We start from the raw sequence: 253,083 nt of genomic DNA on the forward strand, positions 1-253,083 counted from the left end.
CAGGTCTATTAGCATGTAGAATACATGCTCTAGTGAGTGCAATGAGCTCAGCTGCCTGCTGTGTTCAGTGTGGATGTCTTTGAGTAGGCCTACAACATCATGAGTGGTGTGCAAAATGGTGTAATGTCACATTGTGAAAGAATTTGTCAACTCTTACCATCATAGCACAGGCTGCAAGAGAACACAGACATGCCGGTATCCCCTGGACAGAGGTGGGCATAACCTTTGAGAAAAACACACAAGGACGCAACTTCCCTCCGTTTTGTTGTGTCAGTACACCCGCCATGGTTTTACAATTTTGGCGTGCAAACATGTGGAAGGGCATATTATAGTCAGGGAGGCCCAGCCCTGGACTCGACATGAGCGAACATTTCAGATAATCAAATGCATTGTACATTTCAGAAGACCATTTAATCAAATCTGGATTTTCTTCCAGAGTGGCTTGCCTCAAAACATTGTCATAATAGGAGCAATCAGGAATCCATTGTCTACCGTACTTTATCATACCAAGGAAAGATAACATTTCTTTCTTGGTGTGCGGGGCGACCAAACCCGCAATAGACTGGACTCTTTCTGCGCTGATTCTCCGTTCACCTTTTGTGAGGACAAAGCCCAAGTATTCAACCTGCATTTTACACCATTGCATTTTCTTAAGTGTCACTTTGTGACCACATCCTGACAACCATTGTAAACCATCCTGAATGCTGGCCTCCGCTGACATGCTACACAGTAACAAATCATCGACATATTGCAGCAGCACAGAATCTTGGGGGGGGGGGGGTACCATGATTTTAACATCGGTTGGAGGACTATGCTGTACACTACAGGTGAATCAGCATATCCCTGGGGCATTTCTGCACCAGGTCAGTTGACGTCTGTCAAAGGAAAAAGCAGAAAGTAGTCTGGTTATCTTATCAACTGGGATAGAAAAGAATGCATTTTTTCAGATCTATCACACTGAACCAAACAGCATCTGCTGGAATGGCAGATAATAATTGAGTGACATCAGGTACAACAGGGGCTATAGGCACAATGATGTTGTTGATGGCCCTTAAATCCTGTACAAAGCGGGTAGCACCATCTGCCTTTGTCACTGGATTCACGGGCGTGCTGTAGGGTGAAATCACCTCTGCCAGGATTCCCTTTTGTAGGAATCCTTCTATCATTGGCCTAAGTCCGTCAAGTTTCTCTTTTTACAGCGGGTATTGTTTCTGGAACACTGAGATGACACCTGGTTTCACAGTATCTGTGTAATGTGTGCAATCTATGAATCCTGTGTCATATTCATTTGAGGACCATAATGCAGGGTTAATGTTATTAAGTTTTGGGTGGTCCTGTATGTTTGCAAGAATCAGTGGCACTGGTGTAGAGACTGGAATGAGATCTGAGTGTACTCCAAAGTCCTGATTCTTTGCTGATCCCTGCAAGTCAAGCTTAATGAACAAATCTCTCCCTAATAGGCTGACTGGGCAATCTAGTATAATGCTAATTACATGATCTGTGATGTATTCCCTGTCCATGGTCTCGAGTAGTAGTGAGTCAGTTTTGAAAGTTTTTTTTTTTTTTCAAAACCCCATTAATTCACATAGAATGCTCACATTTCCTTCCTCCCACTCTGAGTCATCTAAGTCCACCCCTTTTAGTCGGACGCTGTGGCCCTTCTTCTGTTCTGCCATTAGTATCCTAGCTGTCCAGAAGAACAGAGCTCTGATGTTAAGCACAACACTTAACATCTAACATGTAACTGCAAACATTGAAACAAACAGATCTGACAATACAGACATGAACACACAAAGGGCCCATAAAAACTTTTCATTGACTTCAATAAATAAAAATGTACAGCTTGATCAATGCTGTTGGTACCAATAAAAACCAAAAACTTCCAAGAAAAATAAAATAAAATTCTCAATGCGCATATTTAAAAACAAATATCGTACTCCATACGCATTCATATACATTTTTCATGTAATCATTTTCATTAACAACTCATAACCACGCCCTTACACATAAAATATGAATTGCATTCACAGCTCTGCTACAAACATACAACTCAGAGCCACACCCATTCACATTCCACTGAATCATGTATCTTTCACCCAATCACACAATTTCTTTGTTACATTCCAAAATTTGCAGCACAGACAAACACAGCTTTCCTGGAAACAGATAGCCACACCACACCCAGAATTGCTGATGGTCTGTCACTGTAAAACAATATACATGTTATAATCATACAGTCATTTTGTTAAAATTCAAATCATCTTATATGCCATGTAGTTTTAGTTTAGTGTTACACACATCGCCACTTATTCTATATAATTACCCCTTCCCTGCATTTCCTTTGCCTTGCGTCTCTTATTTCAGGAATGTTCAAGCAGGGGAAGTAAAGCAATCAATCACAGGACGTTCAACTGTCCCAAATGTTCCTCAAACTTTTACTCATATCTGAATAAGGACTTAGAATGGGTGCAACCTTAGATTGATAGGATTGGACACTTCCAATTAGCATCATGGGAATAATCACTGCAGGCACATTTTAACCACCTCAGCCCCCATAGCTTAAACACCCTGAAAGACCAGGCCACTTTTTACACTTCTGACCTACACTACTTTCACCGTTTATTGCTCGGTCATGCAACTTACCACCCAAATGAATTTTACCTCCTTTTCTTCTCACTAATAGAGCTTTCATTTGGTGGTATTTCATTGCTGCTGACATTTTTACTTTTTTTGTTATTAATCGAAATTTAACGATTTTTTTGCAAAAAAATGACATTTTTCACTTTCAGTTGTAAAATTTTGCAAAAAAAAACGAGATCCATATATAAATTTTGCTCTAAATTTATTGTTCTACATGTCTTTGATAAAAAAAAAATGTTTGGGTAAAAAAAAAAAAATGGTTTGAGTAAAAGTTATAGCGTTTACAAACTATGGTACAAAAATGTGAATTTCCGCTTTTTGAAGCAGCTCTGACTTTCTGAGCACCTGTCATGTTTCCTGAGGTTCTACAATGCCCAGACAGTACAAACACCCCACAAATGACCCCATTTTGGAAAGTAGACACCCTAAGGTATTCGCTGATGGGCATAGTGAGTTCATAGAACTTTTTATTTTTTGTCACAAGTTAGCGGAAAAAGATGATTTTTTATTTTTTTTCTTACAAAGTCTCATATTCCACTAACTTGTGACAAAAAATAAAAACTTCCATGAACTCACTATGCCCATCAGCGAATACCTTGGGGTGTCTTCTTTCCAAAATGGGGTCACTTGTGGGGTAGTTATACTGCCCTGGCATTCTAGGGGCCCAAATGTGTGGTAAGGAGTTTGAAATCAAATTCTGTAATAAATGGCCGGTGAAATCCGAAAGGTGCTCTTTGGAATGTGGGCCCCTTTGCCCACCTAGGCTGCAAAAAAGTGTCACACATGTGGTATCTCCGTATTCAGGAGAAGTTGGGGAATGTGTTTTGGGGTGTCATTTTACATATACCCATGCTGGGTGAGATAAATATCTTGGTCAAATGCCAACTTTGTATAAAAAAATGGGAAAAGTTGTCTTTTTGGGTATATGTAAAATGACACCCCAAAAAACATTCCCCAACTTCTCCTGAATACGGAGATACTACATGTGTGACACTTTTTTGCAGCCTAGGTGGGCAAAGGGACCCATATTCCAAAGAGCACCTTTCGGATTTCACTGGTCATTTTTTACAGAATTTGATTTCAAACTCCTTACCACACATTTGGGCCCCTAGAATGCCAGGGCAGTATAACTACCCCACAAGTGACTCCATTTTGGAAAGAAGACACCCCAAGGTATTCGCTGATGGGCATAGTGAGTTCATGGAAGTTTTTATTTTTTGTCACAAGTTAGTGGAATATGAGACTTTGTAAGAAAAAAAATAAATAAATCATCATTTTCCACTAACTTGTGACAAAAAATAAAAAATTCTAGGAACTCGCCATGCCCCTCACGGAATACCTTGGGGTGTCTTCTTTCCAAAATGGGGTCACTTGTGGGGTAGTTATACTGCCCTGGCATTCTAGGGGCCCAAATGTGTGGTAAGGAGTTTGAAATCAAATTCTGTAAAAAATGGCCAGTGAAATCCGAAAGGTGCTCGTTGGAATGTGGGCCCCTTTGCCCACCTAGGCTGCAAAAAAGTGTCACACATCTGGTATCTCCTTATTCAGGAGAAGTTGGGGAATGTGTTTTGGGGTGTCATTTTACATATACCCATGCTAGGTGAGATAAATATCTTGGTCAAATACCAACTTTGTATAAAAAAATGGGAAAAGTTGTCTTTTGCCAAGATATTTCTCTCACCCAGCATGGGTATATGTAAAATGACACCCCAAAGCACATTCCCCAACTTCTCCTGAATACGGAGATACCACATGTGTGACACTTTTTTGCAGCCTAGGTGGGCAAAGGGGCCCATATTCCAAAGAGCACCTTTCGGATTTCACTGGTCATTTTTTACAAAATTTGATTTCAAACTCCTTACCACACATTTGGGCCCCTAGAATGCCAGGGCAGTATAACTACCCCAGAAGTGACCCCATTTTGGAAAGAAGACACCCCAAGGTATTCGCTGATGGGCATAGTGAGTTCATGGAAGTTTTTATTTTTTGTCACAAGTTAGTGGAATATGAGACTTTGTAAGAAAAAAAAAAAAAATCATCATTTTCCACTAACTTGTGACAAAAAATAAAAAATTCTAGGAACTTGCCATGCCCCTCAAGGAATACCTTGGGGTGTCTTCTTTTCAAAATGGGGTCACTTGTGGGGTAGTTACACTGCCCTGGCATTCTAGGGGCCCAAATGTGTGGTAAGTAGGTAAATGACCAGTGAAATCCGAAAGGTGCTCTTTGGAATGTGGGCCCCTTTGCCCACCTAGGCTGCAAAAAAGTGTCACACATGTGGTATCTCCGTATTCAGGAGAAGTTGGGGAATGTGTTTTGGGGTGTCATTTTACATATACCCATGCTGGGTGAGAGAAATATCTTGGCAAAAGACAACTTTTCCCATTTTTTTATACAAAGTTGGCATTTGACCAAGATATTTATCTCACCCAGCATGGGTATATGTAAAATGACACCCCAAAACACATTCCCCAACTTCTCCTGAATACGGAGATACCACATGTGTGACACTTTTTTGCAGCCTAGGTGGGCAAAGGGGCCCAAATTCCTTTTAGGAGGGCATTTTTAGACATTTGGATACCAGACTTCTTCTCACGCTTTGGGGCCCCTAAAATGCCAGGGCAGTATAAATACCCCACATGTGACCCCATTTTGGAAAGAAGACACCCCAAGGTATTCAATGAGAGGCATGGCGAGTTCATAGAAAAAAAATGTTTTGGCACAAGTTAGCGGAAATTGATTTTTTTGATTTTTTCCTCACAAAGTCTCCCTTTCCGCTAACTTGGGACAAAAATTTCAATCTTTCATGGACTCAATAAGCCCCTCAGCAAATACCTTGGGGTGTCTTCTTTCCAAATTGGGGTCATTTGTGGGGTGTTTGTACTGCCCTGGCATTTGAGGGTCTCCGCAATCATTACATGTATGGCCAGCATTAGGAGTTTCTGCTATTCTCCTTATACTGAGCATACGGGTAATGAGATTTTTTTTTCCGTTCAGCCTCTGGGCTGAAAGAAAAAAATGAACGGCACAGATTTCTTCATTCGCATCGATCAATGTGGATGAAAAAATCTCTGCCAAAAAAAGAAAAAGGAGGGGAAAGGCGTCTGCCAGGACATACCCACTTAGCTCGTATGCCCTGGCAAACCAGATTTCTCCATTCACATCAATCGATGTGGATGAATAAATCCTTGCCGGGATTTTTTTTTTTATATATACAAAGTGTTTGCCAAAGCATATGAACACCGCCACCTCCTCAGCTCATATACCTCGGCAAACGTATCTTTTACTGCAGAGGAGAAATCTCGTCTTGCAGCGCCGCATACACCGACTTGCATGTAATCTGACAGCAGCGCAATGCTTCTGTCCGAATGCACATCAGTGCTGCAGCTAGTTGATCGGTTGGTCCACCTGGAAGGTAAAAAAAAACAAAACAAAAAAGAAAAAACCAGGCCGCAACGCAATAAATTTATTAACTTTTGAACCAAACATATAAACTTTTTTTAACTTTTTTAACTGAACGTTAACTTTTTTACTTACCGGTATTTTTTTTTTTGTTTAGCTTTTTTTACCTTTTATAGAACAAACCTCTCCTTCCCCATGGGACAATGTGCAAAGCGCAAATCGCCCAAAGATGTGGCGAAGTACGTTATGCACTTTATCCCAGGTGAAAGGAGAGGTTTGCAGCAGCTGTGAGTAAAAGGGCCCTAATAGCCCTGTGTGCCTGTCCTGTGAGATGCAATCCCTATGCTAGGTGTACCTGTGTGTGGTACTTCCAGAAACACTCACCAAAGCATAGGGCAGGGTGGTCAGGACAGTCAGGACAGAAATAGCGGGTGTCACGCCTTATTCCACTCCTGCTACAGTATGTAGACTGAGTATATATAAAATTTTACTTTTACTATGATTTCACTTAAAATACGTTGGTGGTAGCAGTGAGACAAAGACGATAGACTTACATACATATAAACACTTATTGTGCCACCTAATAAGACCACAGTAAGATAGTACTGGGTGGGTCTTACCCCGTACTGTAGATACACGGTCAGGGTTGGTGGGTGGCGGCAATGCTCCAGTGTGGTCGCAGGCACTGGTGTCCAGTTGTTAGAATAATATGGCAATCTGGATACTCCTGTTATGCCCTGGTCTAGAGCCCTCCCTATATAGATGGTCAGGGGCTATCCTCATAGACCTGCCTCAACGACACGGAGCACTCGCCCCGACAGGGGCGACCCCATACGGAACCTGTCCCTATCTGGGACCTATTCCCTAAAGGTCCCTTACTGAATGGCCCTACATGCCATGTTTCGTTCCATAAAAATGGAGCTCATCAGGGGCTCATTGAAATCAGAAGGTTTCTACAAAATACACAAAGAGAAATATGCATGGCGTAGTTACTACCAAGCGCCTATTATAATACATATTTAAACAGCATTAGGTATATGGTCTCCAACTTACTGTTTCGGTAGAGAATTGCTTGTAAATACAAGGTGGTAAGAACGGTCAGTGGTACGCGTCCCTGCCGGGGTATGGAGAAGTGTCCCCAGTAATACCCTCGCCTCACCTCACTGCTGAATGCCGGCAGTGTAGGAGCACAGCCCATTCAGCCGCCTCACCTTTTAAAATCAGCGCCTCCAGCTGTTACCGCCCTCCTGCTCCACCTTCCCCCGGTGGAACGCATGTGGAACGCACGCTGTTTCCATGCGCTCCACTCCACCGGAAGTCAGTGTCACATGACCGCTCGGGCTACCGGAAGTACATGCGGATGTGTCCGAGCGTCACCCATCGCATAGCAACCGGATGACGCGCAGGCACTCCACGCTGATCAGCCGTCTCAGATGCCGGACAGCAGTTCTAGAGAATACAATCATTCAGAGGTGGATTTCTTTAACAGGTTTCCCTCCATACTAGTTTTCTGCATGCACTTGGCCATACAGTACTTATAAGAGGGGAGAATACTGGACACACAGGTCCATTTATGTGCCACAAAGAAATTGCAGAGTAGTAATATTTTTGTCATTGGATATACATATGACAAAAAAGAATTTTTACGCTTATTCCACAATAGGGGGTATTTTTTGCGTTCCACCGGGGGAAGGTGGAGCAGGAGGGCGGTAACAGCTGGAGGCGCTGATTTTAAAAGGTGAGGCGGCTGAATGGGCTGTGCTCCTACACTGCCGGCATTCAGCAGTGAGGTGAGGCGAGGGTATTACTGGGGACACTTCTCCATACCCCGGCAGGGACGCGTACCACTGACCGTTCTTACCACCTTGTATTTACAAGCAATTCTCTACCGAAACAGTAAGTTGGAGACCATATACCTAATGCTGTTTAAATATGTATTATAATAGGCGCTTGGTAGTAACTACGCCATGCATATTTCTCTTTGTGTATTTTGTAGAAACCTTCTGATTTCAATGAGCCCCTGATGAGCTCCATTTTTATGGAACGAAACATGGCATGTAGGGCCATTCAGTAAGGGACCTTTAGGGAATAGGTCCCAGATAGGGACAGGTTCCGTATGGGGTCGCCCCTGTCGGGGCGAGTGCTCCGTGTCGTTGAGGCAGGTCTATGAGGATAGCCCCTGACCATCTATATAGGGAGGGCTCTAGACCAGGGCATAACAGGAGTATCCAGATTGCCATATTATTCTAACAACTGGACACCAGTGCCTGCGACCACACTGGAGCATTGCCGCCACCCACCAACCCTGACCGTGTATCTACAGGACGGGGTAAGACCCACCCAGTACTATCTTACTGTGGTCTTATTAGGTGGCACAATAAGTGTTTATATGTATGTAAGTCTATCGTCTTTGTCTCACTGCTACCACCAACGTATTTTAAGTGAAATCATAGTAAAAGTTAAATTTTATATATACTCAGTCTACATATGGTAAATATATCTATAGGAGGTATGACATATCTCTGCACATACGCACCTGGTGCATTGAGGTATAATTTTTTGTACACTCCTGCTACAGACACGACATCTTTTTCGGGGTGACGGTTGGGTTGAGGTACCAGGAACGACACTCGGGAAATGTCGCTCGTGTAGACGGCTAACTACACTGGTGGATGGGGCCACGGAACCTTTTGGATACAGGAGGTTCTCGATGATCTCTTCCTGGAATTTGAGGAAGGATCCTGTTCTCCCAGCCTTACTGTAGAGAACAAAACTATTGTACAGAGCCAATTGAATCAAATATACAGACACCTTCTTATACCAGCGTCTGGTGCGTCGGGAAACCAAATACGGAGACAACATCTGGTCATTGAAGTCCTCCCCTCCCATGAGCAAATTATAGTTGTGGACTGAGAGGGGCTTTTCAATGACACGGGTTGCTCGCTCAATTTGGATTTTCGTGTCTGCGTGAATGGAGGAGAGCATGTAAACGTCACGCTTGTCTCTCCATTTCACCGCGAGCAGTTCTTCGTTACACAAGGCAGCCCTCTCCCCCCTTGCAAGACGGGTGGTAACGAGCCGTTGGGGGAAGCCCACGCGACTAGTTCGCGCGGTGCCACAGGCGCAAATCCGTTCTAGAAACAAATGCCTAAAGAGGGCCACACTTGTGTAGAAATTGTCCACATAAAGATGGTACCCCTTGCCAAATAAGGGTGACACCAAGTCCCAGACTGTCTTCCCACTGCTCCCCAGGTAGTCAGGGCAACGACCGGCTCCAGGGTCTGATCTTTTCCCTCATAGATCCGAAATTTGTGGGTATAGCCTGTGGCCCTTTCACAGAGCTTATACAATTTGACCCCATACCGGGCACGCTTGCTTGGGATGTATTGTTTGAAGCCAAGGCGCCCGGTAAAATGTATTAGGGACTCGTCTACGCAGATGTTTTGCTCGGGGGTATACAAATCTGCAAATTTCTGGTTGAAGTGGTCTATGAGGGGCCGAACTTTGTGGAGCCGGTCAAAAGCTGGGTGGCCTCTGGGACGGGAGGTGGTGTTGTTGCTAAAATGCAGGAAACGGAGGATGGCCTCAAATCGTGCTCTGGACATAGCAGCAGAGAACATGGGCATGTGATGAATCGGGTGCGTGGACCAATATGACCGCAATTCATGCTTTTTAGTTAGACCCATGTTGAGGAGAAGGCCCAGAAAAATTTTTATTTCGGAAACTTGGACTGGTTTCCACCGGAAAGGCTGGGCATAATAGCTTCCCGAGTTGGCGGATATAAATTGTGTGGCATACCGGTTTGTCTCTGCCACGACTAAGTCCAAGAGCTCCGCAGTCAAGAACAGCTCAAAAAATCCCAGGGCCGAACCGATATGAGCCGTCTCAACCCGAACTCCAGACTGGGCGGTGAAAGGGGGAACTACAGGTGCGGGTGAAGTTGGTGACTGCCAATCAGGGTTTGCCAGCACCTCAGGGATTCTAGGGGCTCTACGGGCCTGTCTGTGCGGTGGCTGCGACGGGGTAATTATTGCACGTGCCACCGTACCAGCTTCAACTGCCCTTCTGGTGCTCGCCACGTCACCATGTTGTACGGCAGTGCTGGTACTAGGTCCAGAGAGGGCTGCGCTGCTGGTGTATGCCTCAACACGTGATCCGGCAGCGACAGCCCCACTCTGCTGCTCTTGAAGCGGATCCTGCATAACCTGTGTTCTAGCGACACGGGGCCGGGTACGCCTGGTTCTATCAGGGACCTCCACCTCCTCGTCCGAACTTTGGGTCAGAGAGCCACTGCTTTCCACAGGTTCATATTCTGACCCGCTAGATTCGTCAGATGAGGGTTCCCATTCCTCATCCGACTGGGTCAGAATCCAGTAGGCCTCTTCAGAAGAATACCCCCTGTTTGACATTTTGGACTACTAAATTTAGGGGTATTCCCTGAGACTACCCAAGAAAAAAAGCAAACCTGTCTTACAAAGGGGAGGCTAGCGAAGTACCAGAGGCCGCTGCGGTTGATAAAAAATATCAAAACTGATTTTTTTTTTATCGCCGCAGTGCGTGTAAAGTGAATGTGCAGTGATCAAAAAAAAAAAAATTTTTGTCACTGCGGTGGGGCGGGCGTGGGTGAACGCACGTGTGGGCGACCGATCAGGCCTGATCGGGCAAACACTGCGTTTTGGGTGGAGGGCGAACTAAGGTGACACTAATACTATTATAGATCTGACCGTGATCAGTTTTGATCACTTACAGATACTATAAAAGTACAAATGCTGATTAGCGATACGCTAATCAGCGAATAAGTGACTGCGGTGCGGTGGGGTGGGCGCTAACTGACGCTAAACTACCTAACTAAGGGGCCTAAACTATCCCTAAAACCTAACAACCAATACTAGTGGAAAAAAAAAGTGACAGTTTACACTGATCACTTTTTGTCTTTCACTAGTGATTGACAGGGGCGATCAAAGGGGTGATCAAAGGGTTAATTGGGGTGCAGGGGGGTGATCTGGGGCTAAGGTGTAGTGTTGGTGCTACTCACTGTGAAGTCTGCTCCTCTGCTGGATCCAACCGACGAAAAGGACCAGCAGAGGAGCAGAGAAGCCATATAACAGATCATATTTACTAATATGATCTGTTATATGGCTTGTGATTGGATTTTTTGAAAATCGCCAGCCTGCCAGCCAATGATCGTTGCTGGCAGGCTGGTGACGAACTTGTTCTTTAAATTTTGCCGGCCCGCGATGCGCATGCGCGGGTCGGCTTTGAGCGAAATCTCGCGTCTCGCGAGATGACGCGTATATGCGTGACTCTGCGCAGCGCTGCCGCCTCCGGAACGCGATCCTGCGTTAGGCGGTCCGGAGGCGGTTAAACCATCAGAACATACAATTTGGAAAGATCTAATCCAATACTGGAGCCCTGTCTGGAAGATCTTATAGATAACACAGGTTAGTATCTTCACATTCTGCTGATGCATTACCTTACCAGCCCCCCCTCCCCCCCAACCCCCATATGGAGGGTAGTTGAATTCCTGAGCAGAGGAGGGGGGGGGGGGGTGAGATGGGAGGGAGCTCTCTCTGAGAACACATCTCAGACAGAACAGGAAAAGTGCCTGTGGAACTATTTGAATTTACAGCAGATGTAGTGGGGGAAGGGATGCCACATGGCAAACTTCTCTTTTAAATTATCAATACACTTATGCATTAACTGACCATCTTTTAGTGCTGTAATCTCTAATTCTAGGACCATAGATCGTCACTATTTAAACACACACATATCATTAGGGCAACAAAACTTAACCAGTTCATTTCTGAACGTTTAACACAAGCCCTTTCTGATTGCAGACACTGGGGCACTGTTTTTTTTGCCATCAAATAACTTCCTGTCACTGCTCTGCTTTCTCATTCACCATCACAGGAGCTCTGATGTAACCAGTCTGTAAGCTTCTAACTTCACAGATTATTACAACTTTTCATCCCTGTTGCCAGCCGGGCATAACATTCTGTTTCACATTTTTTAACTGTCAATTCTCACATCCTGCCAAATTGTCTACCCATGTGTTAACTAGGAAGTAATTTGGAGACTAGACCGTGCAACATAAAGTTTACATGTTGGCAGTGATGGAAACAGAATGATTTCACAGTGGGATGTGACCGTACACTTACCATTCGGTCAACATCTCACACAGACAGATAATCTTAATACTTCTAAAATACTTATACTATATATACATAAGAGTTAATTCAAGCTTGTAACCTTCTGTTCCCGGAACAGATTTCTATTCATAGTGCACTTTTTATATCTCACGATACGGACTCCCGGAGCCTCTTACAAACAACAAGCTCCCAGAGCTTTTGCGTGTCCCGGACATCGCAATCCACCGAAATCCTAAATAGATGGTTCGACTTACTTGATTCGAGATTTTGGTTAGTGCCTCCAGGTCCGAAGAAGACAAAAATTGATGTCTCTTGCAACAGACCCAAAGATGACCCCCCCCCGATCACGGACCGAGCCCCCAAGCTGTTGGGCAATATACTCTCTTGCCTAACGTGTCCCTGACACATGATTTCGGTGATCAGCTTGAATTAAGTCTATCCGGTACCGGGAGAATGAATCAGATAAACACTGAACACATGTCTAGTTCCAATCCATTCTGGTTTATTTCACAGTTGGCAAACAGTTATAATAGAGGGGGTTGAGCTTCCTTGACATCCAATCATATGTTAGCATTAGTATTCGACCTATGGTATGATCACACATGAGCTCTGCATTAACATAATAGATGACTCATAGTAACAGCATTTGACCAATTAGGTATATACACATAGGCCAGCAGACACTTGAGCCAGATGACCTTATATGGTTAGAAGGCTGTTCAAACTTACAGGAAGTTTCTCACATTCCAAAAGGGGGAAGGGAGAAGGGAGATTTTTTAAGTGTACTGGCCAAATGTAATACACGTTGCTGAGAGGACAAAATGGAGTTACTTATAGCCCATCACAGGAGGGCTCTTTCACACTTGCGTTGTTCTGTTCCGGCATAGAGTTTCGTCGTCTCTATGCCGGAAGAATCCTGATCAGGATTATCCCAATGCATTCTGAATGGAGAGAAATCCGTTCAGGATGCATCAGGATGTCTTCAGTTCAGGACCGGAACGTTTTTTGGCCGGAGAAAATACCGCAGCATGCTGCGCTTTTTGCTCCGGTCAAAAATCCTGAACACTTTCCGCAAGGCCGGATCCGGCCTTAAGCTAAACGTCATTTCGGCGCATTACCGGATCCGACGTTTAGCTTTTTCTGAATGGTTACCATGGCTGCCAGGACGCTAAAGTCCTGTTTGCCATGGTAAAGTGTAGTGGGGAGCGGGGGAGCAGTATACTTACCGTCCGTGCGGCTCCCGGGGCGCTTCAGAGTGACGTCAGGGCGCCCCACGCGCATGGATGACGTGATCGCATGGATCACGTCATCCATGCGCATGGGGCGCTCTGACATCATTCTGGAGCGCCCCGGGAGCCGCACGGAAGGTAAGTATACTGCTCCCCTGCTCCCCACTACTACTATGGCAACCAGGACTTTAATAGCGTCCTGGGTGCCATAGTAACACTGAACGCATTTTGAAGACGGATCCGTCTTCAAATGCTTTCAGTTCACTTGCGGTGTTACGGATCCGGCGGGCACCTCCAGCAAATGGAGTGCACGACGGATCCGGACAACGCAAGTGTGAAAGAGGCCTAAGGGTACTTTCACACTTGCATTTTTCTTTTCCGGCATAGAGATTCCGTCCTAGGGGCTCTATACCGAAAAAGAACTGATCAGTTTTATCCCCATGCATTCTGAATAGAGAGCAGTACGTTCAGGATGCATCAGGATGTCTTCAGTTCAGTCTTTTTGACTGATCAGGACAAAGATAAAAATGCAGCATGCTACAACAGAACACTTGCCTGAATGCCGGCATTTTTTTTCATAGGAATGTATTAGTGCCGGATCCGGCATTCAAAATACCGGAATGCCGGATTTGTCCTTTCTGTCTGCGCATGCGCAGACCGAAAAAAAAGGTGAAAAAAATAAATGCCGGATCCGTTTTTTCCGGATGACACCGGAAAGACGGATCCGGGGATTCAATGCATTTGTAAGACGGATCAGGATCCTGATCCGTCTTACAAATGCCATCAGTTGGCATAAGTTTTGTCGGATCCGGCAGGCTGTATCGGCGACGGAACTGCTTGCTGGATCACTCTGCCGCAAGTGTGAAAGTAGCCTAAAGTAGTGTAGAGAATGTAGTTGTGAGAGGAGCCAGAGGCAAGCTCATGGAGGAGAGACACAGACTAAAGTCACCATGTAGCTGTGTTCCTTTCCTCTGGGCCCTGATCAAGCCTGGAGAAGATCATTGCAGAAGACCAGCACAAGACAGTGAGTCTATACACCGAGATGCGAGGAGACTATTGAGGGTAACAGCTAACTAAGGCTTATACCGTAGACCTCATTAACACCAGTGATCAGGAGAAGCTTACAGAGTGCCTGAATACAACCAGACAATTTAGGAAAAATTGTCATTTTCACTGACTTAACCTTCCGGGTGGTCGTAAGAAAACATAAAATCCATTTCTAGAAGAGTTTCTTGGCAAAGAATGAAGCAGATGTGTTTGCCTGCCGTGAGAGGGATGCCCTTAAAAGAAAACTCCTAGATGAATAATTTGTAGCATCTTCAGTGCCAGTGTGCTGTGAAGTAAATATAGGATTTCTACCAGGATCCTTGCCTGCCGAGAGTCTACTCCTAAAAGGACAACTCCTCGAATACATTTGTTACTACCAGATAATAGAATACCATTGAAATTTTTATGCATACAAAAGCTGTCCATTGATGAACTGTACCAACTGTCCAGAGGCTATTGATCTTCAGTAAATGTTCAACTGGTTTACAATTACTGAATCCTCATTCTTACAACTGCTACTCTCAACATTTGCACCTAACGGTGCTGGCGTCACGAACCAGGGGCCCAGCCACAAGCACCCTAAACATCACCACCATCAAGGGCACCTCAACCAACATCTGGCTGGTGTTCCCTGCAACAGAGAGTGCCCCGGAAGATCTCGTGCTGTCTTCCCATCCACTGCACTGCCGACCCAGGGAGGCATCTGCTAACCGTGAGTACAAATGAACCACTACCCCCATCGGCCCATCGTGAGCCTCGCGTGTTTTCCCCTGCGGTCCGGCACGCTGCACTCACCTCTCTCCCTTGCTAGTGCCGGCGGTACTTTACCAGGGAGCGCCTTGCTGTGTAATTCTTTTTCAGCTTGATCTGACGATGATCTGGCCACTTTCTGGAATAAATCTCAGGTTTTGGCCATACAAATACAGCCACCAATTATGCCGGAACAGGCTGCCGGATCTTCGATTCTAATGTGAACCTACAGTTATCAATCTCTGAAATAACGCTGAAATTGAACTCCTACCAAAAGGGGGTAAAAAGTGGACAACTCCTTTAAAGAACAGAATACACAAGACTGGCATAAATACTGAGGTACATGCAGATAAAATGGTCCAGATTTTCCCTAGGAAATTTAATATAAGTGTGAATTAGGAATTAATTGAGAACTGAAAAGCATTGATAAATGAGCAATGAGGAGCGCTATAGAGCACTGAATGGCAAAATGTAATGAGAGTAATTGTAGAGTAGAAGACACTTGCGCTGCCGTAGGGTACTCACTGTCACTGATGTGTTCACCAGAGATGCCGCTGCCTGGTATTGGGGGAGAGTGTCCCGCCTGATCTGACTATTGGTAAGTCACTAATAGCTAAACCTGCTGGTAGAATACTGGCGCTGGCATAGTGAGGATAAAAGGATAATACATAAAAATATACAGGGCTCTAATTAGGACATACAGTGATATTTCCTAATAGCTGGTGGCAGTATCACTACCTGTATTAGTTAGCGATCGTTCAGTAGTGTGGTCCCGTTGTTCCAAGCAGCGCTGTACAGATCTAGCAGAACGCTTCTTGCTCTAACTCACGCCTCGCGCGCTGCTCCAGCCGGTAGCAAGCACACGCGTGGAGGAGCCTGCAGGGATGAGTCCAGGAGCGTCTTTGTGTGACGTCACAACTTTGCTCTGGGTGCCTCCAAAGGACAAATTTCCTTCCAACGCGATTCTGAACCTACGGGTTCCTTCGTCAGGGAAAATGTAATGAGAGACTAAAGGGGTGTCCCAGCTAAACAATATATTTGGCAGCGGGTCAAAGGGGCTTAAAAACGTAAAAAACATCACTGACTGTGAGGGCGGGTTCTCTGGATAGGTCATCAGTATCTGATCAATGGGGGTCAGGCACTGATGCTTGCAGCAGCACCGTGGCAAGCACCGCACAGTGCCGTCCATTTGATAGCGGCAGTGCTTGGTATCGCAGCTCAGCTCCACTCACTTTAATAGGGCAGCGCTGTGCCTAGGCCATGTTACTGATGAACGTGACATCACATGGCCTAAGCAAAGCTGAGAGAAGACCATGGCACTACTGCGAGTGCTGGTGCCTTCTCAAACAGCTGATCGGCGGGGGACCCCCACTGATCAGATAATTAACCCTCTGACCTTGAGGCCAATTATTTTTGATTAGCTGGAACACCCCTTTAGGAGAAGTGAAACTCTGAATGGATGTCTGAATTAAGCCCTGAACAGCATTAATAAATGCTAAAAAAAAAAAAAGCACTGCACTGCAGTACTAAAAACACAATATTGAGTTATGGGTGGCAGTATTAACTGAGCTTTGAGCAGAAATATAAAAGAGGCATTCCCGGATTTCAATATTAATAGCCTATCCTCACAATAGGCCATCAATATCTGATCATTGAGGGGTCAGACACCCCACACCCTCATGATCAGCTGTCACCAGGTAGCTCTGGTGAAGGAAGTTGGCATCAGAACTACATGGCTCCATCCATCATGACGTGGATGAAGCTGCTTATGCAGTGCTGCTCCAATTGAAACAAATTTGTCCACTACACAATGGAAAGAACTGTGTTCTTCCAGCGCCAGAGCTACGAGGTAACGGCTGATCGTCGGGGGTGCTGGGAGTCGGACACCCACCGATCAGGTATTGATGGCCTATTTTGATAGGCCTTCAGTATTAAATCCTGGAATAACCCTGTAAATGAGCAATAAAAAGCAGTATTAAGCACAAAACTGCGGTATTAACTGAGCACTGAACTGCACTATAAATTGAGCACTAAACGAGTGCTCATGTAATGTGGGTCCTGTATGATGGTATACAGCAGGAATGCCCAACCTGCGGCCCTCAGCTGTTGCAACACTACAACTCCCAGCATGCTTGTTCAGCCTACAGCTATTAGGGCATGCTGGGAGTTGTAGTTTTGCAACGACTGCAGGGCCGCAGGTTGAGCATCACTGGTATAGAGTAATCATTTTGATTGCTCCTTCCTGCATTTGGACGAGATCTCAGTATTATGTACAGAGTGCATCCAGCGATGGGCAGAGTGGCGAGCCTGGGTGGTAAAGCTTCAGCCAATAGTTGCAAAGCACTACTGTCATGTCCCACAACTCCTGGTTTTTATTTGTTTTCTTCTTGTTGCTATTCTTGAAGTTTATTTGTAATGTACAGTTGTCACTGCTATGTCCCTGGCTCGGATGTGTGGACCCCCCTTCTTCCTGTTCCTGGTAGCCATTCTTGTGTTCAGACATCTCAAGTTGAGTTCTGGCAAAGAATCGTTTTTTCACCTAATGTTTTGTGCATATCTACAAAACTTCAGCTTGAGAATAACTCTCCTCTGGAATCTTCACACCTACCTCTCCAGTGTCTGACAAGGTTTCAAGATGTAGGGACTGGTCCAGCAGAGGCATACTGACAGTGACTGTCTCAGAAGCTTTTACACGTGCAGTCTGGCTATTGAGTCAGAACAACAAGTGATGTTAGAGAAGTGGAGTCATTTTGGAAACCGTTCCTGTACAAGCAAGTATCATACAACAGTAATTATTTCCTGGAGTGTTAAGAGTTTACAAATGAATGTCATGACATTTCAGGAATAGAATCAGAAACATCCGTTTCCATTCGAGGAGCAGAACAACAGAATAACAGAAGTGCTGGTCTCATCATAGAACTGAAATGATTGGAGATGACCAGGCCATATTGACTATAAAGGAGTCAGTTTCAGTGTCTGCTCTTTTTGGTGGAACGTGCGACCGAGGCCCTGATCAGAGCCTCCAATGCAGATGTGAATAATTTGAGCTCCGTCCTCTTTAATTTATAATTTTATTGGTGAATTGAAATTAATATCAGATATTGATGACCTATCCTGAGGATGGGTCATCAATGTAAATCGCTGTCCAATCCCTTAAACCACCGAGACTCAACCTATATGTGCATTCTCCTCAGCTAGGCCATAACTGAGAGAACCTTCATCTCTGAGACTTCTACAGCTAAGGAAGCAGTTTTACTATCAAAAGTCCTCCAGAGAGAAGGAAATCAGAAGGTCCAGAATCCACAAGGCTGTGCATAGGATTCAGTCAGCAAGGTATTGTGCACTTTTATTGCTGACAGAGACTTTGCTGATGCAAGAGAGAACATTACACATAAAAGTAGGGGTCCGTGCTAAATGTCTCTTAGGTAGAGGATTGTTCACAAGTAGTTACTCTTCCAGAGGCCGTTCCTTTTTAATCCCTGGCGTCCAACCTCTTCAGTCACTGAACCAACTGGCAGCAGAAACCTTTTTTTGTCCCTTCAAAAGGAAACAGATATAGTGCAGACCCGCAAGTATAAAACTTCTCTGTATTTTATTGTACTTACAAGATCATTTCTTGCAACATCGCATATACAGTACAATTAGTATCTCTGCCCAACCCGGGTTTCGCTACCAGCTTCGTCTGGGGCGTCATCATTTTACCTCCATTGGGGCGATATTTATTATCCCACCCCCTAAACACATGTTCCGCTTTAGTTATCCACCCCTTTCTAGCTCCGGAGTTGGACTTTTGTACATTCACATTTTTTTAATTACATTGTGTATTATTCATTAATACCAACAAAATCCACATATATTTAAATCATGAAGAAATATAAAACATCACAAAACATACATCCTGTTTCTCTAACTCATATAGTATATCAACATCATTCGTTTATTAACTATCTATCCATAAAACACCATTAAAATGTTCTACTTTATCTGGATTCAAACTTCTACACAGAAATAATTTACTCTTTTCCCTCTCCATATTTTTATTTGTTATTTCATTAAAGGGGTTATCCCATCTTAGACAATGGGGGCATATCGCTAGAATATGCCCCCATTGTCTGATAGGTGCGGGTCCCACCTATGGGACCCGCACCTACAAGGAGAAGTGTGGCTGGAGGACCCAGAGTTTCCCGGGGTCCGTCCAGAGGCGTATCTATCACGAGGCAAACAAGGCATTTGCCTAGGGCGGCACTTGCCAATGGGGCGGCAAAATGCCTTGTTTGCCTAGTGATAGTTAACTTACACAAATGTGCCAAACTTTTTTTCCCCTTTGTCCGATGCTTGCCGATCCGAATACGATCCTTCACTATGTGAGCGGCATCGCTGTCACCGCATAGTGAAGGAGTGAACCTCCTCGCGAGTCCTCCTGACTTCCTCCCAACCTCAGGTGTTCCGGAATTTTCACCTACTAGGAATTTTTTGCTACCCACGTCACTTCCGGTAGTGACGTGGGAGGTGTGTCTCTCACCTCGGCTCCTGATTGGCTCTGCTGGGGTTTGTCGGCGCAGGCGCAGAGGATTCCCCCATAGCTACCTTCGGCTTCTACTGCGCCTGCGCCGAGCCGTCTTTTTTCGCGCATCCGCAGTGGGCTGGAATATTCACAACACAAGCGGCAGCCACGGGAAAAGTCTCTCCAGACCTCCCTCCTCACACAGTCAGAACAGAGTTGGCCACTTCGACTGACTCCTGGCCTGCCCTGCGAGGAGTGTCCAGGTCCAGTCCAGGCCGAGGAACAGGAGTGAGTGAGACGAGAGTTAAAAAGCAAATAGTGCACTGTGAGAGTGAGACTCATAAATAAAGGTGGTATGTCAGACTGTCTATGGTGGCCCTGGCCTCTCCTTGAGGCTGCCCCATACAGACTGTATGGGGCAGCCTCAAGGAGAGGCCAGGGCCACCATAGACAGTCTGACACATATACCACCTTTATTTATGACACAGTGCAGAGTGCACTATTTGCTTGTGGCAGCTCCCATACAGTTTAGTGTCTCCTTGTGGCTGCCCCCGGCCCCCCATACAGTATAACGTCTCCTTATGTCTGCCCCCATACAGTATGTATAATGTCCCCTTGTGGCTGCCACCGCCCCCATACAGTATATCGTCTCGTTGAGGCTGCCCCCATGCAGTATAACGTCTCCTTGAGGCTGCCCCATACAGTATAACGTCTCGTTGAGGCTGCCCACATACAGTATAACGTCTCCTTGAGGCTGCCCCCATACAGTATAACGTCTCCTTGTGGCTGCCCCATACAGTATAACGTCTCCTTGAGGCTGCCCCCATACAGTGTAACGTCTCCTTGTGGCTGCCCCATACAGTATAACATCTCGTTGAGGCTGCCCCCATACAGTATAACGTCTCCTTGAGGCTGCCCCCATACAGTATAACTTCTCCTTGTGGCTGCCCCATACAGTATAACGTCTCCTTGAGGCTGCCCCATACAGTGTAACGTCTCCTTGAGGCTGCCCCCATACAGTATAACGTCTCCTTGTGGCTGCCCCATACAGTATAACGTCTCCTTGAGGCTGCCCCATACAGTATAACGTCTCCTTGAGGCTGCCCCATACAGTATAACGTCTCCTTGTGTTTTTTTCTTTTAAACAGGTATTTATCGCGACATAGATATCATTATCGCAATAAATTTCTTAATATCGTTATGCAAAACAGGAAAGGGTGGAGCCTAAAGAGAAAGGGGTGTGGTTTACAGAGGAAGGGGTTTGGCCGTGACAGAAAGGGGTGGGTCAAATTTATATTAGGGGGGTGCCCGAGTTTAGTCTCGCCTAGAGCAGCACAAAATCAAGATACACCACTGGGTCCGTCCACAACCACCAGGCGCAGCTCCCCACCTCTCCCATTGAAGTGAATGGGAGCGCACCGCGCATGCGCGGCCACCGCTCCCATTCCTTTCTGTGGGGCCGACGGAAATAGCCGAGCCAGCTGGCTCGGCTATTTTCGGCAGCTTCATAGAAATGAATGGAGGGCGGCTGAGCATGCGCGGTGCGCCCTCCTCAAGTTTCTCTGCACCTCTGGGACCAGCACCTATCAGACAATGGGGGCATATCCTAATGATATGCCCCCATTGTCTAAGATGGGATAACTCCTTTAAAGGGATAGCGCCTAATCATGGAGGTTCCCCGTGTTCCCCTAATGGGGAATCACTTCGTAAAGACATACCGTATTTCCTCTAATAGGAAATCTCTTATTGGTATATATTCAGCACAAAGGGACTACGGGATACACCGAGATAATACCAGCTAAAATCAGTTCTCCCATTTACTACAGCAACTTGTGTGAAGATCTGGATACCTGAAATCTTTTTCAAATCTGAAATCTTTTTCACATACAATAGGTTTTCAGTGACATATTTCTGCACTTTTGCATTTTTAGTAGCCTTTTTTATCCCTGCATTTTTCGTGGCAGAAAACACTATCTCCAGATGTTAACTGAAAATCTGCCATTTTTGTTCATTAGATGGAGTTTTTTGTCTTTCTGGCTTATTTTTGAAAACACAGCATGCTGGAGGTCTTGGGGGCACATTTACTAAGCTCATCTTTTTTTTTGCAGTAAAAAAAAAAGAAACAGGCGTATTGACAAAGTCTGCCTTCAATATGTGCCTAACTTATTATCCTTTCATAAATCTGGTTTGTAATTTTTGGTTTAAGTCTGACATCTAGTGATTGTTTTCATCTAAGACTAGTCTAAATAGTACACGCATGAAAATAAGGCGCAAGTGAGCTGAATTTTAGCTCACGTCTCCATGAAAGTACAAAAATTATGGCGCAACTCACCACTTAAAACATAGACAGAATTGTACACCAGCCCTGGGGCGGCGTAGAAATTAGACTGTTTTTTGACCAAATCTGGCGCAAAATAAGGCGCACTTACATAAATAGGGTGGAAATTAGGCTCAAAAGTTAGAAAACTTCAGAATTTGACTTAAAACTCGAAATAGGCGCAACAGGCGCAAATGCCTCCAAAACAGGCGCAAAAACAGTTGGTAAATGAGACTTAAAATAAGACAGCCGTAAACGCTTATTACTCATGAAAACAGGTGGCAACACTTTAGTAAATGTGCCCCTTGGTGTTTTTACACCACCTTCTCAATAGGGAAATGCCATGAAGAAAGTGGTAGTGGTAAAAAACCCTGGGGGGAATTTATCATTCCTTCCATACATCTTTTCTGGCATTAAAAAGTCGCAAACTCCATGTTTTTGACTTTTTAAACATCACTGTGACATAATTTTATCGAACATAACATTTCTACCCTGGGCCCAAAAGGGGGATTTGGTGAGGGAGGTGGCGTGCCCAGCCCATTTATCTTCATTTACTGCACACCAGATTCAGGAATAACGGACAAGGATAGGATTGTTCTGTTATGGCCCAGAGGTTCCATTCTGCAAAATGCGGAACGCACGCGGCCGGTATCCGTGTATAGTGGATCCGCAATTTGCAGGCTGCAAAAACGGCAATGGCTGTGTGCATGAGCCCTAAAAAAATGCCAGAGCCAAGTTCATGTGTGAGAGGATCTTCAAAATGCCACTACAAAAACGCAGTGGGGGTCATTTATTAAGAAACGCGCAACTATTCTAGGTGTAAAAGTAGTTGCAAGTCCCTTTTTTGACCAGCCGTGCGACTGGCTTTATGTTCGGCAGTTGGGCGGGATGGGGGCGGACTGGGACTCTGGCCCCTGCAAATTTACTAACGTTTACGCCTGGAAACCGGTGTAAATGTTGGTTTTCTCTCTCTGGTCACTATTCAAAGCCCCTATAGGGAGTAACGGGGACAGTGCACCCCAACAAAGGGCTGACCACTCCGTAGCGCATGGTTGTGGGACACTTCCTCAGGAACTGGCGAGATTGGTCCTATTTTTGTCAACCATCTGCGCACATGCATCCTTGGAACTTTTAATTGGTGACATGTTTTTTTGCAGCTATGACTTTTGTTTGAGGTGGTTTCTCATTTGGTACCTTTTAAAAAATAGAATTAAAAGTCGAGTTTTGACATTTGAGCACGTTTTTTAAGGAAGGAGAAGAGGACATTTTCTGAGGTGCCCAGACACTGCCACGGTGCCCCAACAGGCAGCCGGCGGTCAGCTTTTATAGGGCGCGAGCCAACTTAGCTACAGTGACCACTGCTGGAGAACTGGGGTATTACACGTTGCCATAAGGCTTTGTTCGCCAGGGGGCCTCAGTCTCTTACAAGCAGCTCTCTGCTCTGCGCAATGGAGGAGGAGGGCTGGAAGCGAGAAAAGGGCGCGATAATAGCTTCAAATTTAGATGCAGGCCCTGGGGAGGCGGAGTTATTGTGAGGAACAGGGGCGGTGCTGTGCGCCAGACACAATTCCAACCACAATATGGCCGACGCTTTACGTATGCAGGTCAAATAATCAGAGCGGAAATGACGACACGAGAGTGATGGAAGCCGCGAGCCTTCCAGGAAGTAGTCCATTGCGACTTCCGGCGGCCGAGTGTGCTCTGGCGGGAAGAAACGCAGTGCCGGTACCGCAGGACACGTGACACAATGGCCGACACGTTGGAGTTTAACGATATATACCAGGAGGTGAAGGGCTTTATGGTAAGAATACACGTGTCAGGCGCAGTGTGTGTACTGCGTCATATGCTGCCTGGTCTATCTGACATCGCTGAACGTCTCTGCAGGGAGTTTTTGGGTCACATCTGCAGACTTGTGGACATGCACTATATAGACTTCCATCCAGCTGTGCTGGTATAGATCTCATGATTTGTGACATCCATCATTAATAGCAGCGGCTGGCGATGTGCTATAGGGGGTCATCATGCGGCATGACAGCCCCGTTAGTCGCCTCAAAACCCATAATCCTATCATGTGACTAGAGTTGTTGTGATAACAAAATTTTGATTCGGTTTCGATACCATAAAAAAGTATTGCGATACTTGATACCACGCGGAAAAAATAAAACCCCAAAAAAGCCATGTGCATTCTGCATTTTAAAAAATGGTGAATCGCAGAGTTTTTATTTTTGCTGTTCCTGCGTTCACCGCATAGATTTTTTAAAAATATCTTAAAAGTTTATTTATTAACTATTTCCCCCCTTAGGGGCTAGAACCTGGGATCTTTCTTCCCGTGTCCTATTCACCCTGATAGAGCTCTATTAGGGTGAATAGGACTTCACACTCTCCCTGCTGCCCTGTGCATAGTACACACTTCAGTAGTGTCCTGGCTGCCATGGTAACCGATCAGAGCCCCAGGATTACACTGCTGGGGCTCCAATCAGAAGATGCCACTGCCACCTATGAGGGGGAGGGTACCCTGTGGTCACTGCCACCAATGAGGGGGAGGGTACCCTGTGGTCACTGCCACCAATGAGGGGGAAGGTACCCTGTGGTCACTGCCACCAATGAGAAGGGGAGGGGAGAGGGGTACCCTGTTGCCACTGCCACCAATGACTTTATTACTGGGGGGGTTGAGGGGCGCACTGCGCCACCAATGATAATTAACCTTTAATACAGGAGGCGGTTGCCGGCAGCAGATCAGCGGCAGTTAACCCCCCTGTCAGAGGCAGGGTGCCGGCTATGCGATTCTGCTGCCAGCACCTGCCTCCTGTATTAAAAGTTAAAGATGACCTTTTATGAGCAGGCTACATGGAGCGGCGCCCAGGGATCTCCCTGCACTTACTATTATTCCAGGGCGCCGCTCTGTTCGCCCGCTGTGCCCCCATTACTGTCTCCTGCTCTGCATGCTAATTACTACTATCGGAGCAATGGGGAGGAGACATCAGCTTCTCTCCTGGACGTTCCTTCTCCCCGGCTGTGACATTCTGATCTGCGATTGGACAGCGCTACAGCGGGGAGAAGTAACGCCCAGGAGAGAAGCTGATGTCTCCTGCCCATTGCTCCGATAGTAGTAATTAGCATGCGGAGCAGGAGACAGTAATGGGGGCACAGCGGGCGAACGGAGCGGTGCCTAGGAATAATAGTAAGTGCAGGGAGATCCCTGGGCGCCGCTCTGTGTGGCCTGGTAACTTAACAAAGTCCGGACCCATTTAAAATCCTCCTATCATTGGTGGCGCAGTGCGCCCGCCCCTCTTTACACATTGATGGCAGCGGCATCCCCTGTGCTGCTGAGGGAACATGAGCGCGCTCACAGCAGCGCGCTCATGTTCTGAGATACTAGACTGCGCAGCCCAGTATAAAAAAAATGGAAATCCCGGTATCGTATCGATACCGGGTCAAAAGAATCGAAATTTCGATACCCCGCAACAACCCTACATGTGACCCAGGCAGTCTGATCATCAGATCACTGCAGACCTCCCCCCCCCCTCCCCCATGACCATCCATAGTGTCCCCTCACCAGATCTACCACTAGAGTACAGTGGTCGTAGACATGAGCATAAAGACGTCCTTCTGGAGCAGCAAGGGGCCGGACCCCCTACCCGAGACTTCCACCCAACCCCCTCTTGTTTGACAGGGCCTGATATCTTGCCTGGTCCTGCCAATCTCGCTCTGGCACCGTTGCTCCAAGTTTTGCTGCAAGAGCAGATATAGTCTGTGGCTCTGTGCATGTGCCACTGACATCTGGGTACACCTGGAATCAGAGGCAGTGGATTTGGATAGAGGAGCGCCTCCCCCACTACCTGGTGTACTCAGATCCCTTCTGACACTTCTCGGGGATGGGGGAGTCTCCTGAGCACTCACTGCTCCAGAAGCTGATCTTGAATGAAATCAGTTCGCTGTTAGGTTACAGAACGAAGAGGTAAATGTATACTGATCCGCTTAAAAGGGTTCTCCACTTTGCACAATATTAGGTAATAGTTATCAGAACTGGTGTAAAGGATAACTGTTTGAGTTGTCCGTAGCAACCAATCAGATTCCACCTTTAATTTCCAAATAATCTGTAAAAAAAGAAAGGTGGAATCTGGTTGCTACGGGCAACTAAGTCAGTTCTACTTTAAACCACTTTTGGTAAATGCCCCCCAATGTTTTTTTTTGTTAGAAGAGTCTCCATGTGATAAGATGGTCACAAGGGAGACCCCCAGCATTTATCTGTATTCTTTGGGTGAATGTAAAAACAGGTTTTACCCACAGCGCCTCCGCTGGTGGTAATGAAGCACGACACAGTTCCTTTTGGGACTAGTGGGCAGTTTATATAACACATGTGCTGGTCCTCCAGAGTTTGGGCTCATGCACACAAACGTATTTTTTTGTGCATTCTTTTTTTGTTTTTGCAGCCCGTTTGCGCAACCATTCACTTTAATGGGCCCGCAAAAAAAATGGAAAAGACTCTGTGTGCGTTTCGTATCCCTTTGTCCGCAAGTCCGTTCCGCAAAAAAAAAAAATAACGTCCTATTTAGGGTTGTTGGGTATTGAAATTTCGATACCCAATCGATACTTTTGTCCCGGTATCGTATCGATACCGGGATTTCCATTTTTTCAATACTGGGCTGCGTGCGCAGTCTAGTATCTCTGAACACGAGCGCGCTGCTGTCAGCGCGCTCATGTTCTCTCAGCAGCACAGGGGAGAAGGAAGCTGTCCTCCCTCCCCCTGTGCTGCTGCCACCAATGAGAAGAGAGGGGCGCACTGCGCCACCAATGATACGATTTTTCCTACACAGAGCGGCGCCCAGCAATGTCCCAGCACTCACCATTATTCCTGGGCGCCGCTCCGTTCGCCCGCTGTGCCCCATTACTGTCTTCTCTCCTGCTCCACATGCTAATTACTATCGGAGCGACGGGGAGGAGACATCCGCTTCACTAGTGGGCGTTCCTTCTCCCTACGCTGCGATTGGACAGCGCTACAGCCAGGGAGAAGGAACGCCCACTAGAGAAGCTGATGTCTCCTCCCCATTGCTCCGATAATAATTAGCATATGGAGCAGGAGAGGAGACAGTAATGGGGCACAGCGGGCGAATGGGGCGGCACCCAGGACTAATAGTAAGTGCTGGGACATCTCTGGGCGCCGCTTTGTGTAGCCTAATATTTAAAGTCTGGACCCAGTAAAAGTAGACTTTTACACATAATACAGGAGGCGGGTGCCGGTAGCAGAATCGCATTGCCGGCACCCTGCCCCTGACAGGGAACTGTGATCAGCGGCAGTTAACCCCTCAGGTGCCGCACCTGAGGGGTTAACTGCCGCTGATCTGCCAGTACCCGCCTCCTGTATATAAGGGGTAATTATCATTGGTGGCGCAGTGCGCCTGCCCCTCTCAACCCCCCCAGTATTAAAATCATTGGTGGCAGTGGCCACAGGGTCCCCTCCCCCTCATTAGTGGTGCAGTGGCAGCTTCTGATCGGAGCCCCAGCAGTGTAATCCTGGGGCTCCAATTGGTTACCATGGCAGCCAGGACGCTACTGAAGCCCTGGCTGCCATGGTAACATCCCTGATGTTGTGTGCACAAAGCCCAGGGCAGCAGGGAGAGTGTGAAGTCCTATTCACCCTGATAGAGCTCTATTAAGGTGAATAGGACAAGGGATGAAAAAAATCCCAGGTTCTAGCCCCTAAGGGGGAAAATAGTTATTAAATAAAAAGTGTAAAAAAAACCCCCCACCAAAATATTAAGTATGAATCATCCCCTTTTCCCAATTTCACATATAAAATGTATAAATAATAAACATATTACATATCGCCACGTCAGAAAAGTCCAAACTATTAAAATATAAAAAAAATCTATGCGGTGAACGCCGGAACAGAAAAAATAAATAAAAACTGCGCAATTCGCCATTTTTAAAAATGCGGAATGCACGTGGCTTTTTTGGTTTATTTTTTTCACGTGGTATCGAGTATCGCAATACTTTTTCATGGTATCGAAACCGAATCAAAAATTTGGTATTGCAACAACTCTAGTCCTATTCTTGTCTGTTTTGTGGACAAGGACAGGCATTGTTACAATGGATCCGCCAAAAAACGGATGTAACACGGACATCACACGGATGTCATACATTGTTTTTGCGGATCCATGTTTTGCAGACCGCAAAATGCATACGGTCGTGTGCATGAGCCCTTAGAGAGACTCTATGAATCCCCTATGTCCTGACAGGGTGGTTATACGTGGCTTGTAGGAGGACCAGAACCATGAAAGATGTCACACTGCTCACTGTGCATCTCATGCTGACCCCTCTCCACCTTCAAAAGCATATACAATGGGCACAGGACCATCGAGACTGGACTATGGAGCTTTGGAAGAAGGTGGTCTGGTCTGATAATCATATTTTCTTGCCATTATGTGGATGGCCGGTTGCATGTGTGTCACTTACCTGAAGGAGAAATGGCACCAGGATATACTGTGGAAATAAGATAAGCCAGCAGAGACAATGTTCAGCTGGGAAACATGACCTAAACGTTGTACAATGTCACCACTATGTTTGTGGCCTCTTTTACTAGATTATTGCCCAAGCAACACCACAAAACTGTTCAGAAATGGGTTGAGGAACATGACATAGAGTTCAAGGTGTTGATTTGGCCTCCAGCTTCCTCAGGTCTACCTCTCATTGAGCATCTGAGGGATGTGCTGGCGAAACAAGTCTGATCCATGGCGACCCCCACCTCACAACTTACAGGATTTAATGGATGTGCCGCTAACATCTTGGTGCTAGATCCAATGGGACATCTTCAGAGGTCTTGTGGAGTCCATGTCTCAGTGGATCGAAGCTGTTTTTGTGGTAGGAGAGGGACCTGCACAATATTAGGCTGGTGGTTTTAAAAGGGTTTTCCATCTTCGGGGGCCATTCAGGCAGACTTTGCCACGTGGTAGGACATACAAACCTGCTTCCTGCTGCTGGGTTGCAACTCCTTCGCTCCTCTGGTATCAACATCCGGTTTGATGGCTGCTGCGGTCAGTCACTGGTCACAGCTATGACGTGTCCCGTTTTCGTCATGTCAGTGGATCATGTGATGTTTATGTCCTGTAAATGTCAAATGACCCACTCATGTGATGAAAGCGGGACTGCAGACAAGTGAGTATTGCTTAGGTTCGGACTCCAGGAGTTGCCAGCTCAGAGGCTGGACAACCTCTTTAAATTCCACTGAATCTTTGCATTCACGGCGTCTCCTAGTCACCGCAGGGCCGGGGTGCCGTGATCGCTGAGGCCAATCACAGACCTCGGCAGCCACGTTACTGGTTAGTACTCCAGATGTTGCCATCCTTTCATGATAGGCTAGGTGCTTTATCTCCAGCCTGTTATCACTGGTAATCGTAGGTGACCTTTGGTAAGAATGCTTGTGTCTTATATTCATTTTTTGTCTTTTCTTTTTTCCTGTTATAGAACGATGGCCGTCTACGTTTATCCAAGGTTGGGCTCATGTACAAGAACAGTAAGACGGGGAAGGTGGAGAATATTGCAGCTGCTGATCTTGCAGAGGGTGTGTGGCGCCGGGTAGCACTTGGGTACGGCATCAAACTTTTAACACGTGCAGGCCATGTGCATAAATACGACGGCTTCAGGGAAACGGTAAGTGCGCTTGTGTTCCACCATGTATGTCGCACAGTACAAGATTTAAATAAGGCTACCTGCACATGGTATACGTTTATAGTCGGTGTCTAAGTACAGTAGACCCACTATTCAATAATCTGTGGTCTCAAAATAATATAATGTTTACTGAGTATGTATTATTATTCTTGTTGTTTTTTTTCTAAAATGCCTCTATTGTGTTAAAGTAAAATAAATAAAAAAAAGTAGACATATTAGGTATTGCCGTGTCCGTAAGAACCTGCTCTATAAAAATATCAGATGACTTAACCCCTCAGGTGAACACCATAAAAAAAATATAAAAAAATGTGCAAAAAACATTTTTCTCGCCCAATTCCTTGGGGGACACAGGAAACCTTGGGTATAGCTCATCTCCATAGGAGGCGTGACACTAAGTGAAAGACTGTTAAGCCCCTCCTCCAGCAGCTATACCCTCAGCCTGGAGCGAGCGACTACCAGTTTTTTGCTTAGTGTCAAGGAGGCAAGACACTCTCTGCACTGCAGAGCTGTCTTTGCTAAAGATTTTATTTTTTCTCTTTTTATTATTTTCAACTTTTTTCCTTTTTTCAACAGGGACAACAGAGTCGCAAAGACCTCTCTGTTTTCCCGGGGTTGAGCTGCGCCAGTGCCGGCTATCCGCACTGCTGCCTCCCCCACAGAAGAAAAGGAGGACCAGGGCAGCCCAGCTCCCCTGCATCCCGCCAGCACAAGGGTCGCCCGCCTGCAAGCCCCTCTCCAGCTTCCTGCCACTTCGGTGCCAGTGGCTGAAGGGGCGTCCCTGCTGGATGGACTGAGGGTGAAAACGTCGACTGGTGAGGTGGCTATGCAGCCGTTCCAACCCCCCCCCCCCCCCCCCCCCCCCCCCCCGTTAGGGTTCTAACTTCTGTGTTCCCTCTGCCTAGCCTTGTCACATTACAAGGCTTACTGTCGGCTTTCCCCCTTTGTGTGTGGAGCAGGACGGAGCGGTGCTCGTGGGGGAGGGTTTACTGCACAAGTTTACCTCAGGTGCTGCGGCCTTGTGGGGCCGCCTTTTGTTATCTCGGCCAGTGCTGCCGCTGTGTTCAGCTGCCAGCTGACTTCTCTTGCCGGCTACCGGTGTGTCATTCGCCGCCGGTGTATAAGGAGGTGGTCGGGGGGCAATATTTTCTCGGCGGCATATTTGTTTGAATCGCGCGCGCGAAAGTTCCGGCGGGGGGCGGAGCTTCGTTCCGCTTCTCCTGTACATGTTAGACATTCAGTCGGGGGGGCGGACGTCTTTCTTCCCGCTCCTCGCTGGCCCCGCCTCCTCTTCGTGCCAGCCTGCTCTCAGGACGGATCGTTTTTACCTCAGGTTTTACCTCAGGTGTTGCCGCTGCTGTTGTCGCTGCTGTTGCCGTCCGCTCCCACTGTGACCTGGTAGGACTGTTGACCCCTTCTAGTTCTGCAGCCCTCTGGCCTGGACGCTTTTATATTACTTCAGCCAACATGTCTGACCCCTCAGTGCCGGCCGGTCCTTGGTATCACACCTGCACCGCATGTAAGGCGCCCCTCCCTCAAGGGCAGCCTGACCCGCATTGCTCGGCTTGCAAAGCCCCATTACAGGGTCCGCCATCTGTTGTGTCACCCCCTGGCCTATTGGATCCCCCTGACTGGGCTAGATCCCTTTCCCAGGCTGTGGTCAGCCTCTCTAACGTTGTGGGCCGCCTTGCAGAGGTATTGCCCTTATCGCAGCCGGATATTTCCCCTGCTGGGCCCTCCGGGTCCGCTATCTTAGCTGACCCGTCTGAGTCCCTCTCTCCAGGCGACACCTCCAGAGCCCGTCAACCCCAGAAGCGGTCTAGGGCGGAGCGCCTATCATCCTCGGATGCTTCAGTATCACCCCCAAGGGTGCGCTCTCAGTCGGGCCCTTCCTCGATACAGGATATGCCCTCTGAAGGGGAACTAGTTGATTCAGATTGTGATATGGACTCGGCCTTGCCTTCAAAACTGGCTTCTGCTGTGGGCCATCTTATTAACAATATTCGTGATACCTTTAAGATTCACGATGATCCTCCTAATTCTGAAAAAAACAGTGTTTCCTTTTTTCGCCAAAAACAGACGTCTGCAGTTTTTCCCCTCCACACTGACTTCTCGTCGGTGGTTTCCAAGGCCTGGGCCCGCCCTGATGCCCGTTTTACCCCGCCTAAGAAGTTGGATATCTGTTATCCATTCCCGGCGGATTGCATTACAAACTGGGCGTCGCCACCCAAAGTCGACCCCCCGGTGGCCCATTTGGCAAAAAGCACGGCTATTCCCGTTGCTGATGGCTCTTCCTTACAATCCACTGAGGATCGCCGTATAGAGGCCATTACCAAAGGTATCTTTGCAGCCTCCGGTTCCGCCCTCCGGCCGGTCTTTGCTTCCGCTTGGGCTGGAAAAGCGGTTTCAGAGTGGGCTTCTCAGCTGGATCAGGAGCTTGAATCCGACGTCCCTATTCAGGACCTCCGTGCTCTAGCCCAACTTATCGTTCAAGCCGGCAAATTCGTCTGTGAAGCATCCCTTGATGCGGGGGCTCTCATAGCCCGTTCGTCTGCCCTGGCCGTTTCGGCCAGGAGGGAGCTTTGGTTAAAGGTTTGGACGGCGGACTCCACGTCAAAGCGGTCTCTTACTGGCCTTCCCTTTACTGGTTCTCGATTGTTCGGGACCCGCTTGGATGAAATCATATCCGAAGCCACGGGGGGGAAGAGTACGCATCTTCCTCAATCTAGGACTAGGACCACCACTCGAGGCCGCCCCACTTTTTCTCGCTTCAGGTCTTCCCGCAGGGCTCCCGCACCTCGCACCTCTTCAGGTCCATCCCCTAGCTCTGTCCAAGACAGACGTAAGAAACCTTTTTTTCGGACCCAGCCCTCCTGGCGCAAGTCACAGCCTGCTCGCCCTCCCGCAACCAAGCAGAACACTACCTGAAGGTGCGCCCCCACCCGCCCGGGTGGGGGGACGTCTCTTCCTGTTCAGGGACTTCTGGCAGGCGCACGTCTCCGACGCCTGGGCTCTCGAAGTTGTGTCTTCCGGGTACAAACTCGAGTTTACGTCCCTCCCCCCAGTTCGGTTCTTTCGCTCCCGGGTTCCCCGGGATCCCCAAGGGGCGGCCGATTTCTTTACTGCCACTCGCACCCTTCTGGACAAAGGGGTCATCGCTCCGGTTCCCATGGAAGAAAGATTCAAGGGGTTCTATTCGAACCTTTTTGTGGTCCCCAAAAAAGAAGGCTCGGTTCGTCCCATTCTGGATCTAAAACGGTTAAACCGTTTCCTTCGTCTTCAGCGATTCCGGATGGAGTCTCTCAGGTCGGTGGTGGCCTCTCTGGAAAAAGGAGAGTTCCTGGCCTCTATCGACATCCAGGACGCCTACCTTCATATTCCAATCGCTCGGTGTCATCAGTGCTTTCTGCGCTTTGCAGTGCGGTCCGACCACTACCAGTTCGTTGCTCTCCCCTTCGGGCTGGCGACGGCCCCTCGCGTTTTCACAAAGGTCCTTGCCCCTGTCCTCGCTTTACTTCGTTCCAGGGGAGTTTTTCTTCTTCCATATTTGGACGATCTCCTTATCAAGGCACCCTCTCTGTCACTGACATCCGCCAGTGTGGACCTCTCGCTACAAACCTTACGCCGGTTCGGTTGGATTATCAATCTTCCCAAATCCGCTCTTGTTCCATCCAGGCAACTGATCTTTCTAGGGATGCTGCTGGATACAGATGCAGCGGAGGTTCGGCTTCCGTCAGAGAAGCGCCAGCTCCTTCATCGGTCGGTTCGGAGCCTTCTGACCCACCGCCATCCTTCCTTCCGGTTCAGCATGCGGGTCTTGGGACAGATGGTGTCCTGTTTCGAAGCAATCCCCTACGCGCAGTATCACTCCCGCACCTTTCAGACTGCCATTCTGTCCGCATGGGACAAGTCCCAGGAAAGTCTGGATCAGCACTTTCCCCTTCCCCCCCAGGTTCGTTCCTCTCTCCTCTGGTGGTTACGGACCCCTCTCCAAGGGAAGTCCTTCCTGCCGATAACTTGGTTGGTGATTACCACCGATGCCAGTCTGCGGGGTTGGGGGGGGGTGTTTCCTCCTCGGTCTGTACAAGGCACTTGGTCTCCATCGGAGTCCAAACTACCGATCAACGTTCTGGAGCTGAGGGCGGTTCTCCTTTCACTCCGGCATTGGACTTCGCTGCTTCAGGGTCTCCCTGTTCGTGTCCAATCGGACAATGCCACGGCTGTGGCATACATAAATCATCAGGGGGGCACTCGCAGCGCGGCGGCGATGAGGGAGGTGTCTCTAATCCTTCGCTGGGCGGAAATTCATGTTCCAGCCATTTCGGCCATTTACATCCCGGGGGTGGACAATTGGGCGGCGGATTTCCTCAGCCGGACGACGATCGACCCGGGCGAGTGGTCTCTGCACCCCGACGTCTTCGAGTCTCTTTGCCTTCGTTGGGGTCGTCCGGACGTGGATCTCATGGCCTCCAGATTCAACCACAAGCTTCCCACCTTCATGGCCAGAACCAAGGATCCGGACGCTTACGGCGCGGACGCGCTCGTCCTTCCCTGGACGGAGTTCTCTCTCCTCTACGTTTTTCCGCCCCTGCCTCTTCTTCCACGAGTCCTTCGGAAGATCGCGGCGGAGGGCACGCCTGCGATCCTAATAGCCCCGGATTGGCCTCGTCGTCCTTGGTACGCCGACCTTATGTTGCTCCTGGCAGACGCCCCCTTGCCTCTGCCTCTAAGAGAAGACCTCCTCTCTCAAGGGCCGATCTTCCACCAGCATTTAGGGTCGCTACGTTTAGCGGCGTGGCTATTGAAACCGCGGTCCTAACGCGGCGGGGGTTTTCTGCTGACGTGGTCCGTACCATGATTCGTGCGCGTAAACCGGCATCGTCCAGGATTTATTACCGAACCTGGCGGGCCTATTTGAATTTCTGCGAGACCTTAGATGTTCATCCCCTTCGGTTTTCTCTCCCCACAATTTTATCCTTCTTGCAGTCTGGTCTGGACTTTGGTTTAGGTCTCAGTACCCTAAAGGGTCAGATCTCAGCGCTTTCGATCCTTTTTCAGCGACCTCTGGCTCCGCTCGGTCCAGTTAAGACTTTTCTTCAGGGGGTTGCTCACTATGCTCCCCCGTATCGCGCTCCCGTTCCATCTTGGGATCTTAATGTTGTGCTGACGGCTCTCCAATCTTCTCCTTTCGAGCCTTTGCGCAGGGTTTCCTTTCGCTTGTTGTCTTGCAAAGTTTTTTTCCTCGTTGCCATCACGTCTCTTCGGCGTGTGTCTGAATTGGCGGCACTTTCTTGCGTAGAACCCCTCTTGGTTTTTCACCAGGACAAGGTGGTTCTCCGCCCGGTTTCGGATTTCCTTCCGAAGGTGGTGTCCGCTTTTCACCTGAATGAAGATATTGTCCTTCCTTCTCTGTGCCCGTCCCCGTCTCATCCTCGGGAACGGGATCTTCACCGTCTGGATGTTGTTAGGGCTCTGAGGATCTACTTGGATGTAACTAGACCCTTTCGGCGCTCGGATTCTCTATTTGTGGTTCCGGAGGGTCCGCGCAGGGGGCTGGCGGCATCTAAAGTGTTTATTGCCCGCTTCATCAAGATGGCTATTGCTGAGGCTTACCGTGCTAAGGGCAGGGAACCGCCCCTTGGTGTTACCGCTCATTCTACCAGAGCGGTCGGGGCTTCCTGGGCTCAGCGGAATCGAGCTTCGGCTGAACAATTGTGTAAGGCGGCCACCTGGTCTTCTTTGCACACTTTCACCAAGTTCTACAAGGTGAACACTTATGCATCGGCGGATGCTGCTTTGGGCCGCCTGGTCTTGCAGGCGGCGGTGCCTTAATGCCTATGGTGCTTTAATTCATCGTGGGTTGTGGTCCCTCCCTATTTGTGGACTGCTTTTGAACGTCCCAAGGTTTCCTGTGTCCCCCAAGGAATTGGGCGAGAAAACGAGATTTTTGTATAACTTACCAGTAAAATGTCTTTCTCGCTCTTCCTTGGGGGACACAGCACCCACCCATTGTTTTGGTTGCCCTGACGGGAGTTTTGTCTTGTTGGTGTTAATTTGGTTGATCCTTGCCTTTGTTTTAACTACTTGGGCACATAACTGGTAGTCGCTCGCTCCAGGCTGAGGGTATAGCTGCTGGAGGAGGGGCTTAACAGTCTTTCACTTAGTGTCACGCCTTCTATGGAGATGAGCTATACCCAAGGTTTCCTGTGTCCCCCAAGGAAGAGCGAGAAAGAGATTTTACTGGTAAGTTATACAAAAATCTCGTTTTTGTCACCTTACATCACAAAAAGTGTAATGCCCAGCAATCAAAAAGTCATATGCACCCCAAAATAGTGCCGATCAAACCGTCATCTCGTACCAAAAAAATGGATTAGGTTAGTACAATAAAAAGGTATCCCTACATACAGCAATACTCTCGTATTTTGTAGTCTTATTTATATATACTTATTTTGTTTTTTTTCAGTAGTATGATTAAGTGGTGAAAATTATTAGTGGCACCCCCCCTCCCTAGGGTGTTCCTAGAGTCGCCACTGCACAGGCGGCACTGGATGGCACAAGTGGGGCACAAGGGGGTACTGGATGGCAAACAGGAGGTACTGGATGGCCCAAGAGGGTAATGAATGGCACAGTGAGGGCATTGGATGGCACAAGGGGCACTGTTATGGGGGCACTATGGATGTCACTGTTATGGGGGCTAAGTATAAGTGATAGGGCTCGTGCACATAACTGTATTTGTTTTGTGGTCTGCAAGTCGCGGATCCACTAAATAAGGTTACTGTCCATGTGCGATTCACATTTTTTTGCAGTCCTATTGAGTTCTATGGGTTTTAGATCTGCATTATACTGACCAGGATAGGACATATTCTATCTTTGACAGAACTGACATACGGATGTGCAAAGCACAGGGACGTCCTCAGTCTGTTTTTTACATCCGTATGTCAGTTCCAGTAAAGACAGAACATGAACATGTCCTATTCTGGTCTTCAAAATGAGGACCTCAAATCCATAGAACTCAATGGAACTGCAAAAATTGTGGATTGCAAAATGGATACGGTCGTGTGCATAAGGGTTTAGATACACAGCTCAGCAGGCAGGATCATGCAAGATAGGCTTAGATACACCACTCAGCTGGCTGTGTCATACAAAATGGGATTAGATACAATGTTTAGCAGGCTGTATCATAGAAGATGGGATTAGATACACACTTCAGCAGGCAGTATCATAGATGGGATTAGATATACACTTCAGCAGGCAGTATCATAGAAGATGGGATTAGATACACACTTCAGCAGGCAGTATTGCACACAACAGGATGTGTATCAGGCACACATAAAGAATAGGATTAGATACAGATGTGATTGGATACGCTTGCTGATTACAGCTGTTTATCACACTCTGGAGCTAGTGAGGGAAGAGCCTGCAGGCGGTCAGTGATGGGATTAGATACACAGCTCAGCAGGCTGTATCGCACAGGATAGGATTAGATACACATGTGAGGGCAGAGCCTATGGACGGTCAGTGATGGGATTTAGACACTTGGTGAGAAGTAGATTCCTGTCTGAGTGTAGAAAGACACAGGAGTTATAGATGGAGTATCTGCTGCAGGCAGAGCAGAGTGGGGGCGTGTCCAGCCTGTGACTCATCTCTGTGCAGTGCAGCCAGGCTTGTGTATCAATAAAGTTATGTATTCAACAAAACAAGAAGGGGGCAAAGTAAACAGATCTGCCAGGATAATGTGATGTCTTCTAAGGGGGAAGGAAAGCTCAGACGTTAAAAACAGGTATTGGGGCATATGTATGCATGGAGAGCGGTGTTAGGAGCACATACAAAGAATTTTGATTTTTGGACCGGACAACCTCTTAAACACACTATATTATACAAATTGTTTTTATGTTTCTCCGCAGGAGTATGAAAAGATTTCTGACTTCTTCAAAACGCAATTCAAGGTAGACTTGGTAGAAAAGGATCTGTGTGTTAAAGGATGGAATTGGGGCAGTGCAAGGTTTGGAGGTGCGACCACTTCAAAAAAATAATAATACTGCGGGAAATTTATTAAACTGTCTAAAAGAAACACTATTCTGTTGCTGATAGCAGTCAATCATAGCACAGCTTTCATTTCATAATTCTGTACTGTTATTGATTGCTGTGGACAACAACAGTTTTTCCTAAAGACTATGGACAACTTTGGACGTTTTTTATGATTGCATTTCACACATTTTTTTTTTTTTTTTTTTGCAATTGGTCTTTATTAAAAAATGTCAGCCGTTTTTGAGATTAAAAATCTGTTTGTTTGCAGAGTATCATTTCTCAATCCTGTCAGCTGATGGCTCATGTGAAGCCTGATCTCAACACTTATTTAAGCCATATTCTTATCAGGTTGATGAATGTTTATGAGGTCAGGAGATCAGAGTTAAGAGCACCACATGAGCAGTCCGCTGACAAATGATACTCTTCAGACAGACTGATTTTTAACCCGTATATCTAAAAAACGTCGGAAAATTATTAAAGACCAATTGAAAAGAATAATTTTTTGCCCAAAATGAGTAAAATGCTATCATAAAAAAAAAATTGAACAGAAGATGTCCGTAGACTTTAGATTTGCCCCATTGACTTTATTTTGCCACCTCTTTTGGACTGCTTTGCTGGGTTATTATAATGTATCTGATTATTAGACGTTTAGATGCATGTACTGCCCCCCTGTTGCTGCAGTCAGTGAGTGGACGCCAGCACTGGCGATGACTTCCCAATGTTGAACACCGTATATGACCTGTGGGCAGACAAGGAAGAAAATTCTGTCTGTAAGATGTTCTCTGTGTTTTTCTTGTGTAGGACAAATACTCTCATTTGATATTGGGGAACAGCCAGCATTTGAACTCCCTCTAAGTAATGTGTCTCAGTGTACCACGGGGAAGAACGAGGTCACACTGGAGTTTCATCAGAATGATGATTCGGAGGTGTCTCTCATGGAGATTCGTTTCTATGTCCCTCCCACACAAGAAGATGGTGGGGATCCTGTAGAGGTAATGGTTTCCTTAATATGTTTTGACTTGTTTTGCAGAACATTAGTATGAATAGTCTGTGCAGACTACTTCTGACTGCCAGTGGCCCTTCAGGAGTCTCTTTAGAGGGGGCAATCCAGGTATCAGATGTGACTGTTCTCGCAGGAGAGATTTAGACTTTAGTATAGAGATTTCATCATGTCCCCTACAATCCCTTCTTACTGTGCTGCTTATTCCCATCTTTTGGCAACTCTGCTAAGTGATCGGAGCACACCTCTGTATTGCTGAGAAATATGTAGTGCAGCGTAGCTGCATATAGCTCTTAGTTGTGCCTAAATATCCAGCGTAGCCATCCAGTTATGTATAATCTTTTTTTTTATACATTTTGCACATTGTCATTATGTACATTTCTTCACTCTGCATTTAGGCTTTTGCAAAAAACGTCCTCTCCAAGGCAGATGTCATCCAGGCAACAGGCGATGCAGTTTGCATATTCCGGGAATTACAGTGCCTCACTCCCCGTGGTCGCTACGACATACGAATCTATCCCAGTTTCCTCCACCTGCATGGAAAAACCTTTGACTATAAGATACCATACACAACTGTGCTCCGACTTTTCCTTCTGCCGCATAAGGATCAGCGCCAGATGTTCTTTGTGGTAAGTCTCTTGAATTTCAGCTTTGCAGGCTAACAAGCTATAAAGAACCTGTCTGGCTAGTAGGAAGGTTTAGTGGGCTCATGTGCCATCATTCATCTACGGCTAAGAATATTGACAGTCCTTTTAAAGGCGTTGTCCGGATTCAGAGCTGAACCCGGTCATACCCATATTTTCATCCAGGCAGCCCCCCTGATGTTAGCATTCGGAGCATCTAATGCTCCCATGCGCTCCCTTGCCCTGCGCTCAAGTCGGGGGGCTGCCTGGGTGAAAATGGAGGTATGTCCGGGTTCAGCTCTGAACCCGGACAACCCCTTTAATGTTTGCACATCCAGCCTGTATCTGTCCTTTAGCAGGATGTCTTAAAAGAGAGAACATGCTGAGCTGTAGTACCAGCCACAGCCACACATGTATGGGCAGCACCGTCTTGAGTAATCATGGAGGGTCACATTGGGATCTTGCAATTTACACAGAAGGTCGTGCGTCTGGTCTAGATGAGGATCCAGAACAGGGAATATAAATCAATGTGAGAATATGGAATAGAATGTCATATTAACGTAGCATGTCGTTCTTTACTACAGATAAGTTTGGATCCTCCAATTAAGCAGGGACAGACACGGTATCACTTCTTAATCCTGCTTTTTTCAAAAGAAGAGGACATCACTTTGACCCTCAACATGAACGAGTGAGTGTTAATTATGAATGTTATAAAAGTCATATACACATTCTATTAAAGGCCAACCCTATGAGAGCCACCTAAGCGATCAGCTACCATTCAGATGGTTGAACATGTAATGTATGGGCAGACTGGGTCTGCAAGCGCTACTTTTTGTTAGCAGCACTCAGTTCTGGCACATAGAGGGCAGTCTTGGGTAGGGGACCCTGGCATATAATGTCTATATGTTCTAATATGGTAAGTGGTTATTGGCATGAGACAACCCCTTTAAAAGAATTGAACTTTGCAGCTCGACATGCACACACATATATGTACTGGAATATGCATATAACATTTTGGGGTACATTTGTATGGTGTGTGCAGTTGTAACTGATCAATGTACAGTATGCTGCACATTTAGTGATGCTGTCATTTTGTCCTTATTTTGCTTTCACTTGTAAATGTATTGCTTTCATTCTTTTGCTCCTCAGAGAAGAAGTGGAAAAGCGATTTGAAGGAAAGCTGAAGAAGAATATGTCTGGGTGTTTATATGAGATGGTTAGTCGTGTCATGAAGGCTCTTGTAAACCGCAAAATCACAGTACCTGGAAACTTCCAAGCGTAAGCTATTGAGAATTATAGACTGACCTCCTATTATCGCTGGTGGGTTGAGGGGTGGCAGAAAAAGTTGGATTTATCTATCTGGAATTCTGCATAAATCCACCATTCAGGAGCAAAGTTGTCTTGTTGGTCTCAAGGCATCCCAGAGTGCACATCATAATCTGCTAATCTTTGGTATAAAAGAGTCCTTAAACGGCAATATATACAAAAATAAATTTTGAGTACATAAATATAAAAGCATAGAGATAACAAGACACACACAAAATATGTGATGCCTCCTAGCGGACAGAGTATACATAAGCCAATGAGTACAGAGTGAGCCTGCAAGTGTCTATGTACTAAACAATTATAAAAGTGCCAAGTGCAACAAGTAAACAGACTGCAAAGGCAGGAACCAATCAAAGGTTTATGATAGCGCCCACATTAGATAAAATATATTCATATAGTATAACTACAGCTTACCCATAATGTTGCTGTCACCACAAGGAGGACCACACTCCCGACGCGCGCCCCCAGAAGAAGGTGTTTCCGCCGAAACGTGCGTCGGGGAGTGTGGTCCTCCTTGTGGTGACAGCAACATTATGGGTAAGCTGTAGTTATACTATATGAATATATTTTATCTAATGCGGGCGCTATCATAAACCTTTGATTGGTTACCCCTAGTGACCCAATGTTATCACTGGGGAAATCTAGATGCTTATTGCCGCACAAGGCAAATGTGTGGGTGCGAGCACTAATGAATCCAAAAGTAAAGATTACTATAGCTCAGTTTTTGGTCTAAAAAATATCACACATCCCACATTCCACATTATGTTGCTTTTCCAGAAGAGTTAAACTTGTCTGTGTTCTGGCCAGTAAACACGGATGAGTTTTTTTTTTAAATGATCACACATGTATGGTGTCCATGTAGAATCCATTTTAATGTGCACTCAATATCTTGAATGGGCGAGTCTTGCTCAAAACTCCGACCTGGATGGTGCATGCTGCGATTTTTCTCTGCACAGACCGACTACACTTGGACATGAACATCATCCGTCTGATTGAACTCTGGAAAAGCATCATATAACCCAGGCATCCTCAAACTGCGGCCCTCCAGATGTTGCAAAACTACAATTCCCAGCATGCCCGAACAGCCTACAGGTATCAGACTACAGCAGGGCATTGTGGGAGTTGTAGTTTTAAAACAGCTGGAGGGCCGCAGTTTGAGGATGCCTGATATAACCCAACAACCTCTTTACATTACTGGGTCCTAGGAGTGGGCCATATAAACAATATGCAATATAAACTATATTAATTTGGCCAACTATACAGATTTTGTCTATATCACCCTACCGTGATAGAACATGGCATGTGCCATGTTATCCTGAGTCGGCACAGTGGAGAAGCAGGGAGTCCCTCCTTCCCCACTGTGTGCGGCTGCCGCTGACCATCAATGAGAACAGAGAGGAGGAGGAGGGGAGGGACTGTGGTCACTGCGCCACCAATGAATATAGTTAGTGCCTGAATACAAATGTAGCCTGCGTGTGCCAGCCATATACCATACCCCTGGCCTCTATGATTGCGCGCTGCGATCCGCTGCAATTGACCCCTCAGGTGCTGCACCTGAGTGGTTAATTGCGGCGGATCACAGCGCGCAGTCATAGAGGCCGGGTATGGGATATGGCCGGCACACGCAGGCTACATTTGTATTCAGGCATTAACTATATTTACTGGTGGCGCAGTGTCCACAGTCCCTCCCTTCTACTCCCCCCTCTTCTCAGTATTCTATTAATTGCGGTCCCCCACAGTATTATAGTCATTGGTGGCAGTGGCCTCAGGGTCCCCCCCTCCTCACCCATTGGTGGCGCAGTGGCAGCTTCTGATCGGAGCCCCAGCAGTGTAATTCTGGGGCTCCGATTGGTTACCATGACAGCCAGGATGCTACTGAAGCCTTGGCTGCCATGCGCCATGGTATTCTCCCTGCTGCTGTGTGTACTATGCACAGGGCAGCAGGGAGAGTGTGAAGTCCTATTCACCCTAATAGAGCTCTATCAGGGTGAATAGACAAGGGTTCTAGCTCCTAAGAGGGGTTAATAAAAAGTAAATAAAATAAAAAGTTAAACCCCCCCCCCCCCAAAAAAAAAATTTAAATTTTAAATCACCCCTTTCCTAATTTTACATCTAAAGATATAAACACAATAAAAAAAAATTTACATATCGCCACGTCCGAAAAAGTCAGAATGATTAAAATATCAAAAATATTTCCTATGCGGTGAACGCCTTAGCAGAAAAAAAACACAAACGCAATTTACCATTTTTTGGTCACCTTGTCCCCCCAAAATAATGGTGTTTTGAAGGGGGCACCTGTGATTTGAAGGGGCTGATGGCGCTGACTTGGGAACATGGATGATGGCAATGGCATGGGGCTAGGAGTGGGCGAAATAAACGATATGGGATATATACGTTATGAATTTGGGTAACGATATAGATTTTGTCTATATCGTCCTACTGCGATAGATGATCATGGAATAATATATTGTGATATATATCGTTATCGCACATGCTTCAAATTATATCACAATATAGATTTTAGGCCATATCGCCCACCCATACTGGGTCCTCAGTCTTGTTCTGATACATGATTATATGGTCCGCCATGTTAACACTTCCTTGTTTCTTTGTCTTTTGACAGGCATTCTGGAGCTCAGTGCATCACATGCTCTTACAAAGCCAGCTCAGGGCTGTTGTATCCTCTGGAGCGGGGTTTTATATACGTGCATAAGCCACCTGTCCATATTCGTTTTGATGAGATCAATTGTGTGAACTTTGCACGTGGCACCACAACAACTCGCTCTTTTGACTTCGAAATAGAGACCAAGCAAGCATCACAATACACTTTCAGCAACATTGAAAGGTTGGTTATATGTATATGTAAGGAAGTTAGAACTGGTGTCCCTAAAGCCCAAGCCATAGTTTTGTTTTATGGCATGTTCTTTAGCCGGTTGCCTGAGTGATTAAGAATCCGAATATCAGGTTCCCTGCTTCCAGAGGTTGCGCTACATTTTTTTCCAGAAGAGTAAAAATACTCCTCTTACCAGTTATGAGGGTTATTTTTAGCTGAGGAGGAGTACAACATTTTCAGTAATTCACATACATGATATGTAGGCCTACACTTCTTAACATCTGTGTTAGAGGCTCCTTTCGGGGTCTCTGTCGCAGATTCTGTCAAAAAGACCGGACAAAAAAGCCTTGCAAGCAGCACTTTTTTGTCTCGTAAAAAGACAGGGTCCTGAATGGAAACTGAACGGATCCTATTATAGTCAGTGGATTCTGTTCAGCTTGGCTATAATAGCCTGCTGTGCATTCACTCCAGACTCTAGGCCGGGCCCACATTATAATACTCCAGTTATTGTACTACACTGTAAAATTGTCTGTTTCAGATCAAACATGTTTCAGAGGTGAACCTGTGCTCAGGACTCCTTTAGAAAACCATGAACGTTCGGCAAAAAATGTAGCCTTCAGTGGGAAAAAAAAAAAAAGGTTACAGAACAAGCGCAGGGCTTAAAAAAATTAAATGCAAAAAATCTCATTATGTGACTTGTCATATGTAGAGCTGGGGTTAGACATGAGATGGAAACTTGCCATCAGATGGACTCCCGGTTGGCTGCTCACCAGGTTTAGCTAGCAGCATCAGGCCTCATGCTCAAGGGCTTATTAGAAGTCTGTGGGTGCCCTAATACCACTCTGTGCAACTGGGGGGGGGTTGCATGGAGCTGTAATAAGCCACCTGTATATATTTTTTTTTTGCGCGCTCTTCTGTCTGTGCATATGCAGAGATATATTTTGGATTCTGTATGGTTTAGACATAAAAAAAATAATACCAAAGACAGAATGTCTCCCCAGGGGCTGAGAAACTCCAGGCAGACCTCCTGCCAAACCTTAAAAAGTAACTACACCTTTTTGACAATAGGGACATATCATAAGTGTTGATCAGCAGAGATCCCAGCTCTAAGACCCCCGGTGATCTCTAGAACGAGGAGTCTGAAGCGCTCAGCCGAGCACTGCTGAGTGCGGTAGTGAAGACCGTCACATAGAAATTCTATTGAGGCTATCTTCAGTATTGCACCCAGCAATGAGGAGAAGCAGCGCTTGGCTGAGTGCTTCAGACGGCTTGTTATACAGATTAGCGGGGATCCATTGCCCACCAAGGCCGTGGTGGTGCGCTGAATGGTCCACCAGCCCTCCCAAACCAACCAATAACAAAGCTCCTTGCTGTAAGGAGCTTTGTTATTTTTTTTTTTTTAGGCACCAGCTTGTGCTGTTCACCGCTGAAATCGTACATTTCTATTCGAAAAATAGCTCTAAAGTGGCCCATTTTGAGCCTCGGCAACGCTCCTCTGTCTTCTGTTTACATAACTGTGGAGACTTGCTACCACTGACTGTTATGTAACAGAAGACAGGAGCGTTGCTGAGGCTCAAAATGGGCCACTTTAGAGCTATTTTTCTAATAGAAATGTATGATTTCAATAATGAAAGTATATTACAAAAATAGTCAGTATCACTGCCCCTATACATTACACAAATAAAAATAGAACGGCAGTTACGCTTTAAAAAAAAAACTTAACACAAAATGATGTATAGGTGCGTCATTTTCTTGCAGGGAATGTATGAAGCGGCTTGCAAACTGAGCCCACTTCATATGCGGTGGTTGCTGGCTGTATAATACAGCTGATAACTGGCAGGAATGACTGGCAGAAGTTGAGAAAAAAGATTCACCTAATGGCGCCAAACTATTAGCGGATAAAATAGCTGTATGGTAAAATCATATGTCAATAAGTGCCCCTTACCAATAAATAGTAAGATAATCAGTATTCGGTGACCATATGGTAGAACTATCCACCATCCGGTTATGTTGTCCAATCTAATATAGCATACATAAAACCATATAAAGTGCTTTAAAAACATAAAAGACAGGGAGGGGTGCTGTGGGATAAAGCTCAAGACACCCACAACAACCTCCTCCCTGACTGATCTTATTAAAGGATTATACCAGAAGTACAGAGCATTGGACTGCCGTATATTCCATTAACCCTACGAGCGAGCCAGGCGAGGGAGGAGGTTGTTGTGGGTGTCTTGAGCTTTATCCCACAGCACCCCTCCCTGGTGAAGTGAGTGTGGTGTCTCCCACCTGTCTTTTATGTTTTTAAAGCACTTTATATGGTTTTATGTATGCTACATTAGATTGGACAACATAACCGGATGGTGGATAGTTCTACCATATGGTCACCGAATACTGATTATCTTACTATTTATTGGTAAGGGGCACTTATTGACATATGATTTTACCATACAGCTATTTTATCCGCTAATAGTTTGGCGCCATTAGGTGAATCTTTTTTCTCTATTTCCGCCAGTCATTCCTGCCAGTTATCAGCTGTATTATGGGGAAGAAAACGAAAATTGGCCCAGACCTTAAAGGGATGTTTGGGTTGTTTAAAGTGGATTGGTGATGACTATCTGCTCCCACCAATTGCGAGTAGGGGGCGCTGTACCCCATGGAGCTCCCCTGAAATGGACGGAGCAGAAAGGCTCGCCACCGCTCCAATAATTTTTATGAAGTTCCAGAGATACCTGAGCCCTGTACTTGGCTGACTCTGTAACTTCCCTAGAAATGAATGGAGCGCCAGCCCGCTTTTCCGACCAGCCGCTTCGTATATTTCAGGGGGGTCCACAGGGTAGGACCACCACCGATCTGGTGGTTATCCCCTATCCTGTAGAGAGTTGATCATTTTCTATAACCGGAATCCTCATTAAGGGGTTAATTGAGTGGGTTATTTCTGTATCTAAGACGTTTTGAGGATTTGTGTTCATCGCCTTTTTAGTTGGTATTAATGTGGTAATTCTTCTCCAGGGAGGAATATGGGAAACTTTTTGACTTTGTGAATGCAAAGAAACTAAACATCAAAAACAGAGGCTTGAAAGAGGTAAGAAGGGTTTAGCTCCGCTTCTCCTTGGTTTTTTGTCTTTCCATTTTCGTATTCATGGTTTTCTCCTCTTCTCCCTTTTCATGTTAGAAATCACAGGTCAGTACCCTCTGCCCCAGGCCCAGGTTATACATTTGCAGTGTGCATTTGAACTGTGTGTCCATACAAAGACGTGTAAGCATGGAATGTGAGGCTGAAGTAACAGGGCATCACGTAATCACATTATTATGGCAGGCGAGTGTATCCCCTGATCCGTTCCAGCTCCTGCACAGAACTCTACAAGGGAGCTGTGCAGTTAGAAGCTAGTTTTAGCTGCTTCTTCCACAGTGTCTGATAACCACGACCTGTAGATCATGTTAAAAATCCTCACACCTTAGTAAATGCAGTCCATGTTCCCTACAGTGGCTTTACCTAATTGGTCCGATCCCAAATTTCTATGCATGGTTGCATGGCTTTTGTGCAGTGTCTGTCACCTATTGAAATAACATTGTGCAAAAATATAGCTCTGTTTAGCTAATGGAGCCTGGCAAAGAAGACAGCGGACTCCTGGTTACGTATCCTCCTTCCACCCATCGCCCCAGTGACTGATGCGTTTTATCTGCCTACTGTATATACACATTAGCCTCTCAACTACTTTGCAAATTCAATAATCAGGAATGAAGATCCCTATGAACACTCGTTGCTACTTATCTGCTCTTGTAAAGGTGCAGTAGATCACGCATTGGACATGCAAAATGCTGGTTCATTGGGTGAAACTGACGTTCACGTGGACACCTAAGTCATCGTGCGATCTAAACAGCGACCTGCTGCCCATATACAATGCAGATGTATGAGGACGAGAGATAGCATCACTTGTCCTCATACTGTGGAGGTGATCGCTGCATGTAAACTCAGCTCTTCACTTCCACTGAACGAGAAGGAAATTATCAGCAAGGAATGATTCCTTCCCGGCAATCGTCTGCTCATTGGCGCAGTGCAAATGTGCCTTAAGGCCTAAACCACCCAAGTTAGAAGAGTGGAGGATTTATTTTGCGTGGTCTAATCTGTGCTTGGTTGTTCGTTCCTTACAAAATGTAACCAGTTTATATATAAGGAGCACCTTTATACCACTAGCATCCCATGGAATCGTAGAGTATCTCCTGACATCTCCATTTTAGTGACTACCTGTAGTGCCCATGGAATCACTACTCGGGATACTTTTTCGAATGAACTGGTCCACAGAATTTAAGGTCTCGTACAGCTTGACGACTAAAATGTTTTGACTGCTGGTACAAAGGGGGAGAAATGTTACTAGTCCTTAAAGGGGTTCTCTCATCTCCCCGTTACTAAGGAGAGATGAGACACCGCCCGACCACCACCTGGCTAGAAAACAGCAGAGCGCTCCAGCACTCTCTTGTTTCAGTAGCTCTCATTTCCATGCATGAGAGCTATGGACACAGTGTAGCACAGTAAACCATAATTGTGGGTTAGGGAAACGGCATAGCTTGTTTCCGTAGCTCTCATGCAAGGCTATGGGGGCTAATGAAACAGAGTGCTTCCGCCAGGAGGTAGTCGGGACTGTTTCTTATCTTGACTTAGTAACGGTGAGATGAGACAACCCCTTTTAAGGCCCAGTAAGACCTAAGGGGTTAAAATGCACTTCAGTCACCAGAGTTGTGCACCAACTATATTTACCTCACACATAAATTATAAATGTACAATACAAAAGTGACATTTTCGGGAGGGTTTTTCCAATTTTAATTTGACCGTTGGTGGGTTAATCTACTTTTATTTTGCAATCAAAATGATGATGATCTAAATAGGAGATTGGCGGTATGTGGCCTCCCCCTTAGAATTTGGTGTCCGACCGTAAGACAGTTGGCTTCAGCAGTAGCCCTCTCCCACTACTGTCTACAGTAGGACACCAGAAACCATGTCAAGCCCCTCCCCTTAACTGAACTCATCTGCCAGCCAAGAACGGAAGAGGTCAGGTGAAAACTTAAAGGGGTTCTCCGGGAATTAAGCAAATGAAAATACTTAAATATTACTTTAGTATAAAATTATTCCCAAATACATTTCATTAGCTATAATGCTTCGATTTGTCTGGGGAGCAATCATTAGGAGAAATAAAATGCCCGCAGTCCTATTAGCACACACAAAACCTGTCCTAATCAGACAGCAGGACAAGTTACTTCACAACACTGAGGTAAAGAGCTGCCTCATCCTCCTCTACTTGTCAGGGATTATGATCCTGAATACAGATGATAAGATCTTCAGCTGACTCTCTGTAGGAACGGAGACATAAAGTACAGAGAGGATGGACAGGACAGACTGTGGTAATGTGGGGCTTTGGTAATGGAGACTGCATACAAGTGATGCTGCTTATTATCTACACCCTCACTATCCTCTCTGTATTTCATGCCTCCTAATGAACTCCATTCCTACAGAGATTCATCTGAAGATCACATTAAACTGTATTCAGGATCATAATCCCTGACAAGTAAGAGAGGAAGATGGCGCAGCTCTTTAACTTGTCCTCCTGTGTAATTAGGACAGGTTTTGTGTGGACTAGTAGGTTGGCGGCCATTTTAGTAGGTTGCTCCCCTGACAAAACAAGCCGTTATAACTAATGAAAGGTATTTGGTAATATGTTTATAATGAAGTAATATTTAAGTATTTTAATTTTCTTAATTCCCGGAGAACCAACTTTCTTGGCTGATTCAGAAGCCTGCAGACAGTCCTGTAGACCGACAGACACTGCGTGGTAATTTATCTCAAGTTTACTTGTATCATTCATTCATTTAGGTTTATTACTCCGTTTAATAAGCCCATGTTCACACCTAGTGTTCGTACTGAAACCGCACCTCAGCAGTGACAAAATATGTACATTAATGCATGAGGTTTTGTAGCAGTACACTGCAGACATTAGGTTTGGTGACCTGTATGTCTTGGACTTACATGATCTTACCTCCTCTGGGGGTACATTCCCTGCAAGGGGGATGTTTTGCATATGTGTTCCTTGAACCCGTTGTGTTGCCTTCCCCATGTCTCCTCTAGGGCACGAAGCAGCCATATGATGATTATGCTGACTCTGATGATGATCAGCAGCATGATGCTTACTTGGAGAGAATGAAAGAAGAAGGGAAGATTCGGGAGAATGCAGACAGCGATGACTCTGGAGATGAGACAGGTGAGATGGAATAATAAAACCTAATGTCTTCCAAGGTGTTCTTGGGGTGTAATGTAATTTGCATGGCTCCTTTCACAATATGTTATTTTCCAACTTTTTTTTTTTCTTCAGTCATTCCTATCTATATATAAATTTCTTTGGTCGCCTTTCGGACAGCTGCCGATCAGCCACTTATTCTGTGGTTAGGGTCACAGCCTTTGTAATGGAAAGACCCCTTTTAATAAATTCATCCCGTCCTTAGGGCTTTACGCGTGCCGTAAACTGAAATCTTTGGCAGATATGGACTGGATTAGATTTCATCTATAATTTACAGCAATTATCTGACATAAATAATAATTAACGTGTCGGTCCAAGGAAGCCCATCCCCTTCCACAAAACCCCACTTTTTCAGAAAGTGCCATGACTGATGGTAAAACCCAGAATGTTGCAATTTAGCAGACAATGCTGCGCACAAAAAAATGTGCCTCATTTGCACACCAGAATACTGCCATACCGTACTGGTAAATACCCCCCATAGTACATCAGGAAGTTATATAACTGTTCACGTATACCTTGATTATGCTTTGAGGAAAAAAAATTATATTCTCTAGTATGGAACTCCGCTGTTAATACTCCATATCCAAAAAAGACTGCTTATGTTTAGAACTGTAGAACCACAACACAGTGCAATCTACAGGCAGCATGTTATGGAGCAGGACGAGCTGAGCAGATTGATATACAGGATCTTCTCAAAAAATTAGCATATTGTGATAAAGTTCATTATTTTCTGTAATGTACTGATAAACATTAGACTTTCATATATTTTAGATTCATTACACACAACTGAAGTAGTTCAAGTCTTTTCTTGTTTTAATATTGATGATTTTGGCATACAGCTCATGAAAACCCAAAATTCCTATCTCAAAAAATTTGCATATTTCATCCGACCAATAAAAGAAAAGTGTTTTTAATACAAAAAAAAGTCAACCTTCAAATAATTAAGTTCAGTTATGCACTCAATACTTGGTCGGGAATCCTTTTGCAGAAATGACTGCTTCAATGCGGCGTGGCATGGAGGCAATCAGCCTGTGGCACTGCTGAGGTGTTATGGAGGCCCAGGATGCTTCGATAGCGGCCTTAAGCTCATCCAGAGTGTTGGGTCTTGCGTCTCTCAACTTTCTCTTCCCAATATCCCACAGATTCTCTATGGGGTTCAGGTCAGGAGAGTTGGCAGGCCAATTGAGCACAGTAATACCATGGTCAGTAAACCATTTACCAGTGGTTTTGGCACTGTGAGCAGGTGCCGGGTCGTGCTGAAAAATGAAATCTTCATCTCCATAAAGCTTTTCAGCAGATGGAAGCATGAAGTGCTCCAAAATCTCCTGATAGCTAGCTGCATTGACCCTGCCCTTGATAAAACACAGTGGACCAACACCAGCAGCTGACATGGCACCCCAGACCATCACTGACTGTGGGTACTTGACACTGGACTTCAGGCATTTTGGCATTTCCCTCTCCCCAGTCTTCCTCCAGACTCTGGCACCTTGATTTCCGAATGACATGCAAAATTTGCTTTCATCCGAAAAAAGTACTTTGGACCACTGAGCAACAGTCCAGTCCTGCTTCTCTGTAGCCCAGGTCAGGCACTTCTGCCGCTGTTTCTGGTTCAAAAGTGGCTTGACCTGGGGAATGCGGCACCTGTAGCCCATTTCCTGTACACGGTGGCTCTGGATGTTTCTACTCCAGACTCAGTCCACTGCTTCCGCAGGTCCCCCAAGGTCTGGAATCGGTCCTTCTCCACAATCTTCCTCAGGGTCCGGTCACCTCTTCTCGTTGTGCAGCGTTTTCTGCCACACTTTTTCCTTCCCACAGACTTCCCACTGAGGTGCCTTGATACAGCACTCTGGGAACAGCCTATTCGTTCAGAAATTTCTTTCTGTGTCTTACCCTCTTGCTTGAGGGTGTCAATGATGGCCTTCTGGACAGCAGTCAGGTCGGCAGTCTTACCCATGATTGCGGTTTTGAGTAATGAACCAGGCTGGGAGTTTTTAAAAGCCTCAGGAATCTTTTGCAGATGTTTAGAGTTAATTAGTTGATTCAGATGATTAGGTTAATAGCTCGTTTAGAGAACCTTTTCATGATATGCTCATTTTTTGAGATAGGAATTTTGGGTTTTCATGAGCTGTATGCCAAAATCATCAATATTAACCACTTCCCATCTGGGCCATTTGCCCGCTTCCTGACCAGGCCAAATTTTGCAAAACTGACATATCTCACTTTATGTGGTAATAACTTTGGAACGCCTTTATTTATCCAAGTCATTCAGAGTTTGTTTTCTCGTGACACATTGTACTTCATGATAATCATAAATTTGAGTCAAAATATTTCACCTTTATTTATGAAAAAATCCCAAATTTACCCAAAAATTTGAAAAATTCGCAATTTTCTAAATTTCAATTTCTCTGCTTTTAAAACAGAAAGTGATACCTCATAAAATATTTATTATTTAACATTCCCCATATGTCTACTTTATGTTGGCATCATTTTGGAAATGCCATTTTATTTTTTTAGGACTTTAGAAGGCTTAGAAGTTTAGAAGCAATTCTTCAAATTTATAAGAAAATTGCCAAAACCCACTTTATAAGGACCAGTTCAGGTCTGAAGTCACCTTGTGGGGCTTACATAGTGGATACCCCCATAAATGACCCCATTGTAGAAACTACACCCCTCAAGGTATTCAAAACCGATTTTACAAACTTTGTTAACCGTTTAGGCGTTCCACAAGAATTAAAGGAAAATGGAGATCAAATTTTTAAATTTCACTTTTTTGGCAGATTTTCCATTTTAATCAATTTTTTTCTTTAACACATCGATGGTTAACAGCCAAACAAAACTCAATATTTATTACCCAGATTCTGCGGTTTACAGAAACACCCCACATGTGGTCATAAACTGCTGTATGGGCACACGGCAGGGCGCAGAAGAAAAAGGAACTCCACATGGTTTTTAGATGCCATGTCCCATTTGAAGCCCCCTGATGCACCCTTACAGTAGAAACTCCCAAGAAGTGACCCCATTTTGGAAACTAGGGGATAAGGTGCCAGTTTTATTAGTACTATTTTTGGGTACATATGATTTTTTGATCATTCATTATAACACTTTATGGGGCAAGGTGACCAAAAAATTGGTTGTTTTAGCACAGTTTCTATTTATTTATTTTTACAGCGTTCACCTGAGGGGTTCAGTCAAGTGACATTTTTATAGAGCAGATCGTTACGGACATGGCGATACCTAATATGTATACTTTTTCTCATTTATTAAAGTTTTACACAATAATAGCATTTTTGAAACAAAAAAATTATGTTTTAATGTGTCCATGTTCTGAGAGCTATAGTTTTTTTTATTTTTTGAGAGATTTTCTTATGTAGGGGCTCATTTTTTGCAGGATGAGGTGACGGTTTTATTGGTACCATTTTGTGGCACATACGCGTTTTTGATCACTTGGTGTTGCACCTTTTGTGATGCAAGGTGACAAAAATTGCTTGTTTTGACACTTCTTTTTTTTTTTTTTTTTTTTTTTTTTACGGTGTTCACCCGAGGGGTTAGGTCATGTGATATTTTTATAGAGCTGGTTTTTACGGACGCGGCAATACCTAATATGTATACTTTTTTTTATTTGTTTCACTTTAACACAATAATAGCATTTTTGAAACCAAAAAAATTATGTTTTAGTGTCTCCATGTTCTAAGAGCTATAGTTTTTTTATTTTTTGAGAGATTTTCTTATGTAGGGGCTCATTTTTTGCGGGATGAGGTGACGGTTTTATTGGTACTATTTTGTGGGACATACGCGTTTTTGATCACTTGGTGTTGCACTTTTTGTGATGCAAGGTGACAAAAATTGCTTGTTTTGACCCTTTTTTTTTTTTTTTTTTTTTTTTTTTTTTTTACGGTGTTCATCCGAGGGGTTAGGTCATGTGATATTTTTATAGAGCTGGTTTTTACGGACGCGGCAATACCTAATATGTATACTTTTTTTATTTTTTCTATTTTAAATTTTTTTTTTTCATTCCTTACTTGGGGACTTTTTTTTTTTTTTTACATGTGAAACCTTTATTTTTTTATTTTCAACCTTTTATTTTTATTTTTTTTATTTTACACTTTTCGTCCCCCATTAGGTCATACAAGACTTCTGGGGGACATTTACTTCACTTTTTTTTTTTTTTTTTTTTTCACAGTTGATTTCTCCTGTAACTGGGGCTGACATAGTAGCCCCAGTTACAGGACAAATGCACCCCTATAGAGGCTGTACATCAGCAATCCAGCGCTGTACAGCCTCAGAGCAGGGCGGATCGAGGTCTCTGAGAGACCTCACACAGCTCCTGCACACTCCGGTCACGGCGGTCACATGACCGCCGGAACAGGAAGCGCACAGCGCTTCCTTCTCTGCAGACACAGCGCTCGGTGAGCGCTGTGTCTGCAGCGATCTAGAAGGCAGGGACACCTGGGCACTGTCCCTGCCTTGTCTTAGGGTTGCCCTGCTGTCACTGACAGCGGGCAACCCGATCAGCAGCTGCACGATTAGCGTGCAGCTGCTATTTCTGAAAAGACGTTTTAAAACGTCCGTTCAGAAATAGACGTCCACCCATAGGACGTTTATATCCTATGGGCGGACGTGAAGCGGTTAAAACAAGAAAAGGCTTGAACTACTTCAGTTGTGTGTAATGAATCTAAAATATATGAAAGTCTAATGTTTATCAGTACATTACAGAAAATAATGAACTTTATCACAATATGCAAATTTTTTGAGAAGATCCTGTAGAGCTTTGTGGGGAAAGTTTCATTAAAAGGATAGGTTATCAGTATAAAAATCCTGGAAAACCCTTTTAAGACCACCCCTATATACAGCTATCATTGATGGACAGCTATCTCTGTATACACACATAAGGAATGCTATCAATCACTAAAAACACCTCCCCGTGTACAACTAAAGTCGGAGCAGAGATTTAAATGTATAAATCACAAGTTTTACTGAATCTTTTCCAACAAAACTATACATCAATCTGCTCAGCTCCTCCTGCTCTATAACATGCTGCCTGCACTGCATTTTGTGGTGACAGGTCCTCTTTAACCCCTTAGGGACGCATGACGTACCGGTACGGCATGTTTCCCGAGTCCTTAAGGACCCATGACGTACCGGTACGTCATGGGTTTAAACTGCGATTGCGGCGCGGCGGGGGTTAATCGGGACAGGATGCCTGCTGAAATCATTCAGCGGGCATCCTGTCACAAACCGCAGGTCAATTCAGACCTGCGGTTTGTGGCTTTACCTGCGGTTGTGGTGGCGATCGGGAGGTGCCATCGGGTCCCCATGCGGCTGTAGGGGGGACCCGATGGCATGGAAGGCAGCGCGATGTCTAAGGAAGGCATCGCACTGCCTTCCGGTGACGAGCCTGTGAGATTCAGCCCCCTGGATCTCACAGGCCGGAAGCTGTATGAGTAATACACACAGTATTGCTCATACAGCAAATGAATTCCAATACAGAAGTATTGGAATGCATTGTAAAGGAATATACCCCCCAAAGTTCAAGTCCCAAAGTAGGACAAAAAATAAAGTGAAAAAAAAAAAAAGTTCAAAAAATAAAGTTTCAAGTAAAAATAAACAAAAACGTTTTTTCTCCAAATAAAGTAAAAAAAAAATTGTAAATAAAATAGGGAAGAAAAAAAAGTATACATATTAATAGGTATCGCCGCGTCCGTATCGACCGGCTCTATAAACATATGACATGACCTAACCCCTCAGATGAACACCGTAAAAAATAAAAACTAATCTAAATAAACCATTTTTTTTGTCACCTTACATCACAAAAAGTACAACAGCAAGCGATCAAAAAAGCGTTTGCCCACCAAAATAATACCAATCTAACCGTCACCTCATCCCGCAAAAAATGAGCCCCTACCTGAGACAATCGCCCAAAAAATAAAAAAACTATGGCTCAGAATATGGAGACACTAAAACATCATTTTTTTTGTTTGAAAAAAGCTGTTATTGTGTAAAACTTTAAAAAAAAAAAAAAAAAGTAGACATATTTGGTATCGCCGCATTCGTATTGACCGGCTCTATAAAAATATCACATGACCTAACCTCTCAGATGAACACCATAAAAAATAAAAACTTGATAAATAAACCATTTTTTGTCACCTTACATCACAAAAAGTGTAATAGCAAGCGATCAAAAAGTCACACGCACCCCAAAATAGTGGCAATAAAACCGTCGTCTCATCCCGCAAAAATCATACCCTACCCAAGGTAATCGCCCAAAAACTGAAAAAATTATGGCTCTCAGACTATGGAAACTCTAAAACATGATTTTTTTTGCTTCAAAAATGAAAGCATTGTGTAAAACTTACATAAATAAAAAAAAATGTATACATATTAGGTATCGCCGCATCCGTGACAACCTGGTCTATAAAAATATCACATGATCTAACCTGTCAGATGAATGTTGTAAATAACAAAAAATAAAAACGGTGCCAAAACAGCTATTTCTTGTTATCTTGCCTCACAAAAAGTGTAATATAGAGCAACCAAAAATCATATGTACCCTAAACTAGTACCAACAATACTGCCACCCTATCCCGTAGTTTCTAAAATGGGGCCACTTTTTTGGAGTTTCTACTCTAGGGGTGGATCAGGAAGGCTTCAAATGGGACATGGTGTAAAAAAAAAACAGTCCAGCAAAATCTGCCTTCCAAAAACCGTATGGCATTCCTTTCCTTCTGCGCCCTGCCGTGTGCCCGTACAGCAGTTTACGACCACATATGGGGTGTTTCTGTAAACTACAGAATCAGGGCCATAAATATTGAGTTTGGTTTGGCTGTTTTCCCTTGCTTTGTAACTGGAAAAAAATTATTTAAATGGAAAATCTGCCAAAAAATTGAAATTTTGAAATTGTATCTCTATTTTCCATTAATTCTTGTAAAACACCTAAAGGGTTAACAAAGTTTGTAAAATCAGTTTTGAATACCTTGAGGGTGTAGTTTATAGAATGGGGTCATTTTTGGGTGGTTTCTATTATGTAAGCCTCGCAAAGTGACTTCAGACCTGAACTGGTCCCTAAAAATTGGGTGTTTGAAAATTTCAGAAAGATTTGCTTCTAAAGTTCTAAGCCTTGTAACATCCCCCAAAAATAAAATATCATTCCCAAAATGATCCAAACATAAAGTTGACATATGGGGAATGTAAAGTAATAACTATTTTAGGAGGTATTACTATGTATTATAGAAGTAGAGAAATTGAAACTTGGAAATTTGCAATTTTTTTTTACAAATTTTTGGTAAATTTGGTATTTTTTTATAAATAAAAATGAATTGTTTTGACTTCATTTTACCAGTGTCATGAAGTACAATATGTGACGAAAAAACAATCTCAGAATGGCCTGGATAAGTCAAAGCATTTTAAAGTTATCAGCACTTAAAGTGACACTGGTCAGATTTGCAAAAAATGGCCAAGTCCTTAAGGTGAAATAGGGCTGAGTCCTTAAGGGGTTAAAGGGGTCATCCCACAAAATGTATTTATCACCCATCCACAGAATAGGAGACAAATATTGGATCTCGGGTTCTGACTGCTGGGACCACCAAGACCGCGAGAATGAGTTTCCCGAATGGAGCAGCACAGTGCATGTTGTTCCACCGATCTATTCACTTCTTTGGGGCTTTTCTCTGAGGTAGACAGCGCTCTCAGTACCATAGACATGAATGGAGTGCTGGAACGGCATGCATACTATTCCATTCAGAGAATGGATTTGAGCCCCATTGCATGGGGTCCCAGTAGTCGCACCCTTCATGATCTGATATTTATCACTTATCCTGTGGGTAAGTGATGAATACTTTTTGTGGGATAACCCCCTATAGTCATAGCCAGCTGTGGTTAAAAACACAAATATGGCTTGAAATGTGTTTTACACATCATATTTTAATAGAGTAATAAATGTTAAAGGGGTTGTTCCTTAAAGATAACTCATCCCCTACCCACAGGATAAGGCATAGGTGTCTAATCAGTGGGGGTCTGACTGCTGGGGCCTTTTTAAATGAATTGGCAGACATATTTGCGCAAAACCGTTCCAATTAGCACAATAGGGCTGCTGGAGATAGTTGTGCACTTTTATTTGGCGATATCTGTTGGTCCCATGGAATGGATTGGAGGTCGCGCATGCGTTCTGCTGCACCATTCAGCTCTATAGGGCTGCCGGAGATGGCCATGCACTTGACTCTGCTTTCTCCGGCAGTCCCATTGAGAGGAATGCAGTGCCTGCCGACTTAATTGGCCCTATTCTTTTGATGGGTGGGTTCCCCAGCAGTCATACCTTGCCAATCCGACAGTTATTCCCTATCCTGTGGATAGAGGATACATTTTCTTAAAAGGGTTATTGGGGAATTTATTTTGATGACCTGTCTGACACCTGGGACCCTCACATGGCCTAGTTGCAGCTCAGTCCCATTCAGATCAGTCGGGCTGAGCGGCAATTCCAAGCACAGCCACTATACAATGTACGGTGCTGTGCTTGGAAAGCCACTGGGAGGCGACTGCAGTGAGCGCAGCTGCTCCCTCAAAGCGCTGATTGGCAGGACTCAGACCCCTTGCCAATGTTATAATAATAACCTATCATGAGGGATGAGCGAATTGACTTCGGATGCTTCATCCAAAGTCAATTCGCATAAAACTTTGTTTTAATACTGTACAGGGCTCCATACAGTATTAGAATGTATTGGCTCTGATGAGCCAAAGTTATTACTTCGGGAATGACTTTTTACTGTAAAAAACCTTGATACAGAACTCTGGTTCGGTTCATTGTTGCTTCTGCAGAACTGCGAGTACTCTTCCTACTTCTATGCTCAGGTTGATAGGACCCAGCATCTGCCTCTGTGTGCAGTAATCCTGGTGATTATGTGCTAGTACCACTGCTTCTATTCCCTACACAGTGTTCAAGGGGTTTTCCCACTTCTCCGTCATCCACAGGGTAGAAGATAAGTGTCTGATCAGTGGGTGTCGAATGCTGGAAACCTCGCCAGTCACAAGAAAGTGTGTTCCGTGTTCCCTTGTTTGAATGGAGCGGTGGTTGTGCATGCCTGCTCCCAGTTCTGTTGTACACCCAGGACCCCCGTTCTTGTGATCTGTGGGGTCCCAACAGTCCTGCTTATTAGGTCCTTTGTCATCAAAATAGAGAAAATGCTATATCGCCGTCTGTTATTGCCCATGATGGGTTGGTAGAAAGACAGTTATAGCTGTAACATTGGTTTTGTAGTCCACTACTTTACATTGGATGTGTTTGTGCTTGTAGATGAGTCGTTTAATCCTGGGGAGGAGGAAGATGAAGTCGCAGAAGAGTAAGTAACAAACTTAGCAGCGTTGCACCCTCATAAGCTGCATGATTTACTCTTCTTCACTATCATGCCTGTTTCTCCCACAGATTTGACAGTAATCCCTCTGCCAGTTCATCTAGTGCTGGTAGTGATGAAGAAGAGGTAGAAAAGAAGAAAAAAGTCAAGAAACCGAAAATCGTTAAAGAGAGAAAGCCAAGGAAAAAAGCTGAGGTAAAGTTATGTTTATAACTGCAATATACACTCCCCATTAAAGGGTTGTATCGCGATAGGTATCCATGTCATATTGGTAGGATATGCCACCAATGTCTGATCAGCACTGGTCCATCCAATGTTATTTCCAAAAATTGCTAAATCAAAATTGCAGCAGCACTGTGCCATTTCATCTTCTGGCTGCTCCTCCCTATTTTTGCTTCACCATTGACTGACATGGGGTCCCAGGAGAACAGATCTTTCCTAGCGCCATTTCATCCAGTGATCAGGCATTGATGCTTTTTCCACTTAAAAGGGTTGTCACAGTTTAAACTCTGGTGGCATATTGCTAGGATAAGTAATCGGATTGTTAATGTGGTCACTGTCATTTCACAGTTAGTGTACAATGACCTTTTTATACACATTTGCACTCTTTAGCACACAACCGTATTCGTACTTCAGTCCGCACGGATCAGCATAATACAGATATCTTCTGTGTACATTCATTATTTTTTTTTCTCATTCTCCTTAAAAGAAAGGACTATTCTCGTCCGCAAAAAAACACTGCTGTGTGCATGGCAGCATAGAAATGAATGGGTCATTGTGCTGTCTGCAAAAAAATGCGGATATCACACAGATGAAAAATATGGTCGTGTGCATGAGGCTAAGAAGGCCATATGTATAACAAACTCATTTAAGCATGTTTTCTTCTTTCTGTTATGGAGCCTTTGCCATATTTAGTTTAGAAAGAAAATGGACAGACTTTGTAACCCTCCACTGGTGGAGAAAAAGCAGACTGATTGCTTTGATACATGGGCTAGTTACCTACTATCTATTTCACCCTTTTAGGGTAAAAAAGCCAAAGACCCTGCTGCACCCAAACGACCAATGTCTGCATACATGCTGTGGTTGAATGCCAGTCGTGAGAAGATAAAGAGTGAGAATCCTGGCATCAGCATCACAGACCTGTCCAAAAAAGCAGGGGAGATTTGGAAAGGCATGGGCAAGGACAAAAAAGAGGTAAGAAAGCCTTGATGCAGCTAAAAATGGAGATTTAATTATATCCTAGCTGCCGTTGCCAGTTCTGCTTACAATGCTGTTTGTTCTACCAGGAATGGGATCGTAAAGCAGAGGAAGCCAAGCGGGATTATGAGAAGGCCATGAAAGAATATAAAGAGAGCGCGCCATCTGACGCACCCAAAAAGTGAGCAAGCATGCGTGTTGCAGCTCAGCAGTCACCTTTTTTGCGTTCACTTCTAGTTTCCAACTGACTGTTTGTTTCGTTGAAGGGATAAGAAGACAAAAACTGAAAAGAAGACAGCAGTAAAGCCCGAGAAGGGGAAACCTGGAAAATCTGCTTCTCCTGTAAAAACTCCAGTCAAGACCAACACCGTTAAGAGCAAAGAATTTGTGTCCAGCGATGAAAGCTCTTCTGATGAAAGCACACACAAAAAGGTACGCTCAAACGCAGCCTCCCACTCGCCTCTATCCCCTCCCCCCATGGACTGTCTCTTTTAATGTCTTGTTCAATTTTCTTTTTTGTTCAGGAATCAGAAGATGAAGAGATGGCAAGTACCCCGCCAAGTTCAAATGAGTCGGGTTCTGACTAACTGGCTGCTGGATTTACCCTAACTGTATAGAAGGATAGATTTTGTGCGCATATCAGTGTTTGGCTGGAAGAGTCTTCTGAGTTTTTTTTTTTTTTTAATTTTTATTCCATTTCCTCTGCCCAGGGCTTAAAGAGAAATGTGTACATTTTCAGGACATGATTGATGCTTTTGACATATGCTTGTTCCCTGAAGAGAAATCTCCTCATCTCTAAATATCAGATTTGTGGTGTTTTTTTTCCTTTCTGTTCTCCGTTTTGTAATAAAATATTTTCTTGAGTCTCTTTCCTGTTCTTGGATGTATCATTTTGTGAGTACTGTAGACCTAATCACTAATTTAATTGCATTGCCGTCGCATACCACCTTACCATTGAGCACTTATAAGACGCCTCTTGGAATCTTAAGTGTATATAATCTAATTAAAGGGCCATGAGTAGAGTCTCTAGTGTGCACGTAAAGTGCAAGGAAGGCGTAAGCATGAAAATAAAGATAATCCTACTTCGCTCATCTGGCCTGGGATGCAAAGTAGCTGTGCATAGGCATGTGTTTGAGCATTTGTGCGCTGAGCGTCTATTGTGTAGTGGTTGCTGCTCACTTCCAGGAATACGCGTGTGGCCTTTCCTCTTGAAATGGTAACCAATTTGGCCGTCATTTAAGAGCACTTGCAGTAAACAAATTTGTGAGAGTGGTCTGTCACTAGGAGATGAAATGAGAAAAAATGTTGATGTGTTAATAATTATGAGTGGCTTTGGCTCAAAGAAAGTATTGATGTGTTAATGATAGCGCTGGGGTTTCCCTCTGGGCAGGAAACTTTTTGTACTAATTGAGGATTGGGAAGTAATGTGTTGGAGCCGAGAAGAAGGGAGGGTGTGAAGGTGGATGCAGACATACTGTCTTATGCACAGCATACAGACACAGATAATTAACCCCGTCGCCTCTGCAATGTGCCATTATGTTAAAGCAGATATGTGGTTAATGCCAGCTGTCATAATAGTAGTCAATTGTGGATACCAGCTGTATTATATAGTTAACCCCCCTGCGCGCGCGCTCTAATGGCTGGGATTGGTGATAACGCAGATCCTGGTCATTTAGCCTCTTAGGTACGGTGATCACCATTTAAGTGATTAGACAGGGGGCTCTATCTGTCTCCCCATCAGCATGCCTGTGACACAATCGCAGGATTGTTTTTTTTTTTTTTTTTTTTTTTTTTTTTAAATGATCTTTATGGGGGTGGGGGATGTAAAAACCATATTTGACATCGAGGCATTTGTAACAACCTGAACTAAAAAGTTGTAACACAAGAAGAATAAAGAGGAAAAACCACCCCTTTTATTATTGTGCAAAACTACTGTAGTAAAACACAAACAGTATATAAATGTATGGCTGCAAGTATGTTCATAGGACAAACTGTTGAAAATTTTTAATAGAAGCCAATTACAAAAAATATTTCTTGCTAACACAAGCATTTCAATAAAAATAAATAATGCCTCCTAAGATGTCCATAGTGTTTAAGGGGTTAAACAGTCCTTGCTGCCCTGTGCATGTCTTGCTGCCTGACTACTGAAAGGTAAAGAAGTGTTTTCACCTCTGCCCCATTTTTCTACTCTGACTGGTGGTTACTTGGTTCTAGATTGCACATTTTTGCTCTTTTTAGTTTTTAGGTTTTTATGTAAAAATTAGAATATCGTGCAAAGTTCATTTATTTCAGTAATGCACCTTAAAATGTGAAACTAACATATGAGATAGACTCATTACATGCAAAGCGAGATATTTCAAGCCTTTATTTGTTATAATTTGGATGATTATGGCTTGCTTATAGCTTATAAAACCCCAAAGTCACAATTTTGAGGTACCCTTTGCTCAGGGGGATATGGATTAGCTAGCTGACTGGAGTGTGACACTTTGAGCCTAGAATATTGAACCTTTTCACAAAAACAAGATTTTTGTGAAACACCTGTAAAATCTCTTTCTCGTGGGGTTCATTGGGGGACACAGGACCGTGGGTATAGCTTGCTGCTGCCACTAGGAGGCGACACTAGGCTGAAAAGTGATCACTCCTCCCCTGCAGGCTATACCCCCTCCAGCCTGGAGAGAGCATATCAGTTTGTGCCCAAGCCATAGGAGTAGCAGAAAATAACCATACGGTAAACAACCAACAACTGACCAACGCCAGTCGGATCAAACCAGAACTGGGGCCATACTGGCTCCACAACCGCCAACAATCACAGCAAACAGAAATTACTGTGTCCCCCAATGAACCCCGCGAGAAAGATTTTACAGGTGAGTTTCACAAAAATCTTGTTTTCTCGCTGGTATCATTGGGGGACACAGGACCGTGGGATGTCCTAAAGCAGTCCACGGGGAGGGAACAAATCACATGCCCATGGAGAAAAAACGCCCTCGAAGATGCGTAACTCACTGCCGCCTGCAAGAATTTGCTGCCTGGAACAGTATCCGCCGTTGCCTAGGAAGGCACCCGGTAAGACTTGATGAACGTGCGCCCGGAAGACCAAGATATTGCCTTCCACACTGGAAGCTACTGCATGAAGGAGATGGACCCGAGAAGCGCCGACCACTGGTCGGGGGGGCCAAGACTCAGCTGGGCGTTGCCTACCTGAGGGCGGAATGCCCGAGCAACTGTTGAACGGATCTATCTGGAAAACATCCTTTGGAGGCCGTATCCTTGACAAGGACCCCAGGATAAGAATTGGTAGAAGTCCGTAGGGCTGTAAGCGCTAGACAAGGACAAGCAAGCTCAGAGGCCAAATCACATGGCTGATGGAGAGCTCGGTCCGTGTACTACGAGGGAGAAAGAAGAGAAACCCATGTCTGTGGGGTGTGGAAAGGCGACCACCTTCTGCGAAAAAAAAGAGGATCCTGGACGGAATACTGCCCTATGTTCATACTTAAAGAAAAAAATACGTACAAGAAACCCGTATCAACTCAGAGAAAAAAATTCAAAATAATAACGCCACCAAACAGCTGGCTCCTGGCTGCAGCTGTGTTAGTAGAACTAAAAGGCCAAGTCCGTAGGATTCACCTCTGGTCCAGAGAACGCCCCCTAGGGAGCGGAATATTGGTAGACCAACGCCCTTATAGCCATAGAGGCTGGTGGTGAGATTTCTAGTGAGAGAAGCTGCCTGAGAATCACTAAGAAACAAACGCCTGAGCCAGGCGTGCCCCACTGCAGGCCAAAGTATCAATACCACACGGGAAAGGTAAAGTAAAGCCAATGTGAGCACAGCTAGTGATGGGAAGCCCCGTCAGTGAGCATATTTCAACAAAGCGGCAACGCTGCCTGGAAGGGCAGATGAGTGGAACAAAGATGAGAGAAATACTCTTGCCGGTTGAAGTTCGACTACACTCCACCCGTTTTGGGAAGGCTCTCAGTCCACCCCTGGAATGAGCAGTGAAAGAACAACCACCATTGGCTTGAGCTGACGTAGATATCACTGACATCTGAAGAGAGGTAGCACCAATGGCGTTACAGTATGACTACTAGAATCCAGGTCCCGCTTAGAACGGCAATCTAGTGTTGACGAGTGCCGTAGGGACTGATCTACCCAGTAGAACGCACTCAAAAGGTAGGTGCTGATCAGCCATGGTAACTACACCATCGCCACACCCGAGCCGACAACAGAAGGACAACAGTTAATAATAATAATAATAATAATGATGTCTTTATTGGTCACATACAATACTCTGTGATGCGTTTCGGCTCACATCAAGAGCCTTTCTCAAACATATGGATATGGATTAGATGTGGCAGGAGGACACCAGTTGTCAGAGCCACGGACACTTATTGGTAGTAAACCAGAAAGAGGCCAGAACTAAAGCCCATTCCCATGTGAGACTGGAGCTCTACAGCGTCTAGTGGTGATGCAATACTCCGCCTGAAGGGAAGGCCCTACAAGGGAAGCCCCAAGAGTAATGCTCACGTCATACTCTAGCCGAGGAGTAGGCCACACCGTAGAGGTCACTGATTCTCGTGTTAGAGGAATCCGTTGCCTGACGAAAGAACTGTGCAGAAGGAACCTTAGCATGTAATGGTGACTCAAACACCCCTCGTGCGGTAGGGGTTACCGCATGCTCCGCCAGCGTGGACATGAGGGGAAGGCCTGAGGACATCCAGTAGAAGTTCTGGTATTAAGCTGGCCCAGTTAGTAGAGCTAACCTTAAACCCTCCACCTGACAAGGGCGCTGAACAGGAGCAACTGCCGAATTAGTACCAGGGTAGAACCCCTACCTGAGGGGGGCTGTCTCGCTACAGCGATTAGGAGCATCTAGCCCTAGCGTGAAGACTACCCTGCGAAGGAGAAGTTGTTGTAGTAGCCACTGCAGATTGCCAGCATAACGCCCTCACCTAGATAAGGATGAGTGGTGGACGAAGCATCCGGAGTCAGTGGAATATTCTGCTTGCTGGATCTTGACCACAGTACTCTGTGCAGTGTGACTGACCTGAACGGTGGAGGCTCATGGGGATGGGGAGTCTCTAGGACACATAAGGCTGGGTGACACCCCTGAGAGCACAAAGGCCGACATTTTTGTGTCTCCAAAAAGTGCATGAAGAAAAGAGGGATACAATATGGGAGTATCCATAGTATCCAGTGGCAGTATCCATATGCCACTAGATGAGAATATCAGGCACCAGCGGTACCGACTGTAGCCACGGACCACCTGTGAAGGAAACCAAGGCCTCTAGAGTCGTGGCGTAGCTGAAATACAGCATGCAAAGATGCATAAGTGATTCCCCCGTTACTGGATCGTTTGTAGAGGGTAATTCCATAGGAAGTATGTGATGGCAAATGGGAGATGGAATAGTAACCAACGGAAGCGCAATCCCCCGGTTAGGGAAGGGGGTAGCGTGATAGTCAGACCCGCAATCTGCGGAAGTGTAATTACACACTCAATGGAAGGGGAAAAATCTACGGCAAGCACTGCGCCCAGTGGGAGTGCAAACGCTTTACCTATGATCGGGAGTAACATATCCAGTAAGTACTGTAACCCGAGGTAGTGCAAATACATCACCCATCGAAGGGGGTAACGCCCCTAGCAGGAACTTGCATATGACGAGTTCTGTACTCTGTGGGAAGTGCCATCATCCCACCCCAGAAAGGGTGTAATGCGTACGTAAACACTGCGACAGCAGTGAGAATGCCATAATGCCACCTATGCAAAAGGTTAATGTATGCTGACGATACTGAGCCCAGTGGAACTTCAATTCCACCACTCACAGAACGAGGGCACCTATGGCTGGCATTGAAGCCAATGCTAGTGAGGTCAGTCCACCTCAGGAAGGAGGTAATACCCAAATTAAGCACTGTATCTAGTAGAAGTGTAAATAGTGCCTAAGGAAAGGGTTAATGCATACACCAGAACCGGTTAGCATGGACGTAATCTACGAAAAATAATCCGGATTCATGTCAGAGTCCGAATAACTGTCCTGCTTCGGCCCGCTTGTGCGCAGTTCCACCTCTCAGCCTCTAGCCCATGGCTGTTGCAGGCTGTGGCGGTGTTGATATAAGAACCAAACTACCCGGAGGTGGAATGGAACTAAAGGTCTGCTTACCGATTGCGCAGACGGTGCTCTATTAACCAAACGACCCAGGAGGGTGGATTGGGAACTTCCAGAGGTCCTCCGCTGAGTTGCGCAGTAGGAGAAACTCAAACAGACGCCCCCGGAGGGTGGATAGGAAGTTTCAGTTGTCCTCAACTGGATTTGCACAGTTGTAGTATTATTAACCAACCGGCCTCAGAGGGCGGATTGGGATCCTCCAGATGTACCCCACTGGACTTTGCAGTTGGAGCATTATCAACCAAACGGCCCGGAGGGCGGATTGGGGACTCTTCGGATGTACTCCACTGGATTTACGTAGTTGGAGCATTATCAACCCAACGGCCCAGAGGGCGGATTGGGGACTCTTCGGATGTACTCCACTGGATTTACGCAGTTGGAGCATTATCAACTCAACGGCCCAGAGGGCGGAATGGGAATCCCTCAGATGTACTCCACTGGATTTGCGCAGTTGGAGCATAATCAACCAACCGGCCTCAGAGGGCGGATTGGGATCCTCCAGATGTACCCCACTGGATTCACGCAGTTGGAGCAGTATCAACCAAACGGCCCAGAGGGCGGAATGGGAATCCCTCAGATGTACTCCACTGGATTTGCGCAGTTGGAGCATAATCAACCAAACGGCCTCAGAGGGCGGATTGGGATCCTCTAGATGCATTCCATTGGATTTTGTGGGCTGAGGAGGGCAGGATCTGTATGCGCATAATTATTATTATTTTTTTTGGTGAGGACCTAGCCTCATATGGAGAGGAGGTCAGGAAGGGCTGTATACTGCAATATTAAGGAACATTGTGCCTGCAGATAGAAACCTAGAGTAAACAGGGGCCTGAAAAAGGTGGCTGTGCAGGAAGGGTTAACCAGCCTCCCGGGGAGATTCGCGCTAGAAAAAAAGGATCAGCCCCCCAATACCGGAGGGAGGAAGTTCTGGCCTAGAAGGCCACAAAGCCGGAGACTAAATTATCACGCCGGCCGACCGGGACTCACCGCTAGTCAGCACAGAGCGTACCTGGATCGATGTCCGGAATGCGGTCGCCTGTGTCCACTGACCGCGTAAGCCCATCGGAGGAGTAAATTAGCGTGGCCGGAGGGAAAAGAAATAAATAAAACGGTAGGCCCGAATAAAGCCGGGGCCTAGATTTTGCGGCGTCCGGCCGAGTAGGGGATCCGTTCTGCCTGCTCTCCTGGGACGGTTTAGCGGGCTCCTGAAAAGGAGCCGCCTAGAAGATGCGTCGCTTGGCCGACCGGGAAGCCCACCCGGTCGGTCGGAGAGCGGGGGGACCGGAATAGGGCGCAGAAGTGAGATGGGAAGGGGTGAAAATAAGATGCCGCCGCCGTGGAATGGGATTAACCCTTTCTACTGAGGTGAGATGGGCGACGGGTGGAGGATTCGTTACCCCCTCAAGAAGGGGCCATGTGAGGGGGACAGGGAGGGACAGTAAAACTCACCTGTCTTCATCTGTGTTCTCCACCCTTATTCTTGTACCAGCAGGGCCACCCCACGACCGCTGGCACCAGGCATCAGGGGTCCAGGTAGAGAAGGGCTGGAGAGGAGGAGGAAGCAGGGGAGCGAGGCTGTCCTGGTCCGCTTTGCCTTCTTGGGGAAGGCAGGGCGGTGGAGCAGGCAACACCGGCCAGCCTCCCAGGGAGACAGAGACGCATGCGAATCTGTGCCCCTTAACCTAAAGAAATAAAATAAAAACAAAATTGTAAAAGAGCCACCCTGCTAAGCAGGGAGGTCTGCCTCCTACGACACTAAGCTAAAAACTGATATGCTCTCTCCAGGCTGGAGGGGTATAGCCTGCAGGGGAGGAGTTATCACTTTTCAGCCTATTGTCGCCTCCTAGTGGCAGCAGCAAGCTATACCCACGGTCCTGTGTCCCCCAATGATACCAGCGAGAAATTCAAATTTTAAGCTGCATTAAAGGGATTCTGTCGCCTCGTTTTAGCCTATAGAGCTGCGAACATGCACGGTTAGATGGCCGCTAGCATGTCCGCAATATACCTGTCCCATAGCGCGGTGTGCTTTTATTGTGTTTAAAAAATGATTTTATAGGTATGTAAATCAGCCTGGTAAGGAGCCCAAGGGGCTGCACTAACCTTGGAGCCCAGCCACGCCCCTATGAAGGAGCCCAGCACCGCCTGCGTCCTCCGAATCTCCTCCTTGCTCACAGTTAGATCGCCATAATCTTGCGATGCGTGAGCTCGCGCATGCGCAGTGCTGGCAAAGTGTTCCTTCCCTGTGCTGGCATCAGCCTCAGGGAAGGAACTGCACATGTGCGAGCTCGCGCATCGCGAGATTACGGCGATCTAACTTTGTGAGCAAGGAGTAGATTCAGAGGACGCAGGCCATGCTGGGCTCCTTCATAGGGGGCGTGGCTGGGCTCCAAGAAGGTTAGTACAGCCCCTTGGGCTCCTTACTAGGCTAATTTACATACCTATAAAATAATTTTTTATACACAATAAAAGCACACAGCGCTATAGGACTGGTATATTGCGGACATTCTAGCGGCCATCTAGCCGTGCATGTCCGCAGCTCTATAGGCTAAAACGAGGTGACAGAATACCTTTAATGCAATTCCTTTTCATTTGCATTACTGAAATAAATGGACTTTTGCACGATATTCACATTTTTCGTGTTTCACCTGTACATGTAGCCATATAGATATTGAGTGCATTCACAACAGTTTGTTGCAGGAGTTTCTGCAGCTGTCCATTTATCTAAATGGGGCCTACAGCAATCCATGCCCTTGATCCAGAAGCTACTTCTGCAACTAATTGTCAGCTGGATATATTTAAAAAAAAGTATATCGGCAATTTTGAGACCTCAACATGGCTGGCAGCATTCTATAGATGAACAGGAGGGAAGAGCAGTATATACACACCCAGAATGATGGTTATCAAGGGCGCAGAGAAATCATAAGTTTTCATCCATTAGCACCACAACTGCAAGACGTAATCCCATCATGTTCTGTGCACTGAACACGAGCAGACTGGCTGCTGGGCACTTCTTTGATTTCTTGTTTATGCAACCTGCATAACCATCACTCCGCTACTCTCCCCATCTCCCATAGAGTGCTGTCAGCAGCTTTGAGAAAAACGGTTAACAGAAAAAAAGGAGAGCGATAAAAAAAAACAGCACACCATGATGGTGAGTGTAGAAACAAGGATATGTCCACGCCTGTGTGAAAATACAGCCAAAAAGTTTTCTGCCGATTGTGCTGTGGATTCAAGGCAACAAACGCATGTTCAGTATTTCATGTGGTTTGTAGCTCAGAAATGGCTGTGGATTTCACCCTCTCTGCATGTCAATTTAAACCGCAAATTTTTTATTCCTGTTTATCTACAACACTGTGGATTTGCAGCACGAAAATCGGCAACAGTAACTCCACGGCATGTGCGGACCATCTGAGGCTGCATTATATATAGGTTTGTGTAAGATGAGTAAACTCAACATACAGAAGTTTAGAGGATGCCCTGTATTAACAGGCAAAAGAATAAAACATTTAGGGTCCATTCATACATCCGTGTGTTTTGCGGATCCACAATACACGGACACCGGCAATGTTCGTTCCGCACTTTGTGGACCGCACATCGCCGCCACTTAATAGAAATGCCTCTTCTTGTCCGCAATTGCAGACAAGAATAGGACATGTTCTCTTTTTTTCTGGATCGGAATTGCGGACCCGGAAGTGTGGCTCTGCCTTCCCGTATCCGGGCCACACATTGTGCGCCCCATAGAAATAAATGGGTCTGCAATTCTGTTCCGCAAAATGTGGAACGGAATTGCGGACGTGTGAATGGAGCCTTAGAGTATCACTTTAAGTTAATTTGGCAATAAACTGCAAAATGGGAGCAAAACTGAAAGTGTGTATATATTTTTGTTCAGTGTATATCAGTACATTGTGAATGTGATGAAAACATGAGGTATGAATGTTGAATTCCTTAAAACAGTGTTCCTCAACTCCAATCCTCAGGGCCCACCTACCTGTCATGTTTTCAGGATTTCCATAGCATTGAGCAGGTGATGTAATTAGTGTCAATATGTCAGGACTTACCACAGGTATTTATTATATGGCATATTCTCAAATATGACCGGCAGGTGGGCCCTGAGGACTGGCGTTGAGGAACACTGCCTTAAAAGATGTAAAAGGACATAAATCCATGCAACTCATTTATTCCTGATCTGAGTGTGTCACAGGTTGTCATGAGCTTGTACTCCCAGACTTACCCTGTCCTTAGATTTGAAATTCCGTTTTAATGTCTGTGATGATGTTGTCATAGCTGCAAAAATGTTTTTGTACAGGCAGATCTTTCCTTCTTTTATCGTGTGAAAATAAGAGTTCATTTTTGCTCTAAGCTTTGATCAATTTCACCTAGAGACCCCCAGTAGAACATTAGTACATATAATCAAGTTGACTACATTTGGCGTGGGGCAAGTGAAGGTACCTGGGAGTGGATAATGTAGTACCGTTGTGTATTGGAAATCTATACCTTATTAGTGGTCATTATATATGCAAATGTTCTTGTTAGAGAGGGAAGTAAGCTTCTGACAATGTTTCTGAGATTAAGGGACTGGGGGTTCTGGAAATATTGATTTCAAACTGTCATCTTTTTGTAGCATTGGATTTATTCTCCGAGCAGCCCTCTTCAGAATCTCCAGATTTCGGTTGTAGGTGACTGCTAGAGGTACCCAATGGTTTTCTTGTTTTGTTTTGTATTGTAGAGCTTACTTCTTGGTAATCTGGTGACAACTTGGTTTTCCACTGTAGTTAGATGGTATCGCTGCCCTTGATGCTGTAGAAGACATGTAAAAGGTCATTCCTCAGTCTCTCAGAAGTGCTGTAGCAAAGGTTCTGTGCATAGCGAGTATTGTAGGTATGAAACGTAGTTGTGAATCTACTTGCAGTAACACTCCTGAATGGAATCAAAATGTAGCAGCCGTGTGAGAGTGCTTAACCGCCCAAAAGCACTAAATAAATGTGTAAACCAACCACTAAATAATTGAGCACACTGTGTTTACAAAATGAAACTTCAACAATGAATCTAGTGAACTAAGCTTAAAGGGTTTCTATCACTTCATATGACATAATTAGCTGGCAGACACTAGCGATCTGCTAGTGTCTGCTCTGGCCAACCATCCTACTATAATCACTTGTGGGGCAGCGGTTTTGCTAAAAAACTAACTTTTATAAATATGCTAATGAGCCTCTAGGTGCTATGTGGGCGTCATTAGCACCTAGAGGCTCCGTCTACCTTCATACACAGCGGCCGCCCAGCACGTCCCTCCAGCCCGCCCATGTCCTCCTCCGTGTGACGCAGCGGACGAATTCTCGCGCATGCGCCGTGCGCGGCTGTATTCGGCGCATTAGAGATGTCTGAGCTCGGAGCGGTCAGACATTCAATGCGCATGCGCCGAATACAGCCGCGCATGCGCGAGAATTCGTCCGCTGCGTCACACGGAGGAGGACATGGGCGGGCTGGAGGGACGTGCTGGGCGGCCGCTGTGTATGAAGGTAGACGGAGCCTCTAGGTGCTAATGACGCCCACATAGCACCTAAAGGCTCATTAGCATTTTTATAAAAGTTAGTTTTTTAGCAAAACCGTTGCCCCACAAGTGATTATAGTAGGATGGTTGGCCAGAGCAGACACTAGCAGATCGCTAGTGTCTGCCAGCTAATTATGTCATATGAAGTGATAGAAACCCTTTAATAAGCAGTGCCCTTATAATAAAAGGATAAAGTAGGTCTAGGAACTCATATGATGATTAGATCTCCAGAACTGCAGGTATGGTGCTCTGAGCTGTATTTGGTTGTGCTCTTGTAACCCTGATGGAGAACGTTATTCATCCGAAACATATCAGAAGTAATGCATTCCTGCTATCTACGAGGGGTGTTCAATAAGTTATCTACCTGAATATGAAAACAACATTTAATTTACTACTTTTCAATGTAATCCCCCTTGCCTTCAACACACTTAACTTTATTCCACTTTGCCTCCAGTGATCGGAGGCCCTCAGAATAGAAAGAGACTTCTTGCTGCTGCAGGAACCCTGTTACCGCCTCTTTGACTGCATTCCCACACAGAAATTTCATCAGCTTCCGAAAGAAAAAGTAATCCCTGGGAGCCAGGTCTTGGACTGTAGGGTGGATGATTAAGCTCCATGAAGCCACATTCCCAGATAATAGCTCGAGATTTGTGAGCTGGTGCATTGTCATGAAGCAGCAACACGCCTGCCGACACCTTCCCACAGCATTTGTCTTTGACTGCCTTCATTGTTGAAGCAGTAATTGTGTGTGGCATGAATTCTATTAATAAAATGCCTTCTGTATGCCAAAGAACTGCTGAAAACAAAATTTCCCCTCACCCATGACGGCACCCCATGCGACCAGGGACCTCCCATCCGGGACAGGAAACCTGAGAAGATAAAAGGTTCACACTCCCACCAAGCACCAGTTCAGGTTTCCTGTCCTCCGGATAGGAGGTTCCTGGGAAGTTCTTAAGGATGGTTCTCACCTGCAGCTGGGGGGAGGCCCAGGTTCTGATCCGGTAGGTGGCCTCCCCAAGGCGGCTGAAGGCTCTCAGGGGCCGCTGCCTATAGTCTGCCTTTCCCCCGCATTCCGGCGCCGATCCCGAGGGAGCCGATGTGGCCGTGTTCAGGCGGCTTCCCTCATGCTGTTCGGCGTCTGTGCCTGGCTTCCTGTTGGCGTCAGGGAGGCGTCTGCGCATGCGCGCGCTTCTGGCGCATGGGGGCAGGGATTAACCAGGAAGTAGGGAAAAGCACCGGAATAGCCTAGGCGCGTCTTTTAAAATATAAATGTGGCTGCGGGGGGAATCCAGCCAGCTGATGTAGCACACAGTGCTGTGCTAAAGAGGCTCTTTTTCCAGCAAAAATGTCTGAGCCAGTAGATGGACACGCTGAACCCCTGGAACCCTCGAGGTCTGCCAGTCCGGTACCAGTCCTGAGGAGTGGGGACAAAAGATCAGGGGTGAGGTGGATCTTTTTTTTTTTATTAATGGGGTGTTTGTTTGGTTGTTGTAGGTTGCAAAGACCCCCAAAAAAGCGGCTTCAAAAACAAAACATAAGAAGTGTGCAGGATGTAGAGTGGCCTTGGCATCCTCTTATTCTAAACCATTATGCACGCCGTGTATTGATAAGTTGGTGGCGGAGGAATCTCAGAGCCTCTCCAAAAATGTGAGGTCCTTAATAAGATCCAAGGTCAGGGCCTCCTTAAAGTCTTTGAATAAAGGCCGCCATAGGTCACCAGAGAAGTCCCCGGAGAGGGATTCTGATATAGACCTCTCCGACGTGGAGGAAAGAGAAGCGGGTCAGTTATTTTCTAACGACGCTACATCGTCAGAAGATGAGGAAGCAGGGAGTTCCTTTTTTTCACCTGAAGACACCCAAAACCTAGCAACTGGAAGATGTGAAACAGGCTAAGTCAACAACAGATCTAGCTTTTCAGGGGTTAGGCCCCAGGAAGCATAGGGTTTTCACCATTCACGAAAACATCCAAGCATTAATTAGAAAGGAATGAAAAAATCCTGATAGGAATTTTTTTATCCCAAATTCAGTTAAAAGGAAATATCCCTTTGATGAGAAAGTAGCAGCTATTTGGGACAAGGCCCCTACAGTAGACGCCCCGGTAGCAAAGATCGCCAAGATGTCTGCTCTACCGTTTACTCTCCTCTACCGTTTATTTAAAGAAGGCGTGGGAATCGACCTCTGCTTGCCTGAGACCTGCTGTCGCAGCATCATGGGTTTCAAGCATATCTGGTTGGAACAGTTAGAACAGCATCTCAGTGAAAAAAAGCCAAGAGAGGAAGTTTTGGCCTCCCTTCCTACCTTTTTTAAGGCCGCCGACTTTCTAGCAGATGCCTCCACGGATATGATTAGGTTTTCGGCCAGATCATCCGCCATGTCCAATGCGGCTAGGAGAGCGATCTGGCTGAAATCCTGGAAAGCAGATCAGGGCTCGAAGGCCAGACTGTGCTCCATCCCTTGTGAGGGTGACAGGCTTTTTGGGTCATCTCTTGACGACATACTTGAAAAAGCCTCAGACAAAAAGAAGGGCTTTCCGGTTTCTCAACGCCCCCCCTTTTTTCGTAGATACCAGAATAAAAAACAAAGGGGTAGACAGTATGACAGAAGGGAAAAGGATAGATTTCCTAAAAAATCAGGCGGTTTCCTTTTTAAGCCCCAGGACCCAGGACCTAAGGATAAGCAATGACGCCGAATCCCAGGTAGGGGGAAGATTATCTCTTTTTCTCCCAGCCTGGAAAACGGTAACCAAAAACGGTTGGATCTTGGGAGGGATTGGAGAAGGGTTCCGGTTGGATTTTCTGACCCGTCCCCGGGATTCATTCGTTCAGACAGACTGCCCCAAGGATCAGATCAAAAGACAGGCCTTAGACTCGGAGGTGTTGCTTCTTCTACGAAAGGGGGTAGTAGTCCCGGTTCCACAGGCAGGGATTTTACTCTCCTCTTTTTTTTGTGAAAAAACCCAATGGCTCCTTCCGAGTAATCCTAAACTTAAAGAAACTAAACAGGTTCTTCAAATACAAGAAGTTGCGCATGGAGACCATAATATCAACCATAGATCTCCTAGCAAGAGATTGCTGGATGGCGACTCTGGACTTAGAGGACGCATATTACCATGTGCCAATTCATGTGTCCTCCCAAAAAATTTTAAGGACAGCCGTCTGGGTCCAAGGAGAGTGTCTACACCTGCAGTAAAAAGCCCTACCTTTTGGGGTTTCACAAGCCCCCAGAATCTTTACAAAAGTGATTGCGGCGGTGGCTTCCTTTCTAAGATTGTCAGGGGTTCCGTTGCTGCCATATCTAGACGACTTCCTATTTATTTCCCAGACCAAAGAAAAGTTAAACCAAAACATCAGTGTTTCCTGCTCCCTGTTAAAGGACCTGGGCTGGAAAATAAATTGGAAAAAGTCTTGCCTGTCACCATCTCAGACTTGTGTGTTTTTAGGCATCCTGTTAGATTCCCGGGTAGAAAAAACATTCCTCCCGTCCACCAAGATAATCAGGGAACATGTTTGGGATCTTTTCAGGTCTTACCTCTGCTCGTTCAGAAGGGCGATGGCAGTACTGGGCCACCTGACGGCAACAATTCCGGCAGTCCCATATGCGCAGGCTCATATGAGGAAGCTACAGTAATGCATCCTGCACCAATGGGACGGCTGCAAACAGTCGTTAGACCAATCTTTCCATTTATCAGCGGAAGCGAGGATGTCTCTTCTCTGGTGGACAGTGCCAGAGAATCTTTCAGTAGGGGTACCCTGGTCTTTTCAGGATCCGATACTAATAACTACGGATGCCAGCCCATGGGGGTGGGGGGCTCACTCGGAGAACAAAGGCTGGCATGGGAGGTGGGATTTGAACACCAGGAAAGCCACCTCAAACTTCAAAGAACTAAAGGCAGTGGAAATGGCGTTAAAAGCGATAGTTCCGGATATATCCCACAAGAAAATAATTCTATACTCGGACAACTCATCAACAGTCGCATACGTCAACCATCAAGGTGGAACAAGGGTACCTTCTCTGACAATACTCTGTCACCAGATTTTTCAGCTAGCAGAACAGAAACATCTATCCCTGTCGGCAGTCCACATAAAAGGGAAGGAGAACATAGTGGCCGATTTTCTGAGCCGCGTCCAGCTAAAACAGGGAGATTGGTGTCTAAACCCAGAGGTATTCTCCCAGTTAACTCAAAAATTCAGCCTCCCACGGTAGACCTGTTTGCCTCCAGGAAGAACAAGAAAGTAGAGAGATTCTTCTCCCTAAATCGTTTGGACGATCCAACAGCCCTAGACGGACTGGTCTCAGGAGAAGGGTTATACCTTCCCTCCTTTTTCCTAATTCCGCAGGTCCTAAAGAAAGTCCAGAGGGAGAAAGCGATAATTACCCTAGTTGCCCCAGTATGGCCGAAAAGGTCCTGGTACTCCTGCCTCCTAGCAATAGCCCCTCCATGGATTCTGCCTCCCCGGGAGGATCTATTGTATCAAGGCCCAATCCTGCATCCCAATCCAAAAATCTTGCACCTGGCAGTGTGGAGACTGAAAGGGGGATTTGGTTAGGTCGGGGTCTGTCCCAATCAGTAGTGACCACCATTCTGGGAAGTAGGAAAGCTACTACAGCTAGGAAATATAATAAGATCTGGGAGGTCTCTTCCTTCTTAGGGATCAATCCTGACCCCTTCTCCCCTCCAAATGTCTCAAGAGTCCTAGACTTTCTACAAGCTGGTCTGGATAAGGGACTTAGGGCTTCCACCCTGAGAGTGCATGTGGCAGCTTTAAGTTACTTTTTCGATATGCAGCTGGCCCTTCATCCTTGGGTAAAAAGGTTTCTTTCAGCGGCCTCCAGGATCCACCCTTCGATAAGACCTTTGTCCCCTCCTTGGGACTTAAACACGGTCTTGACGGCCCTGTCACAGAAACCTTTTGAACCCCTGTCAGAGATTCCCATAGATATGCTCTCTTCCAAAATGTCCTTTTTACTGGCCATTACTTCAGCTAGAAGGATTTCAGAGATTCAAGCCTTCTCGGCTTTTCTCCCCGTATACCCAGATCTTAGATGACAAAGTTATTATTAGGCCTCTCCCGTCCTTCCAGCCAAAAGTGGTGACGGACTTCCACAGAAGTCAAGATGTTATCCTTCCATCTTTCTGCACAAATCCTTCCAATGATTTAGAAAGGGAGTATCATTGCCTGGACGTCATAAGATGTCTGTTAACTTATTTGGAGTCTACCTCGGCCTGGAGGTTGGAAGAAAATCTCCTTATTCAGTTTCGGGGTAGAAATAAGGGATGGAAAGTGTCCACGGCAGTCATTGCTAGATGGGTCAAAAGGGCAATTTCCGAAGCATACCTAGCACAGGGTCTCTCGCCCCCTTCAGGGTTTGGAGCTCACTCCACCCGAGCGGTGGCTACATTCTGGGCCGAGAAGGCGGATGCCTCTCTGGCTCAAATTTGTAGAGCAGCAACGTGGAGTTCTCCACATACGTCCTTAAAGCATTACAGGCTCCAACTTCACGCGGATACCGCCTTTGGTTGGAAGGTTCTTCAGGCGGTGGTCCCTCCCTAATTTCCTCATTAATAGTCTATCTCGCATGGGGTGCCGTCATGGGTGAGGGGAAAACAACATTGCTTACCGGTAATTATTTTTCTCGATACCCATGACGGCACCCCCAAAATCTTTCCCTTCCCCAAAAAAAAAAAAAAATTACAATTTTTTTGGTATTATAGTTACCTTAATAGGTTTAATATGGAGTAGCCTGCTACTCCTCGGCAAGTTTCTTAGGGAAATTCCCTAATGAACAGTCATGTTCAGAAGTGATATAATGTACCGTATTGGATCTCTCTCTCTCTCTTTTCTTAAGTGTGTTCACCTCCGGAATACTGTTTATTACTATCACTGGTGCTTGGTGGGGGTGTGAACCTTTTATCTTCTCAGGTTTTCTGTCCCGGATGGGAGGTCGCTGGTCGCATGGGGTGCCGTCATGGGTATCGAGAAAAACAATTACCGGTAAGCAATGTTGTTTTCTTTGGAGTTGGTGACCCCTTGTGGTTCCATTGCATGGATTCTTGTTTGGTCTCAGGATCATGGTGGTGCACTCATATGTCATCACCTGTAATAATTTCAGACTAGAAGTCTCCTGGATTTTCTCTAAGCATGTCTAAATACTCTTGGCTAAATTTCTGGCAACAACTTTTTTGCTCAGGCATCAACGTTCGTGGCACCCACAGGGAACTGACCTTCATCAAAACATCATGAAGGAAACTGTGCCAACTGAAATGCCTAATTCATAATCTATTATACTGACCTTGACCCGACTGTCATGTACGGGAACCGCCCTGTCACGTGACCCAGTGCAGCTGCCAAGAGTCGATCTATTTCACACACTCAATCTCTCACGCCCCTACACACAGGCCTCAGATTGAACCTAGATCCCACCAGCCTTTCATGCACCCCAACAAGCTGCCACCATCTATGACATTAAAATTAATACACCAATTAATTATGAGCTCATAGAAAAAATCACAGCGCTCGCTCACAAGCAGGCTCACAGTAGCACAGGCCACACTTATAGCAAATACGCGGTAACACAAACTGCACTCATACACTTAAAATGGAGGTTACTGGGCTCATTCAGGGCATAAGGCAAAACCATTAAACGTGCTTTAATGTACTAAAAAGATACAGTACTTAGTTACAAAAATTAAAAGAAATAAGAGACATACAGTCGTGGCCAAAGTTTTGAGAATTACATAAATATTGGAAATTGGAAAAGTTGCTGCTTAAGTTTTTATAATAGCAATTTGCATATACTCCAGAATGTTATGAAGAGTGATCAGATGAATTGCATAGTCCTTCTTTGCCATGAAAATTAACTTAATCCCCAAAAAAACTTTCCACTGCATTTCATTGCTGTCATTAAAGGACCTGCTGAGATCATTTCAGTAATCGTCTTGTTAACTCAGGTGAGAATGTTGACGAGCACAAGGCTGGAGATCATTATGTCAGGCTGATTGGGTTAAAATGGCAGACTTGACATGTTAAAAGGAGGGTGATGCTTGAAATCATTGTTCTTCCATTGTTAACCATGGTGACCTGCAAAGAAACACGTGCAGCCATCATTGCGTTGCATAAAAATGGCTTCACAGGCAAGGATATTGTGGCTACTAATATTGCACCTCAATCAACAATTTATAGGATCATCAAGAACTACAAGGAAAGAGGTTCAATTCTTGTTAAGAAGGCTTTAGGGCATCCAAGAAAGGCCAGCAAGCGCCAGGATCGTCTCCTAAAGAGGATTCAGCTGCGGGATCAGAGTGCCACCAGTGCACAGCTTGCTCAGGAATGGCAGCAGGCAGGTGTGAGCACATCTGCACGCACAGTGAGGCAAAGACTTTTGGAAGATGGCCTGGTGTCAAGAAGAGCAGCAAAGAAGCCACTTCTCTCCAAAAAAAACACATCAGGGACAGATTGATCTTCTGCAGAAAGTTTGGTGAATGGACTGCTGAGGACTGGGGCAAAGTCATATTCTCCGATGAAGCCTCTTTCCGATTGTTTGGGGCATCTGGAAAAAGGCTTGTCCGGAGAAGAAAAGGTGAGCGCTACCATCAGTCCTGTGTCATGCCAACAGTAAAGCATCCTGAGACCATTCATGTGTGGGGTTGCTTCTCATCCAAGGAAGTGGGCTCACTCACAATTTTGCCCAAAAACACAGCCATGAATAAAGAATAGTACCAAAACACCCTCCAACAGCAACTTCTTCCAACAATCCAACAACAGTTTGGTGAAGAACAATGCGTTTTCCAGCACGATGGAGCACCGTGCCATAAGGCAAAAGTGATAACTAAGTGGCTCGGGGACCAAAACGTTGACATTTTGGGTCCATGGCCTGGAAACTCCCCAGATCTTAATCCCATTGAGAACTTGTGGTCAATCCTCAAGAGGCGGGTGGACAAACAAAAACCCACTAATTCTGACAAATTCCAAGAAGTGATTATGAAAGAATGGGTTGCTGGGTTGTAGTGGGTTACTGCAGGAGGAGGTCACATGGAGCAGGTAGGTACTCCATCAGATGTACATGGGTAGAAGGAAACAGACATCCGAGGTGTCCAGACGGCCAGGTACTAGAGTAGCCTCAATAAGAAACTAGCCCTAGTGCCTCCCTACTTGACCTATCCTGGCCCTAGTGACCTAACACGGGGTCCGTGCCCCGCAAGGGGTGGCCCCGTCCGGAACCTGGCCCTGATATGGAAACCCTAGGTAACCCTGTCAAAAGGGTGGCTAGGGGCAGGATGCTATGTATCAAGGCCGGAAGAAATACTGAGTTAAAACAGGTCTCAAGGACCATAATAAGGTAAGCACAAGAGATGCGTGTCTGATATGTCAGCGTGACCCGACGCGTTTCTTAGTATAACATATCTTCAGTGCATATATTTAAATTTAAACCAGAGGCCCCAAAAGTCATCAGGGGACACAGGGCTTAAGGCTCCTGTCAGTCTATATAATGCCACTGTAATAAGTAACCCAGTGAAGCAAACATATGGGGGTATTTATTCAATTGAAGTAACTCCACATAGAAAAAGACTCTTGACAGTGTGAGGCATGTAAATGGTATACCTGAAATAAGAACATAGACAAAAAGCAATGCAAATGAATATCTAAGTCTAGGTACCCATGCTGCCCACAAAGTGGTAGATGTGAGTAAGTACTCACATAACTGCTGGAGTGGTGTCGGCCAATGTCCAGAGTTGGCGGCATGGAGATTCGCCACGTCCGTCCTAGATTGCACGCCTAGCTTGTGTGCATTGGCGCCTCGTTTTTGGGACGGTTTGAGGGACCTAAGTTCACTCCCCCCCTCTTAGCTGCGCCCATCGGGCGGCCTGGTAGGCGTGCCGACGCAGTTGCGTCACAATGAGTGCCTCCCCCTAGGCCTTACCCGATATCGCCTTGTCTTTTGACGCATGCGCCCTGTGGGAACGCCGCACCCCCGTCTGGCCCGATCATGTGACTTGGTCCGGTCACGTGGGGCGACGTCATACTCGGCTCAGGCGCACTGACCGGCGTTTCTCCCCTCTTCTCCATTGAAATACAGCGCGCCAATGCACACAAGCTAGGCGTGCAATCTAGGACGGACGTGGCGAATCTCCATGCCGCCAACTCTGGACATTGGCCGACACCACTCCAGCAGTTATGTGAGTACTTACTCACATCTACCACTTTGTGGGCAGCATGGGTACCTAGACTTAGATATTCATTTGCATTGCTTTTTGTCTATGTTCTTATTTCAGGTATACCATTTACATGCCTCACACTGTCAAGAGTCTTTTTCTATGTGGAGTTACTTCAATTGAATAAATACCCCCATATGTTTGCTTCACTGGGTTACTTATTACAGTGGCATTATATAGACTGACAGGAGCCTTAAGCCCTGTGTCCCCTGATGACTTTTGGGGCCTCTGGTTTAAATTTAAATATATGCACTGAAGATATGTTATACTAAGAAACGCGTCGGGTCGCGCTGACATATCAGACACGCATCTCTTGTGCTTACCTTATTATGGTCCTTGAGACCTGTTTTAACTCAGTATTTCTTCCGGCCTTGATACATAGCATCCTGCCCCTAGCCACCCTTTTGACAGGGTTACCTAGGGTTTCCATATCAGGGCCAGGTTCCGGACGGGGCCACCCCTTGCGGGGCACGGACCCCGTGTTAGGTCACTAGGGCCAGGATAGGTCAAGTAGGGAGGCACTAGGGCTAGTTTCTTATTGAGGCTACTCTAGTACCTGGCCGTCTGGACACCTCGGATGTCTGTTTCCTTCTACCCATGTACATCTGATGGAGTACCTACCTGCTCCATGTGACCTCCTCCTGCAGTAACCCACTACATGCGGTTATCCAAGTGAGGCCTCCTTAAGATCTGGTAAGACCTTTCCATTTCTTAATTACCTGACTTCCTACCGTCTAACCTCTAGACACTAGGAATCACATGCGTCCTCCATCTTGGGCCCTCGTGTCGTTATCACAGGCCTAGGGAGGACGGCACCTGGATGTGTCCGTAACTATACACACGTGGCACTTCTCTCCAGGGGCCTTGTCTGTCTTTTGTGTTTTTTTGTTTGTAAGGGGTCTTTTACTCCCTCCTGGGAGAACAGACATATTAAAAGTTATATTTTAAATTGTTACTGCTCCCCTTCGTTACATATACCTGAAAAAGAAGGGCCAACACTGCAAATACTGACTCTTTGGATAAATGTCATGTAATTGTCGATAAAAGCCTTTGAAACGTATGAAGTGCATGTAATTATATTTCACTACATCACAGAAACAACTGAAACAAAGATCTAAAAGCAGTTTAGCAGCAAGCTTTGTGAAAACTAATATTTGTGTCATTCTCAAAACTTTTGGCCACGACTGTACATAAACGTGCACAAAACAGTTATAAAAAAAAAGGATAAAAACAGAAAGGTTTTTACTTCTTAACAAATAGAGTCCATTCTGGTTCCAGGGACAGGAGGACGTGGAACACAACCCAATGTTGATTGTATCCCCAAATTGTGTCAATGAAAGGTTCTAAATCCCACATTTTTATTCCCCTTCGGCAGAGTGGGAAGCTGAGAGGAGTCTAGCTCCCATCCTTGGTCCAGCCTTCTGGGAAGGCCTTCACTATGGGTGCGTGCTCCACCTCTATCCCTCGGCTGATATATTAATATAACATGTCTTCCCGTTCACAATAATGGATATTTGGGTCCCGACATATTTTAATAACGCATATTTCATTAGGCCAATCGTTCTGATACCAAATATATGGGTGTAGGGGTACCAGAATAAGAGTTTCTCATTACGCAGGAATGCTGGCTGTCAGGTGTGGGGGGGATATGTATGCCCACATTATACGGAATGCAATTATTACAATAATTAGTAGGTGAGTTGTACCAGAGATTAGTTATAGCTTATAAAATATATCTTCATCTTCTGGTAGTCTATCTGACAGGCACCTAGATGTCTGCTGTGCACTAGTGCCAATACATCTGACGTGTCAGGCATTACTATGAGGCTCTAGTATGCGATCCAGAAAACCTCGTTACCACTACTTTTGTTAGCAGGAGGATGCTAATTTGAGTGATACTAGCTCCTACCAGTCCAGACTGAATGGAATCATACAGACAATCTTACAGAGTGGCATGAAAATATATAGAATAACATGACACAGATATAAAAACATACACAGATAATAAAAGTTATGAGAAAGGTTATCCATTTCTCACACTGCTGATCTTCCAAAATCATGGCCTCCACTTTATGGCACATCTTCACTTGATTCCCTACCCCATTTAAACTGCTTGGCCTATACTTTACTTGGTAGTAGAAATTTGCATCATCACCATATAGAGCAATCATCCGTTCATGGAATTCTTTAGGCTTCTTTTCTTCCTTTGTAAGGAATTTGATCACAGAACAAAGCTCCAAATCCTTCACTTTCTTTGTTAAACACACACTGTACTGCACTTGCCATCCTGTCACTTCCAGTGGTTTCATCAGACTGAACTGGTACTATGTGTGTTGCATGTCCAGACATGTCTCAACCTGCAGAGACAATCTCAGCCCTCTAACACTGACAGAACATGCTGGGGTAGATAACTTATTGAACACCCCTCGTGTTTTGTGAGTGACGGCATGACAAATGGGCCATATTGCTGGATTAACTTGCGTTTGAGTTGAGCCACTGGCTGGGATTCCTCCGCTTATCCTTTCACACAATACACCACCCCTGCACTCCTGTGGTTTCTGATCACCATTATCTGATTTCGTAGAGGTACTTTAATCTTTTATAAGGGTGCTATTTATTAAGAGTCCTTTGGGAATTAAATTCTCTTTCTTTCATTTAGATAAAAAAAAATATTGCTGTCTGGTTGTGTGTTTTCTTCAGAAATGTCTAGTTCTATAGAAATGCAGTATTTTCTGGTATCTTCCATTTTGTTAAAGTAAAAAATATATTTGTACCGTGTTAGCCAGTAAATAGACATAAAAAAAAAACTGATTCCTTAGTGGTTGATACCTTTTAATGGCTAAGGCTACTTTCACACTAGCGTTTTTGCTGGATCCGGCAGATAACGGAACGGAATGCATTTTGGAGCATTCCGTTCTGTTCAGTTACGTTTTGACCCCATTCATTGTCAAGCTTTTTTTTCCCGGTATTGAGACTCTATGACGTATCTCAATACCGGAAAACATTAACGCTAGTGTGAAAGTAGTCTAACTGAAAAGATGATGACAAGATTGCAAGCTTTTGAATTTACTCAGCTCTCTGCCACAGGTATGTTTTAACATTGTATCTGAAGATTCACGTATCCATGATCTGCTGTAGATTTCTGGCTTCATTTGTGCCAGAAAACTGGAGTAAATGAAGATAAATTTCCCACCCTTGCCACACCCCCTTTCAGAAATGTGGCGAGGACAGCATAAAAACAGTACTTGTAACTTTTTTCTGAAGTTGCATTTAAAAATCTTCATTAATTCACATAAATTACTGCACGAAAATATGAAGCCTAACTCTGCTTCATGTCTCATTTTGATACAGTAATTTATGCAAATAAATAAAGTGACACATGATAGAAGTGAGACGAAGTAAGTCTCACAATATTTCCTCAGACTTCGGAAAGACCTCCGCGGAGGCTATACATTTTACAGTAGGACAGAGCCAATATTCTTAACGTAGTTTTTAAAACAATCGGGTTGGGATACATCAATCCGAAACTGATTTTCTCAACCCTAACTAAAAGGTATCAACCACTAAGGAATCTCATTTTTAGTTTCTGAATTGAAGATATTGTAGTGCAGCAAAATTGTCTGAACTTTCTCCAAAAGTGTTGAGATAATCGACTTGGCACCATTACAACATGAAGTGTGGATGGGAGAACCCCTGCATTAGAAGGCTTTGTTGCTTGTGTTATTTTTGCCTTGTGTTGATGTTTCCTTTCTGTTTGTTAAGTGTATTATCTTTCCAGAAGTATCTTAGACGAAGGGAGAGGTCTTTTTCTTGATGTTATTATATTTCTTCTGACTTCATCTACAGTAATTGAGTTTTGCAAATTGAAACATTTTAATGGTCCATTGAGGATTTCAAGAAGAAACCCTTTTACATTGGCTTGAGAAATGAGGCCATATCACTTAAAGATCAGATAAGAGCCATATGGAGAAACATTTACGGCAAGCAAGCATACCAGCATCGTCACTTATATGGGATGTCAGAGAAGGCATTCCTGGTCGAAAAAATACTTGAGATTACAAAGGAGGATAGTTTTATAATCCTACTATCTGAGGTTGGATATAATCATTAAAGCTAAAAGGATCTTTGGGGGTTAAAGTTTTAATAATTTATGAGGGATTGCTTGGAGAGTTATCTTCTGCATTTAGTAAAAGTGCTAAAGAACCAAACACTCATCTTGGCAGAAAACAGCAAAGGCTGGAGGAAGAAGACCTGTCAGAAATTAGTTTTGTGCCAAAAAGACCTCAACTTGAGGATTTTCTAAAAACATGGGCTATTTCACTGACTTCTTTACCTATGAAACAACCAAGTCCGTGGTGGTTAAAAGCTGGACAATAGGAGTCATCAATAGGGCAGTACAGCTTCTCATTATAACCTATTTTGTGTGGTGAGTAGATCTGGTCATTCTTTTTTTGTACGTTACTGGAGAAATGGAAAAAGTTGTCTTTGGTATTCTAAGATTTGGGACAATAGATTTTAATGTATTATCAATTTTATGTCTGTCTCTCTGACTTTTTCTTTAAGCCAGGACATAAGTTAATTTATATTTTGCACATGCAGATGTTTGAATTTCTAAGTTTTTGTTGTAACGAAAAAACAGGGAGCAATAATGCTAAGGATAGTGGAAAACTTGGTTTTGCAGACGTAATTTAACAAAGTATTGTAGTTCTTCAGGGGTTATATCCGTAGGACTTTGGCAATAAATACAACATTTTTACAGAACACTATGAATATATAAGGCCTCAGAGCTGTGTGATGGGACAGATAGTATTTACAATGGTACAGTGGCTCCACTTTCAACTTGATGGAAAAAAGGACTAATCTAAGTCTTACTGTGTTTCAGACATAAGAAGCTTTCTATAAGCATATCCCTATAAAGTCTGTATAGTCTAGAGCACTTAAAGGTCAACCCAATGTCCCTCAATGCCCCTGTTGTGTCCTTTTCTATCTATATGTTTCCTTTTCATCAGAGGAGATCTGAGAATTAGAAAAAGTAATCACGATGGTGCAGATAAAACAGACTAACAGTGGCTAAGGGAACTGTGTGAGGTGCTCCTCATGGTTTAGTAAGGGGAAAGCAGGGACATTCAAGGGACAGGTTCCTGTTGGGTTCACCATTTTTCAGGCAAGTGCTCTAAACCACCATATGGACTTTATAGGAATATGTTCAAGGGATGTGTAGGAAAAGCTTATGTCTGAAACATGGTAGTGCTTATATTATTACCAGTTTTTATACAGAAGGCATTGGAGCCACTGTACCTTTGTCAATACTATAAGTAAGTGATATATGAACTATTTTAATTGACAAAATAATAAGTGGAAATAAAATAGGCTTAGTGAGCTCTTATATACCTTCACCTGAATATTTATGGACTTTGCACACTGAGTGTCTTAGGCACTACGGACCTGTAAGCAGTCTGCGTGCAGCTATATGGTGCTCTGTACATTATTATGGTGACATACTCCCTTAGAAGCAGAGAATGCCTTTTCCACGTGGTGCTATACATAGCATGTCACTTTTTTTATTTAATATTTACATTAATCAGAAAGAAAAATCCTGTAATAAATAGCATTACAGAGGTGTAGGGATCCCAAAGTTGGTCTATGGGTACTGTATTATGGTGCTGTATATCTGTGAGGTTTTACTGAACCTCAATATGGTCATAGATATATGTAATAACTACTTAGTTGTATTTATAGCATGCTTGAATGGTTAATATGAAAAAGAGGAAATCCTTTGCAGTTAAAGCTGAGTAAATTGAATTGCTGTCATTCCATCAGTCCAATGGGATTGGCTCAACAAAAAGTCATTGTGAAAGCAAAGATGAGATTTCAGGTAGACATGCTCTATGTAACTCGATGGTTGTACAAAACAAAGGGTGATTGCGTATGACCTGACATCTAACTGGGGTTTTCTAATTAGGTTTCCACATTCTAGTGTCAGGCTGATAGTGTATATATTTGAAGGTGAATAGTCCAAGGAGATCCCGAGAATACAGCCTTGAGGGCTAATGCACATGAACGTATTTTCTTTCCATGTCCGTTCCGTTTTTTTCGTGGACCGTATGTGGAACCATTCATTTCAATGGGTCGGCAAAAAAAATGAAAGTTACTCCGTGTGCATAACGTTTCCATGTGTCCGGATTTCCATTCCACAAAGAAATAGAACATCTCCTATTATTGTCCGTATTACGGACAAGGATAGTACTGTTCTATTAGGGGCCAGCTGTTCCGTTCCACAAAATACGGAATGCACACAGACATCATCTGACAGCTATCTCCTATGCACACATACACACAATACTATCAATCACTAATAACCCCTCCCTCCTGTACCAATGATGTTCACAGAAGGCAGAAATGTATAAATTACAGGTTTTACTGAATCTTTTCTCACAAACCTATACATCAATCTGCTCAGCTTCTCCTACTGTATACCAAGATGCTTTCAGATTGCATTACATTTTGTGATGACAGGTCCTCTTTAAGCAAGTTGAAGATGAAATGATCTCCAAAAGGCATACATTTGAAGATAATACATTTGCTTTGTATTTTAGCAAAAACATTTTTTTTAAATTTTCATCTTTTACATTTTCAAAATAACAAAAAAGGAAAAGGGCTTGAAGCAAAAGTTTGGGCATCCTGCATGGTTAGTACCCAGTAGCACCACCTGGCAAGTATCACAGCTTGTAAACGCTTTTTGTAGCCAGCTAAGAGTCTTTAAATTCTTGTTTGAGGCGTTTTCATCCATTCTTCTTTACAAGAGTCTTCCAGTTCTGTGAGATTTTATCTTGCATGCACTGCTCTTTTGAGGTTAATCCACAGATTTTCAATGATGTTCAGATCAGGGGACTGTGAGGGCCATGGTAAAACCTTCAGCTTGCACCTTTTGAGGTAGTCTATTGCGGATTTTGAGGTGTGTTTAGGATCATTATTAGGGTTGAGCGAACCCGAACTGTAAAGCGTTTAACTAGTGTGCCCTTAGAAGCCATCACAGCCATGCCTACTAATGGCATGGTTGTGATTGGCTAAGTGCAGCATGTGACCCAGCCTCTATATAAGCTGGAGTCACGTAGCGCCGCACGTCACTCTGCTCTTACTAGTTGTAGGTATAGGATGCTGCTGCTGTGAGGGAGAGATTAGGAAAGACTCTGATATCTGCACTTGGTGTGAAGTCAGCGATCTACAGCGTTTTTTGTTTTGGGGGTGCAATGCAACATTTTTGTACCCTGCCCTGAGCCCAGTGAGACAGAAAAAAAAGTTTTAATCCGTCTGTTAGTTAGGTGGGTGTCGGCGGCTATTTTGTGCAACAGCAGTGCACCAGCACTGCATATGTGCCAGGGACAATCATTTAATCCTGTTCTTGAAGTTCAGTGGCCGACATATACCCATTTTTAAAGTGCACCTGCACTGCACATGTGCCAGGGGAAGGGAAAATAATACCGTCTGTGAGTTCAGGGACCCAGGGGGTGACATATCCTCATTTTTTTCTGCAAAGTACCCCTGTGCTGCATTTATGAGAGTGAAATATAATCAGTTAAATCCATCTGTTCCATTGTGGGGTGACATATTAAATTTTTTGGTTGTAAAGTACCTCTGAGGCCTGCACTGCATATGTGACAGGCAGGCACATAAATTCAGCAAATCCATCTATTCTGTTCTTTTTGTCCTGTGCTGCATTTCTGACAGTCCAATAAAACCGCCAAATACTGCAGTTACATTTTTTTGCTGAAAAATTCAAATTTTTTTTTGCTATAAAGTACATTTGCGGCGTACGCTGTGTTCCTGTCAGTCAAATAAAACCATTAAATACTGCTGTTGCATTTTTGGGTGTAAAGTATCTCTGAGGTCTGCACATGTGACAGGCAGGCACATAAATTCAGCAAATCCATCTGTTTGCGTGTGGGGTGACATTTCCACGGATATCAGGCCAGTCATTCACAAGTGGCTCGGATGGAGGGTTCCTGCACCAACATAGGCCAGGTACACAATTGTACAGCCAGGGCACATGTGCAATACACCATTTTTACACCCCTGACACAGAAAGATAATTTATCTGTATGTTCAATCTGTGGCTGACCTTCCTACAGCAATTTCTTTGTGGGCGAAATGCAACATGTAAAATAAATATTAATAATTTAATACTTAATCTGTCTGTTAGTTCGGTGGGCGGCAATTTTTTTTTTTCGTGAAGTACACCTGCACCTGCATCTGCATATGTGCCAGCGACAATAATATAGTTAATCTGTCTCTGAGTTCAGGGGTTGACATATTTGCATATTTGGCTGTGATATACCCCTGCTCTACATAGCGGAAATAAATTTCACAAATTAGACTGTTACATTGTTGGATGACATTCACCAATTTTTGGCTGTAATATACCCCTGCGCTATATAGCGGACAGGGAAATAAATTTCACTAATTCGTCTGTTACATTGTTGGGTGACATTCACCAATTACTGGCTGTGATATACCCCTGCTCTACATAGCGGAAAGGGAAATAAATTTCACTAATTCATCTGTTACATTGTTGGGCGACATTCACCAATTTTTGGCTGTGATATACCCTGCTCTACATAGCGGACAGGGAAATAAATTTCACAAATGCGTCTGTTACATTGTTGGGTGACAAATTCTCATCTTTTGCGCTAGAAAGTACATTTGCGGCCTACGCTGCATTTATGACAGTCCAATAAAACCATTAAATACTGATGTTACATTGTTGGTTGAAGAAATAACACTTTTTGTGCTAGATACTACATTTGCAGCCTGCGCTGCATTTCTGGCAGTCAAATAAAACCAGTAAATACTGCTGTTACATTGCTGTTTGACAAATTCACATTTTTTTTGACAGTGAAGTATTTGTATTAACTTCAACTGTCACACTGTTGTGTGACCTCAAGAAATTTTTTCTCTTTATGACACCGGCACTGCCTTACTTTCAGTGAACTTAATTGTTGACTATTGGCGGTTACATTGTCGCCTGACATAAACCATCTGTTAGTTTTGTGGGTAAACGCAAAGAATGAGGAGAGCGTCAAATAAGGGATGTGGCCCTGACCGTGGTGCTGCTGGTGTTGGTGGAGCTACTGTTGCAGGTAGAATACGTGGTCGATCTGTGCAAGCTACATGCCCAAGTGAAACACCTTCCTCAGGTGTGAGTAGGCGACAGAACCTTCAGCAATATTCATTTTCACGATATTTCGTGAATTTTTCGCATAATATTTGCAATAAATTCACAAATTCTCGAATTCGTGATCTCCAGTCATTATTTTCCTATAATTCCTATCACACTACCTAACACCATGCACTGGAACCTATCAGCTACACTATATCACTATCTAACCTACACTGACTATCTCCCACTATCTGTATTATATATATGAGCTAATTAACTATCTAATGTAATTGGATAAGGAATAGGATCCAGATGAAAGCACAGAGCGCAGTAATGACACTGCTCTCTCTCTCTCTCTCTCTCTCTCTCTCAGAGCTGCGAAAAACTGCATAAAATGGCTGCTGGGGGGGGGGGGTTCTTATATAGTAAAGGGATAGGCAACTTTCCTATTGGTTGCTAGGGATGTTGCTAAGCTCTGACAAAGACATTGCAGCCTTCTCATTTGCCCACAAGCAAGAAGGGAGGTTACTGATGAAAAAAAAATCTAAAATATTTGCGATTACAAATATATAGCACTATATTCTACATTTTTTGAGAATTCTTGAAGTGCCGATATTCGCGCTAAAAATTTGTGATTAGAATATTCGCGATCAACACTACATGTGATTAAAATTGTGAAATATTGAACTTAAATTCCCAAATATATTTTCCCATCCCTCTAATTGGATACTTGGACAATCAACTCCCCAAGCCCTTTGTCCTGGTGATTGTATTTTAGTAAATATATTCCAAAAACAACGGTTCACAGAACGCGTTTCGGCTTGTCCAGCCTTCCTCAACGGTATACCATTAAGAACAAGTACGTCTGCTGGGATTATCTTCTATGAATCGTATGGGGATTGCTCCTTTCCCGTGCCGACATTGATACAAAGGGCGTGACTCGTGAGCTGTCTGATTTGGAATTTTGCTATAACCATATTCTGACCCCTATATCTTTTTTGTAGTTATGTGTATGGGGCTGTGTGAGGGCTAATTTTTTGTGGGACGATCTGTTCTTTTCAGTGATACCAATTTGAAGTGTGCGCGACTTTTTCATCACTTTTTATAAAAAAATTATTGGGTAGTTGAAGTGACAAAAAATGGCAAATTGACAGTTTTTATTTTTTCCCCGTTACGCCATTTGCCGTATGCCATTAATATTGTTATATTTTAATAGTATGGGCATTTTTGCATGTGGCGATGCCTATGATGTTTATTTTTTTATGGGTAAAGTATTTTTATTTTAAGGAAAGGTGAGTGATTTGAACTTTTATGTTTTTTTACTTTTTTTATATTTGGAATAACTTTTTTTTTTTTTTTTTACTTTTTTTAAGTCACCTTGGGTGACAATAACTGGCAATCATTAGATTGCCCATTGTGTTTATTGATGGCTATATAGCCATCATTGAAGACTTCATTTGCACTATATCAATACAATGCTGCCACCTAGTGGCCTGTATTGTTATATTCATCTAATTGGCTCTGAAGCCTGCTTGAGGCTTCAGCCTATTAGCGCAATGTAACAGGTTCCCTGATCTTAGTCGGGGAATGCAGTTACTGGACCGGAAGTGCGCGACTTGCGCTTCCTGACTGATGAGATGTCATGGTCACATTTGCTGATCGCAACTGAAAATATCTAAACCACGACAAGTTATCCAAAGTCTCCCTTTGTGCTAACTCCGAAAACGACCGTATCTCTCTATTCTTCACCACCTGTGTAACATATAGGATGCTATTTTTTTGCCAAAATTGATCGACAGCTATTCCATCTAAAGCATGTAGATGGAGATTATACCAAATAGGAGTACATTGAAGCGATCCTTTTATCCCCAGCCATGATCTAATAGTGTCCCAAGACTTAGATAACAACTTTTTACCCTCTCTATACTCCTGTTTTACATTAATCAATTGCCCAGACTCTAGTAAAGTAAATATATTGTTATACAAGGATCTCCTCACCAGAGTCGTACACAATGCACTTTTCTCCCATTCACGATATAACCATAACTGCCCAACTATAAAATAGCCCTTAAAGTAGGGAAGATTCAATCCCCCCTGCTCCAGCGGCTTATATAAATATTACAATTTAAGCCTTACCCGCTTTCTTCCCCACAAGTCACTAATAATTCTCTCCAAAAGTTTAAATCCTGTTTTCAACTTCAGCTTGGTGTTATGTTTTCTTCCAGAATTTGCTAGAATCTCATTGAATCAATTCTTCCCTCTACCTGTGAAATGTTCACCGTTCCATTGGCTGCAACACAACCCCAAAGCATGATTGATCTACCCCCATGCCTAATGGTTGGAGCGGTGTTCTTTTCTTGAAATTCTGTGTTCCTTTTTCTCCAAACATACCTTTCCTCATTGTGGCCAAAGTGTTCTATTTTAACCTCATAGGTTGACAGGACTTGTTTCCAAAATGCATCACGCTTGTTCAAACGTTCTTTTGCAAACTTCTGATGCTGAATTCTGTGGTGAGGATGCAGGAGATGTTTTCTTCTGATGACTCTTCCATGTAGGCGATATTTGTGCAGGTGTCGATGAACAGTAGAACCATGTACTACAACTCCAGATTCTGCTGAATCTTCCTGAATGCCTTTTACAGTCAAGAGAAGGTTCTGATTTGCCTTTCTATCAATCAAACACTGACGTTTTTCTTAGTCTTACATACCTTGTCTTGACCTTCACTGTTTTCGTTAACTGCCATTTCTTAGGCTACTTTCACATCTGCGCTTTTCCTTTCTGGTATTGAGATCCGTCATAGGATCTCAATACTGGAGGAAAAAGCTTCAGTTTTTTCAAAGCTTCCATTTTGTCCCCATTCAATGTCAATGGGGACAAAACTGACCTGAACAGAATGCACCATAAGGCATTCCATTCCGTTTGGTTGTGTTCCTATGTTGAACAGAAAAACACTGCAAGCAGCGTTTTTGAGTGCGTCATGGGATGCGGAGCAAGATGGATCTGGCATGAAACACACTGTAAGTCAATGGTGCCGGATCTGTTTACTCAGACACAAAAGAAAACAGATCCAGCACCCCTTGACTTGGCTATTTTAGAGATAATACAACCGTATCCGTTCATAAAGGATGCAGCCGGTTGTGTTATCCTAACGGAAGCGTTTTTGCTGATCCATAACAGATACAACAAAAATGCAGATCTGAAAATAGCCTTCATTACATTTCAAACTGAGGAAATGACAACCTGAAACTACCTGAAAAAGCACAAGCTGAAGTTTTTACCATGGCCTTCACAATCCCCTGATCTGAACATCATTGAAAATCTGTTGATAGACCTCAAACGACAACCCAGGAATCTCACATAACTGGAAGACTTCTGCAAAAAAGAATGGATAAAAATCCATCAAACAAGAATTGTCTACAAAAAGTCTACAATAAAATACTTGCTAAAGGTGGTGCTACTAAATACTAACAATGCCGGGTGCCCAAATTTTTCGTTTGAGGCCTTTTCCTTTTTTGTTATTTTGAAAATGTAAAAGATGAAAATAAAAAATATGTTTTTGCTTAAAATACAAAGGGAATGTGTCATCTTTAACTTTATACCTTTAGGAGATCATTTCATCTTAAACTTGCTAAACTGTTCACAGTAACTGTGACTAGGGGTGCTCAAACGTTTGCATGCTACTGTACATCTAATGATGTCTCCTCTGATTTTCTCTCTCCTTATCTTCTCCATTTGAACCAATCTACCATTATGACTTCTTTCAGTCATGCCTCATTTTTGCAGAGTTTGCCACACAGACATCTTAGTTTCCTACATTTACATCATCCTCCCCACCTTCTCAATACCCCATCTGCTACCCCCAATACTGTGCCCACTGTACTCCCAATACTATACTGCAGAAATAGTTCCCCTGAAAATAAATGTGCCCAGCAAATAGTGCCCTTGACAGTAATAGTGTTGTAAACAGTGTCCCCAAAAATTATTGTGCTAAGCTAATAATTTGCCAGGGTGCCCCCCCCATAGTAATAGTGCCCCCAAAAGTCCTACTAATAGTAATTATTCTCTCAGAATTTAGTAGTATTAGTGCCCCTATAGTGCCCCTATAGCAATAATGTCTCCCACTTTGTCCAAGATATAATAATGCCCCCATAGTGCCCATACTAGTAATCATGTTCCCTAGTAGTACTAAAGTTCACCATTATGCCCCCAGTAGTAATTATTCACCCTATAGTTTACCCAGTAGAAGTAGAGCCCACCATATTCCCCAGTAGTACTAAAGCCCCCATAGTGCCCCCAGTTGTAAATATTCCCCTTTATAGTGCCCCCAGTAGTATTAATGCCCCCTATATTGACCCACTAGTAATAAAGCCGATCACAGTCCCCCGAGTAGTATTAAAGTCCCCACATTGTGCTCCAGTAGTAAATATGCCCCCCTGTAGTGCCTCCAGTAATACTTATGTCCCCTATAGTGCCCTACTAGTAATAAAGCCAAAAACAGTCCCCCAAGTAGTATTAAAGTCCACACTTTGCTCTTCAGTAGTAAATATGCCCCCTTGTAGTACCCGAGTAGTACTAAAGCCCACCATGGTGCACCAGTAGTAATTAAACCTACCATAATGCACCAGTAGTAATAAAGCCCCCACAGTGTAAATATGCCCCATTATAATGCCTACCATAGGGGCCCTAGTAGTAATAAAGTCTCCATAGTATGCCCCAAAAGTACTAATACCCCCCTTTAGTGCCCACTGTTAAAAAGGCCACCAAACTCTCTTCTAGTTGAAAAAATGCCACCTGATGCACACAGTAGTATTAATACTCCTTTTCGTGCCTCCAGTAGTAGTAAAGCCCACATAATGTAATAACAATGTCCCTTTATAGTGCCACCTGTAGTACTAATGTACCCTTAGTGCTCCCAAGTTATAATAATGATTGCCCTCTATGATGCCACAATAGTGCCGCCCCAGTAGTGCGGCCCCAGTTCTAATAATAACACCGCCCACACTACCCCAATAGTGCAACCCCAGTTTAATAATGATCCCCCATAGTGCACCAATAGTACTACCCCAGTTAAAATAATGATGCCCCCCACACTGCCCCAATAGTGCAGCCTAAGTTATAACAATGACCCCCCTATAGTACCCCAGAAGTGCTGCTACAGTTATTTTAATGCTCTTGACAGTGCCCCAGTTATAATAATGTCCCCCAGTTATAAAAATCCTAATAGTGCTGCTGACAAATGAAAATACAAATACTTACTTCCATGCCGCTGTCAGCAATGCGGTGCAAGACAAAATGTCCTGTGCTGCTTGCAGCAAGGCTCAGGGGGCTTGATGATTATGACGTCATTGCGTTGACTGTGCCAGTCTCTGGCAGACTACAGGCACTAGGCAAGGTATTCAAGTGTATACCTACAGACCCTAGTAACCTGCAATGAAACACTGCTGGCTGCTAGGGCAGCACCATGTGCCCTCCCACCCTGCAGCACGTACCTCTTGCCGTACATGTACTGCATGTATGATGAGAGACACAGTCCACAGAAGGAAAACATGTCTCATTCATTGTGCCAGCAAGTTTTATAGAATTAGGTCAGTTAGTCATTAGGTATTTTCTTTATTATTCTGTCCAATAGACATGAGAGGATCGTGACTAGGGATGAGCGAATCGACTTTGGATGAAAAATCCAAAGTCAATTTGCATAAAACTTTGTTAGAATACTGTACTGAGCGAGCACTCCGTACAGTATTAGAATGTATTGGCTCTGATGAGGCGAAGTTATTACTTTGCGAAGACTTCGGGTAATAACTTCAGAAATTCATGTCTACTGTAAAAAACCTTTTTACTAAACTCGGTTTCGGTTCCAAGTGGTATAAGGGGGGGGATGCATATCTTATTTGTACCTGATGAAGAATCTTTTTCAAGCAATCATCTGATATTTTATTGAAAACTATAGCGGCAGCGGCAGGATCTATTGCCTTTTTGTCCTCCTCACTGTGTTTGGGCACACTGTGCAGGCACCAAGGCTTGCAGCTCTCCAGCTACAGTATGTAGTCTACCCTGCATTTTGTAGATCTCTAGTACAAGAATGCAAGATGAGCACATACACCTATCTGTTCCATATATTTGTGATATTACTACACTCAAATGAACACCCTTGTGTTATGTCTACCCTTTTTCCTGCGGACTGGGCATTTCAGAGTAGTGATGGATGAACATCGGCCGGGACGGTTCGCAAACGCGATCGCGCAAACGCGATCAAATGTTCGCGTACCGCAAGTTCGAGGCGGCCCTATTCATTTTAATGATAGAGATAAATCAGTCAGCACTCGCTTTGATGCACGCCGCGCGGGATCAGGACCAGTTCCACATGCAATGAAGTAAAGGATCCCAGCAGACGTGACTTGATGCTCATAGGAAATTTATTGCAGGGTAACAATATGTTTCATATTCTAGGACGCGTTTCGGTTAAGATAGCCTTTTTCAACAGGTAAGTATCCATTACAAAGCACCGGTTTATATACACCAATAATGCATGAGGATAGGGAACCTCCCCATGACATCAGACACCGGAAGGGGTGGTACATACAAAGTAGCAAAAAAAAGGGTAACAAAAAATAGTAACCATATAGCAGCATAAGGAATGTATCAAGACACATATATTATATATTATAGATACCATCACAGCTGAGAAATCCTTCATTGGGTAGTTGATGTCTAAAAGATAATAATGATGTATGTTAGATATCCAGAATTAACAGGAATTATGCATTAGTTAACAAGAATCTTAAATATGCATAATTTCATAGTCCCTATTGAGACCTCTTGGGTGAAGGGTATCCAGGGTGTGGATCCAGTAAGCCTCCCGGCGTAATAATAATTTCTTAATGTCACCTCCCCTTCTGGGTCTGGTGACCCGTTCTATTACCTGGAACTTCAATTGGGCAATAGTGTGTTTACAGTTTTCAGAATGGGAGGGAACTGGAAACAACAAGTTCTTAGTCCTAATGGTGGACTTGTGCTTTCCAATGCGATCTCTGATGGTTTGCATTGTTTCTCCAATATATAATAACCCACAAGGACATTTGATTAGGTATATTACATTAGTCGATTCACAGGTGAAAAAAACCATCCACCGGATATATACGTCCAGTATGTGGGTGATAAATATTGGGTCCTTTGATTATATTTGAGCACTGGAAGCAGTGCAGACAAGGAAACGTACCTTTCCGCTGTGTAGCAAGTACACTCTGTTTAAGGGTACCTTTCGGACTCCCCATATCAGCGTGTACTAGCTTATCTCTGTAGCTTGGTTTTTTTTTTTGTTACAAATAAGCGGGGGTTTTTTAAATTCTTCAATCTGGGGGTACGCTTTTCCCAACAGGTGCCAGTGCTTCCTCACAATATTATCTAATTTGTGATTAAGAGGATGGTACTTATGAATCAGTGCCACTCTTGGGGCTTCTTCTTTTTCAGATCTGCAGGGGTTATCCAGATCACTCAAGGTTTTTGTTAGAGCTGATGAGGGATACCCTCTTTCCTCAAACCTCTTGGTCATTTAATCAATTCTAAGTCCCTGTATAGAGGGATCAGAGACTCTCCGTCTCACCCTCTGATTCTGGGACTTGGGAATTGCCCTTTTCAAAGAGGATGGGTGGGCACTGGTAAAATGGAGGATACTGTTTCTGTCTGTCTCTTTTCTGAATAAATCGGTAGAAAGGTTACCATTCGGATCCTTGATTACCCTTGTGTCAAGAAAACTCACTGTGTGGCTATCACAAGTTAATGTAAATTGTAGACCAACGCATGCATGGTTCAGATGTGAGAGAAAGGACGCAAGGGTCTCACGCGGCCCCGCCCATATGCAAAAAATGTCATCGATGAATCTTTTCCACAATAAAATGTGGTTGTGGTACCACTCAGTATTATATACAAATGTATCTTCAATTTTCGACATATACGCATTTGCATAGGGCGGGGCCACGTTCGACCCCATCGTGGTCCCCCGCCTCTGCAGATAGTAGTTTTCATACAAGACAAAAAGAAGGAGTTGTACAAAAAATTCACATTCAATAGAAGAGTAATCACTTTTTTCTAGAAATGACTTGACTGCCTGTATACCTCCACTGTGTTCAATGGAGGTATATAGGCTAACCACATCGATCGTCACCAAAAGACTTTCTGGTGAAATAGGTCCTAGTTGGGCTATAGTGCTGAGAAAATGTTGCGTGTTTGCTAAGAAGGATGGAGTATCCTTTATTAGGGGTGTAAGTATCTTCTCAAGCACTATTGCAAATGGTGATAAAATGGATCCCACCGAAGCCACAATCGGGCGTCCTGGGGGGTCAATTAAGGTTTTATGGACCTTGGGGAGCACATAAAAAAACTGTGTTATTGGTGTATTTGGTAATCAGAAAGGTATACATATTTTTGTCAAAGATACCAAGTGTTGCAAAATGAGTCTTCAGGATTTTTTCTTTAATGTGAAAAACCGGATCCCCGTTCAAAGGTTCATATGTATTATCATCCGAGAGCTGTCGCTTAATTTCTGCTACATATTTCATTTTGTCCATGAGGACAATAGCGCTATTGTCCTCATGGACAAAATGAAATATGTAGCAGAAACGCGTCCTAGAATATGGGACATATTGTTACCCTGCAATAAATTTCCTATGAGCAGCATCAAGTCACGTCTGCTGGGATCCTTTACTTTACTATTCATTTTAATGGTAGGCGAACCTGAAAAACCTTCAGCTCATATTTGCAGCCTCCAAATACTTAGTAGAAGTGCAAAAATAGTCCCACAACATGGACAGTGACATACTAGAGGGGGATCAATGACAAAAATTCCAACAAAAAATAAGCATCTTAATCAGGGGACATTGTTCCAATAGCGTTTGTCACTCTGTGTAGCTGCGGTAACGCAGAAAAACCGCAAACAAATGCTGCACTACCCAAATGCACTATATAGAAAGCATATTATTGGTATATAACACCCCTGCTTCAATCACTTTTTTGGGGGGCAACTGGTATATCACACCAGTTGTAATTATTTGTTCCAAGAGCGTTTGCCCCCTCTGTATAGCTGCGGTATCGCAGCAGAAACGCACACAACTGCTGCACAATACAAATGTACTATAATATACACTGCTCAAAAAAATAAAGGGAACACAAAAATAACACATCCTAGATCTGAGTTAATTAAATATTCTTCTGAAATACTTTGTTCTTTATATAGTTGAATGTGCTGACAACAAAATCACACAAAAATAAAAAAATGGAAATCAAATTTTTCAACCCATGGAGGTCTGGATTTGGAGTCACACTCAAAATGAAAGTGGAAAAACACACTACAGGCTGATCCAACTTTGATGTAATGTCCTTAAAACAAGTCAAAATGAGGCTCAGTAGTGTGTGTGGCCTCCACGTGCCTGTATGACCTCCCTACAACGCCTGTGCATGCTCCTGATGAGGTGGCGGACGGTCTCCTGAGGGATCTCCTTCCAGACCTGGACTAAAGCATCTGCCAACTCCTGGACAGTCTGTGGTGCAACGTGACGTTGGTGGATAGAGCGAGACATGATGTCCCAGATGTGCTTAATTGGATTCAGGTCTGAGGAACGGGCGGGCCAGTCCATAGCATCAATGCCTTCGTCTTGCAGGAACTGCTGACACACTCCAGCCACATGAGGTCTAGCATTGTCTTGCATTAGGAGGAACCCAGGGCCAACCGCACCAGCATATGGTCTCACAAGGGGTCTGAGGATCTCATCTCGGTACCTAATGGCAGTCAGGCTACCTCTGGCGAGCACATGGAGGGCTGTGCGGCCCTCCAAAGAAATGCCACCCCACACCATTACTGACCCAATGCCAAACCGGTCATGCTGGAGGATGTTGCAGGCAGCAGAACGTTCTCCACGGCGTCTCCAGACTCTGTCACGTCTGTCACAGGTGCTCAGTGTGAACCTGCTTTTATCTGTGAAGAGCACAGGGCGCCAGTGGCGAATTTGCCAATCTTGGTGTTCTCTGGCAAATGCCAAACATCCTGCACGGTGTTTGGCTGTAAGCACAACCGCCACCTGTGGACGTCGGGCCCTCATATCACCCTCATGGAGTCTGTTTCTGACCGTTTGAGCAGACACATGCACATTTGTGGCCTGCTGGAGGTCATTTTGCATGGCTCTGGCAGTGCTTCTCCTGTTCCTCCTTGCACAAAGGCGGAGGTAGCGGTCCTGCTGCTGGGTTGTTGCCCTCCTACGGCCTCCTCCACGTCTCCTGATGTACTGGCCTGTCTCCTGGTAGCGCCTCCATGCTCTGGACACTACGCTGACAGACACAGCAAACCGTCTTGCCACAGCTCGCATTGATGTGCCATCCTGGATAAGCTACACTACCTGAGCCACTTGTGTGGGTTGTAGACTCCGTCTCATGCTACCAGTAGAGTGAAAGCATCGCCAGCATTCAAAAGTGACCAAAACATCAGCCAGGAAGCATAGGAACTGAGAAGTGGTCTGTGGTGACCACCTGCAGAACCACTCCTTTATTGGGGGTGTCTTGCTAATTGCCTATAATTTCCACCTGTTGTCTATCCCATTTGCACAACAGCATGTGAAATTGATTGTCACTCAGTGTTGCTTCCTAAGTGGACAGTTTGATTTCACAGAAGTGTGATTGACTTGGAGTTACATTGTGTTGTTTAAGTGTTCCCTTTATTTTTTTGAGCAGTGTACTTTCTATGTTAGAAAGTATATTATAAGTATATCACACCCCTCAGTAAGTCACACCTATCGATAGCACACCTATACCAGTCCTTAAAAGGACTTTTGTGGCCCTATTAGCTAGAGTTTGGTGTCCCTAACAGTCTGTCCCTGCTTCACACAGCAACCTCTCCCTACACTGGCAAAAGACTGAATGTAAATGGTCAGAACTCTGGCAACTGAAATTTAATGTGGATAAGTGCAAGATAATGCACCTGGGGCGTAAAAACCCAAGGGCAGAATATAGAATATTTGACACAGTCCTGACCTCAGTATCTGAGGAAAGGGATTTAGGAGTAATTATTTCAGAAGACTTAAAGGTGGGAAGACAATGTAATAGAGCAGCACGAAATGCCAGCAGAATGCTTGGATGTATAGGGAGAGGTATAAGCAGTAGAAAGAGTGAAGTGCTTATGCCGCTGTACAGAACACTGGTGAGACCTCACTTGGAGTATTGTGCGCAGTACTGGAGGCCATATCTCCAGAAGGATATAGATACTCTAGAGAGAGTTCAGAGAAGAGCTACTAAACTAGTACATGGATTGCAGGATAAAACTTACCAGGAAAGGTTAAAGGACCTTAATATGTATAGCTTGGAAGAAAGAAGAGACAGAGGGGATATGATAGAAACTTTTAAATACATAAAGGGAATCAACTCGGTAAAGGAAGAGAGCATATTTAAAAGAAGAAAAACTACCACAAGAGGACACAGTTTTAAATTAGAGGGGCAAAGGTTTAAAAGTAATATAAGGAAGTATTACTTTACTGAGAGAGTAGTGGATGCATGGAATAGCCTTCCTGCAGAAGTGGTAGCTGCAAATACAGTGAAGGGGTTTAAGCATGCATGGGATAGGCATAAGGCCATCCTTCATATAAGATAGGGCCGGGGGCTATCCATAGTATTCAGTATATTGGGCAGACTAGATGGGCCAAATGGTTCTTATCTGCCGACACATTCTATGTTTCTATGTTTCTATGTAAAATGGCTGCCAGCTCAGGTTTATTTAAAATGTAGGGGGTATGTCCATGTGCTGAAACGTCTCAATTGGCTGTCCTGTACCACCTGATGGATGTGTCATGGGTTAAAGTTCTTCACAATGTAAAAGAATATGGCGCCGGCTGACATCGCCATATGTTTGCCCGTTCAGCGAACCTCGAACGAGCAAAGTTCACCGCGAAACGACCGCCAGGCGAACTGCAAGGCCATCTTTATTTCAGAGTGCTGATATACTCATATTTACATCAGTGATATGTTTTTTGCATGCCATATTGATCTCTTCACCTCTGGTTTCAGCTGGGTTTTTCTTCATGAAAAAGCTTATCAGATTCGGGACTCTTCAATTGAATCATCGGTTATGACAAAAGTGAAGGGTGTTGGACGCTACAGTAACCGAGTTATGGATGTCGCAGACTATGTAATCCCCCAACAGGTAAGTCTCAAACTCTTCTCCCATTTTAATCTGTATTACAGTCAAATGCCACTTTAACCACATAAATATAAAGTCTGATTAATTTATATTCTGATGGAGGAGGGTCATAAATAAAAGGTGAATTCTGTTTCATTACTATTACCCCTTTTTATATGAGACATTGATAAATGAGTTGCTTTATTTCCCACACTACTAGGCTAAAAGATAAGGTCAAAACCCTTAGAGCCAAAACCCAAAGTGGACTCTAAAGAAAGAGTTTATACTCAAGGTAAAAAAATGCAAGCAGCAACTTTGCACCAAACTTCACAGCAGACCTCCCAAGTGCCTGTCTTTTGGTGTATCTTTTTGATCTAAGGTATAGATTTGCGTTATTACATTTGCAGTATTGATCCAGAAGTGTTTGATGCTATTCGGATTTTAGAAATTTTCGTAAATTTTTTATGAATTTTTGCTTTTTCTCTCTTCCGTCCCCAAGCTCTTGCATGCATTGACAGAAATAGTAAATCATGTCTGAGTGGCACTCACGTACATAGCTAAATCGGCAATGTAATATGTGCGTATTGCGCGCGTAATACAGGCGTGGGTCACTGTTGCTACATTTTTCAAGCTGCTAGAAGTTTCCTGAGACTGATAAAATGGTTGGCATGGAAGAACATCACAATAGCTTTATATGGAGATAGAGTGCTCCAATATATTCTAATATATTTTTGCGCAATACGTGCAACTTCACATTTTAGCAGGTCTGACTACATATTACTGATTGGAGCACTAAGTATTGTTGTAAACTTGTGACATCACAGCACTATGTCTGTAGCATGTATGTATGGACAGCAGAGAAACAGTAATTCCTATCACACTACCTAACACCATGCACTGGAACCTATCAGCTACACTATATCACTCTCTAAACTACACTGACTATCTCCCACTAACTATCTGCATTTTATATATATATATATAATCTATCTAACTATCTATCTAATGTAATGAGTGGAAAGCACAGGGCACAGCAATGACACTGCTGTCTCTCTCAGAAGTCCATAAAACTACAGAAAATGGCTGCTGGGGAGTTTCTTATATAGTAAGGGGTAGGCAACTTTTCTATTGGTTGCTAAGCTCTGACAAAGAAATTGCAGCCTTCTCATTGGCCCACAAGCAAGAAGGGAGGTTACTGATGAAAAATAAATTTTAGAATATTCACGAATAAGAATATATAGCACTATATTCTAAATCTTCTCGAATTCTCGAAGTAGCGATATTCGCGATTAAAATTTGCGATTCGAATATTCGCGCCCAACACTATTATGGAATAATATTTATATTTTTTTAAGTGGCTTGTTGGGGGACAAAAAATTAAGCCTTGAAAGGGTCAGAATGCCTGCCCATACGACATGGACAAGTGTTAATTGTCAGAAGAAAAAGTAGCTCATTGTGAATGAGCCTACAAAAATTCCCTTTTAATTGGGAGTAGCAGCACTGCAGTGTGGATGTGGAAAGGGTAGGGTATTAGAAGCACTTGACCACAATAGTAGCAGCAGCAGAAAATGCATAGCATAAAACATACAAGGCAGTAGGTCTGCTGTCTATGGGTTGTGGTAGTAGTGGCAGATGGGTAGCGTTAATATTGGTGGCAGTAGAAAGCAGCAAGGAGCAGCAGTCAAAGCAGTGGCAGCAGCAGCCATATGGTATATCTTGGCAGTCAGGCAGCAGAATGATGGAGGCAGCAGCAGCCTTACGGAAGATGATGGTAGGCAGGCAGCAGCAGTGGCATGATGAAGGCAGCAGCTGTACAGAACATGATAGCCAGCAGTCTGCAACAGTGGCATGATGGCAGCGGTGGCATGATGGAGGCAATAGCAGCAGCAGCCGTACAGAACATGATGGTCGACAGGCAGCAACAGTGGCATGATGGAGGCGCAGCATAATGGAGGCAGGGTGGCAGGCAGGCAGACAGCAACAGTGTCAAGTTGGGGCACCGTCAGCAAGGCCAGATCTATTCATCGACCTCAGCCGGAGAAGTGTGAAAACCCTCACCAATCCAGGCTTGGTTCATTTTGAAACCTCCCAAGAAAAAATATCCTCCAACCAATAATATAAAAGTAAACTTTATTTATATGTATCACAGTATCCAAAAAAATAATCACATAAAATCATACAATAAGCAGCAGCAGATAGATGCCCCAAAGAGAGGATAAAGAGGGCGCTACAGAGTCAGCCAACCACAAAAGCTAATGCCTTCACAGAAGTAAATACATGTGCAAACATGGAAGGTCCTAATAATAATGTCAGTACCATAAAGAGGCTAAAATCCCCAGTATTAACAAGTGAATAGCAAAGGACCATACCAGCAATAAACAAGTAATAACATAAGTGACAGACCGACCCTGCAGTGTCCTCCTCCCTTAACGCCATTTCGCCACACCAGGCTTCTTCCGGGGATAGAGAGAACATGTAGCCAACTCCTTTATATACCTATATGTGCCACTAATTAAAACACAGCTGTTACCTATAAGAAATCCTGTAGATCATGGAGCTGCTACAAGTGGGGCCGGATGGGGAGGGCGCGAGGTGCGGGGCACGCACGCCAAACCAAAGTGAGGCATATGAAGCGCCCGCCATGCACGGCCCAGCCCAACCTCTAAGATGGCCGTGCGCTCCACGCTGGAGCGCACCACCAATAGGAGGAAATCACTGCAGATGCGCTCCAGCCTTGAACGCAAACGGCACAGTGCATAGAACAACCAAGACACAGCACCACCAAGAGGGGAAAAGACCATAATTACAGTATAATGACATATCAAAGGTACCATTCAAAGAAATGTATCAAAATATCCCATCATAATCCATATAAAAATATATAAAAATGGTAAAAAAATTGTAAAATAAATGTAACAAACAGTGAATTGAATATCAGATGTCATGATTACAAATAAACATGATCATAGATAAACATTAGGGTTGTCCCGATACCGATACTAGTATCGGTATCGGGACCGATTCCGAGTTTTCTCGGCGGTACTCAGCCGCCGATACCCCGCCCCGATACATAAATAGAATACTTTTTTTTTTTTCCCGCAATGAATATTTTTGCGGCCCGGCAAAGATGCAGCATCGGGAGAGAGGAGGGGCTGGAGTCCGTAACTATGGGCGGGGCCCGGTGCAGTCACTGTACTCTTACACCGGGCCCCGCCGCTCACCAAAGTATTTATAAACGTGAATCCTTATCCTGTTATTAAGTTGAACTAACGCTGCCCTCTCCCATGTTCCCATGTTCTCCTGTATCCCCCTGTAAGCTTCAATAGCAGGCAGAGCAGACGGCAGCAGTAACGTCACTCACTGACGTAGAGCGCCTGCTCCGCCCACTTTATGAATGAAGCAGGTGGAGCAGACGCGCGACGTCAGTGAGTGACGTTACTGGTGCCGTCCGCTCTGCCTGCTATGGAAGCTTAAGTAAGTGCTGTGGGGATACAGGGGGATACAGGGGAACATGGGAGAGGGCAGCGTTAGTTCAACTTAATAACAGGATAAGGATTCACGTTTATAAATACTTCGGTGAGCGGCGGGGCCCGGTGTATTGGGGGACACTGTTATGAGGGGGATCTGTGGATGACATATAGCAGTGTCATCCACAGATCCTCCCCATAACAGTTCCATCCACAGATCCCCTATAACAGCACCATCCACAGATCCCCCACCAAATAACAATGCCATCCTCAGATCCCCCCACCCCATAACAATGCCATCCACAGATATCCCACCCCATAGCAGTACCATCCACAGATCCTCATAACAGTGCCATCCACAGATCCCCCATAACAGCACCATCCACAGATCCCCATAACAGTGCCATCCACAGATCCCCCATAACAGTGCCATCCACAGATCCCCCATAACAGTGCCATCCACAGATCCCCCATAACAGTGCCATCCACAGATCCCCCATAACAGTGCCATCCACAGATCCCCATAACAGTGCCATCCACAGATCCCCTATAACAGTGCCATCCACAGATCCCCCATAACAGCGCCATCCACAGATCCCCCATAACAGTGCCATCCACAGATCCCCCATAACAGTGCCATCCACAGATCCCCCATAACAGTGCCATCCACAGGTCCCCCATAACAGTGCCATCCACAGATCCCCCACATGACAGTGCGTCATCCACAGATCCACAGATCCCCCAAAACGGTCACATGACATTTAAAAAAAGTATCGGTATTCGGTATCGGTGACTACTTGAAAAAAAGTATCGGTACTTGTACTCGGTCCTAAAAAAGTGGTATCGGGACAACCCTAATAAACATGATTGTATCAGATGTTGAAATCACAAACGTGTGTGATTACAGTATAATATTTAACATAATTCATATATAGGCTCAGTGATTGGCAACCCTTGTAGAATAAATAAATAAATAGCGAAGGATCAAAATTCATCGTAAAGTGCATTTCAACATCACAATTTCATATAATAATAAAGCATATCATTCATAAGTGCAAAAAATTTGTTGATTAATAACTAACACTGTGTGTGTGACAAATTGTGAACATGCAGTGCTCACCGAGTGACATGCTCAAAAGTGAAAGTGCTTAAAATGAATAATAGTCTCAATGGGACAAAAGGTACATATCACACAAACTCAACAGACGTGCACAATACACTGCCTGTCCAAAAAAAAAAAGTTGCCACCTGGATTTAACTAAGCAAATAGATAATTGGATAATTACTGCATGGGCGATTATCTTTCAGCTGGCAACAAGTTATTTAACCCCAACTGGTGCAATGAGTTGCTTCTCATTTCTTAAACAACCATATCGAAAGACACATCTCGTGGTCGTGGAAAAGATGTTAGTCTGTTTGAGAATGGTCAAATCATTGGCATGCATCAAGCAGAGAAAACATCTAAGGAGGTGGCAGAAACTACTAAAATTGGGCTAAGAACTGTCCAATGCATTATTAAAAACTGGAAGGATAGTGGGGATCCATCGTATTCGAGGAAGAAATGTGGCGAGAACAAAATCCTGAATGATCGTGATCGGCGATCACTTAAACGTTTTGTGAAATCAAATTGAAGAAAAACAACAGTAGAACTCAGGGCTATGTTTAATAGTGAAAGTAAGAGCATTTCCACATGCACAATGTGAAGGGAACTCAAGGGATTGGGACTGAACAGCTGTGTAAGAAAACCACTAATCTGTGAGACAAACCAGAAAAAAAAGGCTTCAATTTGCTAGGGAGCATAAAGATTGGAAGAAGGCCATGTGGTCTGATGAGTCCAGATTTACCCTGTCCCAGAGTGATGGGCGCATCACGGTAAGAAGAGAGGCAGATGAAGTGATGCACCCATCATGCTTAGTGCCTACTGTACAAGCCTGTGTGGGCAGTGCTATGATCTGGGGTTGCTGCAGTTGGTCAGGTCTAGGGTCAGCAACAGTGTGTGCTTCAAGAATGAGGTCAGCTGACTACCTGAACATACTGAATGACCAGGTTATTCCATCAATGGATTTATTCTTTCCTGATGGCACGGGCATATTCCAAGATGACAATGCCAGGATTCATCGGGCTCAAATTGTGAAAGAGTGGTTCAGGGAGCATGAGACATCATTTTCACACAGGGATTGGCCACCACAGAGTCCAGACCTTAACCCCATTGAGAATCAAATTTTTTTTGGACAGGCATTGTATATGATTAAAACATTATACATAAATGTAAAATTGGCCAGATCCATTCAGTCCAGCCCTATCCAGTTGTACCTTTAGCTATATCGCTCCCCAACGATGGGTCATGTATATACTTCACCACTGTGTCACTCCATCGATTACATATCTTTTTCTTTTCAAACAACCTATTATAGACACAAATTAAAAAACTAGGAGTTAAAATTAAGTTGAAAATAATTAAAACAATGTAGACCGTCTCCAACACAAAGGGGAAAGGGAAACAAAAGAAAGCCAAGAAGAAAAATGCCAGTAAATGCATTATAAATAAGGTGAAAATGATAACTCCTCATTCAAACCCCTGGGTGCCACACAATCCAATTCATAAATCTATCTCACTTCTTTCTGGGCCAGAAGCTTCCTCCAATTTTCCCCTCTCACTGAAATGAACACCCGGTCGATGCCTCTTACTCGAAAACCAGAACTATCACAATTATGAAATTCTTTAAAATGTCTAGGTATGGATCTCAGTTTAGTTAAGTCCTGTTCCTCTTTCGCCCCAAACAATACCCAATACATGTTCCCGGACACGTCTCCTCAGTTCCCTTGTGGTCATGCCCACATGTGTAAGGCCGATTCATTGGCCTGTATTTGTGGGAGGGGCTTGGCTGCCTACATCAGCGGCCGGCGCCCTCCCACACGTGTACGGCGTACAGAGTTCTAGAGTTCCGGAGCGTGCGTTGTACCTGACAGTCCTGCCGAACAGGCCAGGTAAGTCGATGTCCGGTGGTGCGGTCGGCCCCGTTGGTAAGCGGGTCCCACGCTCCGGACCACTTCACATGCCCTCGTTCTCCGCTCACAGCGGGCGGGGGCTCCGGCAGAGGTTGGCAACGGGGGAGCGGGGTCTCGACGGTAGAGGGTTCCCTCCCGCCCGTGGGCGGCGGCACTTCGTTCGTCCGACGGAGGTGGTGGAGACGGCGCTCCCCCCTCCGCCGCTTAGGTCGGGCGTGGTGGTCGCTCGCCGACGGGGGGCGGGGCCCACGGCCAGGAGAGGCCGCCCCCCGTCCACCTCTTCAGGCCACCTCCCACGCTCCATGTTCAGCCGGTGCTGCCCGCTCCCCCACGTGGTGGGCGTGCCCCTCAGCGGCGGGCCGGCCCCCCAGTTGGGGGGAGGCGCCCCTGCCATGAGCGCTCTGTCGGGGAGCGGGGCGGCTCCATGTGGCTCCTCCTTGCCACAATCGGGATGGGGCAAGGCCACACAGGCCCCCCCCCCCCCCGTCTCTGTCCAAGCCAGGAGGCACCACCGTGTCCCCACGCGGTGGAGATGCCCAGCCGGCGGTGGGTCGGCCCCTCTGAAAAAGGGGGGCACCACCACACTGAGCACTCCACCAGGGAGCGGTGGGCCTCCCACGCGGCACGTTGTTAATTGGTAAAAGGGGGAAGGCTGCGTCATGTTAAGCTTCCCCCTGTTCCAAATCATGCCAGGGGGCAACGCCGTTTCCCCACGCGGTGGAGGCGCTCAGCCGGCGGAGGGTCGGCCCTCAGACGGCAGGAGGGCACCCTCGCACTGAGCACTCCACCAGGGACCGGTGAGGCCCCCCACGCGGCATTCCGTTATCGGCAGGGATAGGCCCTCACCACCGGGGGCCCTCCCTGTGTCGGTTCATGCCTGAGGGCTGCGCGGCTCCCCACGCGGCAGGAGTGCTCAGCCGGCGGGCGGGCCAGCCCTCGAACGCAAGGGGCCCCCCCGCACTGCGCACCCTGCCAGGGACTCGCGTTAGCTCTCCACGTGGCACAAAATCGTGTTGCGTGAGGCGCGAGCCGTTGCTCAAAGGTATCCCCCCACTTGGTCCTCGGTGCCAGGGAGCTCCGCGCTCCCCACGCGGTTCACAGTGGAGCACGGTGGGGGACGCAATGGCCCGCGCCTCGCACACACCTAAAGTCTGGCACGGGCCGCCGTGCTGCTTAGGTAGGTAGGGGTTCACCACAAACGACAGACAGAGACAGGGGGTGGACAACGTCAATCAATGCCGCCCCCATCCATTGATCAAATCCAAAGCTTACAGCTCGTGCTCCATCAGTTGTACCTCGTGCATTGACTGGTTTCTTTGTGTTGTTTGTTTCCCAGGTCTGAGAAAAAAAAAAAAAAAACAAGAGAAGTCAGCCTAGGATTTCACTCGAGTTTTCTTTTGAACAAGGTAGTGGGGGTTCACACCAGTGGCGGGAGGTATTGATCGTTAGCAAGGGAGTGGTCTCATGCACTGTTTTATGTCCAGGTTGTTCCTTTTTCAAAAAAAAAAAAAAAAACATCCGCAGGGTTTTGAGCGCAGAGTTCCTCAGTTGGTAAGTAAGTCAGGTCTCCTAGCGTGTACTTCCGGGTGGCGGTTCCTGGCCACTCTTTCACGGCCTTTCTGGGGTTAGTGTGCGTGCTTCACAGGGACAGTGCACCTTTTCTACCACGTTGTCAAACAGCTTCACGGACACGGGTGGTCGCCCAGGGTAGTCGGTCACCTTGCGTTATTGTTTCCACAGCTGCGATGTCGCACGCGTCTGACATTATGGAAGCATCAGTGCATGAAAACGCTGCAGGGTCGTCCGAAGGGGGCAGTACGCTATCCCTGCGTGCTTGGACTATTCCCAAGCTGATGGCGGAGCTGACGAGGCGGGGCGTTCCTTTCCCGGCATCTGCCAGAAAAGCGGAGCTATACCGGCTATGGAAAGACTCCCTGGTGCCCAGCAGCGGTGATCCCCCCGCAACCACGATACAAACATCGCTGGCCCAATTACACCTCATGCTGAACAATTTGACGTCGGCCGTCACGTCCATACAGGCTAGACTAGAGTCAGTCGAGGCTCACAACTCAGCAGTGTCGGTCTCTTCACCCGAGCCTCCGGTCGCCTCCACCTCTGCCGCGGCAGACATTCGCACTGCCCAGCCAGTCCCCAACGTGACTCCGTCTCATTTTGTCCCCATCAGCATCAGAAAGGACATCCTAGAGGGTAGGGATGTCAATCTCGCTTCCCTACTAATAGCCTCCAGGGACCTTTCCGACAACAAGGTCATAGCTTGCGGGGAAGTGTCGGTGGTCCTGAGAAGCCGCGACCACCGGCTCAATCGCAAATTGAACATTCCAGAGTTCGTCATGGCTTTCAGCCTTTTCAGGGACGTCATTTGTACTGCCAGGCCGGACAGGAGGGAGGAACTAGACCTGTACCTCTTTCGGGTCACAGAATTGGGTCATAGGTATGGTGGGAACGCGTTCTATGATTACCACTGTTCGTTCTCAGCCAAAGCAGCTGCGGCCCTGTCCCAATTTCAACATGTCACAGACTGGTCCGTCTTGGACACAGAGTTGTTCTGCAGACACTTTGCAGGCCTGAAAGCTCCCTCCTGTTCTGCCTGTCAGTCTATCTTCCACTCAGTAGAGTGGTGCCATAAGTCGGCTGTCAGCACGACATCATACCCCTCCGGCTCTTCTGCGGGACCACTCGACATCTTCAGACCCCCCAATTCGGTAGATAAACTAGGACGACCCATTGTCCAGTTAGGTAGGGCCCAGATATGCAACAATTTTAATTACGCGTCTTGTAATTTCGGGCAATGCCGTTTGTTGCATATCTGTACCAACTGCTTCAGGGCCCACCCCCGAGTAGCTTGCTCATTAAAATCGGTGAAGAATTACATGAGCGTGGTCAATACTAGTCGTCTACAGCTACAATTGCAAGGTCATCATAATCCAGGGTTTGTGCAGTTTCTGGTATCAGGGTTTCATGAGGGTTTCCACACGAGGTTAATCACGACCCCAGAGGTCACACACGAGTGTAGGAACCTTCAGTCAGCCGAAAGGAATCCTGGCTCAGTAGACACACTCATAGAGTCCGAGTTAGACAAAGGGTTCTTAATTGGTCCTTTCGAAGTGCCCCCATTTCAACGGTGGAGAGTCAGTCCTGTGGGGGTTGTCACAGGCAAGTTCAGTAAGAAGGAGAGACTCATCATTGACTTGTCTGCCCCACATGGCTCCCAGGTCCCCAGCCTCAACTCCCTCATTCCTTCGGAAGAAGTTGGTATGAGGTATTCTTCTATAGACCAGGCCATCGCCATCATCATGAAGACAGGTCCCGGGTCCGTGTTGTCCAAAGCAGATATATCGGACGCCTTTAAATTGCTCCCCATCATGCCAGCACTCTGGCAATGGCACGGTATCAGGTGGAGAGGCCTGTATTATTTCGCGACAAAACTCACCTTTGGTTCAAAGAGCAGCCCCTGGCTCTTCGATCAGCTGGCTCAAGCCCTTCACTGGGTTCTGGTACACAAGGTTCGCTGCGAATTCGTCATCCATTACTTAGATGACTTCCTGCTGATTGAGAGGCCAGGGGCTGCTCCTCTGGGGCTGGGGAAGCTGCTAAGGTGTTTCTCCCAGTTGGGGGTACCAGTTTCTTCCAAGAAAGTAGAGGGCCCGTCCACCGTGATCACCTTTCTGGGCATCGAGTTAGACTCCCAACGCATGTTAGCCAGGTTACCTGCGGACAAGCTAACGAGAGTCAGAGAAGTGATCCACAGGTTTTCAGTCACGTCAGTGGTCACTAAGACTGATCTTCAGTCGCTACTGGGCATGTTAAATTTTGCCATGCGCATCATTCCGCAGGGCAGAACGTTCATATCCCGCCTGCTGGCGCTCTTAAGCACCGCCCCAGAACAGGACAGCCCAGTGCGTCTGGACAGTCAGGCCTTAGCGGATCTCCGTATGTGGGACCATTTTCTGGACCAGTGGAACGGGGTGTCCCTATTCGTTCCCGAGCTGTCGTGTCAGTCCCCCTTAGTCTTTTCAGACGCGGCGGCCGGCACAGGGTTTGCCGCTATATTTGGCACTCACTGGGTTGCAGACGGATGACCTGCCGAGGCGGAACTAATCCCAGGGTTCCTCCAAACCTCGGCACTGTTCGAGCTGTACCCCATTGTGGTAGCTGCTCACATATGGGGCAGTCTTTGGGCGAATCAGTCCGTCCTGTTTGTGACTGACAACGCAGCCGTGGTAGACATCATAGACAGTGGGTCATCAAAGTCAAGCCATGTCATGTGCTTCCTTAGACGGTTAGTACAGCTCTCCCTACACCACCATTTCCACGTTCATAGCGCGCATGTGCCAGGTGAGCGAAACTTGGCTGCCGACGCCTTGTCGAGGGCTAACTTTTCCCGTTTCTTTCAGATCATGCCAGAGGCAGATGCGACAGGCGCCACCGTTCCTCCTCACGAGTCCTTAATGTTAGCGTAATCGACCACCTTGAGACGGCCCACGCTCTGATTCGCAATTCCCTCTCGCCCAACACGACCAGAGCGTACCACACCGGGTGGAAGATGTTCCGCAGGTTCTAGGGGGAATGTCCTCAGGGGGAATCCAGTTTTCCAGATCACATCCTGGCGTTCATTGGCTACTGCCACTCAGTGCACAAGCTCTCCCACAGTACGGTGAGGTCGTACCTAGCGGGTGTACAACATTTCCTCTCTGTTAGTCATCCCGAACGACCATCAGTGTTCGCCATGCACGCTGTCAAAGCCGCACTCAAGGGCTTAAGCAAATGCGGACGTCAAGGCCAAGGGCGTAGGCAAGCGGTCACCGGGCCCCTTTTTCGCAATCTATCCGACGTCCTGGACAGTAATCCTTTCGGGGTTTTGCCCAGCCTGGTACTCAAATCTGCCATCTATTTAGCCTTTTACGGCTTTCTGAGGCCTGGGGAGTTCACTTGTTCTTCCGGCAGTAGCAAGTTCCTCACGGTCAGCCAGCTGGTCCAGAACACCATAGGGTTCACGTTACTGCTCAGGACGTCCAAGACCTCCCAGGTGGGCCCCCCTGTCCCGGTGTCCTTCTTTCCCACGTCACATCAATGGTGCCCCGTCGCGGTGCTCCGTCAGCTACGGTCCGCCTTGTCGGGGTCTGGGCCTAACAGTCCACTGTTGCCCTTCGGTGTGGTTCCACTCACCACCCATCAGTTCGTATCCCACGTCAGGTCACTGGTGGCCAGCCTGGGCTGCGACCCCTCCACTATTTCAGGACATTCGTTCCGCATAGGCGCTGCGTCTGCAGCATCCAAGAATCAAGTACCAGCACACGTCATTCAGAAATTAGGGCGTTGGCACTCGGCATGTTTCACCCGTTACATACCTCACCCCGATACTGAAATGTCAACAGCTTTTCAGAACCTGGCGTTGTAATAACGTCGCAATAAATTACTTTTGCCTATCAGTATGTCTTTTGCCCTCTTTCAGGCGTCCCTCCACGACGCGGTTGCGGCACAACTCTGACCGCTTAGGGTTAGGTATCCCAGGTAGGGTCAGGTACGTACCTCGTGGCCACGACCACAAGTGTAAGGCCGATTCATTGGCCTGTATTTGTGGGAGGGGCTTGGCTGCCTACATCAGCGGCCGGCGCCCTCCCACACGTGTACGGCGTACAGAGTTCTCCCTCCCACCCAGCCCCCTTTTCCTGCTACTCTCAAAGGGGATGCCCTCTTTCAGGCGTCCCTCCACGACGCGGTTGCGGCACAACTCTGACCGCTTAGGGTTAGGTATCCCAGGTAGGGTCAGGTACGTACCTGGTGGCCACGACCACAAATATAAGTTGGCATGGGCACTGTGCTAACGAAATCCCCCCTGGCGTACAACATGTGATGTTGTAGGTAATTCTATATTGTTTCTCAGCCTTAGCTGGATTACAGAAGTGTGAGGCTCGATCCACATTTGTACAAGCAGAACATTTTCCACATGGAGAACACCCCCATTGTGGTCCCTTAGAGCCAAACCTTTTAGATGGATAATCACACGAGTAATAGCTCCTCACCAAGATGTCCCTCAGGTTTTTGGACCTTCTGTATGTGATCAATGATACCGTAGGGATAGCTTTTTCCAAAATTGGATCCAATCTCAGTACCTCCCAGTATTTCATCAAGGCTGATCTCATCTTCCTCCATTGCGTGTTGTATGTAGATACAAACCACACTTTGTCATCTTGTTTTCTGGATAGTTTCTAATAGGTTCTGAGGAGGTCATATCTTTGTCTGCTTTTGGCTCTTTCATATCCCTGTGTTATACATGGTGCTGGGTAGCCCCTCTCTTGGAATCTAGATGTGAGGTCCATAGCTTGTTTTTCAAAGTTCTCTTCTGTCGAACAAATGTGTTTCAGTCTCAGATATTGACTGTAAGGTATACTATGGATGAGGTTCTTTGGATGACATGAGTTGGCGTGAATTAGTTTCCTCAATTTCACTTAGGGTTTTAATCAATCTGGTTACATATTCTTCTCTAATGAGGTTGAGGTCCCCTTCCTGTACTACCAGAGGGTTCTTTGCCCATGGTGTGGGAAATGGTCTCCCCATAAGTATCTCAAATGGTGATATCCCTAGCTTTTTATTAGGGGCCATCCTGATCTCAGCTAAGACTATTGGCAGTATATCTTTCCATTTCTCAAATGTGCCCCCTGTTGCCTTTCTCAATTTATCTTTTAGGGTTCTGTTCATGTGTTCCACAATGCCGGAGCTTTGTGGGTGGTATGGGATATGAAATTTCCATTCAACCTTAAGGAATCTTGTCAGCTCCTTGTTTACCTTTGAGGTAAAAGCTGGCCCTTGGTCAGATTCAATTACCAATGGACAGCCCCACCTTGGAATGATGTCATGTGTCAGTATCCTTGCTACTGTTTTGGCATCTTTTGATCTTGTAGGGTAGACCTCTGGCCATCTTGAGAACATGTCAACTATGACCAAGGCGTATTCTTGTTTACCTTTCTGTCTAGGTATGTGTGTGAAGTCTACCTGCAGATGTGTAAAAAGGGTTGTGGGGTAATCAAGGTGTTGATTTGGGACTTTGACATTGGTGTTTGGGTTGTTCCTCAAACATGTGATACACCTTCCCACATAATCTGACACTAACTGTTTAATGCCTGTAATATAGAAATTTTGTGCTAGCAGCATGTGTGTTGTTTGAATGCTGTTGTGTCCTACTCCATGAAAATGTGCAATAAACGGAGGGGAGCTGTGCTGTGGTATGCATGGTTTCCTCTCTTTGCAGATTAATCCTGTCCTAGGATTCTTCTGCAAGATTGGATAACACCAATCGGCCATTTCATCATCAGTAGCTGAGGACTGGAGATCCACAAGCATCTGAGTTAACTCAAGTGAAGGAGGTCCTAAATTCACCATTTGCAATGTGGCCGGGGCCATCAGTGCAGCCTTCTTGGCCTCCGCGTCTGCCAGGGCATTGCCTTGGGACACATGATCTTTACCACCAGTATGCGCCCTGCAGTGGACAATTGCAATCTGTGAGGGAAATCTTATGGCTTCTAAAAGTTGTATGACAAGTTGTTAATGTGATATGTGCTTACCATCAGCTGCAATGAATCCTCTCCTTTGCCAAATGACCCCGTGGTCCCAGACCACTCCATGTGCGTACCTGCTGTCAGTGTAAATGGTGACTGGCTTGCCTTCATGTAGTATGTATGCTCTCGTGAGTGCAATTAATTCTGCTGCTTGTGCAGATTGGTATGTGATGGGTCTGGCTTCTAGGACAACATCGGGTAGCATAACAATAGCATATCCTGCATGATAAGTGTTGTCATTTGGTCTGCTGCAGGATCCATCAACAAAAACATCAGGAGCCCCTTCTACTGGTACAGATTGTAAATCAGAGCGGGGTGATGTCTCATGTTGTATGGCGTGTATACAATCATGTGCCTCTGTCAAGTGATCCTCAGGTCCTTTAAGTCCTAATAGGGCATTCAAGATAGGTGCTGGACCTGAGGTGTGTATTGCGTATTTGATTTGGAGGGAGGGATTGCTGAGGAGTAGAATCTCATATCCAGATAGTCTTTGTGCGGACATGTGCTGTGTGTGTATGCATTTGAGAAGGCCTACTACATCATGTGTGGTATACAGGATAGTCTCATGTCCCATTGTGAGTGGCGTTGCAAGCTCAACCATCATAGCACAGGCTGCAAGAGATCTCAGACAGGCCGGCATTCCTTGGACGGATGCCGGAACCACCTTTGAGAAAAAGGCACAAGGACGTAACTTGCCTCCGTGATATTGTGTCAGCACACCCGCCATGGTTTTACAATTTTGTCGAGCATATACGTGGAATGTGAGTTTGTAGTCAGGGAGGCCCAAACCTGGACTTGTCATTAAAGAACATTTCAAATAATCAAATGCATTAAACATTTCCTCAGACCACCTGATGAGATCTGGCATGTCTGCCAGAGTGGCTTGTCTCATTACATTGTCATAATAGGAGCGATCAGGAATCCATTGTCTGCAGTAGTTTATCATACCAAGGAAAGATAACATTTCTTTCTTGGTGTGCGGGTTGACCAGGCCCTCAACAGACTGGACTCTTTTTGTGCTGATTCTCCTTTCTCCCTTTGTGAGAACAAAGCCCAAGTATTCAACTTGCTTTTTACACCATTGCATTTTCTTGCGTGACACCTTGTGTCCACATTCAGACAACCATTTCAACAAAGATAAACCATCTGTTACATTGGCCTCCTCTGACACACTGCAAAATAACAAATCATCCACGTATTGCAAGAGTACAGAACCCTGGGGGAGGGGTGCCATGGCTTTAAACTGGCTTGGAGGACAATGCTGTACACTACAGGTGAATCAGCATATCCCTGGGGCATCCTGCACCAGGCGAGTTGACGACCCTCAAAGGAAAAAGCAAAAAGGAGTCTGGTCTGCTTGTCAACCGGGATAGAGAAGAAAGCATTCTTCAGGTCTATCACGCTGAAACAGACAGCATCTGCAGGGATGGCTGAGAGCAGCTGTGTCACATCAGGTACAATGGGCGCAATAGGGATGATGAGACTATTAATTGCCCTTAAGTATTGTACAAATCTTACCGTACCATCGGCCTTCGTCACTGGATCGATGGGTGTACTGTATGGTGAGACAGTGTCCTCTAGGACTCCGGTCCGTAGGAATTCCTGTATCATGGGTCTTAACCCTTCGATTTTCTCTTTCGATAGTGGGTATTGTTTTTGGTACACCGTGGTTGCATCTGCTCTGAGTGTGGCCCTATATGGAGTACAGTCAATGAATCCTGTGTCATAGTCTCCGGATGACCACAGGTTAGGATCAATGTCCTCCAATTGTGACTCAAATGTGGTGAGTGTAGGAAAAAATGATGATGATGAGGGTTTGGCAATGGGTATAAGATCTGATCGCACATCCAGTCCTCCCTGAGATGCAAAAACCTTGAGTTTTAACTTGCAGAACAAATCTCTACCTAAGAGGTTTACTGGACACTCAGGGATGATGCTGAAAGTGTGGTCAGTGATGTAATCTCCGTCTATGGTTTCAAGTGTCAGTCAGGGCCGTCTTTACCAAGGGGCAAAAGGGGCAGCTGCCCCGGGCCCAGTTGCTCCTGGGGGGCCCAAGGCAGCTGCCTCTTGAGCCCTGCTAGCCACTGCCCCGGGTGTCAAGCTGTCAGCTACACAGGGGTGCTGCCGTGCCTGCCTGCACTGAGTCCAGGCATCATGATCGTACTGTGTTAAAGTTGTGACTGATCCCTTCAGGACCTTAATGACATCATCACCATGTGACCAGTAACCTAGCAATTACTGGTCACATGGCTATGAGGTCATCACAGGTCCTACCAGGAGTGTTGCTGTGGAGCTTTTTTGTGTGAACATTACATCAGAAAAAGGTGACAGGGGCTGTTATGTTAATATACTGTAAACTACTGTATAGTGGTGGGCTGTATACTGTGTGGGGGGCCTGTATATTGTGTGGGGGCCTGTATATTGTGTGGGGGCCTGTATACTGTGTGGGGGCTGTATACTGTGTGGGGGCTGTATACTGTGTGGTGGGCTGTATACTGTGTGGGGGCCTGTATACTGTGGGGGGGGGCTCTATACTGTGTGGTGGGCTGTATACTGTGTGGTGGGCTGTATACTGTGTGGGGGCCTGTATACTGTTGGGGGCCTGTATACTGTGGGGGCTCTGTATACTGTGTGGGGGCCTGTATACTGTGGGGGGGGGGGGCTGTATACTGTGTGGTGGGCTGTATACTGTGTGGGGGCCTGTATACTGTGGGGGGCTGTATACTGTGGGGGCTGTATACTGTGTGGTGGGCTGTATACTGTGTGGGGGCCTGTATACTGTGGGGGGGGGGGCTGTATACTGTGTGGTGGGCTGTATACTGTGTGCGGGCCTGTATACTGTGGGGGGGGGCTGTATACTGTGTGGTGGGCTGTATACTGTGTGGGGGCCTGTATACTGTGGGGGGGGCTGTATACTGTGTGGTGGGCTGTATACTGTGTGGGACTGTATACTGTGTGGGGGCCTGTATACTGTGGGGGGGGGCTGTATACTGTGTGGGGGTTGTATACTGTGGGGGGGCCTGTATAGTGTGTGTGGGGGGGGCTTTATAGTGTGGGGGGCCTGTATAGTGTGGGGGCCTGTATAGTGTGGGGGGCTATACTGCTGTACTGTATACTGTGGGGGTCTGTATACTGTATACTGTGGGTGCGGTATTGTGTGGAGTGCTATACTGCTGTACTGTATTGTGTGGGGGGCTGTATCGTGTATAGTTTGGGGTGCTGTATACAGTGAGGTGTTGTATACTGTGAGGTGCTGTATACTGTGGGCTGCTATACTGCTCTACTATATACTGTGGGGTACTGTATAGTGTGGGGTGCTATACTGCTCTACTATATACTGTGGGGTACTGTATAGTGTGGGGTGCTATACTTCTCTACTATATACTGTGGGGTACTGTATAGTGTGGGGTGCTAAACTGCATACTGTGTGGTGCTGTATACTATAGGGTGCTATACTGCATACTGTGGGTTGCTGTATACTATAGGGTGCTATACTGCATACTGTGGGTTGCTGTATACTATAGGGTGCTATACTGCCTACTGTGGGGTGCTGGGGTGCACTGTAACACTAGGGTAAGCCGAGCCCCGGTCTCCTTCCTGCAGAGCGGTGTCCACTTCCAGCCTGAGCCCAGCTGCCCAGAGCACTGATCCTGAGCCGCTGGAGTCTTCAGAACTGGAAGTATTTACAGTCATTTACTGTACTCTACCAGATGTGTGGATTTTTTTGGTGTGTGTTGTGGTGGAGGGCGTGATTGCCTAAGGTGTGGGAAGGCGGGATCCAGGGGGCCCAAGTAAATTTTTGCCCAGGGTCCAATCAATATTAAAGACGGCCCTGGTGTCAGTGGGTCAGTTTTATATGTTTTTGTGAGAACCCCATTGATTCCCATGGAAGGATCAGACTTTCTTAAAGGACCTTTGTAAAAATCCCTACACAGGACACTGGATGTGGCTCCGCTATCTACCATGAAACCTACCTTTCTCCCCGCTACTGTTAAGAGAATGACAGGTGAGTCTTTTCAATGTTTTGTGACCTGTGTGAAAGTGGGAGTACAGTCCTCTGGGCAGCATCAGTGTTGACCCTGTTGGTTCCAGTCAATGGGAAACCGTGGGTTCTGGCTATCCCTTACCTGGGGCTGAGTGCCAGGGTTTGAGTAGCCCTGTCATCTGGGCAACGGGCATTGCCTCGCCCAGTGTCCCTCTTTACCACATTTAAAGCATACAGTGGCAGATGGTGGCTGCTGCTGCTCAGGGGTTCGATTTGAGCTGTAAGGTTTCTGCTGAGACTGGGGTGGACCTCTGTTACCTTGACCTTGATAGCCTCTGTTCCTGTTCCCCTGTCCCCTCAGGTTTCTGTTGCCGGCATACCCATGAGTAGTTATAGATTTCCTTACCTCGAAACAGCCTGCTGCCTCTTTCTCATATAAATGCTTTTCAAAATCCGCAACGTCATCAGAAGTCCAGGAGGATACGTTCTGTTTCACGGTAAGCATCAAACTAGGCAATAGGTTGTTTACAAAGGTTGAGATAACCAAACTATCTTGGTTAGTCACTGGGAGACCTGCTTCGTGTTTCCAGCAATCTATGAACTGCTTCCTGAAATCAGTAACTGACTCATTGTTCTTTTGTTTGCATGTTATGGCTATGGGGGGGGAGGACCTCTGTTTGAAAACTTCTTTCATGTGTTCCGTGAGTTCTTCCCACATCTTGTTCCTACCCTGTTCTGTGTTCAGGATGTATGTAGTAGCATCGGGGGTTGTCTGAATGAGGCTAATGCTGGGTATTTTAATCCAATCCCACCCTGAGTGCATCCCTATTATACCATACACTATCAGCTTAATATCCTCCTGTGTGTAATTTCTCCCCTTACATGCCCATAGGTGATAGTACCTAATGGTGCTGTAGTGGGTTTGGGACAATGTTTGATAATCCTATTGATGTCCTCCATTTCTATGGGTTTCTTCATTAACTGATCTCCTATTGTCATAAAGGGGAATGAATCCTCATGTCCCTTCTCCTGTTCTTTACTCCTAGTGTGTAGGGCAATGGGACTGGTTAACCTATCTTCCTCCCTTTGGGTCTTTTCAGTGAAACGTGTGTTTTTTTGTACAACCTGTGTGGGGGGGGGGGGGGGGGGTAGGTGGGATATGTCGCGTTGATTAGACACTAGGAGGTGATTTGTTGAACATATAAATTTTATCCCGAACACTGGGGGATTCTATTGATGTGGACGCTTGTCCTCCTGTTGCTTCAGTGGAAGAATCAGGTTGTTGAAAGGCAGACGCTGATATCTGTTCCACCAAGGACACAGGCGGGCGGGGTGCTGTGGGCACTGGTTGCAAGACAATATGACCCGCAGCCAATATTTCCTTCTCTGAGAAAGAAGGGCAGAGCTTCTGAATGCTCGATTTCTTTTCAGTCACCGTGTGGTTTTTGGTTACACTCTGGGTTTTGTATGGCGGTGGTTTTTCTAGGATTTTGTTCTCTCTTCCCTTTCTGTGGTCCGCCTCAAGATCGTGTTTATTTGAGTCATTGGGTACATTTTTAGGTGATTTGGCCTTTTTTGTGGTCCTATCATCCCAATGACATGCTATTTCTAACCATTGTTCTCCTCCTTTTTGCATATATGTTGTGTCCCACTGTGGGTCTGGGTCAAAGTGTGGCCAGGCAACTTTGTCTCCCAAACACAGTCCTTTGACCATATCCATGTGATAGGGACTATTGTCACCGTCACGTGGAAATGGACTACATGCGTCCATAAACTCTGTCCATCCTGCCAAGTTATCTACCCACGGATTGATGAGGTAGTAATTTGTGGGACTAACCCTTGCAACATATTCTTTACATGTTTCTCCTACATTTGGAGGAGGAAACTCCACTTTTGAACCTTGTCCACCCATAATAATATATGACAATACACAGCAATAGTAACAAGGAGGTATGTCTGTACACTTACCACCCAGACAAGACCTCCACAACACAAGACAGATAATCAATAATTGATCTTATCGCTTTATAGTAATAGTAATCTTATCTATATGGATCAAACCATATAGATAAGGTAGGTCAGTCTCCCTGAGACTGTTCTCTTACATGTAATCCTGGTACTAAAAAATCTCTGTCGACAGTTAGATAAAGTAAATAGATCTCCCTGAGATCCTATGGTGTGTCCCTGACACAAAACAACTTATGGATAGATCTCCCTGAGACTCTATGCCGTGCGTGGCACTCCAAGTGCCAGCCTCATTCATGAAAGTACTCCAAGTACTTATTATAAACTCCCTGAGTCTATTTTTAAGGCTTAAAGGGGTTGTCCGGGATCAAAACATTTGTTTAAAAATTTGTTTACTCACTCTTAATAGCCGATTCAAGGTCCCCACATAAGTTTTTTAGTATTTTCTCCTCTTCTACAGGGCTCTGACAGTCCCCCATTCATTGTTGACATCAATGTTTATGTTAGTGCTAACTTCCTGCCGCACATGGTCACCTCCTCTGTGCATCCGCCCCCCTGAATCATTCTTTCTCCAGCCTGCTGTAGCATTTGCCTGTATTTTACATAGGAGGCGTTTACTATGCTAAGTAGCATAGTGCTCTGCCTCCTTCATTGAGAAGAAAGCGCACTGCCCGGTGACGTTACCGGACCAGAGGGGCGGGGTTTATCATCATGTGTTGCCACCTAGTTTCCGCCCCTCAGTGCGCTCTGCATAATTACTGAGCGCACTGAGGCTGACGGTGACGTCACCGGGCTCCCTGCGAAGCGGAAGCAGAGGCTTCGCTCTGCAGTAAGGGACCCGGTACGTCACTGAATCTTTGAAAAGCGGCACTTCCGGCAGAGGATTTATGACATGAAAATGGGCATTAGAAAAGTCTGACAAAGGTAGGACAGGAATGTATGTAATATTTATGTGCTTGGTGTTCACTTGTAGCAATGTCCCCAATCCCAGACAACCCCTTTAACAATGTATCCCGGATACATAATAAAAAAAACTCACGGGTAGAGATGTGGCCAGTGCCCTCGGACCGGGCAGTGGACAAAAGGGATGTCTCTCTTACCGGACACGAGGATGGCCTTCTCTATCCCGGACGGAGCCCCCAAACTGAAAGGATTTGGACCTTTCTGGACCTCTACGACCACCTTGGTTTGATGTCATTGATGTCAGGAGAGATATTTCTCAGCTAGCAATAACATGACACACACACAGGTATCACTGAGAAATACTCTAACTTTATTATGCTATTGCTTGGCCTTATATAGGCAGTAGAAAAGTTTGCATAACAACAGCGTTAAACCAATCATAAAAGATAAACATTGGTGCTCATACACATACTACTGGAACATCCTTATATGGTATGCAGTAAGCAAAAATAATAGGTTTTAATCAGTCACATATAAGAATGTATGCAGATGGGCCGAATGACCCTGAATAAGGCAAGAACGTTTGTACTAGTTCTGGGAGATTCCCAGAATCTGTCCTGGGACAGATAAGCGAACCTAACTCACAGCGGGGGAACTAGAAACAGTGCGTGGGTGAGATGTTATAACAATTCTTTACATATTTAGAAGAAACAAGATGGAGTCACATTTCTCTTCACACGGCATGCTGTCAGACTCCAAAGTAACCTCCACGTCATCCTGCTGTGACTGAGAGGATGACTGAGTCATCCAATCCACAACCTCACCATCTTTGTTCTCAACGATAATGTTGTGCCTTCCTGAAGCCAGGAATAACTTCTACTACTACTACTACTGCTGCTGGCCGGACAGCTGGTGCTGCTACTATCCACATTCTGGCTCTGGGACTTTCATTTGGAACCCTCCCGCATCCCTGGGCCTAATTGTAAAAAGTTACACAAAGTATGGAATGGTTTGCCAATCTGGTTTAAATTAACTTAAAGACAGGGAGGCGCAATACAATGTCCTTCCCTTTCAACAACCACACTAAAGACACTGCTGCTGACAGTTGACTTTGGAAATACTGCGGTATTGGCACCACTAACAGATTTGTACCCAATGTATTTTGCTTGTTAAAATATGCAGAGTCAGAAAAAAAATTCTCCAGTGTAAAACACAAGTTGGCAAACTACTATGCAATTTTTTCTCCCTACCACAGCAATAATTGAATTGCCTGGAGATGCTCCAACACAAATTTTGGCCTAGTTTTTCACATTACCATTCACTGATGTTAACCGTCCACTACCCTGCGTATTGTAAGACATTTAAATGCTGTTTTTCCTGTGTCTCTTTTGTGTTTTCTTTTGATCCACACAAATAGAGATGAGCGAATCGACTTCGGATGAAAAATCCGAAGTCAATTCGCATAAAACTTAATTTTACAGTATTAGAATGTTAGAATGTATTGGCTCCGATGAGCCGAAGTTATTACTTTGCAAAGTCTCACGAGACTTCACATAATAACTTCAGAAATTGATTTGTATTGTACAAAATCATTTCCCAAACTTGGGGTCGGTTCCAAGTAATAACTTTGGCTCATCGGAGCCAATACATTCTAATACTGTAAGGAGCTCCTGCTCTGTACAGTATTAGAACGAAGTTTTATGCGAATCGACTTCGGATGTTTCATCCGAAGTCCATACGCTCATCCCTACACACAAACTATCTTTTTTTATTTGAAAATGTTGCTTCAAGTAAAATTGAAAGCAGGGAACCACAAGCAACACTATTGCAGATGCATCATCCTGTCATTTGTTACATGCTGTTAAGAGTGTAAAATTACAGGCTTATATACTGCTGTCAAATTCAGTTGTTAAACAAACACTCGTTTGGGCACAAAAAAAATTGTTGGCAGCCTTTGATGCAGATGTCATTGTGAGATACACCCTTAATACATTTAGGTTACATTCAGAGATTTTAAATACCGCCATTTGGTGCACGAATATTGAATTTAGGCCTACACTGGTTCAGGCCCTGTGATATACACCCTCTACATACAGGGGTTTGAATCAGGGATTTGAAATACAGCAATTTGAAATACAGCCATTTTGTGCAAAGATATATTTACTTCAGGCCTACACTGATTCAGGGCGTGTGTGATACCCCCTCTACATACAGGGGTTTGATTCAGCCATTTAAAGTACAGCCATTTGAAATACAGCCATTTGAAATACAGCCATTTTGTGCAAAGATATATTTACTTCAGGCCTACACTGGTTCAGGCCGTGTGAAATACCCCCTCTACATACAGGGGTTTGAATCAGGCATTTGAAATACAGCCATTTGAAATACAGCCATTTTGTGCAAAGATATATTTACTTCAGGCCTACACTGATTCAGGGCGTGTGTGATCCCCCTATACATACAGGGGTTTGATTCAGCCATTTGAAATACAGCCATTTGAAATACAGCCATTTTGTGCAAACAAATCTTTAATTCAGGCCTACACTGATTAAGGGCGTGTGAGATCCCCCCTATACATAGTAACATAGTACATAAGGCCGAAAAAAGACATTTGTCCATCCAGTTCGGCCTGTCATCCTACAAGTTGATCCAAAGGAAGGCAAAAAAAACCCTGTGAGGTAGAAGCCAATTTTCCTCACTTTAGGGGAATAAAAAAATTCCTTCTTGACTCCAATCAGGCAATCAGAATAACTCCCTGGATCAACGACCCCTCTCTAGTAGCTATAGCCTGTAATATTATTACACTCCAGAAATATATCCAGGCCCCTCTTGAATTCCTTTATTGCACTCACCATCACCACCTCCTCAGGCAGAGAGTTCCATAGTCTCATACAGGGGTTTGATTCAGCCATTTGAAATACAGCAATTTTGTGCAAAGATATATTTGCTTCAGGCCTACACTGGTTCAGACCGTGTGTGATCCCCCCTACATACAGGGGTTTGAATCAGGCATTTAAAATACAGCCATTTCAAATACAGCCATTTTGTGCAAAGATATATTTACTTCAGGCCTACACTGATTCAGGGCATGTGTGATCCCCCCTATACATATAGATGGTTGACAGAAGATATCACAGCAGCATGTCCAGTATGACTTTTATTGGGGACCAGAGTGCACACACAAATACGACGTTTCGGCTATGCAGTAGCCTTTCTCAAGTATACCAGTACAAGATCATTGAAACATATAAATACCCTGATCGGCCCCCCATGTGACAACATATAGCCAATGAGCTCAAACTACTATTCAAAAACACCTGTGTATTAATTAACATGATCACTTCTACCAATGGAAAAGAAGCTCCAAAAATCAAATGTACCTGGTGCTCACTAAGCAGGCTCTAACTGCGTCATCATGTTCCCCATGCATGTCGACGTCTCCATGGGCATATTGCGCATGTCTGTGATGTCATCGCGTCAGTGCGGGGGCAGGGCGCCATCGCCTCACACAGTAAGAATGCTGTGCCCAACTATGCATAAGCACCGCATGTGAACCAATAGGAATCGCTGTTACCGGTCACATGTCGGGCGCGTCATCAATCACGTGACCATCACCTGACCCGCAACAGGTCCTGGAGCACCGCAAAGGAACAACATTCGATCTATAATGTCGACCACAGTTATGTATATAAACAATAATATAAAGGTGCAAATGTGTCCCATATACAGGGAGTGCAGAATTATTAGGCAAGTTGTATTTTTGAGGATTAATTTTATTATTGAACAACAACCATGTTCTCAATGAACCCAAAAAACTAATTAATATCAAAGCTGAATATTTTTGGAAGTAGTTTTTAGTTTGTTTTTAGTTTTAGCTATTTTAGGGGGATATCTGTGTGTGCAGGTCACTATTACTGTGCATAATTATTAGGCAACTTAACAAAAAACAAATATATACCCATTTCAATTATTTATTTTTACCAGTGAAACCAATATAACATCTCAACATTCACAAATATACATTTCTGACATTCAAAAACAAAACAAAAACAAATCAGTGACCAATATAGCCACCTTTCTTTGCAAGGACACTCAAAAGCCTGCCATCCATGGATTCTGTCAGTGTTTTGATCTGTTCACCATCAACATTGCGTGCAGCAGCAACCACAGCCTCCCAGACACTGTTCAGAGAGGTGTACTGTTTTCCCTCCTTGTAAATCTCACATTTGATGATGGACCACAGGTTCTCAATGGGGTTCAGATCAGGTGAACAAGGAGGCCATGTCATTAGATTTTCTTCTTTTATACCCTTTCTTGCCAGACACGCTGTGGAGTACTTGGACGCGTGTGATGGAGCATTGTCCTGCATGAAAATCATGTTTTTCTTGAAGGATGCAGACTTCTTCCTGTACCATGGCTTGAAGAAGGTGTCTTCCAGAAACTGGCAGTAGGACTGGGAGTTGAGCTTGACTCCATCCTCAACCCGAAAAGGCCCCACAAGCTCATCTTTGATGATACCAGCCCAAACCAGTACTCCACCTCCACCTTGCTGGCGTCTGAGTCGGACTGGAGCTCTCTGCCCTTTACCAATCCAGCCACGGGCCCATCTATCTGGCCCATCAAGACTCACTCTCATTTCATCAGTCCATAAAACCTTAGAAAAATCAGTCTTGAGATATTTCTTGGCCCAGTCTTGACGTTTCAACTTGTGTGTCTTGTTCAGTGGTGGTCGTCTTTCAGCCTTTCTTACCTTGGCCATGTCTCTGAGTATTGCACACCTTGTGCTTTTGGGCACTCCAGTGATGTTGCAGCTCTGAAATATGGCCAAACTGGTGGCAAGTGGCATCTTGGCAGCTGCACGCTTGACTTTTCTCAGTTCATGGGCAGTTATTTTGCGCCTTGGTTTTTCCACACGCTTCTTGCGACCCTGTTGACTATTTTGAATGAAACGCTTGATTGTTCGATGATCACGCTTCAGAAGCTTTGCAATTTTAAGAGTGCTGCATCCCTCTGCAAGATATCTCACTATTTTTGACTTTTCTGAGCCTGTCAAGTCCTTCTTTTGACCCATTTTGCCAAAGGAAAGGAAGTTGCCTAATAATTATGCACACCTAATATAGGGTGTTGATGTCATTAGACCACACCCCTTCTCATTACAGAGATGCACATCACCTAATATGCTTAATTGGTAGTAGGCTTTCGAGCCTATACAACTTGGAGTAAGACAACATGCATAAAGAGGATGATGTGGTCAAAATACTCATTTGCCTAATAATTCTGCACGCAGTGTATATCTTGATGAAATCTACATGCAAAATGGACAATAGGATCGATTGTCGATATCATCGATCACTCGATCATATATGGGAAACATGGCTAAATCATTAGCAACTAATATTACTCTAATATAGACGACAGAGGGCTATGTATACAAAACCGTTTAAAAAAAATAGTGAGCACTCACGTATATTGTGGAGCAAGTGATCATATAAGTGGTGTGGATAAATAGGTTCTTTTAATAAAAAAGGTGAATGCAGGGGTGTATAACACATATGTATAAATATAGACCTTAAAATCCCAGTAAAAAAAACAAGATATATTGAAAAGGACATCAACATGTAAGGAAATATTCTATCTATCTACATTGTTAAACTCTATGTTCAATCCCTGGGGTTGTAGAGCTTGTAAGGTGAAAATCCATTTAAGCTCTTTTTTCTTTAACATACGTTCCCTATCACCTCCTCTCTTGGGAATCTGCACCGAGTCGATGACTCGGAATCTCAGTTGGCTGACAGAGTGTCCACAGCACGTCTCGGTGTCACGAGGGTATCAAGAGCCACGTCTGACTCCGTTATACCCGGTGTCAGGAAGTCGCAGCGGGTGGCTGCGCGCTCTGTATCTAAAGATCACGTTGTTTCTTAGTGATTGTTTTCTGTGTTTGCCTTGCTATCCTTTTTGTCTCACTCAGGGATCCGTAGCTCCTCCTCCTCAGCTGTTTCTTGTCTGCCACTCCCAACCTCCTTATATTCTCCCCTCACACTTCTCTAGTTGCCAGTTATAGAGCTTCCTGCCTGGACATCTATACTGACCCACTGGAGTTGTGAATCCTGGTTGTCGTTCCAGAGTGCTACCCTCCGGATCCCTGTTGGGCTTATTGTTGTCTCCTGTTGTCGCCCACCTGGGATTATATGTTGAGTCCGTGTTGTCTGTCCTCCCCTTGGTGTTTTCCCTTAGAGCTAGTGGTGCGGACTAGTGTTCCCACCGCCCTGTTCACTATCTAGGGCTCAGCTCAGGGAAAGCCAGGGCTTTAGGCACGTGATCGGCGTACGGGTGAGGAACCCGTCTAGGGACGTCAGGGCAGCCAGGTGCCAGCCGCAAGGTGAGTCAGGGGTCACCACCTTCCCTCTCACTTGGGCAGGGCCTTCCTCGTTCCCTCCCTCTGTGTCACGTATGTGATAGTCACGCCGACCGTGATACTCAGATGATGACGAAACACAGGTGCCAACTGCTGGGGCTTTCGAAAGTGTGCAGACCGACAAGGAAGGCAGGGGTGAAGACTGGGTGGAAGATGATGTGGAGGACGATGAGGTCCTCAACCCCACATGGAATCAAGGTCATGCGAGTGACCGATGTAGTTCGTAGGAAGAGGCGGTGGTCTCACAGAGCCACCAGCACAGCAGAAGAGGGAGCAGGGTGCAAAAGCGAAGCGGCCGTCCTCTAGACAGTACGCCTCCTACTGCCCACCGCAGCAAGGGACCGAGCACACCAAAGCCAGCTCCAAGGAGTTCCCTGGCGTGGCAGTTCAGGGGTCACCACCTTACCTTTCACTTGGGCAGGGCCTTCCTCGTTCCCTCCCTCTGTGTCACGTATGTGATAGTCACGCCGACCGTGATATTATAACTGGCCCTTACTTTTTGAGAAAAAAAAAATAAAAAATATATATTTTTTTTTTTTTTTTCTCTACTTAGAATCCAATATGGATCCTATTGATGCCTTGGCAGAACAGCTTCAAGGCCTGTCTTTGGAGGTGGCAGGATTGAAGGCGTCTGTTCTCCAACAACAGCAGCTAATGCAGCAGACCGCACCCTCAGCGGTTGCTATGGGTAACCAGGTTGTTACAGAACCCAAGGTTGCTCTTCCTGACATATTTTCTGGGGGAAGGGACAAATTTGCGATGTTCCGTGAGGCCTGCAAATTATATTTTAAGTTGCGCCCTTACTCCTCAGGTAATGAAGAACAGCGGGTAGGGATTGTCATTTCCCTGCTTCAGGGGGATCCGCAATCCTGGGCGTTCTCGTTACCCCCTGGTTCTCAGGCTCTTCGGTCAGTGGAGGGATTTTTTGGGGCTTTGGGTCTCATATATGATGACCCTGACCGAGTCGCCCTGGCTGAGTCGAAGTTACGGAGACTCCTACAGGGAGATCGGTCAGCAGAGGAATATTGCTCAGAGTTCCGTAGGTGGGCTACGGATACTCAGTGGAACGACCCGGCTCTCAGGAGTCAGTTCTGCTCTGGGTTATCTGAAAGGGTTATCTGGCGCTGTATGAGACCCCCCTTTCCCTTGATGCTGTTATGTCCCTTTCTATCAGAATAGATAGACGTCTTAGGGAGAGATCGAAAATTCCTGAGCAATTGGTTACCTCTCCCAAGCAACAGTCAGCCTGTACTGACTTAGATGAGCCTATGCAGCTAGGCGGAACTTCTCGTCAGGTCCGTCCTCCCGAGGTTCGCCGTAGGGGGGGGGCTTGTTTTTTCTGTGGGGGGAAGGGTCATTTCATTAATGTCTGTCCCTCCTTTCTCAAAAACAAAAGACCGTCGGAAAACTACTAAACCCAGGCTGAGCGGAGGATGTCATCCGGGGGGTATACGTTTCCTCCATACGAACATCTCAATTTGTGTTACCAGCGGTCATTGTTTTTGGTGTTAAGACGGAGTCTATTTCTTTTTTTCTAGACAGTGGAGCAGGGGTAAACTTGATTGATGCCCATTTTGCCCGCACTATGGGTTTGTCTCTCTGTACGCTGCAGAGACCTATTCCCGTATTCGCTATAGATTCTGCTCCTCTGTCTCAGAGAAACCTCACCCATATTGTTCATAATTTACACCTTCGGGTAGGGGACCACCATAATGAGTGTCTTTCATGTTACGTTCTGGAGGGCCTTCCCTCTCCGGTGGTATTGGGTCTTCCCTGGTTGGTAGCGCACAATCCAGTGGTGGATTGGCAGGCCAGGGAGATATTGGAGTGGAGTGAGCATTGCAGAGAGAATTGCTTAAATAACAATTGCTTAATCGCCTCCATAGCTCCCCTACCTACATTTATTTCGGACTTTGAGGACGTTTTTTCTGAAAAGGGTTGTCAGAAGCTACCACCTCATCGTCCTTATGATTGCCCGGTTAACCTGATTCCCGGGGCAAAATTACCCAAGTCCAGGTTGTATAATCTTTCGGGTCCCGAGAGACAAGCCATGAAAGATTATATCTCTGAGAGTCTGGCTAAGGGACACATCAGACCCTCTTCTTCACCCATGGCTGCAGGGTTTTTCTTTGTTAAAAAGAAAGATGGGGGCCTGCGTCCTTGCCTAGATTTCCGTGAGTTAAACCAGATAACCATCCGTGACCCATACCCTCTTCCTCTCATTCCTGACCTTTTTAATCAGATTGCGGGTGCTAAGTGGTTCTCCAAACTTGATCTTAGGGGGGCCTACAATCTGATTCGTATCAAGGAAGGGGATGAGTGGAAGACAGCTTTTAACACCCCTGAGGGGCATTATGAAAATCTAGTTATGCCTTTCGGTCTGACCAATGCCCCTGCTGTATTCCAACATTTCGTTAATGATATTTTTAGTCATCTCATCGGCAGGTTTGTAGTCATATACCTAGATGATATCTTAATTTATTCGGCTGATCTGAAAACACATGAGGTGCATGTCAGGCAAGTACTGCAGGTCCTACGGACGAATAAATTATATGCGAAAATTGAAAAATGTGTCTTCGCCGTTCAGGAATTACAGTTCCTGGGATATCTGTTATCTGCTTCAGGTTTCCGCATGGATCCTGGGAAGGTCCAGGCAATTTTAGATTGGGATCTTCCTGAGAACCTTAAAGCCCTACAACGGTTTTTGGGTTTCGCTAATTTCTATAGAAAGTTCATTAAAAATTATTCTGTGATCGTTAAACCCCTTACCGACATGACTAGGAAGGGGACTGATTTTTCCAAATGGTCTGACGCCGCTAAAGATGCATTTTCCTCTCTAAAGGAGAGGATTACCTCGGCACCTGTTCTAATTCAACCTGATGTCTCCCAGCCTTTTATTGTCGAGGTAGATGCGTCAGAGGTGGCAGTGGGGGCTGTATTGTCTCAGGGTCCGTCTCCTGGCAAATGGCGTCCTTGCGCTTTCTTTTCCAAAAAATTATCTTCTGCAGAGAAGAATTATGATATTGGAAATAGGGAACTGTTGGCGATTAAACTGGCACTTGAAGAGTGGCGTCACTTCTTAGAGGGAGCAATCCACCCCGTCACGGTGATTACGGATCACAAAAACCTTCTGTACCTAGAATCGGCTAAGCGTCTCACCCCTAGACAAGCTAGGTGGTCGCTATTCTTTACCAGATTTAACTTTGTAATCACCTATCGTCCTGGGGCAAAAAATACCAAGGCAGACGTATTATCTCGTAGTTTCCCTGGAGGGGGTAATATTAGTGATCCGGTACCTATTTTACAAAGAGGAGTGGTTGTCTCTGCTGTACACTCTGTTCTAGAGGGAAAGGTGTTAGAGGCCCAGGGGGACGCCCCGGCCTCTTGCCCCTCAGAGAAATTGTTTGTACCGTTAAACCTGCATCTTGAATTATTAAAAGAACATCATAATTCGGCACTTGCTGGACACCCGGGTAGTAAAGCAACCTTGGAGCTATTATCTAGTCGTTTTTGGTGGCCAAGGTTGCGTCAGGATGTAATGGATTTCGTGTCTACTTGTTCTACTTGTGCACGCGCGAAAGTCTCTCATACACGTCCAGCAGGGTCTTTATTGCCACTTTTCATCCCCAATAGGCCATGGACTCATCTGTCAATGGATTTCATCACTGACTTACCGTTGTCGGCGGGTAAAACAGTTATCTTGGTAGTAGTAGACAGGTTTAGCAAAATGGTACACTTTATTGCGCTACCCGCACTTCCTAATGCTAAAACTCTTGCTCAGGTGTTTATCAGTGAAATCGTGAAGCTTCACGGGGTCCCTTCCGATGTGGTTTCGGATCGGGGAACCCAGTTTATTTCTAAGTTTTGGAAAGCTTTTTGTTCCCGTTTGGGGGTTCACTTGTCCTTTTCCTCAGCTTTCCATCCTCAGTCGAATGGACAGACTGAGCGTACCAACCAAAACCTAGAAACATATTTAAGGTGTTTTGTGTCTGAAAACCAAGAGTTGTGGTCATCATATTTACCGTTAGCTGAGTTTGCCATAAATAATCATTATCAGGAGTCCACTGGCAAGTCACCATTCCTTGGTGCATACGGTTTTCATCCCCAATTTTGTACTTTCAAAGAGGGGGGGTCTTCTGGGGTTCCCGAAGAGGAAAGGTTTTCTTCATCTCTTTCATCGGTATGGCAGAAGGTGCAAGTTAACTTGAAAAAGATGAGTGGTAAATATAAATGCATGGCCGATAAGAAACGGTCGCCAGGTCCGGACCTAGGTGTGAATGACTATGTGTGGTTGTCTACTAGGAATATTAAGTTGAAGGTTCCTTCTTGGAAACTGGGCCCTAGGTTCATTGGTCCCTATAAAATAGTAGCCGTCATTAACCCTGTGGCTTTTCGCCTGGAGCTACCTCAGACTTTTAAGATCCATAACGTCTTCCATAAATCGTTACTCAAGAAGTATGTTCCACCTCTAGAACCATCGCCGCTGCCACCTCCTCCTGTTACTGTGGCTGGTAATCTGGAGTTTCAAATAGCCAGAATTGTTGATTCTCGTCGGGTCCGCCGCTCTCTTCAGTATCTGGTGCATTGGAGGGGTTACGGTCCCGAGGAAAGAATGTGGGTTCCAGCGTCAGAGGTAAACGCCAACAGGTTAATTCAGGCTTTCCATGCCTCTCATCCGGAGAGACCTGGTCCTGAGTGTCTGGAGGCCCCTCGTGAAAGGGGGGGTACTGTCACGAGGGTATCAAGAGCCACGTCTGACTCCGTTATACCCGGGGTCAGGAAGTCGCAGCGGGTGGCTGCGCGCTCTGTATCTAAAGATCACGTTGTTTCTTAGTGATTGTTTTCTGTGTTTGCCTTGCTATCCTTTTTGTCTCACTCAGGGATCCGTAGCTTCTCCTCCTCAGCTGTTTCTTGTCTGCCACTCCCAACCTCCTTATATTCTCCCCTCACACTTCTCTAGTTGCCAGTTATAGAGCTTCCTGCCTGGACATCTATACTGACCCACTGGAGTTGTGAATCCTGGTTGTCGTTCCAGAGTGCTACCCTCCGGATCCCTGTTGGGCTTATTGTTGTCTCCTGTTGTCGCCCACCTGGGATTATATGTTGAGTCCGTGTTGTCTGTCCTCCCCTTGGTGTTTTCCCTTAGAGCTAGTGGTGCGGACTAGTGTTCCCACCGCCCTGTTCACTATCTAGGGCTCAGCTCAGGGAAAGCCAGGGCTTTAGGCACGTGATCGGCGTACGGGTGAGGAACCCGTCTAGGGACGTCAGGGCAGCCAGGTGCCAGCCGCAAGGTGAGTCAGGGGTCACCACCTTCCCTCTCACTTGGGCAGGGCCTTCCTCGTTCCCTCCCTCTGTGTCACGTATGTGATAGTCACGCCGACCGTGATACTCAGATGATGACGAAACACAGGTGCCAACTGCTGGGGCTTTCGAAAGTGTGCAGACCGACAAGGAAGGCAGGGGTGAAGACTGGGTGGAAGATGATGTGGAGGACGATGAGGTCCTCAACCCCACATGGAATCAAGGTCATGCGAGTGACCGATGTAGTTCGTAGGAAGAGGCGGTGGTCTCACAGAGCCACCAGCACAGCAGAAGAGGGAGCAGGGTGCAAAAGCGAAGCGGCCGTCCTCTAGACAGTACGCCTCCTACTGCCCACCGCAGCAAGGGACCGAGCACACCAAAGCCAGCTCCAAGGAGTTCCCTGGCGTGGCAGTTCTTCAGACAATGTGCTGACGACAAGACACGAGTGGTTTGCACGCTGTGCAATCAGAGCCTGAAGCGAGGCATAAACGTTCTCAACCTGAGCACAACCTGCATGACCAGGCATTTAAATGCAAAGCACGAGCTGCAGTGGAGTAGACACCTCAAAAACAAAGAAAGGTCTCTGGCTCCTCCTGCTTCCTCTTCTGCTGCAGTCGTGGCCTCTTCATCCACCTCTGGAGTGACAGTGCCACCTGGCACGCCACAAACAGAGGATCTGCCAGCAACACCAACACCTGGGTCACCAAGCATCTCCACAATGTCCCACGGAAGCGTTCAGCTCTCCATATACCAAACGCTGGAGAGGAAGTACCCCCCTACCCACCCGCGATCCCTAGCCCTGAATGCCAGCATTTCTAAATTACTTGCCTTTGAAATGCTGTCATTCCGTCTGGTGGAGACGGATAGTTTTAAAGGCCTTATGGCGGTGGCTGTCCCACAGTACGACGTGCCCAGCCGCCATTACTTTTCAAGGCGAGCCATCCCTTCCTTTCACAACCAAGTAGGGGACAAAATCAGGTGTGCACTGCGCAACGCCATCTGTGGCAAGGTGCACCTGACTACGGATACGTGGACCAGTAAGCACGGTCAGGGCCGTTATATCTCCATAACAGCACACTGGGTAAATGCAGTGGCGGCTGGGCCTGAGGCGGATAGCAGTTTCGCGCATGTCCTTCCACCACCGATGATTGCAGGGCCCTTCAGTTTGCCTCCTGTTGCTTCCTCCTCCTACTCCGCTTCCTCATCCTCTACCAGCTCCTCATCCACTCAGTGTAACACCTTCACCACAAACTTCAGCACAGCCAGGGGTAAACGACAGCAGGCAGTTGTATCTGTTTGGGGGACAAACCCCACACCGCGCAGGAGCTGTGGACGGGCCTTGAACAACAGACCGATGAGTGGTTTGTGCCAGTCAGCCTCAAGCCCGGCCTGGTGGTGTGCGATAATGGGCGAAATCTCGTAGCAGCTCTGGGACTAGCCGGTTTGACGCACATCCCTTGCCTGGCGCATGTGCTGAATTTGGTGGTACAGAGATTCCTTAAAAACGACCCCATGTCAGAGCTGCTGCATAAAGTGCGGGCCGTCTGTGCGCGCTTTCGGCGTTCTCACCCTGCTGCTGCTTGCCTGTCAGCGCTGCAGTGTAACTTCGGCCTTCCCGCTCACCGCATTATATGCAACGTGCCCACAAGGTGGAACTCCACCTTGCACATGCTGGCCAGACTGTGCGAGCAGCAGCAGGCAATAGTGGAGTTTCAGCTGCACGGGTGAGTCGCTCGGCGGAACAGCACCACTTCACCACCAATGACTGGGCCTCCATGCGAGACCTGTGTTCCTTGTTGCGCTGTTTCGAGTACTCCACCAACATGGCCAGTGCCGATAACGCCGTTCTCAGCGTTACTATCCCACTTCTATGCCTCCTTGAAAAAACGCTCCTGGCGATGATGGAAGAGGATGTGGCACTGGAGGAGGAGGAGGAAGAGGGATCATTTCGTAGGGTTTCCGGCCAGTCTTTCCCAAGTGGCTCCGAGGGTGGGTTCCTGCACCCACAAACCCAAGGTACACAATTGTCCAGCCAGGGCACAGTTCTGGAGGATGAGGAGGAGGAGATGGAGGAGGAGGAACCATGTTCACAGCAGGGTGGCACCCAGACCAGCTCATGGGCATCACTGGTGGGTTGATGGGGGGATACAGAGGACACAGACGATACACCTCCCACAGAGGACAGCTTTTCGTTGCCTCTGGGCAGCCTGGCACACATGAGCGATTACATGCTGCAGTGTCTCCGCAACGACCGCCGAGTTGCCCACATTCTAACTTGTGCTGATTACTGGGTGGCCACGCTGCTGGATCCCCGTTACAAGGACAACGTACCGTCCTTAATTCCGTCACTGGAGCGTGATCGGGGGCACAGTGGAAGCACAAGGCGAAGGCAGAGGACGAGCAAGAGGTCGCCAATGCAGCTGGGGCACCACCAGCACCTCAGAAGGCAGGGTTAGCATGGCCGAAATGTGTAAAAGCTTTGTCAGCACGCCACAACAACCAGCACCACCAGCTGATATGGAACGTCTTAGCAGGAGGCAGCATTTCACCAACATGGTGGAGCAGTATGTGTGCACACGTCTACACGTACTGAATGACGGGTCTGCCCCCTTCAACTTCTGGGCCTCCAAATTGGGCACATGGCCTGAGCTTGCCCTTTACGCCTTGGAGGTGCTGGCCTGCCCTGCAGCCAGTGTATTATCTGAACGTGTGTTTAGCACGGCAGGGGGCATCATCACAGACAAGCTCAGCCGCCTGTCCACAGCCAATGTGGACAAGCTCACGTTCATTAAAATCAACCAGGCATGGATCCCTCAGGACTTGTCCATACCTTGTGCAGAATAGACATGTATACCGGCACTAAGCAGCCATTGTTATACTGCAGCGCAATTGCTCATGTTTGTATTTTGGATATTTCACACTCTTTTGGAGTGTACCTTAATTTTACAAAATTAAATTAAAACCAAAAACCTGTGTTGGCTATCTCGTCCTCCTCCACTGCCGCTTCCACCTACTCTGCTGCGTCCACCGCCTCCTCAAACTCCTACTCCATATGGAACTCCACCTCATAAATCCATTTTTTTTTTTGTACGTGTTTTATTTTATATCATTTCACTACTTTGTCATTTACATTTTAGGGTGAAATTCACCCATTTTTTGGTGTATAGTACCACTGCTATAGCTAGTAGACAGGTTAAACCAAAAAAATAAAATTGTCATTTACTTTTTCGGGTGAAATTAACCAATTTTTGGGTGTATAGTACCACTGGTATACCTAGTAAGCCGGTTAAAAAAAAATAAAAAATTGTCATTTACATTTTATGGTGAAATTAACAAATTTTGGGGTGTATAGTACCACTGCTATACCTACTAGACAGGTTAAACAAAGAAAAAAAAAATTGTCATTTACTTTTTCGGGTGAAATTCACCAATTTTGGTGTGTATAGTACCACTGCTATACCTAGTGGACCGGTAAAAAATAAATAAAAAATTGTCAGTTACATTTTATGGTGAAATTAACAATTTTTTGGGTGTATAGTACCACTGCAATACCTAGTAGACAGGTTAAACAAAAAAAAAAATTGTCATTTACTTTTTCGGGTTAAATTAACCAATTTTTGGGTATATAGTACCACTGCTATACCTAGTAGGCCAGTTAAAAAATAAATAAATTGTCATTTACATTTTAGGGTGAAATTCACCAATTTTGGTGTGTATAGTACCACTACTATACCTAGTGGAACGGTAAAAATAAATAAAAAAAATTGTCAGTTACATTTTCTGGCGAAATAAACAAATTTTTGGGTGTATAGTACCACTGCTATACCTAATATACAGGTTAAAAATTTTTTTTTTTAATTGTCAGTTATATATTCTGGTGAAATTCACCAATTTTTGGGTGTAATATACCCTCCTCTACCTAGTTGACAGCTTAATAAATTTCAATAATTTTTCTGTTACATTCTTGGGTTGACATTATACAATTTTAGACGTGAATAAACACCTGCTATGCATAGGTGACAGGGAATAAAATTTTATAAATTATTCAGTAATTAATGCGCACCACATCCTTACATTCAATGCTTTTATGCTTTAATAATTTCTCCCATATTTCAACTCTAATTTTAAATTTGAAAAAATGGATCCTCCCTTAAATTTGGTCTCTTTTTCTCACGCTCCCTGTCCGGCCTGGAACCCTGATTCCCCGCCACCCGTAATTACCATGGTAGGCGCATAAAAGAACATCGAAAGTTGATAGAGCAGATATCAAATTGGATCGTGAACATCACGGGGACGTGCGACATGGTGGGGCAGTAAGTGTGCACACGCCTACACGAACTGACGGACAAGGGTCAGCCCCTGCAACTTCTGGGTCTCCAAATTGGGCACATGGCCTGAGCTTGCCCTTTACCTCTTGGAGGTGCTGGCCTGCTCTACAGCCAGTGTATTGTCTGAACGTGTGTTTAGCATGACTGGAGGGGGTTATCACAGGTTATATTTCCCAATGTTTTGGGGTGTACCCTAATTTTAAAAATAAAATTTAAAACAAAAAACCTGTGTAAGCTACCTCCTCCTCCACCGCCGCTTCCACCTACACCGCCACATCCACCGCCTCCTCAACCTCTTACTCCATATGGACCTGGTCCTCCTAGATCAAGATGATAATTTTTTATTTTTACGTATTTTATGTTATTTAAAGTAATTTCCCTATCCACATTTGTTTGCAGAGCACTTGCCACGCTCTTAACCACATTTTGACGCCATTTGCAGGCCTCTAGCCCTTTCCATGACATTTTTACAGCCATTTTAGTGCTCAAAAGTTCGGGTCCCCATTGACTTCAATGGGGTTCGGGTTCGGGGTCATTTTCCGAAGTTCGGCCGAACCCGTCGAACCCGAACATCCAGGTATCCGCTCAACTCTACTCATGAGCTAAAAGTAAGTGGTTGCTGAGACCCAGCATCATAATCATTGCAGCACAGGTCTTGAAAAGAGTCAAATCTACTGGAGAAAGGGAGAAAACTAGGTAGAAGACTGTCAGTCATCAGCAGGTGGGCGGGAGAGCAGGAATTCATGAGTAACCAGGACTTTTCCAGGCCCAGTCTGCAATGACTGTGATGTTGGTTCTCAGCAACCACTTACTTTTAACTTATAAATGACAGACCGCTGAAATCAACTCACCTGTCTCTACTTTATTCTGCGGTTAGTATGGGCACCATAAAGTTGATGATAGGTTCCCTTTAAGCAAATGTGACATTTTACAGAATGTGTCATTTTAGTTCATTTTACTAAAGTTCACAAGGGCAATTCATCCACTCTACAGGCTCATGGATTGTGATAGTTAATGTGTATTAGTTGCATCTCTATTTATGATGTTTAATCAGTTTTTGTAGTCATATGACTTATGTCTTATACGTGATTGGTAAACATATTTGTTTTAAACCATGCACCCACCAGTGTGCCATAGGGCCTGAAATTCGTAAGCGGTTGTCTCCTTTGTTTATATTAAGGATTTTTAAACAAAATAAAATAAATCTGAATATGTTTTTGATGAGTACTAGATTATGTCCTCATTTGTGACAATTGTGAATGTTTCCTGCATTTTCATGCATCAAATAAAATATGGTGAGCTGATTTTCACTATAATTGTTTTAAATCAGATTAGTAGGCAGATGAACAGCAAGAGTGGCATGAAAAAGGTGAAAGCCACCATATCTACATCCAACTTCTGGAATTAGGAAGCTACCAAATCTACTACAAACTTCTTGTAATAAGAAGCTAACATATCTACTTCCATTTTCTGAGATTAGGAAGCCACCATATGTACCAGTACTTCCATCTACTTGGTTTCTTGAGTGTCATATCCGAACAATATCATGTAAGGCCTCATTTACAAAGTCAGTGTTAGGTCAGTGATTTGCATCTGTGATTGTAAGCCAAAACCAGGAGCAGAGCCTTCACAGGGATTAGGTAAAATTGATAGATTTGCACTTTTTTTGTGTTTCTGACCCGTACCTGGTTGTGGCTCACAAACACTGAGGGAAAATATTGACTAGACAATGATGTGCAAATAAGACCTTAAACTGTTGATGTTAAAGTGTTGGTAAGCCATACACCCCTGAGGACGATGTATTTCTTCACTTCTCACTGTGGCCAGGGCCGTCTTTAATATTGATTGGACCCTGGGCAAAAATTTACTTGGGCCCCCTGGATCACACCTTAGCAGGCAATCACGCCCTCCATCACAACACACACACAAAAAATCCACACATATGGTAGAGTACAGTGAATGACTGTAAATACTTCCAGTTCTGAAGACTCCAGCGGCTCAGGATCAGTGCTCTGGGCAGCTGGGCTCAGGCTGGAAGTGGGCACTGCTCTGCAGGAAGGAGACCGGGGCTCGGCTCAACCTAGTGTTACAGTGCACCACATCACCCCACAGTATGCAGTATAGCACCATATAGTATACAGCACCCCACAGTATGCAGTATAGCACCATATAGTATACAGCAACCCACAGTATGCAGTATAGCACCCTATAGTATACAGCACCACATAGTATGCAGTATAGCACCCCACACTATACAGTACCCCACAGTATATAGTAGAGCAGTATAGCACCCCATAGTATACAACACCTCACAGTATACAGTAGAGCAGTATAGCACCTCACCGTATACAGCACCCCAAACTATACACGATACAGCACCCCACACTATACAGCCCCCCACACTATACAGTACAGCAGTATAGAACGCCACAATATACAGCACCCACAGTATACAGCCCCCCCACAGTATACAGTACAGCAGTATAGCACTCCACAATATACAGTATACAGCCCCCCCACAGTATACAGCCCCCCACAGTATACAGTACAGCAGTATAGCATTCCCCAATATACAGTATACAGACCCCCACAGTATACAGGCCCCCACAGTATACAGGCCCCCACAGTATACAGCCCCCCACAGTATACAGCCCCCCACAATATACAGGCCCCCACAGTATACAGGCCCCCACACTATACAGGCCCCCACACTATACAGGCCCCCACAGTATACAGCCCCCCACAGTATACAGCCCCCCACACTATACAGGCCCCCACACTATACAGGCCCCCACACTATACAGCCCCCCACAGTATACAGGCCCCCACACTATACAGCACCCCACTATACAGTAGTTTACAGTATATTAGCATAACAGCCCCTGTCACCTTTTTCTGATGTAATCTTCACAAAAAAAAGCTCCACAGTTAAGGCAAACTTCTGTCACAACACTCCTGGTAGGACCTTGATGACCTCATAGCCATGTGACCAGTAATATTGCTAGGTTACTGGTAACATGGTGATGATGTCATCTAAGGTCCTAGAGAATCACAGCTCACAGTACGCTGCCTGGAGTGCCGGCAGGCATGGCATGGCAGCACCCCCTGTGTAGCTGACAGCCTGACACCCGGGGCAGTGGCTAGCAGGGCTCAAGAGGCAGCTGCCTTGGGCCCCCCAGGAGCAACTGGGCCCGGGGCAGCTGCCCCTTTTTCCCCTTGGTAAAGACGGCCCTGACTGTGGCCATCTGGGAAAATGAAGCTAAATCTAGAATAATTTCTTGTGATGGCTTTCAATGTATGAACTTCCAGATAACAAGGTCTTGTAGTTGCAGATCTCTTTGACCTTGAGAAATTAATGATTGCTTCTATATCGTCCTATAGATATCATTTGATTGTAGATCTTTATGCTTGGAACTGTTATTTCTATTTTTTTCAACTTAGGGATCCTCTGTGTTTGTAATCCTGACAAAACTTATAACAACTCCAGAGCAAGTGCAAGATCATTGTCCAGAGGTAAGTGAAACACAAGGGTCATACCAATTTCAACTTCCAAGCAGAGGAGATGATCAAAAGCACCTCGGCTCAAATAGGGACTAGCCTTAGTTTGGATGATGTCCTGTGTGGTACCTTCTATTGATGTCCATCTCTGATGGTATACCATTAGTCCCTAAATTATACAATCACACTGTGCTAAAACTTCTATGCCATAAAGTGTCCAACAACGAGAATGAAGCTGCATCCCATGCAGCTGCCTATCCATAGGTTTGGGAACATATGGAATTAGTACTGCTAGCTCCATCAAAACCAGAAGTACACCCTTCAGTAATGACAGGTAATTGGCCTTGAATGGACAGGTCACACTCACACCCCTAAAGTTGGGCATACACATTAGATCTGTGTCGGCTGCTCATGGCAATTTTGGCTAGTTTGTATGGCATCCTCCTGACTCATCCCCATTGCCAGGGAGTTAAAAAAATAGGCAAGTTGGACTTCAGCTGCCCGATCTTGCCCTGGAAGTAGCTTTCCCCCCTCTCCCCATTCACTACATATGCATGCTTTGCTGAGCATTCATGTGTATGGGAAGATCAGGAGAGATAGCTCTTGTCTCATGTGAAAGGCCAGCACTGGTCCAGTGCAAATGTGTAACAGCCCCCCCCATTCTTATATACCTACCATGTACTATTTATAATACTGGTGTCTTTTTATGCTACCAGGTGTGACTGCTCCTTCTGTACCCCCTATCGCTATGCCTATTGCTTCCAAATAATAGATATTTTTGTTCTACACTATACAGGGAGTGCAGAATTATTAGGCAAGTTGTATTTTTGAGGATTAATTTTATTATTGAACAACAACCATGTTCTCAATGAACCCAAAAAACTCATTAATATCAAAGCTGAATATTTTTGGAAGTAGTTTTTAGTTTGTTTTTAGTTTTAGCTATTTTAGGGGGATATCTGTGTGTGCAGGTGACTATTACTGTGCATAATTATTAGGCAACTTAACAAAAAACAAATATATACCCATTTCAATTATTTATTTTTACTAGTTAAACCAATATAACATCTCAACATTCACAAATATACATTTCTGACATTCAAAAACAAAACAAAAACAAATCAGTGACCAATATAGCCACCTTTCTTTGCAAGGACACTCAAAAGCCTGCCATCCATGGATTCTGTCAGTGTTTTGATCTGTTCACCATCAACATTGCGTGCAGCAGCAACCACAGCCTCCCAGACACTGTTCAGAGAGGTGTACTGTTTTCCCTCCTTGTAAATCTCACATTTGATGATGGACCACAGGTTCTCAATGGGGTTCAGATCAGGTGAACAAGGAGGCCATGTCATTAGATTTTCTTCTTTTATACCCTTTCTTGCCAGCCACGCTGTGGAGTACTTGGACGCGTGTGATGGAGCATTGTCCTGCATGAAAATCATGTTTTTCTTGAAGGATGCAGACTTCTTCCTGTACCACTGCTTGAAGAAGGTGTCTTCCAGAAACTGGCAGTAGGACTGGGAGTTGAGCTTGACTCCATCCTCAACCCGAAAAGGCCCCACAAGCTCATCTTTGATGATACCAGCCCAAACCAGTACTCCACCTCCACCTTGCTGGCGTCTGAGTCGGACTGGAGCTCTCTGCCCTTTACCAATCCAGCCACGGGCCCATCCATCTGGCCCATCAAGACTCACTCTCATTTCATCAGTCCATAAAACCTTAGAAAAATCAGTCTTGATATATTTCTTGGCCCAGTCTTGACGTTTCAGCTTGTGTGTCTTGTTCAGTGGTGGTCGTCTTTCAGCCTTTCTTACCTTGGCCATGTCTCTGAGTATTGCACACCTTGTGCTTTTGGGCACTCCAGTGATGTTGCAGCTCTGAAATATGGCCAAACTGGTGGCAAGTGGCATCTTGGCAGCTGCACGCTTGACTTTTCTCAGTTCATGGGCAGTTATTTTGCGCCTTGGTTTTTCCACACGCTTCTTGCGACCCTGTTGACTATTTTGAATAAAACGCTTGATTGTTCGATGATCACTCTTCAGAAGCTTTGCAATTTTAAGAGTGCTGCATCCCTCTGCAAGATATCTCACTATTTTTGACTTTTCTGAGCCTGTCAAGTCCTTCTTTTGACCCATTTTGCCAAAGGAAAGGAAGTTGCCTAATAATTATGCACACCTAATATAGGGTGTTGATGTCATTAGACCACACCCCTTCTCATTACAGAGATACACATCACCTAATATGCTTAATTAGTAGTAGGCTTTCGAGCCTATACAGCTTGGAGTAAGACAACGTGCATAAAGAGGATGATGTGGTCAAAATACTCATTTGCCTAATAATTCTGCACTCCCTGTATGTATTTCTTTTTTTCAGACTGATGACAAGTACAAATGCAGCAATGATAGCAACTGTACAAGAAACAAGCCCACATCTAATGGTGAGAATATTTGTATTGCTATTGAAAACTTCTGATGGGAGCTGTAGCTATATATTCTGAAGACTGTACTTATTTTGTGGTCTGATTATTCCGGGGTTTGGTCTGGGGTATTTATTCCTTTTGGTGTGTTAGAAAATATGTATGTATGACTTGTGATTGGAACACCATAGGTTTGCATGGCTTATGTAAAGAGTGGCCATACAGTCAGGTCCATAAATATTAGGACATCGACACAATTCTAAAATTTTTGGCTCAATACACCACCACAATGGATTTGAAATGAAACAAAGAAGATGTGCTTTAACTGCAGACTGTCAGCTTTAATTTGAGGGTATTTACATCCAAATCAGGTGAACGGTGTAGGAATTACAACAGTTTGCATATGTGCCTCCCACTTGTTAAGGGACCAAAAGTAATGGGATAATTGGCTTCTCAGCTGTTCCATGGCCAGGTGTGTGTTATTCCCTCATAATCCCAATTACAATGAGCAGATAAAAGGTCCAGAGTTCATTTCAAGTCTGCTATTTGCATTTGGAATCTGTGGCTGTCAACTCTCAAGATGAGATCCAAAGAGCTGTCACTATCAGTGAACCAAGCCATCATTAGGCTGTAAAAACAATACAAACCCATCAGAGAAATAGCAAAAACAATAGGCGTGGCCAAAACAACTGTTTGGAACATTCTTAAAAAGAAGTAACGCACTGGTGAGCTCAGCAACACTAAAGACCCGGAAGACCATGGAAAACAACTGTGGTGGATGACCGAAGAATTCTTTCCCTGGTGAAGAAAACACCCTTTTACAACAGTTGGCCAGATCAAGAACACTCTCCAGGAAGTAGGTGTATGTGTGTCAACAATCAAGAGAAGACTTCACCAGAGCGAATACAGAGGGTTCACCACAAGATGTAAATAATGGGTGAGCCTCAAAAACAGGAACGCCAGATTAGAGTTTGCCACACAACATAAAAAAAAGCCTTCACAGTTCTGGAACAACATCCTATGGACAGATGAGACCAAGATCAACTTGTACCAGAGTGATGGGAAGAGAAGAGTATGGAGAAGGAAAGGAACTGCTCATGATCCTAAGCATACCAACTCATCAGTGAAGCATGGTGGTGGTAGTGTCATGGTGTGGGCATGTATTGCTGCCAATAGAACTGGTTCTCTTGTATTTATTGATGATGTGACTGCTGACAAAAGCAGCAAGATGAATTCTGAAGTGTTTCAGGCAATATTATCTGCTCATATTCAGCTACATGCTTTAGAACTCATGGGACGGCGCTTCACAGTGCAGATGGACAATGACCCAAAGCATACTGCAAAAGCAACCAAAGAGTTTTTAAGGGAAAAAAGTGGAATGTTATACAATGGCCAAGTCAATCACCTGACCTGAATCTGATTGAGCATGCATTTAACTTGCTGAAGACAAAACTGAAGGGATAATGCCCCAAGAACAAGCAGGAACTGAAGACAGTTCCAGTAGAGGCCTGGCAGAGCATCACCAGGGATGAAACCCAGCGTCTGGTGATGTCTATGCGTTCCAGACTTCAGGCTGTAATTGACTGCAAAGGATTTGCAACCAAGTATTAAAAAGTAAAAGTTTGATTTATGATTATTATTCTGTCCCATTACTTTTGGTCCCTTAACAAGTGGGAGGCACATATGCAAACTGTTGTAATTCCTAAACCGTTCACCTGATTTGGATGTAAATACCCTCAAATTAAAGCTGACAGTCTGCAGTTAAAGCACATCTTGTTCGTTTTCATTTAAAATCCCTTGTGGTGGTGTATAGAGCCAAAAATGTTAGAATTGTGTTGATGTCCCAATATTTATTGACCTGACTATGTTAAAAAAAAAAATAATCTTCAACAATGCTCATCAGACCTCTTCTCAAAATCTCGGATCCTGATCTCACCACTCAAAATTGGTTGTATAGCAGAATCCCTGCACTCTTAGATCCTACTGGCCTAGGTGTGGACCAGTGATTAGGGCATAGACAGCGCTGGAGCCTGAGGACACCAGTTACCTGACTCAGAATTGTGCCCATTAACACACTCACATAAACCATCCCATAAACCTCTTCACAATCAATCACTGCGATTTTGAATTGATTTTAGGACTTGCTGTTGGTTTTTGCCCAGGGTTCTCCACAACCTTAATCAGACCCTACGTGTATAGACAGACAAACAGAGATAAAGAAAGAGACACTTGATAGTGGGAGATTTGGCTATTACAGTACTACTTGTATAATAAGCTGCATAAATGCTTCGCTGCCATTGGGTGAGGAAGTTGTTCTTGTGTATTGCAGGCTTTCTCACTGGTCGTTGTGTCCTTTCGTATTGTCAAATTCAAGGTTGGTGCCCCACAGAGAATGACACAGTCCGTATGTAAGTAACTTTGCAAATAATCAGGATTCAAAAAAATCATACCGTTTTGTGTATACATCTCCTGTGCAGACCTGTGTGTCTCTATGGTTACTGGTGACTACAAACCAGCTCTGTGTATTCTGATCCTGATGTTATGTATTATGATAAATGTAGAAAAAAAGGCATAAACCACACATCCACATGTTATATCTTGATATATTGCTGCTAAGCAACATTTGTTAACATGTACTTGAGGTTCTTAGTATATGTTTTGCTCACAATTTATAAGCCCACTTGCCAAATTCATGGCAACCTCTTTTGAATGTCGATTGGACTGGCTGCAGGATCAGACTATATAGGGTTTATTTGTAGTCTGTACTGTAACTACACATCTGCAGGGGATCTGCATCCATTTTTTACTTTGTGTTGAATTTAAAGGGAATCTGTCAGCTACAAGATGCACCATAAACCACAAGCATTACCTTACATATGTTGTCATCATGTTTATCAAGATGTTTTTGTCTTAGATGTCCGATGTGCAAGAAAAAGGACTTTTATTCCCCTGCAGGCCGTATGTAAATGAGGATCTGTAAGTCAAGGCAGCAGCGGCTTTCTTGCTTAAAGTCAAGCTCTCCGCGCCCCCTTCCCTCCCCTTAGCATTTGATTGACAGCCTTTGGCATAGTTTGAGGCGTGATTCCATCCTGGATTTCGCTCATGCGCCGTATGATTGCATTTCCGGTGCTTGCTCATTGATCCCTGCTGCATTGTACTTTGTGAGCTCCTGTGAGTGACATATATATGCGGCAATGTTCTGTGGTGCACTCGCACACTTGAGTCTGTGCCTGCAGGTACAGAACAGCATGGATCAATGTGCAAGCACCGGAAATGTAATCATACAGCGCATGCGTGAAATCTAGGATGAAATTGCACCTGAAACTATACCAAAGGCTGTCAATCAAGTGCTAAGGGGAGGGAAGGGGGGCGGTGAGCTTGACTTCAAGATCCTCATTTACATACGGCCTGCAGGGGAATAAAAGTTCTTGTTCAGCGATCTTGGAAATTGGACATAGACAAACACATCTTGAGAAACATGATGATAACATCTTTAAGGTAATGCTTGTGGTTTATGGTGTTTGTAGCTGACAGGTTCCCTTTAATGAACTAATGGAGTATGTTTGCATGAATGGTGGATGTAAGTTCACACCGATTTTTTTCCACGTGGATTTTGGCATGGATTGCGTGCCCAAAAACCAAAAGAAAATGCTTGCAATTCGTCTCCATTGAATCAAATGGGGAAACCTCTTATTAGTTCATATGGTGCCTTTTTTTTTATTTACGGTTTTACATTACGCACCGCAGGAAAAAGAAGTCACATGACCATTCTTGATGCAAAAAAAACGCGTCCAGACTTCCCATTGACTTGGGCAGGATGAAAAACCACGTCAAATCCACATGGGGAAAAAAACAAAACAATGAAAGCCGTGTCAGAATAAGAAAGTGCATCCTAAAAAACCACATCTCTCCCTCATTGCTCCAGCTGCTCTGCTAGATTATCTTCAGCCTGGCAGCTCAGGGGGTATGTCCTTTCTGCTGCAGCTCTCTCCCTGTAACTGCCATAACTTCTAACAAAACATATGGCAGGTGGCAGCTGAAGATTTAAACTGAGCACAATCGACCAGCTAGTGAAATGGACAAATAACACCGCCCAAACAATAAACTAAGGCAGGGGTCAGCAAACTCCAGCGATTGTGAAACTAAAATTTCCAGGAGGAGCCTCTCACTTCTATAGGAGTTCTGAGAACAGCCAAGCAAGTGTGCATGCTGGGAGTTGTAGTTTCCCAACATCTGGAGTGTCGGAGCTTGCTGACCCACGAACTAGGGAATGTATCTGCATACCACAAGACCAAGTATGGGATTGTGCATGCAAACTTCGAGTGCCCAAGCTCTCAGGGCCAGTGGCACCTGCCTTCAATAGTGAGAGATGATGTGCCACGTGGGACTGCACAAGTTGGCCCTGGTTTGAAGTATAAGATTCCAGAACTTCAGGTATTGAGTGTCGGGAGTGCTTCCAAGAAGCCTCATATCTGTGTATTGAGATACAAGAATAATGCTTCTTTATGACTCTGGTTGGTAGAATGAGTATTGTATGGCCGGTATTACGTACTAAATCTAATTTGGGTGCTGTCTGCAGTCATGGGCACAGTCCGGCTAGCCAGTAGAGATGCTATTATCAGACCTCTCAGGTCACATATGTTTTATTCATATTTCCCACAATCCCACATAATGTGCTTTTATCTAGCACTGCCTCACATCCTCCTGTACTGTATATCTGGGGTATTTGCTGTTAATCCTCTTAATGGATTGTCTTGCTGAAATGTAATAACCAGTAGGGTGCACATCCGGGTGGGTTTCAGGCATGATGAATATTTGATTTAGGTGGAAAGTTCCTTTTATTTGTGAAATCGAACCATGTACACCACTAAGTGAGTCTGTTCTCCATAAAAATAGAGCACCGAGTCAATAAAATGGAATTATAGATCATTGTATTCTCCAGTCAAGTAGCATCTGAGGCATCTGGAGGCATAATACAGTTCCTACAGACTCCTATGGGGCTCTGCTGTACCTAGAAACCTCTGCCACCCAATCATTGCTTCTAGAGGAGAATAGGTTCATAATACAGTTGGGTAGGAACCCCCATATGCAGTGGCCAAGGAGGAGCCAGAGCAGAGGTTGGGAGTGGTAGTGGCTCTGGCTGTTAGTAAATCATGGTGGGTTTCCTTACACCATTGTTTCTGTGCAGTGAAACATTGAGGCACACTTTCTTCACTTGGGTCCAGGGCCGGTGCAAGGATTTTTGCCGCCCTAGGCAAAGATCCATTTTGCCGCCCCCTCATGTCACTCACTCACTGACAGACAAACACACACACTCGGACAGACAGACACGCACTCAGACACTCACTGAATGATGTACACAGAAACTCACTGACAGACACACATACACACATACACTTACTGACAGACACACATACACTCACTGACAGACAGACATACACTCACTGACAGACAGACATACACTCACTGACAGACATACACACACTCAGACACTCACTGAATGACGTACACAGAAACTCACTGACAGACATACTGACAGACACACATACACTCACTGATAGACAGACATACACTTACTTACAGACACACATACACTCACTGACAGACAGACATACACTCACTGACAGACAGACATACACTCACTGACAGACATACACACACTCAGACACTCACTGAATGACGTACACAGAAACTCACTGACAGACATACTCACTGACAGACACACATACACTCACTGACAGACAGACACACACTCACTGACAAACACACACTCACTCACTGACAGACACTCACTGACAAACACACACTCACTCACTGACAGACACTCACTGACAGACATACACCTACCCACTGAAACACACACACACACACACACAGAAACTCACTGACAGACACTCACTCACTGACAAACACACACATATACTCACTGACAAACACACAGACACTTACTGACCGACAGACATCCACACTCACTGACATACACTCACATACACACACAGACACTCAATGACAGACACACATACATTTACTGACAGAAAGACAGACATACATACACTCACTCACTGACATAAATACACAGGCAGACACTCACTCAGTCAAACACTTAAACACTCACCTCCCTGGGGTCCAGTGTGGTGCAGCTCCTCAGTCCTCCAGCGCGCCATTTAGTATGCCGGGGCCGGAATGATGTCATATTCCAGCATCACAGAGGGCGCACGAGGGAGGAGTGGGGAGCTGCTAGAACAGCCTCCCTTGCCGCCCGCCTCCTCTTCTGCGGTAAGTTACTGGCAGAGCAGGCACCTGCCATCAGGGTAAGCAGATGCCTGCTCTGCCATATTTAAGAAGGATCTCCACCTCCTGGCCCCCCTGTAACGGCGCTGGGGGCGGCTCAAGAGCTGCTCACCCAGGGCTGCAGTCCCAGTCAGGGGGAGCTCGCCAGGGCGCCCCCAGCAGGCCGGCACCGGCCCTGCTTGGGGCACACCCTGATTCTGAGGCTCCTGCTTGATGGTAGTCAGGGTGCCTGTGATGTTAGGTGCTTGTATGAGTGCAAGACAGGGAGTGTGGTGTGTAATGGCCGGTGTATGGTGTAGAAGTCAGGAAACCAGGCCAGATGTAGCAGAATAAACATCTCTTTTACTTCAATGCAAAATGGGAGTTGTAGTACATTCAACAATAGAACCACAGTTCCATCTGCACACAGTGCAAATTATTTCCCCGGATAGCGAGGTATTGCAGCTGGGAGTTATGGCGCTCTTTGTACACTGTCTTTCTAAAGTCTCTTCAGTAGAGTCTATGGCTGACAACAGTACTTTAGTAATAATGGCTGTAGTGTCCATTGCAGAATACAGGGTTTTGAAGGCACAAATATAAGGGTTTCTTAAAGATGTCCCTCAAGGCAGCAAAGTCAGAATGGCTGTACTAGCAGGTTAACTTGAAGACTCCTTTGCTTGGCCATGCAGATTCTAAGTTCTTCTCTTTCTGCTGATCTTGCAGTAAATCACGCAGAGATCTGTTAGTCTCTGTAGTTTGAGGCTAAATGAATGGGAGCATGAGGCAACTGCTTCCTCTCAAACTGAACCCCTTATTCAGAACTACCCTAAGTTTGGGGTGGGGCCAGCCCACACTAAACCTCCTACAAGGGCTGGCCAGGATGGTTAACTCCGGCCGTGCCAACCATACCTTGCTATGCTGGGTATAACACATTACATAGCAGATAACAAACATAACATAACACAAAACAAACCATTTGCAGATATCCCCTACTCTCGGGTACTGCACATATGGTGTCACATGTAGAACAAAATAGTACAGAGCTGCAGGGAATCTGTTAGTGTAGACCAACTCATTTTGATTAACATGAATTGGGCTGACATACAATACAGCGCACAACCGGTGACTTTGTTTCCAGGAAAAAAAGCAGCCATATTTTTCTAATCTGGTACAAGGGCCACACACAAATGCATACACCTCCTGATTCATTTTGCTTATACAATCAAGTGAGCAAGTGGGTGTGAACTGGTGGAGACAAAGCCGGACTTAGGCTGTATGGTGCCCTGTGCGGTACCTTCTATTGAGGCCCTTCTTGCCTTATGTTGTATCAAATGGTGCACAAATAACACGGTAACACAGTGCCCAAATATCACTGCCCGACAATAAAGTAGGCAATGTAGGTAGATCCCATGAGACCAAGTGTAAGATTTGTGGTGCAAACTTCAGGTGGATGGGCTATTTGGACCTGCATTAGTGAAAAGTAATGTGCCTTGTGTAAGTACCACACCCCTAAGGCCAAACTGTCCGTGGGGGAGGATGGGAGTTGGATTGCTATATAATAAATGGTTCTTCTATGTCTATTTTGCTAAATTTCTCATATTATCCTTAAGGCCTATCTTGATGGAAGCTGAAAACTTCACTATTTTTGTCAAAAACAGTGTGAGATTTCCAATTTTTGACTTTGAGAGGTAAGTAGCATTCTAGAGGTTGTCTACTCAGTAATTATAGATCATATTGTATATTGTGGATGTATATACACTGCTCAAAAAAATAAAGGGAACACTTAAACAACACAATGTAACTCCAAGTCAATCACACTTCTGTGAAATCAAACTGTCCACTTAGGAAGCAACACTGAGTGACAATCAATTTCACATTCTGTTGTGCAAATGGAATAGACAACAGGTGGAAATTATAGGCAATTAGCAAGACACCCCCAATAAAGGAGTGGTTCTGCAGGTGGTAACCACAGACCACTTCTCAGTTCCTATGCTTCCTGGCTGATGTTTTGGTCACTTTTGAATGCTGGCGTTGCTTTCACTCTAGTGGCAGCATGAGACGGAGTCTACAACCCACACAAGTGGCTCAGGTAGTGCAGCTTATCCAGGATGGCACATCAATGCGAGCTGTGGCAAGAAGGTTTGCTGTGTCTGTCAGCGTAGTGTCCAGAGCATGGAGGCGCTACCAGGAGACAGCCCAGTACATCAGGAGACGTGGAGGAGGCCGTAGGAGGGCAACAACCCAACAGCAGGACTGCTACCTCCGCCTTTGTGCAAGGAGGAACAGGAGGAGCACTGCCAGAGCCCTGCAAAATGACCTCCAGCACGCCACAAATGTGCATGTGTCTGCTCAAACGGTCAGAAACAGACTCCATGAGGGTGATATGAGGGCCCGACGTCCACAGGTGGGGGTTGTGCTTACAGCCCAACACCGTGCAGGACGTTTGGCATTTGCCAGAGAACACCAAGATTGGCAAATTCGCCATTGGCGCCCTGTGCTCTTCACAGATGAAAGCAGGTTCAGACTGAGCACGTGACAGATGTGACAGAGGCGGGAGACGCCGTGGAGAACGTTCTGCTGCCTGCAACATCCTCCAGCATGACCGGTTTGGCATTGGGTCAGTAATGGTGTGGGTTGGCATTTCTTTGGAGGGCCGCACAGCCCTCCATGTGCTCGCCAGAGGCAGCTTGACTGCCATTAGGTACCGAGATGAGATCCTCAGACCCCTTGTGAGACCATATGCTGGTGCGGTTGGCCCTGGGTTCCTCCTAATGCAAGACAATGCTAGACCTCATGTGGCTGGAGTGTGTCAGCAGTTCCTGCAAGACGAAGGCATTGATGCTATGGACTGGCCCGCCCGTTCCCCAGACATGAATCCAATTGAGCACATTTGGGACATCATGTCTCGCTCTATCCACCAACGTCACGTTGCACCACAGACTGTCCAGGAGTTGGCAGATGCTTTAGTCCAGGTCTGGGAGGAGTTCCCTCAGGAGACCGTCCGCCACCTCATCAGGAGCATGCACAGGCGTTGTAGGGAGGTCATACAGGCACGTGGAGGCCACACACACTACTGAGCCTCATTTTGACTTGTTTTAAGGACATTACATCAAAGTTGGATCAGCCTGTAGTGTGTTTTTCCACTTTAATTTTGAGGGTGACTCCAAATCCAGACCTCCATGGGTTGAAAAATTTGATTTCCATTTTTTAATTTTTGTGTGATTTTGTTGTCAGCACATTCAACTATGTAAAGAACAAAGTATTTCAGAAGAATATTTAATTAATTCAGATCTAGGATGTGTTATTTTTGTGTTCCCTTTATTTTTTTGAGCAGTGTATATGATACAATGTGTCCATACAGTAAAAATGCATACATATGTATATATAAAATAAATGTATATATAAAAATGAAAGGTTTCAGGCAAAATGTTTTCATAGAGGTTTAAGTTTATAATCAGGGATTGGTCCATGATATACATATGGGACATAGTGCTTTGTATTCAACCTTCCGGTGTGGATTACAAACGACACTAGCACAGATTGTTCCAGACTATATTCTTAATGAAAATCAGTATGCTCTCAAAGTACATGTTCACTCATAATTCAGTATTTGTCAAAACTTCCCTTAAATACTGTATGTATTCAACCCCTGTTGAGCTGAAATATATTGCTTTAATTATTGACTTACAAATGGGCTATATTAGTGAATCGTTAGAAAAAGTTGCATTTTCAGACTATAAGACCCCCTAGTTCTGGTACTGTTGAGCAGAATGTGGATTTGTAGGAAATCAGCGACAACGAAAACATAAGAGCCAGCATAGGGCTAAATTGACTTCTGCGGTGCGTTTTCTGTTATTCTGTTCCATCCGTTAAATGGATTGACCAAACATGATGGGAAGGAATCAAACTGAGCATAACAGATGAGTCATTGAATCAATGGTGATAATAGCGTAAATGTTTAATTCCATTTTTATTTAAAGAAACAGAGCCACAGAATCCATAAGCACTGATGTGAACTTAAACTAAGCAAAATAAAGATATAGTCATAGACACACACACAAAATAGGAAAAGCCTGAAAAATAATACAGTACTTCACTAAGCACTATTTGCTCACTGGTGAGGAAACATAACATAACAGCCAATCACTGCCTAGACAAGGCCTCCCTCAACACCAGAGCAACAAGGGTGAGGAATGCCATGTAGAGGTCAACCATCACTTCAAAAACCTATAGAGTTCAGTGAATGAGACTGGCATGAAGGTGTCAACCACATCAGGTTCTACACACTACTGGCCTACATGGTAGGATGGCAACAGAAGGTGTAGTGATCACCCAACAAAGAACCATGGCATAACAAAACTTGCAGTTTCACACTGCACTTGTTAAAAAGAGGATGCACCCTCTGATAGATTAACTAGATGCCCTAAATGTCATTTGGACAAATCTGATCTGAGCCATGGAGTATGGTCCTGTCCAGCCTCTCAGAAATTTTGGAGGTTAGTCAGATCTCAGATTAAAGATTATCTGAAAATCTCAATACCTTTGTCTCCTGACTTAATGCTTTTCCATGCCCAGGCAAATGGGACCAATGTTCGACCAGTTATTCACATCTTACTACTGGCAGCCAAACGCTGTATTTTCAAGCACTGGCTCAAACCTCAACTGCCATCAATGACAGAGGTTCTTAACCATGCTAAGCTTTGCCTGGATATGGAGAGAATTGAAGCGGAACAAATGGGAGAGCGATTTATAAACTCTTTTTTCAAGAAATGGGAGTCTTTTATAGGAGTGGTATATTCAGATAGGGACATGCGCACTTTAATGTCCCCATTCATTCTTTAAGAGTGGTACTTGAAGAAAAAATTAAACCAAACTCTGGGGAGACTTCAGATTGATTGAAAGCAATGTTGGTGCATTAGAGAAGTAGAGAGAGAGGGAGGGGGTAGAATGTTTTCCCAGTCAGGGAGGAAGGGTGGTGGGAGGGTAGGGGAATTGTATTGTATTGTTTATGAATATCTTGCATACACTTTGATTGAACGATTTGTATTATACAATTGTCTTGATGAAAATAATTTGGAAACTTAATAAAAATTATATCTAAAAAAAAAAAAGAGGATGCACCCAGCAGGGACCAGTACAGATGTCATACCTTATAATGCCCACAGGAGCAGGAGAGCTCCATGTCAATCTCTGATGACTGACATGAGACTTCACCTTCATATTTTTACAAAGAGGTTCTTCAGCAGTCAGGGCAATGGACGCGTAATCATAATAAATATTAAGAAGATTGCAACTCTAATGGAAGCTAGTTTGAGTTGTTAGAAGGTGATGACTATTCATTTTCATGCCTGATCATGATCCTTTTGGTATGACCAGACAGTGACTATTTACTATCTATTTTGCTTTGGTCCATTGACAAATTGTTCTTTTTAAACATTTAGCACAACGTCTTCATCATCTAACTCTTGGTTACTTCTTTAACTAGAGGAAACCTGCCTGAAAGTCTAAACTGCCGTTATCATCCAGCCAAATCCCCTTTTTGCCCAATCTTCAGACTTGGGGACATCATCAGACTTGCTGGCCAGAACTTCACCAATCTTGCCGAAAAGGTTTGTCAACTATCTATCTATCTCTTTCTGACCCATGATAAAATGCAGCCTTCGATAGGGCCTAGAAGATTGGAGGGGTTCAAAGGGCAAAGAAATGCAGGTGGTAAGGATGAGAACAGGGAGGGGAGAAGTACATGTGAGTCACCTTGAATAGTTACAATGCTATCATTGAACATGTGGTATTACATACTGTTTATTCCTATGTGTTTATTTGAGGTACTTGATGGACTTTTTTCCACAATACACTGTGAAACCATGTGTTACGGGCAGTGAGTGTGGACCCACTGTGCCAACCAACTGCTTTGACTTTTGGCTAGTCCTGAGGGCATTATCATGGTGGTCCCCTGGATTTTCAGCCTTTAGCCTCTATACATGGATCTGGGCTTCACTGCGGAGGAACCATCAGGCTGCTAGCTCTTGGACTAGTCCTAGTGTGGTTGGCTGCTCACCCACTGGGGTCAAAGACACCAATGCAAAACACGGGGGGGACCAGGCAATACACATAGGACACAGTCAGTGGTCAGGGCAGGCAGCTCAGGATCAGTTTGACAAACAGGCAAAGATAAGGTCACGTGGCAGAGAATCAGGATCCAGAAAACAGGCCTGCATATATAGAAGAGCTGATGGGCTCATTAGTGAAACAGCTGAACACAGAGCAAAAAAGGAAATTAACCCTTGCAGTGCAGCAAGGAGAGGTTCAATGAATAGATACTAATACTCACACAGAAAGAGACCTAGCAGCTAGGCTGCATCATGAGACACATGAGTATGGCTGCCTGCCCTGGACAGAAGCTAGATGAGTGATGTAGTGCCCTTGCCCACCCTGGATAACTGTGGTGACGGAGCATCGCCATGACATTGTGTAAAGTTGTAAGAGGGAAGTCTTTGATTTCCTCATACTGAGCTTACTGCTAGTTGTCTTGAGGTTTTGCCTGCATACAAGAGCTTAGATAAGCATCTGTACTTATAACAAACATTTGTGGAGATACAGTGGGATGCGAAAGTTTGGGCAACCTTGTTAATCGTCATGATTTTCCTGTATAAATCGTTGGTTGTTACGATAAAAAATGTCAGTTAAATATATCATATAGGAGACACACACAGTGATATTTGAGAAGTGAAATGAAGTTTATTGGATTTACAGAAAGTGTGCTATAATTGTTTAAACAAAATTAGGCAGGTGCATAAATTTGGGCACTGTTGTCATTTTATTGATTCCAAAACCTTTAGAACTAATTATTGGAACTCAAATTGGCTTGGTAAGCTCAGTGACCCCTGACCTACATACACAGGTGAATCCAATTATGAGAAAGAGTATTTAAGGGGGTCAATTGTAGGTTTCCCTCCTCTTTTAATTTTCTCTGAAGAGTAGCAACATGGGGGTCTCAAAACAACTCTCGAATGACCTGAAGACAAAGATTGTTCACCATCATGGTTTAGGGGAAGGATACAGAAAGCTGTCTCAGAGATTTCAGCTGTCTGTTTCCACAGTGAGGAACATATTGAGGAAATGGAAGACCACAGGCTCAGTTCAAGTTAAGGCTCGAAGTGGCAGACCAAGAAAAATCTCGGATAGACAGAAGCGACGAATGGTGAGAACAGTCAGAGTCAACCCACAGACCAGCACCAAAGACCTACAACATCATCTTGCTGCAGATGGAGTCACTGTGCATTGTTCAACCATTCGGCGCACTTTACACAAGGAGATGCTGTATGCGAGAGTGATGCAGAGGAAGCCTTTTCTCCGCCCACAGCACAAAAAGTGCCGCTTGAGGTGGCCTAAAGCACATTTGGAAAAGCCAGCTTCATTTTGGAATAAGGTGCTGTGGACTGATGAAACTAAAATTGAGTTATTTGGCCATAACAAGGGGCGTTATGCATGGAGGAAAAAGAACACAGCATTCCAAGAAAAACACCTGCTACCTACAGTAAAATATGGTGGTGGTTCCATCATGCTGTGGGGCTGTGTGGCCAGTGCAGGGATTGGGAATCTTGTCCAAGTTGAGGGACGCATGGATTCCACTCAGTATCAGCAGATTCTGGAGACCAATGTCCAGGAATCAGTGACAAAGCTGAAGCTGCGCTGGGGCTGGATCTTTCAACAAGACAACGACCCTAAACACTGCTCAAAATCCACTAAGGCATTTATGCAGAGGAACAAGTACAACGTTCTGGAATGGCCATCTCAGTCCCCAGACCTGAATATAATTGAAAATCTGTGGTGTGTGGGTGAAGCCATCAAACCTGAATGAACTAAAGATGTTTTGTAAAGAGGAATGGTCCAAAATACCTTCAACCAGAATCCAGACTCTCATTGGAACCTACAGGAAGCATTTAGAGGCTGTCATTTCTGCAAAAGGAGGATCTACTAAATATTGATTTCATTTCTTTTTTGTGGTGCCCAAATTTATGCACCTGCCTAATTTTGTTTAAACAATTATAGCACACTTTCTGTAAATCCAATAAACTTCATTTCACTTCTCAAATATCACTGTGTCTGTCTCCTATATGATATATTTAACTGACATTTTTTATCATAACAACCAACGATTTATACAGGAAAATCATGACGATAAACAAGGTTGCCCAAACTTTCGCATCCCACTGTAGGTGATATTTAATTTGGAGATCAGTAAATGTCATCATCTGATTGGCGAGTGCTGTCAAAAGCTGAGTTTGTTATTAATGTCACCCTTTTAAATTGCATTACAGAAAGAACCTTGATGGTTTTCCATTTTTGAAAATCTGATATATTTAAAAATAACTCTATATGTTATAAGAATATGCACACCAAATTATAGACCAGGGCGTCAATGAATACATAAGTAGCAAGAAATCAAGTCTATCCAACAGCCTCACCAAAGAAAAATTTCTTCCATCAAGATTGAAAAAATATACCGTATTTTTCGCCCCATAAGACGCACTTTTTTTGTCAGTACCATCTGTGGCACACCGACTATGCAGTTGTTTCTTCCCAACGCCGTTTCGCCACACAGGCTTCTTCTGGGGAGAAGGTACTGACACGAATTGACTTCCTATCCTGCCCTTATATAGGTTTTGTAAGTAACCCATATGTGGCCATTGTGCCCTGGGTGCTAATAATGTTTCCTGTGGACATATTGCGATAGTGGTTTCATTGCTGGATTACACTCTGAGGCTGACGGACTCTGCAGTTCCCTCTTTGCCCTCTCTTGGGGTCTCACCTGCTGGTGTTCTATCTACATGTTTTTATAAGTATTGTATGAATTAAATAAAGTATATATATTTTTTCAATCTTAATAGAAGAAATTTTTCTTTGCATCGAGGAGAAAAAGCAAAAGAAGGGCGGCACTCACCACTGCTGGAAAACATAACCTTTATTCTTAAAAAGAAGCGGTAGGCAGGAGCATGTGTGCGCAGTGCACGGACAAAAAAGCGGCGACGGCCGTTTCGCGCAACTTTGTGCTTCGTCTGTCCTCTGACCTGATTATACAGTCCTGATCAAAAGTTTAAGACCACTTGAAAAATGGCAAAAAATCATATTTAGCATGGCTGGATCCTAACAAGGTTCCAAGTAGAGCTTCAACATGCAACAAGAAGAAAAGGGAGTGAGACAAAACATTTTTTGAGCATTCAATTTAATGAAAACAACGAATAAACTGAAACAGGCTGTTTTCCAGCTGATCAAAAGTTTAGGCCCACACATCCCAAAAAAAACTAAACCCCCCCCAAAACAGAAATCCAACTTCCAAACATGAACTCAGTAATGAGTAGCTTTATTGTTTATCACTTCAAAAACTCGTTTCAGCATGCTTGATGCAAGCGTTTCCATGAGGTGAGTGGGAACATTTCTCCAAGTGGTGAAGACGGCCGCACGAAGGCCATCTACTGTCTGGAACTGTTGTCCATTTTTGTAAACTTCCCTTGCCATCCATCCCCAAAGGTTCTCAATTGGATTTAGATCAGGGGAACACGCAGGATGGGCCAAAAGAGTCATGTTATTCTCCTGGAAGAAGTCCCTTGTCCTGTGGGCATTGTGTACTGTAGCGTTGTCCTGTTGAAAAACCCAGTCGTTACCACACAGACGAGGGCCCTCAGTCATGAGGAATGCTCTCTGCAACATCTGGACATAGCCAGCGGCCTGTTTGACGCCCCTGCACTTCCTGAAGCTCCATTGTTCCACTGAAGGAAAAAGCACCCCAGACCATTATGGCACCCCCTCCACTGTGGCGCGTAGAAAACATCTCAGGTGGGATCTGCTTGTCATGCCAGTAACGTTGGAAACCATCAGGACCATCAAGGAAAAAAATAATCTCATCAGAGAATAAAAATTTCTTCCACCTTTGAATGTCCCATGTTTGGTGCTCTCTTGCAAAGTCCAAATGAGCAGTTCTGTGGCGTTCAAGGAGACGAGGTCTTTGAAGACGTTTTTTGTTTTCGAAGCCTTTCAGTCTCAGATGCCGTCTGATGGTTATGGGGCTGCAGTCAGCACCAGTAAGGGCCTTAATTTGGGTCTTGACGGACAGCCAATTGGATCCTCCGGCTCAGTGCTGATGAAATTTTTTTGGGTCTTCCACTTGACTTTTTTGTTCCATAACCCCCAGGATCATTTAAGAAATTCCAAATCTTCCAAGTCTTACTGCGTCCCACCTCAGCAGCGATGATGCGCTGTGAGAGACCCTGCTAATGCAGTTCAACAACCCGACCACGTTCAAAAAGGGAGAGTTTTTTTGCCATCACAACGTGTGACTACCTGACAGAAAATGACAATGAATCCACATCTTTGCACAGATTTGGCCTTTTAAAGGCATGTGGTCCTAAAATTTGGATCAGCTGAAAAACAGCCTGTTTCAGTTTAATCGTTATTTTCAATTAATTGAATGCTCAAGATTTTTTTGGTCTCACTCTCATTTCTTCTTGTTGCATGTTGAAGCTCTACTTGGAAACTTGTTAAGATCCAACAATGTAAAATATGATTTTTTGCCATTTTTCAAGTGGCCTCAGGACTGTAGGTACCCAAAATGGTGCATTAAAAACTGTAACTTGTCCCTGGAAAAAATAACCTATCATACAGGTCCATTAATGAAAAAACAAAAAAGTTATAGCTCTTGGAAAGTGATGATGACATTTTTTTTGTGGTCACTAGAGATTGGGTATATCAGAATATATGATGTTGCAAATCATCTTCAGCAGGGTGTCCTGTCTGCAGTATAAACTGAAGCCATGACACTAGTATGAACAGCGCTTTAGAGAGGACCACTTTAAAGTTTAATATGAGCAAACTAAATTGTTCAAATATCCAATTGGTTAAAAAGTTTAATGAGAAGTGTTTCCATCTTATAATGCTATGGCGTATCATCATATGAGCAGAGCAGTATTTGCAATTTATACTACCCTAGGAGATTGAATATGCCCAATTTCATTGGTTCCCAGTTTTCTAAACACAGGACCTCTCACCACTCCTGAAATGCCTGACTACTTGCGTGCAATGACAATTCTAGAGCATTTATTCTTATGACTTTATGTTGTGCTGTTCTTCCATTATTCGTTCTAGAAGTTTATGAATGAATTGCTAGCAGTTTTTAATGAAGGTCCAGCTGGGTGTTACACTCGTGTCCCTGCACAGTCTGACAATGGTATCACTGATTGAATAGTGTCAGTGTCTGCAGGGACACCCCACCAACTGATAATACCCAGATGGCAGTAGGGCAGGGGGGCGTGGCCTAGCTATCATGGAGTGAAGACGCACACTGCTTCAGCTCCTTCAGAATCCTGATTCAATCCTGGCCATCCGTGCATGAATCTGCCCTAAAGTGGTGGTGTGGTGTCTGGAGGTGACACACGACTCGACTGTTCTACCTGGGGACCCCGTTTGCTGGCCAGTGTCGACACTCTGGATACGGTCTCCTGCTACGCTCCGGACTGGTGAGCCGTGACGCCATCTGGAGACATACCTCTCGAGGTGCCTGCACTCCCGGTGAGAGGACTTATGGGCCTGTGCCTCGGGCCGAACCTGTGACCGGGACATCTGTAACATCCTTGCTACTCACTCTAGTGCGGCTATCGGCACTCCTGTGCTTCTATCCTGCAGCATCCTAAAAGAGCTCCCGCGCCCCAGCGTGAGGGAGAGGAACGGCGCTTCTAGGAGGTCTGGCTCTGGAAACCATGATGCGGCCTCCTTGTCGCAGGGTTATTGAATGAACGGCACTTGAGACTGATATTGGAGTGATTCCCCTCAGGGAGTCAGTCGGACCGGGACTTGTGGCTGGTGATGCTGAGAAGATCCAACACCCTAAGGTACTTGTGCTCAGTGATTGAAACGTCTGACTGATCTATGCTCAGTGACTACCTAAGGAATACCTGAATTTTATGGGTATATGATGAATTGATTCCTCAGATCTGAGCTCTCCGAACTACTGATATAGTTCATCATTTCTCCACTGCAACTACACTGATTGACCCCCGCGGTGGGTTGTGGGAATCTCTGGACCATTATATAGTGAGACAAGTACTATCCCTCCTCCTTCAGATCCTACTGACTCTCCGCTGAAGAGTAACGGAGAGAGTGACCACCCTCCTGAAACCTCTGGTCACATATTCTACATACATGGCCGTAAGACAGGTGCTTCCAGTGGCACCCCTCCTCCCAAAGTATTAGTAGACGTCATGAGTTAAACAGAGGAAAAAGGAGATGACAGTCCCTCCAACCAAGGAGAGATTGATTTGAGTAAAATAATGTCTGCTATTATGCATTGCCAGTCAGCTCTCACAGTCAAAATAGATCACGTCCAAGCTGATCTCACCTGCCTCAGACATGATATTGACTAAATTCGTGATAGAACCACTGAAGTGGAGAGAAGATTGGGTGAGGTGGAAGATGTAGCGCACCTAAGTGAAAACCATGTTAGATCCCTTCAACAACAAGTGAAGACCCTGCAGTCGAAAGTTGATAACGCAGAGAACCGTAATAGGCGGAACTATATACGCATTATGGGCCTACCAGAAAGGGCTGAGGGTCAGTCTCCTGAGGACTTTGCAGAGCAACTTATTAAACAATGCTTTGGGCCCATTAATCTATTTGCCAGTTTTGTTGTGGAGAGGGCGCACAGAATACCCACTAAACCCTTACCACCGGGGGCTCCGGCACGCCCATTTATACTAAAAGTTCTGAATTACCGAGACCGTGATACTATTCTAGCGGCGGCCCGCCAGTTAAAGGATGTCAGATTTGATAATACCAAGATCTCATTCTACCCGGACTTTTCCTCAGAAGTCCAGAAGCAGCGGCGACAGTTTACTGTAGTAAGAGCGCGCCTCTGGGAAAAGGGCTTCAAATATGCCATGTTGTACCCAGCCCGCCTCAGAGTCCAGGATGGAGAATCAGCAAAATTCTTCTCTACACCGGAGGAAGCTTCAAATTGGCTGGACTTGAGAGGCTGACCGTCGGTGACTCCCCAGGAGACTGTGATACCATGTCTTCTACGGATGGCCGCCACATGGGCGGAGAGATGAAGATGGAATGGAAGTCTTCATGGACTCTTCCTCTTGTTCCTTAAGTTCTAGGAATCGGTGACTGTTTTTTGTTTTTCTGTGGGTTGCCCCGGATTTCCTAAGGGTAATTAGCTTATAAAGTTTGGGATGCAGGGCTCAGATAGGTTGGGGAGGTCTGGGCAGGGTGGGGGGGTTTGCCTACTGTCGTGGGTTAATTTGTGTTGCATTTACATGTTTTGTGTCTGGTGGCATGTATGTGTGTGTGAATGGCCTGGGCAATCTGAGGACCCCCTGGGTGGTTATGTTGGATTCGTTACATGATGGCCACGTGTAAATTTATCTCTTGGAATGTCAGGGGGCTCAATGATAAAGTGAAAAGGTCCCTTGTATTTAATTACTTGAAGAATTATTCCCCAGATCTGGCTCTGTTACAAGAGATGCATCTGAGAGGCCAGAAATTGCTAGTATTGAAACGTCCATGGGTAGGGTCTTCTTATCATGCAGTATATAGTAACTATGCCAGGGGGGTGTCGGTGCTGGTGGCTAAGTCCATCCTTTTTCAGTTGCACTCAGTGATGACAGACTTGTCAGGTCGATATGTTATAATAAGTTCCGCAATGCGAGGTGTAGACTACATACTGGTAGGGTTGTATATTCCTTCCCCTTTCCAGAGAGGGGTATTGGATGATATTATGGTGAAAGTGGCAACTCTACCGACTGGCCCCCTAGTTCTGATGGGTGACTATAATGCAGTCTTAGACCCGATTGCGGATAGACTCCGCCCTCAAGCTACGCACAATAAGTCACTATGCAATTGGGCTGAGGCCCATGCCCTGACAGAAGGTTGGAGATATCTTCACCCAAGAGATCGTCAGTATTCTTGTCACTCTGCATCTTTCAATACCTTGTCCCATATAGATCTTGTGTTTGTGAATAGGGATGTACTACCATGGTTAACTAAAGTAGAATATTTGCCGCGTGGCATCTCAGACCATGCCCCCCTACTAGTGATCCTGACTCAACCACTTGCACCCCCAGACAGACAATGGAGCCTTAACTCTCGGTGGCTGGAGGTTTTACCTGTGGCCAGTGCGGCTCAACAGGGAGTGGCTGACTACTGGACATGCATTGAATGGGAAGCTTTTAAGGCGGTAATACGTGGCACTCTTATTTATGCCATAGCTTCGCATAGGAAAGAGCTTGAGATTAATAGGCATAAAATGGAGGCAGATGTAGCGAGTACAGAAAGTGATTATACTCAGGATCCTAGTGAGGATAATCGCAGAGTGAGGGAGGAGGCACAACGACGACTTACTCTACTTTTGGTAGAATATACCCAAAAGAGACTTTTGTTTCAAAGACAAGTGGTCTTTTCGGAGGGTGATAGGAACGGGAGGGCTTTGGCCTATTTAGCAAGAACTGAAAGTCCCCAAACAGTGGTCTCACATATTATTATTATTTAGATCTATATGATTCTAAAACACCCTTTACAGCTAGAGATATGCAGGATTTCTTAAAGAATATTTCACTCACGCCACTTTCCCAAACAGACAGGAATTATTTGGCCTCATCTATTGGAGTGGGGGAAATAAAGGTGGCTATAGAGAATATGTCGGTTGGGAAGTCCCCTGGTCCTGATGGCTTCCCGGTGCAGTGGTATAAGTTGGATGTGGATAAGCAGTGTGAGAGACTGCTTAAGCTCTTTAATTATGCTTTTGAACACAACAAACTGCCCCCTTCTTTATGGAGGCGATTATTGTAGTGATCCACAAACCTGGGAAGCCTCCTGACCAGTGCGGTTCATATAGACCGATTTCCCTTCTAAACGTTGATGCCAAATTCTTAGCTAAGATTCTGGCCCGCCGTCTTGGAGATGTCATACTATCAGTAATTGACCCTTACCAATCTTGTTTCATGCCAGGCAAGACCACTGACATTATTCTCAGAAGACTGTTTACCAACTTACAGGTTAGACATGATAATGCGGGATCCAGAGCAAGTGCTTCCCTCGATAATGAAAAAGCTTTTGACTCAGTTGAATGGCCTTTCATGTGGGAGACATTACGCTGCCTACAGTTCCCCCAGTCTTTCATACGGTGGGTCTAACTATTATATCAGGCCCCTACAGCGAGGGTAAGGGTGAACGGCTATCTGTCACGCCCGTTTAGCTTTTGGAAACGATAGATGGCTTCGGGAAATATTCGGGCCTTCGTGTGAACTGGGCTAAGTCCAGTCTGTGCCTGGTGGATGAGGTGGGACACTCAGATATATCGCCGCTTTCGAGATTAAAGATAGTTGACTGTTTTGTTTATTTGGGGATCAGGATTCACAGGGACCCCAGACAGTTTTATCAACTGAATGTGGTTCCTGCTATGGAAGGTATCGCTCGTAAATTGGATGCTTGGGAAAATCTGCCGCTGACACTGATAGGCAGAATTAACATTGTAAAAATGGTGTTACTCCCAAAGCTTTTATATATTTATAGCGCCGCTCCTGCTAAAATTCCCTAATTGCACTTTGATTCCTTATATAGATTACTATCGCCTTTTTTGTGGAGACACCAGACCCCTAGATTGGCTAGGAAATCCTTAAAGGCCCTATACCCACAGGGGGGACTGACACTACCAGATATGCACACTTATTATATTTCTGCCCAGCTAGTCTATGCATCTTGGTGGATTAGGGCGGATGCTAACAACCCAGCTGTAGTCCTCGAGGCAGCATTGGTGGGCTCCTATGAGGCCCTTGCCTACTTGGTGTATCGAGGGGGGGCAGTTAAAGTGAACTATTACACTGAAGCTATGGCCAGTGTAGTGGCGGCCTGGACACAGAAAGTGGAAACTCATTCCGTGAGTACAGATGGGGAGTCCTAGTCCCCATATATTCCCCTGTGGCGAAATAAACAGCTTAAAGAACTCCTCCACTTATCGGACTATCAATTTTGGCCTCAAAAGGGACTGAAATATCTTACCCAATTATACGAAAATGGTATCTTCCGTACTTTTGATAGCCTCCAAAGAAAGTACGGCTTGCCCCATACAAGTTTTTATCGGTACCTTCAGTTGAGACATGCCTGTGAGACCCAATTCAAATCCTCTTCTTTGCAGTTGAAATGTGGCCCCCTCGAGTCTATAGCTCGGCAGACGCAGCCATTTAAGCCAGTCTCATCCTTTTACGAAGAGATAATGAAAATGCAGGATTCGCCGCTCCGACGTTCATTTGAACGCTGGGGTGCTGATATCCCTAATTTGGAGACGTCCCACCTGGAGGAACTGAGCACCGTATGGAGATCTACTGTAATAAGTGCTCGAGATCAGCTTATTTAGATCAAGTGGATACATAGGGTATATCTAACTCCAGTGCGCCTGTGCCAAATGCGTAGCCTGTCAGACCCTTCGTGTACTAGGTGTGGGGAGCCGAGAGGGACCTTATATCACATGATATGGATGTGTCCTATCATGCAACTATACTGGGGGGAGATCTGTAACTTTATTAACACAAAATTGGGACTCCTGGGGATTCATTCCCCCATAATATGCTTGTTAGGGCTGGTTTCCGAAGTGGTCCCTTCTAAATATGGTAGAAAACTACTTCGTTTACTGATGTTCTATGGTAGAAAGGTCATTCTTCTAAATTGGAAACCGCCTAAGACCCCCACTCTTAGAGGGTGGATACAACTTGTAAACGCTGACCTTCAAATGTATAAATTAACATTTGCGGCCAGAGGAACCCCGGACAGGTTTGACAAGATTTGGGGCCTTTGGCTTCACGCCCAGGATACTGTTTGAGTCCTAAGGGGAAGGGGGGGGGGAACGGAGTGCCCGGGTGAGTGAGTGTGTGCGTGTGTGATATTGTGCTGTAATCCATGGTCTGCTTCCAAGATTTAGGGGACTTCTCATATACTGATACATGACAATGTATTTTGCCTTGATAGATTTCTCTTATTGTGGTCCTGGGTCTACGTGTAGAAGCATTTGGATTGGCGGTCCAATATTGTCATTTGTCTATTAATGTTCTTTTCCCTTTTGGGATGTTATGTTAAAAAGCCATAAATAAAGACTATTAAAAAAAAAAGATAATACCCAGATAGACCTTTATTATACACTGCTAGGAATTCACTTTTAGTAGGAATAATAAAGGAATGGCACAACATAACGTCATAAGAATAGATGTACCAGAATTGTTATTACATGGAGAACGCAAGCAGTTACTAAAACAGGCATGTCAGGAGAGGTCCTCTTTAAACAAGTCATATCCACATGCTGTGTAAGAAATCCACAGCAGCATTTGACCTATGGTGCAGATTTCCACTGCTGATTTCACCCTGCATGGCTGTACCCCAAAAATTGTTCAGTAGTGTTGGATCCAAAAACATACTGATATCTCAATAAATTTACTCCCAGAAGGGAGAGAGAGAGAGGAAAAAAATGGATGGAGTGGTAATAATTGTATTATTACGACATAATGTACCGTATTTTTCACCCATAAGACACATTGGGGCGTCTTATGGGGTGAATACTAATGAAGCACTTCCATTTTGTACCAGAGGACCGGAAAGCGGTGAAGGCTCTGTACTCACCGCTTCCTGGTCCTCGACTGTCTGCTGTGAAGGATTCGCACAGTGTGAGGGAGCGCTGTGACGTCACGCTGTGATTGCCGGGTCACAGCACAGCAGACTGAAGAGGAGGAAGACCGAGCATGGGAGGTGAGGAGCGGCGGCGTCCTGGAGCAGGAGAGCTAGGTATTTATTTTATTTGCTCTGTGGCACTGGGGCTCATACTGGGGGCATACTAAATGGCACTGGGGGCATTATAAATGGCACTGGAGGCATAATAATTGGCAGTGGGGGCTCATAATGGGGCTCATAAATGGCATGGGGGGGTCATAAATGGCACTAGGGCTCATAACTGGCATGGGGGCTAATGGGGGCTCATAAATGGCATGGGGGCTCATAATTGGGGCTCATAAATGGCATGGGGGCTCATAAATGGCATGGGGGGCTGATCTGAGGCATGGGGGGCTGATCTGAGGTCTAACTGGGGTCTTATTAACATTGGGGATCTGATCTGAGATCTTATTAGGGGCCTATTAACATGGGGGTCTGAATGGGGCTGTCAGATGAGGTCTGATTAACATTGGGGGTCTGATTGCTGGCCTGATCTGAGATCTAATTAAAAATATTTTTTTCTTATTGTCCTCCTCTAAAAACCTACGTCCTATAGGCCAGTGCATCTTATAGGGCAAAAAATACGGTAATTTTGTAAAATAAAATTAAAAACAAAGATCTCACCATAGATTTCACAATCAGAATACCTCGCTTAACCCCTTCCAGACTCGACAGTGACATTTTCAAATGGGGTGGAAAGAAAAAAAGCAATTCCGCCATAATTTTATGGGTTTCATTTTTTATGGCGTTCCCTTTGCGGTAAAACCGACCTGTTACCTTCATTCTCTCAGTCAGCAGGATTACAGTGATACCACATGTTTATAGTTTTTCTTGTGTTGTAATAAAAATTTATTTTTCCTTTGCATCACCATATCCTGACCCCATAACATTTTCATATTTACAGTTGAAACCAGAAGTTTACATACACTATATAAAAAGACACATATGCATGTTTTTCTCAATATCTGACATGAAATCAGAATAAACCTTCCTGTTTTTGGTCAATTAGGATTACCATAATTATTATTATTTGCCAAATGCCAGAATAATGAGAGAGAGAATGTTTTAAGGTATTTTTATTACTTTCTGCAATGTCAAAAGTTTACATACATAGTAATATGCCTTTAAACAATTCTGGACTGCCCATATGATGATGTCATGTGTTTGGAAGCTTCTGTTAGGTTTGTTGGCAACATCTGAGTTAATTGGAGGCACACCTGTGGATGTATTTAAATGCACACCTGAAACACACTGCTTCTTTGTGTAGCATCAGGGGTGAGTCTAAAGAAATCAGGAAGAGAATTGTGGACTTGAACAAGTCTGGCTCAACCTTGGATGCAATTTCAAGATACCTGAAGGTGCCTCGTTTATCTGTACAAACAATTATATGCAAGTACAAACAAGATGGGAATGTCCAGCCATCATACTGCTCAGGAAGGGGAGGGGTTCTGCGTCTCAGAGAAGAATGGGCTTTGGTCCGACATGTGCATATCAACCCAAGAACAAAAGCAAAAGACCTTATAAAGATGATGGCGGAAGCTGGTAAGATTGTGTCAATATCCACAGTGAAACGAGTACTGTATCAACATGGGCTGAAAGGCCACTCTGCCAGGAAGAAGCCATTACTCCAAAAGAAACATAAAAAAAACAGATTAATGTTTGCAAATGCACACAAGAACAAAGACCTACATTTTTGGAGACATGTCCTGTGGTCTGACGAAACTAAAATTGAACTTTCTGGGCCTTAATGACCATCGTTACGTTTGGTGGAAAAAGGGAGAAGCTTGGAAGCCTAAGAACACCATCCCAACTGTGAAACACAGGGGTTGCAGCATCATGTTGTGGGGTTGTTTTACTGCAGGAGGGACTGGTGCACTTCACAAAATAGATGGCATCATGAGGAAAGAAGATTATGTGGAAATACTGAAGCAACATCTCAAGACATCAGCCAGGAAGTTAAAGCTTGGGCGGAAATAGGTCATTGTCCATTTGGAAGACCCGAAGCATACTGCCAAACTGGTTACAAAGTGGCTTAAGGATAACAAAGTCAATGTTTTGGAGTGGCCATCACAAAGCCCTGATCTCAATCCTATTGAAAATTTATGGGCAATGCTGAAAAGGCAGGTTCGAGTAAGGCGACCAACAAACATGGCTCAGTTACACCAGTTTTGTCAGGAGGAATTGCAGCGTCCCACTCAGGACACGTGGGAACTGCAAAACTTACTGTGAAACGGCATTATCATCTGGCATGTCATTTTGTACTACAACACCTGTTGTATCCCTGTTCATAGGCTGGTCTGGTGCAATTTATACATCCCACCACTAGATGAGGATAGTACTTAGTTCATATAAATACTTAGGTCAGGCCTAGTGTAGTGTAGAAGGAGAGAAGTAAAGTAGGAGATCAGTGAAGAGATGAGAGGAGCAGAGCAGTTTGTTAAACTGAGGCTACACACCACAGATTAGTGGGTGAAGCCAAATGCAGAAATGAGGTAGAGCCAAGGTATGAGGCCCAGGAGAGCGTTTTCCTCCTGTGACCTTCTTAGATCCCAGATCCTAAAACCAGAGGATAGCGTTTTCGTCCCTGGAAGAAGATAACCAAGCTAAAGAGAGACATCGGTGATAACAGCCATTACTAAAGGATTAACCACTACAGGACCGCCGTACGCAGGATTGCGTCCTGGCGGCGGCCCTGTTATTCCTCCTGGACGCGCCGGCGCATCCTCTCGCGAGAGGCGAGATTTCCTGTGAAACAGGAACCGAAGGTAAACGAGTGGATCTGCAGCCTGCCAGCGGCGATCGTTCGCTGGCAGGCTGTAGATGCGATTTTTTTTAACCCCTGAAGGGTATATTAGACGCTGTTTTGATAACAGTGTCTAATATACCTGCTACCCACATTCCAAAGAGCACCTTTAGGATTTCACAGGGCATTTTTTACACATTTTGATTTCAAACTACTTCTCACGCATTAGGGCCCCTAAAATGCCAGGGCAGTATAACTACCCCACAAGTGACCCCATTTTGGAAAGAAGACACCCCAAGGTATTTCGTGATGGGCATAGTGATTTCATGGAAGTTTTTATTTTTTGTCACAAGTTAGTGGAATATGAGACTTTGTAAGGAAAAAAAAAACTTTTGACTTTGCAGAAAGTAATAAAAATGCCTTAAAACATTCTCTCTCTCAATATTCTGGCATTTGGCAAACAATAATAATTATGGTAATCCTAATTGAACAAAAACAGGACAGGTTTATTCTGATTTCATGTTAAATATTGAGATAAACATGCATATGTGTCTTTTTATATATTGTAAGTAAACTTCTGGTTTCAACTGTATGTCTACGGAGCTCTGTGGAGCTCATTGTTTGCAGGACAGTTTTTATTAATACCATTTTGGAGTGTGTATGATTTTTTGATCACTTTGGGGACTTGAATATCTGATTATTTGATATCCTCTCCCATAGACTGCAATGAATGCAAGTTGCTATGGGGGTCATTTATTATACTGAAATGCGCCTAAATTAGGCGTATTTCAGGCGCAGATGGTTGGTTGCGCCACTATCTGAGATTTCTCCCTGTTTACACAAGGTCTCCAATTGTGCGAGTGGGCGAGGAAGTGGACGGGCCAGCAGGCCCATTTCATTCGTCATTTTCTACGCCTATTTTAGGCATAGAAAAAGGTCTAAATGCAAGACAGATCGAAAGCTGCCCACTTATTATACACACATGCAGACTCACTACATACAGTCATATATGTACGGTATGTACTGTACTCAGAATATATACACACTTGAATACATTTGTTCATACATACAGTATGTACAATCACACACACATAATCTCCGGGTGGCGAGGTGGCACCAACTATTTTTTCTCATCATATTGCAACCCCCTAAATTCCCATGGGTACAGCAACCTTGCAGAGCCTGTCGTATCCTGCATTACACAGCTGCACATACAAATTCAAACAAATTTATTAGTGACCGATATTGTTTATTTGTGCCCGATATTGTTAAATAACTTGTCATATAACTTTGTATAAATAAATGATACAAGCAAACGTGAGAAACTTTGTAACATGTCTTATCAGTGAGAAATGTCTAGTTCTCATGTTATCAGCTGTTTACCTACCACTTTGAAAAAATTCTTAAAACCATCCAGAACAGATCACTCCACTGAAGTATCATATTGCACATGTCAATACAAGCATATGGAGAGGGGAGGGGGAAGAGTGAGCAGGAGCAGAGTGATGTAGAACTCCAGGAGAGACACCAAAAAGACTGCGGCAGCTAAATAGGAAGTTCATATATCAGTGCTTTATTCACATCCTTACAGGTCATTACTTCTCTGTAATGTACTCTATGATCCTGGGCTTCTGAGTGAGTACAAAAGATTAGGAAGAAGATCTTCCTCTACTTTATTTGCAGTGGATGCGAGCTAGTCTACACCCACCAGATCTAGGAGAACTGCAAACTAAACATTCAGCATGCACAGAGAAAAACGACTAAAAATGTCAGATATGAATCATATAAAGAAATAGTGTTATCCCTTCATGTACACACACTGTACTATTGATTAATGCAATTTGTTGAAACATTAGCTATGCTATGTTATGCAATGTGTGGTTGTGTTGTGTTGCAGGGAGGAGTACTGAGTATTAAGATTGGTTGGCTCTGTGATCTTGACCAATCTTGGGATCTTTGCATTCCTCGTTACAGCTTTACCAGACTCGACAGTGTTTCGGAAAAGAACAATGTTTCTCCAGGATATAACTTCAGGTATTTGCATTTTTTTCCATCTGTAGAAATTGACTTTTGTATGTTAAAGAGAATCTATTATTAGGAAATTCACTGTTAAACCAGGAACAAGGCCTAGCTGAGCTGAATGCAATGATACCTTTTGCTTAGCAATGTTATCTTGCTTCATTCTGGAGCATCCTTCCTCTGCCAGCCTCTTACTTCCTTATTGATTGAAGTGTGATCACTATGTAGGAACCTGGTCTTGTCCATAAAGAAAAAAATAGAGGGTCTGGCAGAAGAAGCAGGAGGAGTAAGGGTGCACAGAGCACACATATTTTATTTTAAAAAATTAATATAAAATAACTCTAATATATATAAATATATATATATATATATATATACACTGAGCAAAAATATAAATGCAACACTTTCTGTTTTGCTCCCATTTTGCATGAGCTGAACTCAAAGATCATAAACATTTTCTACATACACAAAAGACCCATTGCTCTCAAATATTCTTCACAAATCTGTCTAAATCTGTGTTAGTGAGCACTTCTCCTTTGCCGAGATAATCCATCCCACCTCACAGGTGTGGCATATCAAGGTGCAGATTAGACAGCATGAATATTGCACAGGTGTGCCTAGACTGACCACAATAAAAGACCACTCTGACATGTGCACAGTTTTGCCTTACAGGGGGGGGGGGAATACAGAAAACCAGTCAGTATCTGGTATGGCCACCATTTGCCTCATGCAGTGCACTCCACTCCTCTTCAATAGCTGTGCGAAGTTGCAGAATATTGGCAGGAACTGGAACATGCTGTCGTATATGCCGATCCAGAGCATCCCAAACATGCTCAATGGGTGACATGTCCGGTAAGTATGCTGGCCATGCAAGAACTGGGATGTTTTCAGCTTCCAGGAATTGTTTACAGATCCTTGCAATATGGGGCCGTGGATTATCATGCTGCAACATGAGGTGATGGTCGTGAATGAATGGCACAACAATGGGTCTCAGGATCTTGTCACGGCATCTCTGTGCATTCAAAATGCCATCAATAAAATTGATTGTCCATAACATATGCCACCATGGGCCATTTGATCCACACACACATCCAGCAAACCGCTCATCCACACGACGCCACACACGCTGTCTGCCATCTGCCCTGAACAGTGAAAACCAGGACTTATCCATGAACAGAACGCCTCTCCAACGTGCCAGACGCCATTGAATATGAACATTTGCCCACTCAAGTCGATTATGACGACAAACTGCAGTCAGGTCCAGACCCTGATGAGGACGACGAGCATGCAGATGAGCTTCCCTGACAGTGCAGAAGCTCTCCGGGTGGCTGGTCTCAGACGATCATGGAGGTGAACATGCTGGATGTGGCGGTCCTGGGCTGGTGTGGTTACACGTGGTCTGCGGTTGTGAGGCCGGTTGGATGTACTGTCAAATTCTCTGAAATGCCTTTGGAGACGGCTTATGGTAGAGAAATCAACATTCATTTCATAGGCAACAGCTCTGGTAGACATTCCTGCAGTCAGCATGCCAATTGCACATGTTACAACATCTGTAGTATTGTGCTGAGTGATCAAACTGCACATTTCAGAGTGGTCTTTTATTGTGGGAAGTCTAAGACACACCTGTGCAATATTCATGCTGTCTAATCAGCACCTTGATATGCCACACCTGTGAGGTGGGATAGATTATCTCGGCAAAGGAGAAGTCCTCACTAACACAGATTTAGACAGATTTGTGAACAATATTTTAGAGTAATGGGTCTTTTGTGTATGTAGAAAATGTTTCAGATCTTTGAGTTCAGCTCATGCAAAATTATATATATATATATATATATATATATATATATACAGGGAGTGCAGAATTATTAGGCAAGTTGTATTTTTGAGGATTAATTTTATTATTGAACAACAACCATGTTCTCAATGAACCCAAAAAAACTCATTAATATCAAAGCTGAATATTTTTGCAAGTAGCTTTTAGTTTGTTTTTAGTTTTAGCTATTTTAGGGGGATATCTGTGTGTGCAGGTGACTATTACTGTGCATAATTATTAGGCAACTTAACAAAAACAAATATATACCCATTTCAATTATTTATTTTTACCAGTAAAACCAATATAACATCTCAACATTCACAAATATACATTTCTGACATTCAAAAACAAAACAAAAACAAATCAGTGACCAATATAGCCACCTTTCTTTGCAAGGACACTCAAAAGCCTGCCATCCATGGATTCTGTCAGTATTTTGATCTGTTCACCATCAACATTGCGTGCAGCAGCAACCACAGCCTCCCAGACACTGTTCAGAGAGGTGTACTGTTTTCCCTCCTTGTAAATCTCACATTTGATGATGGACCACAGGTTCTCAATGGGGTTCAGATCAGGTGAACAAGGAGGCCATGTCATTAGATTTTCTTCTTTTATACCCTTTCTTGCCAGCCACGCTGTGGAGTACTTGGACGCGTGTGATGGAGCATTGTCCTGCATGAAAATCATGTTTTTCTTGAAGGATGCAGACTTCTTCCTGTACCACTGCTTGAAGAAGGTGTCTTCCAGAAACTGGCAGTAGGACTGGGAGTTGAGCTTGACTCCATCCTCAACCCGAAAAGGTCCCACAAGCTCATCTTTGATGATACCAGCCCAAACCAGTACTCCACCTCCACCTTGCTGGCGTCTGAGTCGGACTGGAGCTCTCTGCCCTTTACCAATCCAGCCACGGGCCCATCCATCTGGCCCATCAAGACTCACTCTCATTTCATCAGTCCATAAAACCTTAGAAAAATCAGTCTTGAGATATTTCTTGGCCCAGTCTTGACGTTTCAGCTTGTGTGTCTTGTTCAGTGGTGGTCGTCTTTCAGCCTTTCTTACCTTGGCCATGTCTCTGAGTATTGCACACCTTGTGCTTTTGGGCACTCCAGTGATGCTGCAGCTCTGAAATATGGCCAAACTGGTGGCAAGTGGCATCTTGGCAGCTGCACGCTTGACTTTTCTCAGTTCATGGGCAGTTATTTTGCGCCTTGGTTTTTCCACACGCTTCTTGCGACCCTGTTGACTATTTTGAATGAAACGCTTGATTGTTCGATGATCACGCTTCAGAAGCTTTGCAATTTTAAGAGTGCTGCATCCCTCTGCAAGATATCTCACTATTTTTTACTTTTCTGAGCCTGTCAAGTCCTTCTTTTCACCCATTTTGCCAAAGGAAAGGAAGTTGCCTAATAATTATGCACACCTAATATAGGGTGTTGATGTCATTAGACCACACCCCTTCTCATTACAGAGATGCACATCACCTAATATGCTTACTTGGTAGTAGGTTTTCGAGCCTATACAGCTTGGAGTAAGACAACATGCATAAAGAGGATGATGTGGTCAAAATACTCATTTGCCTAATAATTCTGCACGCAGTGTATATATATATATATACATATATATATATATATATAAGGTCAGAAAAGAATAAGGTAAAAATGAAGGTAAAACAAACAAGGCGCAATCTGGGCCATAGCTACAGTGGGTGCAGAGGTACCAGTCATTTCTTTACCTGGCAGCTGAGGGCCCCAAAGAGCACTCTACCAAAAGGAAATACAGCAGTAGCACATGGTAGGTAGGGGCCCTGTTATATATTTTGCTCCTAAAGAAGCTTCAAATTATGTCTCCTAAAGGAGTTATGTTTTTTACATTGCTTGAACCGTACTAAATTAAATTCATAATTAAACGTTGATGTGTATGAACCCCATAACAGTACATATTGAAAGTAAAGGTTATATTATCTGATATGTCAAGATGGAAAAATGAAACAATCTGTCTAGTCCTTGATTGCAAAAATGGCTGTTCCGTAAGGGGTTAAAGATGATGGCTAATAGGAAACTAAGCCATGTAGTGTTCAAGGACTGCCAGGAAGAAGTTATAACTTTGTAATATGTCTTATGTTTATTTCAGGTTTGCACGATACTACATTCGTTCCGATGGCTCAGAGTTCCGGACCTTGATCAAGGCCTTTGGCATAAGAATTGATGTCCTTGTTTATGGCAATGTAAGCTTAAAGGAAAAAAAAAAGTCTTCTATATGTGAGAGAAAATTATAGGAGGGGAGTTATTATTTGATTTTCATCAGTTATCAGGAGTTGTAAATCTGGATGCAAGCCATTTTGTGCAAAATTGTGTGACCAGACACGGAATTGCGGATCCGCACTTCTGGGTCCGCACTTTCGTTCCGCAAAAAAATAGAACATGTCCTATTGTTGTCCACAATTGCGGACAAGAACAGGCATATTCTATTAGTGGCAGCAATTTGCGGTCCGCAAAATGCGGAACGCACATTGCCGCTTTCCGTGTTTTGCGGATCCGCGGCTCCGTGTATCCGCAAAACACGTTGCGGACATGTGAATGGAGCCTTAAGATGTGTGGCTTTTTAAAAATGTCACACAAATATTGGAGTTCCTGGCATGGGGGCTAGCACTTTTGCACTCCATTTAGTACATTTACGGCACAGTGATGGCACCAGCTCAGGTGATGCACAGCTGACACCCTACTGCAACACCAGCAATTGCGGATGACAGGACTCACAGGTGTTAATCCCCTTAGATGCCACAGTTCAAAAGTGACTGCAGCATCTAAGCCTTCTCCCTCTGTAATATTGGGATACGAAGAAAAAAAATTTTTTATTAAAAAAATCATTTTGCTACTGAACAGTCCCATGATTAAGAAAAGGATAAAATAAAGAAATTGTACATGTTTAAATCAACATATGTAGGAATAGATCAATTAATCTGCTACAGAGCAATTAAAGCAGTTTCTTCCATAAACCGTATTTTAATGTGACTGTGCTCCTCAATATTGCGCTCAATTCTCCATTCCAAATCCGGTCCTTTGCAGCAGAATACACTTTAATGTAGTTAATAATAAAGGTGCTATTCCATATAGTATGATGTAACAGATGAACATTACTCTTGGCTCTCTGCAGCTCTCGCCACTTGATAGCATTCTTCCTACCTAGGAAGCTAAATGTCCGTGAGTCAGAACCTCATGGGGAGATTTATCAAAACTGGTGCAAAGGAAAACTGACTTAGTTTTCCTCCATTGTGTCTGATGATAACTCAGAACACAAAAACTATAATGACGCATTTACATGAGCCAACTGAGCAGGCAATGATGAAGGAACCGTTCCTTCCCAAGTTGAGAGCTGCATTTAGATACTGCAATCACCTCCACTGTATCGGGACGAGCGATCCTTACTGCAGTCACTCATCCCGTATAGATTCATCGTTTCTAGGCAGCAGATCCCTGCGTACACAGCATGTTCTGCTGTCCGGAAAGAATTATTTACTGTGCTTCATGAACAATCATTTCACCCAATGAACAAATGTTTGCTTGTTCATTGGGGGATCGGCTGGACCTTTATATGGCTGATTATCGGGACTGGGTGTTCCTACGAATGTTTGTTCCTGATAATCTGCCTAATAATAGTCCCCTGTTAAGGGTCCTATATTCACAATATTAGGTATAATTTGGATCTGGTTGCTATATTTGAGACTTGGTTCAACAACTGCAATGACTTTGAAATAGTCATACTTGGATACACACTGTACAAGAAAGACAGAGTAGACAGAAGAGGTGGTAGAGTAGCCATTTATGTCAAGGATAGTCTTAAAGGGAATGTGTCATCAGAAAATGACCTGTTTAAATAATTTTTATGATGTTATTTTTAATTTTCCATGTCACTTTTTATATTTCAACTAAAACAAAAAATCCTGCAGTTTTTGCACTGGCCACTATGTCTAATAATTGGCGCCACTTCTTGGTTTGTACAGATCACTTTACTGCAGTTAACTCATTCTAATCCTGCCTGTAATGATATCACCTCTGTGTACAGATAAGACCGGATCCTCCATTCACAGTAGGTGATTGTCAGAGCTGATCTATTCCTTCCTTATACAATGACCTCTGCACAAGTCACAGAGAATGCCTAGAAAACTCTCCCATAGAAGTCAATAGGGTCCCCACCTGTTCATTGTGTCTATGGCCCATGGGGCTGCCGTAAAGCATTTTTTGTATGCTGTTAAATGCTGTTAAGAACAGCTCAGGCAAAATGGCCATCCCCATAATCATGTTCAGGAAATAAAATAATAAAATATACAATCAGAAAATAAAAACAGATTAGAAAAAAAGGAGATGTGTTACTATCGAGTTTTAACTGGCAGATACAATTTTTGGTGACAAATGTCCTTTAAATCTACAGTAATTGAGGAGACTCACAAAATACTATCAACTGTTTGGATTTGCATGCAAATTAAAGAGGGAAGTATTATTACGATTGGTGTAGTATATAGGCCTCCAGGGAAAAGTGGCGATTATGATAACAAGTTGGTGCATGAAAGGTCTCAAATGGCAGAAAATTGAGATATTGTAGTTATGGGTGACTTCAACATACCTGGTGTAGACTAGAATATCTCCTGTGCTGTTTCATGCAAGAGCAGAAGTCTAAATGATGCGCTTATGGGAACATCTCTGAAACAGCTAGTGAAATCACCAGCCAGAGGAGAAAACATTCTAGATTTAGACTTCACAAATGGGGATTTGGTATCTGAGGTTAAGGTGGAAGAACATTTGGATTCCAGTGACCACCTATAGATTTATATAAAATCGAACTGGGAACAATCTTACACTACTACGAAAGAGCTAGACTTTTCAAGGACTAATTTTAAGCAAACAGGGGAGTGTTTAAAAGGGGAATTCAAAGGGTGGAAAACATCAGCAGATTAGCAAGAGTAAAATGAGGAAGAGACCACTATGGTTTATTAGAGAAGTAAGTAACATAGTAAAAGAAAAGAAAGTGTAGCTGAGAGAGAACTGTATAAAACTAAACAGAAAGAGGCCAATCATATCACAAGAAGAAGAAACTGCCTAGTTTCCCACCTGGTATGTAAATCCATATCCATATCTGTACAGGGAGGAAGAGACGGATGTATTTCTCCCTAGCTGTGAGCTGCCCAGTCGCAGCGGAGAGCGTCACAGCCAGGGAGGAGGAGACGCCCCTTGAGACATCTCCTCCTCCCTGTACCGATGGTATGGATTTACCTACCTTGCCGGAAACCAGAACAGAGGGCACAGCAGGGGAATGGAGCAGCACATAGAAAATAAAAAGAGCGATATCACATGTCATCAGTATGCCCTACCCTGCCAGCTATTTATATTTATTCATGGTAATGTCAGAACCGATGCAAGGTCCTCTTTAAAGTTTAAAAGGTCAATGGGTACATGGGTCCAGATGACATCCACCCCCAGTTTTCAGAAGAAAAAGATCTAGGGATCCCAATATCAGCTTCAAAATGAGTGTGCGGTGTTGGCAGGCAGCCTAGGATGCTTGGCTGTATTACTAGAGGTATAAACAGTAGGAAGAAAGAGATTGTGATCCCGCTGTATAGAGCTCTAGTGAGACCACATCTGGAATACTGTGTCCAGTTCTAGAGACCCCACCTACAAAAAGATATAGATAAAATGGAGCAGGTGCAAAAGCCCGCTACAAAAAAAAACACGATGGAGGATCTCAATCAAAAAACCTGTCAGACCTAAAGAACTTATGGGGTCATTTATTAAGACCGGCGTTTTAGACTCCAGTCTTAATAACCCTGTTCCATGCGCTTTATGCACCAAAGTTATGTAGAGACGCCAGCCTCTACATAACTTAGTTCCTGGCTGTGCCACTTGCTTAAAGGGAGTCTTTCACGCAGATTCACCCTATTAACCTAATAACAGTGTTATGTCCACGGCATCCCCGCTATTAAAACTGTGCTTACCGTTTGTTCCTTGCTAGCATCGTTGTGGAGAAAAACACTTTTAATCCGCATGCAAATTAGTCTGTAAAGGTGCCCAGGGGCGGCGTTACAACGGCCGGTGCCCAGGCCCCTGGGTCATTTTCATATGAAGGCACTCCCCCTCCACCGCGTCTGTCCACCCTTAGTCTCTGTTCTAACCTCCCTCCTCCCGTCCGTAATCCCGCGCATGCGCCAATGAACGTGATATCGGCGCGTGCACATTGAATGAGCACTGTCGGACCGGGGCATCACAGTTTAGCCCGCGCATGCGCGGGATTACGGCCGTTGTAACGCTGCCCCTGGGCGCGTTGTTTTTCTCCACAACGTTGCTAGCAAGGAACAAACGGTAAGCACGGTTTTAATAGGGGGGATGCCGTGAATATAACACTGTTATTAGGTTAATAGGGTGAATCTGCGTGAATCTACATCAGCTCCCCTGCCAACAGGCGTGGAAAATGATAAATGAGACGGGCTGGCCGGCCCACCCCTTTCCCTGCCCCGTACCTGCGTTTTCTGTAACCTCAGAAACGTGGCATGAGTGGAGAAAAGTTGCAGATTTGACCACAAATCCCCTTTGCGACCGAATCTGCGGCAAAAGTACATAAATGACCCCCTTAATCTGTGAAGGGAAAGTGGTGACATGATCAAACCTTTTCAATATGTTAAAGGCATATATAAGGTTCAGGAAGGAAGTGTTTTGATTAAAAAAAAAAAAAAAAAACCCAGCACAAGAACAAGGGGCCATAATCTAAAATGTGGTAGATCATGACTACTTATGAGCGAAGTATTCTGCTTTGCCGAATTTTACAAAAAAATTTGCTTCATGACAAATTGCTTTGTAAGTTGTGGGTGCGATTGCACCGCACCCCGTCATTGTACCCCTCAGATGCCGCGTTCACAGCTGATTGTGGCATCTGACAGTAATAACAAAGTATAAAAAAAATAAATGAAATCATACTTACCTCATCCATTTAATTGCGGAGAGATGGCGGCCTCCATCTTGATTGAAGATCTAGCATGAAATCTTGCTTGGCCCGTGCTGACGTCATGCGTCACTTCACATGGGATTTTGTGCGAGATCTTCAATCAAGATGGTGGTGGCCGGCTCATCGCAATGAAAATGATGAGGTAAGTATGATTTTTTTACCTCCATTTAGGGAAATTATGTTTTTTTTTACCTCCATTTAGGGAAATTAGATTTGCTACCACAAAGCACGAGGAAATTCGGCTTTGCGGCAAATCGAATTTTCCCTAAAATTCAAAACGAAGTCCACTTTGCGCACTTCGATTTGCTCAACACTAGGGATGAGCGAACCCGAACTGTATAGTTCGGGTTCGTACCGAATTTTGGGGTGTCCGTGACATGGACCCGAACATTTTCGTAAAAGTCCGGGTTCGGGTTCGGTGTTCGGCGCTTTCTTGGCGCTTTTTGAAAGGCTGCAAAGCAGCCAATCAACAAGCGTCATACTACTTGCCCCAAGAGGCCATCACAGCCATGCCTACTATTGGCATGGCTGTGATTGGCCAGTGCACCATGTGACCCAGCCTCTATATAAGCTTGGGTCACGTAGCGCTGCTGATACAAGCGTAGGGAGAGGTTGCAGCTGCGACGTTAGGGCGAGATTAGGCAGATTAACTCCTCCAAAAGACTTCATTCAGTGATCGATCTACAGCTGTGGATCATTGAACTGCTTCTATTCAATTGCTCAGTGTTTTTAGGCTGCCCAGAGCGTTTTTCAGTCACTTTTTTCTGGGGTGATCGGCGGCCATTTTGTGGCTTGTGGTACGCCAGCACAAGCTACCACCAAGTGCATTTAACCATCAAAAGTGTGGTTATTTTTTGCTATATCCTACATCAGGGTCAAGCTTTCATCAAGTGCATTTAACCATCAATAGTGTGGTTATTTTTTGGCCATATACTACATCAGGTGCAGGCTGAGCCTGTGTCACCCAAGTGCATTTAACCATCAATAGTGTGGTTATTTTTTTGGCCATATACTACATCAGGGGCAAGTTGAGCCTGTCACCCAGCGCCTAAAAAATAGGCCTATCATTTATATTCATCCAAATCAGTACTGTTTTAGCTGGTCAAGTTATTTTTAGTGACCGTAAAAGCACAGTTTTTGTTCTGGGTTGAAAAACAATTCCCAAATTTGCAATTCTCAAAATTAGTGGTTTCTGCTGTATCAGACCTACTTTAAATCTATCCCTAAAAGGGTATATTAGATTCAAGGTGCTGATAGGGTCATTCTGAAAAACTTAACACACACGCTACAGTGCAGATACAAGTCTAATTCTGTGATTAAACGTATACCTGTCACACAGCGCCTAAAAAATAGGCCTCACATTTATATTCAGCTAAATCTGTCATTACTGGTGTGCCTGTATTAGTGTAATACAGTACCTAAATAGATAGCCAGACAGTGTTAGGTGTCTGTAAAAAAAGGCCTGAATTTTAATTCAATACATTGGCCCGAATAATATTTTTCTTATTGTGGTGAACGGTAACAATGAGGAAAACATCTAGTAAGGGACGCGGACGTGGACATGGTTGTGGTGGTGTTAGTGGACCCTCTGGTGCTGGGAGAGGACGTGGCCGTTCTGCCACAGCCACACGTCCTAGTGTACCAACTACCTCAGGTCCCAGTAGCCGCCAGAATTTACAGGGATATTTGGTGGGGCCCAATGCCGTTCTAAGGATGGTAAGGCCTGAGCAGGTACAGGCATTAGTCAATTGGGTGGCCGACAGTGCATCCAGCACGTTCACATTATCTCCCACCCAGTCTTCTGCAGAAAGCGCACAGATGGCGCATGAAAACCAAGCCCATCAGTCTGTCACATCACCCCCATGCATATCAGGGAAACTGTCTGAGCCTCAAGTTATGCAGCAGTCTCTTATGCTGTTTGAAGACTCTGCTGCCAGGGTTTCCCAAGGGCATCCACCTAGCCCTTCCCCAGGGGTGGAAGAGATAGAATGCACTAACGCACAACCACTTATGTTTCCTGTTGATGAGGACATGGGAATACCACCTCAGCACGTCTATGATGATGACGAAACACAGGTGCCAACTGCTGCATCTTTCTGCAGTGTGCAGACTGAACAGGAGGTCAGGTATCAAGACTGGGTGGAAGACGATGCAGGGGACGATGAGGTCCTAGACCCCACATGGAATGAAGGTCGTGCCACTGACTTTCACAGTTCGGAGGAAGAGGCAGTGGTGAGACCGAGCCAACAGCGTAGCAAAAGACAAAGAGGGAGCAGTGGGCAAAATCAGAACACCCGCCGCCAAGAGACTCCGCCTGCTACTGACCGCCGCCATCTGGGACCGAGCACCCCAAAGGCAGCTTGAAGGAGTTCCCTGGCATGGCACTTCTTCAAACAATGTGCTGACGACAAGACCCGAGTGGTTTGCACGCTGTGCCATCAGAGCCTGAAGCGAGGCATTAACGTTCTGAACCTTAGCACAACCTGCATGACCAGGCACCTGCATGCAAAGCATGAACTGCAGTGGAGTAAACACCTTAAAAACAAGGAAGTCACTCAGGCTCCCCCTGCTACCTCTTCTGCTGCTGCCGCCTCGGCCTCTTCTGCTGCTGCCGCCACCTCGGCCTCTTCCTCCGCCTCTGGAGGGACGTTGGCACTTGCCGCCCAGCAAACATGGGATGTACCACCAACACCACCACCTGCGTCACCAAGCATCTCAACCATGTCACACGGCAGCGTTCAGCTCTCCATCTCACAAACATTTGAGAGAAAGCGTAAATTCCCACCTAGCCACCCTCGATCCCTGGCCCTGAATGCCAGCATTTCTAAACTACTGGCCTATGAAATGCTGTCATTTAGGCTGGTGGAGACAGACAGCTTCAAACAGCTCATGTCGCTTCCTGTCCCACAGTATGTTGTTCCCAGCCGGCACTACTTCTCCAAGAGAGCCGTGCCTTCCCTGCACAACCAAGTATCCGATAAAATCAAGTGTGCACTGCGCAACGCCATCTGTGGCAAGGTCCACCTAACCACAGATACGTGGACCAGTAAGCACGGCCAGGGACGCTATATCTCGCTAACTGCACACTGGGTAAATGTAGTGGCTGCTGGGCCCCAGGCGGAGAGCTGTTTGGTGCACGTCCTTCCACCGCCAAGGATCGCAGGGCAACATTCTTTGCCTCCTGTCTCCTCCTCCTCCTACTCAGCTTCCTCCTCCTCTTCTTCCACCTGCTCATCCAGTCAGCCACACACCTTCACCACCAACTTCAGCACAGCCCGGGGTAAACGTCAGCAGGCCGTTCTGAAACTCATATGTTTGGGGGACAGGCCCCACACCGCACAGGAGTTGTGGCGGGGTATAGAACAACAGACCGACGAGTGGTTGCTGCCGGTGAGCCTCAAGCCCGGCCTGGTGGTGTGCGATAATGGGCGAAATCTCGTTGCAGCTCTGGGACTAGCCGGTTTGACGCACATCCCTTGCCTGGCGCATGTGCTGAATTTGGTGGTGCAGAAGTTCATTCACAACTACCCCGACATGTCAGAGCTGCTGCATAAAGTGCGGGCCGTCTGTTCGCGCTTCCGGCGTTCACACCCTGCCGCTGCTCGCCTGTCTGACCTACAGCGTAACTTCGGCCTTCCCGCTCACCGCCTCATATGCGACGTGCCCACCAGGTGGAACTCCACCTTGCACATGCTGGACAGACTGTGCGAGCAGCAGCAGGCCATAGTGGCAGCACGCACAGGTCAGTCGCACTGCGGATCAGCCCCACTTCACCACCAATGACTGGGCCTCCATGCGAGACCTGTGTGCCCTGTTGCGCTGTTTTGAGTACTCCACCAACATGGCCAGTGGCGATGACGCCGTTATCAGCGTTACAATACCACTTCTATGTCTCCTTGAGAAAACACTTAGGGCGATGATGGAAGAGGAGGTGGCCCAGGAGGAGGAGGAGGAAGAGGGGTCATTTTTAGCACTTTCAGGCCAGTCTCTTCGAAGTGACTCAGAGGGAGTTTTTTTGCAACAGCAGAGGCCAGGTACAAATGTGGCCAGACAGGGCCCACCACGGGAGGAGGACGAGGATGAGGAGGAGGTGGAGGAGGATGAGGATGAAGCAGGTTCACAGCGGGCTGGCACCCAACGCAGCTCGGGCCCATCACTGATGCGTGGCTGGGGGGAAACGCAGGACGATGACGATACGCCTCCCACAGAGGACAACTTGTCCTTACCTCTGGGCAGCCTGGCACACATGAGCGACTACATGCTGCAGTGCCTGCGCAACGACAGCAGAGTTGCCCACATTTTAACGTGTGCGGACTACTGGGTTGCCACCCTGCTGGATCCACGGTACAAAGACAATGTGCCCACCTTACTTCATGCACTGGAGCGTAATAGTAAGATGCGCGAGTACAAGCGCACATTGGTAGACGCGCTACTGAGAGCATTCCCAAATGTCACAGGGGAACAAGTGGAAGCCCAAGGTGAAGGCAGAGGAGGAGCAAGAGGTCGCCAACGCAGCTGTGTCACGGCCAGCTCCTCTGAGGGCAAGGTTAGCATGGCAGAGATGTGGAAAAGTTTTGTCACCACGCCACAGCTAACTGCACCACCACCTGATACGGAACATGTTAGCAGGAGGCAACATTTCAATAAGATGGTGGAACAGTACCTGTGCACACCCCTCCACGTACTGACTGATGGTTCGGCCCCATTCAACTTCTGGGTCTCCAAATTGTCCACGTGGCCAGAGCTAGCCTTTTATGCCTTGGAGGTGCTGGCCTGCCCGGCGGCCAGCGTTTTGTCTGAACGTGTATTCAGCACGGCAGGGGGCGTCATTACAAACAAACGCAGCCGCCTGTCTACAGCCAATGTGGACAAGCTGACGTTCATAAAAATGAACCAGGCATGGATCCCACAGGACCTGTCCATCCCTTGTGCAGATTAGACATTAACTACCTCCCCTTAACAATATATTATTGTACTCCAGGGCACTTCCTCATTCAATCCTATTTTTATTTTCATTTTACCATTATATTGCGGGGCAACCCAAAGTTGAATGACTCTCTCCTCTGTCTTGGTGCCGGGGCCTAAGTATGTGACAGTGGATTGTTCCAGTGGTGGGTGACGTGAAGCCTGATTCTCTGCTATAACATGAAGACTGATTCTGTGCTGACATGAAGCCAGATTCTCTGTTACGGGACCTCTCTCCTCTAAGTGCCGGGGCCTAAATATGTGACAGCGGCCTGTTCCAGTGGTGGGTGACGTGAAGCCTGATTCTCTGCTATAACATGAAGACTGATTCTGTGCTGACATGAAGCCAGATTCTCTGTTACGGGACCTCTCTCCTCTGTCTGGGTGCCGGGGCCTAAATATGTGACAGTGGCCTGTTCCAGTGGTGGGTGACGTGAAGCCTGATTCTCTGCTATAACATGAAGACTGATTCTGTGCTGACATGAAGCCAGATTCTCTGTTACGGGACCTCTCTCCTCTGCCTGGGTGCCTGGGCCTAAATATGTGACAGTGGCCTGTTCCAGTGGTGGGTGACGTGAAGCCTGATTCTCTGCTATGACATAAAGACTGATTCTGTGCTGACATGAAGCCAGATTCTCTGTTACGGGACCTCTCTCCTCTGCCTGGGTACCGGGGCCTAAATATGTGACAGTGGCCTGTTCCAGTGGTGGGTGACGTGAAGCCTGATTCTCTGCTATAACATGAAGACTTATTCTGTGCTGACATGAAGCCAGATTCTCTGTTACGGGACCTCTCTCCTCTGCCTGGGTGCCTGGGCCTAAATATGTGACAGTGGCCTGTTCCAGTGGTGAGTGACGTGAAGCCTGATTATCTGCTATGACATGAAGCCAGATTCTCTGTTACGGGACCTCTCTCCTCTGTCTGGGTGCCGGGGCCTAAATATGTGACAGTGGTCTGTTCCAGTGGTGGGTGACGTGAAGCCTGATTCTCTGCTATAACATGAAGACTGATTCTGTGCTGACATGAAGCCAGATTCTCTGTTACGGGACCTCTCTCCTCTGCCTGGGTGCCTGGGCCTAAATATGTGACAGTGGCCTGTTTCAGTGGTGGGTGACGTGAAGCCTGATTCTCTGCTATGACATGAAGACTGATTCTGTGCTGACATGAAGCCAGATTCTCTGTTATGGGACCTCTCTCCTCTGCCTGGGTGCCGGGGCCTAAATATGTGACAGTGGCCTGTTCCAGTGGTGGGTGACGTGAAGCCTGTTTCTCTGCTATAACATGAAGACTGATTCTGTGCTGACATGAAGCCAGATTCTCTGTTACGGGACCTCTCTCCTCTGCCTGGGTGCCTGGGCCTAAATATGTGACAGTGGCCTGTTCCAGTGGTGGGTGACGTGAAGCCTGATTCTCTGCTATGACATGAAAATTGATTCTGTGCTGACATGAAGCCAGATTCTCTGTAACGGGACCTCTCTCCTCTGCCTGGGTGCCTGGGCCTAAATATGTGACAGTGGCCTGTTCCAGTGGTGGGTGACGTGAAGCCTGATTCTCTGCTATGACATGAAGACTGATTCTCTGCTGACATGAAGCCAGATTCTCTGCTATGGCATGAAGAGACTGATTCTCTGCTGACGTGAAGCCAGATTCTCTGCTATGGGACCTCTGTCCAATTGATATTGGTTAATTTTTATTTTTTTTATTTTTATTTTAATTCATTTCCCTATCCACATTTGTTTGCAGGGGATTTACCTACATATTGCTGCCTTTTGCAGCCCTCTAGCTCTTTCCTCGGCTGTTTTACAGCCTTTTTAGTGCCGAAAAGTTTGGGTCCCCATTGACTTCAATGGGGTTCGGGACGAAGTTCGGGTCGGGTTCGGATCCCGAACCCGAACATTTCCGGGAAGTTCGGCCGAACTTCTCGAACCCGAACATCCAGGTGTTCGCTCAACTCTACTCAACACTAATCATGACCAATGCCAGGAAATATTTTTACGCCAAAAGAGTAGTTGAGGCTTGGAACAGACTACCAGCAGATGTGGTTCGTAAATCGACAGTAAGTGAATTTTTTTTTTTCTCAAGAAAATTTTTATTGTCAAATATGAATAAAACATGGTAGCAGATGTATTGTGGACACAGCCACACATAAGTGATAAATACACATATGTCTCATGATAGTTGGACGCAGCCACCACTTGGTAATTTGACAATTTTTAATATTGTATGAAGTCCTACGGCACCCGCTCGGATGCTGCCAACGTAGAACTTAGGATAACATTAAGGAAAGAACCAAAACAATAATATATTTGGTAACCAACAAGGAAAATTCTAAAGGGAGGAAAAGGGGAAGAAAGAGAATATGGGGAAAAGAAACTGATGAAAAGACATCGAGGACATATAAATTCCTACATAAGTTGAACCATTCCAGGCCACTAAAAAGAGTCATTCAAGGATCCGGATAGGGAAGCTTGACTACCGGGGCATAGGGAATTTAGCCAGCCAAGGGGACCATGATGTATAGAAATATTTGACAGTAAGTGAATTTAAACATGCCTGGGATAAACACACGTCTATCCTAAGATACGTAGTAAGCAAATTAGATCTAAGACTTTGTGGTCTTGTTCTGAGACTTTGTGGTCTTCTTCTGATGTCATTTTATGTTTTTATGTTCGAAAAAAAGGCATCAAATTGCTTAGTGGCTTTAAAAATAAAAAAAAGTTTTAGCTGACAGAATCAGAAAAAATTCTATTGGTCCTTTAGGCCAAAATTAGCTTGGTCCTTAAGTGGTTAAATGGGTTGTCTGTGAAGACAGAACACCTTTAAGCCCTTAACACCCAGCACTGTACATGTACGGCACAATTAGATGTCACTTAACACCCAGCGCATATAGCGCATATACGGCGCACCGATCGGGCGGGTGCAGGAGCTGCGGCCGTCCGATCCGCGGCAGGAGTCCGGCAGTTACTGATAGCCGGACCCCTGTTGTATGCACCAGCATCGGTGAAATCACCGATGCTGGCGCATTAACCCATGCACGGCCGCGGTCAGCGCTGAACGCGGCACGTGCGATGTCCGTGCAGGGAGGAAGCAGCCATCGGGTCCCCACGCTGCTATGACGGGGACCCGATGGCAGGAAAGGCGCACCTTCCTTAGGCATCGTGGCTGCCTTCCGGGAGAGCCTGTGAGATCCAGTCCCCTGGATCTCACAGGCAAGCAGGCTGTAAGTGTGTTACAGTGTGCAATACACTTACAGCCAATGCATCACAATATAGAAGTATTGTGATGCATTGTAAAGTGGATCAGACCCCCAAAAGTTGAAGTCCCAGAGTGGGACAAAAAAATAAAGTGAAAAAAATAAAGTTTAAAAAAAAATAAAAAAAAGTAAATAAAAAACGTTTGTAAAAAATAGGGAAAAAAGACATATTAGGTATCGCCGCATCCGTATCGACCGGCTCTATAAAAATATCACATGACCTAACCCCTCAGGTGAATACCGTCAAAAAAATAAAATAAAAACTGTGCTTAAAAAAAACATTTTTTTGTCACCTTACATCACTAAAAGTGCAACACCAAGCGATTAAAAAGGCACATGCCCCCTAAAATAGTACCAATCTAACCATCACCTCATCCCTCAAAAAATGAGCCCCTACCTAAGACAATCACCCAAAAACTGAAAAAACTATGGCTTACAGACTATGGAGACACTAAAACATGATTTATTTTTGTTTTAAAAATGATATCATTGTGCAAAACTTACATAAATAAAAGAAAGTATACATATTAGGTATTGCCATGTCCATAAAGACCTCCTCTATAAAAATATCACATGACCTAACCCCTCAGGTGAACAACGTAAAAAATTAAAACGGTGTCAAAAAAGCCATTTTGGGTCACCTTACATCACAAAAAGTGTAATAGCAAGTGATAAAAAAGTCATATGCACCGCCAAAATAGTGCCAATCAAACCGTCATCTCATCCCTCAAAAATGATACCCTACCTAAGATAATCGCCCAAAAACTAAAAAAAAACTATGGCTCTCAGACTATGGCTCTCAAACATGATTTTTTTTGTTTCAAAAATGATATCATTGTGTAAAACTTACATAAATAAAAAAAGTATACATATTAGGTATTGCCACGTCCATAACAACCTGCTCTATAAAAATATCACATGACCTAACCCCTCAGGTGAACACTGTAAAAAATAAAAAAATAAAAAGTGTCAAAAAAGCAATTTTTTGCCACCTTACATCACAAAAAGTGCAATACCAAGCGATCAAAAAGTCATGTGCACCCCAAAATAGTACCAATCAAACCGTCATCTCATCCCGCAAAAAATGATACGCTACCTAAGACAATCGCCCCCAAAAAAAAAAACTAGGGCTCTCAGAATATGATACAGCATGATCTAACCTGTCAGATGAACATTGTAAATAACAAAAAATAAAAACAGTGCCAAAACAGCTATTTTTTGTTATCTTGCCTCACAAAAAGTGTAATATAGAGCAATCAAAAATCATATGTACCCTAAAATAGTACAAAACTGCAACCTTATCCCGTAGTTTCCAAAATTGGGTCATTTTTTGGGAGTTTCTACTCTAGGGGTGCATCAGGGGATCTTCAAATGTCACATGGCAGCTTAAAATTATCCCATTGAAATCTTCCTTCGAAAAACCATATGGCGTTCCTTTCCTTCTGCGCAATGCCGTGTGCCTGTACAGCAGTTTTCCGACCACATACGTGAACTACAGAATCAGGGCAATAAATATTGAGTTTTGTTTGGCTGTTAACCCTTGCTTTGTTAGTGGAAAAAAATTATTAAAATGGAAAATCTGCCTAAAAAGTTAAATTCTGAAATTTCATCTCCATTTTGCATTAATTCTTGTGGAACACCACAAAGTTTCTAAAATCAGTTTTGATTACCTTGAGGGATGTAGTTTCTAAAATGGGGTCACTTTTTTGGAGTTTCTACTCTAGGGGTGCATCAGGGGGTCTTCAAATGTGACATGGCAGCTTAAAATTATGCCAGTGAAATCTGCTTTCCAAAAACCATATAGCATTCCTTTCCTTCTGCACAATGCCGTGTGCCCGTACAGCAGTTTACGAGCACATATGGGGTGTTTCTGTAAACTAAAGAATCAGGGCAATAAATATTTAGTTTTGTTTGGCTGTTAACCCTTGCTTTGTTAGTGGAAAAAATTTATCAAAATGGAAAATCTGCTAAAAAAGTGAAATTTCATCTCCATTTTCCATTAATTCTTGTGGAACACCTAAAGGGTTAACAAAGTTTGTAAAATCAGTTTTGAATACCTTGAGGGGTGTAGTTTCTAAAATGGGGTAATTTTTGGGTAGTTTCTATTATGTAAGCTTTATAAAGTGACTTCAGACCTGAACTGGTCATCAAAAAGTGGGTTTTGGAAATTTTCTGAAAACTTTCAAGATTTGCTTCTATACTTCTAACCCTTCTAACGTCCCCAAAAAATAAAATGGCATTCACAAAATGATCCAAGCATGAAGTAGACATATGGGGAATATAAAGTAGTAACTATTTTTGGAGTTATTACTATCTATTATAAAAGTAGAGAAATTGAAATTGAAATTTGGAAATTTGCTAATTTTTCCACATTTGTGGTAAATTTGGTATTTTTTTTATAAATAAAAATGATTTTTTTTTACTCAATTTTACCACTGTACTGAAGTACAATATGTGACGAGAAAACAATCTCAGAATGGCCTGGATAAGTAAAAGCGTTTTAAAGTTATATCCACATAAAATGTCAGATTTGCTAAAAATGACCTGGGAAGAAAGGTGAAAAATGGCTTGGTCCTGAAAGGGTTAATATTGGCATCCTAGAATTTATTGTGTAACTGTATTTGACATTTTTTACCACATTCAGGCCTTATGTTTTTTGTTCTCTTCTTTTCTCCAGGCTGGGAAATTCAATATTATTCCAACCCTTATTAATATTGTGGCAGCCTTTACGTCAGTTGGTGTGGTGAGTTTTATTTTATATGTATGTATGGGAATAAATAGGCTTAAACAATGGCTATGTGAATAAATTATTTACTGAATAATAGCAGTGATAAAGACATGCACAGATACAGCAGCAGTTAGATCATATAAAAGCATATAAAGGATCAGTCTTGGTAAGCTCTTGGCAATGCCCAAGATGGTGGAAAACAAACAGATATGGTAGTGTGTGGAAAAGAAGTCTTAGTTGGAGCTGTTAAGGGAAATATTAATTATTGAAATTTAGGGTAATCTCAATAATTAATATTAATAAATAGGCGTACAATCATCTACTGTGACTCCGCCTATCTATCCTGCCTCCTGGCTGTCCCGCCAATGTTAAGGGAGGTATTAATTATTGATATTTTGGATAATACCAATAATTAATATTCATAAATAGGCGTAAGCCGTCTAGTGATGACTCCGCCTATTTATACCTAAAATAAGGCTTACAATTTGCTCAATTGCCTTACTCTATACTGAACTACATGCGGCTATTGCTGCGGCGCCTAATACAACAAAAAGACTATATGCTGTGCTTAAATAAAAGGTATTTATTAACACACTACACGTCTACAGTCTAATAATTGCTTATAATTATATAGCTATATCAATGTAATAGATATATATATATTTATAGCAGCACACAGTAATATATATAATCACACTATAACAATACAAACCTAACTGCACTACACAAGTCAATTCCCAATTCCACCCCACACACTATCTATACATTACACTCATACATATATTAATACCAGCAACCCACCCGCCTGGCTACTCACTACGGGGTACAATGGGTAAAACACAAATGGTGGCACTGCAAGGGTTAATACTTGCAGGCCAGGGATATAGACAGGGATGTAGCCCTGGAATACAGCAAGGGTTAACACAAGATTGGTGGGTTAACACAGGGTCAGGGCTGGTACAGGGGTACAGCAGGTATAGCACACACTGCTGTAGGAGTACAAGGCAGGTGATAACGGGGAATGCAGGGGTTAAAGCAGGCCAGGGGTAAATGGGATCTGCTGGGCAGGATCAAGGTGTTAAATATCAGGTGGGATACAGGGGGTTGCAGAGCAGGGGTTACTGCTACTTAGCCAGCTTGTTTGTCTCAACTTCCTCCATGGGGAACTGTTCGGTCCATCTTCCTTCATGGAGCTGCTCCCATGTGTGTCTCTGTTTGTTGTTCAGTTCCAAGAGAGAGAGCATTTGTCCTGGCTTGGCTAATATAAGCCCAAAAGCAGGCCACCTTCCCCCTCTTCAACAGGAGGGTGACTGGCCCCCTGAGGATGGTGGGGGCATGTCCAGCCCTGCTGGAGATGTTTTGCCAAAAGGCAAGAAGATCTTAAATGATCCCTTGCCTTTTGAAGTGACCCAGAGCTGGACATAATTGTCCAGCCATCTGGTGTCACTTCCCTAGTAGGAATGCAGGAGGATTAGACTGGGGGGGGGGGGGGGGGTGACTGGGGTCATCTACTCTGGCCGCATATAGGGCTATATAAGTATCTATATATATCTATATATATATATCTATATATCTATATATATAGATGTATGTAATATAAGGGGCATACACACATCTATATATAACAATATACACTGCGTGCAGAATTATTAGGCAAATGAGTATTTTGACCACATCACCCTCTTTATGCATGTTGTCTTACTCCAAGCTGTATAGGCTCGAAAGCCTACTACCAATTAAGCATATTAGATGATGTGCATCTCTGTAATGAGAAGGGGTGTGGACTAATGACATCAACACCCTATATTAGGTGTGCATAATTATTAGGCAACTTCCTTTCCATTGGCAAAATGGGTCAAAAGAAGGACTTGACAGGCTCAGAAAAGTAAAAAATAGTGAGATATCTTGCAGAGGGATGCAGCACTCTTAAAATTGCAAAGCTTCTGAAGCGTGATCATCGAACAATCAAGCGTTTCATTCAAAATAGTCAACAGGGTCGCAAGAAGCGTGTGGAAAAACCAAGGCGCAAAATAACTGCCCATGAACTGAGAAAAGTCAAGCGTGCAGCTGCCAAGATGCCACTTGCCACCAGTTTGGCCATATTTCAGAGCTGCAACATCACTGGAGTGCCCAAAAGCACAAGGTGTGCAATACTCAGAGACATGGCCAAGGTAAGAAAGGCTGAAAGACGACCACCACTGAACAAGACACACAAGCTGAAACGTCAAGACTGGGCCAAGAAATATCTCAAGACTGATTTTTCTAAGGTTTTATGGACTGATGAAATGAGAGTGAGTCTTGATGGGCCAGATGGATGGGCCCGTGGCTGGATTGGTAAAGGGCAGAGAGCTCCAGTCCGACTTAGACTCCAGCAAGGTGGAGGTGGAGTACTGGTTTGGGCTGGTATCCTCAAAGATGAGCTTGTGGGGCCTTTTCGGGTTGAGGATGGAGTCAAGCTCAACTCCCAGTCCTACTGCCAGTTTCTGGAAGACACCTTCTTCAAGCAGTGGTACAGGAAGAAGTCTGCATCCTTCAAGAAAAACATGATTTTCATGCAGGACAATGCTCCATCACACGCGTCCAAGTACTCCACAGCGTGTCTGGCAAGAAAGGGTATAAAAGAAGAAAATCTAATGACATGGCCTCCTTGTTCACCTGATCTGAACCCCATTGAGAACCTGTGGTCCATCATCAAATGTGAGATTTACAAGGAGGGAAAACAGTACACCTCTCTGAACAGTGTCTGGGAGGCTGTGGTTGCTGCTGCACGCAATGTTGATGGTGAACAGATCAAAACACTGACAGAATCCATGGATGGCAGGCTTTTGAGTGTCCTTGCAAAGAAAGGTGGCTATATTGGTCACTGATTTGTTTTTGTTTTGTTTTTGAATGTCAGAAATGTATATTTGTGAATGTTGAGATGTTATATTGGTTTCACTGGTAAAAATAAATAATTGAAATGGGTATATATTTGTTTTTTGTTAAGTTGCCTAATAATTATGCACAGTAATAGTCACCTGCACACACAGATATCCCCCTAAAATAGCTAAAACTAAAAACAAACTAAAAACTACTTCCAAAAATATTCAGCTTTGATATTAATGAGTTTTTTGGGTTCATTGAGAACATGGTTGTTGTTCAATAATAAAATTAATCCTCAAAAATACAACTTGCCTAATAATTCTGCACTCCCTGTATACTTAGGGGACAGCCATGGACGTATATATAGATGCATGTAATAACTGGGGCATTCATACATCCATATATAGAAATCCCCTAATATAAACCCATATACACACACATACAGATGTGTGCAATATAAGGGGCATACTCACATCTCCATATATATACATATACACACACACAAAGACCTGGGCCCATACTGGCCATGCATGGCCAATATATATATGTATATATTAAAAGACACATATACATATATTCCTCTACAGTCCCCCTGTTGTCGAGTACACGACAATAAAGCTTATGCTTGAGGGAAGGGTTGGGATATATTTGCCCCCTCAACCCCACTCACTGTTGATGACAGTTCAGGAAGGACTGAAGTATAAACTGGCCCTTAGGTACCTAGACATCACCCATCGCGACCAACACCTCCGACCTGCCCTTCAACGTAACCAGACGTCTCCATCCACAGAAAACACAGTCTTCTTCTTCTTCTCTGGAACTTTCTTGGTCTGCGGTCTATCAGTGTCGATCTTCAGGTATCAGCCACTCCCAATGTAGTCTTTTCCTGACTCTGGAATGGCTTCACCCTCACAGTCTCTAGATCGATCCACGTAGCAACCGTGGACTGGCCTTTTTTCTTTCTGTCAGTAACGATCTTCCAGTGTCAGCCACTCCCAATACTCTGGAATGGCCTCACCCTCTAAGTCAAACTGACTTTCCTTCAGTGCCGATCATAGACACAACTTCCATCTGACACTTCTCTCATCTTGATTGAAGAATCTGTCATTGAAGAGGTTCTCCCATGGACAGTTAAGTAGGTCTTTACAAGGCAGGTCAGAATTTCTGAGTAAGAGGCGATGTCATAGTACCTAAATTCTAACTGTGGGAAAGAACACAGCCCTATTCAGTCCAACCCTTACAAACTTCCCCATTCTTGGGGTTAAGGTTGAAAATAACTTGGTAAATGAGGGGCCTGTCCCTAGGGAATCTACTCTTCCCCATTCACACTAAAACAGGTCTCATCCCTCCTAACACCGCCAAATTCTATTTAGTGTGTGTACCCATAGAGACTCATGCAACCTGGCATATCTCTCTACACCTCCAAAGACACAGGTAGATCACAGACCCACGTGTCAATGGGAAACGACTATAGGATGCAAATGTGTACAGCCAAATTATAACTCACCGCAGTGCGTTGTGTCTATGGGTACACATTTGACAAATATACAAAATCAATATATGTACATAATACTATGGTGTTTCAGGATTGCATAAGTTATACATCCTGAACCCTCATAAGAACTAAGTAGAAAAACCTACAAATGAACAATATACAGGTGAAACTCGAAAAATTTGAATATCGTGCAAAGTTAATTTATTTCAGTAATGCAACTTAAAAGGTGAAACTAACATATGAGATAGATTCATTACATGCAAAGCGAGATATTTCAAGTCTTTATTTGTTATAATTTGGATGATTATGGCTTACAGTTTATGAAACCCCAAAGTCACAATTTTGAGGTACCCTTTGCTCAGGGGATATGGAATAATTAGCTGACTAGAGTGTGACACTTTGAGCCTAGAATACTGAACCTTTTCACAAAATTCTAATTTTAAGCTGCATTAATGCAATTCCTTTCAATTTGCATTACTGAAATAAATGGACTTTTGCACGATATTCTAATTTTTTTAGTTTCACCTGTATATATACAAATGTCCATGAGGTCCCTGGCTTCAGGACTTTGTGGGCGTTATGTCCTGAGCCTCCTACAGTTAAGTTTGTGAAGTTCCGTCTGGTTCTGGTGTAACTGGTCAGCAGGTCCCTTGACCCTCCGATACACAGTCCCATGTAGATGATGATGACCAGAACCAGAAGAACTTTCACTGGGTGAAACAAGAGATTGTAGCTGAATGAGCTCTTCCACCCGAACATCTTGAAGTCTTTCTCCAGAGCCTGAGATAATGCTCCCGCTGGATTGTGGCACAGTTCTCCGTCTCTTGAAAACCTCTGAACAAAGGTCGCTTGACTGACAAAATCCAGTGGGATCCTCTGGAGCCTCACAAGAGTGTCAGGGCGGATAGCTAGTCTCTTCTGTGGCGTAATCTGGGTTTTTCCTCTGCTCCATAGTGAACATACCTATGACAGAAGAAAATACCAGGCGCTCCTGGGGGAATTCTCCCCTCACGGTGCAGTTGATTGTCTTACACCAGCACCAATACCTTTGACCCATGAGTAGAGAAAGGTATTGGGCTGCCCTTCATCTCACAGGACCCCTCGTTATCCTAACACTGGTGTCTGAACACCCTACCTTCAGAGGATCCCGTCCCCTGCTTCACATCCCTCTGCACCAACAGATAAGGATGGCCATCCTACTAGGTTAGGATATCCGAGGGAAGCTGTGGACAAAATACCATCTTGTTATTGATGGTACTGTATCCCGGTCTACTCATGTGTACTCAGGCTGATTTCCCCCTGTCATCCTGTCTTGTGGAGGCCTACAGAATCCATGGCATGGGTCATGCCATGGCTCTTCAGGACTCCACAACACAAAAACACAGTCCACGCTCTGCTGCCAACCATTCTGTGTCCAATTCTAATCAGAGCTGCGTTACCTGATCGGACTAGAATTAAGTGCGCAGAACAATATTACACCAATGTTGTCCGTCCGCCCCAGTCCCCAGTATAACACAGATCACTGAAAAAAAGATATAACATCCTGCACGATGTACATGGCTACATTTATACAATCACAGAAAATAATGCTCTATAATAATAGATGAAAGCATAACATATGGACTAAGCCCTCACTCTATTGATAAAATCTTAGACACTTGGTCAATACATTTTGATTAAAACACATCTAAGCCCACCTACCAAGCGACAAGGTGGTCTCAGTTCAGGCGGGTCCTACGCTAAACCTGCCTATGCCGTTATGCATTTATGTTCAGGAGCGCAGACTCCCGCACATATAGTGTGTTGCTCCTAGTTACCTCCATGTGCAACAGCAACCAGTGGGAGGAGGAGCACACACACCTACATGTACCACCCTATCAAGGTCACCTATTAGATAGGTGGGGCAAAAGTGCACATGAATACTACTCCAAAAATAGGAGGAAAACAAATCACGGAAAAAAATATATAACATCCTGCACGATATGATAATATAACACAGCCCAACCGAAAACCTTGAGCAAAACAGTGTTACCTGTATCGATCAGAGACCTTGGTTGCTCATCGTGACATCCCACTTAACAGTGTTACAATGTCACCCGTACCACAGGCCAACTATTTTTCTCGATCCACAGTATAACACAAATCAGCAGGGTGGAACACATTCGTAGACAAGGACTACCTCCATCAACATCAAAAAAAACATACAAACAGATAACAAAAACACACAACATGGACATACACAGGGAACAAAATTGTACAGGGGTGTCAAATGTTGCCTAGCCTAGCTTGGCTATTCTGACCCCTCAGCAGCTGGTGATGCCGCTGAGAGGTAACCCCTTTATGACCAAGCTGACTAGACCCCACTGCACAATTTGCTACCTGGCTACTACTGCTGGACACATTGCAATTACTTGCACAAGGGCAATTCCTTGCAATGTGTCCTTTGTTCCCACACCTGAAGCACCTGACCTGGCTTCCTGTCCTTTGTGTTTTGCTCTTACCTTTTTTTCAGTGCTTTGCTATATGACCTAAACCACCACATGCAATACATCTAATGTTTGCCCAGCATGGCTTAGGTCCGTCTACACTGCCATCGTGCTCCCATCTCCTGAATTGTTCCATCCACAGGGACGCACTCTTCACCACAGTTCTTTTTCCCAAAGTCAGGGAAAAATCTCTGTTAGTCTGGACCGGCTTGACCTGATGATTTGACTGGTCACAGACTACTCTCCCCCCTTTTTGCCCTGGACAGTGCAAAGTCTTTGGAGATTCAGGCCCTGACTTTACAGAAAAAGAAAGAGCCGGCACAAAATTAGTGATGACCTGTTGCATGCCAGACATTAGCTGGGACCTTACAGCAACCACAGCCTTCAATTTGGCTACCGTCACGTCAGTAGAGGCAGTCCGTTCCATGAAGGCCTTGATCTCAGTATAAGACTGAGTCAACTTAGCCTCAATTTCCTCCTTCTGCCTCTGCATCTCTACTAACTGTGACTCTATCCTAGCCACCTGCACATCTCGGTCAACGGTAGACTGTACATTCTCCGCCAGCTCTGCCCGTAATGAATGCGGAAACCTGTTTCGAATTACTGGCACAGCGTTGGCAGTGAATGGTCGGAGGAATTGTTTCCGTTGACCGAGACACCAGCGCAACTTCCTTTGGCTTGCAGATGCTAACCTCAAATGGATGAACAAGTTTGGCTAGCATCCGAAGCCATTTGGTGGCCTTGTTCAACACCGTCCGTTTGTTAACACATAGCTTGTCGTAACAACAAGCCTGTGCTAACAAATCGGACCACAGCATTTCTGCTGTCTTGTAAGTGTTGGGGAGGATGGGGTTAAACGTACTATGTTTTGCTAGGTGTAGCAGTGTGGGAAAGTCCATACTCACGTTTTGATGAGAGGCCATCTTCCTTGGTGCTGTCCTTCCTTATCCTTTGTGTGCTGCGCGGAGGAGGTCCTTTAATATCCGCAACGCCTTATCCCGACCAGCCGGACTTCTTCTGATCAGATCAGCTCCAACGGAAAATACATAGTTAATACACAAAAATCAAAAAGATTTTAGGTTCTCTGCTGTAGAAATTGCCTAGTGTTTAGTTCTGATTGAGAAAACCGCTCTACCTGTCCGAACTATCAGGCACTGGACGCTCAGAATCCACTGACCACGTCCCTCCCGCCTGACTAGTTCTCACCAAAACTAGATACAAATTCCTAGCAGTGGGCCTGGCTCGCCAATGTTAAGGGAAATATTAATTATTGATATTTTGGATAATACCAATAATTAATATTCATAAATAGGCGTGAGTCATCTAGTGATGACTCCGCCTATTTATACAATAAAATGAAAACTATGTTAAGCCCATATACACACACATACAGATGTGTGCAATATAATGGGCATACGCACATCTCCATATATATATACATATATAAACACACAGACCTGGGCCCATACTGGCCATGCAGGGCCAATATACAGTATATATGTATATATTAAAAGACACATATACATATATTTGCAATATACCCCTTTCCTCTACAGGAGCTTACCCTCTGTGATATGCAGGGAGTATTTATAATAACCTTAGGGATGGGCACAGAATTTTCCATAATATTGCTTAATAGGTGCGTATTGTGTGCAAGTGTAGCATTAGCAAATACATCTGGAATTCGGCCTTAAAGCTGTATGTAAGCTAGGCCACGTTCACATCACCGCTTTGTTTTCTCCTTTTAATCCATCAGAAGAACATAAAAATGAAAAAATAAAAATAAATAACCAGATCCGTTATTTTGAGCATCCATTGTGCTCAATTTTCATCCTTTTTCATCAGAGATCTTTTACTTTGGACAGGAGAAACTGGAACTGACACATTTCTGTTCTTCTGATGGATCAGAAGAATGGAAAACAAAACGGTGATGTGAATGTGGCCTAAGAAATTTAGAAGTAGAAATGAGCAAAAAATAACCATACACACTCGTAAACTTTGTTTATTTTTGAACATATCAATATTTGATCTTCATGTAAAAAATAAAGACAATAACAAATTGACTTTGCAATAACATATTAAACAAAAAATAATCAGACCTATGAAATTTCTGCACCTCTTTGGCCTGTAGTAGACATGTAGATCAGAGTATACATATAATAACACCTGCCCTTGCTTGAGTTTAGAGCTATAGCTTACTATGTGCAACATTTCGGTATAAATTGTAGGCAATCTACTGTAGTTTGCACTATTATCAGTTTTACTGTAATGTTGCATTGTGTACTAATGTCTAATCATTCTTTTGTGTGGTTGTTTCCTCTTACAGGGCACTGTTCTCTGTGATATCATTTTACTAAACTTCCTTAAAGGAGCAGACCAGTACAAAGCAAGGAAGTTTGAGGAGGTATGTTACTTCGTCAGATAGCAAAATTTTCCCTGCTCCTCTTCTTGACTTGGCTGTGTTGTAGAATGTTCTGTGTCTGGGATGAGTTTGACTATGATGGAACGTTAGATTTCCCTTATTTTATGTGGGTAGACTCTGAAGTGGACCATGGCAACATCTGTGTAGTGGCCATGTATAGTCACTAAGCAACTCAATTTAATCTTCTAGAGAAATTTGTTTCACGACTTTCTGATGTGATTAATGTCAGCTTAAAGTCCTTTTCAGACTATTCGCAGCCGCATTAAGCCTTCTGCTGGTTAAGGCCTCTTTCACACTACCGTATGGCTATTTCAGTGTTCTGCGGTCAGTTTTTCACGGATCCGTTGTTCCGTTTTTTTGTTTCCGTTTTGGTTCAGTTTTTCCGTATGGCATATACAGTATACAGTAATTACATAGAACAAATTTGGCTGGGCATAACATTTTCAATAGATGGTTCCGCAAAAAACGGAACGGATACATTCCGTTTTTTTTGCGGACCCATTGACTTTAATGGAGCCACGGAATGTGATTTGCGGCCAAATATAGAACATGTTCTATCTTTGCACGGAACGGAGATACGGAAACACGGAAACGGAATGCATACGGAGTACATTCCGTTTTTTTGCTGACCCATTGAAATGAATAGTTCCGTATACGGACCGTATACGGAACGCAAAAAACGTCCCGCAAAACGGAAAAAGAAAAACGGTAGTGTGAAAGAGGCCTAAGGCCCCTTGCAGACGAGTGTGTCCGGATAAGGTCCGGATGCGTCCCGGTGCATTGCGCACAGAAGTTCAGGTTTGGGTTAGTTGTAGTGTAGATTGTATTATTTCCCCTTCTAACATGGTTATAAGGGAAAAGAATAGCATTCTGAATACAGAATGCATAGTACAATAGGGCTGGAGGGGTTAAAAAATAAAATAAAATATTTAACTTACCTTAATCCACTTGTTCGCGCAGCCGGCATCTCTTCTGTCTTCATCTGTGAGCAATAGGACCTTTGATGACGTCACTGCGTTCCTCACATGGTCCATCACATGATCCATCACCATGGTGATGGATCATGTGATGAGCGTAGTGACGTCGTCAAAGGTCCTATTGCTCACAGATGAAGACAGAAGAGATTCCGGCGGCGCGAACAAGTGGATTAAGGTGAGTTAAATTTATTTTAATTTTTTTTAACCCGTCCAGCCCTATTTTACTATGCATTCTGTATTCAGAATGCTATTATTTTCCCTTATAACCATGTTATAAGGGGAAATAATAATGATCGGGTCCCCATCCCGATCGTAACCTAGCAACCGTGCGTGAAAATCGCACTGCATCCGCACTTGCTTGCGGATGCTTGCGATTTTCACGCAACCCCATTCATTTCTATGGGGCCTGCGTTACGTGAAAAACGCACAAAGAGAAGCATGCTGCGATTTTCACGCAACGCACAAGTGATGCGTGAAAATCACCGCTCATGTGCACAGCCCCATAGAAATGAATGGGTCCGGATTCAGTGCGGGTGCAATGCGTTCACCTCACGCATGGCACCCGCGCGGAATACTCGCCCGTGTGAAAGGAGCCTAAGACTTAGGCCTCCTGCACACGACTGTATGGCTTTTTCAGTGTTTTTCGGTCTGTTTTAAATGGATCCGTTGTTCCGTTTTTTGTTTCCGTTGTGTTTCCGTTTCCGTTCCGTTTTTTCCGTATGGCATATACAGTATACAGTAATTACATAGAAAAAATTAGGCTGGGCATAAAATTTTCAATAGATGGTTCCGCAAAAACGGAACGGATACGGAAGACATACGGATGCATTTCCGCACGTGTTCCGTTGTTTTTTTTTTGCGGACCCATTGACTTGAATGGAGCCACGGAACGTGATTTGCGGGCAATAATAGGACATGTTCTATCTTTCAACGGAACGGAAAAATGGAAATACGGAAACGGAATGCATACGGAGGACATTCCGTTTTTTTTGCGAAACCATTGAAATGAATGGTTCTGTATACGGAAAGCAAAAAACGGCCCGTAAACGGAAGAAAAAAATGCAATGCATTTTTGGAAATTCAATTGAGAACTTTGTAGGCTAATGTGCAGAGTCATACAATATATACTGAGCCAATAGGGGGATTTTGGCAATGGTGTAATTTTTTTTTTTTTTTTATCCTTGTACATACCTTTCTTGCTTTTCTTTTAGATTTCAGATACCACCCCTGCATTTGGCAGGCATATGTTCAAAAGTGACCAGACTCTAACTGGCCGTGGAGATGAGAAAAGATCTACAGACTCTGGGGCTTTCTCAATAGGTTTATAGGCCTGCACCAGCATCTTCATTGGCTTCCTGTGCTTTTATGTAAAGTTCTGCCTCTTGTATTCTAGATATCTTCTTCTATTGTATGTTATATTTCTTCTGATAATCACTTAAATCGGCTGCCTGTATAGACTAATTTTCAACATTCCTTGTTAGGCAGTGTAAGTTAATAGAGGGTACTCCCTCGCGCATCAGTTAGCTACTTGTATTAAGGCTGTCTTTCTCTCTGGAAGACCAAGTCTGTACATGGTCTACAGGAATAGCCAACTGATTTCAGTAGGCACTGTGTAATACTTTATTACTCCTGTGGTGGCACTGTAGGGAAAGTGAACGGTTGTTGTCAGGTTCTCCTGTAGATTATGTTGATCCCTGGAGACCCCTTAAATCAAAATAGAATTAACCATAGTTGACCCCTTGAGCTCTCAAATAATGTCCTCAATATCTCAATATCTCAAGTATTGCTTACCAAGCACTTCTTCTGTCACTTTTGTCCATGTATATAGGAGAGGATACGGGTCAGACAGCAAAATCTTCATTATTGTGAAGCACAGTATGGGATTATCAGTTTAACTGACAAGTATGAAACATACAACCCTAGACTCTACCTCTTTTTTTTCACATGTAAATAGTATTCTACTTATTATTTCTTTCTGATTTCAGGTATCCTATTAATTTCCTTAACCTAAATGTAAACTTAAAGTAGTTGTTCCAGCATAGTCAGTGGAGAATTCTTGATAGGATAGTCCCCCAATGTCTGATCAGTTGGGATTGGGTTTTTATTTGCTGCATCCCCTGTTGATCACTAGAATGGAAGACTTGGTGGCATATCGAACAAATTTGCAACCAGTATCCAATCGATGAGGGTTCAACTACTGTAATCCCCTCAGATTACTAGAACAAAGAAGCATTAGTAGAGCTAGGACAGCATTCATCTCCTTTCTGCTCCACTTTCCTTTTTGCTGGCAACTGTATGACTGGCCATTGACTATAATCAGCCAAAAATGCAGCCTCCAAATAAAGAAAAGCAGAGGCAAAAAATATGAAGTGGCACAGCCATGGGCGGACTGGCCATAGACCCCAGGGAACACCAGGGAAATTTCCTGGTGGGCCAATGCCCAAAGGGCCACCCAAGCCCTCCTCTTGGTCACCAGCTAAGTACATAATGATCTGATGCACTCAGCATTAATTAGTGGAGGAGCATCAGCCACTTAAGCACCTGGCCAGCGGGCCTAGCTGCCCTCCTGAACTCAGCTGTATTCCTGTCCTCAGGATGATGACACAGTTTCATATTGTGGCACAGGCAGCAGTATTTTGTGCTGCACTGTGGTATTCTGTTCTGCCATTTCAGGTGTCACAACTTTTTAGACCCTCCTACAACATGGGGCCACTTTTAGTTTTTTTTTTCCAGGGTCACTTTAGATTCCAAGGTCGCCCCTGGAGACAGCGCTTACCTGGCACCATTGCCACTTCATTCTAGCAGTTAGTGGAAACCAGTAGTCAAACACCCACCAATCAGACATTGGTGGCATGTCCTAGCAATATGCTACCAGTGGCTATGCTTGGATGACCCCTTTAATACATGCATTATTTCCTTGTATTCTGTGGTATCTATACCACATGTTGTGGCTGTAGATAAGGAGTCTCTGATACAGTTCATCGTTTGCACGTGGCTTAAGCCCTGTAGGCTGTAAATTCTCAGGTGCATGTCTATTTGATTTGCATCAGTGGATACGTTGCAGAGTCTGCCACATAGGCATATTTTATTCCATTCTGTGGTACATATATGAAATAAATGGAGTCTCTACACTGGACATGCATTTCGACTAATGTTCTATGATTAGATAAAAGGTCTAATTATATTCTTAAATTTATGGAGACTTCAGGAGGGAAAAAAAACAGGTCCGTAAGAGGAAGAGTCCACTTATAAATTTATCTAAGTACATTTTCATTAAAAACTGTTACATCCATGTCTTACATGTAAAGTCAAGAGAACATAATACTGGTCAGAAGTCCTGTTATCTCCCACATGTGATTAAAAATATTCCATCTGGAGGAACTGTTTTACAGACCAAAGCTACTCACAAGAATCCAAACAAGTGTGTACAGGGTGAACAGCCTGAAGGTATCCCCTTCGAAGATGGTCTAAAACATAGATTATCCCTGTGTTAACCCTGTGTTATTTACTGGAAGATTCATAGTCGTAACTAGGATTATATAATAATCATTTTGTTGCCCTAGCCCAGACTGGCAACCTCACCCCAGCCAACATTACTGTTCAGAGAACCAGGTTACCCTCTGGTGGGGTTAGATACTGACACAAAAATAGCTTCCTCATGCAACAAATCCCTAATGATCCAGCAGAAGACAACTCAATTTGAAGATGACTTTGGAGCCAATCACTTGCCAGTAGGGTCCTTTCACGAACAACAAATTAGACCATATTGATAAACTATCCTGTGCATGCAATAATAACGACAATGTGTATGGAGGGATGATGTGCCCACAGGATCTTCTCTGGTGTTCCATGGAACCTAAGTATGAGCTAGGCAGACCAATCAGTATAAGCTAGACAACCTGAAGGTGATTTTCTCATTAATTTCCTGAGGTATGAGCATCATGTTCTACATGTTATTATGAGCTACATAATAACATGTTCATAATAAAAACATAACCCAAACATTTATCTCACTATTACTTTGGTTAATGTGTTTCCATCAGCATTAGATGGATAAGGCTTATACCTTTAGGGGGTGTAGAGAAGCCCACTCCAGGGCCTGGTGCCTGAGGGTCCTTCTGCCACATGCAAAGACACCAAGACTGTAAATGACAAATGGAGGTGTTATAGATTTTTCAGCGGTATCCAGTATACTGAAGTTATGTCTGTATGTATGTGTGTAGTGAACATGTCCATCATTACAATTTTTTTTTAAATAAAATTAAATAATTTGAAAATATGGTACATTAATGGTTAATTGGTAGCCCGCCAGGCTTCTCTCCTCCAGTTGGGTACCATACTCAGCGAGCTGTAATAATAATTTATCTTCCGAGTTTCAGAAGAGACATAATTTATTCTGCCAGCAGGTGGCAGCATCATACAGGGATGCTGTCTCCCGCGCATGTAGAGGAGGGCAACATAGCTAGGGAGAGACTGTGGCCTGGGAAAGGTAAGTATTCTTCATGGAAGAAGGAGGGGCAAGTAAATGTGGCATACTTGTGAAATTTTGCTAAATGATATGAGCATTGCACAGATTTTTTTGGCCTTATGCCCCAACCATGCATATAGGACATAGCCACAACCTACACCATTTAAATTATGAATTGTACATATGACTCCCTTCAATGCACCCCAAAATGAATGCATATCACACTCCAGACCCCATTGTATACAGATCCCAGACCAAAATACCCTTTATACTTACCAGAACAGCCCTTCTACAGACCCACTTTTTTCAGACTCCAGACCAACCTATCCCTTTATACAGACCCCAGACCAAAACACCCATTATACTTACCACAGGCCAGAACAGCCCTTCTACAGACCCCCCTTTATGCAGACTCCAGACCAACCTATCCCTTTATACAGATTCCAGACCAGACTTCCCTTTATACAGACCCCAGACCAAAACATCCATTATACTTACCACAGGCCAGAACAGCCCTTCTACAGACCCCCCTTTATGCAGACTCCAGACCAACCTATTCCTTTATACAGACCCCAGACCAAAACACCCATTATACTTACCACAGGCCAGAACAGCCCTTCTACAGACCCCTTTATGCAGACTCCAGACCAACCTATCCCTTTATACAGACCCCAGACCAGACTTCCCTTTAACAAATCAAAAGCCCTTTATAGAGACATCACACCAGCCCTGTGTTATATGGAAACCACAGACTAGACATGCAGATACTCACCTCTGCCAGTTCCTACAGTCCTCACCAATAATCCTGAGCATGGTGGTACTCTATAAAGGAAATCTGGCTGCACGGGGGTTATACAGGCAGTTGTGGGAAACATGCTGCAGAGTAAGAATGCTTTCAAAAGTAGAAGTGTTAATAGTTTATTTTTCCAACTAACGAAATGCAAATTAAATGATCAAAACAGAAATGCAAATCTGGTCAATATTTGCTGTGACCAACTCTTGCTTTCATAGCAGCATCAATTCTTCTATGTATACTTACAAACCTTGGCAGGGAGGTTGTTCCAAACATCTAGAACTAACCACAGATCTTCTGTGGATGTAGGCTTGCTCAAATCCTCCTGCGTCTACAGACTGGATGATGTTGAGATCAGGGCTTTATGTGGCCCATATCATCACTTCCAGGACTCCTTGTTCTTTACACTTAAAATAGTTTTTAACGACATTGGCTGTATGTTTGGAGTCGTCTTGCTGCAGGATAAATTTACATTGAAACTATTAACACTTCTATTTTTTTAAGTATTCTTACTATGCAGCATTTTTATACACCTACCTAAAATATTTGCACAGTACTGTATGTTGTGTATACACTCAGGGAGCACATGTGGCCAGTGACGTGCTATAGAGGTCAGCGGATGCACCTGAAATAGGATCCTGACGCCTAGGGGGTGCTCCACAAATCTTTCTTTATTGTGCTCAATCCTACATGTGAGCAACATGTTAGAACTCCAGTAATCCCTTCCCATGAAATAAATGGAGCCATTCATTGGTTCAGAGCTGGTCTGTATTATATAATTATGTGCTTCCCTTTAGGCAGAGGTACGATCCTGATTGACTAGCTTACAAGGATATAAAAGTTAGATGGGGTCATATCCACATTACAATTAAATTGATTTTATTTTGCTGTGATTATTCTCCCAAAATTGGGGTGTATTAGCAATAATTTTGCAAAAATGGTGAAAAACCCATGACAGAACTGCAGGATGCAACACCCTTATATTTACCTAAATGTGTATGGAAAGGGTGGGGATTAAAGGGTACAATGTAAAATGTTGATAAAGTAATAAAAAACCTCTTTATCCCAAGGCTTTAAAGGTTTATCATTGATTGGAGTTAAATGTGCAGTTGTAAAACTTGGCGGCATTAAATGCTTCTTATATTGATATATCTATTGTGGTTTGTAAAGTCATCTGTGTAACAGGGCCTTCCATGTGTGTGTACATACATGGACACCATCCTACTTGCTCCCATATACAGCACCTGCCACACCTCCCCTTGGCTCTAGTTCCTCCCAAAGGTCTCTTCAGGAGCATGATACAGCATCACTGCTATCTGCTGGTCACAATCATTACATAAGGTCTGGAAATCTGGGATCAAGTCGCCAGCAGCTTCTTCAGAGGACAAACCAGTTGTTTGTATGATCAAAAAGTCATACACACCGCAAAACAGTATTAATAAAAACTACATCTCGCCCTGCAAAAAAAATTAGCCCTCACACAGCTCCATAGACATAACTATAAAAAAGTTATGGGGATTAGAATATGGCGATGCAAAGAAATGATTTAATTTTTTTTATTTTTTTTAAGTATTAAGACAGAAGACAATCTATATAAATGTGATTTTGCTATAATTGTACTGACCCAGAGAATGAAGGTAACATGTTAGTTTGACCACATAGGGAACTCCGTAAAAATGAAACCCATAAAACTATGGCGAAATTGTGTTATTTTTCCAATTTCACCCCAGCTTCTCTCTACATTGTATGCAATATAAAATGGTTGTATTAGAAAGTACAACATGTCCCACAAAAAAACAAGCTATGTGAAGGGAAAAAATAAAAAAAGTTATGGCTCCTGGAAGGCGCCTTGTACTCAAAAGGCCAGCTTTGTCACTTTCTCACACATGACTATTACTGGGGACAGTGTGGTATGCCTGAAAATAATCATATTTATTACTATGGTCAAATAAAGTTTGTCATGCAACAGATGTTTATTTTTGGTATGGTCCACCGTAGGTAACTTTGAACGACTACTCAGGTGACTGACAGATGGTTCTGCTATAGTGCTCAGTGCTAGGGTGAGTTTGTGTAATAGAAAAGCCTAGTATGCTGCAAAGCTTCCCGATAATCAGAAATAGTGCATGCAAAAAGAAATCTCTATTGACAGTGTCAGACTGAGGTTCCTTGATCTTACCAGAGGAAATCATTCTGATGATCCACATTCCCTTGATTCATAAAATCCTTTGTTAATTTCCATTTTAGCCTTAAGAAGTGTTACTATATCCTCAAGATTGCATCAGTTTTATTATTCAGTGCTGGGTGGAACTCATTTACAGCTTCAAGCATGTCCAAAATATAAGGACACTGATATGGGAGTGTCTTACATCTTAGATCTTACAGAAATGATGTTTTTGGCTCACTGTAGGATGGCAGAAGGACACACTCTTAACTTAAACAAGGTAAACTTTGCTTAAAACATGCAGGGTGGTTACAACCTGTACTGGTTACAACAGTCTTTTGATAGGCAGCAGGTTAATTAGGTACACTGTCCCTTAAAGTGGCAACAGGCAACTCACTATCCTTTTGGCTTGTGCTATACCTCCTTGGCAGGGGTGGTTTGGCCATAGACCCTACAGGGAAATTTCCCGGTGGGCTGATGGCCAGGGGGCCACTCAAGCACTCTTGATTGCCGAAGGCCAGGTACATAATGATCTAATGCTCAACGGAAACACAGGTGCCCTCGTGAACTCAACTGTGATACAGTTGAATACTATGGTCGGGGCAGAAGTATTTTGCACTGCCCTGTGGTATTTGGTTCTGCTGGGGTGGTATTCTGTGCTGCACTACAGTATTGCAGACCCTGCCTATTTCTGTTGGCCCCGACTACTTGTTTTGTCCCGCCTTCTGTCAATTTGGACCCACCTACAATATGGGGCCACTTTTAGTTTTTTTCTAGGGCCACTTTAAGTTCCCAATCCGCCCCTGCTCCTTGGTGATGACACTCTTGCTCTGGTCTCCTCAGAGTAACAGCAAAAAGGATGAATGCATCTGCAGTTATCACCTTGGTTATCTCTCCATGTGGCGTAGTACCACATAATCTGCACAGTCTCTAACAGGTGTTCCATCCTCACAACCACTCTGCACACTGTCCTCCTTCTGGTATACCCTTCTTCACGACACACAGTATTGTACACAGTCTGTCACACAGTATTACTTCAAATTAATAGGAGTAGACAACATTCCTTAATAATTACTCCAATTTTATAAGTATACCAGAATAAAAAATACCAATGATTATTCACAAGTAAGGAATACAACAATTCATGCCAATCAGACCCCCAATGTTAATCAGACCTCAGTTCACAACCCGAATCAGACCCCCAATGTTAATCAGACCTGAGATCGGACCCCCATGTCAGACATCAGCCCCCATCCATCAGCCCCCCATGTCAGCCATCAGCCCCCATCCATCATGCCCCCACGTAAGCCATCATGCCCCCATGTCAGCCATCAGCCCCCCATGTCACATTTCTCCCCCTCCATGTCAAATCACCCCCCTATGTCACATCAGCTCTCCATGTCACATTTCTCCCCCTCCATGTCACATTTTTCCGCCCTCCCCCAGGGTGCGCCCTAAGACAGCCGCTTGGTCTGCCTTATGGTAGCACCGGCCCTGATGAAAACACCACTGAAATGGTTCGGGAACAGCATGGGGAGGATGTCTGGATGCATCTTAGACTCCCTGGTCGCTGCTGGGAATGATGTTGTCTGAGTAGTACGCCACTTTTACAGACTGACAATAATACGCACCAAGCCAAAGATAAAATCGATTTTAAAGGAAAAATTGTTAGGAAACATTCTTTCCTGTATATTTACTTGTATATAAAGTGCAAGTGCTGCCAAAAATTACAGTGACGAGGCACTCCGATACAACCTGTATATCACATAAAGGAGGGCCTCATTCACATTGTGGTACAATTGTTCAGGTAGTGGGACTCCTACACTCACAAAGCCTATGCACTAAGGGAAAGGGCTGCCAAAAATTACAAGGAACCGGCACTCTAATACACCCTTTATTACACATAAAGGAGGGCATCATACACACCCTTGAAAAATTATGATTGATGGCCTGCTGGTGACCCTCAAAAACATTAGGAGCAAGGGCCTGCTGGTGACCCTCTAAAACATTAGGGTCGAGGGCCTGCTGCTAATCTGACCATCTCAAACATTAGGGGTGAGGGCCTGCAGCCGAGCTGACCATCTAAAAGATTTTGGGGGCGAGGGTCTGCTGCCGAGGTGACCACCTAAAAAAATTTGTGGGCGAGGGCCTGCTGCCAAGCTGACCATCTAAAAAAAATTGTGGGTGAGGGCCTGCTGCCGAGCTGATCATCTAAAAAATGTTGTGGGCGATGGCCTGCTGCCAAGCTGACCATCTAAAAATTTAGGGGTGAGGATCTGCTACTGAGCTGACCCACTAAAACATTATGGTTGAGGGCCTGCTGGTGACCCTCAAAAACATTATGGGTGAGGGCCTGCTGGTGACCCTCAAAAACATTATGGGAGAGGACCCGCTGCTGAGCTGACCCTCTAAAACATTAGGAGCGAGGGCAGCCTAATAAGCATGTTGATATGATGGAGGAGGAAGATGATAAAAGGGAGATTGAACCATATACCCTTTTTAGTGGTGGAAGGGGTGCATGGGAATACAGTGTATTGAATACACCATAAAAGCCACATTTAGAGTGCCTTTATGTTCAGCCGCTTTCCTCTGGTGGAGTAGAGAATTCAGGGGCAATCCAGGCTTTGTTCATTTTTATAAGAATAAACCGGTCAGCATTTTCAGTTGACAGTCGGATGCGCTTATCAGTTATTATGCCCCCAGCAGCACTAAATACCCGCTCTGACAAAACGCTGGCGGCGGAGCAGGCCAGCACCTCCAAGGCGTAGAGCGCCAGTTCGTGCCATGTGTCCAGCTTGGACAACCAATAGTTGTAAGGCACAGAGGGATCACTGAGGATGCTGACACGGCCTGCTACGTACTTCTTCGCCATCTTCCAAAAATTTTCCCTCCTTGTGACACTAGGCCGCGCATCAGGTTGAGGGTGCTGGCGGGGTGTCATAAAACTGTCCCAGGCCTTGGAGAGTGTTGCCCTGCCTCTGTTGGAAATGCTGTATGTTTCCCTCGTCTAAACTCCTCGGTTGGCCAAAAAACTACGTACTCTGCAGTCAGCTGGAAATTTTTGGAGCAATTTTTCCACAAGGACCTTGTGGTATTGCACCATTTTGATCGTCCTCTCCACCACAGGAATGAGAGATGAGAAGTTCTCTTTGAAGTGGGGGTCGAGAAGGGTGAACAACCAGTAATCGTGTTGTCCAAAATGCGTACAACGCGAGGGTCACGGGAAAGGCAGCCTAACATAAAGTCAGCCATGTGTGCCAGAGTCCCAACAGACAAGACTTCGCTGTCCTCATCAGGAGGATGACTCTCAATCTCCTCATCCTCTTCCTCCTCTTCTACCCATCCACGCTGAACAGATGGAATAAAATTCTATGGGTACTACCCTCTGTAGCGGAGGCAACCATCTCCTGCTCCTCCTCCTTCCTCATCATACAATTCGCGCTAAGAGGACGAACTGAGGGTGGTGTCACTACTGCCCTCTGCTGCTCACAAAGCCTAGCCAACATGTGGAACGTCGAGTTCCAGTGCGTGCTCACGTCGCACAACAGTTGCTGAGCTGGCAATTGCAAGCGCTGCTGCAGCGTTTCCAGACCGGCGGAAGCTGTCGATGACTTGCGGAAATGGGCACACACACGACGCACCTTCACCAGTAGCTCAAGCAAATTGGGGTAGGTTTTGAGAATCTGCTGAACCACTAGGTTGAACACGTGGGCTAGGCATGGTATGTGTGTGATCTTGCTGAGCTCCAAAGCCGCCACTAAGTTAAGACACAACCATGCCTGGTTGTAGGTTGAGTGTCGAGAGCCACAGCTTAGTCTGGTCCCTTATTCCCTGCCACAGCTTTGCAGCGGTGTGCTGTTTGCCACCTAAGCAGATCAGTTTAAGCACAGCCTGTTGCTGCTTCCTCACTGCAGTGCTACACTGCTTCCAGCTACTGACTGATGTCTGACTGGTGCTGCAAGATAATAATTCAGAGGTGGAAGTGGAGGAGGAGGCGGAGGAGGAGAAGGGGGGGGGGGTTGAATTCACTAATGTAGGTGACCGCGGAAACCCTGATGGAAGTAGGGCCCGCAATCCTTGGCGTCGGTAGCACCTGTGCCATTCCAGGGTGCGACACGCTTCCGGCCTCCACAACGTTCACCCAGTGTGCCGTCAGGGAAATGTAGCGTCCCTGGCCAAAAGTACTTATCCATGTGTCAGTCGTTTAGTGGACCTTCCCAATAACTGCATTGGTCAGGGCACGGGTGATGTTACGGGACATATGCTGGTGTAAGGCTGGGACTGCACACCGTAAAAAATATTGTCGGCTGGAGACAGAGTACCGCGGGACATCAGGGTTCGGAAAGCCTCAGTGTCCACAAGCCTAAAAGGCAACATTTTCAGGGCCAGCAATTTGGAAAGGTGCGCATTTAGTGCTATGGTCTGTGGGTGGGTGGCTGGGTATTTGCGCTTTCGTTCAAAAGCCTGGGGTATAGACATCTGTACGCTGCGCTGGGACACAGAAGTGGATGTGCAAGCTGATGGTGCTTGTGAAGGTCCAGGTGCATGGCGGGAGGCATCCGGGCCTGTGTCTTGGACAGGGGATTGGCCAGCACGTAACACAGGGGAAGAGGAGGCAGTGGTGTGACCCTCAGACACTGGTTGTGGACCCAGGCGTTCAGCCCACCTATTAGGGTGATCCATGTGGTGGATCATGCTGGTGGTGGTGAGGTTGCTAGTGTTCACGCCCCTGCTCATTTTGGTATGGCACAGGTTGCAAATGACAATTCTTTTATCGTCCGCATGTTCCTCAAAAAAGCACCAGAATGCGGAACACCTACCTCTTGGCAAGGGAGATTGCCGCAAGGGGGTGCTCCGGGGAACAGTTGTGGGCCTGTTTGGTGTGGCTCGCCTTCTCCCTTTTGCCACCCCACTGCATCTTTCAGCCTGTTGCGGTGCTGCGGATCCCTCCCCCTCTGTACTGCTGTCCTCGCTCGGCTTGCCACCTTTTCAGGTTGGTGACTTCATCGTCCAGCACCTCCTCTTCCACTTCCTCACTCTGGTCATCCTCCTGACTTGTTGACCTAACAACAACCTCAGTTATTGACAACTGTGTCTCATCCTCATCATGAACCTCTTGAGACACTAAGTGAGGTTGACTTATTGGCAACTGTGTCTCATTATCATCATCCACCTCGTGAAACACTAATTGCCGTTCCTTACCGTCACCTTCTTCTGACTGTGGATGCTCCAGAGTTTGGGAATCAGGGCACAAGATATCCTCATGTCCCTCTTCAAGCGAGCTTGGCGAGAGGCCCAAATTAAGGAATGGAGATGAAAACAGCTCCTCGGAATATCCGAGTATGAGATCACTTGTTTGCCAAGACTCTCCATGGTGGGTGGAAGGAGTATCAGGGTGAGGATTCTGTTGACCAGACTCTTGGCTACTGAGACTGGACTTGTGGAAGACAGGGTGGTGCTTAACCGACTGGAAGCATTATCTGCTAAAATCCCACCGACCACCTGGTCTGCAAACAGGGACATAAAGCTAGGTATCGTGGATGAATGTGTTTATTGTGCTCTGGCAGCAGGCACAGTTTCACCGCGCCCAGGGCCACGGCCTTTGCGTGCACCATCAGCAGCACGGCCATCTCCCTATCCCTTACTGCTCGCCTTGCGCATATTAAATGGTGCAAGTATGTCACACGTACAGTAGCGTAGGTTTTGTAAGGCCTCTTTCATACGGGCGTCGCGTGTGAGGGCCGGATAGGATGCAGGTGCGTCGCGGGAAAATGCGCGATTATTCCGTTCGAGTGCAAAACGTTTTAATGCGTTTTGCACGCGCGTGAGAAAAATCGCCATGTTTAGTACCCAGACCCGAACCCGGACTTCTTCACAGAGGTTTGGGTTTGGGTTAAGTGTTCTGTAGATTTTATTATTTTCCCTTATAACATGGTGATAAGGGAAAATAATAGCATTCTTAATACGGAATGCTTAGTAAAATGTCCATTGAGGGGTTAAAAATAATAAATTTAACTCACCTCATCCACTTGGTCGCGTAGCGGATCTCCTCTTCTTTCTTCTTTCTTCAGGACCTGGGTAAAGGACCTTTGATGACGTCCCTGTGCTCATCACATGGTCCATCACCATGGTGATGGATCATGTGACTGACCATGTGATGAGCGCAGTGACGTCACCACAGGTCCTTTTCCTTCTGGGCATCAAAGAAGAAGACAGAAGAGAAGCCTAGCAACCATGCGTGAAAATCGCACCGCATCTGCACTTGCTTGCGGATGCTTGCGATTTTCACGCAGCCCCGATCACTTCTATGGGCCTGCGTTGAGTGAAAGATGCACAATATAGAGCATGCTGCAATTTTCAAGCAACCCACAAGTGATGCGTGAAAGTCACCGCTCATGTGCACAGCCCCATAGAAATGAATGGATCCGGATTCAGTGCGGGTGCAATGCGTTCACCGCACGCATTGCACCCGCACGGAAATCTCGCCCGTGTGAAAGAGGCCTAAGTGTATGCGCAAATAAAGTACAGTCATGGCCAAAAGTTTTGAGAATGACACAAATATTAGTTTTCACAAAGTTTGCTGCTAAACTGCTTTTAGATCTTTGTTTCAGTTGTTTCTGTGATGTAGTGAAATATAATTACACGCACTTCATACGTTTCAAAGGCTTTTATCGACAATTACATGACATTTATGCAAAGAGTCAGTATTTGCAGTGTTGGCCCTTCTTTTTCAGGACCTCTGCAATTCGACTGGGCATGCTCTCAATCAACTTCTGGGCCAATTCCTGACTGATAGCAACCCATTCTTTCATAATCACTTCTTGGAGTTTGTCAGAATTAGTGGGTTTTTATTTGTCCACCCGCCTCTTGAGGATTGACCACAAGTTCTCAATGGGATTAAGATCTGGGGAGTTTCCAGGCCATGGACCCAAAATGTCAACGTTTTGGTCCCCGAGCCACTTAGTTATCACTTTTGCCTTAGGGCACGGTGCTCCATCGTGCTGGAAAATGCATTGTTCTTCACTAAACTGTTGTTGGATTGTTGGAAGAAGTTGCTGTTGGAGGGTGTTTTGGTACCATTCTTTATTCATGGCTGTGTTTTTGGGCAAAATTGTGAGTGAGCCCACTCCCTTGGATGAGAAGCAACCCCACACATGAATGGTCTCAGGATGCTTTACTGTTGGCATGACACAGGACTGATGGTAGCGCTCACCTTTTCTTCTCCGGACAAGCCTTTTTCCAGATGCCCCGAACAATCGGAAAGAGGCTTCATCGGAGAATATGACTTTGCCCCAGTCCTCAGCAGTCCATTCACCATACTTTCTGCAGAAGATCAATCTGTCCCTGATGTTTTTTTTGGAGAGAAGTGGCTTCTTTGCTGCCCTTCTTGACACCAGGCCATCTTCCAAAAGTCTTCGTCTCACTGTGCGTGCAGATGCGCTCACACCTGCCTGCTGCCATTCCTGACCAAGTTCTGCACTGGTGGCACTCCGATCCCGCAGCTGAATCCTCTTTAGGAGACGATCCTGGCGCTTGCTGGACTTTCTTGGATGCACTGAAGCCTTCTTAACAAGAATTGAACCTCTTTCCTTGAAGTTCTTGATGATCCTATAAATTGTTGATTGAGGTGCAATCTTAGTAGCCACAATATCCTTGCCTGTGAAGCCATTTTTATGCAACGCAATGATGGCTGCACGCGTTTCTTTGCAGGTCACCATGGTTAACAATGGAAGAACAATGATTTCAAGCATCACCCTCCTTTTAACATGAATCACAACAAAGTGCGAAAAAAACACCATGTATGGATAATAAATATAAAGTTTATTTATGTCAATATTAAAAAGTAATTCACAGTACAGGCTTGTGAACAAGTAGCTGAACACAGTAGCACACCACCTTGCTAGTGCCCCAGAACTATAGCAATTAGCAGCAGTACAGCAATGACCTCTACAGGTGTTAATAACAAATCCCAAACAGGGTAAGGAAGGTCATGTCAATATAAAGTGCAAATGCGGTGACAAGTATGCCAAAAGTGACCAGTGCATAACGAACATAGCAAAAGGAAAAACAAGTTTACAAGCTATATGGTTCATGTAACATGAATGGCGACATACCGATAGGACAAGGGGTGAGACCCAGGTGGTGGTGCTCCTCGACGCGCGTTTCGCGTGTGATCGCTTCCTCAGGAGGAGTGAAAGGTCGGGGGGAGATGACGGGTTTAAAAAGGAGAAGCCTACCTATAGGAGCAGCCGAATTCTGATCACATGGCGTTTCACATATATCCACATCATACCGGCGGCGCATGACCAATCCGTGCACGCCATGTCATGCAGCTTCCGCCCTTCCCCTGAGGCCGATGGAAGAGAGGGCGGTCGCACATCTGTGATGCGGATCGCCGTCGTCACCATCCTATCCAGGCGGAGAATGGGCGGAAGCAGCCACACGGGCCGGACAGTCATGCGCACAGGTGACGCCTATATGCATAGCAGTAATGGATATCATTGCAAAAAAATGGCCAGAGCTAGCATCCTATATTATATACCACCATATATTATAAGTGAAACCTATCCTTAGAGAAATAGAAGCAGGTTGCACAGTACTATGGGCATCAAACTGCTAAAAGTGCCAGAGATTAATAGAACAAAGGGGGAAAAAGAAAAAAGGGGGGGGGGGGGGGAAGGGGCTGCGCCGTATCTTATATATATAGTGCACAGATTGTACCCATACCATAATAAAAGAAGGTGTGCAACACCAATTTAAAGTACATAAGTGACGCCAAATAACAAGTGTATAAAGAAAATCATACTTCCCTAATTGTACAATAGGGTGTTTACATTAATAAGAATACAATAGTAATAATGATAAATATAATGCATAATTAATAAATGTCTAGTGAGTATTATTCTCAATAATTATTGACATGATACAGAAGTGAATATATAATAAAGAATACATCGAGGGACATCCTTCAATAAAAGGATGTCCATCCTTCAATAAAAATCATGGGTGACATAAACAGTATATCAAATGTGCAAACTAACAACAACCACCAGAGTGAAGTGTATCAAAACCATAATGTGAAGTATTATTATTTTACTAGTAATATAGAAAAATGACATTTTCTAAAGTCTGGCACTGGAAGAAGAGGTTAGTTCATCCACTCATGTGTTTGGCTTCGTCTCAGAGGACACAAATTCATGGAAAAGAATCAGATTCATGGTAAGTAGGTAGACTAAAAGTAAAAAGATGACAGTGTTAAATACACATACACCATAAGGCAAGAACAAAAAAGACCTTAAAATAACATATAACCCCATATACCCCTAAAATAATGCCACTGTTTAAAGAAAGGAGCCAAAGCCAAGACTTTCATTCAATCCCTCCTTTTAACATGTCAAGTCTGCCATTTTAACCCAATCAGCCTGACATAATGATCTCCAGCCTTGTGCTCGTCAACATTCTCACCTGAGTTAACAAGACGATTACTGAAATGATCTCAGCAGGTCCTTTAATGACAGCAATGAAATGCAGTGGAAAGTTTTTTTTGGGATTAAGTTAATTTTCATGGCAAAGAAGGACTATGCAATTCATCTGATCACTCTTCATAACATTCTGGAGTATATGCAAATTGCTATTATAAAAACTTAAGCAGCAACTTTTCCAATTTCCAATATTTATGTAATTCTCAAAACTTTTGGCCACGACTGTACACAGAATGTCACAGATATTTTTAGGATGCGCACACGTTAAACAGGAGGTATAGCGCAAGTAATGTCGCTGTCACCACCGCCTAATAAAAAATGACACTGAATGAATGTCACTGTTATTTAGGATGCGCACACGTTAAACAGGAGGTATAGCGCAAGTAATGTCGCTGTCACCACCGCCTAATAAAAAATGACACTGAATGAATGTCACTGTTATTTAGGATGCGCACACGTTAAACAGGAGGTATAGCGCAAGTAATGTCGCTGTCACCACCGCCTAATAAAAAAATTACACTGAATTAATGTCACTGATATTTAGGATGGGCAAACGTTATACAGGAGATGTAGCGCAGGTAAAAAAAATTTTGACTGAATGTCACTGATATTTTGGATATGCAAATGTTATACAGGAGATGTAGCGCTGGTAATATAACTGTCCGCAGCGGACACCGTCTACAGAAAAAGTACGCTGGATGTCACAGATATTTTTAGGCTGCGCACACGTTACACAGGAGATGTAGCGCAGATAATGTCGCTGTCACCAGCGGCGAAAAAAATTACACTGAATGTAACCGATATTTCGGATGCGCTAACATTATACTGGAGATGTAGCGCAGGTAATGTAACTGTCCACAGCGGACACGTCTACGAAAAAAATACACTGGATGTCACAGATATTTTTTGGCTGCACACACGTTAGACAGGAGATGTAGCGCCGAACACTGCGATGTTCGATTAAAATTAGTGTTCGGCCGAGCATGCTCTCCCAACACTAATGGCAACACAAGAACAATATTTTATTCTGTTCAAAAATGTTTTTACTATGTAAAACTTAACAAAAATAAAAATAATAGACACATTAGATATTGCCGCGTCCGTAACAACCTTCTCTATAAAAATATGTCTGTAAAATTTTTTTTTTTAAAACTAGCCCAAATCAGCTATTTTTTGTCACCTTGCCTCACAAAAAGTGTAATACCAATCAATCAAAAAGTCGTATATACCCCAAAATGGTACCAATCAAACCGTCATCTCATCCCGCAAAAAATGAGATCCTACCTAAGACAATCACCAGAAAAAAAAAAATGGCTGTCAGAACATGGTAACACAAAAACAAGATTTTATGCTATTCAAAAATTACAATAAAAATAATAGACATATTAGGTATTGCCGCGTCAGTAACAACCTGCTCTATAACAATATCACATGATATACTCTGTCAGGTGAATGCTGTAAAAATAAAATAAGCAAAAATTATGCCAGAACTGTCTTTTTTTTTTATCACCTTGCCGTACAAAATGCATGATCGCGTGATCAAAAAGTCATGCTGTATATACCCCAAAATGAAAATGTCACCTCCTCCCGCAAAAAATTTATAAGATTCAATCATTGAAAAACCAATAACACCCAACCAATCAAATGCCATATGGTGCTTCTTCCTTTCTGAGTCCTGCCATGTGCCCCCACAGTAGTTTACCAAATACATATGGGGTGTTGCCTTATTCAGAAGAAAATGGGTAACAAATTATGGGGTACTTTTTCTCCTGTTACTCCTTGTGAAAATGAAAAATTTGGTGCTAAAGCAACATTTTATTGGAAGAAATTAAACTTTTTATTTTCACAGCCAAGTGTGTCAAGGATGTCAGGTACTCAGTACACCCCATAATATATTCTTTGAGGGGTGTAGTTTCCAAAATCAGGTCACTTTTTGAGGGTTTCCACTGTAGGGGTACGTCAGGGTCTCTTCAAATACAAAATGGTGCCCAAAAACTATTCTAGCAAAATCTGCCTCTAAAAACCATATGGTGCTCCTTTCCTTCTGACCACTGCCACGTGCCCATAGAGCAGTTTACCGCCACATATGAAGTATTTTTGTAAACTGCAGAATCAGAGTAATGTATATTGAGGTTTATTTTGCTATTAACCTTTGCTGTGCTGCAAGAAAAAATTGATTAACATAAAAAATCTACAAATAAAATTACATTTAGAAATTTCACCTCCCTTTTCCCTTAATTCTTGGGGAACACCGCGAGGGTTAACAAAGTTTTGAATAATTTGAGGTATGTAGTTTCTAAAATTGGCCCTTAAAACTCACTTTATAACTGAATTGGTGTTTAATAATGGTTTTGGAAATTTTGTTGAACGTCCTAAAAAAATAAAATAACTTTTACAAAATTATGCCAACATAAAGTAGACATATGGGGAATGTTGATTAATAACTATTTAATGAGGTACTACTATCTGTCTTAAAAGTAGACAAATTCAAATTTAGAAAATTGTGAATTTTTCAAAATTTTTGGTAAATTTTTGATTATTTTAAAAATAAAGGTGAAATATATCAACTCAAATTTACCACTCTCATGAAGTACAATGTTTCACGAGAAAACAGTTTAAGAATGGCTTGGATAAGTAAAAGCGTTCCAAAGTTATTAGCACATAAATTGACACATGTCAGATTTGCAAAAATCGGCCTGGGATTTAGGGTGAAAAGTGGCATGATACTGAAAGGGTTAATCATAGATCAGGTAACCAAAGGTCCTGTTACACTTAATAATTTCTGAAGAGCAATAATACAGTTGGTCACTGGGTGGCAGCATAATATCAGTTATTTCATTATATCATACAGAGCAAAACATCTAATTTGTGCGATATATCCAAAGGGCTTTTCCCCCTATTCCCAATGTAGTATGTTCAGATTCAGAGTGCATTACACCAGTGTGGATCATCTATAGGGTGGTTTTAGGCCGGCTTTCTGAGCCCCTGTCCTTTTTAACAGCTCACGCTCAGAAAGCAGCACTGTGCTGTCTGAGCGTGAGCTGCAGGGAGAAAGTCATCCTAACACCCACCCCGGTAGCTGACCTAAAATTGGTTCTGCATTTCATTTTTAAATCTCCGTTGGCTGGGTGTGGTTAGGGGCGTTGCCTAATGGTATTGGGGTGTGGCTCTAAAGTGAAGGTGGTCTGAGTGGCCACCCTACTCATCTACAATGTCCATTGTAGTCTGCCCAAGGTATATGACTCAAACAGGGTGGAGAAAATGCCATTGCTGGCTGCCTGCCTCATTTGCCACCTATACACAGCGATGTTTAGGGCCTGTGCACACAGGGATTGTTGCCCTCATTAGTGCAGTAATTTCTCTTATGAAACCCCAGCTGGTGCTTCCAAGCATTATACAGTCAGGTCCATAAATATTGGGACATTGACACAATTCTAACATTTTTGTCTCTATATACCACCACAATGGATTTGAAATGAAACTAACAAGATGTGCTTTAACTGCAGACTGTGAGCTTTAATTTGAGGGTATTTACATCCAAATCAGGTGAACGGTGTAGGAATTACAACAGTTTGCATATGTGCCTCCCACTTGTTAAGGGACCAAAAGTAATGGGACAATTGGCTTCTCACCTGTTCCATGGCCAGGTGTGTGTTATTCCCTCATTATCCCAACTACAATGAGCAGATAAAAGGTCCAGAGTTCATTTCAAGTCTGCTATTTGCATTTGGAATCTGTTGCTGTCAACTCTCAAGATGAGATCCAAAGAGCTGTCACTATCAGTGAAGCAAGCCATCATTAGGCTCAAAAAAAACAAAACAAATCCATCAGAGAGCTAGCAAAAACATTAGGCCTGGCCAAAACAACTGTTTGGAACATTCTTAAAAAGAAGGAACGCATCGGTGAGCTCAGCAACACCAAAAGACCCGGAAGACCACGGAAAACAACTGTGGTGGATGACCCAAGAATTCTTTCCCTGGTGAAGAAAACACCCTTCACAACAGTTGGCCACATCAAGAACACTCTCCAGGAGGTAGGTGTATGTGTGTCAAAGTCAACAATCAAGAGAAGACTTCATCAGAGTGAAAACAGAGGGTTCACCACAAGATGTAAACCATTGGTGAGCCTCAAAAACAGGAAGGTCAGATTAGAGTTTGCCAAACGACATCTAAAAAAGCCTTCACAGTTCTGGAACAACATTCTATGGATAGATGAGACCAAGATCAACTTGTACCAGAGTGATGGGAGGAGAAGGATATGGAGAAGAAAAGGAACTGCTCATGATCCTAAGCATACCACCTCATCAGTGAAGCATGGTGGTGGTAGTGTCATGCCGTGGGCATGTATGGCTGCCAATGGAACTGGTTCTCTTGTATTTATTGATGATGTGACTGCTGACAAAAGCAGCAGGATGAATTCTGAAGTGTTTCGGGCAATATTATCTGCTCATATTCAGCCAAATGCTTCAGAACTCATGGGACGGCGCTTCACAGTGCAGATGGACAAAAGCAACCAAAGAGTTTTTTTACGGGAAGGAAGTGGAATGTTATGCAATGGCCAAGTCAATCACCTGACCTGAATCCGATTGAGCATGCATTTCACTTGCTGAAGACAAAACTGAAGTTTAAATGCCCCAAGAACAAGAAGGAACTGAAGACAGTTGCACATTGGCTTAGCAGAGCATCACCAGGGATGAAACCCAGCGTCTGGTGATGTCTATGCGTTCCAGACTTCAGGCTGTAATTGACTGCAAAGGATTTGCAACCAAGTATTAAAAAGTGAAAGTTTGATTTATGATTATTATTCTGTCCCATTACTTTTGGTCCCTCAACAAGTGTGATGCACATATGCAAACTGTTGTAATTCCTACACCGTTCACCTGATTTGGATGTAAATACCCTCAAATTAAAGCTGACAGTCTGCAGTTAAAGCACATCTTCTTCGTTTTATTTCAAATCCATTGTGGTGGTGTATATAGCCAAAAATGTTAGAATTGTGTCGATGTCCCAATATTTATGGACCTGACTGTAAATCCCACAGCGCACATACACCCCTACATACACTTCACATTTTTGTAAATATTTTATTGCATCTTTTCATGGGACAACACTGAAGATATGACACTTTGATACAATGTAAAGTAGTCCGTGTACAGCTTATATAACAGTGTACATTTGGTGTGCCCTCAAAATAACTCGACACAGCCATTGATGTCTAAACCGCTGGCAACAAAAGTGAGTGCACCCCTAAGTGAAAATAGCCAAATTGTGCCCAAAGTGTCAATATTTTGTGTGGCCACCATTATTTTCCAGCACTGCCTTAACTTTCTTGGGCATGGAGTTCACTAGAGCAGGGATGGCCAACCTGAGGCTCTCCAGCTGTTGCAAAACTACAACTCCCAGCATGCCCAGACTGCCTATAGCTATCAGCCTACAGCAGGGCATGGTGGGAGTTGTAGTTTTACAACAGCTGGAGAGCCTCAGGTTGGCCATGCCTGCACTAGAGCTTCAGGTTGCCACTGGAATCCTCTCCCACTCCTCCATGATGATATCACGGAGCTGGTGGATGTTAGAGACCTTGCGCTCCTTCACCTTCCATTTGAGGATGCCCCACAGATGCTGAATAGGGTTTAGGTCTGGAGACATGCTTGGCGAGTGCAGCACCTTTACCCTCAGTTTCTTTAGCAAGGCAGTGGTGGTGCCACACACTGTTGACACCATCTGAACCAAATAAGTTTATCTTGGTCTCATCAGACCACAGGACATAGTTCCAGTAATGCATTTCCTTAGTCTGCTTGTCTTCAGCAAACTGTTTGCGGGCTTTCTTGTGCATCTGTGGATGACACAGTGTTATGGGGGATCTGTGGCTGACACTGTTATTATGCCTCTCATTAGCCCCCATTATGCTTCTCATCAGCCCCCATTATGCCTCTCATCACCCCCATATCAGCCCCCATGCCTCTCATTAGCCCCCATTATGCCTCTCATCACCCCCATATCAGCCCCCATGCCTCTCATCCGCCCCCATATCAGCTCTTATGCCTCATTAGCCCCCATTATAAGTCCTTATGCCTCATTAGCCCCCATTATACCTCTCATTAGCCCCATTATGCCTCTCATTAGCCCCTATATCAGCCCTTATGCCTCATTAGCCCCCATTATCAGCCCTTAAGCCTCATTAGCCCCCATTATCAGCCCTTATGCTTCATTAGCCCCCATTATGCCTCTCATTTGCCCCCATATGCCTCATTAGCCCCCATATGCCTCACTAGCCCTCATTATGCATCTTTAGCCCTCATTATGCCTTTCTTTAGCCACCATTATGCCTCTCATTAGCCCCCATTTTCCTCATTAGCCCCCATTATGCCTCTCATTAGCCCCCATTATGCCTCTCATTAGCCCCCGCACAGCATGACGTCACAAAGCGCCTCAAGCTGTGCGCAGCCCTGCACAGCCGACAGCCGTGGACCAGGAAGCAGTAAGTACAGAGCATTCACCGCTTCCTGGTCCTCCAGTACTAATGAGCGCTTCCGAAGCGCTTCATTAATATTCGCCGGCCAGCGAGCGGGGCTCAAGAGGCAGCTGCCTTGGGCCCCCCAGGAGCAACTGGGGCCAGGGCAGCTGCTGTGCATTAAAGACAGCACTGGTTTTAAAGGGGAATCAGCGCGCGGGGGGGGGGACCCGGGGGGGGGGGGGTAGGAAAAAACCTGGGGGGGCAATTGCTCCCCCCTTGCCCCCTTGTAGCGACACCACTGCTCCCTGGGCTGGCAATGCAGTGGAGGGGAAGAGAGCAAATCCTCCGGGGCACTCTTTATTGCACGGAACACCAGCTAGATGGAAGTTGAGGTGCCCTTGATGGTATAGGTATGCTTAGGGTGCTTTGGTGGCTGTGTTCGTGACGCCAACAGCGTAAGTTGCAAATGTTGAGAGTAGTAGAAAGGACGAGGAGTCAGTTGTTGTAAAACAGTTGAACATTTACTGAATCAATGGTCTCAGGACAGTTGTTACAGTTCATATATATACACTCACCTAAAGAATTATTAGGAACACCTGTTCTATTTCTGATTAATGCAATTATCTAGTCAACCAATCACATGGCAGTTGCGTCAATGCATTTAGGGGTGTGGTCCTGGTCAAGACAATCTCCTGAACTCCAAACTGAATGCCAGAATGGGAAAGAAAGGTGATTTAAGCAATTTTGAGCATGGCATGGTTGTTGGTGCCAGACGGGCCGGTCTGAGTATTTCACAATCTGCTCAGTTACTGGGATTTTCACGCACAACCATTTCTAGGGTTTACAAAGAATGGTGTGAAAAGGGAAAAACATCCAGTATGCGGCAGTCCTGTGGGCGAAAATGCCTTGCGGATGCTAGAGGTCAGAGGAGAATGGGCCGACTGATTCAAGCTGATAGAAGAGCAACGTTGACTGAAATAACCACTCGTTACAACCGAGGTATGCAGCAAAGCATTTGTGAAGCCACAACACGCACAACCTTGAGGCGGATGGGCTACAACAGCAGAAGACCCCACCGGGTACCACTCATCTCCACTACAAATAGGAAAAAGAGGCTACAATTTGCACGAGCTAACCAAAATTGGACTTTTGAAGACTGGAAAAATGTTGCCTGGTCTGATGAGTCTCGATTTCTGTTGAGACATTCAAATGGTAGAGTCCGAATTTGGCGTAAACAGAATGAGAACATGTATCCATCATGCCTTGTTACCACTGTGCAGGCTGGTGGTGGTGGTGTAATGGTGTGGGGGATGTTTTCTGGGCACACTTTAGGCCCCTTAGTGCCAATTGGGCATCGTTTAAATGCAACGGGCTACCTGAGCATTGTTTCTGACCATGTCCATCCCTTCATGACCACCATATACCCATCCTCTAATGGCTACTTCCAGCAGGATAATGCACCATGTCACAAAGCTCGAATTATTTCAAATTGGTTTCTTGAACATGACATTGAGTTCACTGTACTAAAATGGCCCCCACAGTCACCAGATCTCAACCCAATAGAGCATCTTTGGAATGTGGTGGAACGGGAGCTTCGTGCCCTGGATGTGCATCCCTCAAATCTCCATCAACTGCAAGATGCTATCCTATCAATATGGGCCAACATTTCTAAAGAATGCTATCAGCACCTTATGGAATCAATGCCACGTAGAATTAAGGCAGTTCTGAAGGCAAAAGGGGGTCCAACACCATATTAGTATGGTGTTCCTAATAATTCTTTAGGTGAGTGTATATATGTTTTTTGTTTGCTATATATATATATATACACTCACCTAAGGAATTATTAGGAACACCATACTAATACGGTGTTGGACCCCCTTTTGCCTTCAGAACTGCCTTAATTCTACGTGGCATTGATTCAACAAGGTGCTGATAGCATTCTTTAGGAATGTTGGCCCATATTGATAGGATAGCATCTTGCAGTTGATGGAGATTTGAGGGATGCACATCCAGGGCACGAAGCTCCCGTTCCACCACATCCCAAAGATGCTCTATTGGGTTGAGATCTAGTGACTGTGGGGGCCATTTTAGTACAGTGAACTCATTGTCATGTTCAAGAAACCAATTTGAAATGATTTGAGCTTTGTGACATGGTGCATTATCCTGCTGGAAGTAGCCATCAGAGGATGGGTACATGGTGGTCATGAAAGGATGGACATGGTCAGAAACAATGCTCAGGTAGCCCGTGGCATTTTAACGATGCCCAATTGGCACTAAGGGGCCTAAAGTGTGCCCAGAAAACATCCCCCACACCATTACACCACCACCACCAGCCTGCACAGTGGTAACAAGGCATGATGGATACATGTTCTCATTCTGTTTACGCCAAATTCGGACTCTACCATTTGAATGTCTCAACAGAAATCGAGACTCATCAGACCAGGCAACATTTTTCCAGTCTTCAACAGTCCAATTTTGGTGAGCTTGTGCAAATTGTAGCTTTTTTTTCCTATTTGTAGTGGAGATGAGTGGTACCCGGTGGGGTCTTCTGCTGTTGTAGCCCATCTGCCTCAAGGTTGTGCGTGTTGTGGCTTCACAAATGCTTTGCTGCATACCTCGGTTGTAACGAGTGGTTATTTCAGTCAACGTTGCTCTTCTATCAGCTTGAATCAGTCGGCCCATTCTCCTCTGACCTCTAGCATCAACAAGGCATTTTCGCCCACAGGACTGCCGCATACTGGATGTTTTTCCCTTTTCACACCATTCTTTGTAAACCCTAGAAATGGTTGTGCATGAAAATCCCAGTAACTGAGCAGATTGTGAAATACTCAGACCGGCCCGTCTGGCACCAACAACCATGCCACGCTCAAAATTGCTTAAATCACCTTTCTTTCCCATTTTGACATTCAGTTTGGAGTTCAGGAGAATGTCTTGACCAGGACCACACCCCTAAATGCATTGAAGCAACTGCCATGTGATTGGTTGACTAGATAATTGCATTAATGAGAAATAGAACAGGTGTTCCTAATAATTCTTTAGGTGAGTGTATATATATATATATATATATATATATATATCAAAGGTTATTCTATATTATAGTAATTCAGATGTTACTTTAGCTGGAATTCCTTAATACAGGTCTGGCAATTGTCAGTTCAGGAGGTTCTCTTAATACTTTGTCTTTAACAGGCAGAATGACAATTCTTGCTGAAGTAGTTTTGCACTAAGTCCACTTTCTAGCACTCAGGTACTGAATATAATGGTTTCCTATTTATCTTGAGCAATCCAATAAGGGCGTTCTCCCTTGTAGCAGGCAAACTCTCTGCTACATTATTTGATGCAGTATGCTCTCCTGAAATATTCAGGTCCACTATGTGCCAGAAGGCGTTTAGTGGAAAAGGACAATTCTGCGCACTAATTATCCAATTGTGTCCGGGTACCTCCTGGTCACTTGTGCTGGTAAAGTCCCTTAGCTAGACTCAGCTCTAATCTTCGCTAGACTTGCTTTATATTCATACTTAGACTTACTGTCTTGTGCTGGGCTGCAGTAAACTCTTGGTTTGTCCTCTCCAGGCTTGATCAGGGCCCAGAGGCAAGAAAGGCAGCTACATATTGGACTTCTCTTGTTCACCTCCTCCACCATCTTCTTTCTCTTCTCTCTGCTTACTATACACTCAACTTGAACTAACTTTATTAGCAAACCCCTGGCTATATACAGTATATAGTATGTGGCACCAGCACCACCTAGGGGCGAATAGATGAAATCACAATTCCAGCCTGATATTAGGAAATACAATACATTAAATATGCCAAAGTTTAAAGTGCCCACATATAACACATAAGTGGGACGCTGCATGTCTATTTTGTAAAGACAAGCTCTGGATATGACGCTGAGCACGTGCACTCAACTTCTTTGGTCGACCATGGCCAGGCCACTTCTGAGTGGAACCTGTCTTGTTAAACCGCTGTATGGTCTTGGCCACCGTGCTGCAGCTCCAGCAACAATAATTTTTTCAGATCCTAGGAGGGTTCTTTGTCATGAGATGCCATGTTGAGAGAGTGTGAGAGCGATAACACCAAATTTAACACACCTGCTTCCCATTCACACCTGTGACCTTGTAACACTAACGAGTCACATGACACTGGGGATGGAAAATGGCTAATTGGGCACAATTTGGCCATTTTCACTTAGTGGTGTACTTACTTTTGTTGCCAGCGGTTTAGACATTAATGGCTGTGTTGAGTTATTTTGAGGGCACACCAAATTTACTACTTTACATTGTATCAAAGTGTCATATCTTCAGTGTTGTCTCATGAAAATATATAATAACATATTTATAAAAATGAGAGATGTGTGCTCAGTTTTATGAAATACTGTATATAATATATTATGTAACTAATTATGTAAGAATTGTAACAATTAGGTAACATAAATAATTATGTAAATAGTATGGTGTATCAACATGAATGATGCATGCACTTGGCAGACTTAAACGGTTTGTCTGGTTTGCCATATTGATGACCTACAGTAGCTTTATTCACTCGTCAATGATGAACAGGTAAACAGTGAAGAGAATTCAGTCCTCATATGAGTGCTGTGGTCTCTTCAAACAGCTGATTAGCAGGAGTCGGACCCCGCTAATCTGATATTGATAAGCTATCCTAAGTATAGGTCATCAATATGGGAAACCAAACTACCCCTTTAAGTGCAGGAAGATTTAGTGCAGCATGTAAATGGCAAGTACTTACAGGGATAGCAACAGTCACGTAACTGTCCAACATTTCAGCTAGGTGGATTGGCCACCACAACAGGGTCAATCGTGATCCACAGCAACAAGTTTATAGCAAAAGATACTGTTTTCTTGTAAGAGGGGGTGCACTTCCCTATAACCAATGTAGAAGGGGTAGGCTCAGGCATGCCTTGGGCACGGGATCTATTTTCAGAAGCAGTATTTCGCAAATGCCTTCAGCTCGTTTGTGTGCTTTTGTTGTTTACTTGGAACCTATGCCACAAACGGATAATGGTAATCCATAAAGACAGACAAGCCTAAACGAAGGATTGAAAGACAATAAATGATATAGTCTCTTGTAGAAGTCAAACAATAGGCAGGTGGACAATACGTAGGTTATATAACATCACTGAAGAGAGCACCTGGCTTTCAAAATAGCATCTGTTGAGTTAAAGGGAGTCTGTTACCAGGACATTCACTGGTAAACTAGTTGTGGTGCCTTGTAGGGCTAGCTCAGCTGAATGTAATGATACATTTTCACTTAGTGAAAGTTCTTTTAATCCATGTGCAAATGAGCTGTTATGTGCACCGAGGGTGGGCCCAAGGCACTCTGTGCAGTCTTACTCCTCCATTCTACCCTGTTCCTGTCTGCTTCTTGTCCTGGCTGGACCAGAAGTGACCGCTGTGGCTGGTCACTGGTCTTAGTGGTCATTAGTGTTTGAATGACACTTGCAGTGACATGCCATTAAGGCGCAGTTGATGCTGGGGCCAGTGACTGGCCACAGGAGTCACTGGGCCAAGCCACATACAGTCCAGCTGGGACCAGAAGCAGACTGGTACAGAACAGCAGTAGTGCGGACAGGTTTATTTCTTTTACAAGGGGCACATCTTCCACCCACTGGGACTGTTGGATCCTAGGCCTGACAACCCCTTTAACTTATTGAACTGTTGTTGCCAGAATAATTATTGTAGTCCAAGTGATCTTCATGTCTACAGCAAAGCTGACCTGTTGTAATGAGAATATTGTGCATAAATGTTGTTCCTCTAGTGCTTGTTTCTCATAAATAGCACCCAAATCTTTCTTGATTGTAAACTTCCTAATAGTGATCTATTCAGGGTATAAATAGTACGCGTCAAAATATATCACTTTATACTTGTCAAGATGGAGCCTCGTCTGTAGTGATCAGGTTACCTGAGCATGCTTCCTTTAAGTATGTGTACTGATCATTGGAATTTTCCTACCTGCTTATAATAGTGGGTGTAGACCTATACACTATAGAAAAATATGAAATGTCCTTGAAACTTGGCATTCACCTCACTGCGGTCTTGCCAGACTTGTGGTATCAGACAATGAAACTAGTGTTCTTCACGCTATGAGAATCATTGGATTCCACAAGCTGTTAGAACACATAATGTGGTAAATCTTCAGCGTAATGGTCATATGAATTCTATAAAACTGATTTGAATTTAGGTGATTATAACCAATTTGTAGAAGGGTCATGAGATGCAAAACACAAGTTTTGCTCAAGACTGCAAGGTTAGACTATACCATACTATACAGGCAGACTAGTGGTAAATGGGATGCTCCAGACTGCAGTTATTTTCCATAGAGTGCTATAAAATAGTACTAATAATAATCTTTATTTCTATAGTGCCAACATATTTCACAGTGCTTTACAATCAGGGGTTTCATGTACAAACAGTCATAAATAACATAGCAACAAAGAAGTCAACAATTAAAACGAGAGGAATGAGGGCCCTGCTCTCAAGAGCTTACAATCTATGAAGAGATAGGGGTGACACAGAAAGTAACAAGTGCTTGTTTTGTACAATGGTCTAGCCATCTTAATACAATAAGGGAGTACGTATAAAGCTACATGAGCCAGGCACCAGTCAATATATGTTGTGCTTCTGAGTGCATGGGACGTGGTGGTGATCAGGTTCAGAAGAGTGATGTTAAAGGGGGGTGAATGGAGAAGAGTTATATTAGAGGATGTGATAGGCCACCCTAAAAAGATGTGCTTTTAGGAAGCACTTAAAACTGTGGAAGTTAAGAATTAACCTAAGTTCTTGTGGTAGGGCATTCCAGAGAACTGGTGCAGCTCGGGAGAAGTCTTGGAGACAGGAGCAAGAGGTTTGGGTTATGGTGGATGTCAGTCATAAATCATTTGCAGGGCATAAAGCATGGGTAGGGTGGTAGACAGAAATAAGGGAGGAGATATAGAAGGTTCAGCACTGTGGAGAGCTTTGCGTTTGAGAATGAGAAGTTTAAATTGGATTCCATACTGTATTCTATAAAATAATAGCACTAAAACAGTTTTCAACTACTGTATTTTTCGCCCCATAAGACGCAGTTTTTTTCCCCCAAAGTGGGGGGAAAATGCCCCTGCGTCTTATGGGGCAAATACTAATGAAGCGCTTCCATTTTGAAAGCGCTTCATTAGTACCGGAAAGTAGGGGTGCACCGAAATGAAAATTCTGGTCCGAAACCGAAAATTCAGGATGCCCTTGACCGAAAACCGAAACCGAAACTGCCTTTTTGCCCAAATACTTTTAAAATACTTTTTTTTTAATGATTGGCGCTGTTATGGAGAGGGGGATCTGTGGGTGGTTCTGTTATGGAGAGGGGGATCTGTGGGTGGCTCTGTTATGGAGAGGGGGATCTGTGGGTGGCGCTGTTATGGAGAGGGGGATCTGTGGGTGGCGCTGTTATGGAGAGGGGGATCTGTGGGTGGCTCTGTTATGGAGAGGGGGATCTGTGGGTGGCGCTGTTATGGAGAGGGGGATCTGTGGGTGGCGCTGTTATGGAGAGGGGGATCTGTGGGTGGCTCTGTTATGGAGAGGGGGATCTGTGGGTGGCTCTGTTATGGAGAGGGGGATCTGTGGGTGGCGCTGTTATGGAGAGGGGGATCTGTGGGTGGCTCTGTTATGGAGAGGGGGATCTGTGGGTGGCTCTGTTATGGAGAGGGGGATCTGTGGGTGGCTCTGTTATGGAGAGGGGGATCTGTGGGTGGCGCTGTTATGGAGAGGGGGATCTGTGGGTGGCTCTGTTATGGAGAGGGGGATCTGTGGGTGGCTCTGTTATGGAGAGGGGGATCTGTGGGTGGCGCTGTTATGGAGAGGGGGATCTGTGGGTGGCTCTGTTATGGAGAGGGGATCTGTGGGTGGCGCTGTTATGGAGAAGGGGGATCTGTGGGTGGCGCTGTTATGGAAAGGGGGATCTGTGGGTGGCGCTGTTATGGAAAGGGGGATCTGTGGGTGGCGCTGTTATGGAGAGGGGGATCTGTGGGTGGCACTGTTATGGAGGGGGGGGATATGTGCACTGTTATGGGCATAACAGTGCACAGATCCCTTTCCCCATAACAGTGCACAGATCCCTTTCCCCATAACAGTGCACAGATCCCCCCTCCCCATAGCAGTGCCATAGACCGATCCCCCTACCCATAACAGCCCCGGCCCTGCTGCTCACAGCATCACTCACTGCATCTTTATTTTACCTTACAATCGTGACGCTCCAGTAAGAACTCTGCAGGCAGAGCGGAGGGCGGCGTAACGTCACTTACTCACGTGACGCACCTGCTCCGCCACTTTATGAATGAAGGAGGCGGAGCAGGCGCGTCACGTGAGTAAGTGACGTTACGCCGCCCTCCGCTCTGCCTGCAGAGTTCTTACTGGAGCGTCATGATTGTAAGGTAAAATAAAGATGCAGTAAACCGCCCGCCCGGCGCCCGCCCGCAGATGGTGGGTGACAAATCCCACACCCCATATTTTCGGCCGATATGTAACAATATCGGCCGAAATGGATTAGGTACATTTTCGGCCGATATTTTCGGCTGCCGAAATTTCGGTGCACCCCTACCGGAAAGCGATGAAGGATCTGTACTCACCGCTTTCTGGTCCTCCACTCGGCTGTCTGCTGTGCAGGGCTGCACACCATGTGACCTGGGGTGCATGATGGCTGACATGGGGGGCATGATCACTGACATGGGGGGCATGATCGCTGACATGGGGGCATGATGGCTGATATGGGGGGATGATGGCTGATATGGGGGCATGATGGCTGACATGAGGGCATGATGGCTGACATGGGGGCATGATGGCTGACATGGGGGCATGATGGCTGACATGGGGGGCTGATCTGAGGTCTGATTAGCATTGGGGATCTGATTGCTGGTCTGACCTGAGGTGTAATGGAAAATATTTTTTCTTATTATCCTCCTCTAAAACCTAGGTGCGTCTTATGGGCGGTGCGTCTTATAGGGCGAAAAATACGGTAAGTAGTTGCTACAAAATAATTAAATGGCACCACCGATGGTGCCATGATAACCCCAGGAAGTGTAGAGTGGGCTGTACAGTCGTGGCCAAAAGTTTTGAGAATGACAAAAATATTAGTTTTCACAAAGTTTGCTGCTAAACTGCTTTTAGATCTTTGTTTCAGTTGTTTCTGTGATGTAGTGAAATATAATTACACGCACTTCAAACATTTCAAAGGCTTTTATCGACAATTACATGACATTTATGCAAAGAGTCAGTATTTGCAGTGTTGGCCCTTCTTTTTCAGGACCTCTGCAATTTGACTGGGCATGCTCTCAATCAACTTCTGGACCAATTCCTGACTGATAGCAACCCATTCTTTCATAATCACTTCTTGGAGTTTGTCAGAATTAGTGGGTTTTTGTTTGTCCACCCGCCTCTTGAGGATTGACCACAAGTTCTCAATGGGATTAAGATCTGGGGAGTTTCCAGGCCATGGACCCAAAATGTCAACGTTTTGGTCCCCGAGCCACTTAGTTATCACTTTTGCCTTATGGCACGGTGCTCCATCGTGCTGGAAAATGCATTGTTCTTCACCAAACTGTTGTTGGATTGTTGGAAGAAGTTGCTGTTGGAGGGTGTTTTGGTACCATTCTTTATTCATGGCTGTGTTTTTGGGCAAAATTGTGAGTGAGCCCACTCCCTTGGATGAGAAGCAACCCCACACATGAATGGTCTCAGGATGCTTTACTGTTGGCATGACACAGGACTGATGGTAGCGCTCACCTTTTCTTCTCCGGACAAGCCTTTTTCCAGATGCCCCGAACAATCGGAAAGAGGCTTCATCGGAGAATATGACTTTGCCCCAGTCCTCAGCAGTCCATTCACCATACTTTCTGCAGAAGATCAATCTGTCCCTGATGTTTTTTTTGGAGAGAAGTGGCTTCTTTGCTGCCCTTCTTGACACCAGGCCATCTTCCAAAAGTCTTCGCCTCACTGTGCGTGCAGATGCGCTCACACCTGCCTGTTGCCATTCCTGAGCAAGCTCTGCACTGGTGGCACTCCGATCCCGCAGCTGAATCCGCTTTAGGAGACGATCCTGGCGCTTGCTGGACTTTCTTGGACGCCCTGAAGCCTTCTTAATAAGAATTGAACCTCTTTCCTTGAAGTTCTTGATGATCCTATAAATTGTTGATTGAGGTGCAATCTAAGTAGCCACAATATCCTTGCCTGTGAAGCCATTTTTATGCAACGCAATGGTGGCTGCACGCGTTTCTTTGCAGGTCACCATAGTTAACAATGGAAGAACAATGATTTCAAGCATCACCCTCCTTTTAACATGTCAAGTCTGCCATTTTAACCCAATCAGCCTGACATAATGATCTCCAGCCTTGTGCTCGTCAACATTCTCACCTGAGTTAACAAGACAATTACTGAAATGATCTCAGCAGGTCCTTTAATGACAGCAATGAAATGCAGTGGAAAGTTTTTTTTGGGATTAAGTTAATTTTTCATGGCAAAGAAAGACTATGCAATTCATCTGATCACTCTTCATAACATTCTGGAGTATATGCAAATTGCTATTATATAAACTTAAGCAGCAACTTTTCCAATTTCCAATATTTATGTAATTCTCAAAACTTTTGGCCACGAGTGTATATAGTGGGAGATATGGGTCACTGTACCTTTATTGCACAGAAGTCCATATCTTCCTTATACTTCCTCTAGTAAATGTACAATACTTCCCAGGTCTCAGTAATAAAAAGTTACAGCTACCATCTGCGGCCATTTTAGCCATCTGTAGTTTTTGTCATCCCACTTCCGTCACAAGAGATTGAATGTGAAGTGAAACTGGACCATCCATCTGGTGCTGATTGAAATATCTACACAATCACCTTGGGCACCAAAATTTGTTCTTGTTTGCTCCCATTTATACTGTCTATGAACCAATGGTTTATTCCCATTCTCATGTTTTCTACTACTATAGAGCTTGTGGCGGAGAAATCCCTGCCCATGTGCTCATCACCTAGTGAACTAAGAGATACCATTAACCAATGTCACTAATGATCTGCTAACCGTCAAACCCAAAAGTTACTCTGTGCCCCTGTCCTGACCTGTCCTGTGCCTTCAATGGTAAAAAGAGTGATATGATCTAATAGGTGAAATAAAACAGCCTTTATTCATAACCATGGATGAAGTAACGAATCAAATGAGTGTTTTGTGAACTTTCTTTTATCTATCTTATGCTTTCAAGTTTACCGCTCCCTTCTCTTACAAGCTTCCTCATCCATTGGCTTTACAGGCTTGAACCTCTGCTTGGATCTTCACATACAGTACAGACCAAAAGTTTGGACACACCTTCTCATTCAAAGAGTTTTCTTTATTTTCATGACTATGAAAATTGTAGATTCACACTGAAGGCATCAAAACTATGAATTAACACATGTGGAATTATATACATAACAAACAAGTGTGAAACAACTGAAAATATGTCATATTCTAGGTTCTTCAAAGTAGCCACCTTTTGCTTTGATTACTGCTTTGCACACTCTTGGCATTCTCTTGATGAGCTTCAAGAGGTAGTCCCCTGAAATGGTTTTCACTTCACAGGTGTGCCCTGTCAGGTTTAATAAGTGGGATTTCTTGCCTTATAAATGGGGTTGGGACCATCTGTTGCGTTGAGGAGAAGTCAGGTGGATACACAGCTGATAGTCCTACTGAATAGACTGTTAGAATTTGTATTATGGCAAGAAAAAAGCAGCTAAGTAAAGAAAAACGAGTGCCCATCATTACTTTAAGAAATGAAGGTCAGTCAGTCAGCCGAAAAATTGGGAAAACTTTAAAAGTAAGGGCTATTTGACCATGAAGGAGAGTGATGGGGTGCTGCGCCAGATGACCTGGCCTCCACAGTCACCGGACCTGAACCCAATCGAGATGGTTTGGGGTGAGCTGGACCGCAGAGTGAAGGCAAAAGGGCCAACAAGTGCTAAGCATCTCTGGGAACTCCTTCAAGACTGTTGGAAGACCATTTCAGGTGACAACCTCTTGAAGCTCATCAAGAGAATGCCAAGAGTGTGCAAAGCAGTAATCAAAGCAAAAGGTGCAATATAGAAAGACTCCTGTACTCCACTTGAGTTTCAGTATAAAGCTTTTATTTTGTGCGGTTCCAGTCAAAGAACGTTTTCGGCTGAATAGCCTTCTTCAGTGTAACTGGAGAGGCATAAAGTGTCACAATAAATGTACAATAATCACAATAGGTATAGAATAGTTGTACAGTATACATAGTGTTGCAAACAGGTGCGCAATAGACATACAGCACATGACATATCGATTAAATTATGTACAAAAGAGGAAGACGTGTCGATATGGCACATCAAGAGAGCGTTGTCTGTCATCTGGGGACCCTGTAGGATCATCATCATCGGAGTAGTCTGTGGTAAGTGGGTGGCTTTAGGTCGTGGGCTCATTCCGTGGTGAATCGCTTTGGTGCTCCACCGAGTTTAAAGTAGAGCAATAGGCAACAGTTGGTGGAATTAAGGAATGAAAATGCAAAGTATGACATAGTGTATACTATCAAAACTCTATAACCCGTATACTGTGGAGTCAAAGATTATGTTACTTCATCAGACTAGTTTGGACGTCTAGCTAAGTGCAGAGTCCGGTTTGGTATAGGTTGCAGTCAAACACATTAATACAAGATGTTACAGAATACAGGTAGAGAGGCAGTTTAGTACAGGCAGTTTGGTATTTTAGCATTATCTGTCCTTACCCGGATTGTGGCCGCATAGAGTGCAAAAGCTGAATAAGGATAAAATTCCCTCAGTGGGTGGCAGGAATGCTGCTTCTTGTATGGGCTGTATGTCCCTGTTTGGCATGCGGTCCGGGAGGCTGAGGCCTAAGTTCCGGATTGCCATAGTGGTGGTTGTGTCTCCGTTCCCCTTATGTGGAGGCTCGGCTGCGCGGCGTGGTTGGAGGGGCGAGTCCTAGCTGACGTACTTCCGGGTAACCCAAGATGGCGCCCGGAGCTCTCCATGAGAGATTGCGCATGCGCGCGCTGCGTCTGGGCGGGAGTTGGAGCGCCCGGCTGTTTCTGTCCACTGCGTGCGAGTGCTCATGCGCCGGGTCTCGTTGTTGCTGTCAGTTGCTGTCTATTAGGGTAGTGGGGAAGCGCTGAGACTGGGAGCTGGTAGAGTTAAGGGTGCATTATCTGCCATATTTACCTATAGATGACCACCAGGGGAATATCTGCCATATTTACCTATAGATGACCACCAGGGGAATGAGCCATAAAAAAGGATATGATCTACTCAGTTCTCGTTTGGGAACTTGGATGAAGTTCAATATCTTCTCTAAAATAGGAATAGAGGTGCTGTTAGTACTGTTTGGTTTGAAGTAAAAGGTCAATATTTGCAAACTATGATCTTGCTCTCAGTGGTTCATAGGGTAATACATGTGATTGATTTACACTCGAAAAAATCATGTATACAGGAATGTAGTAAACGTACATGTTGCATGTTATATTCTCATGAAAGCCCGTTGGCACCAGTGTCACCGTCGCTCATAGTTTAAAAGCATTATATCGATTTTAGATATTTTAAATTTAAACATATCATCCGCCGGCGGTGTCCATTTTGGATATTGGTGAGTAGCATATTTGTGAACAGAGGGGGGGGGGGGGTAGAAATCAGTTACTGTACTGTAGGAGCTATATGAAGCTTCTTATTTCATAATCCCGGTTGAGTCCCTTGGGTTCCAGTGTTTGTAGACGGTGGATCCACATGGCTTCCCTGTTCATGAGGAGGCGTGATAAATCTCCGCCCCTTCTGGGAACTGTTACCTGTTCCACTACCTGGAATCGCAGTTGGGCAATAGTGTGGCGTTTAGCTGCAAAATGTGCGGGAATGGGCAGGTGATTGTTTTCACATCGGATGTTGGACTTATGTTGACATATTCTGTCCCTAATGGTCTGTGTTGTTTCACCCACATAAGTCAGGCCACAGGGGCATTTGATGACATAAATAACATTGGTGGAATCACATGTGAAAAAACCCCGTACTGGGATCCATTTTCCTGTTAGAGGGTGAAAGATCTTGTCACCCTTTGTGACATGTGAACATTGCGTGCAATGTAGGCAGGGGAATGTGCCCTTGCGTTGTGTTTGTAGGAGTAATTGTCTTGGTATCTTGATATTGGAGCCCACATCTGCCCTTACAAGCATGTCTTTTAGGTTCTTGGGGCGTCTATTACATGGTAGGAAGGGAAGTGAAAATGCCTCAATGTGTGGGTACGCCTGGTGTAGGAGGTGCCAGTGTTTGTGTAAGATGTGTTGGATCTTTTGAGCAAAGGGGTGGAATGTGTGCACGAAAGGTACCCTCTGGGCCTGTTTTACCCTGACTTTCTGGCTGGGTTGTAGGCATTCTTTTATCACAGTGTTAGGATAGCCCCTGTTTAGAAAACGTGTGGACATTTAGTCTAATCTTATTTCCTTTGTTACCGTGTTGTCAACTATGCAGGATATTCTTTGGAACTGTGATCGTGGGAGGGACTTTTTCATGCTGGTGGGGTGGAAGCTAGAGTAATGTAGTAGACTATTGCGGTCTGTGGGCTTTGTGTAGAGGTCAGTATGTAGAACGCCATTGGGATCTTTTGAGACTATGGTGTCGAGAAAATTGATTGATGTGCTGCTGTGGTGTAGGGTGAACTGGAGTTCAGGCCAAATGGAGTTTAAGTAGGTGAGGAAATCTTGTAGTGATTCTATCGTGCTGTTCCATATGCAGAAAACATCATCTATGTATCTTTTCCAGGTCACTACGTGTTGTTGGAATTCTGTATTCGTGTAGGAATGAAACTGTGAGGGTCATAAGATCGAAAGAACAGCGGTTGAGGATTTGCTGGAATTGGTCGCAGTAAGTTGGGTCATCTTTGAATAGAGTTGGTCGGATGGTCATACGCAAACCCTTTGGGATGTGTTGTTCCTTGATGTACTCTGCCAATGTGGCGCTGTGAAGTTGATGGTTGATCAGACGACGGGATTCTTTTTCAAGATCTCTGCTTTTGATGTCCTCACACCCAAAGTTTAAAACCACCAAGTCATTTCTTCTCGACACATCCACATTCCTACATTCCTACATCTCATAAGGGACATCAAACAGGTTCAGCCAGACTCCATTCTCGCCACCCTTGATGTAGTAAGCCTGTATACATCAATAACACACAGCAAGGGCCTAGCTGCCACTAAGAGACTACTTGAGACAACGGTCACCAAACCTGAAGTCTCATCACTATGCATGGACCTCCTCCATCTTGTGCTTACCGAAACTACTTTTTGTTTGAAGACAATTTCTTCATTCAAAAACAGGGGACCGCGATTGGGGCACATATAGCGCCCCCCTACGCCAATTGTTACATGGCCACGCTAGAAGATTACATCTACACGAATACAGAATTCCAACAACACGTAGTGACCTGGAAAAGATACATAGATGTTTTCTGCATATGGAACAGCACGATAGAATCACTACAAGATTTCCTCACCTACTTAAACTCCATTTGGCCTGAACTCCAGTTCACCCTACACCACAGCAGCACATCAATCAATTTTCTCGACACCATAGTCTCAAAAGATCCCAATGGCGTTCTACATACTGACCTCTACACAAAGCCCACAGACCGCAATAGTCTACTACATTACTCTAGCTTCCACCCCACCAGCATGAAAAAGTCCCTCCCACGATCACAGTTCCAAAGAATATCCTGCATAGTTGACAACACGGTAACAAAGGAAATAAGATTAGATGAAATGTCCACACGTTTTCTAAACAGGGGCTATCCTAACACTGTGATAAAAGAATGCCTACAACCCAGCCAGAAAGTCAGGGTAAAACAGGCCCAGAGGGTACCTTTCGTGCACACATTCCACCCCTTTGCTCACAAGATCCAACACATCTTACGCAAACACTGGCACCTCCTACACCAGGCATACCCACACATCGAGGCATTTTCACTTCCCTTCCTACCATGTAATAGACGCCCCAAGAACCTAAAAGACATGCTTGTAAGGGCAGATGTGGGCTCCAATATCAAGATACCAAGACAATTACTCCTACAAACACAACGCAAGGGCACATTCCCCTGCCTACATTGCACGCAATGTTCACATGTCACAAAGGGTGACAAGATCTTTCACCCTCTAACAGGAAAATGGATCCCAGTACGGGGTTTTTTCACATGTGATTCCACCAATGTTATTTATGTCATCAAATGCCCCTGTGGCCTGACTTATGTGGGTGAAACAACACAGACCATTAGGGACAGAATATGTCAACATAAGTCCAACATCCGATGTGAAAACAATCACCTGCCCATTCCCGCACATTTCGCAGCTAAACGCCACACTATTGCCCAACTGCGATTCCAGGTAGTGGAACAGGTAACAGTTCCCAGAAGGGGCGGAGATTTATCCCGCCTCCTCATGAACAGGAAAGCCATGTGGATCCACCGTCTACAAACACTGGAATCCAAGGGACTCAACCGGGATTATGAAATAGGAAGCTTCATATAGCTCCTACAGTACAGTAACTGATTTCTCCCACCCCCCCCCTCTGTTCACAAATATGCTACTCACCAATATCCAAAATGGACACCGCCGGCGGATGATATGTTTAAATTTAAAATATCTAAAATAGTGCTTTTGAACTATGAGCAACGGTGACACTGGTGCCAACGGGCTTTCATGTGAATATAACATGCAACATGTACGTTTACTACATTCCTGTATATATGACTTTTTCGAGTGTAAATCAATCACATGTATTACCCTATGAACCACTGAGAGCAAGACCATAGTTTGCAAATATTGACCTTTTACTTCAAACCAAACAGTACTAACAGCACCTCTATTCCTATTTTAGAGCAGATATTGAACTTCATCCAAGTTCCCAAACGAGAACTGAGTAGATCATATCCTTTTTTATGGCTCATTCCCCTGGTGGTCATCTATAGGTAAATATGGCAGATATTCCCCTGGTGGTCATCTATAGGTAAATATGGCAGATAATGCACCCTTAACTCTACCAGCTCCCAGTCTCAGTGCTTCCCCACTACCCTAATAGACAGCAACAACGAGACCCGGCGCATGAGCACTCGCACGCAGTGGACAGAAACAGCCGGGCGCTCCAACTCCCGCCCAGACGCAGCGCGCGCATGCGCAATCTCTCATGGAGAGCTCCGGGCGCCATCTTGGTTTAACCGGAAGTACGTCAGCTAGGACTCGCCCCTCCAACCACGCCGCGCAGCCGAGCCTCCACATAAGGGGAACGGAGACACAACCACCACTATGGCAATCCGGAACTTAGGCCTCAGCCTCCCGGACCGCATGCCAAACAGGGACATAGAGCCCATACAAGAAGCAGCATTCCTGCCACCCACTGAGGGAATTTTATCCTTATTCAGCTTTTGCACTCTATGCGGCCACAATCCGGGTAAGGACAGATAATGCTAAAATACCAAACTGCCTGTACTAAACTGCCTCTCTACCTGTATTCTGTAACATCTTGTATTAATGTGTTTGACTGCAACCTATACCAAACCGGACTCTGCACTTAGCTAGACGTCCAAACTAGTCTGATGAAGTAACATAATCTTTGACTCCACAGTATACGGGTTATAGAGTTTTGATAGTATACACTATGTCATACTTTGCATTTTCATTCCTTAATTCCACCAACTGTTGCCTATTGCTCTACTTTAAACTCGGTGGAGCACCAAAGCGATTCACCACGGAATGAGCCCACGACCTAAAGCCACCCACTTACCACAGACTACTCCGATGATGATGATCCTACAGGGTCCCCAGATGACAGACAACGCTCTCTTGATGTGCCATATCGACACGTCTTCCTCTTTTGTACATAATTTAATCGATATGTCATGTGCTGTATGTCTATTGCGCACCTGTTTGCAACACTATGTATACTGTACAACTATTCTATACCTATTGCGATTATTGTACATTTATTGTGACACTTTTTTGCCTCTCCAGTTACACTGAAGAAGGCTATTCAGCCGAAAACGTTCTTTGACTGGAACCGCACAAAATAAAAGCTTTATACTGAAACTCAAGTGGAGTACAGGAGTCTTTCTATATTGCATGTATCTGGTTTGGGAACCATCTCCTAACACCCACGCAATCCAATTGGAGAACTATCCAACCTTATATCATCAAAGCAAAAGGTGGCAACTTTGAAGAACCTAGAATATGACATATTTTCTGTTGTTTCACACTTGTTTGTTATGTATATAATTCCACATGTGTTAATTCATAGTTTTGATGCCTTCATAGTCATGAAAATAAAGAAAACTCTTTGAATGAGAAGGCGTGTCCAAACTTTTGGTCTGTACTGTATCTCACAAATCAAATATTCAGTATCTCTTTCTCTCACACATGACCTCCTCTCTCTCATGCAGGGCAGGGACAAGGTATTTTGGTTCCCTAGGCAGACAAGGAAAATTGTGCTACACCCATCCCCCAAATCAATTACTTTATAATAAATAAAGAGATTTATACACACTTTAAAAGAAACAATCACAGGCACAAATGTAAATCCAGTGACTTACAGGTGACATCTCCACTGATTGGAGTTGTTCACGTTTTCTTTTCTTCTCCATTTGGTCCAGACGATCATGACGATGTGCTGGGCTTATTGCATCTGCAGTATATCCCCACCCTCTATACCAAAGAACCCCCCATATCCAGCTGTCCCCTTTTAACACTGCCATCCTGTAGTTTTAACCAATTCTGTGTCTGCTGCTGCCCCATGTGTCCACATTACTGTACCAACAGTGCTGCCAATAACCTAAATACAGTACTGCCAAAAAAAAAGTGCCAAAGGAAGCAGGTATAGAAGTGCCCAAGGACACAGATGCAGTCACTGATGGAAATCACTGACCAAAACACTGACATGTGAATAAGGCCGAATGCACACGGCCGTGTTCCGCGGTTGAGAGTGGTCGTGGTATGCCGGGCTGGATTCCTGTTCAGAGCTGGAGCGCACGGCGTCATTGGTTGCTATGACGCCGTGCGCTTCATGCCACCGCTGCACTACAGTAATACACTCGTACGAGTGTATTACTGTAGTGCAGCGGCGGCATGAAGCGCACGGCGTCATAGCAACCAATGACGCCGTGCGCTCCTGCTCTGAACAGGAATCCAGCCCGGCATACCACGGACCGCTCTCGGCCGCGGAACACGGCCGTGTGCATTCGGCCTAAGGCATGATACAGATTGTATCAAGATCTGTTCAGGGAAAAACTAATAGTTTTGCATGCAAGTTGAATCTCCTACCAACCATCAGTGAAAAACACGACATCTGGATGCCTTCCGTTTTTCATGCAAGCCTTACATTAAAAGAAATGCACAATATAGAACATGCTGCCATTTTTTCTGAATGCAGAGACAATGCTCATGTACACAGACCCATTGAATCAGTGGTTCATCGTATCAGGACAGAAAAATTGCTTGTGTGAAAGAGACCTAACTGAACATCTGCCTAAGGCCTCTTTCACACTACCGTTTTTTTTTTTCCGTTTTGCGGTCCGTTTTTTGCGTTCCGTATACGGAACTGTTCATTTCAATGGTTCCGCAAAAAAAACGGAATGTGTTCCGTATGCATTCCGTTTCCGTATTTCCGTTTTTCCGTTCCGTTGAAAGATAGAACATGTCCTATATTTGGCAGCAAATCACATTCCGTGGCTCCATTAAAGTCAATGGGTCCGCAAAAAAAACGGAACACATACGGAAATGCATCCGTTTGTCTTCCGTTTCCGTTCCGTTTTTTTCTGAACCATCTATTGAAAATGTTATGCCCAGCCCAATTTTCTCTATGTAATTACTGTATACTGTATATGCCATACGGAAAAACGGAACGGAAAAACGGAACCGAAACGGAAACACAACGGAAACAAAAAAACGGATCCGTGAAAAACGGAACGCAAAACACTGAAATGGACATACTGTAGTGTGAAAGAGGCCTAAGTGCTGACAGGACAAGGGAACCACCAGTTGCCTGCCAAGCCATTCGGTACTTTTTTGTGATGCAGGCGGTTCCAGGAAAGGACAGGCCTGCATTGCTTGATGACATCATAGGACCAGGGAAAGGTAAGTTTGATTATACAGGAGACCACAACATAATACACTCTAACTAGCACAGTGCAAGAAGCACTCTAATGGGAATGTAGAAAGCTGCACTATGGGGGGCATACAGCAAGAGGCATTATAGGGGCACAGAGTATAAGTAGCTATAAGGGCAAAGAACAAGAGGCACTATGGGGGGCACAAAATAAGAGGCACTACAGAGGACACAGAGTAAGAGGCACTTTAAGGGGTACACAGCAAGAGGAACTATAGGGGGGCACAGAACAAGAGATACTACAGGGGCCCAGAGCAAGAGACACTATAGGGTGCACAAATCATGAGGAACTATAGGGGACACAGACCACTATAAAAGGAACAGAACATGAGGCACTGTAGAGGGCACAGCAAGAGGCACTATAGGGGCACAGAGTAAGAAGTGCTATGGGGCAGAGAGTGAGAAGTGTTATAGAGGACACAGAGCAAGAGGCACTATATAATGGGGGCAAAGAGCATGGCACTACTATATAAAGGGACACAGAAACTGGAACAGTATAAAGAGGGCACGGATTCTAGGACTGTAAAGGGCTACAGATCCTGGAGCTATATAAAGGGGGCACAGAACCTGGCACTATATAAAGTAGGCTCAGAATGTGGCCCGATATAAGGGGGACACAAAGCTTGCACTATATACAGAGGTACATATACAGTGGAGGAAATAATTATTTGACCCCTCACTGATTTTGTAAGTTTGTCCAATGACAAAGAAATGAAAAGTCTCAGAACAGTATCATTTCAATGGTAGGTTTATTGTAACAGTGGCAGATAGCACATCAAAAGGAAAATCGAAAAAATAACTTTAAATAAAAGATAGCAACTGATTTGCATTTCATTGAGTGAAATAAGTATTTGAACCCCTACCAACCATTAAGAGTTCTGGCTCCCACAGAGTGGTTAGACACTTCTACTCAATTAGTCACCCTCATTAAGGACACCTGTCTTAACTAGTCACCTGTATAAAAGACACCTGTCCACAGAATCAATCAATCAAGCAGACTCCAAACTCTCCAACATGGGAAAGACCAAAGAGCTGTCCAAGGATGTCAGAGACAAAATTGTAGACCTGCACAAGGCTGGAATGGGCTACAAAACCATTAGCAAGAAGCTGGGAGAGAAGGTGACAACTGTTGGTGCGATTGTTCGAAAATGGAAGGAGCACAAAATGACCATCAATCGACCTCGCTCTGGGGCTCCATGCAAGATCTCACCTCGTGGGGTGTCAATGGTTCTGAGAAAGGTGAAAAAGCATCCTAGAACTACACGGGAGGAGTTAGTTAATGACCTCAAATTAGCAGGGACCACAGTCACCAAGAAAACCATTGGAAACACATTACACCGCAATGGATTAAAATCCTGCAGGGCTCGCAAGGTCCCCCTGCTCAGGAAGGCACATGTGCAGGCCCGTCTGAAGTTTGCCAATGAACACCTGAATGATTCAGAGAGTGACTGGGAGAAGGTGCTGTGGTCTGATGAGACCAAAATAGAGCTCTTTGGCATTAACTCAACTCGCTGTGTTTGGAGGAAGAAAAATGCTGCCTATGACCCCCAAAACACCGTCCCCACCGTCAAGCATGGGGGTGGAAACATTTTGCTTTGGGGGTGTTTTTCTGCTAAGGGCACAGGACAACTTATTCGCATAAACGGGAAAATGGACGGAGCCATGTATCGTGAAATCCTGAGCGACAACCTCCTTCCCTCTGCCAGGAAACTGAAAATGGGTCGTGGATGGGTGTTCCAGCACGACAATGACCCAAAACATACAGCAAAGGCAACAAAGGAGTGGCTCAAGAAGAAGCACATTAAGGTCATGGAGTGGCCTAGTCAGTCTCCGGACCTTAATCCAATCGAAAACCTATGGAGGGAGCTCAAGCTCAGAGTTGCACAGAGACAGCCTCGAAACCTTAGGGATTTAGAGATGATCTGCAAAGAGGAGTGGACCAACATTCCTCCTAAAATGTGCGCAAACTTGGTCATCAATTACAAGAAACGTTTGACCTCTGTGCTTGCAAACAAGGGTTTTTCCACCAAGTATTAAGTCTTTTTTTGTTAGAGGGTTCAAATACTTATTTCACTCAATGAAATGCAAATCAGTTGCTATCTTTTATTTAAAGTTATTTTTTCGATTTTCCTTTTGATGTGCTATCTGCCACTGTTACAATAAACCTACCATTGAAATGATACTGTTCTGAGACTTTTCATTTCTTTGTCATTGGACAAACTTACAAAATCAGTGAGGGGTCAAATAATTATTTCCTCCACTGTACGTGAGGATAGATACAGGGGTCACAGATTGTGTGGCACTATATAAGGGGCACATAAAATATATATAGGAACACAGAGTGTGTGGAACTATCTATAGGGGCACTTCTATGAGATGCATTGTATGTGTAGCACTTTATTTTCAGGAGGCATAGTTTGTGACATGATTATATTCAGAGACACACTATAACCTCTTATTACATTCATGGCACACTGTGTGGCAAGAGGAGTTTGTGTTAGTATATTCTGTGCCAATGTGTTGGTAAAGCGAGAAGCTGAAAACATCTGGTCGGCAAACTTTGCAGAGAAAAGTCGTGCCTGGGAGAAGTCAACAGGATGGTCTGAACTGGATGGAAAGAAAAGGAAGAGAATAACTGTAGAATAGACATCACATATAAGTCACTAAATGTAAATGTTTTTTCTGCCATTGACTGCATCTGAGTCACTCTTGTGGTCTACAGACTAGGCTCATTGCATAAGTACAGCACCAGAACCAAGATCATTACATAAATACAGCACCAGAGCCAAGATCTTTACATATATACAGCACCAGAGCCAAGTATATAGAACCTGTATATATAGGTACTCTGCTTGGTTCTGGTGCTATATTTATGTAAGATCTTAGTATGGCTCGGCTAATAATGTAATTTAAATAGATTAGCCACACCCTAAAAACACACCCAATTTCTGCCGCCTGGTGTGCTAGACTTCTCCAGGTTGACACCTCTGTTTACAGTAGTATTCCTTATAAACTGAATCCAATTAAGGCATATGTGTGACTCAAACATATAAGTGAAGGTTCATGTACTGTACCTGCAGTTTGGACCTGTGTATCAATGTCACGGCGAGGGGTGGGGGAAACCCCCCACCGTGCGGTGTCAAATGGATAATGGTAGCAACTAGGCCAGGACGCCGGGATCAGGGAGCAGGTCACCTCCTATTGCATCCCTAATCCTCTCCCTAACTCCTAACCGTATGAGCGGACCCTGATGGTGGGACGGCTCATACCCTGGATACCTAATATTCTGAGTCGCCCTGGAAATCTCTCACATAGGAGCAGGGGAGAGACGACCTGTTCATCCACAACATGGAGGAACAGGAGTCTCTAAAGGCCTAGAAGCAAGGAAAGGGAAACACATACAGCTAAAGAGATGGCAGGTAAGCGAAACCAATAACACACTTACCTGCCACAGACACACTGACTGGAACCCGTGCACAAGTGCTGGTGTCCACACCAACATTAAAGGACACAGCACACGCCACAAACCACACAGGAACCCAGGACACCATAGCTGCAATAACATGGGACAGTAGAAAGTCTAGTAAACATGACACCAAACACCACCAGACATGTAACACCAAGCTAGACATATAAACACCCTGAACATAACCCACTCCATACAAATAGGGACAGGAAGGGTGGCCCTCACTGGAAAGATGGTAAAGCCAGGAGCAGTGAACCACCAGCACACACCAAGCCTGGAGGAACACTGAGCAACAGGCTTCCAGCAGAGACTAAATAGCCCAAGCAGCAACACCCACAAACACATAAACGCAGTGTTCACAAAACACTAGGAAGGGAGTAAACCCTTCCAACACCAGACAGAGGAAGGAAGCCAATTAAAGGGGAAATGCACACACAAGCATACCAAACCACGTAAACACCCGCAACAGCATGCGTGGCAACCATGTCACGGCAATCACCCAGAAGGTTGAGACACTGCCACCGCATGCTCTACAAGCAACACGTTGCTGCGGGCAACCGCAAGTGTGGCAACAGTGTCACAGCATACACCATAGGCCGTGACAATCAAGTGCTGACTGGCATTTTGACAATGTACTGGAAAAAATATGGGTATGGGGAGGGTTAGTATGATTTTTTTTTTTTTTGTAATATTGTAGGTTTTATTATACATGTCAAAACTGCAAAAATTTTCCAGGCTACCAGAGATACAAATGTCCAAATGTCCAAACACAGCAAAAAGGTTAAAGGCCGTTTTACATGGGCCATTGATTGGGAATGAGCGTTTGTATGAATGTTGGTTAGTTGATCATTGCCCCTATAAAAATGCTCCCAATAAGCCAACAAATGAGCAAACACTCATATGTCAGCCGATCGCATCCTTTATGTGGCAGCAGCACATCGCCTGATGTAAACAGGGAATGTGCTACAGGCAAATGCAAACTATATGGGGATGTAATGGACATATGGAACGGACATACGGATACAGAAAGCACAGAAAAGTATGTCCATTCCGTAAAAGATAGAATGTCCTATACTTGTCCGCAAAATGCAGCCCTCGGACCCATTGACGTTAACAGATTCATCAAAAGATGTGGAACGCACTCAGACAGCTTCAATATTTTGCAGATCCCCAGTTTGCACACCACAAAATGCTTGCGGTTCTGTGCATGAGACCTAAGCAGGGGCGTAGCTATAGGGGAAGCAGCTCCTTTGGGGCCCAAGCTCAGAAGGGGTCCACCCAGGAGGAGGACTAAAAGATTTTATTGTCAGGGCCACCTCAACAGTATTATAAAATTACATTATATAGAGAGACACTGTAGGAAATGGACAGACAGCGACTGTTAGGCCCCGTCTGAGAGAGTGATTTTGACTACCCACAGGAGTGGTGATTGCACGGGAGGAGGAGGTTGTGAAGAAGTTCCCGGGGGTGGCCCTATTCAAAAATTTTCTGTGGGGCCCAGTCATTTCTAGGTACTCCACTGGACCTAAGGATAGGTTCACACACAGTGAGGAGGAGGTTTGGAGGCTGATTTTGAGGCCGATAAGCATAAATCCTTCCTTTATATTTCCGATTCCTTTTGAATCCACTTCTGGCATTGGCTGAAAAACCTGCTGGAAAATCTGTCTCAAAACCTACTCCAAAAACTCCATGAACCTATCCTAAAAGAACAGATGTAAAAAACTTGAGGCTCGTTTTAGGGCCAAAACTTCTATTGTAATAAGTAGAAAAGTCGAGCTGTAAACAATGCTTACTGAAGACGCCAGTCTTGGCTGGCACCGTTTCAGGCATTCTTAGACTGTATTTATACATGCACTTTTCGATAACGTTTTTTTTAGCTAAACAGGAA

At 44.6% G+C, this 253,083-nt stretch overlaps 2 protein-coding genes across 2 annotated transcripts; both read left to right on the forward strand.

The window, feature by feature from the left end:
- The first annotated feature begins 23,704 nt into the window (after positions 1-23,704).
- SSRP1 (structure specific recognition protein 1) lies at positions 23,705-61,206 on the forward strand. Its single transcript, XM_040436664.1, has 16 exons — positions 23,705-23,839; positions 29,503-29,688; positions 37,608-37,713; positions 38,533-38,723; positions 39,130-39,360; positions 39,939-40,042; positions 40,504-40,632; positions 43,304-43,525; positions 46,523-46,595; positions 49,632-49,764; positions 59,084-59,129; positions 59,213-59,336; positions 60,165-60,335; positions 60,428-60,519; positions 60,605-60,770; positions 60,863-61,206. The coding sequence occupies exons 1-16, from the start codon at positions 23,786-23,788 to the stop codon at positions 60,923-60,925; spliced, it is 2,091 nt and encodes a 696-aa protein (XP_040292598.1). The 5' UTR covers positions 23,705-23,785; the 3' UTR covers positions 60,926-61,206.
- A 24,320-nt stretch (positions 61,207-85,526) lies between these two features.
- Positions 85,527-206,772, forward strand: P2RX3 (purinergic receptor P2X 3). The gene is made up of 12 exons (XM_040437754.1): positions 85,527-85,679; positions 102,456-102,591; positions 142,959-143,030; positions 145,392-145,455; positions 147,764-147,842; positions 153,315-153,392; positions 157,190-157,313; positions 174,090-174,226; positions 178,155-178,248; positions 193,910-193,975; positions 203,130-203,207; positions 205,414-206,772. The coding sequence occupies exons 1-12, from the start codon at positions 85,561-85,563 to the stop codon at positions 205,528-205,530; spliced, it is 1,164 nt and encodes a 387-aa protein (XP_040293688.1). The 5' UTR covers positions 85,527-85,560; the 3' UTR covers positions 205,531-206,772.
- Positions 206,773-253,083: the final 46,311 nt, after the last annotated feature.

Source organism: Bufo bufo, chromosome 6 (assembly GCF_905171765.1).
Source record: "Bufo bufo chromosome 6, aBufBuf1.1, whole genome shotgun sequence".
NCBI classification, from domain to species: Eukaryota; Metazoa; Chordata; class Amphibia; order Anura; family Bufonidae; genus Bufo; species Bufo bufo.

Excerpts from the sequence above, each read along its gene's own strand:
- SSRP1 (XM_040436664.1), top strand. The coding sequence starts at position 23,786 with ATGGCCGACACGTTGGAGTTTAACGATATATACCAGGAGGTGAAGGGC. Across the intron at positions 40,043-40,503 it reads TTGACCCTCAACATGAACGA|AGAAGAAGTGGAAAAGCGAT; the intron begins GTGAGTGTTAAT and ends TTTGCTCCTCAG. Across the intron at positions 60,771-60,862 it reads ATGAAAGCACACACAAAAAG|GAATCAGAAGATGAAGAGAT; the intron begins GTACGCTCAAAC and ends TTTTTTGTTCAG.
- P2RX3 (XM_040437754.1), top strand. The coding sequence starts at position 85,561 with ATGGGCTATTTCACTGACTTCTTTACCTATGAAACAACCAAGTCCGTG. Across the intron at positions 153,393-157,189 it reads CCAATTTTTGACTTTGAGAG|AGGAAACCTGCCTGAAAGTC; the intron begins GTAAGTAGCATT and ends TTCTTTAACTAG. Across the intron at positions 157,314-174,089 it reads TCACCAATCTTGCCGAAAAG|GGAGGAGTACTGAGTATTAA; the intron begins GTTTGTCAACTA and ends GTTGTGTTGCAG.